This window comes from Delphinapterus leucas, chromosome 8 (assembly GCF_059928025.1).
Source record: "Delphinapterus leucas isolate spDelLeu-1000000601 "Yukka" chromosome 8, BTC_Dleu_Yukka2, whole genome shotgun sequence".
NCBI lineage: Eukaryota > Metazoa > Chordata > Mammalia > Artiodactyla > Monodontidae > Delphinapterus > Delphinapterus leucas.
This window is the reverse complement of record NC_143136.1, coordinates 59,001,884-59,290,241: the sequence shown is the minus strand read 5'-3', so window position 1 is coordinate 59,290,241 and position 288,358 is coordinate 59,001,884. Positions and strand designations below refer to the sequence as shown.

The following is a 288,358-nucleotide window of genomic DNA, read 5'->3' as shown; positions in this document are numbered from 1 at the left end:
ATTTGTTATTATGCATGGTCCTCCAGATTGTTTTCTAAGGATGATGTATACATTTTTAATATTGCATTATTTTAGCATTAAGTTTTATCAGGCTATGAAGAAGAAATTTTCCTCTATAGAGCCGTACGAGTTTTATAGGGACAATTTTGTATTTTCCACTCAGCTCGGAGAGCTAACACCTAACCATTTCTGATATATAGTTGGTCTTGACATCTTTCAGGGCACACATAACGCAACAGAGAAGCCCAAGGTTCTTGGTATCCAGCCTGTCCTTTCCCAGAAGTGCACCACGAGTGAACCACCTACTTGTGGTTGGGTGAAGGCACAGCACAAGGGACACATAAATCAATAGGCATGGATTTTTTTTTTTTTTACATTTATGTTTGATTACGTTGGGTCTTTGTTGATTACATTGGGCCTTTGTTGATGCACGCGGGCTTTCTCTAGTTGTGGCGAGCGGAGGCTACTCTTTGTTGTGGTGAGCAGGCTTCTCATTGTGGTGGCTTCTCTTGTTGCCAAGCACAGGGTCTAGGAGCACGTGCTTCAGTAGTTGTGGCACGTGGGCTCCGTAGTTGTGGTGCACGGGCTTAGTTGCTCTGCAGCATGTGGGATCTTCCAGGACCAGGGCTCGAACCTGTGTCCCCTGCATTGGCAGGCGGATTCTTAACCACTGTGCCGCCAGGGAAGCCTGGCATGGGGGTTTTAAGACATCTTGTGTGGAAAATAGATTAGCAACTATGTTTATTGTAATTTTTGCTTGTGTGTTTGCCAGGGGGATTTATGGAACATGCTAAAAAGAAAACCCTTCCTAACACATGGCTGAGGGTATGGACACTCATCTGGTCATGAACATTCCCTGACTCTGATGGAGGACAGAAACAGTTCCTGGTAGAAGAGAGGTCAGACATCAATGAGAGCCCCGTGGGAAGCCTTGCTCCAGCTCCTCTAGGGCTGGAGTATCACTGAGAGAGACGGAGCAGGTGGAGAGGGGCCCTGAAATTTGCCCACATGTGGCATCAGGCTTTTTGTTTTCAAAGTGTATTAAAAACAGAAATTAACTAACTTTGAGGCCCTGAGGAAACGAAGTCAAGCATCGTAGGATTTTTTTCAAGGTATAATGATGAATCGGTAACAAAGTCAGACCTCTGACTTACATCATGGAAAGCACCTGAACCCATTTCAGTTCTGAAACCCGGTCAGTTCAGCAAATCTTTGAGATGCCTTAGTCTGCCCTCTCTTTTGGTAGATTGGGGAACTGAGACTTAGGGGTCAAACGACGTGCCTCAAGTCTCCCAGCTAATGAGTGATTGGGTGAGATAAGAATCTGGGTTTTCCCTGACATCTGTGAACCTCTCTCTACACCCAAGGTAGAGTTGAACATTGCCTCTTTCTGTGGTCCCGGCTCCTTGCACACATGCCAGGTATGGTCACTATCACACTGAATTTGCAACTGCTTCTCTGCCGCCCTAGACCACAAGCCTCTAGAGGACAGGGATGTGTTTCCTCCACCTGTTGCTCCCAGCTCCTGGCATAACACCCTAACCCATGGTGTAGTATAAAGTAATGCTACTAATAACAGCAGCTAGCTTTTCCTGAGCCCCTAGTTTATGTCAGGACTGTGCTGCTCCCTTAATGCATTACCTCATTTGGTCCCTACAATATCCTTGGAGGCAAGTACTAACAAATTGTTGGTCCCACCTAACAAATTCAGAAATTGAGGCTCAGAGGGGCAGCACGCCAGCCGAGCCTGGACTCCTTCTCGGATCGGTCTGGCCGCTCATCAACATTTGTTCAGTGAGTGAACGAGTGAATGGGCCTGGTGTCAGGCCCCTGCACTTATCTCCATGTTAGCTTTGCCATTTCATGTGTCTGGACTGAAAATAAAAAGCCATTGGCTCCTTTCATTCCTCCAGCATAAAGTGGAAGGTTATGCATGTGGAAAGAGTAAGACTGCGGAAGCTTGTCAGGGCCTCCCAGTGATTGCGGGATCACTGGATCACTTCCACTGTCTGAGGTTCTCAATGTAATTAGATATGATTAAATGCCACAACAGGGTTACAAAAATAAGAGCATAGTTTCAACATTCGGTCTTGGCAATGTAGCCCTATGACTATGTGTAGCCACATTTGAGGATAATGTCAAAATGTAAATTTCCAGACCCTTTGTAAATGTGAGCCCAGGACCAAAAGGTCTTCTGACCCATCCTGTGATAAGTCCCCATTAATCCTAAAACCACTCACCTCAGTTCTTTTGTGGAGTTGTATTGAAACTCTTTGCTATTGTTCCAGTAAAGGATTTACTGTACAAAGTACCTTACAATCACTAACTATACTGAGTGGTTATTTCTGCCACTGAATGTCATTGAGGCAACAAAAGAAAATACCTTTCTATCAGATAAAGTGACCCTCTACCCCACACCCTTTTGACAAAGTAGACATACAGGTGATTGTCTCAGCAGAGCAATAAAGGCATAATGAATATGCTCAGCTGCCTTCTCACGGGTACAGAGGATGGCACAGGGGACCACTCTGGGGGGGTTGCAGTGCCATAGCCCACACACCACACGCCATCCTGAGCATCTGGAGAGGCGTCATTCAAGTCAGTATGTGCAGAATTTAAGCACTTGCTACTCTACGAAGAAAAGCCTTCAAGAGGCAATTGCTATATTGACTCCTAGTTGAGCTTAGAATTATTCAGCAATGCCAAGACTTTCTCTGCAGGTCAGTAAAGAATGTCTGAATTATCTTTTTATAAATTATTACTTGGAAAAATTATTTGTTGTCCACATTTTCACTTTGGGTTTAACAGCTGGTGCTGAACTGAGTATCAGAAATGCTAAGTCTCAAATACCGTATGCTAACACATATATATGGAATTTAAGGGAAAAAAATGTCATGAAGAACCTAGGGGTAAGACAGGAATAAAGACGCAGACCTACTGGAGAACGGACTTGAGGATATGGGGAGGGGGAAGGGTGAGCTGTGACAGGGCGAGAGAGAGTCATGGACATATACACACTACCAAACGTAAAATAGATAGCTAGTGGGAAGCAGCCGCATAGCACAGGGAGATCAGCTCGGTGCTTTGTGACCACCTAGAGGTGTGGGATAGGGAGGGTGGGAGGGAGGGAGACGCAAGAGGGAAGAGATATGGGAACATATGTATATGTATAACTGATTCACTTTGTTATAAAGCAGAAACTAACACACCATTGTAAAGCAATTATACCCCAATAAAGATGTTAAAAAAAAAAAAAGAAATGCTAAGTGTCATCTCAATTGTAACTAAATTGAATAAATGTGATTAAGGCACTTACCTCTTCTCTGAAAACTGCAATATTTTCCACCTATAATTCTTCAGAAGTATAACAACTATAAAGACAAACTGTGACTTGTCAGTCTCTCGTCCATGTCTAGCAAAGAACTGAAACATGCCATCCAGGTCTGATAGTACCAGTTCTAACCCACATATTACAGTTAACCTTCACTTCCTAGAGCAGGACAACTGAGCACTGACCCATCCACAGAGGTGCCTTTTCTTAGGCAAACTTGAGCAACATTTTGCTCAATCTACCCCAGTGTATGAAAGAGCACTCCATCCTCAAACCATATATTTATTCATTCAGCAAATATAAATGAGCACCTACAATGTGCCAGGTATATCAGAAATGTGTTACTAGTGCTCTGAATTGAGGCTAATAATGCACTTTCCCATAGAAATATTGTCACTGACATTAATCACTCTTTAACTCGGGCAAGCAGGGGGCCTTGCCCAGAACCTGGGACTCAGGGGTTTATGTTCTTTAGGGTCCCTCCTGGTGCCTGGGACGGTCCAAAACTGGCAGTGCCAACTGGGCAGGTACTCTGAGCCTGGACCAGGACCTGTGTGTGCCCCAGTCTACATTTCCCACCTTCTGGGGGCTCCTCAAAACTCTACTGCTTTTGCACATTGTGGGGTCTACCAGATGCCCCGAGGAGCTCCAGAACTCACACCTACAAGGGTCATCCCAGGGTGCCCTAGCTTTCCCTGGTTCTCAGAGGAAAGCCTGGCAAATGTATAGTCTCTGCTGGCCAGTATGGCTTTTTTCCCCACATGATCAGATGAGCCTGCCCCTCAGGATAGCACTGACACTCTGAATTTTGTATAACACAAATTGTTTATACAGACAGGTGCCCCACAAAACCTGGGACTCCTTCATACCCCAGGGGCAGGTCTGGTCACTGAGTCCCTTGAATGTTATAAAAGCAGGTTAGGTACTCCTGAAAAGGAGTTAAAATTTCAGTTTATATCTTAATTTGGGCTTAAATTTATGAGCTAAAGAAATTCTTGTGGACAAACTTAGGAACCTGCCCTATATAAAATTTTTGGTATAGGGAAATGCTTTCTGGCCACCAAACAACTAATTTTCAAATGGAGTTTTAGAACCCAACCCATCCTAAATTGGAGACTTTCTGTATCATTCTATGCATATACTGTAGAATTCACTTATAAAGACAGTCAATTTCTCCATGAGATTCCCACTGTAAATCCTTTTGGAAACAACGCAAAGGAAACACCACGTGCATGTTTCTGTGTCTTATTCATGTGATTCATCCTGAAGCCTCAGAACACCTAACGCAAAACATTGCCCATGGTGGACACTCAACAAATATTTGCTGGTGAGCATTTTTAAGTAGACAGTCTTCATTTTGTATTTTCCTTCAAATAACAAATGTTTATGGGAGCTTCAAAACCAATTGACTTGAGTCCTTTTATGAAGAAAATGAAATGAGAAAGTTCTTACATAACACATGAGAATATTTTCCTCAAGAAATTCTTCTGGCTTCATGATCTTGTCAGAACTGCCAATGTTTTCCTTGTAGCTCAACAACAATAACAAAAATGACACAGCCATCCATAGCACTAAAAATGGTTTTAAAAAATAAAACCAAACAATGGGAAAATGACATACAAATCTCCTGAAAATGATTCAAAAACTCTCTCACTCAGGGAAAGATTCTTTCCATCTCAGTCTCTGTCTTCTTTGTCTTTGTTTTTGTCTGTCTGTCTCTCACATACACTCACAACACGAACACACACACACACACACACACACACACACACACCACTTCCATCAGCCGGGAAGCAAGACAGTGTGGGTGTATGGTTTAGGTCACCGTGAGCGCAGTGAAAATAGCCAGCCACTTCCAAAACAGGCATGTGCTAATGTGAAAAGAGGGAGCCATTTCCTGAGCCAAAGAGAAATTGAATTGCTGGCTCACTTAACTGGATATTTCAGTCACAACGTTAACAAGGGAGTAATTTTCGTACTCAGTGTAAAAACCAACATTTAAAGAATGCTGTGGCACATATTTGCCATTTATGCAAATATCTATTAAGACCGTCTAGCAAATGTGTAGTATCTCCTATGTGTTAAGTGTCCATGATTATAAAACATCATTAGAGTTAACAATATTACATGGTTTCCATGAAGTAAATGAACTCTACCTTTCTTGACAGTTCCACGACATCATTTAAGTAGAGTCTTTCCAACCCAACGTTTACGATCTATTTTTTTTTAATGTATTACACATGCTGGTAACAAATCAACCCCCACACACACACCCAAAACAGCTGAAATGCACCTCTGAGTTCAACACCTCTCCTTGGGGGTTTCTGCAGGTCAGTGTTCTCACGGTTCAGCTGAAAAATACCTATTAGTTCCTCTTCTCCATGTCAGCAGATGGACAGGTTGACACTGTCTGGTGTCCTCACAACATCTCTTGCTGTTCACAGAGATGTGACCTAAAAGGTTGTATGTTAACTTCATCTGTGGAGTACATCATATTTATATGCACCAAGAGGACTTTTTAGAAAAATTTTTATTGGAGTATAGTTGATTTACGATGTTGTGTTAGTTTCGGGTGTACAACAAAGTGAATCAGTTATACATATACATATTATCTACTCTCTTTTAGATTCTTTTCCCATATAGGTCATTACAGAATATTGAGTAGAGCTCCCTGTGCTTCACAGTAGGTCCTTATTGGTTATCTATTTTATATATAGTAGTGTGTATGTGTCAATCCCAATCTCCCTAAATGCACCAAGAGAACTTGATGCTCTATTTAAACATATCCTCTGCTGAATAACCATTGTTTGCTTCATATGTGTTTTTATATAAATATAGAATTAAGGTATCAAATTGTCCTAAAGAAAAGGAAATTGAATTTGAATTCTAAAGCATATAATCTGAGAGTTCTTTCAGTGGACATTCTGGCTCTCTCTTATTTTCATACGAAGGGGTAAACTGTGGGTCAGTGTCCTAGTTTGCTGGATTTAACGATCATCAAGATCAGGCTTGTGTCTCACCTCCATTGGTGTCATCCCCAGTCTTCAATAGTAGAGCATTGTTCTCACAGACAAAAGGCATTGAGACAAAAGCCACTAAGGTGTCACTCCAGAAACGATTTCCAAATAACGGCCAGGACTAACTTGCTGCCCCAGCTGGCAGAGAGCACCCACTCTGAGCATCACCTACCTTTCACCTTTGGTGGAGAAGGAACCAGCCTGTGAGGGAATGAGGAGACTCATGCCCAGGTATTCACGCTTCCACTGCAAACGGACCTTGTAAAGACGGTCTCATTCCTGGACGGTTCCTCCTCTTCAGCCACTCTCAGGTTATTCCCACCTGAAATCGTACTCCAGCATTCCACCCAGTCCCTCAGGAGGACAACCCTCCCTTCAGAGTCCCCATCTGCTTCGTTCTCTCTGTGCCATAGCTTCAAAGATTCCTCTGGTCCCACCTCCAAGATTTTCACTGCATCTTCATTTTTCATTTCTGCTCTGGCATAATTTCCAAGAATCTTCTTCCAGATCCATCAGTTCTAAGCAACGAGGAACCTTCAAGAGCTGACAATAATGCTGCAAAGCAGGGAGCTGCAAATGTATTTTTGATCTTCATTAGATCTACAACTCCAGAAATGTAGTGAATTCTCTAAAACAGATACTTTCATTTCAGGGTAACATGAAGAAAAATATAACGAGTGGTGCTTTGGACTGAACTGTGTCCCCCCAAATTTATATGTGCAAGCACTAATCCTCCAACTCCCACCATATAAGGACACAACAAGACAGTGTCATGTCCAAGCCGGGAAGAGAACTCACCAGAACTCAGTCATTCTGGCACCCTGATCTCAGACTTCCAGCCTCCAGAACTGTGAGAAAATAAATTTCTGTTATTTGAGCCACCCAGCCTCTGGTATTTTGTTATGGCAGCCTGAAGCTGACTAATACTAGTGGCTTTGATTAAATTGTCCCTAAAATCCTTTCCACCTCCAAATTCTTTGAACCTATATGTCTTTCATAAAAATGCTTATGCTGGTGTGGGTAGTGATGAGTGAGAGGGTACGGCGGGTGGGGAATGGAACTGTTAGGGTCAGAGATTCGAAAAATAGTGAAGTAAGTGACAAACTATCAAAACTCTCAAAAGGTAGTAAAACCCTGTCCTGACACTTATCTGATGCAAATTCTATCTTGATCTCCTCAAATATGAGTTAACACTATTCCCACTTGCGGATTGACCGGCCAGACTTTGATGCTTGAGTTCTAGAATGTGAGTGGAACACATACAATATTGATAAACCAAACAAAATTGTGGAATCTGCTTCAGGTATGGTGTAAAATATAAAATTCACTTTCACAACATACTCTGATTAGGTAAGCTATTAAGACTGACCAAGACTTTGTGATAGGATACTATTTCAGCTTGAGATAAGAGTAGAAGTAGATTGCTTTGATTTCAAGACATGGAAATTAAGCTGAATGCCTTTACATGCCAGGGCTAGTTTCTCATCTGTTCTGGAAATTTTCCCTATCCTCTCCTCTTGGCCTCACCCTATGCACAGACCCACACAGACACACTCTCCATCACACCCCCAAACTACTCACACATAAGAATATCTGGCTCTATAGAGACAGAAGGTAGATTCGTGATTGCTTCAAGCAGAGGAGGGGTGATGAGCATAGGAAATAATAGCTAAAAAAGGTGGAGGTAATGAACTTTTTGAGGTGATGAACTATTCTCCACTGGAGTCTGGTAATGGTTGCACATATCTGTGAATATGCTAAAAACCACTGAATTGTATTCTTTAAAATGGGAAAATTGTATGATATAAAAATACAATTCAATTACAACTGAATTAAACTCAATAAAGCTGTTGTTGAAATATATATCTGGGTTAAAGCTGAATGTCCACTTTGGAGGACAGTGGACAGGACGGAAGGTAGGGTAGAGAAGGAATAACAGAGCTGAAGTCAAGCCTTGTGGCCTAGACTTGACAGCAAGGAAACACACGGTCATGGCTGTGGTCCACAGGTTGGTTTCCTCATTGAACCACCCTCTTTGGAGGTCCAGGTCACAGCAGCAGGGTCATGGAAGTTTCTTCCACCTCATGCCGAGTGAAAATTCCTTCCCCGTCCCCCCCCAAACAACTGAATCTTTGTCGGGGGCCTGACTTAGGAAGGACTTTGATTAGCGTAAAGGATCATACAGGTGGAGGAAGAGGAGTGAATCATGTCTTAGAAAGCTGGGGTTATTAAGCAGGCTGCAGGGCCCTGGGCTGGCCTCTCCAGCAGGAACACATTAACATGCAGATCTGGCAGAACGGTTTCCCCTCAGCCTTGCAACACACCTCCTGCCTGACTCCTATCCAAAATTCTAATTAATAGGAATTCATATTTTCACACAGCTCTGGCAGTTTGAATATGCAAGTGCCTATTCAATGCTCCAAAGACCCCAAGCACCCTTTCAATGCACATGGCTCCCTATACAAGGGCTCCTGAAATGCGGACGCTGTCTCCTTCACTGTCACCATCCTAAGAGCGTGGCAGCTGCACTCCCCAAAGCCAGCAAAGTGGGTTCTGTGCACAGAAGACATGCCTCAGCTCCCATCCACCATCTGCCTGGTTGGTGGGTGTGCAGCCTCAGCTCAGACAGACAGCTGCCCCTGACAATGAGGGAAACAGCAGCACTTCCTCCGCGCCTTTGGCAACAAGAAAAAAAAATTCTGCAGAAAGAATATGTAAAATTGCTGCAAATTTTGGATGCAACTGCTATTATGCCTCCTCACAGCTAAATGATCACACTCAGTAGGACGGGTTCTGTTTAGCAACTGTAACAATTAGGCACATTTATACAGAATAAGACACTAACAAGGCTAAAAGACTATTGTCCTGGACAAAGGGCTCCTCTCATAGTCTCTTCCATATAATAAATGATACCTTTAAAAAAAATGCTCTTTCAAAACCCTTCTTTTAAGGAAAATGACTGTCACTAATTATTTTGTTGTGAGCACAAATAAAAATTACTTTCTTCAAAAATTCTAACTCTAAATAAATTACTCTAGTCAAAAAGAGGTACTCAATTAATTCTTTATTAAGGGTGTTGTAAAATCTAAGTGATTGTTCTTGGGTGCTGCATAATAAAGTTAGGCAGTTCCAGGAAAACATTTATCACTTAGCTAAGTAATTAGAGTATCTACTTAGAAAAACTTCTATAAGTTAAAAAAAAAAAAGACTCAAGAATTATTTATACAAGTCAAGTCTCTGAAGAAAAGGGAAAATACACACAAATAGAACTATAAAGAACATATCTCTTTTAAGGAAAGAAGCACCCAAATTTTCAAATGTGTCTTATTTGAGTCCCTGCAGTTATCCCTCAGCTGCCCAAGCTCAGGTGTCCCCTTCCTGATCACCGCGCAATTTCATCAATGCGCAACTGCTTCAGTGATGTGCAGAGTTGTGAACGTTAGCTCTTTAGTTAAAATAACTCAGATTTTTTTGGACAAAGCACCTCCTAGAAGAAATGTCACATAATCCAAAATGGGAAGCTTTTGGGGGATTGCTCAGTGACAGATTATCCAAATCAGTTAGAATTATGTTCAATTGTGGGTAAAAAGAAACTCTTTAGGATTCACAACTAACAATGGCTTAAACAGCATAGAAGCTTATTTCTCTTGCATGTAAAAGAATATGGAAGTGGGAATCCAGAACTGCTTTGATGGCTTCATGTCACTGGCAGGGAAATGGCCTCCTCTTACTAAGCTGCTGCCATAATATCGTCAACATGTCCCACCTCATAGTGCAGGATGGCTGCTCAGACTCCAGCCATCTTATCTCCATTACAGCCAGCCAAAGGAGGAAGGGAAGAAGAACATGACCATTCCCTTTAAGGCCACCCCCTGGAAGCTGCACACCTGGAAGCTGCACACAACATTCCACTGACCAGACTTCAGTGGTCCTAGTAACTGCAACAAGGGCTAGAAAATGCAGTCTTTATTCTAGGCATCCATGTGCCTAGAATAAAGAAAGGATATTGGGAAACAAATAGCTGTCCCTCTCACAGCATCTGAGAAGCAAACTGCTGCTAACCATGAGGCCCCACCCTACAATAACTTAGGGCTTCATTATTATTGCTGGACACGTGGTTCAGCAGAAATTGAAGGGTAAGGGTCACCTGCAGTCAACACACTAACAGCTGTATCCCCCCAGACCAGGGAGGAGCAAGCTGTCTGTGAAGGCCTGGATAGGAAGTGTCTTACGCGCTGCGGGTCATACAATCTCTGCTTCAACTATTCAGTTCTGCCGTCGTAGCACAAAAGAAGCCATAGAAGGGCTTCCCTGGTGGCGCAGTGGTTGAGAGTCCGCCTGCCGAGGCAGGGGACACGGCTTCATGTCCCGGTCCAGGAAGATCCCACATGCCGCGGAGCGGCTGGGCCCGTGAGCCATGGCCGCTGGGCCTGCGCGTCCGGAGCCTGTGCTCTGCAACGGGAGAGGCCATAACAGTGAGACGCCCGCGTACTACAAAAAAAAAAGAAGCCTTAGAAGATGTATAAACACATGGATGCTGCTGTGTTCCAGTCAAACTTTACCAAAAATGCCAACAACTGCTCCAGACCACTGGTCTCCTTACAACTACTGATTCTGTACCTCCACAAAAAATGTTTGAGCAACTCATTTATTTATGTTTATTTATGAAACACATATGTAATACTGTACTAACATATGTACGTAGAATCAAAGGGGGAGGTTTAAAATATGTAAGTAGAACTTCCTCACATTTTCTTCCCACGCCCCAAAGGACTGTCTTGTACACCCCACTTAGGGTGACCACACTGGTCAGTCTGACATTTGCAGGTGCTGTTTACTGAGCGCCACTGTGTGCCAACATTCTGCCTGGACCTCAGGACACAACGACTGACTAACCATATCCCTGACCTAAGGGAGCTGGAGTCCTAGGAAAAGGGGAGAGATATTTAGGCAAACACTGTGATGCTCTGTCCAGATTTCCCTTAAAGGAAGAGCTGTTGCAGCAAAGGTTAGGAGTGTTGTGGACAGATAGGGATCCGCGCCCAGGGCCTGATCAGCAGTAGGGAGCCTCACCCACGCCCAATGACTGATTGCTGTGTGGGTATAAAGGTCATCTCCAGAGCTCCCTTGGGGTCAGCCAAGCTGTCCCTGGCCTGCCTGGGCCTGCCCTCTCCCTCTGCCCACTCAAGCTTCCTCTTCCCTTCTTGCCAAAAGCACTGATGCCGAGGGGACTCAGACGTGTTAACGTGTCCGTGACAGACATATAACAACAGCGTAACGAAGTCTTTCAAGTGCATTCTGTTAGAATTTATGGAGGGCACAGATAATGGCTGCTCCCTTTGGCCTGGGGCACCTCAGTCTACTTGTATGTATGGGCGGGGGAGGCAAGGAGAATGGTTGTGGCAGAGGGAAAGTCATTTTTTAAAACATCTTCGGGATGGTTTAGCCTCCAACCAAGTCTTAAACAATCCCTGGTGTTTGCCAGGATGGGGAGAGAAAGAGAAGAGCATTCTTGGCAAAGGAAGAAGCATGAGCACCAACTGACAAAACCACATGGCACGTTTGGAGGACCTGCAAATTTATGTTATGTCTAGATCACAAATAACTAAAGTAACAGAGACCAGCTGATGGTGTTTCTAACGACATTCTAATGAGTTTGGACTGTATGCCCCAGGTTCTTGCTACTAGTAGTGTGTTCCCTGGACCAGTAACAGCAGCATCACCTGAGAGCTCATTCCAACTGCAGAAACTCAAGCCCCATCCCCAGACCTACTGAATCAGAATCTGCATTTTAACAAGCTCCCCAGGTGATTTGTGAGCACATAATATAATTTGAGTAGCATGGCTCTAGGCGACTGACACCTAAAGTGTAGTGCACAAAACCGTCTACTAGGGGTGTGGGAAGAAAATAGTGAAATATCTATTATTATTAATCTTATCTCATCCTTTAAAAAATATATTTTGGCATATTTATATCCTATATAACGTATCAGTACAACACTACCTGCATATAATTTATAAATAAATACATACATAAATCGGAAGTGCATGCTCAGAAACATCTGGAGACACCCCACACACTCTGGGCAACAGGAAGGCACTGAAGGATTTTATGCTGAGAGGGTCATGATCAGATTTACTGCTCAACAAATTACCTGGAAGCCAGTGGCATGGTAAGCTGACTGGAGGAGGGCAAGACAGGAGGTGGGGAGATCTGTTAGGTTGGTGTTTTTTTAGAATTTTGGTTAGGAAAGATTTTTTTTGGACTATTTTTAAAAGCAGGTTTTAGGTTCACAGCAAAATTGAGAGGGAGATACAGAGATTTTCCATATATTCCCTGCCCCAAATGCATAACCTTCCCCGTTATCCACATCACTCCTCAGAGTGGTACATTTGTTACGACCGACAAACACATCATTATCACTTAGAGTCCATAGTGTACGTTAGGGTTCACTATTGGTGTTGTACATTCCATGGGTTTGGACAAATGTGTAATGACATGTATCCATTATTATAATGTCATACAGAGTATTTTTCACTACCCTAAAATCCTCTGTGCTCTGCCTATTCATCCCTCACCCCACCTCCCAACACCCTGAAACCACTGATCATTTTTCTGTCTCCATAATTTCTCCTTTTCCAGAATGTAGTTGGAATCATACAGTATGTAGCCTCTTCAGATTGGTAAAATGCACTTAAGTTTCTTTCATGGCTTGATAACTCATTTCTTTTTAGCACTAAAATTCCATTGTCTGGATGTATCACAGTTTATTGATCCATTCATCTACTGAAGGACATCTTGGTTGCTTCCAAGTTTTGGTAATTATGAATAAAGCTGCTATAAACATTCGTGTGTGGGCTTTTGTGTGGATATAAGTTTTCAGCTCCTTTGGGTAAATACCAAGGAGCAGGATTGCTGGATCATATGGTAAAAGTATGTTTAGTTTTGTAAGAAATTGCCAGGCTGTCTTTCAAAGTGGCTGTACTATTTTGCATTTCCACCAGCAATGTAGGAGAATTCCTGTTGTTCCACATCTTTGCCAGCACTTGGTGTTATCGGTGTGCCAGATTTTGGCGATTCTAATAGGTGTGTAGCGCTATCTCATTTTTATGTTAATTTGCATTTCCCTGATAACATATGATGTGGAGATCTTTTCGTATGCTTATTTGCCATCTGTACATCTTCTTTGGTGAGTTGTCTGCTAAGGTCTTTGGCCCTTTTTTTTTTTTTCTTTTGCTGTACGCGGGCCTCTCACTGTTGTGGCCTCTCCCATTGCGGAGCATAGGCTCCGGACGTGCAGGCTCAGCGGCCATGGCTCACGGGCCCAGCCACTCCGCGGCATGTGGGATCTTCCCGGACCGGGGCATGAACCTGTGACCCCTGCCTCGGCAGGCGGACTCTCAACCACTGCACCACCAGGGAAGCCCTGGCCCATTTTTTAATCAGGTTGTTTTTCTTATTGTCGAGTTTTAAGATTTCTTTGAATATTTTGAATAATAGTCCTTCATCAGATGTGTCTTTTGCAAATATTTTCTCCCAGTCTATGGTTTGTTTTCTCATTCTCTTGACATTGTCTTTCACAGAGCAGAAGTTTTTAATTTTAATGAAGCCATCTTATCGATTATTTCTTTCATAGATCAGGTCTCTGGTGTTGTATCTAAAAAGTCATCACCATACCAAATGCCATGTAAGTTTTCTCCTATGTTATTTTCTGAGAGTTTTATAATTTTGCATTTTACATTTAGATCAGTGATCCATTTCGTGTTAATTTTTGTGAAGGGTATAAGTTTTGTGTCCAGATTCATTTTTTTGCATGTGGATGTCTGGTTGTCCCAACACCATATTTGAAAGACTACCTTTGCTCCACTGAATTGCCTTTGATCCTTGTCAAGATCATTGACTATATTTATGGGGGTCTATTTCTGGGTTTTCAGTTCTGTTCCCTTGACCTGTTTGTCTATTCTTTCACCAATACTACATTTCTTGATTATTATAGCTTTAAAGTGTCTCGAAGTTCAGTAGTGTTAGCTTTTCAACTTTGTTCTTCTCCTTCAATATTGTGTTGGCTACTCTGGGTCTTCTGAATCTCCATATAAACTTCAGAATCAGTTTGTTACTATCCATAAAATAACTTGCTGAGATTTTGAAAGGGATTGATTTAATCTATAAATCAATTTGGGAAGAGGTAACATCCTGACCATATTGAGTCTTTCTATGCATGAACATGGAATATCTCTCCATTTATTTAGTTCTTTGATTTCATTCTTCAGAGTTTTGTAGTTTTACTCATATAGATCTTGTACATGTTTTGTTAGATTTATATCTAGGTATTTTATTTTGGAGGATGCTAATGTAAATGGTACTGCGTTTTTAATTTCAAATTCCATTGTTCATTGGAACAATTCCATTGTTCATTGCTTCTGTATATAAACCTGGTATCATGCAACCTTGTTATAATTGTTTATTAGTTCCAGGAGATTTTTTTTGTCAATCCTTTAGGCATAACGATTAACATAGGTAGTCATGTCACTTGCAAACAAAGACTATTTTATTACTTCCTTCCCAATAAGTACACATTTTATTTCCTTTCTTCACCTTACTGTATTAGCAAGGACTTCCGGTATGATACTGAAAAGCTGTGGTAAGAGGAAACATCTTTGCCTTGTACTTGATCTTTTTTTTTTTATTTATGTTTGGCTGTGATGGGTCTTCATTGTGGTGCACAGGTTTCTCATTGCAGTGGCTTCCCTTGTTGCGGAGCACGGGCTCTAGGCACATGGGCTTCAGTAGTTGTGGCTCGTGGGCTCTAGAGCACAGGCTCAGTAGTTGTGGCACACGGGCTTTGTTGCTCCGTGGCATGTGGGATCTTCCCGGACTAGGGCTCGAACCCATGTCCCCTGCATTGGCAGGTGGATTCTTAACCCCTGGGCCACCAAGGAACTCCCTGTATCTGATCTTAATGGGGAAACTAAGTCTCTCACCATCAAGTATGATGTCAGCTGTAGGTTTTTTTGTAGATAGCTCCTCAACTTGATTAAGTTGAGAAATTTCCCCTCTATTCCTAGTTTACTGAGACCTGTTAGGTTTTTACGTACAACAACTAGAATTGAAAACCTGTCCCACATGAAGGGAAAGGAGGCTTCAGACTCTCAGTGTTCATTTGGAGAAAGAAGTCTATGTCAGGAGAGCCTCGGTGCTCTTTAATGGACAGGGAGCCTCCCACGGGAGCTGTGGGACTTCTTTCAAGCGAGCTAGATCACAGCAAGTTACCGGGTTTCCCTCAGAAATCTGCTTCAAAACTTCGATTTGCCTGTCTAAGAGTCAAGGACAGAGTACTGACCTGATTGCTTCACCCCATCGTTGCTGTGTGTTTTTGCACCATAACTTCACCATCTCCCTTCTCACTTCTCCTGGAGGTTATTCCTGACCTGAGAGAGCTCTCTAACGCTCCTGGCCATAGATCAACAGCTGCCACAGGCAGTGAGAAACACCCCATGAAGCAGTCCCAGAGCCCAAATCTCTGCCCCTAGCTCCTCCCTCTTGGTGGAAGCTCAAACACATTCAAGGATGTATCTACTCCCATTACTTAGATTAAGGGGACCAAGGAACTGTGTTTCTTACCAGTTTCTTGCCCCATCCCCTATGCCAGCCTCTACATGTTGCTTTTGAATATTCTAAATGTTCCTAGGCTAAAGCCAAAGATTAATCTAAACAGGGTGATAACCAGTATGGCCCAGACACCCACCGACTGGAATGGATACTAGCCTGGCTGGGACAGAGCCTGGCAGCCCCCGGCTAAGGCAGGCATTAGTCCTTTGGCTGCTGGATGGAGACCTAAGGGAGGGACCTGAGGGGGCTGGACTTTTACCAACTTTTTACCAACAAGTGAGCAAATATTTCAATGTTGTAACAACCAGTACAGCCATTCTGGTGTATACCAGTTGAATGAGGGGCCTAAGTAGATGGATAACATTTGGCTGTTTTACTAAAGTTTTTCCCCATCTTCTCTCTTATGCATGAGACAGAAGGTGCCCCGGACCACGACCCACTGGGAGCTTTGCTCCCTGGAGAGATTACTAAAGAAACTAAACACACACATAACTGCAGAACCTTTCTTAGAAGTGTTATCTGAGCAAAATAGCGTTATCTTAAAAATCATAATGCCACCCTCACCATACTCTAAAGATCTTGACTCCAGCTAGTACTGAATAAGTGTACATTTTTTTATCCTAATTGTTTTCAGACCACCGACTAGAATTACAGCATGAAAAGGCCGCTGTCATGTTCAGTATACATTTTTAATAGACATCTTTAAACATTTAGACAAAATATTATTTTTAAATGGCAATTCTTTAGCTGGTAAATGTAATTATCTAACTTTAAAGAAAAAAAAAAGCTGACAATCAAAATACTCTGTCACTGCTTTACTGAAGCACCTAAAATATCTTTTCAGCAAATGAAATGATTCTTTATTTTATGCTTTTAAAAATGCATTAGGGTAATTGCTCTGCAACAAATCACCTTCTCTGCTCCAAGCTCGACTGCCACATCCCTCACGTGTCCATCAGCTGTGCACATTGTCATGATCTGATGATCGCCTGGGGTGAATCCCCCAACAGCATGTTTATAAGAGTATTCAGTTGAGCAATCTGCAAAATAATTATATTTCAATGGAGATATTATGCTGCAAAAAAAATCTATTTTATGTCAAGTGCTAAATGAAGCAGTTATAGAACCAAGGCACGTTTATTGGTGCTTCTAATCAAAGCAAATAACTTTTGCAAGCAGATCATTCCATTGTTTTCTTGCAATTTTAATTTGCTTCCTTAATAACAAAAATATACTTTTCAACCAGCAGTCGTCACTTTACTTCTGAATGAACAAAACGCTAGATCTTTTTTTTTTAAACAGTTCCTGGTTTACCATCTCCATATGGTTGGAATCTATTTTCCCAAAGTCCTATGGTTAAAAAAAAAAATTGTACAGAAGTTAGTCTCCTTACAAAGGTTGTCTCAAAGTCCACATTTTCCTTAAGTCCAAAGGGGGACTAAGGGACCTTTAACCCTATCTGTTGGTGGCAGAAGAGTTGAGGAACTTTTGCTCCGATGCACTTCATTTGTTCCTTTGTAAAGTTTAAGGTTCAAACCCGAGAAGGTTCTTTGTAGGCTTCAAGTTGAATGCATCCTGCTTTCTTTCAACATGCAGTCATCACCACCGCAACAGCGAGAGCCCCGAGCTTACCTCTTAGGACCAGATTTCAAACCATGCATTTGTATTTCCAGAAAATGTTGAGTACATAAAGAAATCACTCTTTTAAGCTTCAAAATGTAATAAAAAGCCGTAGACTTTCACATACCTCAGCAAGCCTGACCACAAACACTGTGACATAGAGTATTGATGAATTTCTCATGAGAATAATAGTTCACATTTCCTGAAGGCTCACTATGTGCCAGGTCCTCCTTTAAGTGCTCTTAAGGCTCCCCTCTTCTAATGCTCACAACAATCATATGAAATATAGTCTCTGAGTAGCCCATTTCACAGATGGGGAAGCTAAGGCTAGAGAGATAAAGTAACTTGCCCAACGATCTAGCCAGTTTTCCTAGATGTCCTCTATCAGTGCTCAACAGATGTTGACCCACAGCCCCACACCTGCTTAAGAAAGTCTTCTCCCACAAAAAAACATTTAATGTCCTCACCCACATCCCAATGGTCCACCAAGTCTGAGTGCCGGTCAAAGTCACTTGAACAGCCAAGTCCACCACATAATGAAGATGCAGGGAATGGAGGTCCCAGGATCTCGGGGTATCCTTTTCTCTAAGGCTCAACAAGCACTAGCCCGGGAGAAAGTTCTTCCCTCCTCCTCCCTCTTTCAACCTTATTTGCAGAAAAGACCCATTTGAAATCCTATCCAAACCTCACAGTAGGATTTCCCTTTCTAATGTCTGCCTGTTTTCAAGCAGGAAGTGTGACTAATCGCACCACTGTGATCGGAAGAGCTTACAGAGGGCTCTTGGCCTGGCTCTGATTACACAGCACTCCTTCAGCGCCAGCCAGCCGCTGCCCCAGGAGGATGCTCCGTCTCCACTTCGCCCCCAAACCTGGCACGAAGGCCCCAGAAGGGGGATGAGGGCGCCTTCCAGCTTCTGGCCGCCCCAGGACAAAGCCGTTGACGGTGCCGCTTGCTCTACCCTCTCCACCTCCCGTTCCTGCCCTCCAGCCACCCTGCTCTACGCGCTTGTTATCAGGAAGCCTGTGCCATCTATAAGGGACTGATTATTACTGCCGAGAAATAGTAGTGATATGTACTCAGAACTGAGCAAGTTAAAAAAAAAAAAAAAAAAAAAAGAGGGCAATTATTTACTCCAGGGGAAAAAAGGTAGTTTGAGGAAAAATGATCGTTACACTTATTGACTAGATAGTGAACAATATTCACCCAGTCCTAACGATGTAAACACGAATATTAATTGAACAAAAATTGCGATATGTAAGGGTTGAAGGTGAGCAGGGAGGGAGGTAAAGTAGAGAGCTAAATCGTCATCTACCGCAAGAGAAAGTCAAGCGGAAAGGACTAAAGCGTGAAGTAACAGTGTGAGCACAGGATCTGGAAATAAGGGGGTAAATACCGGAAGAAACAGTTTAAAAAACTGAAAGTGGTCGCCTCTGGAAGAAAAGATTTGAGGTGGGAGGAAGAAGGCAGAGGCCTTCTGCTCTTTGTTATAAGCCTTTCTCCTTGGTTAACTATGTGCATGTATTGCCTTAATAAACTTCCCTGGTGGCGCAGTGGTTGAGAGTCCGCCTGCCGATGCAGGGGACACGGGTTCGTGCCCCGGTGCGGGAAGATCCCACATGCCGCGGGGCGGCTGGGCCCGTGAGCCATGGCCGCTGAGCCTGCGTGTCCGGAGCCTGTGCTCCGCGACGGGAGAGGCCACAACAGTGAGAGGCCCGCGTATTGCAAACAAACAAACAAACAAACAAAAACTTAAGTTAAAGATATAATCAAATGAGATACTGTTTGTAAATGACTCCGGCGCCTGGAACACAGCGAGCACGCACTAAGGCGGATAGCGCAGCTGCTCCTGCGCTGTCCCTGCTCCGCTGCCCAGCCCGTGGGCAGAATCTCCCGCTGCCCGTGCCACATCTTGTGTTCGTACTACTGATGATGACTGCATTTGGGGTTCTGTCTCAGGCTTCCCCTCCACTTCCATCACGCTGCCTTCCTGCTGCTGCTTGCTTCTGGCTTCCCTGTCTGCTGCTCCCTCTGCCTAGAAGGCTTGCCTCGCAGATATTCTCACCTACTCACCCTTCAGTCCCTCTCAAAGTCACCCTCCAACAGAGGCCCTCCCCCGCCATCCTAGCTAAAGTAGCACTTCTGATCCTCTTTCGTCTCTCCCCTCGCCCTACTGTATCTCATTCACAGCACTTGTCACTACCTGAAGTATCCGTTCACCTATCCATTCCATCTCTCTCAAATGAATATCACCTTCCAAAGGGCAAGGACTGTCTTCACTGATGTGTCCCCAGCACTGGAACCAGGCCTAGTAGGTATTTAAGTGGATAGAAGGCTGAATGGGTGGGAAGATGGATGAATAAATAAATGAAATCTGGTTTGGAGGTTCTAGCAGGAGCTCCCCTGACTGAAGAATGGTCCACCTCTATCAGAGGAGGTCATCCTTGTAGACTGGGCACGTGGGAGGGACACACACAGAGCAATGAGGAAGGGGACACCGCCTAGCCAACCAGATCAGCCTCACGTCCACTGAGTGAGCGAACGAATGCTCTCAGGCTATGAAAGGGTCTCAGCCTATGGCTTGTGCAGTCCTTGCGTTAAGATGATTTCCAGGTGGACCCACGTTGTTTCCAGAGATTGCTGCCTCTGTCCTTATCTCCGCTTTACCCATCAAAGCCTGCCATGCCCGTCCCTTCCCCTCCTGCCTCGTCACATTTCTTCCAACTGCAGGTCTCCATCTCTCAGGAAGAAACCTACTTGGAGCTTCTTCAATTGATGAGGTCAAAACATATTTTGCATAGTCAGATAGCTTTCGTAAGTTCTGGACATCAGGTTTCCAAGAGCACAGAACAAGGACAGCTACTAGAGTGACATAATAATGAATGCAAATGCACTTGACAGAGAAAAAGGCCCAGGAAATTGTACTGTAGTCTGTCTCATTTGTACTCATGGGATTTTAATTTTTGGAGGTAACAGAGTAGCAACACAGAGAGGCCAGTGCCACTGAAAGATTTTTATCACATTTCCCGAGAGGCACACGGCGTCTTGCAGCACCACGCACAGTGAGGAAACAGAAGCAGGCTCAAGGGGGAAGCCCAGGCCAGGGCCTTTGTTGTGTTTTCCACAGGAAAGGCAGAGCAGGGTAAACAGCTTGAAGGATTTGCTAGTTTGAACTCTGTGGGTGGTCTCTGGTCTATCGGGGTGGTCTCTAGCTGTCTGGGACCTGGTCTGGGGGACTTAGGGCAGGGAGAATATTGGCTTGATATGTGAGAATTAGGTGATAAGGAGGGTCAGAGCATGGGCTCTGGATTGATGGAGAGATAAACTGTGGCCCTTAGTTTGGCCCTGCAATTAATGGGTGCCAAATAGACAGCCGTGGAATCTAAGAAACGGTCAGAACACCTGCACCCATAATATTAACAGGTCTTTCCTTTACTTGGCCAAAGGTAGATACTGCAGCTAAGGAGAGAGTGGGCGACTAACAGGTTCTAGACTCACCTGTCTCCTGAAGAAGTCTTTAAAAATGTGCTTTGTGCCATCTACTGATTTCTGTCAGCACCAAAAATTATCTTTAAAAAACATGTAGTGTCATTAACCAATCAAAATCTTTAACAATTCATATCTCTACAATTCTTTTAACAAAAACCAGATATACTACTGTAACTTATAAGATTCAGAAACTTCCAGTAGATAGCAAGGAAAGATAAAAGAAATCCAAACTCAGATGCTCTTTAGAAATTGGTGGGCTTTTATTTTACCAGTAACATTAGAAACATCCATTCTAGAATCAGAAAAAATACTTTTTTCAAGTTAATAAAAATCAATAACCTCAAATCATAAAGAGGCGATTGGACCCCTCTCTAATTCACACACCACATCAATATGGATTGTGAAATTGAAAAAAAGTTGACTTATCATGATTTGGTTTAAAGATGAATGTAAATCCCCCCACCCCTGATGATGTTAAAATATTGTTAGGAAAGTTTAATATCTCCACGATCAAGTATCTCTGTTCTTGGTGGTATCAGCAATGTTCAGAAACTTCCACCGAGCCTTTCTTCTATCCCAGTGTAACTTCCCATCTTTGAAAAACGATGCCAAATAAACCAACATGCATTTAAGTACTGTGAGTGCCTTGAAGGTTATGCATCTTTTGGTCCTTATCTAGGAGACACAGCAGAGCCACAAGATCATAAGATTTGGACCAAGTAACATGTACGAAATGATGAGAGAAAAATTAAGAATTTAACTGGGTTGAAACAACTAAATCAGGGACCAGGTGGGCTACAATACCACAACAAAATTTCACAGAGAAAGAAGTCTCAGGGACTCCCCTGGCAATCCAGCGGTTAAGACTCTGTACTTCCACTGCAGGGGGCACGGGTTTGACCCCTGGTCGGGGAATTGAGATCCCACATGCCGCACGGTGTGGCCAAAAAGAAAAGGAAAAAAACGTCTCAGACCGGGACTCAGTGACTGGATAGGCCCGAGGGAAATGGAAGACAAACCTGTCATTTTCCCAGGTGCAAAAATGGATGACTGAAGGGAGAGGGACAGAAGCCAGAATGCAGTGAGTCAGACGAAGTGTTGGCTTGTATGGTCATAGGGAGCTACAGAGGGATTTAGATGGAAGGAATGGCTTATTACAAGCAGTATTTGGGGGCAGATGGTGTGAGGTATGTGCCATTGCACAGGAGGCTCTTAGAAGAATCCAGGCATAAGACCGTAGGCCACAGGGAAAAGGACAACCCCTGGAGATATTTTAAAGAGAGAAATGGCCCAGTATTCTAAGTGAGGGGAGCAAAACCATGTGGAGGTTAAGAGCATGGGCCAGGACCAGGAAAAAAAAGGGGGGGGGGAATTCCCTGGCTGTCCAGTGGTTTGGACTTGGCACTTCCACTGCCGGGGCCCGGGTTCAATCCCTGGTGGGGAAGATACTGCAAGCCTCATGCGCTGGCCAGGGGTTTCTGGAGACCTGTCCCTCCACTTATGACTGAATGACCTTGGGCACACTGATTAGTTCTTTCACCTGAGACGTGGAACAATGATGCCTGCCTGCCAAGGACTGTTGTGAGGATTAAAGGCCCGGAAACATGTTAGCACAGTGTCTGGGGCATAGTAAGTGTCCAATAAATGGACAATAGTATTTTTGATTATTTAAATTTTGAAATTATTATTAAGAGAGCAGACTCACTGATCATTTCCACATTTCTAACCGAGGGTACCACAGACAGAACTGGGAGAGAAAGGCTCCATCGGGAGGTGAGCAGCGAGTCCCAATGACCTGAGACTTAAGCTGACTTCACGTAGATAGTGAGAATTCTGATGGAGGTCCCTACAAAATTAAAACCCAGCAGTTCCTATCTAAGCACACAAATAAAGTTCAGAAATGAAAGGTGCTCTTCAGGAAACAAAATATTAGGGAACTTGCTAAATTTTACTTCCAAAGCCTGTTTCTTATAAGACTTTGCTGAAAAGAAAACTAACAATTCTTTGGAAAGCATATATTTTGTTCAGTGATTAAAAGAAAAAAACAAAACAAACAGATAAAACATGAAGGGCACTCGAGTTAAAAAACGGAGAAAGAAAAGCTTCTGAAATTTGATCATTTGGTCCTGAAATTGACCATACTTAGAACAAACAATTGAATGATTTCTATTTTTTCTGCATGTGTTTCTCCATCTCCGGCCTTCTATAATAAAAGTTTGCAATAGTCAATTCTCAATTAACTTTGTTAATGGAGAGGAGCGGTGACATAGATAAAAACAAACTACAGATAACACAAAAATGATTTACTGCCACTCATAGGTTCCACTCAACCCCCAGCCTCCCATCGTCTCAAAGCCCTCCAGTCAGCGCCTTCAGACCTCCAGTGTGTGGTGTCAGAAGGAGACTGTGGGTCACACAGATAATCTACTCAAGGGTAATGGATTTGACTACAATTTAGCATTGATTAATTATAGTGTCCAATTTTAATTCAGTGCTATTCGCTAACTAGATAAGGTTTTTCTATGTCCTATTTTTGGCACAGAAAATTCTAAGCATACGTACTTTAAAATTAGCAGCGCTGTTGAAATTTAATAACTATTTATCTCCAACCTCACAATGAACACTGTGCAAAGGTCAGGAGACCTAGGTTCTTCCCAGTCCTACCTGTGACAGGGGCTTTGCAACACCAGCTAATACATTCACTTCTCTGAACTGTTTCCTCATTTATAAAGCGGGGTTGGACAAGGTGGATGTCTGAGGTTGCCTCCAGGGCTACCATTCTTGTCGAGGTCATCCTTATGATGCATACCTTGTTTTCAACATGTTTGCCCTAGGACCTGTACTCTTAAATTTATGGCAGTGGTTCTTATCCAGGGGCAATTTTCCTCCCAGGAAACACGTGGCGATGTCTGGAAACATTTTTAGTGTCAGGACTGGGAGGGAGAAGGTGATACTGGCATCTAGTGTGTAAGAAGCCAGCGACGCTGCTAAACACTGTATCAATACACGGCTCAGGACAGTCCTCTACAACAAAGAATCATCTGGTCCAGGATGTTAATAGTGCCGAGGTTGAAAAACCCTAATACATAGGAAGGTATTCTGACATAGGTCAGTGGTCTAGGAATTGCCCTATTTTGGAAGAGGAACAGAAGTTTAAATTATAGGATAATAGAATATTAAATTGGAACTGACTACTGAAGCACCAATGATTCTATAAATATGAAATTCCAAAGTGAGGTACCACATCACCTCATGGAAATTTCAAACAGCATTATTAAAAGCTGGATACGCAGCCCTAAAACCTACAAGGAGGCCATAAAAGGGTTGCAAGTGTAGATATTGGGGGTGCATTTGTAAAAGGAACCCTTTTGCAGACAGCCACTGCCCTGTGTGACTCTTAATCCCATCCTACAGGGAAAGAGCTAAATTGGAGCCATTTTTAATTCTGCCCCCAGAGAGCCTCCTGGGAGCAATGAGGTTCCAAAATCTCTGTGGAGCGGAAAGTTCAGAAAACGAGGAATAAGAAGAGAGCACGGCTAGAGGATAGTATGTATGGCCCATCTCCCAGAACTATTGTTGGAGGGACCCTGCAGGGGAAGCTCTGGAGAGCACAAACACCCTTATGAGAAAAAGGTTCACTTTTAAGCACCTGCCAGACCCAGATGGTGCCAAACTAGCTCACAAACATACCATTCAAGTAAGCACTTTCCTGTACCCTTTTCCTTCCAGCCTCCCCTGTGCTCTGACCCCAGCGGAGTCTGAAGCTTAGAAAGTAGAGAAAGAGAAAAAAAAGCCATTGGCACTTCCTTCCCCAAAGGCAGGTAAAGAACAGCCTATGGGTGGGATAAGAGAAGTCTTACCTTTTAATGTATGTTGAAACACTGATTACTACATCCAACTGGAATTCTATTTCTAATCAAGATTGTGTGTTTTGGCTTAGGTTGATAGTAGGTACGACTTTCTATGCCTTAGTAACTAGAATATTCCTGGAGGATGTCAGAACTTTCACCCACCAAAAGAGAAAAACCCCTCTATTAAATAAATTTTAGAAAGCAGTGGACGTAAAAAATATGTTGCATTCCATTACATCTTACTGGTCACACTTGTTCATATACCAGTTACATACACAAACTTCCATTTTCCTTCCTTTAGAAATGTAGTCAAGATTCCTTATAAACTCTGTCTACAGGGAAAAAAAACACCCTTGCTAGATATTCTCTTTTGAGCTATACTAGAAATATCAAATTTCCTGAGTTCAAAAAATATAATTTTGGGGTTCCTATGAGTTTTGAATCCTGTTTATTAAACTTTGTACTCTGAGGGAAAAAATTCTTACCTGTCATTAGACACAAAGCTCTCCAAAGATTATACACTCCAGAGATTATGCACTCAGCTATGAGCTCTCCCAGTACCTGCAGACTAACTTGGATGATCTCAGATTTTCAAGATTTGAGTTTAATAACATTGTCAGATATTTTGAAAGGATGCCTTTTCAACTATTGACATACATTAAATATGTTAACTATTTTGTTAACTACAGGTTCCTGATTCACTTAAAAGCCATAGGATCCGGGATGTCATCTTAAATTTGCATGGACCTGAAATAATTTCTCCTGGGTGTCTTCAAAGGCACAATAGAGAGGTTTAAAATTGGTAGAAATGTCATGCAAAGATGGAAAAACAGTTTTGTATTTATTTAATTGTATACCACAAGTAAGTCTTCACCTAGAGATTTTTTCAAATTAAATATTATTGTTTCTTTTCCTTATACTTCCCTTTATATGATTATGACTAAAGAGAAAGAAGAATAATCAAAGCCTTTAGAATATTTCCCAGGGTCCCTGATCCTCTAAAAGTGAGGTCAATAGACCAGTAGGTTCAGCAGGACCTGGGAGCTCATTAGATACAGAATTTCAGGCTCTGCCCCAGATCTACTGAATCTGAGCCTACATTTTACAATATTCCTAGGTGATTCTCACAGACATTAAAATTTGAGGACTGAGCTAAGTCACCGTTGAAGAGGCCTGTGATGATACTGGATAACAATTCAACCCGAGACAATTAAGTGGAAATAACCCAGTTAGGATGAATTTCTTTAGATTCAAAAAATAAATCCACAGTCGAAGCAAAGTAAATCCTGGGAATGAAAATCCATCTGTATCCAAAGAGAGTGCTGCCAGAGACATGTCACAAAGCGTCATCTGTAACCATAAGCGACTGATTCAGTGGAAATACAGCTTGGACTCAGTGTGTAACTCCCCAAACTGTGTTGGCCAGCTCTTGTGTAGAACTCACAGTATTCCTAATAATCCTGGCTGACTAATAATGGTGAACATGTTTTGTGTCCTCTCTTTTTGGCCTACCTCATGACTTCCTAAACCCATGGACAAGATTGGGAAGATAGGAAGAAAAATATTGTCCCAATACATATTTTTCTTTTTATGCTGTTTGGGTGATACCTGCACCAGTGGTTCTCACTCTTTGCTACACATTCTAGAATCAGCTGGAGAACTTTCAAAGATCCCCCATACCCAGGCTGTACCCCACACCAATTAAGTCAGAATCTCTGGAGTTGAGACCCAGGCATCAGTAGTTTCTAAAAGTCTCCAGGTGACTACAAGGTGCAGCCAATGGGAGCCAAAGACCTATCCAAGTCAAACTGAAGATGACAATTACGTGGTGGATTCATCAAAAGAAATAGCTAATATTCATAATTTATGCCCCGACTAGATTGGGTGGAGGTTAGGGGTAGTCATCTAAACTGACACATTACCCTCTCCCCCAACCACTACCCTTACTCACACTCTCAGGATCTCTAATCTAGACCATGGTAGTGGCCTACTCTCTGGTCTTCTGCGCCTAGTCTTGGCCCATCATACATTGGTCTACGTTGCCCGTCTTCTTCTCTATCTACACCGCTCCCACAACCCAGTGATTTGCCTAGAAAAAATCAGACCATGTCCCCCCAACCTTAAAACCCATCAAAGGTTCAACTTTGCCCACCTAATAAGTTCCAAGCTCCTTAACCTGGCAATTTAGGCCTTCCGTGGTTTATCCCATGCTAACTCCTCCAGCTTCACCTCCTGATCTCCTATCTCTAAGCTCCAGCAACTCTGAACCAGTAACACATTTCCACATTCCCTAAGCCACTCCATGGCCTTCAACCTTCGCCCACGCCTTCTTTTCATTTCTTGGACTAGCTAACTCCTGCTCACCATTCAAGACCTCAGCGCAGGTGTCCCTCCTCCCAGAAGCCTTCATTTTGCCCCACCCAACTCCCTTAAAGGTTGCTTTCAGTGGGGCTCCTTTGTGCTCCAAAGGGAAGGGAATAGCATGTAAACAAGCACAGAGGTAAAAGAGCATGATATGTTCTGAAAAAAGCAAATAAGCATTTTAAATAGATGCAGGAGAGAGATGTAGTGCAAAAGAGATGGGAGTCCCAAATAACCACCTGGTTTCCATCACAAGGCAGGTACACACAGCCAGGTGATGACAGGCTCTCTAAATCATGAGAACTTGGGTAAAAAAGGAACCCAAGGGGATTCCCTGGTGGCGCACTGGTTGAGAGTCCGCCTGCCGATGCAGGGGACACGGGTTCGTGCCCCGGTCCGGGAGGATCCCACATGCCGAGAAGCGGCTGGGCCTGTGAGTCATGGCCGCTGGTCCTGCGCGTCCGGAGGCCCGCGTACTGCAAAAAAAGAAAAAAAAGGAACCCAAGCCAGTAAAAGGGAGAATTTTCCCTGTCGAAACTATAAAAACTGCATTCATTACAAATTTAATTTTAAAACTTACTGAAGAAAGCTGAATACCTAAACTCTGAATGATAAATAGACTTCATATGATTCTATCTGTAACTACTATCTAATCACTTTTACAACCCTCAGACTTTGATGAAGTTTCAGAACAATTTTGGGTTATTTTTGGTGTGAATAGTCCAGGAACCTCCTAGCCTGTGTTATTCTCATCAGAACCTATGAATTTTTTTTTATTTTAAAAAGAGAGTTTTCATAACCATCTGGCCCCTAAAATAATAACAGTAAAGCCATCCATCTAGATTACAAATGGTACCAGGGTCACATGGACTGTTTCCAGTGCTGTTTCTTTTGCCTTGTTAGTCACAATATTTTTTTAGTTTCTCTTCCAGGTGGGTTCAATGGAAGGAAAGAAAATAACTAACATTTATTCTGTACCTATTTATATGCCAAACACTGTGTTTAAAGTATTTCTGTATATATCTCCATATATAATAGTTACAACAACCTTGTGAAATAAGCATTATTATTTACCTCTTGCAAATGAAGAAACTGAAGCTCGGGAAGCTTAAGTAAGCGGCACAAGATCATGCAATTGGTAAGATACTAATAAGTTCCATAAAGCTGCATCTTTATTCACAAAATAACAATGACAATAATACAATTAAAGGGAAAAGGAAACAAAGACTCAAAGCTTATGCCAAGCCCAAAGCAAACATAACAAAGTGTTTACAAGTAGCTAACAGTGTCATTTCTCTGCACAAGGTACTAGAATTCAACAAAGAGCTCTTAAGGATACCAGCTAATCTTTGACTGCCAATACTAAACTAACAGAAGGCTCTCATGTTTGTATTTCTTCATCAAGGAACAAAATTTCCAACATAGAGCACAAAGCCGAGAATATTCTAAGAAAATGTTAAAAACATAGCTGTTTTTCAATGTTGTGTGTGTGTGTATGATCTCAGATATCAGACTTTTTCTCCTCATCTAAAATCATATTATTATCAGACTACTTCTTTCCTAGAAACTGCTTTTCAGTGATAAAATCTGAACTTACAAATCAGCTTCAGAAGGATTTGTTAAAGATTCAGACCACAGCATTCCAAAATCCCTCCTCCATCACCCAAACACAAGTTCTAATGTACAGGGGTTTCAAAAGTGGATGTCTCTTACCTCTTAGCTACACTTTAAGAAATGGAAGGGGGCTTCCCTGGTGGCGCAGTGGTTGAGAGTCCGCCTGCCGATGCAGGGGACGCGGGTTAGTGCCCCGGTCCGGGAAGATCCCACATGTCGCGGAGCGGCTGGGCCTGTGAGCCATGGCCGCTGAGCCTGCGCGTCCAGAGCCTGTGCTCCGCAACGGGAGAGGCCACAACAGTGAGAGGCCCGCGTACCAAAAAAAAAAGAAATGGAAGGAAACCTCATTTGGAGCCTCAGAAGAAGGAATCAGTTGTAAAAAAAAACAAAACAAAACATATATCTCAACTTGTAATTTCAGTGCAGCTTGACCTTTCAATGCTGATGTGGCCTATTTGTGGTGGTGGCTGTATTATGTGCATGAGTCCATTAATATCTTCTGGATATAATATCATACTCCATTCACCACATTAAGAGTTTAGCAGCTGAAAACTCCAGATACACTGAGGTTGTCTGGCTAAAAAACACTGACTGTTTTTGGATGGAATGTCCTATAAATATCAATTAAATCTATCTGGTCTATTGTGTCATTTAAAGCTTCTGTTTCCTTATTTATTTTCATTTTGGATGATCTGTCCGTTGGTGTAAGTGAGGTGTTAAAGTCCCTCACTGTTATTGTGTTACTGTCGATTTCCTCTTTTAGAGCTGTTAGCAGTTGCCTTATGTATTGAGGTGCTCCTATGTTGGGTGCATATATAGTTATAATTGTTATATCTTCTTCTTGGATCGATCCCTTGATCATTATATAGTGTCCGTCCTTGTCTCTTGTAACATTCTTTATTTTAAAGTCTATTTTATCTGACATGAGTATTGCTACTCCAGCTTTCTTTTGATTTCCATTTTCATGGAATATCTTTTTCCATCCCCTCACTTTCAGTCTGTATGTGTGCCTAGGTCTGAAGTGGGTGTCTTGTAGACAGCATATATATGGGTCTTGTCTTGTTTTTGTATCCATTTAGCAATCCATTCACGTTTAAGGTAATTATAGATATGTATGTTCCTATGACCATTTTCTTAACTGTTTTGGGTTTGTTTTTGTAGGTCCTTTTCTTCTCTTGTGTTTCCCACTTAGAGAAGTTCCTTTAGCATTTGTTGTAGAGCTGGTTTGGTGGTGCTGAATTCTCTTAGCTTTTGCTTGTCTGTAAAGCTTTTGATTTCTCCATCGAATCTGAATGAGATCCTTGCCGGGTAGAGTAATCTTCGTTGTAGGTTCTTCCCTTTCTTCACTTTAAGTATATCATGCCACTCCCTTCTGGCTTCTAGCGTTTCTGCTGAGAAACCAGCTGTTAACCTTATGGGAGTTCCCTTGTATGTTATTTGTCATTTTTCCCTTGCTGCTTTCAATAATTTTTCTTTGTCTTTAATTTTTGCCAATTTGATTACTGTGTGTCTCGGCGTGTTTCTCCTTGGGTTTACCCTGTATGGGACTCGCTGTGCTTCCTGGACTTGGGTGGCTATTTCCTTTCCCATATTATGGAAGTTTTTGAATATAATCTCTTCAAATATTTTCTCTGGTCCTTTCTCTCTCTCTTCTCCTTCTGGGACCCCTATAATGTGAATGTTGTTGCATTTAATGTTGTCCCAGAGGTCTCTTAGGCTGTCTTCATTTCTTTTCATTCTTTTTTCTTTATTCTGTTCCTCAGCAGTGAATTCCACCATTCTGTCTTCCAGGTCACTTATCCGTTCTTCTGCCTCAGTTATTCTGCTATTGATTCCTTCTAGTGGTTCTTACAGGATTAAAATGAGAATCATACTCTGGAGCTACCAACAATAAACACATGTTAAAAATAACAACCTCACAGCAACAGAAATCATGCCCAAGATTTAATAGAAGATCAATTAAGGAGCTACTAACCCCTAATCTGAGGTCCCTATTTGTTCATCAAGGTTCACCATCATTTGTTCCCATCTTAGCCTTAAGGAAAATAAACTAACATAAAATAAAATAGGGACTTCCCCGGTGGTCCAGCGATAAACAATCCCCCTTCCAATCAACCTGGGTACAATCCCTGGTCCGGGAACTAAGATCCCACATGCTGCGGGGCAACTAAGCCTGCGTGCCACAACTACTGAGCCCATATGCTCTGGAGCCCACACACTGTAACTAGAGAGAGAAAACCCTCATGCCACAACTAGAGAGAAGCCCGGGCACCACAACGAAAGATCCCACATGCCGCAAATAAGACCCGACACAGCCAAAAATTTAAAAATAAAATAAAACAAACCACAGTGTGTAAATAAAATAAAATAAAATAAAATAAAATGTTCCTGAATACCTCATGATACCCAAGGAGACCACAACACTTCCATATTGCATTAAAGAGGCTTTTCCCAAGGTCAATGTGAGCTTTACTACATAGATTGTGTTTATATATAAGATACAAGCACTTTTTAAACTGTCTGAAAATACTGGTAATCTGAAAACTATGACTTGCTTAAAATCATACACTCTGTGATGTCTTTTCAATAGTCCCTGTGATCTTCTAATATGGGGAAATGGTTTTTACCAAGCTAACCACCAGCCCTGAAACACCTAATGATGCCCTGAGACTGGAGGGAATCATTCCAAATTGCTCTAAATTGAACTTCCCATGGTAAGAACAAAGGGTGACACTTAACTCAAGGCCAACAGCCATGGACCTTGCGGGGCTCCAATTTTCGACTCAGGATTCCAGTCTTAGGAACTTCAGGATTTTAAAGTACAGTATCTTAACCTGGTATGCAGAGTGAACTTGCCCATTTACCCAGAGAAAGAGCCTGTGTGGCGGTTTTGTGATTTTCCTAAGATTTCCCTTCTTTGCTAGAAGCTGGAGATCTCCAGACTAGAGATGGAGCTAACTGGGAAAATGGCCAAGGCACCGCCCCCCTATGTCATCATTTATCCAGACTCCTCCTAGATTTCTAAATGTTCTCCTTAAAGATAAGCTACCTCATTGTCAAAATGCATGCCAGCACTCTCTACCAGACCTATTATAGCAAATCACGAATGACAGAGGAAATCAATTTCCCTCTGGGAAGAACCACACTTCATTAGGATATTTTCTGGTTGCAAGGAATAGAAATCCATTTGAACCAGCTTAAGCAAAGGAAATGTGCATTATAAGAATTCTGGGGTATCTTGAGGAATTCAAGAGTTGTTAAACAGCCAAGCTTCAGAAAGGGCAAGAAGCAGGAATTAGAACATTTTAGGGAACCCTGAAAGTCTTCTTTCCATCTCTCAGCGTCAGCTTCCTTCTTCTGTTTCCCAGTCTTCATGGTAGAAGATGGTCATCACCAGAACTTCCCTCGTTGATGTGCTCTCCTCCATTCGAGGCAGCATCCAGACCTATGTACTCTTGCCGCTAATCCCACTTTTCCAAGAAAGGAATCGATTGACTTAGGTTGGATAAGGTGCCCAACTCAAACAATCACCTGTGGCCAAGAGGAGGTGTCACTTGTTCAAACATGGCTGCTCCCACTGAAACAATGGATTGGAGGCACATGAAGACAGAATAGAGTTGACAAATTTGGAAAATAATAATACAGGATGCCCAGTCAAATTTGAGATCACATAAATCACATAAAAAATTTTTTTAGTATCAGTATGTCCTATGCAGGACACTAGTATACCGTGTGATGGTAATAGATATTCCATAGAAATAGTTTCCGTGATTAAAAAGGTTTGGAAAACATTGGGTAACATCTATCAGCTCAGCGGGCAGTGTAACTCTCTAAGCGGGGACATGAGGTGGACAGTGTTTCCCAAACTTATCTGACTTTGGAAGAGTCACCAAATACCTAGTGTTGCTCAGAAGCCAGTCTGAGAAATGCTGACTTAAGGCAAATATATCAAGAAGGATGAATTATGAAAATTAGCAACCACTTATGGATGTCTTGATGTTAAGTCACACAAGAGCTCCCAACAATTCTGAAGGTAGCCCAATGGAAATCTACACTATCAATAAAACGCGCGGTACAGTCTTGAGCCGCATCCATGAGTCCTAGCACTGATCATTTCTCCTTTTATTCTCCATTATCACGATGACTTAAACCTACACCCAATTTTACAGTTGTTTGATTATTTTATTGAGGCCATTTCAGCCCCTTTTCATAATGCTTCTAGACCATTCCTAATACCTGCATCCCCTACCGAAATCACTACTCTATTTACATATTACATTATGATCCAGAAAGTTCATGTTACATTATGATCCCAAAAGTTCTGATTGTGCCTATAAGAAATGACAACAAATCATGCCAGCAACAGATGAGTAGCCAAAGGCTATTTTTCCCAATCATACAACTTACCTTCTTGAAACTGCCGTCTCCTCAGCACCTTTTGACCTTACCCTTGAATCATTTACTGTCTCTTCTTTTGGCATCTTGACTTCTCTGCTGCCCACTCTCATTCAGAATTTTTGTCAGTCCCCTCAATCCGTCAACATACCCTTCCATGATAAGTCCTTCTGGGGGTTCTGACATGCCTCCAAAGACAGAAAACACAAACATAATCCTGTTTGAAACACCTCTACCATGTGCACCCTCTTGAACTTAGATGTACCAGTTTTCAAAATGTATATGTGTCATGAAGCAAGTATGAAAAAAAAAAATCACAGCTTAAAATTTGTCCCAGGTTATAAGATCTACAAGGACCCAGTATGAGTGACTTAACCAGGGTAAACTGGAAATTTAAATACTGACTGGATATGTGATGATATTAAAACTTTTTAATATTTAATATTAATGATATTTTTAAAAGTAGTGTTTTTAAATGCGTTAGTGGGCTTTGCGGTTTTGTTAAGAATAAATAGGGGAAAGGAAGATGAAAAAAAGGGAGAGTGCCTTAACTGCTATGAAAAAATATGTCATCTGGAATTCGCTTCAAAATAGTACAGGTGAGAGGGAATGGATGAGAGTGTAGACGGGGCAAGGCTGGCTGGGGGTTCATGGTTGTTCTAGTTGGGTAATGGGTACTTGGGAGAGGGCGTCCATTATACTATTCTGTTTATTTTTGTGTATGTTCAAAATGATCCATAATAAAATATTTTAAATAAATAAATAGGGCTATTTGATGAGGAAAACCTGGGGCTAGAAAGTGGGAATTATGGGACCAGGTCTGCCACTGATCCTGGACCGGAAACTGAAAGAAAGCTTGAGAGATTACCTTCTTGTCCGTTGTTCCAGGCTTCATCCTGTAGAGCATTTACAGTACTGAGGAACTGGTGGTGGCCCTCACCCAAAACTACAGAGATGTTTCTGTTCTGGGGAGATCCCTTTGCTCTGGCTCCTTACCAGCTGGGCATGGGTGTTCACTCCCCATGTTGGGGAATTTTCACTAGGTCTTGGTTTTTGCTGGTGCAGTCACTCAAGGAGTAGACATCAAGTACTGAGCGTTTCTCTGAGGCCGAGTTTTCTGCCCTTCTCACGTGAGCCCTCTGGGTTGCTATTCTCTTTGCTGATCTTCTTTCTCTCGTGTTGAGATGACAAGAGGTGCTCTTCAAACCCTAGCAGGAAGAGTGCCTTTCTGAGAAGAGCACGAGCTCCAAGCAGAACCACCCCTCAGAAATCAAAGACATGACAGTTCCTGTGGGACAGTTTTCAACAGCCCACTGCAGCAGCAAGTGGGACAACCAAGGGCCAACATCACGTGCCCTACAAAAACACAAGCTCTGAGGGGAATTCTGGCTCACGGTCAGATGGAATTCGTGACCTGCTTACAGGATAGGTGTTTGGGAGACATATCAATGCTTTCATGGGAAGAGATGACTTCCTGGATCGGTCTAGGCTCTTAGCTTCAAACCACAGGAACCAATTCTGGCAGATGTAAGCAAGGTAAGAATTTACTGAAAAGATGTGTTGGTAGCTCAGATTCTCCAGGAAAACTAAAAAGCCACATTGACAATCCAGGTTGGAACAGGGGAAGTGAAGTTTCCAGTGTCATGGCTAAAACCCACTGCCCTGTTCCTAAACACTGAGAACAACCACCGCTGTCAACAGACCAGCCCTCGATGCTGCTTCTTCAGCTCAGTAGCTCCAGAGCCAGGTCCATCCCAGGGGCATCCAATTGGCTGGGCCAGGGATCTGCCCACACCCCACCTCTAGGAAAGGATGGGGAAGGAGCATCTGGCCTTTCCTATCTCCCCACTGACTTCCACGGGGGGTGTCATCACAATGAAGTGTCCATTTCACATGTGTTCCCTTATGATCCAGAACAGCTGAACCCATATGCCCTTCAGATGTGGAAGATTTGAACCCCAAACCAATGCGGAAGAAGTCACCGTGGGGGCTCTGACAAAGAAGAGCTGCTGAAGCAGGGGAAGGTCTCCTTGTGAGGAAGAAATTAGGGGCGCGAGAATGAGAACGCTGCTAAAGCATTACGCTTTGAAGGCTCACAGAAGCTGCCTGTCTGCAGCCGTGCCTTGCCTCCGCCTCACCTCTGGACTTCTAACCTTTGCACTCAGCGTTTATTACACACTCATTTTTAATTTTAAGAAAAAAGACTCATTGAAAAGAAAATGATGAATGAAGAGAGCAAAGGGACTATGGTGGCCACCTGCCATTTTTATCCCTTTACCAAAACACAGAGGGAATAAAAGATATTTGCTAACCCTGAAAAACTGCCCAAGAGCCTAGACCCTTTGGAATTTGCCTTTCTGGATTTGGGAAGAGGATCCCCAACATAGCCAGAGAGCAGAGTGGTAGCACAGATTCTGGGCAACACACATCCGCACGTTCTTCTGCCATCCACTGCCGGTCCAGCGGATACCACCCTCGCACACAGCCTGAACGCGGTTATTGTAATGAGTCTGTGCTCACTGCAAGAGTGTCAAGACTTAAAACCAAGCCTGAACTCCTCCTCTGAAATATCATAGTTCTGTAATATGAACAGTTCACAGGTGGAATAATCCATGATCGTATCTTGGACTACTTCAGAATTAAACGTACAGATTTGGGATAGTGAAGCAAACCTGAACTGCCTGCTTCCAAATACCATCTTCATTCATATCAATGATCACTGCCTTCCATGCCTGCATTTATAAATCTACTTGGCCCCCCTGCCCGACACGTGTAATTGGCCATGCAGTATATTGCCTTAGTGATGCTCAAGGCTGTGATGGGGTGATCTCACTTCCCTTAATTGAGGGCACTTGTTTTCCCTTTTGCCAGTGAGGAGAGCAATTGGAAATCCTGCTGAATCCACAGTTCCTCTTACAGCCTGAGCTGGAAGTTACAGCCATTTGCTTTTTCAAACTATGCTTTCCAGGAATAAGCCAGCTGCCTGCTAATGTGAAACATCATCTAGATGGGCCCAGGCCTGCACTAGTGGTAAATAAAACATCTGATCATACCTAGGAAGCTATCAAAGACTAGTAGGGTCAGGTCAAAAGGACTCAGGTGCTAACTTGAATAGGCTCCCCTGACCAAAGAGGACACAACTTAGGTATAAAAGAGAATAATAAGAGCAAGAAATTGAAATTATTTACAATCCATAAATTATAGTGATAGTAAAAAAAATCACCATGACTTAGTCACATTTGGAGGAGGCTGGGGAACAAACTCGTTATTTTGAACTGATAAACAAAGGTAAGGAATCGAGCACTGGGCTTCCCTGGTGGCGCAGTGGTTGAGAGTCCGCCTGCTGGGGCAGGGGACGCGGGTTTGTGCCCCGTTCTGGGGGGATTCCACATGCCGCGGAGCGGCTGGGCCTGTGAGCCATGGCCGCTGAGCCTGCGCATCCAGAGCCTGTGCTCCGCAACGGGAGAGGCCGCAACAGTGAGAGGCCCTCGTACCGCAAAAAAAAAAAAAAAGAATTGAGCACTTATGCCATTTTTCCCATATAAATGATAGTCAAACAGTAGACAAGGGAAATTTTCTCTTTATAGAAGTATTCCAGCTGAAAAATAAAGGATAATTAGTGCAATAATAAAATTATCGCTTTGCAACTTCTAATAGATAAATGAATCAAGGCAATAATCATTGGTGCGTGCTCACATCGCAGAAAGACAGACAGTCATACACCATGAGCCTCCTCGTGGAACCCACCACTATCTACAAAGTAGTCTTGCCAAGAAAAAAAAAAAAAGGATCAACCCTGGCAGCGTCCAAGTGGGACAACCTTCTGGGAATGGGAACACAATGCGAAGCAGACAGCTCTTTCAAAATGTGTTCTTGCCAAAAAATGTTGAACTCCAGTCCAATCAAGCCTTTAGATTTCCAGTTTACAGGAAAGCCTGTCTGCCCACATTGCAAGTCCTTCACTGAGAAGGGATCTGCACAGCACGCCTGTAAGTCATGTATTGGACATAATATAATCAATAATATAATATTATATATAATATAATGAGTGCATATAGATGTTTATTATGATTGCCATGTGCTGGGCACACTGAGTGCTTAGCTAATGTGTGAGAACAGATTTATTCATTGGATGTTTTTATTAGCCCTTCCGGAATCTTTTCTCATTTAAGAACCCCAATACCCTACCATTTAAAAATCATCCTGGAAGAGCCTCTTCAGAGGATGCAGCACCGTCATCCTCACTTGACAACTTCAGAGTGCTGACATCATCCTTTAAATATAAAGCAATCACTGGATTCAACAGATGTGCAAAGCTTGCTCTCTGATAGAGACTTTCAAGATACTTGCAGTGAATGGCAAATCGGCCACACGATCTGCCAGAAACCTAACCCCATGGGCTGACAGCAAAGTGTTTCCCTTGGGAATGTACCCTCCACTTACCTGGAAAAATGCAGCTTCCTCTTAGTGGAGGAGGAAGAAGACAGCTGGCAGGAGGTAGCCATTCTAGACACACCAGCAGCTTAGGCACATCCCACAGAGGGGAGGAGGTTAAAGTTGGGCCAGTGTCCACTTCTGATCGAATTGTCTCTAACCCTGGAGAACGCAGGTACGCTGTGGAGCATTAGCGTGGCTGAATTCGATCTTGGTGGGGTTCTAGGTGAGCAGTGCTGTTTTCAGAGATGGGTGTGTCTACTTACTTTAGGTAGTCATTGTGAGCAACTGGTTAAATGTAAGTCACTGTCTTGATGCTTCTTGGCTTCAGGACCCTCTCTTCCCCACCATGACCCATTGGTCTGCTTAGGTGAGTGTCTTGTGCTGATCATATTGCTTGTCTGTGTAATTCTTCACCCTCATACTGACACATGTAAGTATGTCAACCATCGTGTATCCAGACTTCCTTCTCTCAACATTCTAACCTCATCTTCCCAGAGCACTTCACCCTTTCTTTCACCTCTTGCATAAGGGAAAATGCTGTCCCCAGTGTTCCATCTTTTCTACACTTTTGCCACCTGTTCTTCTTCTTGAGGACCTCATAAATGATTGTCAATTTCCTTTTGTCTTAAATGAAGGAGTTGTATTAAAATTATCTCTAACGTTCCTTTTAGCTCTAAAGTTCTGTAATGCTATAATTTTTAATCATTCTTTTGCCCTGACCCTCTCATTATCTGAAGCTGTTACTTTCTTAGTTCACGGAATCCTTCATAGTTGGGGTTATAGCATACTTCTGTAATTCAAGCACAATATTTATAACAGGAATCATTTTGCAGATACAATGTAAAATGTATAAATATGTGATTAGAAGATTGTAGGGTAATGGGGTATAATCTGATGATTTTAATGTATCATATAGCATTTTACAATATTGCTACACAATATAATGTATATTTTATGAGTTCTTGACAGCATTTTAAAAATCTTCTGACACTGCTTTTCAGGTGGTTTAAGATGTTCATTAACTCTTTACTACTTCAGAATAATCTTTACTAAGTGAAACACCTCCCCTCAAATCAGACTATTTTTATCCAAATGATGTGTCTCTGCAGCACGTTAATAGGTGCTCCATATAAAAGGATTTTATAATCAAATAAATGTTGGGAGAGGCTGGGTTAAATACAGTTAAATAGGTTTTCAACTGCAGGACATCTCAGAACCTTTTATGAACTTCGAAAGGAACCCCTTTCCAAACCTTTTTTCACCCAAACACTGTTTAAAATCTCGTGAAGTACTATTCAGTGAAATACAGGTTGGGAAAAGCTGCCCTACCCTTACTTGAGACATACTTTGTGTTCTAATCTAGAAACTAGATTTAGATTATTTAAACTAATAAAGGAGAAAAAGGATAGCTTTTGAAATTTTTTCTCTTTGCATTTCTTTGCCTGAGCTGAAGTAGAAGGAGTCTCATCCTGACCATGTCTCTGGATGCTTCTTCCAAGTGCTGCTCTTTTATTTAATCTGTTGGAACTAAATCTATGACCAGAGGTAGAGATGGGGGGGGGGAAAGAAGAAGGAAGTAAATATGAGAAAATGCTTCCACCGAGTTCCTTTGATATGAAAAGTGATGTTGAAAACTAGGCTAGTATCGTAAGCAAATACTTTTTATTTAAGGAAGCGTTTATGAGTCTTTTCCCCCCTCTTAGAGCATACCTTATTAGCGGAGATGATAATACAACTACTCTAAACATTACTAAGTTGATTTTGAACAATTCATGAACATTCTTTAAACAAAAAAAGCTGGATGTCTGCTAAGGTTTTTTTTTTTCTGTACCTTACTTTTTTTTAACATCTTTATTGGAGTATAATTGCTTTACAATGTTGTGTTAGTTTCTGCTGTATAACAAAGTGAATCAGCTATACATATATATATATCCCCATATCCCCTCCCTCTTGCATCTCCCTCCCACCCTCCCTATCCCAACCCTCCAGGTGGTCACAAAGCACGAGCTGATCTCCCTGTGCTATGCGGCAGCTTCTCACTAGCTGTCTATTTTACATTTGGTAGCATATATATGTCCATGCCACTCTCTCACTTCGTCCCAGTTTACTCTTCCCCCTCCCCGTGTCCTCAAGTCCATTCTCTACGTCTGCGTCTTTATTCCTGTCCTGCCCCTAGGTTCATCAGAATCAATTTTTTTTTTTTGCGGTACGCGGGCCTCTCACTGCTGTGGCCTCTCCCGTTGCGGAGCACAGGCTCTGGACGCACAGGCTCAGCGGCTACGGCTCACGGGCCCAGCCGCTCCGCGGCATGTGGGATCTTCCCAGACCGGGGAACGAACCCGTGTTCCCTGCATCGGCAGGCGGACTCTCAACCACTGCACCAGCAGGGAAGCCCAATTTTTTTTTTTTTTTTTAGATTCCATATATATGTGTTAACGTACGGTATTTGTTTTTCTCCTTTTTTTTTTTTTACATCTTTATTGTAATATAATTGCTTTACAATGGTGTGTTAGTTTCTGCTTTATAACAAAGTGAATCAGCTATACATATACATATATCCCCATATCTCTTCCTTCTTGTGTCTCCCTCCCTTCCACCCTCCCTATCCCACCCCTCTAGGTGGTCACAAAGCACAGAACTGATCTCCCTGTGCTATGTGGCTGCTTCCCACTAGCTATCTATTTTACGTTTGGTAGTATATATATGTCCATGCCACTCTCCCACTTTGTCCCAGCTTACCCTTCCACCTCCCTGTGTCCTCAAGTCCATTCTCTAGTAGGTCTGTGTCTTTACTCCCGTCCTGACCCTAGGTTCTTCATGACTTTTTTTTTTTTTAAGATTCCATATATATGTGTTAGCATACGGTATTTGTTTTACTCTTTCTGACTTACTTCACTCTGTATGACAGACTCTAGGTCCATCCACCTCACTACAAATAATTTCTTTTCTCTTTATGACTGAGTAATATTCCATTGTATATATGTGCCATGTCTTCTTTATCTATTCATCTGTCAATGGACATTTAGGTTGCTTCCATGTCCTGGCTTTTGTAAACAGTGCTGCCATGAACATTGTGGTACATGACTCTTTTTGAATTATGGTTTTCTCAGGGTATATGCCCAGGAGTGGGATTGCTGGGTCATATGGTAGTTCTATTTTTAATTTTCTAAGGAACCTCCATACTGTTCTCCAGAGTGGCTGTATCAATCCACATTCCCACCAACAGTGCAAGAGTGTTCCCTTTTCTCCACACCCTCTCCAGCATTTATTGTGTGTAGATTTTTTGATGATGGCCATTCTGACTGGTGTGAGGTGATATCTCACTGTAGTTTTGATTGCATTTCTCCAATGATTAGTGATGTTAAGCATCCTTTCATGTGTTTGTTGGCAATCTGTATAACTTCTTCGGAGAAATTTCTCCTATAAGTTTTTACAGGTTGTAATTTACTTAAGCTTTACTTTCATGTGCTTCTTCTTTCAGCATTTCCACATGCCCTCCTCCAGACAAGAGAGAGTTAACACCCCACACCTCTTCTGAAATTCCAGAGGCAACTTAACTTACTTTGGAAAGAGAGGATAGTTCTTAAGATTCCCAACATCCAACTGGCTCTGAAGCCATATTTTTCTTCACGATTAGTACTCATTTTTTCCTTTTATCCAACAAACAAGACAAAGAGACAATTTGGAAATGGTCTCTGCCCTCCAGGGGCTTAGAGTCTAAGCAGACAAGCCCAACTTGAGATTAGAGGGTACATAAAAGGGGGTTACCAAGTGGGCTGCTTGAGGGTGGTGAAACTTGGGCTGAATCTTTCAGTGTTTGCTTAGTAGACCAAGTAAAGCAAATGCATGCACGAGAGAGGGCACAGCCTGAGAAATCTCACAGAAACTGTAACATCCTGACACTATTGGGAACAGCAACTTGTTCCCAGGACTGGGGCATAGAGCAAGGCAGAGCTGGTGAGAGAGGCAGGTGGGGTCGCATGATGCAGGGATTCAACTTTATCCTATAAACTACAGGGAGTCATGCAAGAGTGTAAAGGAGGGGAGACAAAATAAGTTTTCCATGCAGTACAATTCATGTAGTACTATGTGGAGAACAGACTTGAGGGTACCACATTGTAGAGAGAGGGAGAGCAAAGGGAGGGCATGAGGATCCAGGAGAGGGATGGCAAGGGCATGAATCACGGAGGCAGCAGTGGGGCTAGAGAGGGGATGGATACAAGAAATATCAAGGAGGTAAGACAGATGGAATGAGTTTTCTGTTTTGATATGTATGTGGAGGGAGGTCTGAGGTTTCCAGCTTCGCTGACTGGGAAGATGGTGGCATCTCTCACCAAGTTAAGGAACCCAGGAGGAACAGCCAGTGTTACAGGGACAGGAGGGAGGGGAAGGATATAAGAAATTAATTTATGTATTTCTGAGTGTAAAGGGCCTGTGAGACATCCAGGTGGAAGTGAAAAGAGAGGAACTGGATATGTGGAACTGAAGCTCAAGAGAGGTCTGGGCTGGAAAAAGTGATTTTAGAATTTTTGTGTAGCTGGGTGGCTGGGTGAGGATTCTATCCTACTGGCAGAATATTCTGACTATAATGTTATAAAGTTAGAAGTAAATAACAAAGAATAATTTCCATATATTTAGACATTTAAATTTTTTTTCAAATATTTCAAAATAATTCATGGGTCAAAGATGGATAACATAGCAGAAATTAGAACTGAAAGGTAATGAAAACACTATGTATCAATAATTATATATCAAAATACAACTATGTATCAAAAATAATGCTAAAGTAATATTTGGAGAGAATTTTATAGTATTAAATGAATATATTAGACAAGAAGAAGCATTTAAAATTACTGAGCTAAGAATCCAAATCAATAAATTAGGAGACAAAAACAAAAACAAGATAAAACAAAAGATTTAACTCAGGGAAAATAGAAGAAAATAAAGGTAAGAGCAAAATTAATGAAGTAAATAACAAAACAAAGAAATAACAAAAGTAATCAAAGAAGTAAAAAGCCAGATTATTAAAAAGACTAATAAAATAAACAAATTTCTTGTATGATGGATAAGAAAAGAATCCTGGCACAAATAAGGTATTAGGAATGGACAAATACCAGGAATGTCCAAAAAGAACACCTATATACAGTGATTTGCAAATAAGAATTTCATATAAATAACATTGAAAGTTAAACAAAATAGATAATTTCCCCCCCAAAAAAATTTATGAAATGGACTAAAAAAAAAAAATCTATAGACCTAGAACAATTACATAATTTGACTAGTTTAAGCACACACATATACACATACACAAATATCATTCCTATATATCACCAACAGTCAATTAGACAAAGTAATTTTTTTCTAGACAAAGTAATTTTTTAAAATACATATTGCAAAAGCAACAAAGCATTTAAGATATCTAGGAATAAATCTAATAAAAGATATACAAGGGAGCGTTATAAAACTCTAATAAATGATATAAAGAAAAACTATACAACATATACCGTGTTCACAAAAAAAAAAAAAAAGACTCCATAGGTAAAGATGATTGTTCTCCCCAATTTATTCTAGAAATTCAATGTATTTCTAATCAAAATCTAAAAGAGTATTTCACATAATTTGGTGATCTTGAAATTCAGGCAGAAGAGTGAAGAACAAAGAATAGCCAAGAAAATTTAAACAATAAAGGTAGAGTCACCCTATAGGAAAGATTATTATAAAACTATAATATTTAATCAGTGCAAGTAAAGACAAATGAAAAGAAAGAAGGCCTAGAAACAGACCCACATAAAAAAGAAAATCCAAAGTGGGACTACAAGTCAATGGGAACAGGATGGATTACTCAATAAATGGGTCTAAGACCATGGGGTATAAAATTAGATTCCTACCTCACCCCGTAGATGGGCTAAAGGCCCATAGATAAAAAATGAGACTAGAACTTTTAGATGCAAACACAGGATACGTTTATGGCATCAGGATAAGGAAAAATTTCTTAAATGAAAAGCCAAACAATGTATAAAGGGAGACACTGTTAGATCTGACTACATTAAAATTAAAAATTTTTATGACTGAAAAATGCCACAAACAATTTGAAAAGATAAGCCACAGAACAGAAAGAGATGTTTGCTTCCCAAAGTATTAATGTTCTGGATATGTACAGAATGTCTACAAATTGTTAAGAAAAATATGAACCACCCAATTTAAAAAAAGACACAGGAGATGAACAGGAAATGCACAAAAGAGAATATTCAAATGTCCAATACACGTAAGAAAATATGCTCAACCTCACCTGAACTAAGGGACATGAACATTTAAAACATCATAATAATAAAATACCATTTCAATCTATCAGATTGGCAAAAGTTAATAAATCTTTTCTTTCTTTTTTGGGGGGGCGGGATTTATTCCATCTTTATTGTGTACATGATAAACATAGGTCATCCTCACGAGGCACTCATCTGCTGTCCTTCTCTGGGTGAACAACCTCTGTAGGAAATTCTAAATTTAGCCCAAGAGATCAGGATCAAGAAGGGAGGAAAAAAAAAAAAAGGCCGAAGCCACGTCACCATCCTGCTATATCTCTATCTTAAAAGCAACACCTGAAGTCACCGAACACTCACCTGCACGTGACAGTCCCATGCAGGAGACATGGGACCCTGCTAGGGAAATCACTTGTTCTGCTAATGAATTTTTTTTCCCCATAAAAGGACACCCGGCTCCCTAATACAGATGTGGAATTACAGAATGTCTCGAGGACTAAGCACAAGTCTGTTGCTTTCCAACAAGGTTATAATCCCATTCCTTGCTTCAGTGCACTGTTTTTCATACACTCAAAAGTTGTTCTAAAACTCCAGAAACGTGAGTACCTTTGTCACATCCTGAGCACTCAAACACCACCCAGTGAGCTTCCTGCCGGCAGACACAGGCCTTGACAAACCAGTCCCTCCCTGGAAGTCCTGAGACTGGGCACTGTCAGAAGGTTGCACGTTCATGCTGAGTTTCTACATGTGATCGAGCGCTTGTGTGAGGAAAGCCCCGCTGGTGTTGATCTCCGTCAAGGTCAGGTTATCCAGCTTGGCGTGTGCCTCCTGCTGTCTCATGAAGCTGTTGGCAGACACCCGGAGCTTGGCTATACGAGTGTCCCGCACGTCCTTGATCAGGCTCCAGATCTCATCTGCTTTCAGGATGTAATGTAGTCCGAAGCGTGATTTAACAGGAGTTTGATGAGCTCCATGTAGTAAGGGCTGGGCATACGGGTAAAAGTTTCTTCATTTCATTCATGATCCCTAATCTTCTCCAACTTTTCCACGTCCATCCACTGGGGCTGGTGGGGCAGGCGCTGAGCAGCCGACACTTCTGTCTCTGTTTCAGGTTGGTCGCCAGCCACAGAGGCACCTGCACTGGTAAGCCGGGGTTGAAAGGCTCCAGGCCACCCTCGATGAGGTGGATCTTGTCCAGACTGAAGTTCAGGATTATGGTGACCAGATCCTATTCGGCCAGAAACTCCACCTCAGCCACGATCATGGCTGCGCCCACGGCCAGCCCGAGACTTGCCAAAAATTAACAAATCTTATCATATCAGGTATGTTGGCATAGATGTGCGGACAAAGAAATTCTTCATGCCGCTTTCTGTAGTATAAATTGGCATAAATATCTTGTAGAACAGTTTGGCAATACCCAGTAAACATGAAGCTGTGACTACCCTGTGAGCAGCAATCTGCTTTTCAGGAATCTCATAGAGAAAACACGAGCTCACGTGGATGTGAAGATGTCTATTATATAAGAACGAATGGAAACAAACTATCAATTGGGTAAATGGAAAGTAGTTTATTCAAACACTTGAACACAAAGAGCTGCTAAAATAAATGATTTACATCTACATATTTCAACATGGATAAATCTCAAGTATATAATTTTGAGTTAAAAAAAAAAGCAAGTTGTAGGAAATGTGTTCAATATGACGCCATTTATTTAAAACTTAAAAAACCCATAGGACAACACTCTATGTTGTCTTTCTGATATATACAGATGTAGAAAGTACACCACGTCGGGGAATAATACTGGCTACAGCAGGTGCTGGCAGGAACCCACCCATATTCCCTCCAAGCTCATTATTCCTGAGCCCTCCAGCTTCTTAGTGCAAACACCCTCCACTCTACCTGAAGGCTGGAGGAGAATGCTCAGCCCCTCGTGGGGCAGGCCTGAATGCCAAGGAGTCTACAACCAACGACAAAGGGAGTTGATGGTTAAACACCCCAGCTGCCTTAGCCCTCAGATGGAAAAACTCTAGGGCTTGTCTACACAGGCCCCCAAAGTCCCTTATGGGATTGAGCCCCAGTTGCCCACAAGGATAACCTGCTTATCAGCACACTGCATTAACTTCTTTTCCTTCCCGGTATCACTTTCCCACCCCACTATTCTCAAATAAACTACTTGCACTCAAATCCTTGCCTCTGGATCTGCTTCTAGAGGATCTCATACTAAGATGTTACCACCGTCAGGAGATGGGCTACCTCTGCAAAAGGAAGAAGGCGGAGGAGATTGGGGGTACATTTTCATTGTATTCATCATGCTTTACTTATTTTAAAAACCTGAAGCAAATATTAGCAAAATGGTAGCAAAAATTAGCAAAAGGGTAGTGGATTCATATGTCTTATTTTATTTTGTATATTTTCTGGGTTTTAAAATGTTTCATATTTAAGAATTAAAAAATTATAATAAAGTAAATGCTTACTAAATCTGTGATAAGCAGTTAGAACACTAGTTCTGTATTTAATTAGACCCTGCCAGGGCCATCTCTAAGGTGTTTGAGGTCTCAGGCAACTATTTTTCATTTTGATTTTAAAATGTATATAAAATTCATGGGCCTTCCAAAATACACAAGCAGCTCATGGAGCTCAATATCAAAAAAACAAACGACCCAATCCAAAAATGGACAGAAGACCTAAACAGACATTTCTCCAAAGAAGATATACAGATAGCCAACAAACACATGTGAGGATGCTCAGCATCACTAATCATTAGAGAAATGCAAATCAAAACTACAATGAGGTAGCACCTCACACTGGTCAGAATGGCCATCATCAAAAATCTACAAACAATAAATGCTGGAGAGGGTGTGGAGAAAAGGGAACCCTCTTGTACTCTTGGTGGGAATGTAAATTAATACAGCCACTATGGAGAACAGTCTGGAGGTTCCTTAAAAAACTAAAAATAAAACTACCATATGACACAGCAATCTCACTCCTGGGCATATACCCTGAAAAAACCATCATTCAAAAAGAGACATGGGCTTCCCTGGTGGCGCAGTGGTTAAGAATACGCCTGCCAATGCAGGGGACACAGGCTCGAGCCCTGGTCCAGGAAGATCCCACATGCCACAGAGCAACTAAGCCCATGCGCCACAACTACTGAGCCTGCACTGTAGAGCCCACGAGCCACAACTACTGAGCCGTGTGCCACAATTACTGAAGCCTGCTTGCCTAGAGCCCGTTCTCTGCAACAAGAGAAGCCACTGCAATAAGAAGCCCACACACTGCAACGAAGAGTAGCCCCTGCTCGCCACAACTAGAGAAAGCCTGCGTGCAGCAACGAAGACCCAATGCAGCCAAAAATAAATAAATAAATTGATTAAAAAACAAACAAAAAAAAGAGACATGTACCACAATGTTCATTGTAGCACTATTTACAATAGCCAGGACAGGGAAGCAACCTAAGTGTCCATCGACAGATGAATGGATGAAGAAGATGTAGCACATATATACAATGGAAAATTACTCAGCCATAAAAAGAAACAAAACTGAGTTATTTGTAGTGAGGTGGATGGACCTAGAGTCTGTCATACAGAGTGAAGTAAGTCAGTAAGTCAGAAAGAGAAAAACAAATACCATATACTAACACATATATATGGAATCTAAAAAAAAAATGATTCTGAAGAACCTAGGGGCAGGACAGGAATAAAGACGCAGACATCGAGGATGGACTTGAGGATGAGGGGAGAGGGAAGGGTAGGCCGGGATGAAGTGAGAGAGTGGCATGGACATATATACACTACCAAATGTAAAACAGATAGCTAGTGGGAAGCAGCTGCATAGCTCAGGGAGATCAGCTCAGCCCTTTGTGTCCACCTAGAGGGGTGGGATAGGGAGGGTGGGAGGGAGATGCAAGAGGGAGGGGATATGGGGATATATGTATACGTATAGCTGATTCACTGTTATACAGCAGAAACTAACACAACATTGTAAAGCAATTATACTCCAATAAAGATGTTAGAAAAGAAAAAAATTCGGGCTTCCCTGGTGGCACAGTGGTTGAGAGTCCACCTGCCGATGCAGGGGACATGGGTTCGTGCCCCGGTCCGGGAAGCTCCCACATGCTACAGAGCAGCTGGGCCCATGAGCCATGGCCGCTGAGCCTGTGCGTCCAGAGCCTGTGCTCCACAACGGGAGAGGTCACAACAATGAGAGGCTCACGTACCGCAAAACAAAAAAACAGAAAAAAAATTCATGGGCCCATGTGAAGCAAAGTGATTTATCAATGACAATTTAGAATAATAGGTAGAGAGGAGCTATTTTTGTATTTGTTATTGTCCATCAGGGCATGGGAAGATTTGATTCATCATAGTGTCAGGCACCATCTATTCCTATCAGATACAGACACCATCTCTTTGTGTTCTTTATTATTAATTGCACTGGACCTAGATAATTTTGTGTCTCCCATGCATGAAGAAAGGTAGCAATGATGGTATTATAATGCATGGCTCTTCAGACCTGCTTGTGGTTCGCAGTTCCCTAATGCCATTTATTTAAGTCTGGTTACAGCATCACTCAGGAACCCATTAGTTCAAGGAATGTCCATCCCCTGTCCAGCATGGCTCAAGATGGATCAGGGAAAGCATGGCATTGCCACACCCACCCAAGGCAAGAGACACAGGTTGGAAGGGCCCCTGGTATAGGCTCAAAAACTCTTGGAGAAAAAGTGAGTCTCCTTGAGGATGGCCTGACACGTGGTACAGAGCCCGTGGAAGATACGGGGTATCCCCCCTGGGGTCCATCAGTGGGGTCACATGGACTAAAGGATGCCTGCCACCACCCCTGCCGCCTTCAGGTGCATGGGCCAGAGGTAGTACCATGGTTGGAGCCAAGTCACACAGCTCAAGTCCAGAGGGTCAGCAGTGGACTACTTACAGTAATCCAGCACCCAGAACTCATCCTCCTTCAGTGACCCAAACAAGCCCCAATTCAGCACCATTCTGGCAGCCAGTCTCACAGGATCCAATGAAAGAAATGCTGCACTACCAGCAGGAGGAAACTGCTACCAGGACGCCCTCGTGGAGCCAGAGCTGAGCCACAGGACCCACAGACACAAGGCCCGGAGCTCCTCGAGGCAACAGCAAGGGTAGAGGGTCAGAGAGAAACAGAAGCCCCCCAGGGTCCTGGTCCTGGCTCACGGCAGCACTGCCAGCCCACTGGCCTCAGACACCACAGGGGGACTGTGAAATTGTTGAGGAAGTCACCTAAAACCCAAGGCCCCCTAAGTGTGGGGTGCGGGGCAGAGGGCCACTTGGCCCTGTCTAAGGGTAGAACAGTAACTCACCTCACAGATCTCTACCTGTTTCATATGTATCCATTTGGTATTCACCCTTGATCGGGAATTCTTTAAAGAGAAGGATTACATCACAAACGTCTTCTGTGTCGGTCACAGACCCCAGCCCCATGGTAGATTCATACCTGATGCCCAGTGGGTAACTGCAGACCCAGGGACTGGCTGAATTGTTTCCCTGGAAGCAGAGTCAGAGAAATGCTGGCTTAGGGGGGGTGACATTTGCGGAAACACCACACAAGAAGCTGATGTTGAATCATTAAATTTCCCCTTTGCGTGAACCTTCTGGTCTGGTGTGCAATCATCAAACAGCCTCTTGTATGACAACTAGGACTCCTGCTGTTCCATCCATATGCTTCTACACTAACATTCTGAAATATCCTTTTAGCAATGCCAAAGAATATGGATGTTATCTTGTAGCCTAGAATCTTTTTAATACTCTGAAAAATCGTTTTCTGTGTCTCTGTCCTAATAATATATCTCATCATCTTTTTGCGACGAGTGTATGTTTCTGTGTGTGTGTGTGTGTGTGTGTGTATATGTGTGTATTTCTTACACTGGCTTTCACGGGAAAACACTGAAACAATTAATTACTCTACCCAGGCTTCTACTTCTCTTTCTCTCTCCTGCTCTCAATCTTCTGGCCAATTTAGCCTTTCCCTCCTGTTTTGCCATTTCACAGTGAAACGGCAGTGTTTCCACTTTTGAGTGTCATTTCATTACATTTCTAAAGCAACAATCCTGCATCCCCAAATTAACTCTTGTCTGGCGGGAAGTGTAAATGGCTTACGAACGCATAATGGACTTTGTCAAAAAAAAAAAATCCTCACTGTAATGTATATTTCCTCCTTGCTGTGCTTCGGGCCATCAATTAATGTCAAAAGCCTGACAATCCCCTGAACACATCCCTTTGACTACTGATACGGGTGTGACATTTCCTGCCATGTGAGCAATGTTTTCTACACGTGGCTCACTCCTCTTGCCCTCGATTTCCATGACACGCTTGTACTTGTTCCCTATTCCCTTCTCCTTCTGGGGGCAAAGAGTGTAACAGAAGTAGGTTCTTCATGGACTATAAACCCCATGGTATTTCTTTCTCTTTTTCTTTCTTTCTTTCTCTCTCTCTCCTTTTCCATAAGAAACTTACTCAAACTTGAAAAATTGTAAAACATTACTATATCAACCCTTTCTCCTACATTCTCCTAGTTATTCAGTGGTTAGGTTCTAAAGAAAGTCTTCACCCACTAAGCTTCCAAAAATGACAAGTTCAGAATAAGAGGCCAAGATTTTCTTAGTTTTTGAGAAAAAATAGACTATATGTAACAAAAAGGACTTCCATTTTCAAAGGATATACATGGAATACTCTCCAAGAACAGAAACTGAGACTAAGCGGACCCACCCTGAATCAGTTAGACAAGGGAGGGTTGACCCCTAGGAAAATAAGCCTGATTCACTTTCCTGTATGCATAGACAGAAATTGTGCCCGGGTGGAAACAGAGAGAGGAGTTCAGAGATGAGTTATAGGGAAATCTTATAATCTGGGTTCACAGGGGACCACAGGCAGCGTTTCTTGTTCTAAAGGCCCTACTGGCTGCTGGCATTCTGGAAAACCCTTAGAGAGAGCCCCCTGTGTGCGGGCACTCGAGTACTCTGCCCTCATGCCCGCATCCTCTCTTATTCTTCCTAGTTGGAATGTCAGTGGTAACTTCAGTCACAAAAGCATAACTGATGCCCAGTGGGAAAATCTAACATACACTTTTAGAACATAGAATTGTTTGCTCACTGCGCAGCCCTACACATCTTCAGATGGATAGAAAACACAAACCAGTCAGAAAGAAACCAAAGGGACACGCCACTACAAATAAATGGGGAGATTTTTCTTGCATCCCCACAGAGTTTGTGTGAGAAAAAAAAAATTGCTTGTTTATAGAAATTTGACCTTAAAACTTCAAAACAAAGAAAGATGCAATTTGAAAGAAATGCCTTTTTCTTAGATTTTTAAAAAAATAATTATTAGCTTTTCTTTTTAAAAAAATTTATTTATTTTATTTATTATTTTTGTTTATTTATTTATTAGTTTTGGCTGTGTTGGGTCTTGGTTGCTGTGCGCAGGCTTTCTCTAGTTGCCGCGAGCAGGGGCTACTCTTTGTTGTGGTGCACGGGCCTCTCTCTGCGGTGGCCTCCTCCGTTGCAGAGCACGGGCTCTAGAGTGTGCAGGCTTCAGTAGATGTGGCACGTGGTCTCAGTAGTTGGGGCTCGCGGGCTCTAGAGCACAGGCTCAGCAGTTGTGGCACACGGGCCTAGCTCCACAGCATGTGGGATCTTCCCGGACTGGGGCTCAAACTCGTGTCCCCTGCATTGGCAGGCGGATTCTTAACCACTGTGCCACCAGGGAAGCCCTTTTTCTTAGATTTTTTTTAATGTCAGTTTTGTAAATGGGTCAAGCCAAAGTGAGCTAAGAGATCAGTAAAATGACTTTTTTTTTCCTCCTAAGAATCAGCTTAGTCCCACTATTCTTTATCATGCTAGGGTCTTACCCTAGATAAAAATATAGTTGCTCTTAAGATAAACTTGGGGGAGAGGGAGGATGGGTACCTAGAAGGATTATGGTGTTAAAACTTCAAAGCCTTTTGCTATCAAGCACAAATTCTAATTATCATTTAAAGGATACTCTGGAAAAACCTTCCAAAACCAAATCAGGAGAGACATCCAAGGCAGCAAAAGACATCCCCGTTGGCAGTCCAAAAAGGATTAGAAGCAAACCCAAGAAAAATCTACATGATGACAAATTGCTCCAGTGTCTTCACCTTTAAGCCCCAGTTAAACGCTCCTAACTATGAATTAGCAATTTTGTAAGACAGAAACATTTTCTGAGCTCTAATAAAACATTTCTTCCCTGCTTTCTCTAAATTAACAAATCTAAGAAGAGGCCTCAGAAGTTTTATCAGGGTAGCATTTCTACAAATATAACCCCGGCAACAGCCCCTGGGGTCCCAGGTCAGACGATGCCAAATATTATCCTCGAACACTTTTCTTCTTTGATATTCCACAGCACTCAGCTACCTGGAGTGCATCTACATAAATCAGCGGAGAGAAAAAGAATTCTAATAACAGTAAGAACTGCATCCTATTCGGTGATTGAAAACTGCAACTGTGTTTTCCAATCTGTTTGCAATGACAGAGTGTCATGATGTGGAATGAAAACCCGTGGATTATAGTCCCGGTGCCCATATGCTTATGAGGCCCTGTTTGCATCAAACATAAAGATGACCTGATTTCTAACCTGCCTTGTGAGCTGAAAGACACGATGCATTTATTCAAGGAGAGTTCTGTAGAGGTGAAACAGGTGATCCACGGAGACTCTACCATAACTTTTCCCCAACTGCCATTCATTAAACATGTTCCATCTCATGAACCGTGAATCATTTCATTTTTAAGTACTCTTTTATTTCCTTTAAATTTATTTAAAACTTTATTAGATTCAACTGGCACCGTCCTGACAGACAGCCTGCATTCATTTTAAAACTTCCCAGCGGAGAAGCATAAAACATTTAAAATCTATATTTGATCTGACAACAGCAGCACAGTGTTTGAATTAGAAACAGATTAGACATAATTGAAGATAAAGAGGATGCAAGCACCACTCCCATTTTGGTGAAGTGGGCTTTAAATTATCAGATTCATCCAGAATATATTACCGAGAAACATTGAATTGTTATCTGTAGACAGCCTTTTCTAAGAGTTTACAATTTCTCAGTTCAGTGAAGCTTACCACCAGCTTGTTATCAGAAAAAAAAACAAAAAATCATTCGGTTCAGAGCACATAACTGATCTCACCTCAAAAAGTACACATTTCCTTCTGATAACAGACACTTCATTGGACGGCCAAGGGGGTACTTCACGCACAATCTTTTCAGGTCCTTCCACTTCCTAGGTAATTCCTGAGAAGGCTACAAATAGGCATTGTTTACCAACAGGGCTCCCTGCCAAGCCTGCCTCCATCTTTAATTAAACATCCCACAGGACACACACCCTCACTCACACCCGCATGGCCACGCACGTGCATGTGCACGTGCGTGTGCGTGCCACGTGTGTGTGTGTGTGCATGCACGTGCAAGAGTGTGTACACACACGCACGATCTTGGCTTTGCCAGAGTCCTTCCACCATTCTCATTAGTAATGGAGCTGCACTTCTTCCCGGTGTCTCGTCGTCGTCGCAGAAAGACTTCAGAAAGGAGTCAGGGAGGTCAGGAAAGTAAGTAAAGGGAGGCTTTATGTAAGTGATAGTACCCTCCCAAGGTGAGAGCAGGCAGTTTCAGGTGAGTAGCTGCCCTGAGTTTCTTTGGCAAACCGGTTATGTGGGGCGTACAAATGAAGGGGAGGAATATTCACTGGGGAGGGAGGGGTTTGGGGTTCGTATCCCCTGATTTTCATCCCAGCACCACCTTCCCCAGGGGAGAAGGATTCTTGTCCTCATTTAGCTTTGATCGGAAGTGTCATGGCATAGGTGCCTGATGGGTACTTCTTATCTGCAAGGCTAATTTTATCGTAATGAGAGAATACCGAGCAAAAGGTTACATTCGGACACTGGAGATTCCCGCCTTTTCCCACCTTTCTTTGTGTGTCTCCAGGACACTTATCACCGCAAAATGTGTGGTTTTCTATCAGTCTGGAGGTTCCTGCTTTTCTTTGTCTGCCCATGGACCCATGCTGTTTACAAGATGTGTGGTTTCCTGCCACCTGGTCCGTACCTCCCTTTCTCTGTTCATATCTAGCTACCTGCCTGCTGTAACACACTCATTATACAAAGAAAATTTGCTACATTTAACTAATGAAAGTTAAATAAGTTAAGTCTGGATACAATAGCTTGCTATGTTTGCAGGGGGTGGTTTGTTTTCACAAACAAAATCAGACTTTGGAACGTAAGTCAGACTAACAAAACCAGAAGAATAATTCCAGTAAGATGAGAATAACAGTGTGAATCTGTCTAGGCTACTTTCTTCTCATTCAATATATTTTTACTAATTTTCAATGTAAGACATATAAATACTCCTATAAAGCATCAAATCTCAAGTTTTTTAAAGACAAAAATAAGGAAAGAGGAAAGGAGAAGAAATGCTGAATTATTTTGGAAAAATTGAGGGTCCAGCTAGATTGTGAAAAGCTCAGAACCCTTTCAGTTAAGCCAAACCTTGAACTTTAATTTTCAATTAGAAAACAATGGTTTTTGAAAAAAATCTTGAAACTTGAAAAACTTTGAAGTACATTGTGACTTCCAAGTAATTTAAATTAGATTATCAAGATTTAAATCAGGGAGAATCTTCAAGATGTAAGGGTTAGTCTGTGTATGTGCAGGAGGTATAGGTATGTGTGCGTGAGAGTGTGTGTGTGTTTGTGTGTGTCCACGTGTGCATGCTACTAAGAAAGCTGGTTAGGCTGAAAGTCAGAAAGTACTTTTTAACTGCATAATTCCTAGAAGGCAGCCTTCTAAGATAGGAAAGAACAGAGATTTGGGAGTCGGACAGACCCGTATTTAAATAATAATGCTTGGTGACTGACCACAGGCAAATTACTGGACCTGATTCTTCCTCAAGTGAGGAAAATACCTCCTTCCAGGCTGCCAAGGTTTAAATGAGGCCACATCTGTTAAAAAGCTTCATACTGTGCAAGCTCTAATTTAGAACCTAAAACCTTATGTCCTATTCACAGAATGTTAAAAACTGGGGTTGTGTTCCTCAAATGTATTTTGAATGATAAAAATACCCAAGTGATGATGAAACAAAAAACGCATTTTACCATACACGTTTACCCAACACAAATGATTTTAAAAACATGTATTTAAAATGTAAATACAGAGCTATCAGAGCTCTTCCTTTTCAGAGAGTTTGCCCGATGAGCTGAACCAGGGGAACTTTCTACAATACAGTGAGTTTGGAAAGTAGACACCTTCCATCCCAGGTAAATCTTGTTGCTGTTAAAGGATACTTTGATGGCTCTGATGATTCTGGAATTGTATTTAAATTAGGGTCATTTGTCTGAAATTTTTTCTTAACCTAGCCTATATGCCTGACTGATTATAAAAGTCTTTGGTAAATGATGGTAAATACTGGGAGAACAATGTCCTTGACAAATTCATATTCTTCGAAGATTTCTCACTCTTTTATTTCAAAAAGTTCTCACTGCTATACCACTGAGTCTAATCATTTCCCTTCTCCAGAATGCTGAGGTTCTACCAAGTTGTTTTCCTTGAAGAACCAAAGTATCCTTTGTTCTCCCTGACAGCATATTCCTTTGATGTCTCTGGGAGTCTGTTCCTCAGCATGGAAAATAATAATAATAATAATAATAATAATAATAATAATAATAATAATGCTCTTGCCAAATCTGATACTTAGTTTTAGACACAGAAATTTGCTGCATCCAATCATGCATCCATGCAAGCAAGTCTTTCCACCTCAGAAGCCATTCCATCACATTTTCTTATCACTGCAGATTGCATCCACCTAAGCGCTCTTAGCTTCCTTCAACCGTTTTCCCTGCCCTTTAAAATTGAGCTCTCAGGCAAATGCAGCAATTTGAAACTGCAGGCTAGCCCACCCACTTTCATAGCTAACTCATGTTGCCTCAAATATCATGCTTTATTTCCATAGGGATGTGTTTTCTTAATGTTTTTATTTTCTCTTTTTTGTACCGTATTTCCTCTTCTTAAGTCTGTCAAAGAGTAAAAATCATTTCAAAATTTGAAGCAACTTTGCAAGAAAGAGAGAAATCCTGTGATACAGATTCACTCCGAGGGCAGTCGCAGAATCATTTCCAACTAGGATGCACCCTCTGAGTTTTTATTAGAGTCAAAGTAGCCCTGATTATGACATGAGACTGGATCACAGTCACAAATCAGGTGGCCATAATCTGAGCGCAGCTGGGAGCTTTAATTTCTCTTAAGGTAGTATTTTGCTGTTTTGTGGGTGACAAGCAAATTTTGCATTCAAGAGAAGAAAATGGGATTTGTTTTTTAGAGAAGACCCTCCATTTAGTTGGGAGTGACCACTCTGATGAGCCCTTTTAGTCATGTAAATATAATGTGAACACTTACCCAGTGTTCTCGGGAAGACCCTGAGGTAGAGAAGTGACCCAGAGGCCAGGGCTTCAGCATGAGAGGTTGAGTATCCTGTTTATAACGTCAGTTGGGCTTCTTAGCAGCAGTGTTCTCTGTGGAGTCTCAGTAGACTATCCCCCATACCCAGATTTAGACCACCTACAGCCTGGGAGATCTTGTGTCTTGTTGGATTCCAGGCATTATCTTGTGGGAGGCTGGGACCTGAGGCTGAACTCTCAGGGATTTGCAGATCATATCTCCTCCTCTCCTGACTCTGGTGACACAGTGAAGACCCTGGATTATAGCCTTGGTAACCAGCCCAGCCTGGATGGGAAGTGTCCCCAACAGGGTATTACCCACAGCTGAATGAGTCCATCATCATAGGGAGATGCATGATGAACTCTCACTGGGGCCATGGAAAGTCCTTCTGGAGGAAAGGGATCTGCCCACTGTCAATCACCCAGAAGCAGGAAATGAGTGGGCATGCACTGGAGGATGGCAGGACAGGTTCTCTCTGAAACTGGGAGTTGATTGGACTCCAGGTCGGAACGCCTGGGAATTCCCATTGTGGAGGCTGAGCTGCCCCCACCACTGGGATGCCTCTGGGGATTAGGAAGGAAGCTATTTGGCTTGTGGGCTTTAAGAGCGGCCCCTGCTGATGCGGTGAACCACTCTGTGTTCACAAGCCTGACCAAGTTACTCAGAGGAGAAGTAAGGAGGGCAATGGTCCCTCCCCAAGGCTAGAATAGGCATGCGCTGGAGGTGGGCTGGGAAAAGGCAGGTGAGCTCATCAAAGTGGCCATCTCTTGGGAATCATCAGTAGTATGGGCAGATTCTGGCATCAAGACAAGAAGGCTGAACAGAAAGAAAAACTAGAGGGACTTGTTCTCAGGAACACTTGCATCTGGTTGTCAGGAGCCCAGATTCCTGAGCAGCTCACAGTGATAACTGAGAAGATACTTTGAGGGGCCTTCATTTCTGGAAAGAAGGCCAATGGGAGCCCATGCTGTAATAATCTGGGTAGAAAAGGATGGGTTATTTCATTTTGTCACAAAATGGTCAAGCAGTAGACAGATGGGCTGAGTTTTAACAATTACTATGGGGTCTATTTGTGACATGAAAGGTACTAAAATCAGATCACCTGTAAAAGACAGATAAGAAATACATATTCCTTTTTCCTTTTCTCCAAATTCAGATAGATCTCCTTTTCTGAGATTTAAGAGTAGAACCAAAAGGTCTCTACCCAAAGGAATATGATAGTATGTCAAGACAAAGAATTAATAATGGCCTAGTGCATGTAGTAGAAAATTTATGACATATCATTATTGGCACTTTTTTTTTTTTTTTTTTTTGCGGTAAGCTGGCCTCCCACCGCTGTGGCCCCTCCCGCTGCGGAGCACAGGCTCTGGACGCACAGGTCCAGCGGCCATGGCTCACGGGCCCAGCCGCTCCGCGGCACGTATGGGATCCTCCCGGACCGGGGCAGGAACCTGCCTCCCCTGCGTCAGCAGGCGGACTCTCCACCACTGCGCCACCAGGGAAGCCCTCTTTATTGGCACTTCTAATCCCTGGAAGTACAGTGCTCTTACCCTGAGTGTAGCCACTCACAAATAAAGGCGTGCTGTGGGTCACAGTACGCTGTCCTTTCACAGATCCTGTTTTTCACAGTCGAAAGCCAGATTCACCAAATATTTTTTGTACCAATACCTTTCATCAGTGAAGAAGAGCTAAGTGTAATACTTAGCTTTGAGAATGGAAGTATAAATAGAATGTTCAGCCACAAAAGATATACACCTTCCCAAAGACAGGGATATAAGGGAGATACACTTCTAATATCCTCCCTTCTCCATGACTCAGTGAGTCTATTGCTGATTCTACAGCATCTCTGCTTAATTCTGATTTTTCACAGCTAATACAAAGTCAGGTGTGAGTCAGTGGCAGCCAGAAACAGGATTTGCTAGAAATGAGGCCTCAGATCTAGAAGCACAGCTCTATCTAGCTCCCCTTACATTCTCTGTTTCAATAAAATTTTGTATGATTCTCAAGCTCTATAGTATTTACCCCTACATCACAGTTAGATTCATTTAAAGTGAGATATGGTTTTCAACTTGAGTCATCTTTAGGCCATTTGTGGACGAGCTTTGCATAATTCAGGGGGAAAAATGTTCAACATATTGAACAAGTTTGATAAAAAGACACATAGCTTGATTCAATTTTTATTTATTGTTTTTACAGCTTTATTGAGGTATAATTGTCATACGATAAACCGCACCTATTTAAAATGTGCAATTTAATAAATTTTAATTGATGTATATACCCATGAAACCATCACCACAATCAAGATAATAAACATGTCTATCACCCTCCCAGATTACCTCATGCCCCTTTGCTTGACTCAATTTTTAACCAAGGAGAATATACCCACAAGGTCTTTCCTATACTCCCTGCCTCAGAAAGTCAAATTGCCAAGAAATCGATTTCTGAGCCTTATTTGGCTTTTATTTGGACACGTTGAATAAATACATGCAATCTGTTGACAATGCATTCGTGAGAGTACAAGAAATCTGTCTTTAAATTGCATCTTCAAAGAAGACATTTCCATAGTAAACTCTATTTGTCCCAGGAAGTATTAGACTACTTGAAAGATGGAAATTGAAAAGTAAGCAATCATACTTTGAAAGGTCCCTGGTTTTCATCTCTTACAGGTCTGCAAATTTCTCAGAAGCTAAACTTGAGAAAACAACAGATTTCTGACATGGGCATTACAGCTTCTGCCCTGCCTCAGACTCAGTGATGGAGGTGAAACCCCAACCTTGAGTTTTATGTTGGGGAAACCACATTTCCAACTGGCTTCTAGTTAAATGTTATTTAAGAATTGTTTGATAAAAAATGTTACTGTTCCAGATAAAATAATGTCAATAGCAATGTTGATAATATGATAAAATGATATCTTCCTTCTATGGCCTCTGCCTCAGTTGGAATCCAATTTTCCTGGCTCTGCTGCTACTAACTATGAGTGCCCCTAGGTAAGACATTTAACATCTCCAAGACTCAGCTTCCTCGTCTATAAAATGGGATTCATGATAAGATAGGGTTTCCTTGAGGATGAGCTAATATAATAGATAATTAATGTCAACTATTATTGTATATGTATTGCTTTTGCTAACTGTGCTATAGGTTAGAAATGAAAGATAAAAGCCTCAAATTTCAGGGTTGCTGACATTCTGGAGCAAGTATTTACTACCCATCAATCTTTAGTGGAGCCGGCTATCTTCTGGTGGTACCTGGACACCTGCCTATGGCCAAGAGGTAACTTGCTCTCTGGATCATTTTGGTTTAGGGAGAGAAGGAGGGGACACTCACTGCCAGGGATGAAAGTTCCTCCCCAAACTCAGCTTCCTGAGGATGGAAGTAGCCCCACCTTTCCCTGGAAGACCTCGATATTACAGTACAGTACTCATGTTCTCTTGCAAGGCCCCAAGGAAGCAGTTCTCTAAGTTTGACGTGGTCCCATGGGGGTCCAGCCTGTCCTTTGTCAACAGCCCTGAAAAAAACAGAGAGTTCCAGTTGGAACAGCTCTCTTGAAATGTTGTTTCACATTGTAAATTATAATCATTAAAAAGTGTCCATCTTAGTTCTGGAGCTTATCCTAAGGAAATCCTCCAAAATGAGAAACAATTAAAAAAAAAAAACCACATACATAGGCTATACCTCCAAAAACAAACGGAAAGTATACCCAACACAGAGGCTAAAAGTGAAAAATTCAAAAACATAATGCAATATCTAAAATTCTGGCACATCCATGGGCTAGGATGTAATGCAGGAATTAAAAATTATGTAGAAATGGAAAATGTTTCTGCTGTAATATTAAGTTTAAAAACATTTGATTTATTGCGCAAAAAATCTAACTTCATAAAAGTATATATAATATGAGCAAATGAAAGCAGTTTTATGCTAATAGAGTAGGTGATATTTTTCTCTTATTTTCCAGACTTCCTATAAGGTTTTCTTATTGCATTTTTTTACCTGTATAAAAGGGTAGCTTCCCAGATAGCTTCAAAAGAAATTGTGACGTCCAGGATCTTTTCTACAGTAAAGAAAGTTGTATGCAAGTACTTACATGATGTGTGAGTGTTATCGTTTTGTGGACTTTTTTGCTTCATCATGGGTGGATAGGGGGGCTGTCATGCCAGAGTTTGCCTGGTAACCAAAAAGAATCCCTCAGGGGAAGCATCTCAGTTGTAAGAGATTTGTAACTGTAAATATGGCAGTTAAAAGGTAACCAGAGGGCTTCCCTGGTGGCGCAGTGGTTGAGAGTCCGCCTGCCGATGCAGGGGACACGGGTTCGTGCCCCGGTCTGGGAGGATCCTACATGCCGTGGAGCGGCTGGGCCCGTGGGCCATGGCCGCTGAGCCTGCGCGTCCGGAGCCTGTGCTCCGCAGCAGGAGAGGCCACATCAGTGAGAGGCCCGCGTATCACAAAAAAAAAAAAGAAAAGAAAAGAAAAAGGTAACCAGGAAAAGGGGAGCCTGGCAGATCTGGCTCCAGGCAAAAACAGAGGTAGTTTTGTATGGTGTAGAGAAAAAATGGCTGTGGGGTATTACAGATCTGTGTTCAACTCTGTGACCTTGGGACAACCAATTCTACTGCAATTCAAGTTACTTAACTTATCTGAACCTCAACTTCTTCATCTGTGAGATGTTAGTAATTATGATTATCCTCCCCCAGAAAGCTCTAGTGAGAACTTTAGTTTGGTTTACTGTACTAGTTTCTGGGGATAAAATAATGAATAAGATACCAGCCTTGCTCTCAAGGAACAGACATGGGAAGAGGATTCTAAGTAGAGGGTGAGGCATAAGTAGAGACGAGAAGAGTGATATCCCCGTGCTGTGGACAATTACTAGCACGTCAGTATCATACGGTACTGCAGAGCTGGAAAACTATAGAGGTAGGGAGGAAACAGACTGATATGTCCCATACCATTAAACTTTACCCTGAATGTAACAGAGAACCACTAAAGGATTTTGTGCAGGAGAGTTGGAACCTTTTTTTTTCATTGATGTAAACAGTCCTATGAAGGATAAGGTTCAAGGCACAGAAATCAAGTGAGAGGCCATTGGGTGGTCCAGTGAGAGATGACGACCGAATGCGTCCCATCTCCTCCCTACTCATTCCCACCACAGACCCAAGAGCCGCCCCAGATTGGTTAGTGGTTAGTAGCAGCCTTTACTCACTCTCACATCCCACATCCTTTCAATCAGCAAATGCTCTAGTTGGTCCCACCTCTAGCTTATAGCCAGAATCCAGTGATTTCTTGCCGTTTAGCACTCTGGTTGATATACGCCAATATCATCTCTTGCCTGGAATACTGCAGTAGCACCCTAACCATTCTCCCTGCTTCTGCTTCTCCCTCTCCAGGCTTCCTTCAATACAGCAGCCAGAGGGATCCTTTTAAAACATGGCAATCATGTCATTCCTCTACCCAAAACTCCCCAGTGCTTCTTTATCTCTCCCTTGCTTCCTTTTCTTCTTTTCAGCTTCTACTTCTAGGTGATTAGTAGACAAATATATGTTAAAGGAATGATTAAATGGTGAAAGTCGTGATCTAAGTGGTAGAAGAGGGAAACAGTGGAAAAAAGACATTTTTGAACATGACGTTGGAGGTGAAATTGACCAGATTCAATAACTGGCGAAATGTTTAGAATGAGGAGTTAGGACAACTCGCAGGTGTCTCACCTGGGCACCTGGATGGGTTGGTGGTGCCATAACTTGAGCAAGGGAGAGAGGCGGTGAAGCAGGCATGAGGCATGGAACGTCTTGAATGAGAGGGCCCTGGTGGGGGCACAAATGCATGCATCCGGTGGACAGCTGGGGACAGAGGTCCCAAATGTCCCTTCTGCCCAACCAGATTTACCCTTGCCTGGGTTCCACATGATAATGGAGAGGGGCAAAATCCAGTTCAGAAAGTCTCAAACTTCAGGGTACATAAGAATACCTCTAGGGATGCTTACTTAAAGTCCAAATTTCCTGCCCTATTGATTCTAATTCAGTAAGAGCTGCATGGAGCCCAGGAATCTGCATTTTATCTAGGGCTTGGGGGATTCTGATGCAGGTGACCTGCAGGCCATACTTTAAGAAACGACGACCTTGATCTTCTCTCTCACTTTGGTCCCCTTCATTGCTCCCAGCTGACTGAAAAATATATTTACATTCCTATCATTAAAAACCTGGATGTTGTCAGATGGAAACACCAACACCTGAGTAACACATAAACTGCATTATTTGCATGTATTTGATAAGGAATTTTATGATAACATTATATGTCATAATTATATTATAGAATGCAATAGCAGATTCCAGTGAGTTACACATAATTATATTAAAAGCAGTATTTAGGGCTATTGTATTGTTTGTTGAATTGTTGTAATTTCGTTAAGTATAGGAACCTATAATGGATTAAATTCAGAAACAGTGAAGTTTTACAGTGGTTCCCCTTGAAAAGTATTAAAGAATATGGGGTTTGTATTGTTCTGTTGAGTTCCAGTTAGAGACTAAACACAATAGGGAATTAGTTGCAGTTTGGCTTGCACAACCCTCTTTGGTTTTGCTCCACCCTCTCCTCCAAACCTACCACCTTCATTAATCACTTACTCCAGTCTCCCTGGGCCTAATCCCCCACCTCCCAGACATCCTCAGCTTCTCTCTGCTACGCTCTCCATTCATTGAAAAATTACAACATCTCATTTTCTCAGAGACTCAGGGGTCCAACTTCAGTTTGCTTTTTCAGAGTATCCTAGCAGGTTCAACGTTAGATGATGACCCTGGTTAGGGAAAGCAAGGTCCGTGTATCAGCAAGATCACCTGCAGCATCACAGCACCTGGCAACTCTTTGGGCCTCTGCAGACTCTCCGACCACACCCAATGCAAACCTACTGAATCAGGATCTGCCTTTAAACAAGATCCCCAGGTGATTTCTCTGCACCTGCAAGTTTGAAACACTCACTCAAAAGTCTAGAGTAGACCAACTTTCCAGATGAGGAAACCAAGACCCAAAGAGGTGAGCTCACTGGCCTAGGGCCCTACAACTGGTGGTTAGCAGGGTCATGCTAGAGCAAGAAAGAAGCTTTTACTAGTTTACTAATAGCTACAATTAAGCACCAACTATGTGCTTTACATACATTTTCTCTTTTAAGCTGCCCAACAACCCCACAATGAGGTTATTAGTGCTCCCACTTTCCCAAGCAGAAACCAAGACTTAGAGATGGAAACTTAGTCAAGGTTAGAGTTAACCAAGTTTCAATACCAGATCTTTCCAACTCCAACTCTATTTTCCCAAAACAGTGCTTTTCATTTCTAACCCTTCAAAAACAAATTGTTGGGATACCAGTCAATGAGGCTCATGAAAGAATTATTTCTCTGCATTCGGGGTCTGTCCTTGGCCCTCCCAGCCCAGGACCAAAGGGCTCATGAGCTCTTTTTTCTGAAAGAGACTGATTATGTCTTCTTACATCCACCAGCTCTCTTACTTTTCAAAGTATTTTACATTATTTCCTCCAACTTCCGAGCCTTCACACTGGTGTGGTGGTTAATTTTATGTGTCAACTTGATTGGGCTAAGGGATCCCCAGATAGCTGGTAAGACATTATTTCTGGGTGTGCCTATGAGGGTGTTTCTGGAATAGATTAGCATTGAAACAGTAGACTGAATAAAGAAGATTCCTCCTCACCAGTGTGGATGGGTGTCATCCAATAGTTGAGGTCCCAACAGAACAAAAAGGAAGAGTGCAATTTCTTCTCTCGTTTCTTGAGCTGGGACATCCACCTTTAGACTCTAGGACTGCTACCAGTGGCCTTGCTGGGTCTCCAGCTTGCAGACAGCAGATCGTGGGACTTCTCAGCCTCCATAACTGTGTGACCAAATTCCTATAGTAAATAAAAAAATTTTTTTAAGATTTATTATTTATTTTTGGCTGCACCAGGTCTTAGTTGCAGCACGCGGGATCTTCATTGAGGCGTGTGGGATTGTTCATTGCAGGGCGTGGGCTTCTCTCTAGTTGTGGCGTTCGGGTTTTCCCTTCTCTAGTTGTGGCAGCAGGCTCCAGGGTGCTTGGTCTCTGCAGTTTGAGGCACGCGGGCTGTCTAGTTGAGGCGCGCAAGCTCAGTAGTTGTGGCACGTAGGCTTAATTGCCCTGTGGCATGTGGGATCTAATCCCCCACCTCCTAGACATCCTCAGCTTCTCTTCTCTACAGATTTTCAACAATTTCAGATATACAGAAGGATGTGGTTATCCACTGTTTGGGACAAACTAGTTTTCACAGAGTAAACTGTCTTTGTGATGTCGATGGTGTTCCTTGAACAGGCCCAGTCCCGAGGCATCATTTCCTCCCTGACCTGAGAATCTCTGTAACCTACTGCTCCTCTGATATACCCGTTTAAGCAGCAACCCTGATAGATCTTTCCTTCTGTATGGGTGAGAGCTGAGAGATCTCTGGCTTTATTACTTAGGTTGACCCCTTCCAAAAGAATATAAGCATATAATGGGACAGCAATAGAAGATGGGACAACAATAGAAGATAAAAAGTAATACAGCTGTTATCAGAAATGGGTGCCTGCCAAATTCTTTTCATTTTATGTCATTAAAGCAAAAAGTGGAGTTTTTAAAATGAAAAGTTCCCTGATTGCTATGAATTTATCTCATTGGTTTTGCTTAAGTAATCAATCTAATGTTTTCATATGGCGAAACGAGTATAATCCTCAAGAAGCAAAAATAAAAGTGGGGATTCTTTCATTCTTTTAGTCAGATATCCTCGTATTACTCTGTAAAGGACAAAAGTTATCCCTATTTAAAACTCTTTTGTCTGTTTTATTGACCACCACCTTTATGCATTTTACTTCCTACCTTTATATGTCCTCTCCCAAAAAAGCCATGTATTTGAAAGAGTATACTGATTGCATAATTATTACATTGAAACCCCTACAATAGCCCTCTGTGAGGAAATACACTCAGATTAACTCACTCATGTAAGATCACAGAGCTCAAAAGTGTCCAAGCAAGGATTAGAACCGCTGTTTCCTCCTTCCAAACTCATAGATCTTAGCACTACATCACCACTATCCATCTTCAAAAATATTCTGGAAATACATAGAACATACTTAGGAAATTGAGTTTCCTTTGATTTGCGGTTTGGGGCCCAGTTGGTGAAGAGTGTTATCTACTATCTCTTGGAGGTAGTCCTTCTTTCTTGAGTCCATATCACCTGAGCGGATGTAAATCTCTTCTGGAAGCTTTAATTCAGCAGTTAAAATAGTAGAGATTTCAAGGGCTGCCCATAGCCCCCAATCAGTACTGAATGGGCTGAACCTACCCCTCCCTTCCTCTGCTCAACTTTTTTCCTAGTTCATGAATAAACTGGCCTAACTCAGTTATACTAACATGCAATGTGAGAAAATGCCAACAGTTAATTAGGGATGAGCCTGTGAAAACTTGGGGGAAGCTACATGTTTCAATTACATTAATGAACACGCAAATGCAATCAAATCAAATGGATAAGCATTGTGTCAAGTTTTTACAAGAAGAGAATTGCATTTCACATGCATGAAAGCAACTCTCTTATAACTTACAGAATACGAGACTAAAAATAAGCACACAGGAGAACCATTAAAATACTTATTATTTGAGTTAAATTAGAATTCTGTGAGGATGGTTTCATCAAGTGATTTGTGTTATTTTAATTTCCTTTCACAATCAACCAGATTCAAATGACTATATCTGTAGGTTACATGGTTAAGCAGATGCTCCTTAAACATCAAACCCGCTTTTTATAACATTCGTCATTGATTTTTAAAAGGTTTAATATCAACCTAAAGCTAGCCACTAAATATCCTCTGATTTTTAAAGTTGTCAACTCTTTCACATAATATTTCATAGATGTTGATCTTAAAGAAAAAAAGAGAATATCTCTCAGAGGCAAGAGCTTTATATCTCAAAATATTTTATGATTTAACAGGTGTCCTTGGAATTGAAAAAGATGATGCTATACTCAGGTAAAATTCAATGCCTGTTCTTTAAAGTGTGCTAACAGCAGCGTGGAGTTCTGACACTCATAGTGTGCATGAAATTCTAGCTCTTCAGCACCAAGAAATCACCCATGGAGAAGGAACTGCTTCACGAATTCAATTTTATCACCCATCCATAAGCAGCTGTATTTCTTCAAGTAGCTTTGATATTTGTGAGCATTAATAGTGACTGATGGCTCCCTGCTTGGGATTTCTCGGTGCATTTCCTTTAGCACATCTGAGAGCCATGTGCTTCCCTAATGGGAAAATAAAATTTTTAAAAAAGTAAGTGGGGTCAGTGATTTCATTTAAAACTAGGAAGAGGGCTTCCCTGGTGGCGCAGTGGTTGAGAGTCCGCCTGCCGATGCAGGGGACAGAGGTTCGTGCCCCGGTCCGGGAAGATCCCACATGCCGCAGAGCGGCTGGGCCCGTGAGCCATGGCCGCTGAGCCTGCGCGTCTGGAGCCTGTGCTCCGCAACGGGAGAGGCCACAACAGTGAGAGGCCCGCGTACCAAAAAAACAAAACAAAACAAAACAAAAACTAGGAAGAATTAGAAATGGACCAGAAGACAGACTTGCTACCGTCCAAAGCCCAACTAGTACGCCACCAAGTAAGTGCAAGAGTTTATGTTACACAAGAGTTCTCAAAATGTTGTACGTTGGACTTCCCTGGTGGTGCAGTAGTTAAGAATCTGCCTGCCAGTGCAGGGTACACAAGTTAGATCGCTGGTTCTGGAGGAGCCCACATACCGCGGAGCAGCTAAGCCTGTGCACCGCAACTACTGAGCCTGCACTCTAGAGCCCACGAGCCACAACTACTGAGCCTGCGTGCCACAACTACTGAAGCCTGCATGCCCTAGAGCCCATGCTCTGCAACAAGAGAAGCCACCGCAATGAGAAGCCCACGCACCACAACAAAGAGTAGCTCCCACTGGCCGCAACTAGAGAAAGCCAGTGTGCACCAACGAAGACCCAATGCAGCCAAAAATAAATAAATAAATTTATAAAAAAAAAATATGCTGTACGTTAGCTGAATTTTTGTAAAGAGAATCACACTCTCAATATAATAGAGAATCTTGTTATTTAAGGAAATATATTGTAAATCATTCGGTAGAGAATTCTTTTGGAAAGGGAAAAATTACCCCTGTAATGTATCTTTCATGTGGAAATAGAATAATATGGATATACCAGAGCCTATGTTAGATTTCCTAAGTACAGAAAAATATGCAACTAAGTCTCTGTATAAGTGATTTTTCTTCACCATAAACATTCATAAACCACCGGAATTAGACACCAACGGAATGGTAGATAAAAAAAGAAAGCCTTCCCTCTGACGGAATCGTCTCCTTATTACCTCAGGAGATCAAGGTAAGCAAGAGGGTCCCAGCTGCCACTATTTCCAAAGCCCCTCTGATGTCTTACTGTAAGCAACCCACACCCTCCTTCCCAGCCCTCAAGCCAGGAGACTGGTATGAGGAAAATGACACCAAATGAGAGGTGATTGTCTACAGTTGACCATGGGCATCTTTGCCTTACAGTCCCTACTCTCTCTTGGCTAAATACATACTAAACCAACCAACGTTTATGGTCAATTTTGTATAGTCTTGGTTTCCATTTTCATGCTTGATTCAACATTATGTCATCCTTACAAAGCAAGTTGGGAGAAAAAAGTGATGAGAGACTCAAGTATGTTTGGGGGAATAAGCCAGTTACCCTAGAGATCGAATCTTTTGGATTGCCCTTTTTATTTCAAAATATCAATCATTTATCACAACTTGCACACTATATATGCAAGACACTGTGCCAACCACGGTCACATGTCCTTATGATAAAAAGATGTATAAAGAGGTAAAAGATGTATAAAGCAAATCAGAACTATTCAAATAATACAATAAAATGTTAGAAGATAAAGATAACCTTCAACTAGTGAGGTGTGCGAAGAGAGAAAGAGAGTGGAATTCAAGATGGCTCCACAGAGAAGGTGACACTGGAAAAATAGGTAGGATTTGGACATGCAAACATGAAGGAAAGAGACCTGAATGCAAATTATACTCCAGGAGTTTTGTAGAGTACTTTCACACATATGACTTCATAAAACCCTTACCTTACCTCCATGAAGAAGTTGGAGACTTGTGGCTGATACTTGCTAGAGGTCCCTAATTGCATTTCTTTCCCTTGCAGTGGGGTTGGAATCGTGTTACTCAGTCTGGTCAATGGAATGTGGATGGAAGTGAAGGATGCCACTTTCAGGCTTGATCATAAAAAGCCATATAATCCTCCACACTTTCTTACTTCTTATCAGCCAGCTGAATGCAAAGAACCCAGCAGAGAACTCCAAGGAGGTCTCAGAATGCGACAGCACCACAAATAAAATGCCCTCAAGGAAACCTGAGTCGCTGCTTATACTAGAATTCCACTCCTCACCACACACAGTCTTGTGACTGCTGCTTTAGGCTTCATAAGAGCAGGAAATAAACCTCTATGGTGCCGAGCAATCAGGATTTGGGGACTGATTGTTGTAGCAGCTGGCATTAAATGCCCTGATTGATACAGGGAGTTACTACAACCTTCATTTTATACGGGAGAAAAAAACGAATCTCACAGAGGGGAGAGCATGCCTAAAGAATACAAGAAAGTAGAAAAGCATGGTACAAAAGCAAAGAAAGTACAAGTTCAGAGCCCTTCATAATCATACCCCCTCTCAGTTCTCCAGCAGCCCCTGTAGGACTTGCCATGTTCCCAACATGCCATACCTGTGCTGTACCACTTCTGCTTTTCTGTCCTTTCCTTCTGGAATTCCCTTCCAAACTGTGTCTTCCAAATATGGACTAATTTTTGTAAAAGTCATCTCACTGATTGACCCTCAATAATACCATCCTTATTGCAATGTGATGTGGCAGAAATAGTGACAAACTGGAGCCAGAAGAGAAGGGTGTAGACTTGGGGTTCACCTCTTACGAACATGACCCTGAGCAAATGACCCAAACTTTGCGTCTTTTTCCTCTTCTATAAAATGGATTTAACAACAGTTATTTTACAGGACCATTGTGAAGACAAGGTGAGGGAATAAGTGAAAAGTTGTCCCTGGTACACAGAAAATGTAAAGTAAAATTTTCTCCATCTATTCTATAGCCCTCTACTATTCTATTCATTTATATCTCCCCATGAAGATGGAAGTCCAGAAGAGCAGAAGCCTCATTTTATTCACCTTTATAGTCTGCATCCAATAAGTAGTAGGTGTTTTAGTTAAAATTAGGTAGAGCTACATTTGACACCACCACAACCGCCACCACCCCTGAAAAAAAGCTTAAATCCACAAGGTTTTTATCTCTTAAGTAAAACTCCAGAAATAAGAATCCAGGGCTGCTAAGGCAGTTCCACAAATGAGTCAGGATCCCACACTCCTTCCAGCTCTATTCCCTGCCACCCTAAGGATGAGACCCTTGTGAACCTTGTCTAAGATGGCAGGTGGGCTCCAGGTAGCATACTTATACTCCAAGTAGTACAGAGGAGGAGAAAGACACGGCTCTCCCTTAACAGACACTTCCCGGAAGTTGCACGACCACTTCTGCTTACCTACCATTGGCCAAAATTTAGTTGTGTGGCCCCACCCAGCTGCCCGGGAGGCGGGGAAATGTAGTCTTTAGTTTGTGCCTCCATATACCCAAGTAGTATTCAAAGGTTCTGTTATGGAGGAAAAAGACGGGATTTCTTAATGGAGAGACAACCAGCTGTATCTGTTATATTAAACATATGACTATGTTTTGGGAAGCTGATTCTGGCAGTGATGTGGAACATGGAACCAAGGGGCAAAAGCTAAGAGCAAGGAGAATAGTTGGGATGTTATTACAGTAATACTTACAAAAGTGAACTCTTGCTGAGCGTTTACTAGGTGCCAGCCACTGTGGTAAGCTCTTTACTCACATTAGCTCATTTGCCACTTCAGTTTTTCAAAGCAGCATTACAGTTCAGATTTTAGCAAAACATTTATCCTAACTTGGGGTTGTTGGATGGCTTAAAACAGCAATCATGATATCTCATGATTTTGTAGGTTGGAAATATGGGCTGAGCCAGGTGGTCTCGTTTACAGGGCTCTAAATCCTTTATTCACAGTCTGAGCTTAGCTGGGACTGTACCAGAGCACCTACCAGTGGTTTCTCCTGAACAGTGTCAGAGCAATAGGACTTCTTACATGGCAGCTCAGAGCTCCCAGAGAGAGTCCTCCAAGAGACAGAAAGTGGAAGTTGCCACCTTCTTGAGACCTGGGCCCTGATAGTATTCTACTGGCCAAAGTAGTCCCAAAGCCTGACCAGAGTCAGGGGAGAAGGAAAAGACCCCACTTTTCAATGAAAGCATATAAAATTGTTTGTAGCCATCTTTAATCTTCCACGGTGCCTTGTACTTAATCAGCATCCAATAATGTTTATTGAGTGGTTCACAGGTTTGGTTCAGTTCTAGACCCTGAAAAAATAATATAACAGGAAGAGATACTGAGTGGAGGATAAGGATTTCAAAAATGAACATGGATTTGGGGCACAGGATCTGATTCTATATTAGGCAAATAAAAATGCAGTTTATTCCAAAACATGAGGGAAGAAAGTTAACCACCATTCTTCGTCATTTCCTATACTTCACCAACAGTTTGAATTGGTTGATTGCTTTTTGGTATTAGCTGGGAATTTCTCCAAGATTCAAGCCTGATTACTCCTTTCAGTCCTAGAGACAAGGAAACAAAGCCAGACAAGAGTGAGTTATTGCCTAAATGTAAGCTTCCTTGGCAAGTCTTGGATAATGGAGGTAAAAGGCAGTGGCTGGAAAATACCCCAGGGAGAGCGCTCACGTGTGGAAAGAAAAGCAGTAGCTGACAGGTGTCTCTTCCAAGGTGTTTAGCAACTCCCTCTGCAAATGAGGCAACACTCAAGTCTTGATGAGGCGTTCTTTCCTGCTAGTGACATTTTTACTGACAGCGTGGTACCAACAAGTTTGGAAAATCACCTCATTGTCATTCAGGACAAGTGGGGCCCCAAATAAAGGAATGGATTTAGAGTTGGTCTTGAAGTTAAAACCATCAGATGCTGGTTCTAATGATACTGATACAAACCCTCAAGCATCCCGGACAACCCACAGAAAACCAAGTAATTGCAATGACGACTCCCATTCATCAAAATCAGACTGGAGTAAGTTCTGCTTGTCCTGATAATGACTTGAAAATGATAAGTTAGTGAAATAAGCACTTAGAAAGACTTTTCCTTTTCACCCAGTTAATTGGCCATGTCATTTGCAAGGGAGCTTTGGCTTTCTTTTTAACTAGCTTTTCACTCCAGCTATTACAAGACTTCCTAGACCGTAAATCTTTCTAGGGTATGGCTTGACCACACTACCTTTGAGACAAGCTCTTTAGAAATGAGTTTCACATCCATTCCTGCCATGCCATGCAAGTCCTTTAAAGGCCATGAAAGCAAAAGCTAAATAGATCCAATTCTGTAAGAAGAATAAAAATGGGCTTAAAGGAATTCAGCCTGTGTATCTTATAAAAATCAGTAGTAACCTTTCCAGAAATATGATATATTGAATAATATTTCTACTGTTTTCACTGAATCCTTAAGGGAAATCTCTATAGTACATTCACTAAAAGAAAATCAATACTTAATGTTTTTGCTTAGTGAGAATGAAAGGATGAAAAGTTGCTGCGTTTGTTTACAGGGATGATGAGGTATTGTAAGCACATGTAGGAAGGACCGATGCAAATTTAGCAAGTCAGATAATAACTGGACAAATATGACTTTTACCATAATGGTAGTGTTGTTTAAGCATGTGGAGAGCCTTGATTGGCTGACCTGAGAATAACCTTCTTTGACTATGTAAACAGGATCAAACAAGTGACTTCATTGGCCCTGAATAAGTTATAGAAGTAGTTATCCAGCCTACACCTATGTATAAGCAGCTCCTTTGGAAACTTCGTCCTTTCTTGCTCATAGAGATGTTCCTTGACCCAAGCTTTGCCCAATGGTAAGTGCAAAACTTTAGAGGGCTGTCACCTAAACTAGCTAGAAGCTGCTCAACATCTTGTGGGATGGAGAACTTAGACCAAGCATTCCTCACTAGCAAGGCAAGCAGACCGCCTAATACATCCATCTCAAGAAAAAGAGGGCATTGCTCAATCAACCTCACTCTCACCAAAGCAGCTCTCCATTGTCCTTGGATTTCTTGACCTAGATGTCTTTGCTCTCAACTGTGTCCAGATTTACAAGAGAGTTTTCCACAGTGCATCAAAACCTGCCAAACCAGACCATGCTGGACACAATGGCATAATGGTCAAGTGCATGGATTTGACATGAAATTACATGGGATGGAGCCCAGCTTTGCTAGTCTCTAGCTACTACTATAACTCAGAGCAAGTTACTATGCTTTACAGATGTTTCCTCATCTGTACAATGAGAAGCATAAGGGTTGTGAGGATTATGAGAAACCACACATCTGCACATGGTAAGGGCTGAAGAAATATTACCTATCATTATTATTATCAGTTGCCAGCTAATGTTCTGTACTTCGGTTGCCCAAAGGGACAGGGCAGGGGGGTCCTGATTGCACAGCCTAATTCCACTTAGTGACTGAATTCAGGCCCTCATATAAAAACAGCAATGTGTTTTGTGGGCAATAAACATGAAATATTCTTTTTGCAATCACATTTTTTTACCCCCTGAGGTAGAAAATAATACCTCACACAAATATATATATATATTTTTAAAGCACATTAAAATCTAATCGTAGTAATACCTGCTGGGCATTCCTGTTCCCATACTTAGTGCAGTACGGAAAAGAACAAAACCAAAGCAAAAATTGGGGTGGGAAGGGGCCTCTTCTGAGGTCGTGTCCACTACAAACCATGACTGACAAACTAGTTCAACCAAATTGATGTCTATGACAGGGAATGAGGTACAGTTTAACGATCCTGCTGGCAGACAGGCTAAACAGGTCTTAATTCATCAACATTCTTTGATTGGAGCTTGAATTGAATAGAGATCAAAAGTGATTGCTCAGGATGGTTCAGCTCTCCTGAAGCTTTTTGTTCTCACCTACATCTGTCAGAGAAAATGGTCCGTATTTACCTCGTGGAGAATTTCTTTTAGGATGTAAGTGTGTCAAAACTTAGGTTATGTCAGGATCTTTCAAAATCTCTAGGTATTGCACTTCCTGGGGAACAGCTGAAAGCTACAGACATTCACAGCCTGACTGATTTTAACCCTTCACACTGAGAAGGTGATGTCTCATTATAAATCGGGAGAGATTTCCACCCACCATCTCACACTCTGTGAGAAATATTTACCATCCCCATCAGCCACTGCTAGCCTTTGAGCTGCTCTGCGAAAAGTGTAAAGGAGGGGGGCCAGGGGGACCAAAATTCAGCTGCCAACCTCTGTAGCAGGAAAGATGTATCCCTTGGAAAATGTAGGCTATCGCTGAAGAGATCCACCCCTTAATGGCTTTCAACTCTGCAGAAATTGTTGTCAGGGAGACTGAAGCGGGTGCTTGTCATGCAGAGACCATCTTGTCAGCATACTCGCCCAGACGGGAGGACTCGCTATAAGTTACTGGTTTCTACATCCCATTTACCCCAGCTCCGTCAGAACCGATATGCAATCGAACATACAAAAGACCTGATGTTGCCATTAATGATAGATTCACAGAGTGGGCCAGATGAGCCTCACAATCAACTCCCAAAGCAAGTGCCCAGACATCTCTTCCTGGAAGCGAGATTGTCGGCACGAAATGCTGTGAGTTGTTCCATAGTCTCCCGCTCCCGTTCTCTGAATCCCTATAGCACTCATTACCCGTACCACACAATTTAGTGCTTGATTATATACTGTCTCGTATTGTTCTCTAATTGTTTCTCCACCCAGATAAGAGGTGGAGTTTCTTAAGATGTATTTTTTTCCTAACATGATTTCCATAATTGTCTGTAGCTGCTTCCCTTAAACCTCTGTCTAGTAATTTTCTCCCACCATGGTATAAACTTCAAATGTACCTAGATGAGGAGAAATAAAAACATCGACCATCTCCCCTCAAAAAAAAAAGCAACTAATAGAAAAATACGAATTACCTGCACGCATAATACATACCAAGCAATGGGATCTGTGGAAGAAAATATCACTAAAGGTAAGAAATTCAATCAACATTTGTCTCATTGGCCACCAAAATACCTCACCTAGCGCGAGAACACACAAAATCTCTTCACTCTGCTGTGTCCTCCTATCCTTTTCAACAGGGAGAGGAAAGTTTCTAAAATAATATGAATGGCAATAACCCGAATCCACCTCTGCATTAAAGTTAGCATCGTATAACCCACACCCATTACTCCCAGAATTGGTTGTTTGAAATGCAATCTGCAGAAACAACTAGGACTTTTGTTTCTAGAAGGAATATATTATCTCTCCCCTCATCATGGCAAACAAACAACCATTTCAAATATTTTTGGAAAACCAGATGGTTTTCTTTTACTGGGACCCGTCTCGAAGGGCAGAATCGACCTCATTGTGAATTCCTTTTTAAATATGCGGTGGGGCCTGTCATCAGAAATGCTCTCAGCCTTTCCCGGACAACGGTTTACAGCAGCCCTGGCAAGCCTTCCACGTGCCCTGAACGAACAGGAAAGTTGTGCTGGGCGGGGACACTCCCTTGCATCTCCCGGATCATTTCAGGCTGTCACAGACAAGTTTTTTGTGAAGTTCAATGCAGGCTATAAAAAGGGAAAAATGGTTTCTTCACAAAACTTTTATGTAACAACTAGAAAAGAAAAAATCCAATGCCACATGGATTCCCTGACCTTCCTTGAAGTTCTCTGTTCTCACAAAGGATTTGTAGACAGGCAGGCAGTCCCTCCAGAATAATGCCCATGTGCCCACCATTAAGCAGAGCCGTACGTTTACACATCGCAGAAGAGTGAGGCTTTATGCCATTTTTAAAACTCTTCAAAGAAAGGGGAATCTACAACCTCCTCCAGTTCATGGTTTATCAACGGCTGTATTAGAAAATGATTCTGCGCACTGACAATTCGTGCTTCACCAACATCTGCCCAGATTGTTCTGCCCCGTCACCCCCTCTGCCCTCGGGCGGGACCCGGGACAGGACAGAATGAAAATACAAGGCCCCTTGTTAAAAACACTAAGAATTTTAAGATGACAACCGCAGAACATTAAACCACGAGCAGTGCCCTGTGTGGTCAACCTCAGGGAAGGCTATGCAGAGGTATGGCAATCGCAAGCCCAGTTCAGTCCATCGCTGTCACATTACCTTCTCTTTTTTTTTTTTTTTGCGGTACGCGAGCCTCTCACTGCTGTGGCCTCTCCCGTTGCGGAGCACAGGCTCCGGACGCGCAGGCTCAGCGGCCATGGCTCACGGGCCCAGCCGCTCCGCGGCATGCGGGATCTTCCCGGACCGGGGCACGAACCCGTGTCCCCTGCATCGGCAGGCGGACTCTCAACCACTGCGCCACCAAAGAAGCCCCCACCTTCTCTTTTTTAAATTTCCTTATGTGTATTTCTTTGTTTACTTATTTACCATTTGTCTTTCCCATTAGAAAGTAAAGACCATAGATCTTGTCTGTCTTATCCAGCACTGTATCTTCAGCATCTATGCTGGGCACATAGTAGGTATTCAGTTTGCAAGAAGAAGGGGACAGACGGAAGAGGGGAGAGAGAGCAGGAGGGAGGGAGGAGATAAAGAGAAGGGAGGAAGAAAGGGACCACTGATTGTAGTTCATCCTCGGTCCTCCCCCAGCAACTCATGTATGTTTAAGTGCCTTATCTCCCCTTGCAGTCCTTGGGGCCCCAGCTCTATCCTGACAGAGAGGGATCAAAGGAAAACCTGGAAGGGGTAACAGAATGTAACTAACATGACTGAGCACTTGCTACAAGACCCCGCTCTGCGCCTGTCCTTTAATACACAGAATCTCCTTTGTTTCAGCTGGAATCTTCTGGCTGAGAGAAGCAGGCACCCACTACATCTGCTGTGAGACCTGGGCTGGACCAGGACAGCACCCGCAGCAGCAGTTACCCCACCCTCCCACCCCCATACTTTTGCTTTGGCTGAAGCTCCGCTCTATTGACACCCAGCTTCTCAGATTACCCACAAGGGCTTCGCCCCCTAACTCCAGCTTTCACATGGCCCCTCGGCCCCTGACTCCACTTCATGACTTTTCAGCTAAAGAGCCCACATTTAGCGACTCATCTCAATATCTGTTAGTCCAAATTCCTAAGAGAGGCATTTGAGTGACCCAGCTAGCTGTCTTTCCACAACTAGTCAGCCAGGCCTGTGGACTGTCTGCCCTTGGGTCTTGCTCCAGTCAGCTCGCAGCGGGAGGGGGAAGGTGGAGGCGATCATGTCACGTGATACATAACTCCGCTGCCCAGGGCGTGTGAGCAGAGTAACTCCCATGAAATGGCTTTTGGGGTGGGAAGGTAGCTTCTATGTTCATTTGACAGCACTAGGTCCTTGCAATAACCCTGATGGGGTAGGTGTTATTAGCCCCATCCTACAGGTGCAGAGCCCAGGGACCAGAGATGCTGAGCAGTTGGCTCAAGCCCTCACAGAGGATACGCATGGGTCAGAGATCAGGCTTAGCTGAGACCGCACAAGGCCTACATGAAGCCGTCTCCAAACAGAGGAACGAAGCAGAGGGTGGCCCGGCATGCTTTTCACCTCCTCTGAAAACCAGGGCTGCTTCTTCATACACAAATCCCAAAAAGCCGGCCTATCCGTGAGTATATTCGTTTGCTAGGGCTGCCACAACAGAGTATCACAGGCTGCACATGGCTTAAACAACAGAAGTCTACTGTCTCACAGTTCTGGAGGCTGGAAGTCCAAAGTCAAGGTACATTCGTCTGTGTATAAATGTCCCCTTTCTCTGAGGATGCCAGTCATAATGAATTAAGCCCCACCCTAAAAAGCTCATTTTAACATCTGTAGAGGTTAAAAAATTTCTCTCCAAATAAGGTCACAGGCTAGCTACTGGGGGCCAGGGCTTCAGCTTATAAATTTTGTCAGGATGCAGTAAGTGAATTGCAACCCTCTCACTAAGTTCCTGCTCGTTACACCGTTCCTCACAATCCACTTGCCTCCACTGCTGCCGGAGCCACTGGAGACGGCTTTCTTTGGTGCCAGGAGGGGACGAGGCTCGCTCTTGCTTTTCCTCCTGCCAGCCATCTCCGCCCTCACCTAACCTCAGGGGAGGCCTCCTTCCCATCTCACTGCCCCAGCCCTCAGCCCTCACAGACGGCCTGATGGGCGCCAATGTCAGGTCACTGGTTCAGCCTCTTGACACAGCAGGGGATGCTCCCATGTGCCTCCGTGCACCCCAGGCCAGGCAGGACCCTCCCTTTTAACAACTGTCACCTGCACTGTTCTATAAGATAAGCAGACTTAAAGTCAAACACAGGTTCAGGAAACAGCCACCCACAAGGTATGAGTTGAGAGTATAGCAATGAGGCTACAATACATGAGTCGGGGGATCATTCCCCAAAATCAATGGTACAGAACACAGGGATCCTGAGTGGGAAGAAGAGATTTAACACTTTTCACATAAATTGGCTAGTGTCACCCTAAATCGTTGACACAGGGTTTGATGTCAACCTAAAGTTTTTGGTTTAGTGTCACCTGAAGCCTGGTTTAAATCCCTGCTCCACCACTGATTGTATGACACTGGGCAACGTTTTTAACCTCTCTGAACTTCAGTTTCTTTATGTATAAAATAGGCATAATGACATCTACTTTGCAGAACTATGTTGAGGATTAAATGAGGTGATATATATAAAATATTAGCATAATACCAGGCAGTTAGTAAACATTCAAAAAGTGGTCATTGCTATCATTATTATCATCATCTCAAATTTTTGCTTAGAACTCATCTTAATAACAAGGTTATTTCCTACCACTTCCTAATGTAACTTGCACAACTGTGTAGAGAATATCAATTGAACTTGAACAAGAAATCTAATGGATGGGTTTGTAAGTCAATACCTGCTTGTCAAAATCAATCTATTAAGCAGGGTTTCCCTGGTGGCGCAGTGGTTGAGAGTCCGCCTGCCGATGCAGGGGACACGGGTTCGTGCCCCGGTCCGGGAAGATCCCACATGCCACGGAGCGGCTAGGCCCGTAAGCCATGGACGCTGAGCCAGCACGTCCGGAGCCTGTGCTCCGCAACGAGAGAGGCCCGCATAACGCAAAAAAAAAAAAAAAATCTATTAAGCAAAGATAATTCAGATTCAGCAAACAACCCCTGGGCATCTGCCATCTACCAGGCATATTTTACGTTCTTGGTAAAACCCTTTTCTTTCTTATGGCTCAGTCATATTCCATTATATGTACATACCACATTTTCTTTTTCCATTCATCCACTGATGTACATTTAGGTTGTCTGCACAGACACTTTTTAGTTTACAAAATGCTTTCAAATATGTTATCACGTTTGATCCTCACTAAGGCTGGCAACAGCTCCATTTCCATTTTACAAAAGAGAATATAGAGTCAGAAGGTTAAGTGTCTTGTGGAAAGCTAAAGCCAAGATTAGAGATTTTATATATATATATATATATATATATATATATATATGAAATCTTCATGCTGACACTCCACTTTCTCTTATAGTGGTAACCAGGAAGATAGTCTTGAGAAGCCTGCTGGGAGAGGCAAAAAGAAGGCAAGGAAAAAGAAAGGAAAAAAAAAACTGTTCTGCATGAAAAACAAATGGGAGTTTCAGGAAAAGGGGAGGGAGGAGAGTGCACAGCTGAGCAATATGAACAAGTAAATAGATAAACGGTCCTTTAGAAATGGGAATCTCTGGAATTAAAATTGTTAAAGATGTTTGCATTTCTTTGATGTAAATCTCCAAATTCCTAAACCTTTACAAACATCTGCTATGTACCCCAAAATTCTTGTGAGAGTGGGTTTTAGTAAACAGGCTGAAACGTCACTTCAGACCCAAAAGAAAACTCGCAAAGGAGAGTGAGGTGACCCAGACACTGAAGAGTTCAGCAGATGTCAGAGCCAGGCCAGAGGTGACAAGGAAAACAAGCCACGCCCCAGGGTGCCCAGAGAGCTCATCGGAGGCAGAGGTGACTCCTGCTCTCAAGATGGTATTCAATCCAATTTCATTTGAATTTCAGGGGACAAGGAATTACAAAACGATTTGGCACTTTGAGGAAAGATAGGGTCTAAAACCCGTGACTGATTGCCAATTTGGGGGAAGTTTTCAGTTTGGAGTTTTATTGGCTGGAGATGGGGATGAGAAGATAATTTGAACAGAATACCTCCTGGCTACAGTTCCAAGGAACCTTGAAAGCCCTTGGACTTCTTTGCAAGGGAAAGATTAGGCAGGTGGCTCTCATGACCAAGTAATTTTGGACACTATTAAGTGTACAACTTCCCAAGGACTCCTGTGGCCAAATGTGTTTACAAATGCACATAAGCTTGGAGCTGAAAGGATTAGAGCATTGGCTTTCAAGTTTTCTTTAGCAACAAATCCTTTTCCTCATACCAACTCTTACACAGACAGCACAGGAGAATGAGGCAGGGAACACGAAGCCCACCCCCCCAGCCAAAACCGGGAAAGCACTTTTTTAAAACCCTAGACATTTAGGGGGAAAATCAATCTTTCCTGGAAAAGTTTATGTGATGTTAATTTTCTGTTACAACAGAAAAGAAAAATCCTCAAAAATATTGTTTTGACCAATCTAAGGTGGAAAAACATCAGATTGGGTTGGGGAGTGTTGGTGGGGATTGACTAGGAAAGGGGCATGAGGGAACGCTCTGGGGCATTAGTAATTTTTTTATATCCTGTTGGGGGGTTGAGTTACATTTGTCAAAATACAACAAATGTATATTTCAGATTTGTATATTTCATTGATGTAAATGTTATATCCAACAGGTAAAAAACTATAAAAAATATTGACCTCTAATGATATGCATGTTGAAGTATTCAAGGGGAAGTGTACAGATGTCTGCAAATTACTTTACAATACATCCAAAACAAAACAAGATGGCTTGATGGATGGATAGAGGGGTAGGTATGTGACAAAGCAAGGATGGTATAATGTGAACAGTAGAATCTAGGTGGTTGAGCACACAATTTCAACTGTGCTGTACGCTTAAAATTTTTCCTAACAAAATGTTGGAGAAAAAGAGTCCTTATCTTTTAGAGATACATATTAAATACTTATGGATAAAGTTATACAATATCTGATTTGCTTCAAACTAATGTGGAGGATCAAGTGTGAGGGAGCATAGAGGAAATAAGATTGGCCAACAGATCCTAATTGTCGAAACTGGTAGTGGGTACATTGGGTGGTCTTAGTCAATTCAAGCTGCTGTGACAAAATACCACAGACAAGGTGGCTTAAACAACAAACCTTCATTCCCCACAGTTCTGGAGGCTGGGGAGTCCAAGATCAAGGGGCTGGCAGATTCAGTGTTTGGGGAGAGTCCTCCCTCTGCTTTCAAATATGTTTCAAATATGCTTTCAAATATGATATACCATCTTCTCAAAGAGGAAGCAAACTCTCTCCTGTCTCTTTCTAATCTCCTCATGAGGCTCCACCCTTGTGACCTAATCACCTCCCAAAGACCCCAACTCCAAATGCCATGACTGGGGATTAGACTTTCAACTTATGAATTTAGAAGGGGACACAAACATTCAGTCCACAACAGGAGTTCGTTTTACCATTCTGTCTACTTTTGTGTATATGTGTACAATTTCCATAAGAAAACCTTTTTAGAAATGAAGAAAATAATACTGCATTACATATCCTTTTTTAAATGTTTCTCCTAATTTCTATTTTGTAAATATGATAAACTATTGTGTTAAAAAGCTTTTTAAAAAGCAGCAAACGTTTTACTCCTTATGTCCACTAGAGTAATGGGTCCCCATTTAAAAGATCAAGGTAGCAGACTTCCCTTGTGGCACAGTGGTTAAGAACCCACCTGCCAATGCAGGGGATATGGGTTCGAGCCCTGGTCTGCAAAGGTCCCACATGCTGCAGAGCAACTAAGCCCGTGCGCCACAACTACTGAGCCTGCGCTTTAGAGCCCGTGAGCCACAACTATTGAGCCCACGTGCCACAACTACTGAAGCCCATGCACCTAGAGCCCGTGCTCTGCAACAAGAGAAGCCACCGCAGTGAAAAGCCCGCACACCGCAACGAAGAGTAGCCCCCGCTCACCACAACTAGAGAAAGCCCGCGCGCAGCAATGAAGACCCAACGCAGTCAAAAATAAATATAATAAATTAATTAATTAAAAAAAAAAAGATCAAGGTAGAGATTGTGCTCTCTCATCAAATTCGTTTAACTATATTCATGCCTGAAGTGAAGAGCCAGTATCCATTCTGAAAGGATGTCTCATGAAGCATCAGTAGGGAATTCCAAGTTATGAAATTATACCTGACTCTGGTTCCTGACATAGGTGTCCCCGAAACAAGATAATAAGAAGCTGCTCTTTCGGGTGTGGCTGCCGTGCCAGCTTCTGGAGCACAAGCCCCGGCCACCCCGGCCAGGAAAGAACCCCAGGCCCAGGGAGTTCCAGGACTTGGCCGCACAGGAACCCAGGTTTCCTGTGGCCAGAGTCACTGCTCCTACTTGTTTCCACACTGCCTTTCTAGCAAAATGCTAGAACTCTCAAACCAAAAAGAAAAAGGGATCACAGTCTTGCAATTTATCAAAATTAAATTTCTCCTGTATGTTCCCTATGCAACAAAGCTTGTTTCAAAGCAACGCCCCCACATGCTGACGTTTGGCCAAACCAGCTCAGGCTTCACAGTGGGGTCAGAAACATGACAAAGCCCAGCTAGGTTCCCAGATCTTCCATCCTTCCCGCTCTTAAGAAAAGCTCTCTCTCCCCCACTCCCTCCTCTGGGCACTCTCTCCCCCGACTTGAACTTTCCTGTGGTATTTCAAAACTTTCCTTATGAACCTGGACAAAACCTGAACAATCGAGGCCTTGGAACGTTGTTTCCTGAACAATTTCAAACCTAAAAATAAATGAGTCACCGTGTGTTCTGAGTTCTGGACAAAAGCCCCAAATGTCATTCTTTTGCCCCTGAACTGGTTCACCTGTACCTGTGCAAGGGAGCCCCCCACCTCCCTGGGTGGAAATAGTGCCGGTTATTGTGCTGTGTGTTTTAAGCTTTGGGTATTATTAGAGAGCATTCCCCTAAGGGCAACAGATGTACCTGGATGATGGAGCACAGAGAACAAAGCGAGCGTGTGGAGGGAGTGATGGGCCAGCAGGGACTGGCGGGTTCAGTGTGCACTGGTTGGCCAGTAGGCTCTGCCCCTCGGTCTCCCTGAGGCCCGGTCAGCGCACTGGTAACAGAGCAGGGAACATGCCCAAAAGCTAGAAGGCCGTGTGGGAGCTGTCACGGGGAGCGGATGTAGGTCAGCCCTTGGAGATGAGCCGGTACCACACACTGGCTAAGGGAGAGAACTCCGGCGCCAGTCCACCTTGGGCTTGGACCTCGGCTCCCACTTCTGGCTGGGTGACCTTGAGGAAGTAACCCGGTTTCTCCAGGTCTCAGTTTCCCCATCTCTAAAGCAGGGGTCATCACAGCCACGTTGATCAAGCACCTTCCACAAGCCAGGTCCTATTCCGAGAGCTTGATGTGCAACCTTCTGGACAACTACCTATGTCGATATATTCAATATGCATGTCCCCATTTTAACTGTCTAAGTCAATGTCTAAAGGTCACACAGCTGCTCCGTGGTGGAGCCCAGCCACAAGCCAGGTCATCCGACTCCAGAGCCTGCTCCTTTAACCATTAGACTGTCTTACCCCCATTTTGGGGTCATTTTGCAACAGTGATTATTCATAAGATCCTCTGGGGGGCCCCCCGCAAAAATGTTATAAAGCAATAGCTGAAGGAGCAGGTCCTATTCACCTAAGACTGGAACAAGCAGGAACAAGTTCCCCATGGCTCAGTTAGACTCAAACCAAACTGGGAAGAGAGGAGAGGGCCAGGGCCCAGGGGAGGATGTCCAGAGGCTGATGCCACGAGGACCACCGAGAGACACCAGAGGGGGCTGCCAGACCCAGGTAAAAAGGCCAGAAGGGAGTCAAGGTCCAGGTAAAGAATAGCCTTCCACAGGGAGCCCAGTTACTGTCTGGAAATGTGACTGTCAATCCTGGAAATGACACCAACCCCAAATCTAAGAAGTTCAGCTCAGCATCCAACCTGGAGAAGGCTGGACAGAACAATCACCACAGGCAAACCCTGGAGGATTAGCACAATGCCACCTAGAAGGCGGGTGTAGAAAAGGGGATGAGAAGAAGCCCAGGCCATTTGTAACTCAGGGTAAAACCTGGAACAATGCACAACTGTTATTTCTTAGTCTACGTTCCTATCCAAATATGTGTTACTTGTGTCAGCTCCCCTGAGAGACTAACAGTAAGAAGCCCTTACAAATGAAAAATATTGTGCATGTATTTCAGTGACAGCAAGGAAGTAGGGTTGATGGAAAAGACACAGCTTGCTTTGAAGACAGCTCCAGGAGAGGGAGAATTTGGAAATGAGAGACAAGTGGGCCAAGTCCCAAGGGCTTATTGGATAAAAGAACGAACTACGTGGCAGCCCGTTGAGGCTGCTGAGATGGGTGCAGGGTAGCTAGGAGGAGGGCTTGTGTTCTCCAACTCATTACCTAACCCTTTGGTGACACCCACAAGGCCTGGAAGGGTCTGCAGATAAAACTTAGACCCAGAGAGGAGACAGTCACGGGGCGCTGCCGGCTGAGCACAAGCGCGTGGGAGCCCAGGGCAGGGTCTACACCCTGCTTTGCTTTCCCATCAGATCACCTTGTCATCAACACTGTCAGCCTCTGATGAGCCTCCATCCTCTCTGCACCTCTGTCCTTGTGAGGAGACGTGAAGGGAAAAAGGAGCTCTGGGTCTCTTCAAGACTAAGAGACAGTCAGAACTGGGGCCTGTAAAAAGTGAGGGGATGGGTTTCCCTGGTGGCGCAGTGGTTGAGAGTCCGCCTGCCGATGCAGGGGACACGGGTTCGTGCCCCGGTCCGGGAAGATCCCACATGCCGTGGAGCGGCTGGGCCCGTGAGCCATGGCCGCTGAGCCTGCGCGTCCGGAGCCCGTGCTCCGCAACGGGGAGAGGCCACAGCAGTGAGAGGCCCTTCTTCTGCACAGGACATTTGTGTCTTTCCCTCTGTTTTTCTATTTACCCAATCCTTTATTTATATCAGTATGGACTCTTGGACGTTTATTTATACTTTGGGTTATAATCCAACACTATTTTATCACTCAAAACCTTCCAGCTTTGGCCGTTGAAGCTCTTTCAGTGGGTTCCAGTCTCCCTTTGACATGCCCCCAGTCAATGCGGGTTTGGTTTGGTTTGGCTTTAAGGACTTTCCTACTCTCTGGCACTTCAAGAATCAACCTGTTTCTTAAATCACATCCTCAGCATACCCTGATTTAAGGCAGCCCCAGAAGTAGGTAATTAAAAGGATGTCCCTGCCTTTTATCCAAGGGAAGGGATGTTTCTAGACTGTAAGGCTCCGAGGAGCTCACTTTTATGAGGCTTTTGCTTTGCATCTCCACCAGAGGTCATTTGTCAAGTGCCAAAGGGCACAGGAAGCCACGGGATATGAGAGGTGCCAATAAAGGAGCCTGAAAGACTGGGATTGGCTGTGGCCTCCATGCTAGCTGAGTTACCTTAGAGACATCTCTGAACCCTGGAGTCCTCATCTGTTTGTTGCAGGACTTTGTGAAGATGAGAATACGCATGAACACCCAGCACAGTGCCGGGCCCAAAGTTGTTGCTTAAAAAATGGTTAGCCTCGTAGGAGAAAGTACGAGATAGCAGGTCCACTCAGCAGAGATCCCAGCGCTGGAAGGAAGAACAACCAGCTCTCCCATCAGCCACAGCTCCATCAGTTCAAAACCAAACAAATGACTCATGAATTCTAATCCATTCTTCTACTCTCAGCTTCCCTCCTTCATGCTGGGAGGCCAAATTACAGTATTTTATTATTTTGCCTCTTTACTGTGCATTTTATTTATCTCTTGTTGGGCTGCCTAGTTTTAGGCATTTTTTCAAAAGCCCTACTTGTTCCTACCTGCTATTTGTATTCCCGGTAAAACCACCAATCGCTACAATGTACCTCTCCCAACCCTCCGGAGGATTTCTATGTTGTATTCTTGCCAAACTGCTAGCTTCATTAATCTGGAACTGAATGCTGAAATTCCACTTACTGTTTTGATCTATATGTTCTCTCAGTATGCTTGTCATTTTCCAGAATCAGAGCTTCTGCTCCGGGATAAGTGGCTGCTCACCATGGCCCCCACCAACCAACCACCAACTGAATAATGGAACAGCTCTTGATAGAATAAAGGTGGGTTGTATCAGACTTCTAAACTGACCTGAAATCAGGAAGAGCAACAGTGCTGCAGTCAGCCATCCTCTGCATATAGAGCATAAGTTGGTGTCTGGCTTTCCTTCACTAAGCTCCAAGAGGGCAAGCCACCTCTGTCTTGTTTACTGCTGTATCCCCACAGTGTGGCACAGCGCCTGACACACATTAGGTGCTAAATGAATACTGAATGAATGAATGGGGTTTTTTAAAAAGTAGGCACTCCAGTTTTTCTTTCATTTCCTAGTAGATGCAGAAAAAGTGCTCTTTTCCTTACTCCAAAGGTTGGCTCCACTTTATGTGGCCTACCATGTTCACCGTCTTCTAAACTGTAATTTGAGTTACAGACTGGGAGGCAGTGCTTCCAGCCAGGGCCCTGGAAGACAGAACCAAGATGAATTTGAATAAGAATGCTCCAGTCTAAATGTCTGTGTCCCATTAAAATTCATATGCTGAAACCTAATCCCCAAGGGCATGATATTTGGGGAAGGGGCCTTTGGGCGGTGATTAGGTCAGAAGGGTGGAGCCCTCATGAATGGGGATACAGAGGGCCAATTGTGCTGTGCTATTTTTATGTAAGGTACTTGAGCATCTGCAGATTTTCACACCAGAGGGGACTCCTGGAACCAATCCCCCGTGGTTACCGAGGGATACCTATCACTACGGGGTCTTGTGAAAAAGACCCCAGAGAGCTCCCTCACCCCTTCCACCACATGAGGACACAGTGAGGAGACTGTGGTCTATGATCCTGGAAGCTGGCTCTCACCAGACACTGAATGTGCCAGCACCTTTATCTTGGACTTTCCAGACTCTAGAACTGTGAGAAAGAAATTTGTGTAGTTTATAAACCACGTAGCCTGTGGTATTTTGTTATAGCTCTCACCTCCTTCTCCACTGAACTTTCCCAACCATCCTAACCATATATAACTTTCCAGGCCTGGCCCCTGCCCAACACCAAGATGGACCTCTTCCATGAAGCCTTCCCAGCCCCACTGACTCACCTTCCTTTAAACCTATAGCATGAATGACCCACGAGGTTCCTCCACATGACAGGCATACTTTTTGAAGACACTTCTTGGACTGTCATTTTCTCTCTTATAATCTCACACTTTATGACTATTCCACTTTTCATGTCTTCATATCTTCCAACTACATTAAAAAATTCCTTGGGACTTCCCTGGTGGTGCAGTGGTTAAGAATCCACCTGCCAATGCAGGGGACATGGGTTTGAGCCGGGAAGATCCCACATGCCGCAGAGCAACTAAGCCTGTGCACCACAACTACTGAGCCTGCGCTCTAGAGCCCGCGAGCCACAACTACTGAGCTCACGTGCCACAACTACTGCAGCCTGTGTGCCACAACTACTGCAGCCCGCGTGCCTAGAGTCCATGCTCCGCAACCAGAGAAGCCACCGCAGTGAGAAGCCCACGCACCGCAGCGAAGAGTAGCCCCCACTCGCCGCAACTAGAGAAAGCCCACGCACAGCAACGAAGACCCAACGCAGCCAAAAATAAATAAATAAAATAAATAACTTTATAAAAAAAAATTCCTTGAGAGCAGAGACTGTCTCATTTCTTTACAGTTCTCTCTGACGCGCACCACCTCTGGCACGTGGAAAGTTCTTTCTAAAGTCCACCTTCCAGGCACTAGCTTTAATCACTACATCCCTTCATTTAAAAAGTCAGAGAAAGGAGGATGAGGAGAGAAGTTCAGAGAAAGGAAAGCGAGAGGATGGGGCAAGGCAAAGAACAGGAGAAAATCAAAATACAAAGGATTGAGCCAAGACACGCCCTGAGGTTAAATTTGGCTGAAATAGAGAGCGGATTAGAAAATCCGGTGCTGCTAAGGAAGAAAGGACGAAGCATTGTAAACCAACTTAATAACCCCCCCGCAGTGCATTTCGCACATCTGCATTTCGCGCTGAATAGTAGGACTCTTTACACAAGCTCCAACTACCTGCCTTGTGCCGCAGCTCTGCTAAGTTAAATGCTATTCCAAATAACAGACCCTTAGCCACCTGGAAATCCTAGAACATAGGTTTTCCAAGCTGGAAGAGCTATAAGAGACCAGTCAAGGTTACAATACTAAACTTAAAGTCCAGTGTCTCCTTTCAAAATATACATGACCCTCTGGAAATGGTATGAAATATCTAGTATAAGCCCATGTAAACCTGCCTCGGAAGAAGACATAAATTTCATCGGATTCTTAAAGGGGTCAGGTTGCCAAAAGGTTACAGATCACTCCTCGGGGCTAAGTCCTTGATGTTACAGACCAGAAAGGTTAGCAAGTGGACCCACAGAAACGGGGGGCGGGCAGGGAAAGCACCAGAATCCTGGGCCAATCCTCCTGACTTCTAGCTGCCACTTTCCCTCCCGCGCTCACACTCCTCCCTCTTTTGTTGTAAAGGGATTTTCTCTGTGACACCATTTGCTCTAACAGGATTTGACCTGTGGCGTCTGGATGCTTTGCTCTGTTACATTTTAAGTGTCTTCCATTGGCCTGCTTTCCTTCATTCACCCTAATGATGCCCACAGAGATGTAATTTTCTCACTTCTCTTTTTCTATTATCACCTTATCTGGCCTTTGCCCACTCTCTTTTCTGCTACACATGGAATGTCTCTGGGTACCCTTTTGTCCTCCCATCCTGATTTTATGAGAAGTATTTATTTCCATGTTTTCTGTATTTGCCTGGATGTATTCTCACAGAGCTGATGGTAAAACTCTTCTGTCTCAGCGGGAAACGATTGCTCACGGCAATTACACCTGCTGTCTTCCTTTTCATTTTCCTTCAGCTCTTGATGAAATTGTGTTTCCAGAAACCCTATGAATTCTTTCTCCGACTCTTACATAACTCAGTGTATTCAGACGTTTCTTTTCCATGTTGTTTTGTTTGTTTGGTTGGGTATCTGGCTCATTTTCTCTTCAAATAATTTGGTGGCTGTTGTATCTTCGGTTTCTCTCACGCTGTAGAGGATTTTCTGCATCCAAATGAATGGCTCAAGATTCAGTCAGATTTGGTTGGTATTTGTATCGTTAGCTGCAAAAATGAGCCTATGAACCTGCCAGTTGTTTGCGAGCCTGTTTTGTTGATTTGATGTTTTGGGGGGACTTTTTGTTGTTTACTCTTTTAGGGGGAAGGGATGTTCATTTTGGGTCCAGTCTTAGGGCTAAAGTTTAGAATGTGTTTTTTTGCCCCAAGTTGTATCCTTTATACCTTTAAAGAGTTTGCCCCTTGGGCAAAACTCAACGTGTGTGTGTCTATGTGTGTGTGTTTTCTGGGAATGATTCTAGAAAATATTTCATTGGGGCTGGAATATGGGTTTCAACATCTTCACTATAAATAAATCAACACGTGAGGATAAGTTCTCAATTCCACTCCCCCTACCCCACCCAGCCCCATGCTCTTGTCCCATTCTACTCTCAAGGTAAGATTCCAACCCTAAAGAGAAGCAGCAGCAAAATTAAGTCCGAAATCAGGCCCTTAAATACCACATGAGGGTTCAGAAGAGGCCAACAGAGTCACAGAAAGGGGCTGGGGATAAGGAGGCGGGCTGGGGGGTTGCAGGAGAAGATAATCCAAGAGCAACTTGGACACCAGACTATTCTTTCTTTGGGCCAAGGGGTTGACTGATAGTAAATGTACCTTAGGAACAAATGAGACTAACTGATTGTATCTGTTGGGACAAGGAGAGAGAAAATCCATCCTAAGCCCCACTGAATAAGCAAAGGAGTGAAGGAGGGGTAATACTGAACCTTCGCTATACTTCCTGGCAGGGTAGGACCAATTGTATAAGGAGTTCATGATGATCCCTAGGAAAGGAGTTGGGGGAGGCAGAGGCAGTGAGGCAGGGCCTGACATCCTTAGGGCTTTCACTATGGCAACCGCTTGCATCCCACTTGTTCTCTGTGTGTGTGGTACCCCGGTGAACCTTGAACCCTGCCAGGGGTGCCATCAAAGTTCGACCACAGTGTAAACTGTATTTCTGCTGTAAATGAGGACACATACAGGCACTGCCTGCCAGATAAAATCTTGAGCTGAATGGGTCACAGTATGCAGCCTGGGGTCTGGTACAAGTTCCTGCCAGTAGAAGGAAACAGGTATAGGATAACGTCAAGCCAGCCTGGAAGAGAGATCCCACGTTCAACGCAACTCACTAGGCCTTTACCCCTATGAATTTACAAGACAGTGTAGCCCAGCCAGTTAACAACGCTATGCAAACAGCATTTGGTGCTAAAAGAGTCGGCAAATAAATAATGTGATAACTGTTTAAAACATTTTTCAATTTTCTTTTTTTTTTTCTTTGACCTTCAAGGGTGCTGGCAAAAAATTCAAGTATTCAAAAGGTTGCCATGAATTCAGAAAGAACCAGTGGAACAGATGATAGGATTTTAGAAACCTGGAAATCAAAAAATAAAAATAAGACACATACATTCTCTTCCTCCCTCCTAAGATACTCAAAATGCCAGCAATGGAACTTTGAGAGGCAATATAATGAAGCAAACAGTGGTGTCAGAAAATGAAGGCATTGACTTAAGTCTGCCTTTCACATGATATAGGTCCCTGGGCAAGTTACCAAACTTCTTAGATTCTCAGCTACCTTATCCATACAATGAAAAGGTCAACCTGATTAGTGAAAGTAGACTTTCTCAGAAAAGGCTAATTAAAGAAAACTAAAGACATCAATGAGCCAAGTGTGTTCCTTTGTTCACTCAGAAAGTGAATTACTGGGTTTCCTTGGTGGCACAGTGGTTAAGAATCTGCCTGCCAATGCAGGGGACACAGGTTCATGCCCTGGTCCGGGAAGATCCCACATGCCGCGGAGCAACTAAGCCCATGTGCCACAACTACTGAGCCTGCACTCTAGAGCCTGCGAGCCACAACTACTGAAGCCCGCACGCCTAGGGCCCATGCTCTGCAACAAGAGAAGCCACCGCAGGGAGAAGCCCGCTCTCTGCAACTAGAGAAAGCCCACTTGCAGCAAACAAGACACAACACAGCCAAAAATAAAATAAATAAATTTATTAAATAAATATAAATAAATAAATAAGAAAGTGAATTACTTTGATTCCCCATGGCAAAAAGTGAATATTATATCAATTACTTTATGAATAGAAGAATATTAATGAGAATATAATCATTGCATTTACTCTATTAAAATGTTAACAACGAGACGTTTTTGAGAAAAGGCAATAAGGACGCAATTTTCTAATCTTTCCATCCTTCCAGCTGTTTCCATTGCCTCTCAGCCCTCACTGCCATGACTTCATTTCTTCCTCCAAGACACCCTGAGAGAAAAGCATATTCATCACCCTCATTTTACGCATGAGAAAACTAAGGACAGTGAATTGAAAGCAGAGTGGAAGCTAGAATTAGTTCATTATGTTCAATGCACGGCACAAATGTGGGGAGTTTTTTATACTGTATAACAGAATGTGTCAACATTTAGAAGACGTGCATAGCTCAGTGGACCAATATTTCCCAAACAACCAATGAAAAACAACACATCATCATGCATGGGCAAGAGATCCATTCAAAGTACAAGACAGATCAATGAGTTTTAACAGAATATGAAAAGTTCATTGATCTATTTTCAGATTTCATATTATAACTAACCTGTAAGGAACCACCCCTTGTTGAGTTTTAGAGTAGTATCAGAGATGAATGTACATGACTGTCTGAAAAGGCTGTGACAATGCTGCTTCCTTTTCCAACGACATATCTATGTAAAGCGGGATTTTTTTCATATACTTCAACTTCAACCAAAACAACATATCCCAACAGATTAGATGCAGAAACAGAAATGAGAATTCAGTTATCTTTGAATAAACCAGAATTTAAAAAGATTTACAAAGATGTAAAGCAATGCCACTCATCTTGCTAATTTTTTTTGTTTCAGAAAACAGAACATTTTAATTTTTAAAATGTTATGTTCACATGTAATGAGTTTATTACTATTATTTTTAATGAATTAATAAATAATTAATCTTTTTTTAGTTTCTAACATGGTAAATATGGATAGATATAACCCATATAAACATAAATCTCTGGGGTTCTCAATAATTCTTAAAAATGTAAAGAATCCTGACCAAAAAGTATAGAGAAGGCCACTATATCATGATAAAAGATTCACTTCACCAGGAAGATAGAACAAATCTAAATGTGTATACACTTTAAAAAATAGTCCCCCCCCCAATATATAAATCATAGAACTTAGCAAGTCCACTGTCATAATGGAAGGTCTCATCCCACCTCTCTCAGTTCTTGTTAAGTCACACAGCAAAAATGAGTCCAGAGATTGTATCAGTCAGATCTTAGCAGATCTGAGCAGTGATGCTACACTCAGATGAGGTGAAGAGAGAGAGTTTAATTAAATATTCACAAGGTATGGGTGAGGTTAAGGGACCCAACCAGGGATGGGTGCAGAAGCACATCCAGGGCTAGCAACAGGGGCAGCTTACCCCACCTAGGCCTAAAGGACTCGATCACCAGCACCAGTGAGAGCTGTAGCTGAAGGAGATGGTGCCTGACAAGCTCGGTGGCCTTCTTCAGAGGACTGCAGTCTTTGCTGAAATGCCCAAGAAGGAGGGAGCTGGATGAGTTAATATTCTGACCTTTCTCTCTACCTCTTTCCAATCTCCTACCCACATCCCCATTGGCTGAGCCAAGGAAGCCAGGGGTAGGGAGTCCTTGATCTAGTGCATGCTGTCAGCCTCCTGCAGCACAAAGCAGGGTGAGGAAACTTAGACAGAACGTCTGGAGGGGCAAAGGAAGAAGAGCCAGCACAGACATAGCTGATCTGAACAACATCATTTTTAGGTTTAGTTCACTGGATGCAAACAGAAGCCTGGATCCAACAAGTAAAGAACATACATTCTTCCCAAGTATCTGCATGGGACATTGATAAAAACTGACCACAATTCTAGGCCAACAAGCAAGTCTCCGCAAATTTCAAAAAATCCATGTCAAATAGAACCTGCCCTCTGACCACAAAACAATTCAATACTGAGGGATCAGAAGTCAATCACAAAACGATAGTGGGGGCCGGGGGGGACCTACATATTTGAAACTTTTAAGAACAAATTTCTAATAACTCAAGAAAAAAGTCATGGAAATTTAGACATACTCAGAAATTAATGATAACGAAAACACTACCTATCAAACCTTGTGGATGTAGCAAAAATAGTACACAGAGATGTATATCCTTAAATGCTTATGTTAGATCACTTAAAAACCAAAAATTAATGAGCTAAGCATCCAATTTAGTACATTCGGAAAAAAAGAAGTTGATAAAAATATAAGTGCAGAAATGAATGAAATGGAAAACACACAAAAATAGAGATGATCAACAAAGCCAAGTGTTGGTTCTATAAGATTAAAATGAAGAAACTCTTTGTGAAATCAATTTTTAAGAAAGATGAGCAAACAGGAACACACAAAGTTTCATCTCTGCGTCCCTCTTCATGGCCTCAGTCCCTACATGTCCAACCTCCAGCCATCATTTCTCTTGCTTTATGTGAGCTGAAAGGGCGTATGTGAAAGGAGAGCCTAAATGAGCAAAGTACACAGCTGATTAGGTGACCTTACTGCACCTGTTGACATTCTTACAGATTCTGCTGCGTCTCTGGGCTTAGCAACAATGGCTCTGGGTTCTGTGCTCCTGGGTCCTGGAGGGCAGGCTTTGCTACCTACGTGAGGATTAAAAGAGCAAAAGGGATGCTCAGTGCCTGAAGTGGAAAAAGAGTAGAAGTGAAGCTCCTGGGGGGGCGGGGTGGGGGGGAGGACAGTGCTGACCTGGGAGGCTAAACAAGCCGAAGACAAACCAGAGACCTGCATCACTATTTTATCTAGAGCCGGCTCTGCACTCAGCTGTTCGTGAGGCATGTGAATGAACACCGCTGTTCAGGTGGGATTTGGGTACTGAAGGGCTCTCCGTGGCTACAGAAAATCTTTTTGTTGTGCTGTTGGGGGAATTTTCTTTGGGTTTTTGTATTTTCCATTTTTCTTCTGCCGCTTTATAATAATACCTTTTCTGCAGGGACCACAAACACCCTCACAGTGTTCAGGCACCTTTATACAATGCAGGCCCGTTGACACATCCTATCTCAAGATGTGTGGACCAGAAATAAACATTCCCCCAAATCAACCATACCCCAGGGTTTTATATTCATGGAAGACTGTGAACAGCAGAAAGAACCGTGAACCAGGTGCAAAGAGTCATTTCCAGCTTCATAATTACTGAAGGGAAATGGCATTTCTAAACCTTAGGTGTGGAAATGAAGTTGGCATAGGACAGAGGTGCTATTACACAGGTTAAATAATGCCAACTACACTATAAATTAATAATATCAACACTCTAACTTTGAAATCTATTTATTGTTAATGCATCTCAAACTACAGCTGAATAAACGCTTAAAACGGAAATACAATGGTTCCTTTCTCTCACATCAAAAGTTGGTTCAAGTCCTTTTCACTCTTGAAATGATTGGTCATTAACAACTAAAATATTCCATGTAGTTGGAGAGAAATCCCTGCATTCCAATTTATTGGAAACTCAATTCAGAATTCAATTGAAAATATCAATATTCTTCATTCAGAGAAACAGCTCCCAAATAACTCTTTCATCTCCAACTTTAATTAAAAGAACTGTCTACGAATTGCATGTTCTGTTGCTTTACACACCCATTAAAAACCAGAAATGGACTGAAAGGGATTGATATTATCCTTGCAGTAATTACTTTAAAATTTTCTCGCCCTGGTCATTTATAATCACCATAAATAAGTGAAATACTTGTCTCTATTTGTTTAACGCCTAAGGAAAGAGACCTCATCTGTTCTCCAGTCATTTCTTCAACATGATAGAACTCTGACTTGAAAAAGAATTTTCTTCCGTTTCAATATCGGGGTATGATGAGATCTCCATGGACGATTATTATTCTTTTGTTTTTTCATTTTAAATTTGGATTATTCTTGTATATGCATGAAGTCATACTCCATGCTTTTTAACTCTATGACCCAGAAATCAGAAACAATATTTATAATCTCTGAAATTGCCCAGTAAATACAATACATAATGATTTTACTGTTCCAAGGTTTGCATTATATTGGCATTTGTATTACTACTATCAAGCTAAGACATAGATAAGGTAATAAACCTCTAGGCTAAATCTTATTACACAAGACTGTAATTCTTCTGAATTCTTCTTAAGAATTACCATATGCAAAATATGAATGTTTCCTTGTTTCAACCTATTTTTCTTCCTTTGAAACCTGGAAATTATTTTTGTTAAAAATTGTAATGTAATTCCATGATAAGTCTTACTCCACATGGGGTACAAGGAGCTCATCTTATTTAAATAAAAACATGGCTCCCATGCAAAAGCAATACTGAATTTTCACCCAAAACTGCATGTAAATGACGTGTAAATGAAGTGCTCCCTGAAGAGGCATTAATGAGCATTAAGAGGGAAGACCATAAAATTCCATCATTTCAGTGGTCCCAGCCCAAAGGTGCTCGAGTCGCTTTGACACATTCGAGTGTGACAGCTTCATAGACATTGTTTCAGGCTGCTGGGTCCAAACTCAGTGGAAAAGAGGGAATGGAAATAAGTCCAGGGAGTCACTGAAGGTTGTAGCCCATGCCCTTGGCCCCAGCTCACAAAGCTGATCACTTTCCCAGACTGGACTGGCCTCCTCCTTGAGGAAGGAGGGCTCTATGTAATTTTACTTTAAGTAGGTGATGAGCAACAGATAAGCCAACCAGTTAACTTTTTGTTTGAATCCAAATCTTGAGCAATGTTCGCGAGATGCTTCCCAAAGGACAGGAAGTGGTTCCTATCCCTCCTGGAACATCTCAGAGAGAGCAGCCTCTCCAGAGTTCCTACTCCAAGCTTTGCGTCACATGCTGAAGGTGTGCAGGGTGAATACCTAAAATGCTCTCTGCCTTTTGCCAGCCAAAGACTACTATTTGTAGATTTTTCTCCCATAAAGGAGACCCCATACAACAGTCCAATCTCAGTAAGAATGCATCTGATCACATAGGAGAACAGATCCAATGCTGTTATGGGATCTCCACATATCCCAGTACCTATCAAGCCTTGAGCATGGTAGATGCTCAAAATTATGTCATACAAGTCAACCTTAGGCATTTCATAAATATCAAGGGTGGATATATGCCATCCATCCATGTACTTGTATCCAATCCCCTAGGCCTGCATTTGCACCATGTCTAGCTGGAGGTGGGAGTGAAATCTATGTACAGAACACAATGTCATCACTCAGTTTGTAAGAAAATTACCCATAAATTGGCCTCATTAATATCATTCCCCACTGATATCATCAACCCACTGAATGTTCTACTTCTCAGTTATTTTGTTGAAGGAATATATTTTATATCTAATAAGGAAATTAATATCTAAATATTGGGATCAAAGAATATATTTCCAGGAAATAAATAAATATGTATGTATAGGCATACACACACACATGTATATTACACACACACACATACACACACGCTATAGTCATCTGACCTCATGTATTAGTTTATTTTACAAATAATCGTTTCTTTTCGAAAATAAGTCTTGATTTTTATCATTTTTATGACATTTCTTTTTTAATATGTGAATGCAATAATGTAATTTAAACTTTTCTCAATATTTAGGGTTGACCTTAGAACAGAAGTTAATGTTCTGTGGTGTGATGAATTGGGAGATTGGGATTGACATATATAAACTAATATGTGTAAAATGGATAACTAATAAGAACCTGCTATATAAAAATAAATAAAATAAAATTCAAAAAAAAAAGTTAATGTTCTGTCCTGTAATACAGCGGTACTCTTGGCGCCTGTCAATGTACATAAAACTCTCTTTTGGGGGGGTTACACTGAAAGGCTTCAATCTCGGGGTCGGGGGAGAAGGTGTCTATTTTTGGTTACATCTTTGCTTGTTTGGGGAGTTCTGTCTCCTCAAGCGAGAGAACGAGAGACCGTCATCACTTCTCCCTGCTGTCATGCGTCATCTGCCTCTGACTCTCTTCTTTCCTCCTCAACACACACCCCACGACACCACTGCATCTTCTGATGCTAAATGCTTGTTGGAATGTTCATTCACTCATTTCTTCATACTACTAGTACTGAATGAGCGTCTCCTATGTGCCAGGCACCATCCTGGGGATAGTGTAGAACCTGTTCTCGTGGAACCCACAGCCAGTGGGTGCAGACAGACATTAGTCAGAGAATCGCACAAATGAATGCAACATCCCCTCTGAGGAATGAGAGACTCCGATGCAGTGGAGAACCCGGAACTGGTCAGGGAGGCCAGAGGAGGCTTCTTTGAGCAAGTGGTGTTTGAGCTGAAATCCGGAAGTGTTGACTCGGTGAGGAAGAGCCTAGAGAGCTTTCCTAGCAGTGGGAAACGTGTGCAAAACCCCTATGGTCTAAGAGAACAAAAAGAATCCACGACACAGGACCCCCATGGCCAAGACCCAGGCCTTCCAGTCTCCAGTCTAAGAGCAATGGTGGCAGCTGAGGTACAAGTGAGTGGGGGACAGGTGACAACAAATTTTGCATTTTGGAAACACCACCTTGGCCACAGAATGGGGGATGGTTTGGACGTGGGCAAGTGTGTACATCCAATAGGAGACTGTGGCAGTACATCCAGTGGCTTGGACTAAGGCTTGGTCTCCACAGAAATCTGTGAACTTGGGTGGGAAAACAAGCACTTCTTTACTTTCACCAACTTCTGTTTCAAATTTAATATTTCCTTCCATGATGATTGTAGATAATAAACCACAGTAGTATCAGCAGCCTCTGTGACCCTGCAACCAAGAGGAGTCACAGGTGTGTTCAGATCACATTACAGCTGCTGCAGATACATCAAGATACCATTTACGCTCATCACTACTTGAAAATTACTGTAGTTGTCAGGCCTGCCACTATATCATATTATACGATGCATTAATAAAGAAGAACGTATTTTATTATAATTCAATTTTTTAAATGTTTTCATAACTGCATTTTAACATAATTAATTTCCTTTGTAATCCTATGTACTTCATTTAATGAATTTCAGTCTTATTCTGAAAAGGGGCCCGTGGCCTTCACCAGGCTGCCAAAAGTCTCCATTGCACAAAATAAATGAAGAACTCCTACGGGTGAAAGGGAGCAGACAGTTTGAGAACTATTTAGAAGGTCAATGCGGCATGGCCTGGATGGGTGTGCTAGGATGAAGGAAGGAGCCTGGGATAATTATTAGAGGTCTGGTTCATGCAAGCAGATGGACAGTGGCACACTAGTTTACTCAAGCGAGAAAACACCAGAAGAAAATCACAAGAACATCTATGGATAAAAGTGCAAGGGCTTTAGTTAATGGACGTGGGGACGTCTCGTTCAGCCAATTTTTTCTCACTTTTTGAATCATGGCAAAGTTGCAGATAACTGAGGAACATTGATAAGTTAGGTGTCACCACAAACAGACACACGTATATAATAGAAATTGTTATCAAGAAAAGTACAAGCTTCTATTAACAATGTCCAGTTACAAAGTGTTTTTAATATTCACAAATGAAACAGTTATCAAAAAGTCTGCCACTTCCTCTACAAGATTGTTTTCCAGGGGATTGAATTCCTTTTCCTGGAGGAACCCAGGAAACCCTTTAGTTAAGGAATGGATGTCATCCCCCAACATCTTCTTTCCTGGACTCTTAATCTCCTTTCTGTTTATTTAAGACCAAAACGTTCAACTGCAGCTCCTTCAAAAAAATCGGAAACAGCATCAACCCAAATATCCTCATTATTTCTACTTCCACCCATGAACGACATACTGACTTTGCCAAAACAATTAAACAAACTTAAATCATGAGTCACTAGCCAAACAGTTCCCTCGGTGACTTCATCCAAGCCTCTTGCCAGCTATCCCATCAGGCATCTGTTGAATTCCAGGCAAAGGAAGGGTTGCAAACAGGGAGTTTAAATTCAGTGTATGTCTCTATTCCCGTTTACCTTCAAAGTTGTACAAACCTTCTAAATACTTATGCATTCAGAATAAAGTTTTAAATATGAGAGTCAGGGGATGCAAATACTGGTTTGCCCTTAGCTCTGCATAACTTGATAGAAATTTTCTGCTCTTTTTCCTTTTGCTTGTGGAAAGAACACTTCTGGCAAGAATAAATTCAAAAGATGGTAGACGGTATTTGAGAAAAAGTGGTTTCCCTTGCCCCTATCATGCCCAGGTGTTCATTCACATTGTGCCAGCATTATAACTCTCACGATCATTTTTTTCTTTTCATTTTCTTTTGCCCGCTCACCAGGCCCCAACTCTCTCCTGTGGAAAAATCTCAAAGGAACCAAAGCCATGGAGATTTTCTTTTTTTAAGTCCCCTCTCCCATCAAGAACTCTATGATTTACACTACACTGTGTAAAATCCATTTCAGTTGTCCTGCCTTCAAATTTCCAGAATTTAATACAAAAGGTTATATTTGATTTGATTAATGTACCTATTCAGTGTTCTATTACTACTTTTGGTCAGGTGCTCAAGACAAAAACGTTTTTTCCCCCAAAGGTGTTAATTACTATGAATAGGTTGCTTTTTGAGAGAGCCAGTTCTTCTCTGATCTATAAAGCATTTCAACAAAAATGTTTGCATCAAACTGGTTCGTTTTAAAAGAAAATTTCCAGATTAAAGTCTGTCTGGCAGACTGGACTGCGTGGCAGTTGCATGAGCTTAGCCAGGTGGCTCGGCACATTTCTCAAACTTTATTTTTCTAATTTCCTATTACATAAATGATATAGAAGAATTATTGAAGTAGGAGAGAACTTAGAGGAAAAAAATATAGCGTGCCTGTACATATCTGCCTCATGCAGACAGTGCAATCTACATTCTAGGGTAGAGAAGGCATATTTGCTTAACTTGTTTATCTAACAAAGCAAAACAAAATCTGCATGTTAGAACTGTTTGGTTCTAACAAAGCGTTAGTTGGTTGCAAAACTTCAAAACACAAACTAGCAAAAAAGAAAAAGAATAGATCCCATTAGCCAATACCAGACCACAGGAAGAGGGGGTGCCTCCTGAGCAAGAGAACCAGATCCTCTCACACTGTCAAAGATCTCTCTGTACCCACTCCTCCTCCTCTCTGCTCCTCTCTGCTGCCGGCCTTCATTCCCTCAGATCACCTTTACCTCCAGGCTACAACCAGAGCCACTTACAGTTCACACAGTTCCACCTTCCCAGCATCCAGGCAGGAGGGTAAAGTACCACTTCCTCTTTCCTACGGGCTTCTGTTTTTCTAAAAGCCAAGGAAAGACGCTGATTGGTCTAGCTTACGACGCATGCGCATTCTCGGAGCACTCCTTGTTGCCCGGGAATCAGGTGCTGTGACTGGCCCAATTCGCGCCAACTTCTCGCTTGGTGACGAGCACAGTGCCAGACAGTTGAGGTCAAATTAAAAAAATGCAACTCTCTTTTAAATCATATATTAAACCTGCAGCTTCCCGAAATACAGTCTCAGAAGGGGGAGTGCTAAGCAAACAAAATAACAAATGCTCACCCCATTCATGCGGCAGTCACGACCCTACAGTCTTTGCCAAGTAAGATTTTGCCCTCATTTGACATTCAAGATGCCAGAGATTAAATTATTATAAATTATTTTATATCAGAGGCCTTGTTTCCCCAAAATACAATTATAATTGTATGAATCATTAATTACGATGTAACATGAAAAGGAATAATTCTAGGGGGCAGAGAAATGGGGAGATGTCTGGTCAAAGGGCACAAAGTTTCAATTATGCAGTTTCAAATATGCATAAGTGCTGGAGATCTAATGTACAGCATGATGACTAGCTAATAATACTGTATACAGTACTTGAAATGTGCTGAGACATTAGATCTTAAATGTTCTCATTACACATACACACACGAATGGTAACTATGTGAGGTGATGGATATATTTATTAGCTTGATTGTGGTGATCATTTCATGAGGTATACGTATATCAAAACGTCACGTTGTACATCTTAAGTATATACCGTTTTTGTTTGTAAGTTATACCTCAATAAATCTGAAAAAAATAAACTGATATAGTTCATTTTTAGCATTTCTCTGATTAAAGGAATAATTCTGTAGTGACATTAGTTGAACTTTCTTTTTTTCATTTCTAGCATTCTCTTTTATTCAAGTAGGTCTTTGTGGAAATAAAATAAAACACTAAAGAGTTTTCTCATCATTTATAATAGGCTACGTTAATAATTTTAGAGTGCCATTAATAATCTTTCCACATAAAAATAAATTCTCTAGAATTGTTCTAATTCAGCAATGTCAGCAGCGCCCAGGACACTAAATGAAAACACCACAAACACCTGTTATTAGTGGAAATGGCTGTGTCCTTCATCATACATAGCCAAGCAATACTAGGAGCCAGTATAAAGGTGTCTTTTCTGCTCAGTGTTGGACACCATAACCAACTGACACATAGGACTCTGAACCAGAGAGTTGGAGGTTATTATGGCAGGCAAGTGACCTCACTACTCCCAGCCATCATTTCCTTGGCTTTTGTGTGTGTGTGTGTGTGTGTGTGTGTGTGTGTGTGTGTGTGTGCGGTACGCGGGCCTCTCACTGTTGCGGAGCACAGGCTCCGGACGCGCAGGCTCAGCGGCCATGGCTCACGGGCATGTGGCCACATGCTCACTCCGCGGCATGTGGGATCTTCCCAGAGCGGGGCACGAACCCGTGTCCCCTGCATCGGCAGGCGGACTCTCCACCACTGCGCCACCAGAGAAGCCCCTTTCCTTGGCTTTTAGAATGACAGATTTGGGGTAGATAAACTTTAAGGTGCTTTCCAGTTCTAAAATATTATAATTCTAACAGAAAATAGCTTAGTGTAATTGGGACATCAAAGAGCCATTTGTTTTATCATTTAGAGGAAAGCCAGTTTTCAGCCTCTCGCTTATTAAATGTTTACACAGCCCCTTGCCGCCCTCTGGGCTGGGCGTCAGGGGCACAGAACGAGTATATTGCAGTCCTTGTCCTCAAGGAGCACACAGGCTGGGGGTGCAGAGGGGAGACAGGTGTGTAAACAGATCATTAACATGCAATGGCACAAGGGACCTGGCAGAGGAGCAGACAAGGAACAGACGGGAGGAAGTGACTAACTCACCCTGGGAGATGCCCAACAGAGGAGGCGCTGTTCACGATGAGCCTGGAAAGGCGAGTTCAATAGATCGTCTGTGCAGAAGGCCAAGTTAGAGGGAAGAAAATCTGGGTAGAGGAGAAATCATGTGCCAAAGGAGCCCAGGATGTTCCAAGAAAGGAAGTCTGGTAAGAATGGGAGAGGCATGGGGACTTTCTCCTGTTGACAGGAAGAACCACTGAAGGGCTTCACATAGGAGTGAGGCAGGCTCAGACCTGCCTTACAGCAAGCTTCCTGGTACTGGTGTGGAGGGTGGACCAAGGGAGAAGGGCCTGACGGCGGGGACACTGAGCCTTTGGGAAGCTCCTACATTAAGAGTTGAATGAGCTGGTGAGGGTCTGGGTTAAGGCAGGGGCAAGGGAGAGAGAAGACAGGTGCTACTGAAGGAAAAGAAGTTTTTCCCAGGGCCCATGAACTGAATTACATTTATCATGTTGAGGAGGAAAAACTTTTTTTATGCCCTCTTAGGTTCAGTACCTAGGGGCCTGTGAATTAAACTAACACAAAACAGATTAACAGGAGAAAAAGCACAGAACTTTTGTTAATATTTAAACACATAGGAGTTCACAGAAAAGAAGTGAAACTCAAAAAAGCAATCAGACTCAGAGGCGTATATACCATTTTAACAAATGAAAGAGGGTTTGGGCTTCAAGGGAGGATAAATCATGGAAAAGTGACTAGGAAATATATAGGGGAACCAATGGAAGATAAGTTATCTTAGTCAGTTTTAAGTCTGCAAGTTTATCTGGGTATCGACTCCCCATCTTGGTCTTCCCCTCCTGGTGGTGGGGGCAGGTTAGGGTTCTTAAAGGAAAATTTATGCCCTCCTGTTAGGCAGATAAAAGAAGGGTAGGGGGCTTCCCTGGTGGCGCAGTGGTTGAGAGACCGCCTGCCGATGCAGGGGACACGGGTTCATGTCCCGGTCCGGGAAGATCCCACATGCCGCGGAGCGGCTAGGCCCGTGAGCCATGGCCGCTGAGCCTGCGTGTCCGTAATTTGGAGTTTCTGGGAGAGGAAGGAAGTTGAGGTTGTTGAGACTTGATAGCTTATATTTTCACTGAAAAGCCAAGCTTGGTTTATGTGAAAGAGTTGGCAGGGTGATGGTGGGGAAACATGAGGCTTAGGATTTCCTGGAAGGGGCTCAGGACCCTGAAATGCAGGGAGAGGGCTGGCGATGGACACTGCCCTAAGCAAGACCTGGCTTTCCTGGACCAGGTGCTGCTTCTAAAGTCAGGAAGCCCCAGGGGGCCTTTAACAAGACCCAGCCCAGAGCACTGGCCTTTTTAAATGCTGATTTGGGGAGTCCAATACAGACAATACATGTGGGGGCCCCTCTAACGTGTGCCCATGGAGAAATGGACTAGAACCTGGCTCTTTCTGATGCAGCCCCAATTCAGCAGCAGCACAGGGAATTCGTTGCAGACTCTGGCCCGCAGTCACATTTACTGAATCAGAATCTGCATTTTAACAAGTTGCCCAGGTGATTCGTGTGTGCATTCGAGGGTGAGAAACACTGCTCTAGAAGGCAAAATGCCCAACTCCAAAGCGGCTGTTCAAGCCTCAAAGTCACTGGGGGTTGAGAGTCTCATTACCATGTTTCTCATCAAGATGAAAATCTCTGGAGAATCAGCAGTGCTCGAGCCTGTGCCAATGATGCTAGAAAAAGTCTCGATTTCAACGTTCAGATGAAAGATGACATGGGATGACTCCGTATGTTCTCTGCAAGGAGAAGGAAGCTGGTCTGAATGTGTGGCCTCGGGCAGGAGAGCATTCCTGTCTCGTATCCGGTGGCCTTGGGCAGTGTTCCCAGCACCATCCAGTCCTAACTGAGCACCTACTAAGTGCCAGGCGCTCTCCTAGCAGCTGGGGAAACCACAGCGAACAAATCAGGCAAAAATCCCTGCCTCCAAGAAGCTTACATTCTCCTGGGGAAAGAAAATAAATCAAATAAGTAAAAATACCTAGTTTGCTAGATAGTGTCAGTACGATGGAGGAATGTAAAGCGGGAAGGAGTGCAGACAACATCAGTGGTCTTTGCAGTTTTAGATAGTGGAGACCAGGTAGGCCTCCCTGAGAAGGTGACATTAAGTCAAGGCCCAGAGGAGATGAGGGAGCAAGCTCGACAGTGGTCTGGGGAAACAGCATTGCGGACAGAATAAACAGTCAATGCAAGGGCCCTGGGGCAGGAGTATGGCTCGCTTGCTTAAGGAACAAGGAGCCTGGTATGGCTGGAGAGGATGAATAAGAGGAGTAGGAGGGGCCCCCCTGGTGGCACAGTGGTTGAGGGTCCGCCTGCCGATGCAGGGGACACGGATTCGTGCCCCGGTCTGGGAGGATCCCACGTGCCGCAGAGCGGCTGGGCCCGTGAGCCATGGCCACTGAGCCTGTGCGTCCGGAGCCTGTGCTCCGCAACGGGAGAGGCTACAACAGTGAGAGGCCCGTGTACCGCAAAAAAAAAAAAAAAAAAAAGAGGAGTAGGAGGGTTGGTCAGAGAGTCAGCACAGGGCCAGATCCTGATAGGCCCTGTAGAGTGCAGCTGGAATTTTCACTTTTACCAGGAGTGAGATGGCAGGCAAAAAGGGTCTTGAGCAGAGGTGTGATGTAGGCTGACCTGGGTTGTAACAGGATCACTGTGTCAAGGATAAGCAGAAGCAGGGGAAACAGTTGCGAGGCTCCTGAAAGTGTCCAGCCAAGACATGCTAGGGACTTGGAGCTGGGTGGTAGCAGTGGCAGTGGTGAGAAGAGGCTGGATTCTAGATATTGAGCGAAGGTAGAGCCAAGAGGATTTCCTGGCCAGTTTAATGTGGGATGACTCCAGAACTCTTGGCCTGAGTAACTGGAAGATGAAGTTGCCATCATCTGAAATGGGGAAGACTGCAGGCAGAGCAAGCCAAACAAAAGAATCTGGAGCCACAGAGCCTGGTGCGAGCGCTCAAGGAGAAACATGTCATGTTTTCATTTCATATGTCTGGGAGCAAGTGGTTTGTAGTTTTTGTTGGAAAATTAGTTAGGTGTCTCCCGCTCCCCCACTTAAAAGGATAAACTAAACTATCGGATTACCAAGTCCTCGCAAATGTCAACAGTTGGCAGGCACCAAATGCATCTGAGCTAGTACATCACCCTGAGCACAAACAGTGAAGGTCCAGCTCATTGCGATGGAAATGGAGGGCCGGACGGGACCGGGAAATCAGGTTAGCGCCAGAAGTCGCACTGCCTGGGACCGCCCTGGCCCCATCCTCGTTCTCTCAGAACAAACCTTTAGTGAAAGCCACTTGGTGCTTGGCTTCTTCAGGCACAGATGAGAAGAGCCTTCCTCTGCCTACAGGGCCACCAGTGAGGCCAGGAGAAGACCTGTCCAGGGCACAACGTGGCCAGGCTTGATCAGCAGCTGGAGACCTCTTTATTCCCCCCAGCTTTACTGAGATATAATTGATGTGTCACGTTGTGTAAGCTTAAGGTGTACATTGTGATGATTTGATACACGTATATATTGTGAAATTATTGTCATAATAAGGATAATTAACACATCCTTCGCCTCACATAATTACCATTTTGTTGCTGTTGCTATGGTGAAAACCTTAAACCTCTACTCTCACAGCAACTTTCAAGTATACAGTACAGTACTGTTAACTAGAGTCACCAGGCTGTACGTTAGATCCCCAGAACTTATTCATCTTATAACGGAAAGTTTGTACCTTTTGACCAACATCTCCCCATTTCCCCACCCCTCAGCCCCTGGAAGCCCCCATTTTACTCTCTGCTTCTATGAGTTTGCTGTTTTTAGATTCCACATATAAGTGCAGTCATATGGTATTTGTCTTTTTCTGTCTGACTTATTTCACTTAGCATAGGCTAAGTGAGGCTCCTGAAAGGGACCCTCAAGGTCCATCCATGTTGTTTCAAATGGCAGGATTTCCTTCTTTTCTTTGGCTGAGTAGTGTCCCATGGTATATATACACACCACATTTTGCTCATCCATTCACCTGTCATGGAAACTTAGGTTGTCTCCATGTCTTGGCTATTGTAAATAATGCTGCAATGAACATGGAAGTGCAGATATCTCTTCAAAATAGTGATTTCATCTCCTTCGGATATATACCCAGAAGTGAAATTGCTGGATCATGGGGTAGTTCTATTTTTAATTTTTTGAGGAACCTCGATACTGTTCTCCATACTGGCTGCACAAATTTACATTCCCACCAACAGTGCACGAGGGTTCCCTTTTCTCCATATCCTTGCCAGCATTTGTTATTTGTAGACTGTTTGATGATAGCCATTCTGACCGCTCTGAGATGATCTCTTACTGTGTTTTTGATTTGCATTTCCCCGATGAGTACCGATATTGAGCACATTTTCATGTACTTGTTAGTCACTTGGGAAAATGTCTGTTCAGGTCCTCTGCCCATGGGATTGTTTGGATATTTTGCTGTTGAGTTGTGTGAGTTTCTTACAGATTTTGGATATTAACCCCTTATCAGACATATGGTTTACAAACATTTTCTCCCATTCCAAAAGTTGCCTTTTCATCTTTTTGATTGTTTCTTTCACTGTGGAGAAGCCTTTTAGTTTGATGTAGTCCCATTTGTTGATTTTTGCTTTTGTTGCTTATGTTTTTGCTGTCATATCCAAAAAGTCATTGCCAAGATTGATGTCAAGGAGCTTCTCCCCTATGTTTTCTTTTAGGAGTTTTACAGTTTTCGTTCTTACACTTAAGTCCTTAATCCATTTCGAGTTAACTTTTGTGAGTGGTGTAATTTGGGGTCCAATTTCATTCTTTTGCACGTGACTATCCAGTTTTCCCAACACCATTAGGAAAATGGAAGAGACTATCCCTTTGCTGTTGAGTGTTCTTGGCAGTTGGGGACCTCCTGATGGAACCTTTATGAAAATCAACAAGGAACATGCCAAGGTCACCTGACATATGTTGTCCTTTTAAAAAATTCACTGAATTTGTACACAGCCCTGTGAAGAACATTTGGCTTATATCGTGCAGTTTCAGCACTAGGAGCCTTAAAAATCATCAATTTGATGATTTTCCAGATGATGAAAAAGAGTCTATAGGTTAGCGGGAGTCACACAGCTAGTCAGGGGCCGAGCTGAAACAGAGATCCCACCATCCTGACACCCCCGGGGCCATGAGTGTGCTTGGGGAAGCCAAGAGATGGCAATGGTCCACCAGTTCTTGTAGAGAGAAAACTTTGAACCTGTTTCTTATGTATACAGTTGAAATTATATTCGACCAGGATTTGTAGAGCCCTCCCTGGAAGCATCCTAAATTCCCAGTTATTATTTTGACCTGTGAGACTTCAGGGTAGCATCTGCCTCCACACTGCTACATCTAATGTGGCCACATTTCACAGCACCACCCCCTGTTGTGTTGCTCTGACACTGCGGGTTTTGTCAGTGCCATGATGTGAGAAGGGTCGAGAACTTTTCCTTTTTATATATATTTTTTACCTTTTGATAATTTTAAAATATATCACTGTTGGTGGAATCTACTTTCCAGGTCATCAACCCCTTGACAATCATATTTCTTAAGAAGCTTGGCTGAGTACTTCCCTGGTGGCACAGTGGTTAAGAATCCGCCTGCCAATGCAGGGGACACGGGTTCGAGCCCTGGTCCGGGAAGATCCCTCGTGCCGCGGAGCAACGAAGCCCGTGCGCCACAACTACTGAGGCTGCACTCTAGAGCCCACGAGCCACAACTACTGAAGCCCGCGCGCCTAGAGCTTATGCTCCGCAACAAGGGAAGCCATCGCAATGAGAAGCCTGCACACTGCAACGAAGAGTAGCCCCTGCTCACCACTACTAGAGAAAGCCTGCACACAGCAACGAAGACCCAACACAGACACACACACACACACAAAAAAAAGCTTGGCTGAGAGTCATCTTAGACCAGCCTTTCCAAGGGCAACGGAAAGATGCTCAGCGTGGCCCACGATGGGAGGAAGGAGGCTGTACCTCTCAGGCTTCAGCCACAGTGACAGGAACCCGTCAGGAACACTCAGCCTCCATAAGGAAGGCGGCACCTGGACCTCCTTTAGACTGTGATTGATTTCCTTGTGATATATGTTCTGAAGCTCTGAAATTCTTGCATTGTTTCTCGAAGTCTTTCTTCATTCTAAGTGCATTTTTTAAAGTCTTCTAGATCCCATTTTTTTTTAATCTTAGGAATAAGGTGTGTGTAAGGCTGGCATAAAGAATCTGTTCAATAAAATGAGTAGTTTTTGACTTGTGTGAACGGGAAAGGAGATATTTTTTTGGATTTCTCCTAAGGGCTTGATGCTAACACTAAGTAGAGTCTGATTTTAACTCTTAAATGCAGCATATTGCTGTGCACATTTACAGAGTCTTTGCTGAGTATCTGTGTCCTGATTTTTTTTCATGCTGGTCATGACCTGAAGGAAATTTATTAGCACGTATACTGTATGTCAGGTGTTTTCGACTTGATCATGATCAGCTCTGAGGTGCAACTTTGTCTCACATACTGTACATACCTGTGCCTCCCCTGGGGAGGGCCGCAGTTCCACTCTTGTGCACAAGTTCTCTTGTTCAAATAAAATTTATTACAAAAATCTATACAGAGAGACAGATACACTTTTGACTGTTTTCTAGATATCTGCAAATAAATGCAATTTGTGACCTGTCTTAATGATTTTAGTATAAAACGGGAAAACTAGATTAAAATATGTCTTTTAACTAAAAAAAATAAAAATAAAAAAAATAAATGTGTGTTGAAAGCATATTGTAGTTAAAGTATACAAAGTCGTATGATAAAATAAGTGATCGCGCTCATTATCGGCTTTAACTGAATGCTTCACAGGACTTTTCCAAGTTGTAAAAAAAAAATAGTAAATGGGTTCATTCAGTAAAACAAAACAGCAAATATTTGCTAAAAGGTTAACTTTAAAAAAAAAGAGATCGAGTGAGACTAGATTCAGCAGGTATCATCAGTGCATTATCACCAGAATGGTGTGATGTGATATGCAGATTATTTTCTTAATAATCCACAAAAACAACCCAAAATAACCAAATGGTAGACTGTCTCAATCACCACTTTATTTTTTATCCAAGGATAATGTAAACTACACCGAAATTACTGTAATATGTGGAATACTGGCAAAGCCTTCTAGCTAGAAGTATGCAACTGTAAATGAGACGAGCTTGTACACTTTGTTCCACTGTGCTCACCCATGGGATCTCAATTGTACAGAGTACTTGCCTTCTTTGGAGAGTTATTGAGTTGAAGGTTTCATCTCTGTTCTTATATTTGAGGTCCTCCTTTGCTTCTTTTTTGGGGGGAGGGGAGAACTAGAGGTCCACAGCATGTCATGTCATATGGATATGCAATCAATATTAACCCCAAATCATTAAAGAATATGTTCTTCATAAAATTAGGCCTTTGTTACTCTTTATACTCTGAGTAAGCATTCACACACACACACACACACACACACACACACACTCTATATTGTAAATCGATGTACCTCAATAAAAAAAACATATATATATGTCAAAATAAGAAAAAGCGACACTCTAACCACCTACAAATTAACTATGTGAGTTTCCAGGAGCATTCACAAAAGCAATACCATAGAATTATTCTAGCCTGAATTCCTGCCCCTTTACCACACAAACACACAGCCAATTCATCCCACCTGCCAAATGACCAGTTTGATGCCTGCCAGTGAACTTCTGGGAATACTGTACTGTATTCGTGAAAACATATTCTAATCCTTACCCACCACCCCATCTCTTTGTATTACCAGGGATCATGCTAAACTGCCCTTTAATCTGTCACCCCCCCAGCATGCCCAGTGATCAATGGTGCCTCCACGTGAAGCCTCACTGTTCCTTTTTTTTTTATCATAATCCTTTTTTTTTAACATCTTTATTGGAGTATAATTGCTTTACAATGGTGTGTTAGTTTCTGCTGTGTAACAAAGTAAATCAGCTATACGTATACATATATCCCCATATCTCCTCTTTCTTGCATCTCCCTCCCTCCCTCCCTATCCCACCCCTCTAGGTGGTCACAAAGCACCGAGCTGATCTCCCTGTGCTATGCTATCCTCACTGTTCCTTGACTGGAGTATACAGACGACTCCTCAAGGCTTAGCCCCCTTGCAGTTGGGCGTGGCCGTGTGACTAGTCCTGACCATTGGGCTGGGAGGAGGAGGGAGTGCCCTTTCTGCGAGAAAGCACAGAAAAACCCCATGGGACCCTCCAGGGCGATGAGGGGCAGCTTACTCCAATGGGATTCTAAGTGGCTGTGTGGGCAGAGCCTCCTGCCGACTGAGGGGAACACGTAACAGGCGCAGGAGATGAAGGTTGCTCTGTTAAACCCCGGAGCTTGGGAGGTGCTTGTTTCTACAGCATCCTGATGAATCCAGAGACTTTAGCTGGCATTGCTTCTAAGCCACCTGGACCAGGTATTGTCCCTATAAATGTTCCGCACCTTCTCCAAGAAGCTCTATTTTCCGACCCTGTGGAAGGACACATAAATTTAGTTGCACAGATAGAGAACTTCTCCAGGAGGTGCCTTCTACCTCAAGAAACACAACCTTCTTCTGGCCCGCCTCACGCACCCCTCTGCTGCTCTTCCCAAACACGTTCGTGAGCATCCTGGAAAGACAATTGCTGGGAATCCCTGTGCAGCTCTCTTCCAGGACGCTCCTCCTGGGCAGCTCATACCCAGAAACCAGCTCCCTCGGGAAACTAACCTGCCCTTAGCTGGCCTCCTGGCTCTCCTCCAGCCTACGCACTGAATTCAATTCACAGCCCACTTCTCTGCAAAGCAGACTGAGACTCGCCTCGGTACCTAGGTGAGACGCTACGTTCTCCCTCAGTTCATAAGCAAACACCTGTATTTCTGTATTTCTCTCTCCTCTACCAAGGAAGGAATCAGCTGCTTTCCACTGGGAGCGAGAAGCAGAAACCTGAAATGCAGTCCCGAGGTCACAGGGATGATCTCACACATCTTATCATCCATTCCAACGCAGGCAATTCCTGGGTACATGCTTCCAGCTAAAGCTCTTCCGTGCTCCACTTCTGAGTTGCCAGGGTTTCCTTGCCTGCCGGTTTCAGCCTGCTCCCTCCTGTTATTTTTAGATTTGGTTTTACTCCTTATAAAGGGCCAGGGGTGGAGATGGGGAGAACATTTTTCCTTTTTCATTGGAAGTAGATGACAAAAGACAAGTCACTCATGGGGATAACAGGAGTCGCACTGTCTCTGTCCATTCCCTCCACCAGCTGCCACTGAGCAGAAAAGCAGCCACGCTAATCCAGTCTCCCCTGACTTTTCTAGAAGATGCGCATTATCTAAGCAGGTGCGTACTGAGATTCCATCAGAAAACGGCATATGGTGTTCCCTTTCCATTCCTGCTCGCAGAATGATTGCATCTTAGAGCTGGTAGGGAGCGTCTGTGATTGTCTTCACGTTACCAGGGAGGAGCCCGGGGCAAAGGGAGGCCAAGGGAGGTGACCGAGAAGGTCTAGCCGCTTGAGGTCTCTCCAGTTCCACCTTGCAAACACTGAGCCTGTCTGCTGAATCCACGTTTCTCCGCTATCAAAATAAAGCAAGAGCTCCTTCCAGGGAGGAACCCCTGCCTTGTATTTTCTGTTGCTCAGGCCTCAGGAACTAGCCCAGGCAGGTAATGGTTCAGGGCGAAGCACTCGGCCTTCGCTCATTCTCCCACGCACACTTCTTGTTGTTTACCTCCTTTCCAATGACTTTTTTCTGTCTCTCAACCAAATGTAGCCTTGTGCATACTCTGTAAGCCTGGATATTTGTTTGCTTCCCTGTTTCTTGACTCAAAGATAGTTTAATTCCAGATTTTCTTACAAGACTTCATTTAGATTCAAAGTTCCATTATTAAATGTGTTTACAGTTGAGATGTCCCAATATTGGATGTAATAATTCAAAAGTCCTGGTCTGTGTGCTCAGGTAAGTCACGCGGAACAAGCACAGTACTTGTGGTCATAGCATGGAATGCAGTTTGCTACTGTCCGACTCTTGCCTTCCTTCCTTGTTGCCCCAGACGTAAGAAGAAGGCCGTGGGGCGGGTATGACCAGATGACATCACTTACAGGTTATCCGCGGGATTGAGCCAGGGAAGGCCTGGTGAGGACAACCTCCGTTTCCTGTCCTATAGCTGATGGAAAAGGCGTGCGTTCTGGAATATCTGTGCTGCACACCAGGAAAATTAGGGCACTCGATTGCAAAAGACAGAAACCCAAACTAGCTTGAGCGAAAGCGCAAACTTATTGGAAGGCTCACATCCCCGTCTGGGGTCCGGGAAGCGCAGGGAGGCCGCTGGACGTCAGAGGGGGCGGGGCCCAGGGCCTCACAGCCCCCATGTGCTCTCTTTCTCTCCCTCTCTCTCTGAGTCAGCATTATTTCTCCCAGGAGAGCTTTGTCCATGGAGTGCAACCACGACCTCTTCCTCATCCCCAGTTTAAGCACTGGGGAGAGGTTAGCTCCCTCTCCCCAGTTCCAGCTACAAAACCCCCAGGGAATGATTCGGTTGGTCTGCCGAGGGTCAGGTGCCTCCCCTCGACACCTGGGTACTGCGGGCCTTTCTCAGATGAGGAGAAATCATAGCCGGCCCCGCAGCTACCTTGATTCACTTCCACTGCCACATGTGGCGATGGGCAAATTCCTTAGCTTCCCTGAGCCTTGCTTTCTTCACTGTAAAATGAAAAATTAGGGTTTTTTTGGGGGGGGCGAGGCAAAGATAATCGCTTCTTCAAAGAGCTGTTGATCATTTTACATAGACAACCAATGTCAGTGGCTGGTGCAGAGTCTGGTGTATATGAAGCATTAATAAATATTCATTTTCTTTCAAGGTGAGTCTTAAAGTCAAGGAAGAAGTCAGTGCGTTAAAATGGAGAAGAGAGGGCTTCCCTGGTGGCGCAGTGGTTGAGAGTCTGCCTGCCGATGCAGGGGACACGGGTTCGTGCCCCGGTCCGGGAAGATCCCACATGCCGTGGAGCGGCTGGGCCCGTGAGCCATGGCCGCTGAGCCTGCGCATCCGGAGCCTGTGCTCTGCAACGGGAGAGGCCACAGCAGTGAGAGGCCCGCGTACCACAAAAAAAAAAAAGAAATGGAGAGGAGAATTATTTGGAGCACAGGGAACCAAATGGGAAATGCTATACAATTCAGAGTACGAGGCACTATAAGCGTTGTTAAAAGGAGAGCAATTGAGTCTTAAATCATTCCTACCCTTAAATCACACACAAGATCTGTATTCTAGAAAAAGGGGGGCCAGCATTAGCTATCGGGAACCTGGAATGTCAAGGAGATCAATCAATCTGTAGTTTGTGAGACATTCTCCGCTATCCAGGAGAAGATTATTTCAGTCAAGTAACATTTTAGGGCCAACGTAAAAAGAACTGTAAAAGGTTCGGATTTTGATGAACTCCAAGGAGTAGAAGGTGCCTTTGCTCACATTCCCTCTATAACTTTTTGGAGTCAGGCCAATGAACGGACCCAGCTGTGCAGTAGGATAATTTGAATTTACTACTAGTCTACAAAAATATACCCTGTGTTGTCTTCCCTCATACATTTCATCCTTAAGTTTTATGAGAGGAAAAATAGACTCATATTAAACATTTCTTAGGTACGATTGCTACCCCAGTGCACCAGTGGAGCACTGAAATCAATAGATTGTAAAATTTCCAGTTTTCCCAAAGCTTAGAGAGTTTAGTACACCTAAGATTTGGTGGGTTTTGCATTTGGATCAATTTAACTCACACCAACATCTGCTCTTGATAAAATACTATGAAATTTAACATCTTCCTGGTGGCACAAGATCAAACTCTCTCCCCTCTCCCTACTCTTCATCCCTTTCTTCCATAGTCTCCCCGTCATCTGCTCTGCCAGTTTGTAAATGACCATGACGTCTGACAACTCACTAGAATTCACCCACCCCAGGACACACTTGTGGCGTGTGGCGTCCTGCACAGTTCAATCTCCACACCTGTCAGGTTCATCCCACCCCCTTGAGCTTTAACTCAGCCCAGAGCCTGGCCCTAAGACCCAGCCCCTCAATGAAAGCATCCCTTACTGTCCCAGCACAAGGCACATTCTCCTCCAAGCTCTTACTTAACAGCATCAGTACTTTGATCTTAATCAAAGGCTGCCTGGTATTGCAATTTCATCTTTACGTGCCTATGTCTGGGACCTTGCTGTGTACTTGTTCCCTGGTACCCAGCACAATGCCAATACACGGTTGAGCCTCCATAAATACGTGCATGCGTGAATGAGTGAGTGAATGGGATGCTTTTCTACACAGCTTGGCATTTAAGTCTTTGGGAATTGAGGTCTATGTCATATTTAGGTCTAAGGACAGCAGATTTTGGCTCAACCCTGTCAATTTCTCTTATAACAAATTGCCTCATGGATCTGGAGAAGCTAAGATCAGCATATGGAGATAGAATGAAACAGGGGGCTGTGAAGGATGAGCTGTGGGCAGGCACAGGTGTGGGGATGGTGACACAGGATGGGGCAAACATCTCAAATCCTTGTCCAAGAACCACATGACCTGTATTCTGCCCCTGGTCAATCACTAAAAAGCAGGTTCTGTGATCTAGGGCAAGTCACTGAATCTTCCTGAGCCCAAGAAAATTCATAGACATCTACCAATGTGTATATAAATTCCTCCTCTTCATTGGCAGAACAAATTCCAGCATCCATTTGAAAATCTAAGTCATGGACCCACTGTCAACCTGGCAGGAGACTTGCTACCCCAGGAGAAAATCATATGCAGACCTGAGGGCTGCTGGGATAATCATGACAATGTGGGCAGGCCATCAAGATCACTGACAGGTGACCCTCATATTTAAGGATCAGCTATCCCCTCTCCCTTGACACACTGGACACCTGAGCATCCCCCTACACCAGAAACCAGATTGGCTAGAAGAGGAGGAAGGGGGAGAAACTCCCAACGTTTGAGCATTTACCAGTAAGACCCTGAATTAACTGTTTTAAAGCAGAAAATAGAGATATCAGTCTTCAGTTTTCAATCAAAAATTTTTCCCCATCCCCTAAATCATCTGTGAGATGGGGTTCAAAAATAAGTTGAGGTAAGTTATATTCTATACAGAAAAGCCCTACAATGCTGACCAATGTTCCACAATAGACCCGCTGCTTTAGCTGAGTCATTCTATACCATCCATTAGGAGATCCAGTACTAATGCCCAAGGCTGAGTTTGGGATGAAAAGAGGGGGAAGTCCTAAAACACTTTTAGCGTTTTTTTATAAATATATTTATTTCAACATTTTTTAAAAAAATTGTCAGCAAAACCACCAGCAACTCTAAAACTCCAAACTCAAATATTTATTTTTCTAACATAGGCTTGTGGGTCTCCTTCTGCACTTCATGTTGCTTTAAGGCTGCGTTTCCAAACCTCCCCAAAGATAAGAGCCATTAGATGCCTATTAACAAAACTAAGCCCAAACCCCTCCCTGGACAGTCAGGTACAGCAAGTTGGGGCAGGACCCAAGATCCTTTGTTCCTTAACAGGTGCCCAGGAAAGGAGGGGAAACACTGCTTTAAGGCAGTGGTTCTCAAAGTGTGGTCACTGGACCAGCAGCAACAGTGTCACTTTGGAACTTGTTACAAGTGCAAATTCTCCTCCACCCCCAACACACACACATTTACTGAGTCAGAAGGTCTGGGCGTAGGGCCCAGTGATTTGGATTTTACCAAGCTCCCCAGATGATTCTGATGGGGGAAGGGGGGAGGGGGGGAGGGGGGGAGGGGAGGGGAGGGGAGGAAGAAGAGGAGGGGGAGGGGAGGGGAGGAAGAAGAGGAGGGGGAGGGGAGGAAGAAGAGGAAGGGGAGGGGAGGAAGAGGGCGGCAGGAGGAAGAGAACTAATGTTCTTGAGAGGTTCCCATGTGCCAAGCTCCAGGCCCCAGTCATTTTCTTATCTCCCTTTTGTAGAGGGCGATCTGAAGCCAGGGCAGGGTACGAACTTGCCCCTGGTCACACCTGTGAGTAGCAGAAGCTCTCACCAGTCAAGATGTGAAGGCTGCTGAGGGATCAAGGATGCCAAGGGACAGGAAAGAGACTCGGAGAGGGCAGACGGAGGATGCTTGAGGCTCACTGGGGGCCAGATCTGTGACACAGTGACACTTTACAAATTAACCTTACCAGCCGGTTTAGTCTAGGCATGACATTCTGGATCATGGCGGAGCGAAGGGAGGCTTCCCGTGGGGTCCAGAGCAGCTGGAGTGAGGGAGAGGGCTTGACACAGGCGCTTGCGGCAGGGGCGTCTACCAATGGGCACAGATAGATCTCCACATTCAAGCAGCCAATACACACATGAGTGTGTGCCAGCAAAAGGTGAATCTCGGTTTAACCCAGTGCGGACGCAGAGCATAAGGTTTTTTGTGGTTTAGGAGATTTAACTTTTTCAAAAGCCCTTTGGCATCCTCCTTAACCCATCTTTAATGAGGTCCCAGATGTCTCAGTTGAGCCTCGAGCACAAGCACATCCAACTGCATCCAAGAGAACACGGCTCCCCTCCTTCCACCGTAAGGCCATCCTGGGGGCTCTGATTGGAACCTGAGGTGAATAGTCATTGCACGTGAAGAACTAGTAGGTAGAGTGGTAGGGAGAGAGGGGGAGAGATTCATGAAACATTACCCAGATTTATCTCAACTTTCACATTTGAGCTTGGAAAACACACCCAAAACAACAAATAGGAGCAGCTCATTGCTTCAATGTTGCAAGTTTCCAGTCTGCTAGGCACGGGCATCACAGTTTTGTCATCTTCAGAGGAAATGTCATCCAGCTGGGAGGGAGGGTGAGTGGGAGGAGGGAGGGGCGAGGCCCACAGGAAGGTCAGAGGATTATGACAAAGCTGGGAGTCTCGGGAGATTTCAGTGAAAACAAATCACAAGTTTGCCACTTCAGAGATGTTAACCAAATTATGGCACAAAAATTCCTCAAGAAAAATGTGGACTGAAATGTATTGTTTCTGCAATGCTCTGGCAATCGTTTTGCACAGATTTAAGAAAATCAGAGCATATGGGCTTCCCTGGTGGCGCAGTGGTTGAGAGTCCGCCTGCCGATGCAGGGGACACGGGTTCGTGCCCCGGTCCGGGAAGATCCCACATGCCGCGGAGCGGCTGGGCCCGTGAGCCATGACCGCTGAGGCTGCGCGTCCGGAGCCTGTGCTCCGCAACGGGAGAGGCCACAACAGTGAGAGGCCCGCGTGCCAAAAAAAAAAAAGAATAGTAGCAAACAGCACGTGTGGAAAGTTTACCTCGTGCAAGCACGTCCTGACTATGTTCTAGATGCTGGCTCGAGTAACCAACGTGGCAACCTGTCCCCAAGTTACAAGGAAGGCCACACGAGTGGCACAAGGAAGAGCCAAGGAGTGACCTCAGGCAGCCTGATTCCAGAGCCCATCATTTCTTTATAGTTACGTGCTCTTTGCTTATGCTGTAAATCAGTGACATGTCCAGGCACTGTCCTAAGCGGGTTACAGGTATTAGTTCATTTAATTCTCATTGTTATGAGATACTATTCACACAGTTTTCTTTCATTCTTTCTTTTTTCTTTTCTTTTCTTTTTTTTTGACAAATGAGAAAACTGAGGCACAGAAAAGAGATGTAAATTTTCCCAGGTTTCATAGATAGTACACAGTGGAGCCAGGGTTCAGAATTAGGTAGCCTGATTCTGGGCCTCGTGTTCCTCACCAGCCAGTAACTGCCTAAGAAACACACACATCAGTGTTGAGGAAAAGCTTTCATTGAAAGCGTGAAAGCAGGAAAAAATTCTGCTGCCTGAAATCTAATCATGGTCATGGATGGGGAAAACCTCCACCTGACTGCCCGCATTAAGGCCAAGGGAATCATGGGAGCTCACCCCTTGGTGTTGCTGCCGTGTGAGCCCGGGTCCCAGTTTAACATGCATAGCTTAGCGTGGATACCACCCTCTCAGCACAGATGGGATGGGTCTCCACCCAGGTCAGGGCATCCCTGAACTCCTTTGTTTTTCTCATAAAAATGGTCCCTCTCTTTAGTTTCCCAAGCATGTGAATCTGCCCCAACTAGCACGTTGAGTAACCAACACTCCAGCCGTGTCAGGGAACCTAAGCTCAGACTGCTGCAGCCTGCTCCAACCCAAACCCGCGGGAGGAAGTGACGTTTATGGAAAGGTATACTTACTCTAGGTCCCAGCCTTGCATTTAGATGCACCAGCAGAAAGTTGAATCCCTGCACTATGTCACCCTCGTCCCTTGTAGAATGTCTTTCCTAGAGCTGCATTTGGATATTTTGCTGTCAACATTTACCAAAAGTCCTTTGTGAAGCGGTCAAATGAAACGCTTTACAGCGTCTGCCATGGGAAAATTTTTGAGGATATTGTCCACTGTATCACCCAGGCCCCAAAGGAAAAGCCCACATAAAAAACTTCCTTTTTTTTTTTTAAGCTGAGAAAAGCTTTATTTACCTTGAGAAAATAATATGTTTTGTCATTTCTGAGCATGAAAATTATGTCCTAACTGTCCATCACTCTTTCTGTCTCTCTCATTTTTTTAAGCTTCTAGGAAGCTCAGAATCAAACTTGAAGTTGTGGGCCTTTATAGCCTATACCAGGGGCCCCAGAACCTTTTTTTTTTTAATCTCACCATCTCCATAAGGGAAAAATTTAAAGATAAATCCCTATTCGGTATAGGGATTTATCTTTAAATAAAAGATAATATAGGGCTTCCCTGGTGGCACAGTGGTTGAGAGTCCGCCTGCCGATGCAGGGGACACGGGTTTGTGCCCCGGTCCGGGAAGCTCCCACATGCTACAGAGCGGCTGGGCCCGTGAGCCATGGCTGCTGAGCCTGCGCGTCCAGAGCCTGTGATCCACAACGGCAGAGGCCACAACAGTGAGAGGCCCGCGAACCGCAAAAAAAAAAAAAAAAGATAATATAAATCATAATATACACAGAGCTTGAAGTTCATTGTTAATGAATGGGGATATAAATGCATATTTCAAAGGGTCTTCTAATAATTTCAAAATTATTTTAGCCTCTTCTTTCAGCCCCAACTAGATTATATTTACTTTTAATTTTATTTATTTATTTATTTATGGCTGTGTTGGGTCTTTGTTTCTGTGCGAGGGCTTTCTGTAGTTGTGGCGAGCGGGGGCCACTCTTCATCGCGGTGCGCGGACCTCTCACTATCGCGGCCTCTCTTGTTGTGGAGCAGAGGCTCCAGACACGCAGGCTCAGTAATTGTGGCTCACGGGCCCAGTTGCTCCACGGCATGTGGGATCTTCCCAGACCAGGGCTCGAACCTGTGTCCCCTACATTGGCAGGCAGATTCTCAACCACTGTGCCACCAGGGAAGCCCTATAATTACTTTTAATGAGTCTAACAAAGAGCTTGCTCAGGCAACACCAGTACCTTCTTTGCTTCAAGGTAATACCAGTATGAAGCAAAACTGGCAGTTTCTTTGCAGAAATATTTTTAAGCTACTATCCTCCTTTTATGAGGATATACTTAAACATGGGCAATACAAACTAGAAATCCACTTAACTGGACGCACGTGTGCTGCAAGATGCCCCAGCCTGCACAAGGAAGCTCTGGGGTTCTCTGGTTGTAGGGCGTCTGCCCAGTGTTCCTCAAACGCCTTCCAGAAGTGTCAGGGGCCAGCTGAGGGAAGCACATGCCAAACACATGTTAGATGGCACTAAATCTTAACACCTCTCATTCTAGATGAAAAGTGTCTCTCAACATTCTAATGTATTTTCTTCCCATACCACCAATGTTCTCATATATGCACACCTCTCTGGAACCTACCTGTACGTCTGTCCGTTTTTATCTTTTCCTGATCCTGACTCCGTACTTATGCTTTTCCTCACCCTCGCTCTATTCTTATTTACACTACCCATTATTTTGGCCTGTGTTCTCGTTAAATCCTCTACGGAATGAGAGTGTGTGTACATTCCTACATGTTGTGAACAGAACAGATACGAGAAAGTGAATGAAAACACTTTTCCTCAAAGTCCTTATTGTTATTTTAGCTGATCATATATCTGAGAATCTGTAAGTTTGGGGTTATTCCATACACCTATGTCTCCGAACATTTCAAGGCCATGTTCAAAGGAATAACTGTGAGCTGGCATTGATTATCAGCTGAAATGCAAATATTTCGGCTTTAACGAGATGTTAAGTATCTACCTAATCAGGATTAGGTTTGATTAGGAAACCCTGAGAAAACAGTGAGAAACGCTGAGAAAACAGTGACTTTAACCCACTAGGTTTTAGCCTTTCATGTAAAAGAAGTTCAGAGAAGGTTTCTCTAGGGTTAGTCTGGCAGCTCCATGAAATTATCTGGGACGCAGCCACCTTCAGTCACTCCCAGGATGTGGTCTTCATCCCTGTGCTCTAAGACGGCAGCTGGGGCTCCAGCCACCTCGTCCGCTTTCCAGGCTAACAGCAAGAGGAAGAGGGGAAGGGCGTGTGTCCCTAAGGACACACCGCAGGGGGCTCCACACCACTTCCCTCACATCTTCTCAGCCAGGACACAGTGAGACAGCAGGTGGGAGGGAAACAGAGGCACTAAAACCAGGGAGAATGGATATTGGGAGAACAGCAAGCAGTCTTGGCCACAAGCGCTTTAAAATTTGAGCTTTTCATTAGCCAAGTACAGGATCCAATACTAGAATTGCATTCAACAGAATTCTAATTCTAGGTCATCAACTTATAACTGATTCCAACCTTTTCTTATTTTTTTTCTATTCGAAGAACTATTATCCATTGCTACCCAAGGGTATTTAAAACAAGGATCATCCCAGGAATACATTGTACATTGTAGAAGCCCTGAAACATGTCTCTGTGAATGCACAACTAATACAGACATATCGAAAGACAAACTTTTTCTGCCTAATAGAAACCACAGTAAGTATCTTCCTAAGACATTGTTTTGCATCAGGTTTTGCAAACCTGATCCTCCTTCAAATGCATTAGGAAAGTCAGCTACTTCATGGAACCCACAGTGAGTGTGAGGCAGGGATTTGGGGGTGGGGGAGACTCCCATCTTATAATGTGAATAATCACGCTCTAAAACATCTGTATCAGAATCTGAAATGTTCACTTATAAGATTTTCCTAAATTAATACAATCTCACAGATGATTTTAGCAAACTAAAAGAAAGCCTCTGAAATAAACCCCAAATGTGAATCTCATCATGGGTCATCATTTCCCTTTTTAAGTCTCATCTCAGCCATTGCCGTGTGTTCTCCAGTAAAGGCCCCACTGGGAAGACGGTCAGCGGATTTTGCTACTTTCCCATCGACTTGACTTTCACAGTGGGAGATGCAGGCAGACGCTGAGTGGCGGTCTTGCTGAGAGGATTCATTGTGCGACCATGCGCACCTCTCATCTTTCAGATGCCAAATGTTCCAAGTAGAAAAATACCTCAACTGGTCACTGAGTGAATAAGACAGGCGGTGTTGCATTCATGAGTTCACACCTCATGGGTGACATCACACTCTAACCAGGAGGGCCTGTGCAGTTTATAACTAATCAACCATCAAGCCTAAAATAGACAAAAGTTCTCCTTTGCTGGGCCTCATGCCCCCTCACCAAAGCTGGAGTGCTTGCTCGCTCGAGTTTACAGGAGAAGTCCAGGAATCTGGAGAGCTCCATTAAGCTGGAGAGTAAAACACGCTGGGAGACAGGGGTTGAATTTAACTGTGTCCCTTACCAGTAATGAAACGGCCATCTCAAGAGGTGTGGTTTCCAGAAAGCTGCCACCATGTGAGCGCATTCAGCGACCCATCAACATTACTTCCAACCCACAGGAGGGGAGGAAATCTCTTCCTCCGTTTTGTATTTTTCCTCCTCTGAATTTTATGGGAAAGAGGAAAATTATAAAATCAGGAGACTGCCTATCCCCTGAGACATTTAAATTTAAGCTGGAGCAAGCACTACCCCTGTAACATAGGCAACAATTTCACCCTGGCAGGGAAGTGGACTAAGTGACTTAATGGGTATTTTCCATCTCTAATTTCCATGATTAAAAGAAAGAGGTTGAGAGGGGTACATGTGGAGCCTATTGTGAGTTTGCCAATGAATCCTAATTTAGATCAAAGAGAGCCTATGTGACACTGAACCATAAACACCCTAGTGTGCGTTACTTCAAGGAAGTTGTTAGTGTGTCCCCGATGGCTATTATGAGATATAGTTGCGCTCTATAGGCTTCACCCTTCAATTACTAATATAGAAGAAAATCCCATATAAGAGGGAGGAATGTAAATGAGACCTCTGCTCTTTTGAACATTTTATGCACTTGCCAAATTAAAATTTGCTGTGGACTTTGGTTTTCCCTGAACGCTGTTGGTAGTGATCATTTGGCTCGTGGGATTAAATCTGACTTTCCAAAAACTATTTCCGATCAGTGGGCAGATTTCCAATCTTTGTGCGCGCTTTGCTTAAGACATGGATCATCAGAACCAGACTGGGAACAATTTTTTTGAAGTTTTCAAAGGTAGGGAAGAAATCCTCTTTCATCCTCATTTTTCTTTGTGCCAGGCACTGTTCAGTGCAGGTTGAGAGGGCTGCCACTGAGAGAGGAGCCCAGGGGTCCAGAGGCACAATGTCACACCACACTCGTGCACTGCCCCCAACACGTGCATGTGCTCCTGCGCTTTAGGGACGTGGGTCTGGCTCAGTAAGCACGACCATGCTCAAAGATGTGGGGCTTGCTCACGCTGAGTTTTAATGCACAATTTCAGGATGAGGACAACCACAAAGGTCAACTTGAACAGCATGATTTTTATGCTACTTCCTTCCCTAGGATTCTCCTGTCCTCAGCCTTTTGTAGGGGAAAAGGATTGAGAACAACTTTGCATTTAAATGAGGAGCTGAGTGTAGGTTCACATGGATGAATGGCCCCAGGGTGAGGGGCAGCCGCCCCCGCCTCTCCAGGGGACTCTTCAAGACCAGCAGCCCTGTGGCTGACAGGGTCTTGGTGCTCCGGCCTGGTGTCAGGCCTGAGCCTCTGAGGTAGGAGAGCCAAGTTCAGGACATTGGACCACCAGAGACCTCCCAGCCCCACATAATATCAATTGGCAAGAGCTCTCCCAGAGATCTCCATCTCAACGCTAAGACCCAGCTCCACCCAACGGCCAGCAAGCTCCAGTGCTGGACGCCCCATGCCAAACAACTAGTAAGACAGGAGCACAACCCCACCCATTAGTAGAGAGACTGCCTAAAATCAGACTAAGTTCACAGACACGCCAAAACACACCACCGGACATGGTCCTGCCCACCAGCAAGACAAGATCCAGCCTCATCCACCAGAACACAGGCACCAGTCCCCTCCACTAGGAAGCCTACACAACCCACTGAACCAAACTTACCCACTGGGGGCAGACACCAAAAACAACGGGAACTATGAACCTGCAGCCTGCAAAAAGGAGATCCCAAACTTGTTTGTAAGTGAAACAAAATGAGAAGACAGAGAAATATGCAGCAGATGAAAGAGCAAGGTAAAAACCCACCAGACCAAACAAATGAAGAGGAAATAGTCAGTCTACCTGAAAAAGAATTCAGAGTAATGATAGTAAAGATGATCCAAAATCGTGGAAATAGAATGGAGAAAATACAAGAAACATTTAACAAGGACCTAGAAGAACTAAAGAGCAAACAAACAATGATGAACAACACAATAAATTAAATTAAAAATTCTCTAGAAGGAATCAATAGCAGAATAACTGAGGCAGAAGAACAGATAAGTGACCTGGAAGATAAAATAGTGGAAATAACTACCACAGAGCAGAATAAAGAAAAAATAATGAAAAGAATTAAGGACAGTCTAAGAGACCTCTGGACAACATTAAACACACCAACATTTGAATTATCAGGGTCCCAGAAGAAGAAGAGAAAAAGAAGGGTTCTGAGAAAATATTTGAAGAGATTATAGTTCAAAACTTCCCTAACATGGGAAAGGAAATAGTCAAGTCCAGGAAGTGCAGAGAGTCCCATACAGGATAAATCCAAGGAGAAACACGCCAAGACACATATTAATCAAACTATCAAAAATCAAATACAAAGAAAAAATATTAAAAGCAGCAAGGGAAAAGCAACAAATAACACAAAAGGGAATCCCCATAAGGTTAACAGCTGATCTTTCAGCAGAAACTCTGCAAGCCAGAAGGGAGTGGCAGGACATATTTAAAGTGATGAAAGGGAAAAAGCAACAACCAAGATTACTCTACCCAGCAAGGATCTCATTCAGATTCGACGGAGAAATTAAAACGTTTACAGGCAAGCAAAAGTTAACAGAATTCAGCACCACCAAACCAGCTTTACAACAAATGCTAAAGGAACTTCTCTAGGCAGGAAACACAAGAGAAGGAAAAGACCTACAAAAACAAACCCAAAACAATTAAGAAAATGGTAATAGGGACATACATATCAATAATTACCTTAAATGTAAATGAATTAAATGCTCCAACCAAAAGACATAGACTGGCTGAATGGATACAAAAACAAGACCCGTATATATGCTGTCTACAAGAGACCCACTTCAGAGCTAGGGACACATACAGACTGAAAGTGAAGGGACGGAAAAAGATACTCCATGCAAATGGAAAGCAAAGGAAAGCTGGAGTAGCAATTCTCATATCAGACAAAATAGATTTTAAAATAAAGCCTATTACAAGAGACAAAGGACAGCCTCTTCAATAAGTGGTGATGGGAAAACTGGACAGCTACATGTAAAAGAATGAAATTAGAACACTTCCTAACGTCATACACAAAAATAAACTCAAAATGGATTAAAGACCTAAATGTAAGGCCAGACACTATAAAGCTCTTAGAGGAAAACATAGGCAGAACACTCTATGACATAAATCACAGCAAGATCCTTTTTGACCCACCTCCCAGAGAAATGGAAATAAAAACAAAAATAAACAAATGGGACCTAATGAAACTTAAAAGCTTTTGCACACCAAAGGACACCATAAACAAGATGAAAAGACAACCCTCAGAATGGGGAAAATATTTGCAAATGAAGCCACTGACAAAGGATTAATCTCCAAAATATACAAGCAGCTCATGCAGCTCAATGTCAAAAAAAACAAACAACCAAATCCAAAAATGGGCAGAAGACCTAAATAGACATTTCTCCAAAGACGATATACAGATGGCCAACAAACACCTGAAAGGATGCTCAACATCACTAATTATTAGAGAAATGCAGGTCAAAGCTGCAGCGAGGTATCACCTCACACTGGTCAGAATGGCCATCATCAAAAAATCTACAAACAATAAATGCTGGAGAGGGTGTGGAGAAAAGGCAACCCTCTTGCACTGTTGGTAGGAATGTGGATTAATACAGCCACTATGGAGAACAGTATGGAGGTTCCTTAAAAAGCTAAAAATAGAACTACCAAATGACCCAGAAATCCCACTACTGGGCATATACCCTGAGAAAACCATAATCCAAAAAGAGTCATGTACCACAATGTTCACTGCAGCTCTATTTACAGTAGCCAGGACATGGAAGCAACCTAAGTGTCCATCAACAGATGAATGGGTAAAGAAGATGTGGTACATATATACAATGGAATATTACTCAGCCATAAAAAGAAGCGAAATTGAGTTATTTGTCGTGAGGTGGATGGACCTAGAGTCTGTCATACAGAGTGAAGTAAGCCAGAAAGAAGAAAACAAATACTGTATGCTAACACATATATATGGAACCTAAAAAAAAAAAAAGTTTTGGAGAACCTAAGGGCAGGACAGGAATAAAGACGCAGATGTAGAGAATGGACTTGAGGACACGGGGAGGGGAAAGGGGAAGCTGGGACAAAGTGAGAGAGCAGCATATATGTATATATACACTACCAAATGTGAAATAGATAGTTATTGGGAAGCAGCCACATAGCAGAGGGAGATCAGTTCAGTGCTTTGTGACCACCTATAGAGGTGGGATAGGGAGGGTGGGAGGGAGACGCAAGAGAGAGGAGATATGGGGATATATGTATATGTATAGCTGATTCACTTTCTTATACAGCAGAAACTAACACACCATTGTAAAGCAATTATACTCCAATAAAAATGTTTAAAAAAAGAGACACTTAAACTGTAATTTTAAAGAAAACTTAAATTAAAAAAAAAAAAAGATGAGTGTAGAACCAGGCCCTGTGCAAAAGCCAAGATGCTTATTAGAAAGAATGAATACTGCAGATGTTAACCATTCAGGGAGATTTGCCATGTCCAACAATGCATCTTGTGCAGTAAAGCAAACTCCTTCTTTGCCATCTGTCTCATACTACAAAGGGATAATAATACTAAAATCATTGCTTAATGAGTAAACTAAGTAGAGGATAATTCCCTGGTAGATCATACTGGTGTTCTTCTCCAAAGGATGCCATATTCTCAATGAGGTAGAGAACACAGGGGAGAGTGTGTGCTCGTGCACAAACGAGGATGCCTAAAATCAAAAACCAGTGCAGCATATGTCAGTATTTAAAGCCCCATCAAAGAAACATCCAACTTTTCAGCTGTAACCCAAATATAAATTTTCCTTACCCCATCAATTAGCAGATTACAGAACTTCTGTAGCAGGAAGACCATTCTGCCAACAAAGCCGTAGCGTTTGGAATGGGTCCAGGTCTGACAGATGGTGTGGAAAAGAGGTGCAATGAGACGTTCCCTATCAGCAGAGGCAACTGTTCTTCCGTGCAGCAAACGTAACCTTCGAAGGGAGGAGCCCCAAGTTGAAGTGCATCTCCACACAGCTGGAGAAGCCTACACACGTCCAGAATCACCATAGTAGTGAGTGACAAGCACGACAATGGGCTTGCTTAAGGGGAAGCATTTACAGAAGGAAAATATGCAAAATATTAAATAACCAGAAACCTTGGTTTTTGGCACCTAAAACGTGCGCCCCCAACCCTAAGCCGATGGGCATAAAAAAGCAGAATCACATCTTCTCCAAGTAAGACATGATTGCTAAGTTAGGATAATAGTTCTTGCTCTCTTTGGAATACTGACTATACTATAAACACTTGAATGATGTAACCACAAGGGGAAGACAAAGAACATGTGTTATACTATTATTAAATGCCGCCTGTACATGTCACAGTCTGTTTGCAAAACTGGCTCACTTAGAAACAGCACCTACCCAGCTGCACAGAAAAGCTGGATTCGGAGTTGGTGATCAGTGAAGTTATTATGAATAGTAATAACAGTAATAGCTCATTGGATTTTAAAAGTGAGTTAAAAAATGTAAACACTAATTGACGACTTTTAAATTTCTTTTTAAGAATTTAAATTCGCTTTCATTAAAATCAAAGAAGCAAACCTACTTCATTAACTGAAATATTTTTAGGTCAGTAAAAGTGACTTTGTCGCTATTTCTTTAAATTAATAGTGACCAAGCCACTAGTAAGCACCAACAGTACACAACCTTTGACGCTTTACACGTGTCAACCTACTTAACCCTCTAAACAGCCCTACAAAATGGAAAAATTCTCACCATTTTAGAGGTAATAAAGATCCTAGAAAGGAGCCTGGCCACAGCAGCAATAACTCAAAGCACTGATATTCCAAACCCCGGGGTCTAGCTGGAAGGCTGTTTTCTCTCCATGCCACTGCAACGCCCTCAAGGAGGGAGTGGCTGCTTCCTGCAAGTTCTAAGTCAGACTTTTGCCTTCAGATGGAGAAGTGCCACCTGTTGATGTGCAGATGAATTGACCCAATGCAAAACAACCAGTTTCTTTATGTCTTAATTCCTATTTTAGCTAGCTCCAGGTCTTGGCTAGTAGAACATGATTTTGCACCATGAAGTTATTTGCACCCAAACAGAGGCTGGAGTCTTACTTGAAGCAGCTCTTCCTGAAGGTGTTCCTGCAGGACCAGGAACCTGGTTCCACCTGGTGGAACCACCTTGTCTTCTGCCAAGTGAGAGATATACACAACACATAAGGAGGGCCTGGCACTTTAGATCTTCTTGGTGCCCTTCCTCCTCGTACTGGTGCCCACTCACTCACAGAGGCTGTGGTGGCCAGGTGCTCTTGTTGACACAGCATAGAGAGGAAGACACCAGGGTCATCATCCTGACCATACTGGCTAAATTCTTTCCAGCTGCTTTAGCAAAAGTGGACTCTGCCTTCACACAGAGGATGCGTTTTCTTTGCCATCATCTTGATCGAACAAAATAGCACATGTCATGCTCTGTCTGCAATAGCTCCCGATTAAAGAGACTATAGACCTGGCAAAGCATTTGATGCTGTAGAGATTTCAGAACCAAAGCAAGGTTCACCCACCAAGCCTGGAGTGAAATTTTATGACTAGCACCACTGTTTTCACCTTACAACGACCTATAAGAAAGGTCGTGATTAAAACACAGTGATTAGGACTTCCCAGGTGGTGCAGTGGTTAAGAATCCTCTTGCCAATGCAGGGGACACGGGTCCGAGCCCTGGTCCAGGAAGATCCCACATGCCGCGGAGCAACTAAGCCCGTACGCCACAACTACTGAGCCTGCACTCTAGAGCCCGCGAGCCACAACTACTGAGCCGCGTGCCACAATTACTGAAGCCCGCTTGCCTAGAGCCCGTGCTCCGCAACAAAAGAAGCCACCACAATGAGAAGCCCACGCACCGCAGCCAAGAGTAGCCCCCGCGCTCGCTGCAACTAGAGAAAGCCCGCGCACAGCGACGAAGACCCAACGCAGCCAAAAGAAAATAAATAAAATTAATTAATTAATTTAAAAAACACACACAGTGATTAAAACAACAATTAACTTGGTCATCAGTTTAAACTTTTCAACCCAGGCCCCTGCCCTATATCCACACCCTGAGAAGAGAAGAAAAAGAAAGCACAAAAGCCTCACAGAAGTAACAATTGCCTACTTTAATGCTGGCAACGTATAAGTGACAATTATGTTGTTAATTGGTAGTTATTTCAGCGAGTTGTCATCCATGTAGATTGTTCAGATTAGCCACGTTGTTTCTGCATTGTGATTGAGACACCGAGTAGCTGCACAGAAACTGTTGTATTCTACGGTAGATACACTCTAACAACTCAGAAGAGAAAAGGGGCCAAGCTTTGTTTGTTTGTTTTTGAATTTTTATTGGAGTGTGGTTGATTTGCAGTGTTGTGTTGGTTTTGGGTGTGCAGCAGAGCGGATCAGTTATACATATACATTGGTCCACTCTTTTTTGGGTTCTTTTCCCACATGTGTCATTACAGAGTATTGAGTAGAGTTCCCTGTGCTATGCAGTAGGCCTTATTAATCTGTTTTGTGTATGGTAGTGTGTATGTGTCAATCCCAATCTCCCAATTTATCCCTCCCCCCCCTTTTGTGTTTTGGTTGGAGTCCTGGTTTTCAAACTCTCTTCTCAGTGTGTGCACAATAAATTTTTACTAATTACAAAAAAAAAAAAGATACAGATGACTTTTAAAAGAGTCTGGGAAATACAAAGTTTTGTTAAAATGTGATTTTTAGCAGAAGGCTGGATTAGTGAAATGCAATGTCTAATTAAAGAAGTTTTTTCCTATGTAAATGAAGTATTAATTAGACAGAAGGCAGTGAAAGAGGGAGTGATAGCAGCATGGTTACCGAACATGCCGAGGAAAATATTACTCCTGCCTGCATGAGGCTAACGGAGCCTGTCCCTGCAACTCTCTCTCAAACTCATGACAGGGGCTGGTTTCTTTTTAGGGCTGAAGACCAGAGCAAGTAAAACCCCAAAGAAGTCTGGCCTGAAGGAAAGATTTAGAATAAATTCACAGCTCAAGACTAAATAGCAATGGATAACTCTACATCTTTTAAAAGAAACTCCCAAAACTCTACATCTTACTTAAGTTTTCTGTGGCTTTCCAATCTTACAAAAACAGACTGAATCTCAAAGTTTTCCTACTGTGTAGAAGCTTAAAGCTATAGCCATTTGATTAGTAACATAAAACAATGATCTTGAAATCTGAGGGCAGCAACTCCAGAAGGCCTACTGGCCCCTCCAATCTCATGGGGCAGTCCTGGCCACAAGATGGCAGCTGCCCAAATCTTGGGTAAGTGACCTTTTGGAAGTAAACAGAGTCTAGAAGCCATTTCATAGAGTTTCTCCTTTTGGGTTGAGGTCTGGCTGGTCTCTACTAAAATGTAAATGCTGTGGCCCAATCTATAAATATTCATCCAAGTTTGCATCTGGAAGAGTAATATATTATTAACCATTAGCAACTTAGCATCGATTTATTAACCAGATTAGAAGTCTAAGAGGAGAGACCTGGATTGTGTGCTGACTTTAGGGGGCCAGGTAGCAGGACCCAGGTGGAGAGAAGAGAGAGGTGCAGAGAGAAGAGGAATAGAGAAAGAAGAGTGGCACAGTGCCGAGAACAATCCGCCTAAGTTTCCTGTCTAAAGCTGCCATTTGCAGGAATCATATCAGCCTTGGTTAAGGGGCGTATTGGATCAGAGCCACCACGCACCGTTATGAAGGACAGAACCTGGACAAGAGTGCAAGTAGGGACTGAAACCTAGCCAAGTCCCCTTGCCAAGCCCTGAGTCCTAGAGGGGCTGCATCTGCCCCGAGTGCCTTTCTCTGGTTGGTGCAAATACTTGGCAGTGGGAGCCCTGCATCAAGATCATTTTCAAGCCTTTTTTCACCCATGGAGGGACAAGAGCATGTTGACATTTCCTGGTGGCACAATCTTCTCCCACTTTGGGGAAAGTGACGAGGGACCTCATTGCCTTCCACGTCAATGGTACACCCAGGGCAATGTCCCCCAGTCACTCTCCTGACATTCAGGCTTGTTTGGGAGGTGACAGAAGGCAGAGGACTGTAGCCCAGGAAAGAACATCGCGGCAGTTATCAAATTACTTTCAGTGACAGAGCTGCTGGAGCCAAGGCTGTACTGGAAACATTGTGGGCACTGATCTATCATCAGGGTGGTCAGAGAAGGACAGCGGAGGAAGCTTCCATTTTATAAGAATCCTATTCAATGGAAATCAAAAATGAAACATTTTTATCTTCTCTCGTTTCTGCTACGTTATTTACTGGAAAAAACAACAACAACTAGAATCAACGTTAGAGAGATCCCTGTGCCCTGTAAGTTATCTCTCCCGACACTTTCAGGATGTTAGTTTGCAGGGTTGCTTCTATCATATTTTGACAAGGAAGAAGTGGCCAATTAGCTCATTATTTCTTTTGAGCAGCGCCAAGAGGCTCAGAGAAAATCTTGTCTGGCCTTAGAGTATCTTACCTGATGAAGATAACCAGCAAATGTTCATTCTAGTTTTGCCCAAACTTTTTTCTACAGCTTTTTCTCTGGCCAATAGCAGAAGCTGAGGCTCACTTTGGACCCGTGGTCATCTGGGGTCCCCAGCCCTTTTATACTCTTTCTCCTCTTTGCATTTTTCTTTTTAATCCATAATAATCTTGGCCTATGTTCTTAGGTTTCCCAGACCCACTAGCCATTCTGTGTTACCATGGTGTTTATCATCTTGAGCTCTTGACAAAAGCAGAGGCAATTCTCCGTCATGGTGAAACATTTGCTCAGTACTGACAAATACTATTTAAACATCTCCAAGAGCAGCTACTTTTGATGTGATAAAATAAAAGATTACAGAGTAATCTTTAGTCATAATAATCTTATTATTCATGATGACCCGTTTGGTTTCACAAAAATAATTCAAAGGGAGGAAGGGAAATGCACCAGTTACTAACTGTCAAAATATATTAAGAGGTATCATGGCAAGAGTAAAGTTATTAGGTTAATCTACAGAAACTTTGATTTCTCTGGAGTCTCCCTGCCCACAGTCTTCTGTTCAATATTTACTCTGTTGACAATACCTCTTAATGCCTAAGAACTGCTTTAAGATTTTTGAAACAGGAAAAAGAGTCATTAACATATATTTGTACCAAAGGTGTACAGACACTGATGCTGTAATTATGTATCATAATAAAGGATATATATAATTCAATGTCCTAAAAGCCAGCTTGCCTGAAAACATGTAGGAGATGATTTGGGCATGTGTTCAGGGATGGAGCAATTTGGTAGTTAGAAAATAATTTAGGCAGCAAGCAATGTGGTCTGCTTTCCCAAACCACAGAGCAAATGTAATTAAAAGGGGGAATGGAAAATATTGTGGGTTTGACTTAAAAAAAAACTGGATAGGGACTTTTCCTGACTAAAATTGTCTCTTGTTACAAATGTCAGCACAAGGAAGTATGGATGCAAAGAACATGAAACGATGGTAGATCTGTCCAGGCTCTTCCTCTTAACCACCTGGTATGCAGACAAATAGTGAGAAAGACAGAGATAACTCTAAACGGTAAAGCTGGTAAATTCAGATACTTCATCCCCTCCGATAAAAACCCGGTACCAGCCCCCTTTCCGTCTTTTGCTGAACTAACATGTAAGAAAAAGAAGTCCAGAGAAGGAAAACAAAGAACCTGGAGGTTAACATAAAAAGAGAAAGACGTATTTTGACAAAACATGGCTATCCCTGCCCACCCCCTTCTGCTGCCAGCAGGTTGCTGCAAAAATGCCAGAGGAGATATGATATAATGCTAGGGAAATCACCACACTCTCTGTTGTACATTATTCTATTGATACTTGGAATTTCTTTCTTCATAAAGTTCCAATTTTACCTGAGACTTTCCGAAAAGCACAAGGTCTTGAAAAAAATATTTAGGGCAGTATAACATGGTTATATTTTACTATCTAACACCATCAGTGCCATCCTCCGGACTAGAGAGATTGGTCATTTTTTCTTTTGTTAAGGTCAGGTTCCCCAAGGGGAAGTAGTGAAATAGGGTGAAAGCATGAGAACCAAGAGGACCCTGGTGCCAGGAGCTGGGGACCTGGATAGTCTCCAGCTGAGGGAGCCAGAAGGTGAGCTGATGATACAGATATGCAGAGCAGTTCTCTGCTTTGAGCTCAGACTGACCATTGCCACCAATTCACATTTCTCACTGGAATGGAAGCTGAGAATAAATCCACTCTCTACCCTACTCAGTGAGCCCCATCTGCTCTACAAGGCACAGGAGGTCTTCCCAGTGGACATTTCACAAACTGGAGCTGCCCCTCTCCTGGTGCAGCAAAGATGCAATAGAAGCATCTCAGACAGAAGGAAAAGAATTCAGGGTGCAATTAATGCCAGGCACGGTAGGCACAGTAGTGCCTAGGCTCACAATATGTTTAGGGGTCCATGAAAATGTTTTCAATTTCTTTTAAAATCAGGAGAATAATGAACCCAGCAATTATGCTCCTAGGTATATACCGCCCCCCAAAAGTTGAAACAGGCATTCAAATAAATACTTGCACACAAATGTTCACAGCAGCACTATTCACAATAGCAAAAAGGTTAACAACCCAAACGCCCATCAGTGGACAAAAGGATAAACAAAATGTGGTAAATCCATACAATGGAATATTATTCAGCTGTGAAAAAGAATCAAGTACTGATACATGCTACAACATAGATGAACCTCCAAGACATTATGCCAAGTGAAAGAAGCCAGATACAAGTGGCCGTGTATTGTATGATTCCACTTATATGAAATATCCAGAATAAGTAAATCCATGGAGACAGAAAGCAGAAGAGTGGTTCTCAGAGACTGGGAGGAGAGTAACTGCTTAATGGGTACAGAGTTTCTCTTTGCAGTAATGGTTTGGAACTAGACAGAGGGGGTGGTTGTACAACATTGTGACTATATTAAATGCCACTGAATTGGACATTTTTAAATGGTTATGTTATGTGATTTTAATCTCAATAGAAAAAAGAAAATATAATTATGGATTATATTCATCTTGGTACCAATGTAGTCATAAAATATATGGTTTTTTATTATTACTTATGAAGGAGCCCTTAAAGGCAAAAGTGCCTAGAGCCCACAGAAGTCATAATGCATCCCTGACAGAATACACGATCCCAGAGGCAAGCCGGCAGGAACATGAGGTATCCGAGGAAGTGAGAGATGGATTGTGGCTGGAGCACAGCAAGTGAGGTACAGGCTCATCTGAGGAGGACCAACCAGGCCACGGCAAAGACTCAGGATGCTATTTGAAGTGCCAATAAAGAGTTTTAATGAGGCCGATATATTTTTTTAAAAAATCATTCTGGGCTGCTACTTGGAGAGTAGCTTAGTAGGGGTTCAAGAAGAGTGGTTATGGGGAGCCCAAATTAAGGGATATTGTCATAATCCAGGCAAAAATGATGGCTGTTGGCCAGGATACTGGTGGAGGAGATGTAGAGCGATCCATGCCTTTGAGACACCTGGAATATCAACGGGACCGATATGGGGGATGAGAAGGGGGCTGTCCAGGTTAACTTTCACTTTTCTGGCATGAGCATCTAGGTGCATATGATGGTGCTAGTCATTCAGATAAATCCTGAAAGTCCAAGTTTAGGGGAAGACACGCAGAAACTGAGTTTTGAATACATAAAGTTTGAGGTACCTTCAAAACTGCCAACAGAGGAGCCTAAACAGATAGTTCAATATCTTAGCTGCAACTCAAGTGAGGAGTAGAGACAGAACTCTGGGAGTTGTCCATGTCTGAAGTAAAAGGAAATCCCCAGAATGAATGAGGTCATCCAGTAAGAGTGTAATGTGAGAAGAGAAATCAGCTCAGGATCAAGCCTGGAGAACACCTAACATTTAAGTGTCAGGTAGAAAAAGAAGAAAAGCCAGCAAAGAAGAGGAGACGTGGAAAGAAGCAGAAGGAAACCCAGGAGGACTGTGGATGCCAAAGAAAGCGACTGTATCAAGAAGGGGAGAATAGCCAACTGACCCGAACACTCTTGTCAAGCAGGATGTGCATGTTTGTGTCACAGGATTTAGTGACATGGAGGTCATTAAAGACTTGTCAAGAGCGTTGTCAGTGGAGTGATGGGGCAGAAGAAACTGAGAGGAAACTGAGAAGAGTGAAAGGAAGGTAGGTAGAGAGTGTGGACCACTCTTTCAAGAAGCTGACTTCACTCACCTTCGCTGCCTGTCCATCTGGCAAGAGAGAAATGAAGGCAGAAGAAACTCGGCCAAAGATAAAGGAGCTAGCAACCTGGCACTGCTGATTCTTAGAGATCCGTGATAAGCATGAACAAGGCCCTTCTGCAGCCGGAGGCCTGTCTGGCAACTTGATAGTAGCCACCCTGGGATCCTGCTAGTTTTATGACTGCAAAGGGACAGTCTTCTCTGCCCTTGCAAAGCAAAACCGGAGGAATAAAAGTTTGCAGCTTGCTCCCCAGCAGCTTTCAAGTTGTGAGGGAGAGCCTCAGGAACAAAGACTCTGGGGCAGAATCCCAAGAGCCATCTTCAGATAATGTTAAAACTCTGTACCAGCAGCAAGAAGTTGGCTCCTGTGAATAAATTCAGAGGTTCTTTCCGTATAGATGGTTAAGAGCATGCCCAGCACCAGGGCTGAAGGCTAAGCCCTGCCCCATGATTCTCCTGCACATGCCTCCACGTCAGCGGCTCTTAACTGCTCACTTCCTTTCTCCAAGCCTCTCCTCCCTGTGTCCCAATCTTAAATTTTGGGGCACAAAAAATATCTCAAAAGCTGTCCCTTTATCTTTTCACCAGTTGAAGAAGGAAGCAGGCCAGCAGAGAGGAGCCGGATACGACAAGGCCCTGGGCTTTCTGGGTGGTGTTTACACCTACTGCCCCTTCCATGTTGTCATGAGAGCAATGATTTTACAGGGCGGGATTATTATTTTTTTCCTTCTTCACCCACTGTGATGAGAAAGTTTGTTGTGCGCATATGTTGCTGCCTTGTAGTCTCCAGTTTCCACTTCAGGGCTGACTGTCTCCAGTAGTAGAATAGATTTGAAAAGACTTTGGCCAGAAAGACAGACCCCATTAGCAACTTTTCTTACTTTGTTTTTTTCCTACCCTGAAACTCGGCCTATCAAGTAAGCCTTGAGCTCAACAGTAGAGCCTGAGCAAGTCAGCCGCTATGTTCTTTCTTTGAATGTCACAGAAGCTTTATTAGGCGCCCTCATGTATATAACCCCGTGCCAAGCAGACACAGGGCCCACATCAGGCTCTTGCATGCTTGGTGTACGATGTTCCAGATGTCACATCTGTGGACAGTTAGCAGGTTTATGCTGTAGCTCTTAGAGGATCATGTGTATTAAAAAAAAAAAAAAAAAAAAGTTAATCTTCCCCTAACTTTGAAATAGAAGGAATATGTTGCTATAATGGAAAGAGTACATGAAACTAGAGAAACCAGGTAGAATTTTTTAATTTAAGTCAGAAAGGTAATTATAGTCAGAATGTCATCAGCCTCTCTAACTATATCCTTCAGGACAGGAACTATGGATTGATAATTTTTTTATCCCAAGTGCCGAGTGTGTATCAGAAGACTCAAACAGGGTTACGTGTGGGAAAGAAAGGTAAATGGTAGTCAGAAACAGGACAGAGATGTCTGTTACCACCACTTCTAGTTAATATTAAGCTGCCAATGCAGTAAGATACTTTTTGTTTAAATAAAGGTATCAGAATTGGAAATGGAGACAAACCTTTTCTTATTTGAGGCCCACTTGACTGTCTACATAGAAAATCTTATAGAATCTAGAGGCAAACTATTAGAACTAGCAAAAAAAGTATGTAGAATAGACAAAATCGATTTATAAAAATCAATAGCATTTATAAAGACCAACACTGATCAATTTACAAATTAACTTAAAAAAAGCCTATTCCCCAGAAAAAAAAATTACATAGGAATAAATGTAAAAATGTGTTAAGACCTTTCAAAGAGAAAACAATAAAGGACATTAAAGTGGACTTGAATAAGTGGAGATAAAGAAGGTCTGTGGGTAGGAACAGTCAGAACTATTTTGAAGGACAGGTAAGGGGTGGGCAGAGGAGACCTGCCCTACTAGACATCAAGATGTGAAAGCCATGCTGTGGACACAGGGGGAAGGGGAGGGTGGGACGAGTTGAGAGTAGCGCTGACATATATACACTACTATGTGTAAAATAGATAGCTAGTGGGAAGCTGCTGTATAGCACAGGGAGCTCAGCTCTCTGCTCTGTGATGACCTAGAGGGCTGGCATTGGGTGGGGTGTGGGGTGGGAGGGAAGCTCAAGGTGGGGGGATATATGTATACATATAGCTGATTCACTTTGTTCTACAGCAGAAACACAACGTTGTAAAGCGATTATGCTCCAATTGAAAAAAAAAGTGAAACCCATGGTATTGATTGTATGGTCTCAGCACAGGAAAGGCAGAAAGAAATCAAGGAATAGACCCACATGCAAATGGAAACTTGATAAATGAGAGGTAGCATTACAATTAGTGGGGAAAAGTTGGGCCATTCAATAAGCTGTGCTGAGACAACTGGTAATCCACATGGAAAGTGTTAGGAACTTCACACCATGAACAAAAATCATTTCAAAGTGGATTAATAAGCCAAACTGAAAGACAAAATAAGAAAATTTTTAGAGAAAAATACTTTTATGACACCAGAGAATTTGAGAAAGACAGAAAAGCTACAAGACATAGATTCAATAAAACTTTTGTAGAACACTACCACACATACAAAACACCATAAACAAAGTTAAAAGATAAGCCAAACTGGGAAAAGATATTATCTGCCCATATATATCTAAAATAATATGTATCTGGAATATTAAGAATGCTTAAAAATCAATGTAAAATAAAAATAACCATAAAAGCAAATGGGCAAAGATTCAAATAGATAATTCCTTTCAGAGGAAACATGGGTTACAAACATAACAAAAATACGCTCAACCTCACCAGAATACAGAGAAATCAGAATCAAAATCATGAATTATTTCATATCATTCATGTAGGGATGGAGATATATATATATAATATATATATAAAATATTTAAGATATATATATAAATATATATTTAAGTGGCAACACTGGGGTCTCTGCAAGAAAGGATTTCCCCAGTTTGAAGTGGGTTTCCGCAGCTGATGGGCTGATCTATGACTACTTGAGCTGGAATATGGGTGGAGATGGGGGGGGAAGAATTGGGAGAAAACAGGGCAAGAGGCCACAGCACAGACTATACTCCCAGCCCCTGGGAAAAGTGAACATCATGGAAAACAGCTAGCTAGGCCTGAGCCTTCTTTCCAATATTCAATCCAAGAGGACTGTATACTGTGTGAAGAAACCCCTACAGTGAGAGGCTGTGGGGAGTACCACACCAAGGCATGGGTTGAATGAGAGTTAAATGGTGGAACCAGTAAGAAAAACATGCATTGTTTCTGCTATAGTTAACATTGTTTGGTTATGCCTACTGGTATCAATATCTTTATATATACATGGCTTTGTTTTTCTGATTCCTTTTTAACTTTTTACACCTGCTTGTTTTTCTCCCAGATGAATTTTAAAGCACTTTGTCAGACTCCAAAATAAAATTGCATTGGTTTTTTCATTGGAAAGAAATATCTGCCAAGTCCAAGGATTTGGGGAGAGTGTGGGAAAATGTGAACTCCTATGTACTGTTACTAGCAGTGGAATTCGGCACATACACCGTGGAGATCAATTTGGCAATATCTGGTAAATTTGAAGATAAGAATATCTTATTGACCAGTGACTGAAGTTCTAGATACATACCTCAGAGAAACACTCACACACATGCACAAGGAAACATGTCAAGTATTTCATTGCAGCATTGTTTATAATAGACAAAAATTGGAAATAACTGAAATGTGCATCAAGAAAATGGATAAACTGTGATATACTCAAAGAACTACAGCATTTAAAATGAATAGTTTAGAGGAACATGTGTTAACATGGATACATCTCAAAAACATGAGTGCAAAAACAAGTGCCCAAAGATTATGTACAGTATGATACCATTTATATAAAGATTCAAAAACATGAAAACAACCCTATATATGCACACATATAGTAAGCATTTAAAACCATTCATGGTATCATTCTGATAAACATCAAATTCAGACCAGCAGTTACCCCTGCGTGTGAAAGGAAAGAAATGGAATGAGACAGGACTATGTAGATTTCAACTATAGCTATAATCGTTTCTCTTTAAAAGAAACAAGCAAATATGTGTAAAATGATTAAGACTGTAAAATCTGGATGGTGGATACACAGGTATTTGTTATATTGTTTTCTATATTTTTTCTATATATTTGAAATGCTTCATCAAAAAGGCACAATATGAATACTAGCAACTTTGTTAATGTCTGCTGACAGAAAACTAGGGGGATCTAAGTGAATGAACACATTAATACAAGATGGGGATAATTATTTCCAAGTGTAGGAAGATTATTGATTTCTCTAAGGCTAACATTTACTAATACTTAACTATGTGCCAGGCACTGTGGGAAGTGGTTTACATGCACTAACCTATTTAATCTCCTCCATCACCCTTATGAAGATGATGCTACTATTACCCCCATTTTACATTTTAAAAAACTGAGGCCCAGGGTGGAAAGGTAGAGTCCATGGTCACACAGCTAGTAAACAGCAGAGCCAGGACATAAACCCACGTGTGCCCAAGTCCAAAATCTATGCACTATGTTATACTGTGAAAAGTTTTCACCTTTACTAAATGATTCAAGATGAAAAAGCCACACAAAGTTACCAACAGTAAAAATGGGAAAGATGCAATTAACTAAGAATTCTTAAAGGATTTGGATGAGAGGAAGCTAAGTAATTGGGTACACACAATTAAAAGTGAACCAAACTGCACCTGAGTCAGAAGACATCATGAAAATATAAAGACCATGTGGTGGAAGATACTAACCATAAAGCTAATGCTGGCAAAAAGTCAGTGCTCCGTTAAGACCAAACACAGACACAAACATAGACACAGCCCTCTGATAAGTATCCTCAGACTGTAGATGGACTTCTAGGCCTTTTAAATCAGTTCTCCTGGGCACACCTTATTGGTCCTCCAAAGCTCACCCTTTCTGACTCATTCAGGCTCTATGCTGAGTTTTCCCTCATCTAAACCTAACTGATCTGGCACTAACCATGACTTTTCGTTGGTAATTTCTACAGCACCAAGTCTGGCACTAACCATGACTTTTCGTTGGTAATTTCTACAGCACCAAGTCATCAACCATTTCAACCAGTGTATTTTATTCAAGAAGGAACTGTATCTCAAAGATGTTTTAGTTGGCACTATTTGGTAGCAAGTAACAGCCTCTCAAACTTAAGAAAAACCTGAAGATAGAAGTGGGGGAGTCTCTGGAAGGTTTTGAGGGTATCTCATGGAACCCAGGAACAGGAAATGCACAGGCACAAAACACTGGAACAAAAACCAAAGTTATCAGGAATCAAGGCAGCCGTTCTCTTCATCTTTTTCTTCTGGGATTGTATGGTCTCTCATCTTTGATTTATTCTCTTTCTGCTTCACACGCAGGTTCCAAATGCAACTTCCCAAGACATCAGTTTTCCGACTCCGAACTCCTGGGAGAAATCATCTAATTGGCTCAAATTTGACCAGATGTCCACTCCTTGTCCAATGACCTAAACAGCTCGCCCCTGAAGGTGGCAGGAAGTAATATTCAGAAAATGGGACATAAGTTGGGCAGATATCCTAAAACGTATCTACCCTAACATTTCCTGTTATTTCACTGTTGCCTATTAATTGGAGGCTTAGACATTTTTTGGAGAAATAAGCTGCATTTCTTTGATGACCTCTTCCAATTTTAAGGTTGGGACCACTAAACTGCAAATGTTACCTTTCAATCAAAATGAACCTAAAGATTCTTTGGCTTGTTCCTAAAAATGTTAAACTAGAATTCTCTATCAGGGTGTAATTTCTGTTTCCTTCTTTTCTTCTTATTCCATCCTTTCTGATGAGGCAGTCACTTCAGACACATTGTCCACTATCAATTTAGATTCTATTCCTCTCTTTTCAGATTTCTGCTTTGAAAACTCCCCCTCATTCTGAAGGTGAAAATCAATGCATGAACCGTATTTAAACAATGGACACCCCAAAACACTGGTCCCTTCACTACGGAAAAGTGAAATCTCCAGTTAATAAACGTGTAGGGGACAGGGGATGATACCGTTTATTGAGTCCCTACTGTAAGCCAGGAACTATGCTAAATGCTTACATTTTAATCCTCGCAACAATCCTATGAGGGATACTATTGTTAGTTATCCCCTTTTTATGGATGATGAAAATGAGGTTTTAAGAAGATAAGAAACCTACCCAATATCACACCATATAGTATGTAGCTTAATATGGATTTAGGAGAGAAGCAAGGCTGTTAAAAAGCTGGGGGGTGGGGAGAGGAAGGCTAAAGGCAATAGACTCCTTTTTCAGCACATCACATATCTTAAAATATATAATTTAAAAAACCGATATAAATCATGTTACATGACAGCAAATCATGCAGCTTTTTCTAAATTTCAACTCCAACTTTGATATGCATTTTCAAAGGAAATAATAGTTATCTCTGAGTAGCTCAGAGGTTATTTAAATTCCTTCATACTCTTATTTTCTTAATATTTATCAATGTATCACTTATATAATCAGAAATTTTTCCAACAATTTTCTTAATCCTGACTGAGCCACACATCTGCCCATCTTTCTTCTCTTCACGACTTAATTTAGAATATCTTATGCTTCCTGTCTCCATAGCCTCTTTTCCTGTGTCCTCAGTTTTTGACCCATCGACTGCTAACAAAGATCAGTTGGCAACTCCTTATTGCCAAAATCTTTTCTGTTTTCATCTAACTTGACCTCTCTACTGCATTTGATGTTCATCACCATCTTGACACTCAGTTTCTATGTCAGTCTCCTTGAGGACTCCTCTTTCTCCACCAGTTCCTTTAACGTGGCTATTTTCCAAGGTTCAGGCCTTTGCTCAAATGAATCCCCATGTAGTGTTTGAACAGTTTTAACATTAGACAACAATGAAGACCTATGATCCCAAAAAGATTAGGAACCACTGGTAAAGATTAAAATCTGATCCCCTTCTCAATTTGACAGCCCCTCCTCCAAAGCGTCCCCACTCCATCTCTCACAATTTCCCCTATCATCCATAGCAAAATCGCACTGTTCCTTTGCTAGAGCCATCTCCTCTGCCTGAATTTCCCAACTTCTCCATGCAGAATTCTCCCTCTTTTAAGTTTCTAGAGCGCTTTTTATCTGCCACTAGCATGTATTTACCACAATATATTTGATTATACACAAATCTGCCTGAACAAGACAAGGGGCCAAGTCAGTATTATCTTTGTGTCTCCAACACTAAATAAAAAACATGATTTCACTAAAGTATCAAATCTTGTTCCCAAGATATTGACCAATTTTGTTCTGTGCTGATTATCAGACTACAAAAGACTTACTGCTCAGTCATGGCAAGAAGTTTTAAAAATACTGTTTAGTAAAACAAATTGTTCTCTTACACTGAAAACAATTCTTTTCTACTTAACATAATTAAAACTGAAAACCAAATCGTCTACTAGGGGAGCATGACCAACAATATTTTAAAACCAAATATTATTAATAACCCCACATTTCAAACAATATTGAATACAATAAAAATTTTAGTAGAACAAAAACTCTGGAATCATGAGTAAGTCAGTAATAGGATCCTTACTACAATTAAGATACTAAAGGGATGCTTGCTCTATTTAGAGTGATTCTAACCCAGGAGTGTTTATCAGAGCCACTTGAGGAGCTGTTAGAAATACATACAGTTGACCCCTGAAAAACAAGGGGGTTAATCCACATATATGGCCCTCACTATGCCTGATTCATCCACATCTGTTAACTCAACCAACCAGACTGTACAGCACTGCAGTATTTACTCCTGAAAAACAGCCGCGTTTAAGCAGACACCCCACAGTTCAAACCCACCGGCACTCACGGGTCACGTGTGTATATTCTCCATCTCCAGAAATGTAGATTTAGGTCAAGAACGAAGCTAGGCCTGTGGACATTTTTAAATGGTCCCAGCGTTTTCTGATGAACAATACTGGCTAAGAACTATTTTCTATGAAATATGTTTGACATGCTTTCAAATTACATGTACATGTATTTTTACTATTTAAGCGTTTTCACTATTCGAAAATAACTTAAGCATCTTCATTATTTTGCCCAAAGTTACTTACAGGGCACCCGACCTTTTGCAATAGGTGTATGTCTTTAAGACTTTATTAAAGTAATTTAATAATTACTTTTAATTTAATAAAGTAATTTAATTACTTTTCAAAGGCATTAAGTCTCAACAGAAAATAAAATTTTCTTAAGTGTTTATTTTCTTTAAATTGAGGTATAGAGTATAGACACCTAGTCCACTAGATGAGTATGTTCTGATAAACAAGAATTATCTGTATGTAAATATACTGAATATGCACTAACTCTAGCCTTTACAAAAATAAAGCAATTGCCAAAAACACCTTATTGAAGAATATACTTACACTAAGAAATATTATACCCATACACAATACTAATAGATTTTATAACTAGAAAAAAATGACTTCAGGGTAATTCTTCAAATATTAAGTTTCCAGAGTATATTCAACATTTTTTCAATAAAAATCAAGAAGTATTTAAAATCACCTTGGTTGAGGTTGAACAATAACTTTCATTTCTTTGTTAGGTAAAGATCCAAAATTCACAGGTATATTCCAGGTGGGCACTCAAAAAACTCTAAAAACTTATTTAAATAATATTTAAGACTACTTACTATCTTCATTGCATTCATGTTCTAAGAACTGATAAAATTTGCTTGGAAACTCATGGATCAAAAACTCTCTATAAGCTTACTATAAATTTTCAATATTAAAAACAGCTCTACTATCGCACTCTAAAAAGTTTTTTAATTTCCTTACTTAATAGGTGTTTCTGCTCAAGTGAGCCACCTCCTCACATAATCCTCTTCACACAACCTAATTTTTTAAATTCTAGAAATTATTTACAGGAGTTTGAAGATTCAAATTCTAACCATGTAACTTCAAAATAAATGTACATTAATTTCTATGATTCCAAGTAATACTTCCTATTTCACGTCACAAGCTTAAGTCTCACATGAGAAAAACTTTGTGTTTTTATGTGTATCTAGTATTGTCCTATGCGTTCAAAGATATTACTGACAGTATCAGATTGGGCCTGGAAAACAGACAATGGAAATCTTTAACCCCACTGTATACACGTAGAAAGTAATTGGATTTTTTATTTTAAAATATCTAAAATAGTCGTATTAATATCCTGTTAATTTTTCCTTCCCTCTTACCCTGCCTTTATGATTAGACATATATAAATTCAAAAACATAACCCTTTCAAATAACTCTTGCCATGGTTACCAAAGCTTGTCTTATGTTATCATTTTCAAGAATCTTCAAGTAAACTCAAGTTTTTGATAAATCAATATCCTGCATTGCTTTAACAGGGGAAACAAACAAAGGAAAAATAAGGTTTGCAAAATGGACTGATAACATTCTAATGAATCAATGTGGGCTAAAAGATTTTTTTCAAAAGTTCTATTTAATAAGTTCATTTTTAGGCAAAAAAAATAGTAATCTGCTAGAGCCTCTACTCTTCCCTTTTTAAGTAAATATACCTGTTTACAATAATCTCAGCATTTGAAATCAAGAATCTGCATATAAAATGCTAAGAAAAATAAACCACACTGATTTTCTTACCCCATACCACTGCAATTATTTTAAATGCATAGGAATACAACAAACTCAAAAGAAAAAAAAAATAGTGTTTTATTAACTACCACACTGTTATAATACACTTTAAACGTACAATAAGGTAGCCTTTAAATTTGAGGTGGTCTTAAGAATAACAAATGAACAGAATCCCAAATTTTTGAAATAAGTGAACTGCTGCAGTTATAGGTATACATTTTGGAAAATTGTATAGCTCTTACAAGACCAGCAATGAAACTTTATTTTGTACATTTTTTAATAATTGAAAATATAAACAATAATTAAAAAATAAAAAGAAAATACAGCATAATAAAAAACATACATTTCTCAATTAAATGTACTGGATACATATAAATTTTAAGGGAAAAAGCAAAAAAGGAAAATGGTTGATATTTAAGTGCAGACTGACTACCTAGACCAAAAACAAAACAAACAAAAAAAAAAGACTTAAAAAAATATCATAAAACCTCTAGTTCTCTATGACTAATATCCATATGGTTGGAGTATCGTCACTATGGAAGTGATTTTGTTATGTTTGCATATGTTTTACTTTACTGGTAATTTACATGATGGCTTTTAAGGCCCTGGCAGACATGTGGTTTTTGGAAACAAGATTGGATTCAAAAAAAAAAAAATAAAAAATCACTGCTAAGACGCAATAACACCTTATTTTTTTGGTCCTCCAATACTCAAGAAAAGGGATAATTCACTATAACATTTTCTTACCACCCAAATGCCTCAACCTATACATTTTAAACTTTTTTAAACATTGGTTATATTGCCCAACTTCGTTATTGAAAGAATATTAACAAGACATTATTTTGGCAAATTAAATCTTAAACATGGCTTTTCAACAGGATTTAAAAGGTGACTATCCCTAGAGTTCCATGTTAAAATGTAGTTTTCAAAATCTTACAAGAGTAATGCTTAAAATATTGTACATAGTTAACCTAATTAAAATAATTAGCTTCAAAATGACAAATTGATAAGCTAAGTAAAGCCTACACTATGTAACATTTGCTTGGAAACTTGATTTGTCAGTTATGCATAATAAAAATTCCAGTCATCAAGAAAATTACAAAAATTTTTTTTATCATAACATGATTTCTTTCACCCACCAACTTTTTTTTTTTTATCTTACAATAGATAAATACCAACATGTTCTCATTTTTACACTAAACCACACAGGATTGATGCATTTGGTTAAGACTACCATTCGCATTGTTAAATTCAATTTTCTCTTTATATAACTTGGTAAAATTTCATTTCTTCTAGATTCCAAAAGTACCTACAAAACCCATGCAATTTTACCATTTTTAATATACTATGGAATATCATACAAAGTAAGGCATTTCAGTGTCATGTATAACCAAGTTACTGTCAATCCAAAAATTTTTGCACATCAATAAAAAGATATCTAAGAACTTAGGAACAATGTTCTTCTCACTACTGTATAAAAATAACCACGATGAATAAGTATTTGTGTAATATTTACTCCATTGTCTCATTTCCAGAAACTGTGACAAGCTGTAAAGGTATTTCAGTGTTGGTCAGGATATCTTGATTGCTGGTGGTGGAAGTATTAACAGTTCCTATCCCTGAAACAGAACCTTGTTGAATATTTGCAAGGATAAGTGTTGTTCCTCCTGCAGTAATCAAAGTATCATCTCGTGCAGCTTCCACAGATGCCAGCACTGTACTGCTAGGGTGAATACCTTTTTTATTTTGATGTGTTTTAATATGTTTGGCAAGGTGATCACTTCTCATAAAGCGTTTTGAACATTCTGGACAAACAAATTTCTTCTCACCTGTTGAAGAAATTAAGTTACTTAGTCTTTTAAATTTAACATTATATTTCTCATTCCCTGAGAAAGAAAATAAGCCAACACTGACAGTTAGGGACAGGGAGCAGAGTTCAATTAGAACTATATTAGTTTCATGAGCTGTCCCTGCAAAATTTCTCTCATAGAATACTTTTCCTCAAAATAAATCTGTCACCTTTATTTCTGGATGAAAAGCAATCTTCAAACTTATTATACACTGATATTCAGGTAAGAATTTAATACCTCAACTATGCTAACAGTTTTGAAACATCTGTTACAAAATACCAGCTTAAAAACGACTATCTGTAGCATACTTCTCTAAAGAAAAATACACTGTTTTAAGCTATATTTAAGGTATTATTAACATGTGAGATCCCTGATACTCAACCTTCAACTCTTAAATGCGAATTTAAGTAACTACAGAGTACTTCTAGATTAAAGCCAAGACACAAGCTTGAAGTCTAATAAAGACTGAGTAGTCCCAAGAATAATGGAGATGGCCAGATGACCTGATTTCAGCTGGAATAATCAAGAGCAAGCCTAATAAATCATGATGTTAAAAGTTAATAAGACTCTATGATGCCTAAATTTATTTCCCAGCATAAATACTTTTTTTAAATACAAAAGACAGACAGAACTTCTATTATGTTGAAGACCTACTATGTAAGACAATTAGTAGAAGGCAAAAGGCCGACCTACAAGGAATCTAAGGAGAACTCAATCAATAAACAAATCCAGTATTTTCTTAATTTATTTTCTTCAAAATGTCTTTCTTACATATCTCTTGTTCCAGCACCTCTCCTCTCAGTAGGTCCTCATCAGACCTCATGCCTGAACTATATTACAATGGCACACTAGTCTCTCCCTTTCCAATCCAACAAATCAATGCCAGACAAATCTTCCTTAAATATCAAATTTTATTAGAGTACAAAACTTCACCACTGTACTAAGTGGTATGGGAATGCAAGAGTAACCTGCAGATAACTGAACAGTTCAGACTCTCCATTACCTAACTCCAGTAACGTGGTTCAATCCTACGTAACAGAAATGTGTTAAATAAAATCTCATCTTCACTTGTGACAAATGATCTCTCACTTCTTCTATTCATATACTATTCTATTCTTCTGGGAAGGTATTTCCCAAAGCTTCTCTTGGAACATTAGTCCTGAGACATACTCCATGGCAAAATGGCACAATGAGAGGTTGCCACTACCTCCCGCGACTTGGGAGATGTACAGTGCTCATTAACATTCTATTAAAGGTCCTAAGAGGCATTCTTTGAAAGTACTTGTATAGTAACCCTCTTTAACACAGTGTTTCCTACACTTATTTGATCATAGACCTTTTTTCCCTTTTACATTATTTCTTTTTATATCCTGCTGATCAAATTCCACTGAGGAAAATTCTATTATAGGGCCATGCTCAAAAATGCCTTACTATCCCAACAATAATGATCTCTGCCTCCAAGCACACTTTATCTACTTTCTTATATTGTCCGTTGCAGTTTCAAACAGGTTAAGCTCATCTGTCTACCTACCTGATGAGACAGAAATTAAAACGAGTAGAGTATGTAACATAATACTACATACTTCATGGGTTATTTTATATATTTAGATCTAAGAGACTTCAAAATCCATATCGTCCACCGTTTCACCATAGTTCTTTCTTCTATGCTCTCTAAACTTTGTAAATGCATTATATATTTTTCAATTCTTCAGTATCGAGCATAGACTGATGAACACCTTGATCATTACATGGCAGTAGATAGAAGAAAAATATGTTATATTAAGTTAGAATTCAATTTGGGTCATTCCTAGGTCCATTTCATGTAACAACCACACAACACTATGTGTTAAAACAATTAAATGAAAGAGTCTTCACATCAACAATGCCTTGGTTATTCCTCAGTGAAATATCTTTTGCTTACCTCACACATATTAAAACGAGAAAGGGTGAAATGCCTGAATTTATCAAAGGAAAAGGAATTATTATTTATTACAGTGTTAAGGAGGAAGAAGAAGATAAGGATCAAGAGTAAAAGCACACAACTAATTTAAAACTTTAACATAATTAACAATGATGAGATAAATGTGGCTTAAGACACTGAATAATATGAAAACAAAAGCTAACCAAAGTCTGCATAAAATAAAACATTATTTTATAAAATAAGCCATACTGACTTGCTTGGAATTAGTGTTTTTAAATTGGTGTTACTGAAGACAGAAATATGATGTAACTGGTCGTATTTTAAAAGATTCAGTTCAGTAAGGTATGCTTAAAAAAAAATTTCAAGGTAGTATGTAGCCTTACAGTTAACTTTTATCTGTTAAAAGTAAATATTAGTAACCTGTATGTGTTCTTCTGTGCCTCTGTAATTCATCACTTCGAGTAAATCTTTTACCACAGAACATCCAGTTACAAATAAAAGGGCGCTCCCCAGAATGCCAACGCAGATGAGCTCTCAGATGTGAGGTCTTCCCATAGACTTTACCACATCCTGGTATATGACAAATGTGTTGCTTCTTTTTCCCAAGATTGGTACCTCTAAAAAACACACACAGAATAATATATACTTATATGAAAATATTCAAATGGACATTATCACTCATATCATACTCCCCATGTTGAATTTCAAATAGAAGACATTATCACTGTGAGGTCAATCAGAAACCAAGACCATTTAAAATCAATTTAAAGAAAAATTAATAAGTTTTACATATTCATTTTACTCCACAACTAATGTGAGTGTTGTCCAAATGTAAATATGCTCAAGAAATATATAATTTAAAAGAACATTTCATACATAAAGAGTATAGTAAAGTTATTTATTATTCGGTCAGAACCATTCCCAAATTCTATGCATAAGCCCAATCCGATTAAATTAGTTGTACCAGAAACTAAATGGCCTATTCAAAGTCATGATGTTAGCTAATTTAAAAAGTAAATAAACCAACAATAAATGCATAACTAATCATAGGTACAATTAAGGCACCTTAAGAAGACTTTAAATTAAGATGATATAAGCATTATTTATTCACATATTTGTATGGCCACACCCTGAATATACACTGACTTGGAGAAAATCAGAGAAAAAAATCTAGACAAAGCTATTGTCTTAGATCCCTAGAACTACATGAAATAAATTAAAATTATCTTTACAGTTAAAATTCCCTATTAACCATGCAAAGATACCCAAAATTATAAATCAGAGAAATAATAAAATGCAGTTTCTCCACAGTGCAAAATTTGACATGTTACATTTCAGTATTTGATACCAAGAACAGGGTTTAGAAGATATGTGCTTATTAGATGGGTGAACACAGGTATCTTAGCCTAAGCAAGAAGAAAACGTTTTTCATTCCAGAACTGATATTCAAATCATATTAAACACTATAGAAAATGTTATTACTCAACCTCAAATAAAAAAGAAAAAGGCTAGTTACTGAATAAAAACAAATGAGTTTATAAAAAAATGACATTTTAGACTCATCAACTGTCAAAATCATATTATATAAACTTTGCAGTTTCTCTGAGATTACAAAAAGGTACATTTAAGACCCCCCCAACTTCCCCTCCTCCCACAATCTCACAGTCTAGGTATAGCCTGTAAGCCTTCCATAAGCCTGCAAATCCTCCTGTATATAATATACCTATCGTTTTTCAAATTTTACTGGAAAAACGCATATTTCCCCACATTTATATTTTAATGTACTCACACTCAGTAGCATGTGAAATTGCCATAGGACAAACAGTGCTAAACGGTGCAGTGCTGGCTGTTAGATGCCATAGGTGTTCTGAACAGGGAGACATCAATGTGGGCTCCAGTAGTGAGAGAAGGCTTCGTGGAGGAGGTGGGTAGGATTTAGATAGAAAGGAGGGAAGGCATTCCAGGCAGAGGAATAGCATAAGTAAAGACAAGGAGGAGTCATGCTGTTGTCTCAAGGGCAAGGATGTCATAATCTAACACAATTCTAGTTTCTGCTCCAGTCCACCCCCAATTTCTACAACTCTCTTCAAAGAGCTGAGTTGAGTGAAACAGGTTTTGCTGGCTCACCTGCAATGCCAAAGTCTTAACCAAAGCCAATAATATTTCCATTTAATTTAGCTTTTAAAATTTGTTTTATTCTTAAATGGCCCTAAGAAAAAGAGCAATGTCTGTGGCTATTGGTGTACAAACCGATTTTACATATTGTGTTCACCATAGCAATTTCACGGAGAACCCAATTCAGTTCACTCTACACTCATAACTTCTTGCCTCTCTTCTAATCCTACCACTCAGGTGAATCAATGTGCTTTTATAAATTCAAAAGTGCTATTTTACTAACTTAGCAAAATTTAGCTTTGAGAGCACGAACAAAGCACAAGACTATAACAAATTACAGCAACAAATATGAGTTCCCAAAGAACCAAAAATCCAGGGAAAGATGTTTTCATCAACTGAATTATAAGGTAACAAGACATACTCGTTGTCTGAAAATGGGACAGGCAACTAAGAAAAAAAAATGGAGACGGGGCACACGAAAATATACAATATAAGGGAAAAAGTCCAATACCGAGGTCCAAGTTTTTATCTAAAAAAAATTTTTTTACTCAAGATAACATCTAGATATGCCAGATATGGATTTATGGCATGTGATGTGAAGGAAGGGAACTGAAGTGAATTTATCAACAAACTTCAAGTAGTAAAAGATTACCGTAAGTTTTCCCCTTGATTTATATAGTTACACCACTAATACCTACTACATGATCTTACAAAACTAACAATTTTAAGTTCATTTTCTTGACTGCTTAAACTTGCTCCCAAAATTTTAATAATGCAAAGACAGAGTGACACAATAAATAAAGCTAAATTCTGAGTAGATGGATTAAGAAAAGTTAAGTAAATCGAGTCTTTTGCTTGGGACAGGAGAAACGGAACACAAACTGAAAGGCTAACAGGGAAGAAAACAGATTTTACAAATTAACTTAAATTTTTAAAAACTGGATTGAGGTTGTCTAAACCACACAAAACCTATATAACAATAACGCCTTTAGAATTTATTTTACTTTATAAAATTGTCTCTTCCACTAGAGTATAAAGTTTCTGAAGTCTGGTACTGCTTAATAAATATTGGCTAAATGCCCAAATGAATACAGTTTTAAAATATTTAATTATATTTTACACCTTGCTCAAAAAGGTAAAAAAATAAAATTTAGTTCTCTAAAGATGCCACTTTATACGTACTATTATTTTTTTAAAAGAATACTGTTGCGGAAAGGCTAATATTCTAAAATGTATAAAGTGCCACCTACCTCACCTTTGCAGAACAGGATTTACTATATGTTATGCTTCTACTAATGAGATGCAGCAACTGTCAATGATACAATTGTGCCTATCATGAGTATATTAGTTGAATTTTGTTCAAATGAGCTCTAAGAAACAACAGTTGTTTTTCTTAAGAACTTCAATTTTAATTGTTAGAATAAGTTATTAAAAAATGAACTCACAAAAGTTCTGGAAAAATATGAGTATTTTTATAATCCTCAGTTTAAGGAAGACTTTTAATAGCATGATAGTAATGCATCTCAACTAAAAATTTTGTACTTAAAAAAAGGTTTGCAAGCTTTAAGTGAGAACTTTCTTTACTCGTGTAAATAAATGCATTTTGCAAACTACTGACAAAGTTGAAAGACACTGTAAAATTGGAAAAATATGTGCACATATGACAGACAAATTAACAGATTCACAAAAGACAAAGAAATAATTCACGAAAGAAATTTTGACATGGTAAAATAACACAACAAAAAATGTTCAAATAAAGTAACAAAAATATACTGAATAAAACAATAGTGAGGAATTACTTTTCATCTCTCAGACTTTAAAAGGTTTTTAAAAATTATAAAATCCATTGTTGGCAAGGGTGTGGGAAAACATACTCTCATACACCACTGATGGGAGTATAAATTGATACAACCTTTCTAGCAGACAATTCCCTTTGATAAAACAATTCCACCACTGCCAACTTATAATGATGAAATAATCAGATGTGCAAAGATATATGTGTAAGAATTAGAATTTCAACAATAAACTCCCAAAAGTTGTTAAATTCTTACACATCCATACCATAGAATACTATACAGTCATAAAAAACTGATACAAACTCTATGTACACTTGGAAATATGATCACAAAAATTTTCAAAAGAAAAACAGACACATAAAACAGTGAGAGTAAAGTCTGGAAGGATATATACAAAAATGTTACAATAGTCATCTTGAAGTAGGGTAGAAGTTTCGTATTCTTTTAAAACTCCTCTATATTTCTGAATTTTTATGAGCATGTATTAATTTAATAAAAATAATTTTAAAAGATTTTCAATTTAAAGAAAAGAACAAGCAAAACACAGGCAAGGCCTTGACCCTCAGTTAGATTTGACTTTCATGAAAATTTATCTTGAAAGTTCCCGTAAAAATGAGAGTAAATTTCAGAAAAGTTGTCTAACCAGAATTCCACACTAACTTATTTAAATTGACCAAAACATTTCAAAGAATAAGTAAAACTTCAAAAAAGTGAATAAATTACCAGTAGGAAATACAAATGCCTAAGGATCAGATGGAGAAGAAGCAAATTCACCTGGGAGGCAGTACAGTGCAGTGGTTAAGGCCTTGATAAGAAACTGGGTCCAAATCCCAGCTGTGTATGCTGTAAAGAATCATTCAACTTCTCCATGCCTCACTTACAAGACCATCTAGAACACAGTAAGCTCTCAGTATTAACAGTTACTAGTCATTACTATCATTGTGAATGGGCTGGCCAATGTACAAATCAACTCAAAAGGCAGAGAGGCTCTACTAGGTCAAGTTCATTAACTGCATTAACAGGGTTTTTTTTTTTTTTTTTTTTCTGGTCTATTTAAATAGTTCATTTCTGAGAGAGTTATATTAAGGTCTTTCACTATGACTAGAGGATACGGTTATAATGTCTTTAGAGTTCTATCAGTTTTTGCTCTATGTATTTCAAAGTTGTGGGGGAAAGGTTCCATGGCTATTAAATGTTCTTGGTGAAAACTTCATATTATTAAGAAATATATCCCTGGGCTTCCCTGGTGGCGCAGTGGTTGAGAGTCCACCTGCCGATGCAGGGGACACGGGTTCGTGCCCCAGTCTGGGAAGATCCCACATGCCGCGGAGCGGCTGGGCCCGTGAGCCATGGCTGCTGAGCCTGCGCGTCCGGAGCCTGTGCTCCGCAATGGGAGAGGCCACCATAACGCGCAAAAAAAAAAAAAAAAAAAAAAAAAAAAAGAAATATACCCCTATCTATCCATTTGATATTTTCACCTTAATCTTACCATGTCCAAGTTTCCTTTTTGTTAACATTTGCCTAATAAGTCTTTTCCATTCCTTTATTTTCAACATTCCTGCACCAATTTGAGATGTTCCTTATAATCAATATAAGGCTGGGCTTTATGTCTTTTAAATATGACCTGAGAGTCAATCTCTCAATTATTAAGCTTAATCCATCCACATTTAATATAATTACTGATCTGTTTTGAGTTTATTCCTGTCATGTTATTATTTCTTAATGTTTATTTCTGAAAACACTGAATGGAAATATTACAGTTCCACTTTTTTAAAAATTCCATCATTAAGGCTTATTATTCATTTCTACTAAAAATGGAAAATACTTATGCTTTATTAACAATTTCTGAACTTATTTTATATTATATAACTGCTATTCTCAAGCTAAGAATCAACTTTTTTTAAAGATTTATTTTTATTGGAGTATAGTTGCTTTACAATGTTGTGTTAGTTTCTACTGTACAGAAGAATCAGTTTTTTAAGCAGTATTTAGGCAAATCCATTGCTGGTTTGCAAACAGACTAATATCCAATATGGGCCTGTTAAATGGCATCTTACTATACTTTTTTTTTTTAAGTAAACTAAGTAATTTTAGTTTTTTTAAAACAGGCATTTAGAACTGAAAATTTGATTTCATATATTTTGTTCTCTAACTTTTTCTGCCACACTCATACAGACAAACACACAAGATGATCATGTAATGAATAATTTCCCTTAGTTAAGTGACATGGCATGCAGCATTTCAAAAATTAGGGTGATGATATTAACAGTCTAAAAAGAAAAGTATGTTTCGTGTGTGCATACCTCCCACCACCTTCTTTACAGTTGGGACAGGTGCAAGCTACCCTTCGAAGTCTTTTTCCTTCTTGATGTTGTTGGTCCCCTTCTTCATCTACCACCTGTACTCTTAAATGTGTTAGATCATTGGTATTCAATGTAGAATCACCACTGAGCTGCCACTCTTCAGGATCAGGTTCTTCTTCCTTGATCCTAATATCTAAAGAAGAAAACAAATACAGATGAGAAGCAGCCCACTGGCCCAAAAAGATAGCATGAGATCTGAGCCTCTCTAAGGTAGAATGAATAAATACTATGTAAAAGTAAAAAATCATCTGTTTGTGGAGCATAATCATTGCTCCTTGTTGTGGATTATTCTTTTAAAACAATCTATTTTATTCTAAATATCAGAGATTAAGCCAAAAAGAGAATAAAGCCACCATGAGAGCTTGCTTTTAAAAATTCATTAAGACAGCCAATTTCTTTTGAGCAAGCTGAGTCATAAAACAATCTGAAACTTCAGTTATCATTGTTCAAATAGTCACTAAAATCAATGGTCAACTCAGAATAGAACAAATTCTAATGCCTGTTAAACCTCTTTTTTACAGCCTGTATCAATTATGCATATTTGTAGATACTATGGGAATGCAAAATGTAGGTCCTATGGGAATGAAATTATGCCTATTTGTAGGTACAATGAAATTATTACTCATAAACTTAAGTTTTAAAGTCAATCCTTACTAAAAATCTATAATGGCCACAACCACAATATCATTGTGGAAGGACATGCATAAGTATGAGAGAGTTTCTATTTTCAATGAGCTTTATTATAAAGCAGACTGGGAAACAAAATGAGCATGCAATGGTGAGGAAGAGTGGATATGGCAGGAAGTTACATTGTTCTGTCAGCATAGCCAAACATCTTTCTTTGTATCGATAATGATATAACATCATTTCCTATGTGAAACTAAGAGGTTTTTTCAACTCAGAAAACTAATTAAAAGAAAAAAAAAGAAAACAATACATGACTGCTAGCTTTGGCAGCACATATACTAAAATTGGAAGGATAGAGAAAAAATTAGCATGGCCCCTGTGCAAGGATGACACACAAATTCATGAAGCATTCCATATTTTTACAATTTGTATGGCAACACAAAAGACCCCGAGGAGCCAAAACAATCTTGTGAAAGAAAAACGGAGCTGGAGGAATCAGGCTCCCTGACTTCAGACTATACTACAAAGGTACAGTAATCAAGACAGTATGGTACTGGCACAAAAACAGAAATATAGATCAATGGAACAAGATAGAAAGCCCAGAGATAAACCCACACACCTATGGTCAACTCATCTATGACAAAGAAGGCAAGAATATACAATGGAGAAAAGACAGTCTCTTCAATAAGTGGCACTGGGAAAACTGGACAGCTACTTGTAAAAGAATGAAATTAGAACACTCCCTAACACCATACACAAAAATAAACTCAAAATGGATTAAAGACCTAAATATAAGACCAGACACTATAAAACTCTTAGAGGAAAACATAGGAAAAACAATCTTTAACATAAATCACAGCAAGATCTTCTTTGGCTCACCTCCTAGAGTACTGAAAATAAAAACAGAAATAAACAAATGGGACCTAATGAAACTTAAAAGCTTTTGCACAGCAAAGAAAACCATAAACGAGACAAAAAGACACCCCTCAGAATGGGAGAAAATGTTTTGCAAATGAAGCAACCGACAAGGGATTAGTCTCCATAATATACAAACAGCTCATGCACTCAATATCAAAAAAACAAACAACCCAATCAAAAAATGGGCAGAGGGCTTCCCTGGTGGCGCAGTGGTTGAGAGTCCGCCTGCCGATGCAGGGGACGCGGGTTTGTGCCCCGCTCCGGGGGGGATCCCGCATGCCGTGGGGCGGCTGGGCCCGTGAGCCATGGCCGCTGGGCCTGCGCGTCTGGAGCCTGTGCTCCGCAGAGGGAGAGGCCACAGCAGTGAGAGGTCCGCGTAACGCAAAAAAAAAAGGGCAGAAAACCTAAATAGACATTTCTCCAAAGAAGACATACAGGTGGCCAAGAGGCACAAGAAAAGATGCTCAACATCACTAATTATTAGAGAAATGCAGATCAAAACTGGTCAGAATGGCCATCATCAAAAACTCTACAAACAATAAATACTGGACAGGGTGTGGAGAAAAGGGAACTCTCTTGCACTGTTTGGTGGGAATGTAAACTGATACAGCACTATGGAGAACAGTATGGAGGTTCCTTAGAAAACTAAAAATAGAACTACCATATGACCTAGCAATCCCACTACTGGGCATATACCCAGAGAAAACCATAATTCAAAAAGACACATGCACCCCAATGTTCACTGCAGCACTATTTACAACAGTCAGACATGGAAGCAACCTAAATGCCCATCGACAGACGAATGGATAAAGAAGATGCAGCACATATATACAATGGAATATTACTCAGCCATAAAAAGGAACAAAACTGGATCATTTGTAGAGGTGTGGATGGACCTAGAGTCTGTCATACAGAATGAAGTAAGTCAGAAAGAGAAAAACAAATACTGTATATTAACACATATATGTGGAATCTAGAAAAATGGTACAGATGAACCTATTTGCAGGTCAGGAATAGAGATGCAGACATAGAGAACAAACGTGTGGACACGGTGGGTGAGTGGTAAGGGAGGGTGGGATGAACTGGGAGATCGGGACTGACATATACATACACATTACCATGTGTAAAACAGACAGCTAATGGGAACCGCTGTATAGCGCAGAGAGCTCAGCTCGGTGCTCTGTGGTGACCTAGATGGGCGTGATTGGGGGCGGGGGGAGGGAGGTCCAAGAGGGAGGGGATATATATATACATATAGCTGACTCACTTCATTGTACAGCAGAAACTAACACAACATTGTAAAGCAACTATTCCCCAATAAAAAAAATAAAAATGAAAACAAAAACCCCCACAATACATGATTTAGAACAAACACTGAATATAATCATCTTTGATAAAACATAAATTCCTACACATTTTAATTTTGATTTATGTAAACTAAAAATCTTAATGGACATTTATTTTAGATTTATACCAGTCACTAATAATTGGAGCCAAAAATAGCCTAAAGAAATCAAATGTGCCCTAATAGCTCCTGAATTTATACTAATGAAAACTAGAATGTGCAACCAAGAAAAATGCCTCTAACAGTTTAAAATTAATTTATTTTATCAGAAAAACTACAACTAAGAATCAAGGGGGGAAATGGAAAGAGAAGGCACTCTGGCCTGGGCAACCGGGTAGATGGTGGTGCCATTCACTGCAATAGGAAACACTGGAGAAGGTTCAGGTGGAGGTAAAGAAGGACAGTTAATTCAAGGTTGCTGGTCAGAGTCTGAACAGCTTGTGAGACAAAACAGTAAAAAAGCTGGATCTACACAGATGGAGTGCATCCAAAGTAGTAGGTTAGATCATTCAAGGACTATGAGTAGAATGAGAAGAGAAAGTAGCCTATGAGGAATGCAGACATTTAAGGAACAGGCAGAAGAGGATGAACCTGTGAAGGAAAGGCGTACCCAGAAAAATGTCCTACATTGAAGAAAGGAAAAGTGGTCAACATCAAATACTGCAGAAAATTCAAGAAGGAAACTAAGAAAATGGGCAAGAAGTGAAAAAGTGTTTAATAACAAGTACAGATATGTCTGGCTTGAGAGGGAGACAGAAACATGACACTACAGGCTAAAGGGGACCAAAAAAGAGAGTCTGGGGGAAGAAGTGTTTTGTTCTATGTTTGAAGACAGGGAAGACTTGAACATGTGTAAATGTTCATGAGAAAGATCCACTATAGAGGGAGAGACTGAAAACACAAGAATAAAGTCCCTAAGAAGTCAGGAGGAGATGATGAGCCATAGCACTTACAGGCTTAACTGCTGGAGCACAGCCACCTCCTCTATTACATGAGGGAAGAAAAGATACAGACACATTCATTCATTCAATAAGTGATTAGCTACTATGTGCCATGAACTGTGATAGACCCCAGAGGCAGAGAGAATTTGATGCCTAGAAATTAAGGGGAAATGGTTTCTATTTCCTCAGTGAAAGGATGAAGAATTAGATATGTATAAAATTCATCCAAACACACAACATAAATGAGTACTGACCTCTGTTCCTTTATAATCAGGTGTCCACCTGCATCATTATGACAAGACATTTAAACATGTGCACAAATACCGCATAGTATTAGCTTTTTTACAAGTTAAATAAAAGACAGCATATGGATAGCACATATCCAGAGTTAGATAAATTTTAAGTCCATAAAACGAGGAATTTTGTCAGATGTTTTTAAATCTACTCATCTTACATTATTTGTGACAAGACAACAAGGAAAAAGGACGACAGAATAATATTAAGAGCAGATAAAGGAGTCTAGAGAGAGAGAAGATTTAAAGAAATCGTAGAGAACAAATAAAGTAACTGATGAGAGAGGGCAAGAATGAAATACTACCTGACTGAGGGGATAACAATATTACAGGTCATTCCTACTCCTATTGCTAATTCTCTTACTGGAACCTACAAAATATCTTTAAAGAGTGTGTCATGGCCATGTATACTTATAACTTAGTTCTCTTTCCTACTGAATTCCAATAAAACAAAGGCACATAGAACATAACATGTCCAAACTGAACACATCTTGTCCACTCACCAAACCTTCTCCTGCTTCCCCCTTTATTGATAATTGCAAGCCACCTAATGGCTCAAACCATCAATTTCAGGTGAGTCCTGTCAGTCCATTCCCAGCCTCTCATGTCTCGCTTCTGCCAATCCAACTTCTACAGAGCTTCCAGAATCTTCTTCCTAAATACAAAATCTAATGGCATCACTTTCCTGATTCATTACCTGCACTAATTCTCTATTTTCTACAGTATTAAGTACTAACTTGTTAACTTGGTACTCAAGAACCTTCTCAATCTGGCCGCAACTGCTCTTCCAACTTCAGTATTAAAATACTGAAATTCTCATTACTGTCAGAACCCATGTCCTTTCTTAATGTCACACCCATAAGTATATGCCTGTCTTGCCTGGACTGTTTTCTAGCTCTTTTCCTTTTTCATGTAAAACTAACATCTACTTATCCTTCAATATTAGTTCAAATGTCATCTCCCTTATACATGCTTATGGTAGAATTAGTTCTACTTACTGGCTCATACATCCCTTTAGATAATAAATGCTTCACTCAAAAGTGCTCAGAAAATACAATCTGACTAAATGAACAAACCCTTCCTTAAGGAGGAACTTCCAGTCTAGGTAATAATCTACCTGGAAAACTCTGCCCTCTACTTCTCTGTGCTCCTTCTATCTGCAAATAATACATATAGAGAAGATTTTAAAAATTTAATTTTATCTCAAATGGATACTTAATTTTCTAGCATGACTTACTGAAAACAAAAAAAGAGTCAGTTCATATGGACAGGACCACAAAGTGTTCATTAAAGACAATAAATTATTTGCCCAAGAAGTGTTGTACCCAATTTTTAATCATTTTTCTTGCTCATACACATCTGGGGTATTTTAGAATCTTAATCATAAATTTCACCCATCTAGTAAATCTTAAATAATTCCTCTTTGCCAACCTGCATTATCAACTTAATACAGACACCTTTAAAAACAGGTCTTCAGGGCTTCCCTGGTGGCGCAGTGGTTGAGAGTCCGCTGCCGATGCAGGGGACACGGGTTCGTGCCCGTTCCGGGAAGATCCCACATGCCGCAGAGCGGCTGGGCCCATGAGCCATGGCTGCTGAGCCTGCACGTCCAGAGCCTGTGCTCCGCAACGGGAGAGGCCACAGTAGGGAGAGGCCCGCGTACCGCAAAAAAAACCCAAAAAAACAGGTCTTCAGTACTAGGCAGTCAAGTTCGTATCTCCCTCTATATCTTAGTGTAGATAATAGCAAAATATTTTTTACCATGCTGCATTAGTGTCCTGCATGGTATCTAGTTATTCTCAGAAATCTACTGTTTATAAAGCTCAGGAGAAGGGGAAGTGATACCCACCAAAATGGCCCACAGAAGTATGAAAAGGTACTCAATATTATTAGATATCAGGAAAATTAAAATTAAAATCATAGTGAAATATCCTACACATCCACCAAGATGGCTAAAACTTTTTAACAGGCCACCTGTTAGCAAAGTAATAGAGCAACTGAAACTCTCCCACACTGGTGGTGGGTGTGTAAATCAGTATAACAACTTTAGAAATCTTTTGACCGTATCTTTTAAAGATGAACCTTTGTATACCCTATAACGGAAGCAATTTCACTCCAACGGAAAGGCATATACACATGACACCAAAAGTACAGAAATGCATCCTAAACTGGAAGTAACTCATATATCCACTAGTGTTGGAATAGAAAAATCATAATATATTCATTCATACAGTGGAATATGCTAAAACAATGAAAATTAACAACTTACATGCAACAGGAACACCACAGACGTAATTTTAAACAAAAGAAGGCACATACACACTCTCTCTTACATATAATACCTATATCTATAGAGAGACAGATATACCATTTAAATAAAGCTCAAAGCAACAGGAAACACTACTATACAGTGACTGCCTACCTTTACGAGGCATAATGACTGGGTACAGGGAGATTGAGGAACTGCTGGCAATATCTTATTTCTTGATCCAGGTGGTAATTTTTCCTATGTGTTTGTTTTATAAAAAATCATCGTTACACACCTATGATTTGTACATTTTTCTGAGTGTATATTATACTTTGAAAGATCATTCTAAATAAAAAAATTTTAAGTAATCTATAGGAGATTACTTAGGGAATTTGTTAAAGACAGTCAATCAATGTTTGTTGTGGTTTCATCTCTAGTTCCTGTATAACCAACTAGCCCCTTCTCCCACCACTGGAATTAAAAACAAAAACATAAATAAACAAACAAAACCTTAAGATGACTGGGCTCCCAGCAAAGTATTGCACTGGATCTGAACCCAGACATTTGAATTTCGGAGCCTGCACTCTTAAGCACTAGTCCATACAAAATTAATAAACCCCTCGTTAAGATAACGCAGTAGCAAGACCAAGAAATTAATCACATTTTATTTCTCATTTGAATTTCCAGTGTCTTAAACGCATAACAATACACTTCCATATTCAGTAAGTAATTATTAAGAATCTACTGGATATCAGACACTGTGCTATGGGACAAAGAATTAAAGGGAAAAAACAGAAAAAGAAAAAAAGATGTCTAAGGGATTTTATTGTAAAAGAATAAAGTCATAATCAAAAGAAAAAAAAAGATGACTGTGCTCCAAAAATTAAGTCAATTTGAAGTTTAGGACATAATGTTATTCTCTACAAATATGTGAGTGATTACAATATGCCAGTCACTGTTCTAGGTTCTAAGGATAAAAGTTAACAACAGTTAAGCTCATGTCTTTATCAAGTTTCCTTTTTAGTGGGAAAAGACAGAACAAATAATCAAGTAAATATGGCTGACCCTTGAACAATGCAGAGTTAGGAGTGCCATTGTGTAACTTATAGTTCTCCTTCCGTATACATCTGCCTATTCAACCAACTGCAGATCGTGTAATACTGTTGTATTTACTATTGAAAAAACTCTGCGTGTAAATGGATTTGAGCAGTTCAAACCCATGTTCAAGGGTCAACTGTACACAGCATTTTGTGTGGTGGTGAACTGTTATGGGAATAAAGTGAGGTAAGGATAGACAGAAAGTGAAAGGAGAAGTACTTGCTGTTTTAAATAAGTGGCCAGAAAAGGCTTTGCCCATACGGTGACATTTGACCCTGAAGGAGGCAAAGGAGCAAGAAGGTGGGGGAAAGTATTCCAGGTAGAAGGAAGAGCAAGGTGGATGTATGCTTGGTGTGTTCAGAGAAATGCAAGGAGGCCTGTGTGGCTAGAAAGAAATGAATGTGAAAGAAGAGTAGTAAGTGACAAGAGAGCAGAGATAAAAATGTAAAGGTGGGAAAAGATTATATATGATGTTATACATTGTGTACTACCTTGTAGGCCACTAAAAGTTTACATTTTAGGGCTTCCCTGGTGGCGCAGTGGTTGAGAGTCCACCTGCCGATGCAGGGGACGTGGGTTTGTGCCCCCGTCTGGGAGGATCCCACATGCTGCGGAGCGGCTGGGCCCGTGAGCCGTGACTGCTGGGCCTGCGCGTCCGGAGCCTGTGCTCTGCAGCGGGAGAGGCCACAGCAGTGAGAGGCCTGCGTACCGCAAAAAAAAAAAATAAAAGTTTACATTTTATTCAGTGAGTGAAGCCACTGAGAGTAGAGGGGTGATATAGTGGCGTAAAACTAGTTGTTAATGAGGAAGTGGTAAGGAATGGTCAGAATCAGGAAATACTTTGTAGGTAGAGTCAAAGACATTTGCTAACAGGGTTTTATGTGAGGTGTGAGAACAAGGAGTTAAATATAACTCCAAGGTTTTAGTCCTGAGCAACTAAAAAGATGGAGTTGCCATTAACTGAAACAGAGTAGAGTGGGGGTAGAAAAAATTATGGGAGAGGGGTGCCATTCAGGGGTCCATTTTTGGATATGAAAGTTTTGAAGTACCTATGAAATACCCAAATGATCATGTTGATTAGGCAGCTGACAGATCTGGAGTTCAAACAGAAGTATGGCCCACAGATATAAATTTGGGCATCATCAACATTTACAGTTGGTTACTGAGAGTCACCTGGAATGGAGTATATATATATATTTATAGGAAGAAACCCTAGGCACTTCAAAGCTGACAAGCAGAGATTAAAAAAAAAAAAAGAAAGAAAAAAGGCCAGTGAGACAGGAGGAAGCTGGTATCCAAAAGCCAAGTGAAGAAATCATTTCAAGAAGAAAATAATCAGGGGCTTCCCTGGTAGCGCAGTGGTTGAGAGTCCGCCTACCGATGCAGGGGACACAGGTTCGTGCCCTGGTCTGGGAGGATCCCACATGCCGCGGAGCGGCTAGGCCCGTGAGCCATGGCCGCTGAGCCTGCGCGTCCGGAGCCCGTGCTCCGCAACGGGAGAGGCCACAACAGTGAGAGGCCCATGTACCACAAAAAAAAAAAAAGAAAAGAAGAAAATAATCAAAGATGTCAAATGCTTGTCAGTCAAGTAAAATGAGGATTGAGAAATGACTTTTGGATGTAACAATGTGGTAATATCTTGACAAGAGCTGTTCTAATAGAGAAGTGAGAATACAACCCTGCCCAGAGTACATTCAAGAAAATGGAAGGAAATGAACTAGAAACAAGTATATACAAGTCTTTCCAAGAGTTCTGCAGGGAAAGTAAGCATTATAAAAAGGGCACTGAAGGTCCTAAACTAGCCCACAAGGGTAGATTTAACACATAACACTACCTGAAATAGTGTAAACTCACCTTTATTTTCAGTAGCACTACCTATATGATATACACTAGTAATATAAAAATGAACATGCTTATTTAAACTTGACTTTTGGTACTTAAGGAATAACAAGTTTTAAACGCAAGAAAAAAATGTAAGCAATGGAAACAAATTCTCAAGGACATTTGAGTATACATTTAAGAACTTTATAAACTAACAGCACTGGTTTTTGATTATATCTATTCTCTACCTCAAAATGTTTAAATGTCCACTTCATCTGGCCTGGTATATGACTGACAGTATCTTTGTGCCATAGTTATAGTTGTTTTCAAGGCCTACCCCAATAAAACAAGTTTGTGAAAGGGATATATAAATGAAAAAAAATTTTTTTTCCAATTTCCTGCACACCTCGGTAAGAGCTAAAGGAAAAGAGAGAGAAACAGAGACTTTAAATGATGAAAAAGTACACACACACACACACACACAACACAGTATGGTTACAAAGATAAGACTAATTTTCTTGTATAGCCAATGGACAAACACAAAATAACAGAAAGGTATTATTTTAACATGTCATTAATACACTTTAAGTAGAGGAATACCAAAAAAGTAAGAGACTGGCGTACGGAAGTGTGGTGGTGAGGGTGTAGATGGATCCAACTTCCCACAGACACCACTATATAGCACTGATGACTTCAAAGAGTTTGGCTGTTTTTGTGGATTAGGAAGAGGATGAAGCCAGTGGTCTCCAAATCTTCTTGATTGCTCGACACTATTAGTAAAGTTGTGAACATGCACCCCGTAAATGTGTTTATTAAGTATATACAAGTAATACTATTCTAACTGATTATTAAACATTATAAAACACAAATAGTTATATAAGATAAACAAATGTATTGTTAACTGCGATATCTCAATATTAGATAATGTCACAACAATATTTAGGTAAGATTCAGTGTTATCAATAGCAGATGGAAACTCTACCATTTTCAATGATACTTGCATTTCTTTTCTATTCAATCCATGGTTTCTTTACATGAATATTAAAGCCACTTGTCCACTCTGAAGGACATTCAGTTAAAACCAAAAAATACAATTCCATTTAATCCAAGCATATCCAAGTACATATAAACAGCAATATGCAGCAGCATGCTAAAAGCAACAAAGTGGGTAAGTGAGCAGGCTTATCATATGTAACACAAACACAAATGACATGGAATTAGTGAAGGCACCAATGGCAATCTGTATAATCAATATTAGTTAAGCATTAATAACTCAAGAGTATGTTTACATTTCTATTAAAAATATTACAAGAAAATGTTAAATGCTTCCTCCTGAGACTATTTGCTACTTATTTGTCAATAGAGCTAACTGAATATTTAAGATAAATTATTTACTGGTTTATCAAGTCTGAAACATGCATATTTAATTTAAATAATACTAGATAAATATGAATTACAGTACTATTGATAAAATGAGACATTATCCTTTATCAATAGCGTATCATTAGGATTTTGTTGTTCTTATCAAAGGCTTTCATGTTCTCTGCCTTCAATTTTTAAAGTACTGATGAAATTACTTCATTTGATTCTGAAAGTTTATTTTCCTTACATTTTTTCTTTAATCAGTTTCACCTGCTATAAAAATCACCTAAACAGAATTACAGGATAATCCTACAAGATCTTTAATTACATTTTCACATTCATAACTATTTAGATTCCTATGGACATTTCAGAGCTACCAAGTCTTTTTTTCTAGTTTTTCTTTCAATGGGATAGTTCTAAACTATAGACATGGATTCCTAAAAATATAAGTTCACTAATCTGATCAAAAGAGGTTAACACTTTAGGGGAAGGTTTTAAAACCAAATTTTCTTTAACAAATATAAACTTTATATATATAAAATCTCTGCTTTAACATGAAGCAATCTCTTTCCCATAAACCCTATCTCCTTAGATTTGGATCATTACTCTTCTATGACTGCTCCCTTCCCCCCCCCACTTAAATTTAATCTTTTATTTCATCTCTACTAATCTTTTTCAAATCCAACCCCCTTCTATTTTTTTTTTAAAGCAGTTTCCCAAATTATTTTCAAACCTTTTCTACCCAACTGGAGATTATACATTAATAGGAGTATTCTTCCTAGTAAATCTAAACAATACAAGCTTTTGTAAGATACACACACGTAGATATAAACATAACTGGAAATGACTGATTTTCTAATATGCCTTACAGAAGACCTCATTTTACAGACATACCACAAATATATGAGAGACTATGACCTGCAATTAATACACTGTGAACAGTGAAATACTAACTTCACTTTAATCTGAAGTACTAAATAAGTTACTGTTAAAGGAAGTGTTCAATACCATATGCTAATGCATATATATGGAATTTTTAAAAGCTGTACTCGTGAACCTAGTGGCAAGGCAGGAATAAAGACGTAGACGTAGAGAACAGACTTGAGGGAACGGACTTGAGGGCACGGTGGCGGGGGGAGGAAGCTGGGATGAAGTGAGAGAGTAGCACTGACATATATACACTACCAAATGTAAAATGGATGGCTAGTGGGAAGATGCTTCACAGCACAAGGAGATCAACTTGATGCTTTGTGACAACCTAGAGGGATGGGATAGGGAGGCTTAAGAGGGAGGGGATATAGGGATATATGTATACATATAGCTGATTCACTTTGTTGTACAGCAGCAACTAACACAGCATTGTAAAGCATTTATACTCCAATAAAGGTGTGAAAAAAAAAAAGGAACAGTGTTCTACTCTATGATGACGATAACATATAAGATTTACTACTTGTTGGACACTATTACAAGCACTTAACATACACTGACTTACTTCGTACTCCCAACTACCCTACCGTTTTAGTCATACTTTTCTCCCAACTTTCTAGATGAGAAAACAAAGAGGTTAAGTTATTTGCCTGAAGTGACACAGCTAAAAAGTGGTGGAGCCAGGACATAAGACAAAGAATTATGCAAAACCGTATTATAAACATTGCAAAAATCAGTTCCCTCGCTTTTGAAAATGTCCGTACCTAGCACTGCCCCTCCATCCAAATACTGGCAACCCTACGGTGGTCACTATAATAATTTGGGGAAAACTGGGATGGGAAACATTACCTGTGTGTAACTTTGCAAAGTCTGAGACCTCTGAGGTAGAGCACAATGTAGAGTAGACCACAATGGAGGGCAGATGTCAAGGGCCCGACAACATCTTATTCAAAGAATCCATGTCCTTAGACAACAGACTTGTGATTGCTGAGAGGGAGGGGGTACGGGGGAGGGATGGATTGGGAGTCTGGGGTTAGCAGATGCATTATATACAGAATGGATAAACAACAAGGTCCTGCTGTTATAGCACAGGAAACGGTATTCAATATCCTGTAATACACCATAATGGAAAATAATTTTTAAAAGAATGTATATATACGTATAACAATCACTTTGCTGTACAGCAGAAATTAACACAACACTGTGAATCAACTATAGTTCAATAAAAAAACCAGGGGACTTCCCTGGTGGCGCAGTGGTTGAGAGTCCGCCTGCTGATGCAGGAGACACGGGTTTGTGCCCCCGTCCGGGAAGATCCCACATGCCGCGGAGCGGCTGGGCCCGTGAGCCATGGCCACTGGGCCTGCGTGTCCAGAGCCTGTGCTCCGCGGTGGGAGAGGCCGCAGCGGTGAGAGGCCCGCGTACCGCAAAAAAAAAAAAAAATCAGTTCCCTCCCAGGGCTAGTTCCCAGGAATAGTAGTCTAGCCTCCTTACATATGAATATGTAGTTTTAATTGTAGTTTGTTCAAACCAGTGTGACTTAAAAAATCTGGGGACGATAAAGAAAATGTATATACATACAATGAAATATTGTGCAGCCTTAAAAAGGAAATCTTGTCATGTGCTACAACATGGATGAACCTTGAGAACATTACACTAAGTGAAATAAGCCAATCACAAAAGGACAAATGCTGTATGAGTCTACTAATATGAAGTATCAAAAGTAGACAAAATCATAGAAACAGAATGTAGAATGGTGGTTGCCAAGGGCTAGGAAGAGGAAAGAAGGGGAATGGATACAGATTTTCAGTTTTTCATTATGTAAAGTTCTACAGCCTGTTGCACAGCAGTGTGAATATATTTAACACTACTGAACTATACACTTAAAATGGTAAATTTAATGTTATGTGTTTTTTACTATAATTTTTAAAAATCTGGGAAAATCTCCCCTGTTACTTCCCACTCCCAGAGATGACTTATGTTAGGAAGCTTACAGATAAAATCTTCAGTGTCACAGGTAAGAAGTTCAAATTATCTATGAAGGATACACATCAATATAAGATATTACTGCAAACAGTACTCTTTGCTAAGATTCATCCCTTCCTCCATTAGCTGCAGAGACTAGTTTTCCTCTCTAATTTCAGATTTATAAAGACTACTTTAAAACTATTGCAAAGTTTTTTTAAAAGTAAAAGCTGTTTTCCTCCAACACTCCCCCAGGTTAAAATAATACCAAAAAGATAGTTCTCAAAAAGCCCTGATTGCCCCCTAAGAAACAATAAGAAAGCGATTTGTTACCAGCAGCTCTCACAACTCTCACTATTCAAATCCTAACAGTACCAAACATTCATACTAAGAGTAGATTCAATTTTTAGAGACAAGATGATAACCAGAAGTCACATGTTATGAATAATACTAGTATTTAAACTGGAAGATATAATTTTGCTCTTCATTCAAAACAAACCGTGACCACAATATAAATTGGATCCCTACAGCAGCTTACCTCCCTAGCACCTAATCATCACTGGAATTAGCAGAACACCTCCTCAGCCTAAGCAATTCAGGACCAATTTTTTTTTTTAAGTCTTCTTAGGAAGGCCAAGAGGGGAAATATACAAAAATGTAGTAAGTTATACATGATTTTGTTTTTTAACCTCACCTCTCACAATCCTATTCTCAGTTTTTATATCATCCATCCGGTAGATAAACATATCTTCTCCCATGTTCACAAAGCTATGTTTATGTTACTCACCAAGGGTGCAAAATATAGCTCTACATTAATTCTACTACTAATCCATTCTAATTTCATGTTGCAAGAAAATTCTCTTCCAAACTGGTTTGCAGTCAGGAATTCCCTGGAGGGTCAGTGGTTAGGACTCGGCGCTTTCACTGCCAGGGGCCCAAGTTCAATCCCTGGTTGGGGAACTAAGATCCTGCAAGCCTCGCAGCACAGTCAAAAAAAAAAAAATAGGTTTGCAGTCATCTGTTAAAACACTATTTTAAAAAATAGCTATGGAAGAACAGATAGTTGTTTGAATACTATGTATTATCATAATTTGTTGAAATACAATGGCAATAGCATATAGTATACTATATGCTCATCTCAAATTTATATAACCTGGGTTTCTTTTGTAAGTTTTAATTATTAAAAACTCTTTAAAAGGACTTCCCTGGTGGCACAGTGGTTGAGAATCAACCTGCTAATGCAGGGACACGGGTTCGAGCCCTGGTCCGGGAAGATCCCACATGCCGCGGAGCAACTAAACCCGTGCGCCACAACTACTGAGCCTGCGCTCTAGAGCCTGCGAGCCACAACTACTGAAGCCCATGCGCCTAGAGCCCGTGCTCCACAACAAGAGAAGACCCCGCTCACCGCAACTAGGGAAAGCCCATGCACAGCAAGGAAGACCCAACGCAGCCAAAAACAAACAAACAAAACTCTTTAAAAAATTAAACGTTGGAAAAGAGTATGGAGAACTGCGTCTTGTCTCTCAACTCAGGCGCCAGTTGCTGAAGGGGACCAGGCAAGCAGTGCTGCCGCCACCGCTTCCTGATTGGCTGCGGGTGGCTCCCTCTTCGTTCTGATTGACAGCTGGTGAGCTGGATGATGCTGAGCAAGGGCCTGAAGCGAAAGCAAGAGGAGGAGGAGGAGGGGAAAGAAGCCCTGGCATTCGACACCTAGTGGCTGGGTCCTGGCCACCCAGCAGTGGCACACGCACCCCCAGCCGTGGCCTCCCGTTCCCTCTTTGACCTTTCGGTGCTCAAGCTCCACCACAGCCTGCAGCAGAGTGAACCGGACCTGCAGCACCTGGTGCTGGTAGTGAACACACTGCGGCGAATTCAGGCGTGCATGGCACCCACAGCTGCCCTGCCACCTATGCCCAGCCTGCCTACAGCCCCAGGCATAGCTGACAACCTGCTGGCCAGCTCTGATGCCTCCCTCTCGGCCTCCATGGCCAGCCTTCTGGAGGACCTCAGCCATATTGAGGGCCTGAGCCAGGCTCCCCAGCCCCTGGTAGATGAGGGGCCACCAGGCCACCCCACTGGGGGAGCCCCACCCAGCTTGGGTGCCTTGGACCTGCTCGGCCCAGCCACTGGATGTCTGCTGGTCGATGGGCTTGAGGGCCTGTTTGAGGACACTGACACATCCATGTATGACAGTGAACTTTGGGCACCAGCCTCTGAGGGCCACAAATCCAGCCCTGAGGATGGGCCAGGCAAGGAAGAAGCTCCAGAGCTGGATGAGGCCGAACTGGACTACCTCATGGACGTGTTGGTGGGCACACAGGCACTGGAGCGGCCACCAGGGCCAGGGTGCTGACTCTTCCAGAGCTGGGATGTTGATCTGGTGTCCAAACTGAGCCTGGTGGCTGGACCAACTCTCCTTTGAAAGACACAGCTGGCTTCCCCTAGAGAGGGGCTTTGGAGAGAAAGAATCCAGTCCTGGGCAACTTCACCTCCGTCTTCTGGTCTCTGGCTGATGGGGGTAGTCTGGAATTGGCCCTTGTGATGAAATGACAGGGCCTGGTGGCTGGAATGTGATTGGACCAGGCCCAGTGCTGAATCCCTGGAGGCAGAGCTTGGTATACTCTTTCCCTGATGTGGGAAAAGACCCCAACCAGTTTTTTTGAAATTAAAGCCAGTCGTGGGAAGTCTCAAAAAAAAAAAAAAAAAAAGAGTATGATCTACTACTTCAATGTTTAATTATTTGTATATCACTTTAAAAATACATAGAAAGCGTCTAAAATTTTAAACCTTCAGGGCATGAGTTGTTTAGGATGGTAGTTTACCAGATAACTACAGGTTACCATATTTTGAATGGAAATCTCTCCAGAATTAATTATACATTTACCTACCTTATTTAGTGGGAAGCTCAGTCTAATGACTCAAATTATTAAAAATAATTTATGGTAGTAAACAAGCCCTAGAACATTGTACTAAAAACATATACAGAATTCTGGCTTTTTATTTCTTGTATCTACTTGTGGGTTTTTTGGGTTTTTTTTTTTTTTTTGCCTTCTTCCCAACTCTTCCTTCCTCCATCTCTCAGGCTACACATCCATTGTCCATTCTAATGTTTATCTTCCAAACCAGTTTTAAACTTGGAAATCAGCCAGGATTGTTAAAACTGTGTATAAATATTGGATAAATTAGGTCTACAGAAAGAACCTAAAGCTTTTCCTAAGAAAACCAAACTGAAAACAATGAAGATGGGGACTTCCCTGGTGGCACAGTGGTTAAGAATCTGCCTGCCAATGCAGGGGACATGGGTTTGACCCCTGGTCCGGAAAGATCCCACATGCCACAGAGCAACTAAGCCTGTGCGCCACAACTACTGAGCCGGCGCTCTAGAGCCCGCGAGCCACAACTACTGAAGCCCATGCACCTAGAGCCTGTGCTCTGCAACAAGAGAACCACCACAATGAGAAGCCCGCACACCGCAATGAAGAGTAGCCCCCACTCACCGCAACTAGAGAAAGCCCGTGCAGCAACAAAGACCCAACGCAACCCAAACAAATAAATAAATTTTTTTTTTAATGTTAAAAAAAAAATGAAGATGGCCACAGTGGCTATACCTGCTCCAGCAAAGGGATTTTCAAACTATAGTTTCTTAAAAGACACTACAGGTGTCAGCAGAAAAGATGACTATGTATAAAGTCTCAGATCCTCATATAAATCAGAGCAACCCCATAAGATTAGTGTTATACACTGGAGTTCTACCTAAGGCTTCATTTGAGGTTAGGTTCTGCTCTAGCACTGAACTAAAACTGATGTTGCTGCCACTGACACTAGGGTTAAAAAAAGATAATGGTTTAGGGTTTTTCCCCTGCTCACCTCATTTAAAAAAATATTCCCTTTAAACAAAACAGTCCCTTGATTTCCTCAATCCTGTGTTTAAAATGCATATTACTTTTTCTAAGGATTATTCACTACACTTTCTATAGATTCAACAATCTTAATTTGAGCTTTTACCACCAGAAAGAGGAAACAATGCTTTAAATGATTCAGTAAACCATAATGATGCTACGTATAGCTTTGAACAATTATTTCTAGTTAAAATGTTACAAGTTTCATTGTTCTCTAATTTTTCCTGTGTCTTCTACAATCTCTCTGCCACATTACTTATATATAAAAGAGGGCACTTAGTCCATGTGTGTGCTTGGCTATTATAAGGAATATAAGCCCAAAAGCTGTATTTTGGCAGTTTCAGAATTTGTACATTTTCTTCTGCCCTCAAATTTCAATGTATTCAATTCAAACATTTATTGAGCACCTCCTGTGACTAAAATTATAACCTAACACATCAATCGGAACTAGTGAGGTGGTGGTACAGTAACAAACAATCCCCAAATCTCAGTGGCTTGACATAACAAAAGTTTATTTCTCATTAATTTTACATGTCCAACTCTGGTTGGCAGGAGAGATCTGCTTATCACAGTCCCTCCACTTGACACATGCTTCCAAGATTGTCTTGCCAAGGAAGGTAAAAGATAATGTGGTAAATCACATCCTGCTCTTAAACTTTCATTCACATTTTATTGGCCACAGTAAGTCAGACAGCCATGCCTGATTTCAATAATGACATGAAAGGGCAATCCTATCATGTGCTTAGAAGAGAAGTGGTCTATTTATGAAGAAGCATGATTCCCAAGTCCCTGTGCTGATCAAATATTCAATTTACTTTTCCTCCCACATTTGGATACACCTGTCCCCTTTCATGCAGAAGATAACCCAAAAATCCCACCTAGTTACAGCACCAAGCTCAAAGCTCTCAGGTCCAGACGTGGCCCTTGTTCACAAAGGCCTGTTTACTAAATCAAGTTACCTACCTCCCTTCACAGACACAATACACAATGACAGAAAAAGCTAAGTATAACCATAAAAAACACTCCTGTTCAAAAGAGGAGAAACAGGAGATAAAATAGTCAATAGTTCATAGCAATTCACATACCCCGCTGAACAGATAGTGTAAGTGCTCTCTGTTCTGGGGGAGAGAATTCTCTGACTGATCACTGGGAGGAGTTTCTCAGTCTAGTATTCTCTGAGCCTTTTGGCTCTACCTTCCAGGAGATTTTTTTTCTTGCCTGCTATCCTCCTCCACCACAAGTGAAGTGAACACAGGGAGTGTGCATCCTTAGCTAAGAGGAATTTTCAGCCTGCTGGTAGAAGGTTAGGGGGTGGTGACCAACTCATGCAATCATACTTTCTTCACACTTTCCATGCTGGTTTCTTGGGCTGTACAACTCCCTGAAAAACTTAGAGGCTTCTTATCTGTTCTAGCCATTTCCAAGTGCCAATGTCTAGAACCATAGCTTTTTTTCTAGATATGTCTTTTAGACTTTCTACATTTCTTTGCTTTCTTGCCCCAAGAGACTGTGTGCTATCTATTTCTCTCTACTTAATTGTGGGTGCCCTGGAACTACCTGGCTTTAGTAGGGAATCCATACCTTTTTTAAAAAGTCTCTTTTCCCTAACCCAACAGAAAGGCACCACCCCCTTAAGTAGACCTTTACTCTGAATCACCTTAATCCATTCGGACTTTTTAACAATGAGAGTGATGGTCATAACCCTGATTGCCAGAAAAGTTTTAATTATCTGCTCAAAAGGCTTCTTAGTTTCATCTCTTACTGACTGACAGTGAGAAACAATTGCTTCTTCCAATCCTACAATTCCCCAAATTTCTGGACTCTCTTTATTGCTCTTCATTCCCACTTGCAAACTAGCCAATCATGTTCTAGCTCATTTTTTTTCTTCCATCTTGTCAAATGGAGCCAACAGCAGCTAAAATACAATTTGTTTTCCAGCCTCGTCCCTAAAGCTATAAATGCATTAGGTACATTACTGGCCTTCCAAGTTATTGCAGGCAAGTTTTACCAAATGCTTCTCTGCATTGCATCTTCCCAGCCTCTAATATCAGTTTCCTTGCTACCTGACCCTTGACCAATGCAACATTTGAGGGGTTCTGTTAGAGTACCCTACTGCTTGTACCAACTTTGATTTTAGTCAGGATAGGTTACATAAATGCCCAATAGAAATATAATTCAAGTCACATATGCAATTGTAAAGTTTCTAGTAGCCACATTTAAAAGGTAAAAAGAAACAGTGAAATTAATATATTTCATTTAACCCAATACACCCAAAATAATTACATTTCAACCTGCAAGCAATGTAGAAATTATTGAGTTATTTTACATTTTGTTCATACCAAATCTTTAAAATCCAGTTTATATTTTTATACTTAATCACATCTCAATTCAGTCTAGCCACATTTCAAGTGCTTATTAACAGCATCATGGAGCAAATGGCTACCGTATTAGACCATGCAGGGCAAAATAAAATTGCAGTAGCTAACAGCCCCTGAAATCTCAGTGGCTTAAAACGAAGACTTATTTTTTACTCATGTCCACCGTAGCCAAGAATGTTCTGTATGCTTTCCTCACTTACAGATCAGGCTGGCAGAACAGTCAGTAGAGCATACATAGTTCACTGGCCAAAGCAAGCTACATAGCTGCATCCAACTTGGTTGTGCCCGGAAAGAAATCCGGAAATACAGGTAGATAGCTCTAATGACTATCACACCCAATTTTTAAACTGCAATTAAAAACTTCCAAATTATGTCTTCAAAGAACTATATCTTTAAAATTTTCCTTTTTTCCCAATAGACACCTACTTCAAAAAGCAAATAAAGCAATGAAGTAGTAAGCTACTACTAGCTAGTTAGAACTCTAGGACAAATGCACTTTCTTTGCTATGAAATGTAACTTTTTCAATACAGTTTCTGAAGAGTCAGTAAAAGTAATTGAAAAGGTGTGACTAGAGCTCAAATACTATTCCTTTTACTTCATTTTGGCAAACAAGTACTTCAAATCCTCTTTAACTTCTCTTATCAAGCCTTTCCAAGGGACTACTGCCACTGAAACAAGGCTGAAGAAAAATTAAATGGCAGAGGAAAAGCCACATTTATTCCTCAAAAGTGGACAAAAGAGAGGAAAATAACATTAATCAACACTAAAGATACTTCTACTACTTTTTTCTAAAAGATTTCCTTATCTCCTTTAGAAGTTAACATTCTGCCATTTAACACTGTAACATAAAAACCAATTGCCTGGGCTTCGCTGGTGGCGCAGTGGTTGAGAGTTCACCTGCCGATGCAGGGGGACACGGGTTCATGCCCCGGTCTGGGAAGATCCCACATGCTGCGGAGTGGCTAGGCCCGTGAGCCACGGCCGCTGAGCCTGCGCATCCGGAGCCTGTGCTCCGCAACGGAAGAGGCCACAACAGTGAGAGGCCCGCGTACCGCAAAAAAACCCAAAAAAAACCAATTGCCTATTTATTCATCCAAAATAAAGGTATTACTTCAAAGCCTAAAGTTCTACTTTCACAGGTCTAAGGCTGAAACCCCTTTCTTCTAAAAAATAAACTCTTACACTCTATTCCACCTTCACTTAAGCATCCAAAGAAAGAATTTTACCCTATTAGAGGACCCAAGATACTGGCTGGATTACATGAAGTTTAAGGTATTAAAGGGTATCTCAGTGAGGTATAAGTGGTAGGCAATAAAAGAGCATCATGGACTTTCCTGACGGCACAGTGGTTAAGAATCCACCTGCCAATGCAGGGGACACGGGTTCGAGCCCTGGTCCGGGAAGATCCCACATGCCACGGAGCAACTAAGCCCATGTGCCACAACTACTGAGCCTGCGCTCTAGAGCCCACGGGCCACAACTACTGAAGCCCGCGTGCCTAGAGCCCATGCTCCGCAACAAGAGTAGCCCCTGCTCGCCACAACTAGAGAAAGCCTGCTCTCAGCAACGAAGACCCAACGCAGCCAAAATTAATTAAAAAAAAGCATCACAAGGAGGGACTAATGTAAATAAAACAGCAAATTTTGCTTAGGGAATACATGTGTGCTGGTATATATGGGGATTGGTTTCATATAACCATTAATACCGCCCTATAAAATCCTTGTTTTGAAGCCGGGTATTCTAACTTAATTATGAATCAGGGTAAAATAAACTCTTAAATAAAGAATAACTGATAATATCTCGAACTAATAAGCAATCAATGTAGATGACTTTCTGAGAGAAAATAATAAGACAAAGACAAACCCCAAACAAACAAACAAACAAACCAAAAACTATACTGAATCCAAACTAAACTTTCTGATGCCAGACATCAAAGAGAAATACCTGTTTTTCTGCTACCCAAAGAAATCTACTACCCACTAAAACTTTATAATCCTAAAAGAATATCTTAGAAATGGTACCAAATATACACATTTTCATTAATGCTAACAGAGTACCTAATTAATTTATAGTCCCCATCCCCAAAACTCTCCCCCAAATCTTTTTTATAACTTTCTCGTTCAGTTTACCTACTTATAACTTTCTCATTCAGTTTACCTACTTATGACTTCATGTTATCACCTCTCTTCTACAGAATTCCAGTCCTCTGTCTTGAGCTCAGTCCTCTATCTCTACCACCAATAGTCATTGCAACCTAGCACCACAAATTCAATCCATTAAAACTGGTATCCCTTTACTTCCCCCAGATCAGTTTCCCTTCCGAACTCTGCCCATGGTATGATCTTTTTAAAATAATGGACTCATCTTTTTTGTTTGTTTGTGGTACGCGGGCCTCTCACTGTTGTGGCCTCTCCCGTTGCGGAGCACAGGCTCTGGACGCGCAGGCTCAGTGGCCATGGCTCACGGGCCCAGCCGCTCCGCGGCATGTGGGATCCTCCCGGACCGGGGCACGAACCCGGGTCCCCTGCATCGGCAGGCGGACTCTCAACCACTGCGCCACCAGGGAAGCCCTAAAGGACTCATCTTTTATTCCAGATAGCTTATCACTAAATCCTGTAGATTTATCTTTTGAAATGTCGAGCATTTTTACTTCCTTACTTTATCCCTGTATAATTGAAATAGCTTCCTATCATCTACAGTGCCAGTTTCTTCCCATTCCAATATATTCTTAAAGTACAAAGAGTTGATTTATTCATGTTATTCATTTGTTCAAAAACCTTCAAGGGCCTACGTTAAAAATATTAAAATCCTCACCAATAGTACTTAGCGCTGTCTACTCTTACCCAAACATGTCCTATCAGTCTCTGGTCCCCAGACAACATCAAAGCCTTCTATTTATGCTGTTACTGCATTTCCCAAAGCGTTTCTCACAATTAACCCAATGAAATACTTATCTCCAGAGATGTATAGTCTAAAAAAGAAAAAGGATGCTGCTTCCTTTCCTTAAACAGTCAGGTTTATTTTCCACAGGATTTCTCAGGCTTTAATAAGCTAATGAGAATTTTTCATAACCTATTTAATAATATCCATTAATATCTTACAAGCCATTTTTTGGGAAATGCTGGGCTATTAAACTGTCTTCTGGATAGACTGTCTCTATTCTCACTTATATGGCTTTTTGCCTTGTTAGAACATACCTTCCCCTCATCTTTCTACCTATACAAATCTATATTCCTCTACTGAAGTTCTCTCTTTTCCATAAAATCTTCCCTGACAGCTGGAACCCTCTTTGATCTAAGACTTCTCTGAACTTTAATTCTTCTAAATTTCCTCATATGCAGACAAGACTAAATCTAAATTCTTTTTGCTTCTCTTGTTTTTTCCCCCCAGATTTATAGATTGCTTTCTGAAACATAATTCTCAATGCCAAGAGTCTTTAAAAAGCTACACATTTAACACAATTACACAATTGGAAGCAGTATAAAATAAACAAGTACCAGGAATCTCACACAACTGAACAAAGTTAATCATTTCAGAAGCAAGCAGGTAAAATTTACATTATATGTTACCACACAAACCTATGTTTATCCTGTACCTATTACTGACATTTCATTCATTCACTCTCAAAAAAAGCAGAGATCAAAAGATGAATAAGAAATAATTGCTGATTTCCAAAAGAAGACAAACATGTTAACTGTAATACACAAACATGCTATTAAAAATAAAGGAGGCAGGAGTCAGGAAAGGCTATGGGATGAGGTAGTATCTGAGCTAAGCCTTGGAAGATGTCCACTCAAAGGTTACTCCTCTACTCCTCCCTGTTCCCAACTGTGGTTCAATGTTAGTGTACCATTTACCACATTACATCAGAATCTTCTACCTGACTGCCTAACCCAATGGTTCTCAAAGAAAAGGGGGGAAATTTTGCCCTCCAGTGGACATTGGGCCATGTCTAAAGCCCTTTTTTTATTGTCATGAATGAAGGATTAGGGGGTGCGACTGGCATCTAGTGAGGGATGCTGCTAAACATCCTACAATGGAAAGGACAGTCTCCACAACAAAGAATTATCAGGTCGAAAATATCAGTAACGTGGAGACTGAGAATACCCAGTCTAATCTTTAGATTATCAACAATTCTGGTGCAAGAAGTATCTTATTCACCTTTGTATGCCCAGCACTGGACACAGCAGGAACTCTATACATAGTGGTAAATAAACCTCAATTTAAAGGCAATGGAATACAATTTTACATGTCAATTATACCTCAATACAAATGAAATAAAAAATAAATAAAGGCAATGGAAGAGCCAGTGAAGATTTTAAAGAAGGCAACAACATGACCTGTGTTCACTGATGTAAAGGATATACTGGAACAACTTCCAGGATCTTCCAAAATTAAAGATGTATATAATCTCTAGATATATATCTATTCTTCAGATACACATATTTTCCATAAGTGAAAAAAAAATATGTGTATAAGGATATTCACTGCAGTATAATTTGAAGTAAGATAGAAAATAAATACCCACCAATAAGGATCTTACTAAATGACAAGATTCTTGTTCAATAGAACACTGTTACTGTCACTGCTAAGAATGAGATAGCTCTCTACTTGTAATATTAAGAGATCCAACATAAAAATTTTTTATGCAGAAGAATGGTACAATTTCAGGGAATGGTAGAGAATACATAGGTATGGTAGTGCTTGTAAATGTATCCTTCCACCAGAGATATTCCATACAGTTAAAAAAAAAACCAAAAAACTGGTAACAACGGCTATCTCTTGGGAGAGAAACTGGGGGGTTAAGATAGGAGGGAAAGAGACTAACTCTTTAATGATTACCCTTTAATATATTTTCTGAATGTATGCCTTGTGCAGGTATTACTTATTGTTCAAGAAAAAGTTTTTCGAAAAAGGATTTTAAATGCACTATAAAGAGGAACGATTAGAGGCATGGAAAACAAATTATTATAACAGCCGCCTAGGAGGACAGTAAAAGCCAGACTAATAAAATGAGAATGGAAAGGAAGAACAGATCACAAAAACATGGCAGAGATAAAACCAAAAGGACTTGGAACTTTCTACCAGGAAACAGAAAAGAGTTAACCCTGCACCTGCATGCAAGCAACTAAAGGTAACTGGAGAAAAAACACAATTGTGCTAATTATTCAACTGAGCACCCAGTAACACCTGCAATTGTCTCACCAATAATTTCACTTTGCAATTGTCTCAGATGACCATTTCATGCCTTTTTCCTTCTTAAATTTCTAAAACCTGCCCTCCTCACCCATCTCAGCTTCTTATAACAAAAGGAAATTAGAAGCAACCTGACAAGAATGACCTTATCTTCCTACCAACACATCTGTACCCGCAAAGCCCTATCCCATGCCCTTCCCATTAAAACATGATTATTCCCACTCTTCTCTGTGGCCAACCTCTATACCTGTGTCCTGTATTTCATCTTGCTTGCCTTCTTAATAACTTTCCTCCATTATACCTTCTTCCTGCATCATCAATTTCTTCCTTTTTTTTGAGACATTCCCAGAAAAACCCACCCTGACCTCAAGCTTACCTCCAACTACCATGTCTTATTTCAACATTCCTCTTCTTAACAGAAAAAAACCCTTAAATTATTTGTCTGTAATTACTGTTGCTACTCCCTCTTCCCTTCATCTCCTTTTAAATCACTCTATTCAGACTTTTCTCCCCAACACTCCACTGAAACCACAACAACCGATTCCCATTCTTTACCATCTTATGTACCCTCCACAATATCTGAGAAGTTGAGAACTCTTCCTTTAAGCGGTTCATTCACTTGGCTTCCAGGATATTCCTCTCTGCTGGAAGCGCCTTCCATTTCCTTTACTGGTTGCTCCTCTACTTCTTGCCCTCTAAATGTTGAAAATGCCCTCAGAATAAGCCAAGGATTTCCCTCAATTTTGGTCATTTTAAGTTTCAGTTCCTGAATTTGTATTTGGTCCTTTTACAAATCTGCCATGCCATTTTCATAACAATCCCCAACTCTGTTAAAAATTTTCAACCTTGGCTTTTTCCTTCCAGACTATAGTAAAACAATTGTTTAAATCCATATGTGGTATATAAAGTCCCAGTAAGTCTTACTTCTATTGTCTGATGTTTCTGCTGGTTCTCACTCATGGCATGTCATCTCCTCATACGCCCAACTACCTCTGATTCTGTGCTAGACACTGCATTTGAAAAATCAAGGAAAATAATCTGAGGCTCAAGATACTATTTTCCAATCTCTTCTTTATCTATATTCGTTCTGTATTAAGTTACTAATTTTCAAACCAGTTGTACTTCAAAATCTCTTGGGGGCTTTTAAAATACATCTTTCCTAGGCCTAATGCAGCAATTAAATTAGAATTGGGAGGATGCTCAACACAAATTGTTGGCATTTTTAAAAAGTTCCCTGTGAGAGAGAGCAGACAGCAGAAGCAAGAACTACAATTCTGCAGCCTGTGGAAGGAAAACCACATTCACAGAAACACAGACAAAATGAAAAGCCAGAGGACTATGTACCAGATGAAGGAACAACACATAAAACCCCAGAAAAGCTAAATGGAGATAAGCAACCTTCCAGAAAAAGAATTTAGAATGATAGTGAAGATGATCCAGGACCTCGGAAGAAGAATGGAGGCAAAGACTAAGAAGACGTAAGAAATGTTTAACAAAGACCTAGAAGAATTAAAGAAAAAACACCTAGAAGAATTAAAGAACAAACAAACAGCAATGAACAATACGACAACTGAAATGAAAAATACACTAGAAGGAATCAATAGCAGAATAACTGAGGCAGAAGAACGGATAAGTGACCTGGAAGACAGAATGGTGGAATTCACTGCTGCAGAACAGAATAAAGGAAAAAGGATGAAAAGAAATAAAGACAGCCTAAGAGACCTCTGGGACAACATTAAATGCAACAACATTTGCATTACAGGGGTCCCAGAAGGAGAAGAGAGAGATAAAGGACCAGAGAAAACATATGAAGAGATTATAGTCGAAAACTTCCCTAACAGGGGAAAGGAAAAACCCACCCAAGTCCAGGAAGCACAGAGAGTCTAAGGCAGGATAAACCCAAGGAGAAACAAGCCAAGACACATAGTAATCAAATCAATAAAAATTAAAGACAAAGAATAATATTGAAAGCAGCAAGGGAAAAATGACAAATAACATACAAGGGAACTCCCATAAGGTTAAGAGCTGATTTCTCAACAAAAACTCTACAAGCCAGAAGGGAATGGCATGACATATTTGAAGTGATGAAAGGGAAGAACCTACAACCAAAATTACTCTACCCAGCAAGAATCTCGTTCAGATTCCATGGAGAAATCAAAACTTTTACAGATAAGCAAAAGCTAAGAGAATTCAGCACCACCAAACCAGCTCTACAACAAATGCTAAAGGAACTTCTCTAAGTGGGAAACACAAGAGAAGAAAAGGACCTACAAAAACAAACCCAAAACAATTAAGAAAATGATCATAGGAACATACATATTGATAATTACCTTAAACGTGAATGGATTAAATGCTCCAACCAAAAGACACAGGCTCACTGAATGAATACAAGACCCATATATATGCTGTCTACAAGACACCCACTTCAGACCTAGGGACACATACAGACTGAAAGTGAGGGGATGGAAAAAGATATTCCATGCAAATGGAAATCAAAAGAAAGCTGGAGTAGCAATACTCATATATTAGATAAAATAGACTTTAAAATAAAGAATGTTACAAGAGACAAGGATGGACACTACATAATGATCAAGGGATCAATCCAAGAAAAAGATATAACAATTATAAATATATATGCACCCAACATAGGAGCACCTCAATACATAAGGCAACTGCTAACAGCTATAAAAGAGGAAATCGACAGTAACACAATAATAGTGGGGGACTTTAACACCTCACTTACACCAATGGACAGATCATCCAAAATGAAAATAAATAAGGAAACACAAGCTTTAAATGACACAATAGACCAGATAGATCTAATTGATATTTATAGGACATTCCATCCAAAAACAGCAGATTACACTTTCTTCTCAAGTGCACACAGAACGTTCTCCAGGATAGATCACATCTTAGGTCACAAATCAAGCCTCAGTAAATGTAAGAAAACTGAAGTCATATCAAGCATCTTTTCCGACCACAACTCTGTGAGATTAGAAAAGAATTACAGGGGAAAAAAAAAAAACGTAAAAGCCACAAACACATGGAGGCTAAACAATATGTTACTAAATAACCAAGAGATCACTGAAGAAATCAAAGAGGAGATCAAAAAGTACCCAGAGACAAATGACAATGAAAACACGACCATCCAAAACCTATAGGATGCAGCAAAAGCAGTTCTAAGAGGGAAGTTTATAGCTACACAAGCCTACCTCAAGAACAAAAAAAATCTCAAATATACAATCTAACCTTACACCTAAAGGAACTAGAGAAAGAAGAACAAAAAAACGCCAAAGTTAGCAAAGGGAAAGAAATCATAAAGATCAGAGCACAAATAAATGAATTCGAAACAAAGAAAATAACAAAGAAAACTAAAATCTGGTTCTTTGAGAAGGTAAACAAAACTGATAAATCATTAGCCAGATTCATCAAGAAAATGAGGGAGAGGACTCAAATCAATAAAATTAGAAGTGAAAAAGGAGGAGTTACAACAGACACAGCAGAAATACAAAGCATCCTAAGAGACTACTACAAGCAACTCTATGCCAATAAAATGGACAACCTGGCAGAAATGGACAGATTTGTAGAAAGGTATAACTTTCCAACACTGAACCAGGAAGAAATAGAAAATATAAACAGACCAATCACAAGTAATGAAATTGAAACAGTGATTAAAAATCTTCCAACAAACAAAAGTCCAGGACCAGATGGCTTCACAGGTGAATCCTATCAAACATTTAGAGAAGAGCTAACACCCATCCTTCTCAAACTCCTCCAAAAAATTGCAGAGGAAGGAACACTCCCAAACTCATTCTATGAGGCCACCATCAAATCACCCTGATACCAAAACCAGAGGAAGATACTACAAAGAAAGAAAATTACAGACCAATATCACTGATGAATATAGATGCAAAAATCCTCAACAAAAGACTAGCAAACAGAATCCAACAGCACAGTAAAAGGATCATACACCATAATCAAGTGGGATTTATCCCAGGGATGCAAGGATTCTTCAATATACGCAAATCAATGTGATACACCATATTAACAAATTGAAGAATAAAAACCATATGATCATCTCAATAGATGCAGAAAAAGCTTCTGACAAAATTCAACACCCATTTATGATAAAAACTCTACAGAAAGTGGGCACAGAGGGAACCTACCTCGGGCTTCCCTGCTGGCGCAGTGGTTGAGAGTCTGCCTGCTGATGCAGGGGACAGGGGTTTGTGCCCCGGACCAGGAAGATCCCACATGCCGCAGAGTGGCTGGGCCCGTGAGCCATGGCCACTGAGCCTGTGCTCCGCAACGGGAGAGGCCAGAACAGTGAGAGGCCCACGTAGCGCAAAAAAAAAAAAAAAAAAAAAAAAAAAAAGAAAGAAAAAGAAAGAGGGAACCTACCTCAACATAATAAAGGCCATATATGACAAACCCACAGCAAACATCATTCTCAATGGTGAAAAATTGAAAGCATTTCCTCTAAGATCAGGAACAAGACAAGGATGTCCACTCTCACCACTATTATTCAACACAGTTTTGGAAGTCCTAGCCACGGCAATCGAAGAAGAAAAAGAAAAGGAATACAAATTGGAAAAGAAGTAAAACTGTCACTGTTTGCAGACGACATGACACCATACATAGAGAATCCTAAAGATAACACCAGAAAACTACTACAGCTAGTCAATGAATTTGGTAAAGTTGCAGGATACAAAATTAATTCACAGAAATCTCTTGCATTTATACACGAATGATGAAAAATCTGAAAGAGAAATTAAGGAAACACTCCCATCTACCATTGCAACAAAAAGAATAAAATACCTAGGAATAAACCTACCTAGGGAGACAAAAGACCTGTATGCAGAAAACTATAAGACACTGATGAAAGAAATTAAAGATTATACCAACAGAAGGAGAGATATACCATGTTCTCGGATTGGAAGAATCAATATTGTGAAAATGACTATACTACCCAAAGCAATCTACAGATTCAATGCAATCCCTATCAAATTACCAATGGCATTTTTTACAGAACTAGAACAGAAAATCTTAAAATCTGTATGGAGACACAAAAGACCCCGAATAGCCAAAGCAGTCTTGAGGGAAAAAAGCAGAGCTGGAGGAATCAGGCTCCCTGACTTCAGACTGTACTACAAAGCTATAGTAATCAAGACAATATGGTACTGGCACAAAAACAGAAACACAGATCAATGGAACAAGACAGAAAGCCCAGAGATAAACCCATGCACCTATGGTCAACTAATCTATGACAAAGGAGGCAAGGATATACAATGGAGAAAACACAATCTCTTCAATAAGCGGTGCTGGGAAAACTGGACAGCTACATGTAAAAGAATGAAATTAGAACACTCCCTAACACCATACACAAAAATAAACTCAAAATGGATTTGAGACCTACATGTAAGACTGGACACTATAAAACTCTTAGAGGAAAACATAGGAAGAACACTCTTTGACATAAATCACAGGAAGATCTTTTTTGACCAACCTCCTAGAGTAATGGAAATAAAAACAAAAATAAACAAAGGGGACCTAATGAAACTTCAAAGCCTTTGCACAGCAAAGGAAACCAAGACGAAAAGACAGCCCTCAAAATGGGAGAAAATATTTGCAAACGAATCAATGGACAAAGGATTAATCTCCAAAATATATAAACAGCTCATGCAGCTCAATATTAAAAAAAAAAAACAACCCAATCCAAAAATGGGCAGAACACCTAAATAGACATTTCTCCAAAGAAGACATACAGATAGCCAAGAAGCACATGAAAAGCTACTCAACATCACTAATTATTAAGAGAAATGCAAATCAAAACTACAATGGGCTATCACCTCACACCAGTTAGAATGGGCATCATCAGAAAATCTACAAACAACAAAGGCTGGAGACAGTGTGGAGAAAAAAGGGAACCCTCTTGTACTGTTGGTGGGAATGTAAATTGATACAGCCACTATGGAGAACAGTATGGAGGTTCCTTAAAAAATTAAAAATAGAATTACCATATGATCCAGCAATCCCACTACTGGGCATATACCCAGAGAAAACCATAATTCAAAAAGACACATGCACCCCCAATGTTCATTGCAGCACTATTTACAACAGTCAGGTAATGGAAGCAACCTAAATGCCCATCGACAGACGAATGGATAAAGAAGATGTGGGGGCTTCCCTGGTGGCACAGTGGTTGAGAGTCCACCTGCCGATGCAGGGGACACGGGTTCGTGCCCCGGTCCGGGAAGATCCCACATACCGCAGAGCAGCTGGGCCCGTGAGCCATGGCCGCTGAGCCTGCGCGTCCTAAGCCTGTGCTCCGCAAGGGGAGAGGCCACAACAGTTACAGGCCCGTGTACCACAGAAAAAGAAAAGAAAAAAAAAAGATCTGGTACATATATACAATGGAATATTACTCAGCCATAAAAAGGAATGAAATTGGGTCATTTGTAGAGACGTGGATGGATCTAGAGACTGTCATACAGAGTGAAATAAATCAGAAAAACGAATATCATATTAATACATATATGTGGAACCTAGAAAAATGGTACAGATGGACCGTTTTGCAAGGCAAAATAGAGATACTGATGTAGAGAACAAACGTATGGACACCAAGGGGGGAAAGTGGTGGGGGGCGGTTGTGGTGGTGGTAGTGGTATGAATTGGGAGACTCGGATTGACATATATATACTAATATGTATAAAACAGATAACTACTAAGAACCTGCTATATAAAAAATTGAATAAAATTCAAAAATTAAATTGAAACAAACAAACAAAAAAGGTCCCTGGGAGATTCTACCATACAGCCAAAAAAGCTATGACCCAAATTTTTTCATCTGGTCACTTCTATCTACATTAAAGCCTCCCAAAATTTTATCTCTTGCTCGACCTGAGCTCCAGATTCTGATATACAACTGTTTACTTGAACCATCCACTTGGCTATCTAATAGACATTTCAAATTTAACAAAGCCACAACAAGTCTTACTTCTCCCTTCACCCCTCCCTTCTCCAGGCTTTCCTTACTACTAGGCCTAGCCAGACTCACTATCTCCTTTTGCCTGTATTACTGCACTAGCCTTATCCTTACTCTTGTTATTCCAACCCCCAACCCCCATCACCGCCTGCCACAGGGATCTGCCAGACTGATCTTCTTAAAACATAAAAACCTCCAATGTTTTCATATTAAAAAAAACCAAAAAACCCAAGTTCCTTACCATGGCTTTTATTATCCCTGCCTAGTTCCAATCTCATATTCTGACTCCACCCATTCACTAAATCCCAGCCACCTTTGCTCATTACTTTTCCTCCAGATGTCAATAAGACAGGCTCCTCAATGTTCAGATCTGAACTTCTTTTTCACCTCCTTATAAGGTTATTTCCTAACCACCCTACCTAAAATAACAACCAAGCTCCATGGTTTTCCCTATTCCCTACTATTCCATAACCCTAACTTTATTTTCTTCAAACACTAGTCATGTAAAATTACCGTGTCTGCTTATTTGTCTTCATCCACTAAAACACAAAATTTATGAGAGTGGGGACTTTTTCTCTTTTACTGTTGCAAAGAACCTAAAAAACATTACCTGGAAAACTGTAGTATAGACTCAAGTATTTGTGGACTGAATGAATGATGACTGACTTCCCTAATCTTAGTTGCTAGTAAGATGGTACCGTTCATCAGAGGAGAATTTATGAGATTTATGAAGTGTCACATGTCAAGTACCCTCACATAAAATAAAGTTGGATACAAAATCTGTCCCCAAGAACCACTAAAATGGACAAAGTAGTTTAAAGACTAGCTTTAATAAAGTTATTCTCCTAATTAAAAATAATATGGAACTACAGAACAATGTATCAAAGAAGGCATACTAATGAAAACCACACATTAATTATGTGCTTTCCATTCTGTTGTGTCCATCAAGAATTCTAATCTGCATTATTACTATTACATTATGAGGTAAATTTGTTTAATCATAAATTATACTATTTCAGAAAAGAAAGAGAAATGTATTTAAAAACAGACACCAAGCAGCCATTTGTTGAAGATGCATCTGATGAGTTAAACTAGTTGACCTCTCTAAGATTCCATGGTTTAAATAACAGAGATACACAATACTGTTATTATATATTCCAATGTTACTATATATACCATATAATAATACTACTATGGAATATTACACCTAAGATATTTGAGACCTCTAGAAGTATCATTGTCAAGGGATTACTCATGGATCTGTGAACACTAATTTTCCACAGGATACTAAGAAAATAACAAGTGTGACCAAAAACATACACTAAAATGATTTATTTTAAAAGACACACAGTGTACTCTAGATATTTTTCTAGGCATAGGTATTATAATTTGAAATTCCCAACTTCTTGCACAAATTCTTGAATTGCATCAGATGACTTGTAAATCAATACAAACTGAGTTCAAAAACTATGGTTCAAAGTTTCTAAATTATTTTACTCAAAAAAAAAAGTCTAGTAAGAACTTACATGTACTAAAACTCACCACTAAACAAACTTAATGGCAAACAAATGGAGAAAATATCTGTGGTGTGTGACAAAAGACTGATGTCCTTAACATAAAGATGTCTTTTAAAAATGTCTTACAAATCAGTAGTGAGGGAAAAACAAGCAAAAAACATGAAAGGATAATGACCAAACACAAAATAGACAATAAACATGCAAAAATGTTCAAGTTCCCCAATAATAAATGAATGTATTAGAGTCTATTTTTACCACCCCAAAACTCTGCCATTTGATAAAATGACATCCCAGTACAAAAAACCCCATCCTCACATACAATGGGGGTGGAAGAGCGTTTCTGCAGTATATATAAAAGCCTTAAATTCTTCTGCATAAGGAAATAATCAGAAGTGTGAGCAAAGATTTCTATGTAATGGGAAAAAAATGAAAAATAACCTAAACACCTAACAAGAGAGGATTAGTTAAATCATGAAATATCTGCACCAAAATACTTAGTAATGAAACTAAATAATCATGTTGTGGAAAACTAATGATCTGGGAAATGCACACAATATATTATTTGGAAAAAAAAAGATAAAGTTGTGTATATGACCTCAATTTTAAAGTGACCCCAAAGTGTAAAGACACAGTATGCAATATGCACAAAAAAAAGACCAGAAGATTATACAGGCAATTTACCAACTTTATTGGTTGTAGGATTACTAATTTTTTTTTCTTCTCAGGACTGTCCTGAATTTCTACATCTGATATTAGTCTTTTTCTTTGCTATACTTCTTCTCCTTTCCTATTTTCTGTTGTATTGATAATTTTCTACCTCCTGCCCCAGTTTAGAAGTTAAAAATTGCACTTTTGGAATAGACAGAACACAGAGGGTCTCCAGGGTAGTAAAAATACTCTTACTATACCATAATAATGGATATGTTATTATACACTTGTCCAAACTCAAATAATGTACAACACCAAGAGTGAACCATTATGTAAACTATGGACTTTGTGTAATTATGATGTATTAACGTAGGCTCATCAGTTTTAACAAATGTATCACTATGGTGAGAGACGTCATGATGGGGGACGCTATGCATGTGTAGGGGCAGAAGGTAGATGGAAAATCTCTGTACCTCCTCTTCAATGTTGCTGTGAACCTAAAACTGCTCTAAAAAAAGTCTTAACTTAAAAATATATATATATAAAATCACACTTTTGTTCTCTTAATTACTTATATCCAAATTATAAATTGATGTAAAATGGCTAAAACTACTTTCTATAAAGCTGATCCTCCTAAAAATGACAAGAACCTCTACCCAGGAACCAATCCCCACAAGTCCCACACCGCTATTTCTTTTTTAGGCTTAGTATTCCATTTCTTAACAATATAAATATTAATTTCCAAGAATAATGAATACCATGTATTAAAATACAGCTGATAAAAAATGAGTTCACCATGATACACCAAAGGAAAAAAAAAGAGAGAACCTCTGATGGCAGCTAAGACACCAACTCATTCTGAAAACAGATAAATAAAAGGAATGGATTTAATAGCTTATCCTGCCTTTCTTGTACAAACTGTGCTTCGGGGGTAACCAAATAGCTAGCAAGGGAAGGATCTTTTCAGAAAAAAATCACAGCTTAACACAAAAGGACTGAGAAAATTAGAAAAATCACCTTTTGCAAATCTTAATGAAATAATGAATCCAAGTTACAACAATGAAAAGCTGCTAAAACCATTATTTGAAAAGCTGAGACTTGGAGGCACATGAACCAATAAGACACAGTGCTTGTATGAATCCTAACTTCATCAATTCTAAAAAGGTATTTTTTAATCATTTGGGGAAAACTAAACATTACAAGGCTATTAAATAATATTAAAGGATAACTATAAATTTAGGGTATTGTAAATAACGGTACTTTGGTTATGTTTCTTAAAATCCTTATTCATTAGCGCAGCAGTTTTCAAACTTCTTGATATCAGAATCACTTTAAGTTTTAAAAATTACTGAGGACTTCAAAGAGTTTTTGTTTATGTGAGTAACACCTATTTGCCAGAGAAGAAGAGTAAAGGAGAATGGCTGACTATGAAGTTGCATATGGGAATGGAGAGAGGTGGTAAAATGATACTATATCTTAATTATGGTGGTGATTATACAACTGTGTTCAGTTACTGAAAGTGCAGAATGGGGCACTAAAATTTTAGAAGGAATTTTACTGTATGTAAATTATGTTGTTAAAAAAAATGGAAAAAAATCCATTTTTAAAAAATCTGAATGAAGATTTCAATTGTCCTCTGCTTATATATCAATATTTTCCATATTAGGAATCAAAACTGGGAACATTTTAAAGGTTGATTTATTAATTTCAAAGTAACAAACTCATAAATTTAACATAAGTAACATGAAAAATATATATTTTTAAAAATTAGAATAGTTTGACATTTTTGCAAATATCTTTAATATCTGGCTTCTTAGAAAATAGCTAGATCATACTAAGTTAAATAAGTCAAAAAAAAAAAAATAAGTCAGACACAGACAAATATATGCTATCACTGATACAAATTAACATTTACAAAACAGAAATGTAATCACAGACATAGAAAACAAACTTATGGTTACAAAATGGGAAAGGAGAGGGAAGGAATAAATTAGGAGTTTGGAATTAACAGATACACACTACTCTATATAAAACAAATAACAAGGACCTACTGTATAGCACAGGGAACTATATTCAGTATCTTATAATAACCTATAATGGAAAAAAATCTGAAAAAGAATATATACATATATATAACTTTACTGCTTTGCTGTACACCTGAAACTAACACAACATTGTAAATCAACAATACTTCAATTTTAAAAAGAAAAACAAAAAACAGCTAGATCTTTATATCTGCTTCTGTGTTCAATCTGCTGTGTTATCACATATCATATAGCCTCTGAAAAACTCCATTGTACACCACTTGTGAGGCAAAAATGAGATAAGCAAATAGCATCTTGGTATTATTATGAAAATAACTTGGACCTCACAGGCACCTATGAAAAGGGTCTGGGACTCCTAGACCACACCGTGCAAATCACTCCATTAGTATTACTGGGTAAAGTTATACACTCTCTGGAATTTACTTTAAAATACTCCAGCAAGAGTAAAATTTCAAACAGTGGGGAAAGAGGAAAGAAGAAAGGCAGAATGTTGATAACTGTTGAAGCTGCGAGATGGTTACCTTAAGGTTCATCATACATTTATCTGCTTTGGTGTATCTCTGAAATTTTCTGTAACTTAAAGTTACTAGTGTTTTACGGTCAGTTAAATTATTAATTTTTTACCCACTGTAATCATTACTATGTCCTCATTTCCTCTGGATCCATTTTTCTACTTAACACTTCAGTAGTTAGTTTCATAAGGGTCTTTGAATAATAAACTTGCAGTCCTTGATTATTTTAAATATCTTCATTATATTCTAACTCTTAAGTAGGATTTTTAATTGCATACAGAATTCTTGCCTGCTGGTTACTTTCTCTCAGTGCTATAAAGATACTACTACATGATCTTCTGGTATGTGTGTGGCTGATGAGAAGTTTGTAGGTCTGTAATTTGTTAGCAATCTGACTTTTCCGTTAAAATTTAAGATTATCTTTCTCCAAAATTTTAGTTTAAGACAGGGGTGGACTTATTTTTGTTTATCTTTCTTAATACTTGAAGCAAAATTTTCATCTGTAAACTATGTATCTCCAACACCAGAAAATTCTCAGCCATTATCTCATCCAACACTGCTTCTCTTGCCATTCACTCTATTCTCTTTTTCTGAAAATCTTATGTTGGTGACTCTCAATCTTTCAAGTCTCTACCCGTTCATTATCTCTAAACTATATTCTGGGTAAATTTCTAAGTATATTACTATTCACTCATTTTTTTCTCTGTCCAGCCTAAAGGTTCTCCTGTTTGTCCTGCCAAATTTTTCTATTTCATCTAAACAATGCTATCAAGACATACCACTACTAGTAAAAAAAGAAAAAGCACTGTAAATTAAACACTGACATGCCATGGTCGGTAAGATATACTCAGATCTCAGAAGAAATGTTAAAACGTTAAACAATTCGTGTCTTTGAATCAATGAAATACGCTTCTCCTTTCTAGGATTTCTGGTTGTTTCTTTTACACATCTACCTTTTTTGTTTCACAACTTTTCTAAAGATGCTACAGCTTCCTTTTATCTCATTGACAGGTATAAACATACTGATTTTAAAGTCTTCCACAGATTTTTAAATTATCTTTCTTTAATTGGACATGAATTCATCTCTTGATTGTTGATTTTACTGGCTATCTTTCATAGATTTTCCCTTCATCATGTATTTTGCAATTTTGGTTTTCAGGCTTATACTGAGTATAATTTTTCTCTCTGCATTATACCTCCATGCCTGGCATTTTTCCAAGTGTTTCCACCAAGTCTGTTTGGCCCTAATGTAGACCTAGGTCTTTTATTGGCTTCAGAGCTAATACTGGAGATGTCATAAATCTAGACACCAAGTTAATCGCCCAATGGTTCAGACTGGTTCAGAATCTGATCACAAGATTTTTGATGTCCTCCTATTTCCCCATGTCCTCTTCTCATTTCTGTAAGTGTACAGCCTCATTTAAGCTGTACCTTAGAGTAACAGACAGCAACAAACTTTTTTTTTTTTTTTTAAGCTCGCCTCTACAAAAAGGAATCCTAGGCCAGGCCCTGGTTTTAGGCAGTGAATTTGACAGCTCTTTCTCATGTGGGGTCTTTTTAACTATATTAATAGAAAATTAAATAGAATATAATTCCTGACCTAAATACTTAACAGGTATGGTCACCCTACCAAAAAAAGTAACTAAAAATTGAGCAGGATAAAAAAAAACTGTACAAGCAGTATAGTTATGACAATATTTTAAAATGTGCATGACACCAAGCTTTAAATATACCCAATCTTAGAGGATAAGCCAAAATCGGGTAGAGAACTAAAATTTGAGAAACTGGCTAAGTCTTGGCTTGAATTTGGGAGAAATTTTCTCACTCGAAAAGATGTCAGAAAGATCGCCTAGCTTCAAATACACAGCAAATGGTAGAGTAAAAATTAAATTTCAGAAACAGCATGCATTTCTCAGTGGGCAAGGAAAAGAAATAAAGGGAGTGAGTGGGGTTGCAGCTTGGGGCCCAATGAGCTCTATGTTCCAAGGAAGATGGGGGTTTGGTTTCTAAGGGATAAGAGGCACTAAACATACCCCTCATGAGGAGAGACCCTGAATCAGATTCACTTCTTAAAACAGGTTGGAATAGAGGTCATTTTTGTGAAAGGGGAGCTTAGAAAAAAGGTCAAAGAAATTGCAGAGTCCTGGTAAAAAAAACGGTGTGGTCTCATTTATTTGGGAAATGTGTTACATTGTTTCCATACTCACCAAAAAGCAAAATGCAAACCAATGGTGTCAAAATTTTAAGCAGTTCATCTGTGCATACTATGCTCTAACACCGATAAAGTTTTTTTTACTGATTTTTCATGTAAGAAAACACATCCTAAAATAATTTCTTCCTTCTTGCCAATTAAAAAGACAGTACACCAAGGGATAGTTTTCCTATTACCAAATTAACCCCAAATTACAACTTCCTGGTTTTTATTTCTAAATATGCTGTTATGTACTATGCAGCATTTTTATTCTGATTCTCTTTAACTTTTATTTTCTCAAGTTCTTTCCCCATTCCTTTAAAATTCGGAAAAAAATTCAAATTTAATGGCCTTCTGGAGTGCTTATTTTACCCTTCCTTGACAACATAAAATAAACTAAATTATCATCCTAAAAATTCGATTTTGCATTTAATTCAAACACTGTTGCTATTTTGATAGTATTTTGGAAATAAATTATTGTACTGAGCACTTAGTGCTTTATATCAATCTAATTTCATGACCAACATAAATCCACAAAATTAGAAATAAATTCTCTAGAGGTGTTTTTCTAACATGTATAGATCTCCATAACTTTCACTTTGTGGAAGCTTTAAAAACTGGTTTCTAAAAACTATCTCCTATGTCTTCAGAAGTCTGTCATCTACCAATATTCTCAAACTTTTTGGTCTCAGGACTCCTTCTAAACTCTTAAATATTACTGAGGTCCCCAAAAAGCTTTTGTTAAGGTAGGGTATTTATTTTGATATTTACTGTATTAGAATTAGAAGAGAAATTTTTACTGTTTTGATTCATTTGAAAACAATAAATCCATTAAATGTTAACACAAATTAAGATTTTATGAAAAACAACTATTTTCCAAAAACATAAATAAAAGTTTAATGAGGAGAGAGGTCATGTTTCACATTTTTGCAAATCTCTTTAATATCTAGGTTAAAAAAAGACAACTAGAGTTTCATATTTGCTTTTGCAGTGTGTTGCAATACGTGGTTTGGGCTGAAGCATATGAAGAATATCTAGTTTCACAAAGATATGTGGCTGGAAAAAGAAGTAATCTGATAGTCTTTCAGCCAATTGTGGTTATTCTTCTTGGATACTATACCAAATCTGACAAGTGCTAAATTTCTTAAAGGTCAGTTGTAATGTAGAATCTGAAACTATATTGGTAAACTTTCCACATGCTTGTTGTTGGCCTATCTTGAACTCTGAACAGATGGATCTTTTACCCATGCAGGATTTTGTAACATGAGTTGATCATCTGAAAACTACTGGTTCACTCAGTTATCATAAAGATCTTCCAAATGATGGCATATTTCATTATAATACAGTATCCCCCAAAATGCTATTTATTAATATTAATATCACTGTCCATTTCATCATAAAAGTATGTAATTATTAACAAGTTACCAAGTTCATAGTAGTAGATTCAAGTTTTCCAAAATTCTAATTTTCACTGGAAAGCCCAAATTTTATCATTGGTAGCAAACAGTCAAGTTTTTTTCCTTTTAGGGACAGGCTCACTTATTCATTATACTTTTTAGAAAATATCTGTCACTTAAGTACATGAGTCTCTCAATAACCATAGTTTGTCAGTCTTTCAAGTAAAATGTGTTTCCAAAAAATAGCACCTAGTTCAGCTTGCAACTCATACAATTGCTCAATTGAAAACAATATATATTTTTTCAAAGATAATCATCTTATTTTGGTATGCAGCAGAAGTGCTTTATTAAAGTATGCTTCCCATTTTGTCATAAAGAATATTACGAAGACATGCAGCAGGAACTACAAATCAGAAACACAATGAGATACCACTTCACACCCATTCTTAGTATATCTAAAATCAAGAAGGAGGACAATGATAAATGTTGGTGGGGATATAGAAAAACCGGAACCCTTCTGCTGGTGAGAATGTAAAATGGTAGTCACTTTGGAAAAACAGTTTGGCAGTTCCTCAAAATGTTAAACATACAACCCAGCAATTCCACTGCTAAGTATATACCCAAAAGAAACAAAAACATGTCCACACCAAAAAACTGTACACGAATGTTCATAGCAGCATTATTCTTAATAGCTAAAAAATGGAAATGTTGTCCATCAATGGATAAAGGAATAAAGTGTGGTATATCCATACAATGGAATATTATTCAACCACAAAAAAGAACAAAGTACGTTTAAAGGCTACAAGACAGATGAACCCTAAAAATATTATGGTAAATTAAAAGTCAGACACAGAGAGCCACATACTGTATGATTCTACTGATAAGATATAATAGGCAAATCTAAAGAGACAGAAAGTAGATTAGTGGTTGCTGGGGGCTCAGGGGACGGGGCAGGGAATGTGGAGTGACTGCTAATGGGTACGGGGTTTGGGGGAGGTGCTGAAAATGTTCTAAAATTAGAGAGTGGTGATGGGTGCACCAGTCTGTGCCTATATTAAAAACCACTAAACTATATACTTTAAAGGGCGAGTTTTATAGTATGTGAATTATATTTCAATAAAGCTATTATTTTAAAAAGGACATGCAGCATTCAAGGGTCAAGGTTTAGTAAAAATAACTCTTTTGACTTGTTCATCAAGGTCATTGCTCAGTGAAGCTAGCTAGCATTTTTCTTTAACTGCAAGTGGATGGTCATAAAGAATACAACTAGTAGTAGTTTAGCATCACAGCTTTGATTTGCGCTAAAACACAGCAGTTTTAGCCACCATCAGTGAAAATGTCTATACAAGAAAAAAGGCAAATAAATTGTACTATTATTATTAAAAGTAGTTTGATATCAAGGACCTCTGACAGGGTCTCAGGGATCCTCAGAGATCCACAGACCACACTTTGAGAATGCTGCTCTAAACCATAGCTTCAGAAGGCTCAAATGCAATTAAAGGCTTTCTAAGCACAGACAATTCCTATTTTCTAAGTATATATCACAAATTCCTCAAAAGAAAAAATACCATTACTTCAAAAAATTAAATCCAAGTGTCCCAATTTAAGAGTTTAGAATCACTGACTCAGTGGAAGGTTGTAACAGCACAATCTCCACAAAAACCCAAATAATGACGTAAAAGAGTAAAAGTAAGAATTTAGTGTACAACAAAGGATTCAATAAAACACTATCTAAATAAATAACAGCACAAAGGTAATGAGGATACTATCTTTTAAAAGAGTTATATTTTTATTATTAAATAATTATGTACTACTTAATTCTTACACAACAAAGAGTAGACTTCCGAAATTTCTACCCATACTATCAATAATAACGTATCTAACACACCTAGGTTTAAGTGCTTCACACTTGTAAGAATAAACTATCACAGAACTGAAGAATTTTAGGTCTAGAAGGTACCCGAGATATAGTTACCTAGGCCAACAGCTGCATTTTACATGCTGAGAGAACTGAGTTTGCAAGAGAAAAAGTAACTTAGCCAAAACCACACAGGCTAGCTAATGGGTGAGACAGCATAAACAGTACCTACTCCCAGTACCATGTTTTCACTATACCAACCTGATTGCCCAACCAAATAAAATGCACAGAACATTTAATTTACATCACACCAAGAACAGCCAAGACACCTTACATGCCAAATAAAAATTTTGTGATGCTTGAGAGTACCAAACAGATGTGAAAAAATGTACAAAACTAAGTGATGAAAAACAACAAATGTAATTGGCATAACAGAGAAATGAATCTTTGACTTCAAAACTACAATCTTTCAATGAAGAACAATTTGAAACACATTTTGGTGTTGACTTTTCACAAAGACACAAGGAAATGTATCATCACCTTTAAAGACAGCCAGATACTGATGAACACCTCACTGAACTTATCTATAGCATGACATGACTTGGAAAACTCACCTGCAGGACTGTCAGCATTCTCTCCGGGGTGTAGTTGTATACCAGTAGAATCTATAGAGTTTACTGTAACTGTCTGTAGATTTGGCAACTGACCAGTGCTTAGACTAACTGGAGTTGAAGTCAAGGCTCCACCTGCTGCAACTTGACCAAGCGTGAGTGTCTGAACAGGCGTCAAAGTTATTTGTTGGGCAGCAGTATTCTGTATTTGCAAATTCTGCAAGTTCTGAACCCCTTGTACTTGAAATGTTTGCCAAGTTATCTGTCCAGAAGGGGTCACTGTCTGTGCCTGAATTAAAAAGGTTCCAGGATTCAGCTGCAACTGAAGATTTTGCAAAGCCTGTTGTGATATATTCTGACCACTGGCTTGCACACCATGGATTGTCTGTGGTGTAATACCTTGCACAATTTGGGCTTGACTGGTTGGCTGCTGAGACTCTTGAAGTTGTAGATGTTGTACAACAGGCTGTGCTGTAGAAACCTGAATATTCTGAGCCTGTGTCTCTTCAGAAACAGGCGACTGGATATAATTTCCCTGAAGATCTGAAGAATGGACTTGCCCACTAGTAGTAGTCAAGCTATTTGTATTTTGTTGTAATATACCTGTACTATCTATAGTAACAGGCAACTGTGATGAAGAGGATGTTGGCACAAATAAATCTGTCTCAGTATTAGTTTCATTAATATCAGGAGAAACCCGCTCACCAGTCCTTTCTGAATTGTCTGAACTATCCATAGCTTGTCCTGTGTTTATCAAATGTCCATCAGCATTAATGCCTGCGGTCATTGTCTGAGAACTGCCCGAGAGTCCCAAAGAATCTAGATCGACACTATTGATTGGTACAAAGGTAATATTTCCTGGAAGACCAAGAGGCACATTAGCAACTACTTGGGTTTGGCCAGGAAAGGATGAACCACCAATTGCAACTCCCTGAACCTGGACTTGACCAGTCTGTGGTATGAGATTCTGGATATTAGCAGGAGGTGTTCCAGAGGCAAGCAAGGTTTGATTAGAGCCAGGAATGATCTGAATTTGACCACTTTCTTGATTTATACCCCCATTATCTGAAGAGCCTGTGAAACCAATCTGAACCTGCTGACCATCTGATGACTGAATCTGTGGTATTACTTGATACTGAACATTGGACACTGTACCATTTGATGAATCTGATCCTGGTGCAACTGAAAATATTTGCTGATTCTGCAAATTCTGAAGGGGAAGGACATACTGCCCACTGGAAGTAGCAGCACTTGGAATCTGTACTAGATTACCAGCTTCATCTTTTATAGTTGTAGGTGTGGCTGACAAAACCTCCCATCGGTTTGGTGCTCCTCCTAACTGTGCAGAAGCCAAATCACCTGTCTGGGTAAAGAAAACAAAAAATGTTATGTGATATGTATTTGTGGTACATTTAATCCAATCCTCAAAAAACTGATATAAACCCTACCACCTGAAAATAAAAGTTCTCTTAGTAACACAACACAGCTCAAATACAGAAGTACTATATAAACTACAATAATCATCACTTCCAATTTTGTTAGTTATTGCAAAGATAAGCCATGCTATTTGAGCAGGAAAAAAGTTCAATTAGAATATTATTTGTTTTATGACTACCAACTGATTTTCTAATCCCTCACCTATGATCTACAGTTAAAAATAAATAAATAAAAGTAGAAGTAGCTAGAGAAAAGATTACGGACAGCTCAAACCAAACATACCTCACTGAAAAGAGTTCAAAAGGTATAAAACTCACTAAAAACATACCACTAAATCAGGTACATTACATACGCATACGAAAAAGAAATATCAGAGCAGTGTCAGCAGTTCCCTGAGTTAGAAAAAGTGAAGATTTGTATATTACTGCTATCAACCTTAAATCAAACAATTAAAGCTACTCTTTCATGGCATGTATTAAGGTACTCCAGAGTAAACTCAGGGTGAGGGCGATTCCTTTAGTGAGCCATCAAATTCTTTTTCCCATGAACTACTAAAAAAATATGAGACCTTAAAAAATTTTAATGAGGAAAGGTTATTGCCCTGTGACCACCACTGCAAAGTCAGCCCATCTGAAAGGTTTTTCTAGAATCTAAAAGCTGGAGGATATAGACTGTTGCTTTACCTACTATTTCTACCTAAGTTTGCAGAAGAATGCTAGACATATACATTTTGTATTCTGTGACCTGCTAGAATCTCAGATATCATCTCCATATTTTATGGATTAGACAAGACTAGAAAAATACCAATGGAGGAAAGTAGAAAGCAATAAAACCCAACAAATCAATGTCAAATTTTTTTTTACATTGACATTCAAAGGGTAAATTTTTTAAGGAATAATAACAGTAACATCTAACATTTGAACCGCTCTTTTATATGCCAAAAACCACTTTTATATGCCAAGAACCATGATAGGGATTTATAAGATTATATCACCTGTTGCTTACAACTATCCTATGAGGTATTATGACTATCCCCATATCACAGATGACAAAATTGACAGACAAAATCACACAGCTATCAAATGGCCAAAACAGGATTTAAAACTAAGCCAGTCTAACTCCAGAAGCCAGGCTCTTAAATACTATACCATACTTGTCTCCCACTAAGACCAGGGGTAAAGATGTGGGGAATGAGACCCTATATGAATTAATCACCATCAAAATAATGCCATCCCTAACCCATTTCCTTCTAGATCTGTATATGATTTCCCATAACTCCACACACCACTAGACAATGAGAACATGAGCATATCTAGCCCAGAATTCTCAACCTAGGATCCATGCCTGGGATTCAAGGGATCTTTAAATCCTCTAAAATAGCATACCAACTTTTTGATAGAGGGCCTGGGGTGGGGGTGGGGGCAATGGTATCTAGAGTTTCTTCATATTCTCAAAGGGGGGTCTTGTGACCATAAAAAAAAAAAGGTTAAGACAAATACTGTTCTCTCAACATAAACCATTCCACAAAATTTAATACAAATATTGTACAATCAGATGAACCTAAAAATTTAAGGAGACTCACTACCTAATTTTCATGTACACATACAGTTGAAGAGTATATATTTCAATAGATGAACCACAGTGTAATGACTCCATTCAAGACATTTGAGCCTATCTGCCAAGATGAAATAAGGATGAGTAAGCCCATGAGACATACAAGCTCATCTTCAAGTGGTTCACAATCTATCCAAGCAGACATACACATACAAGCTACTACTATGTGAATAGTGGTGTACACTAGGCATATAATCAGAACACTTTGGGGGAACATAGAAAAATGAAAAAAAAAAAAAAACGATTTCACATAAGAGATTTTAAAGTAATTGTGGATAAAATTTAAGATTTCACTGTGTGTGGTTAGGAAGCAGAAATACAGGCATTAACAAGGTATAGAAATAAAGTCACAGACTTTTAAGAGACTTTAAAAAAATAATGTGTAGTTTGGAGTTCGAGAGGATCCAGAAAACATTCATATTCATAGAAAAGAGTAATGGGGAACAGGACTAGGCATTTTTATCAGGGCCTGTAGTAAATGGTTTCACAGGTCCTACTAAGGAGTTTGGACTTTATCCTACAGATAGTGAATGAAAGCTATAAAAGGTTTTGAGGCAAGTGAGTGGCGCAATCAGATCTGTGCTTTATAAAGATAAACTAAGACCTAGTGAAGAAGACTGAAAGGCTGAAGACAATAAAGGCAGAGAAACCGTAGGACCCAGTACAAATGTCCAGGCCTGAACTAAAATAGTGATCTATCTTTTAAACACAAACATTTAAACTTATCAAACTTAAATTGTTAAAATGAAGCACCAGACTTTAAAAGTAGCTTACATTCTTCAAATTCTACCTGGTATAAAAATTACAAGCTTAAGTAATCTTTCCCTATATTAGAGTAACAATTCATGTTTCACTTCAGTCTCTTGGCTTTTTTTTTTTTTTTTTTTGCGGTATGTGGGCCTCTCACTGTTGTGGCCTCTCCCGTTGCAGAGCACAGGCTCCTGATGCGCAGGCCCAGCGGCCATGGCTCACGGGCCCAGCCGCTCCACAGCATGTGGGATCTTCCCAGACCAGGGCACGAACCCGTGTCCCCTGCATCGGCAGGCGGACTCTTAACCACTGCGCCACCAGGGAAGCCCAGTCACTTGGCATTTTAAATAAACTAAAGATATTTAAATCTATCCTTTATACTGACATCTACACTAAAGTATAGTGCTTCAAATCCAATTCTTATCTTCTTAAGGTTATTGTTCACCTTTGGAGAACCAACCTTGAATTTTTTCTGACCGGCATTAAATATACAATTTTTCAACTTATACCAAAGAATATAGTATCTTACATACAAATTAATTTTACAATGCAGTCATTCGTAGGTATCCCCAGGGTATTGGTTCCAGGACCCTGCAGATACCAAAATCCCCCATGCTCAATTCCCTTACATAAAATGTATACTACAGGCAGACCTCCAAGGATGCAGAACCCACAGATATAGAGAGACAACTGTACTGGCATTTTGTCTCTTCTTCATCCTTAAAATAAAAAGTCAAATTTATGGCATCTGAGTATTTTTTTAACAAAATCTTAATAAGAGCAGATATTCAACCATAAGTGAACAGCTTTCTAGTTCAAGAAATTCCTTGAAAATGCATACAACTACTCAAATGACAAGTCTGAATAAATACTAGAACCCCCTTCTCCAGAAGCTAAATAAAAATAAACTACAGTGCCACTTTTCCCAACAATGCAGGCCATTAATTGAAGGGAAATCCCCAAACCTAGGACAAAATGATGTACTTGAACTTTTTTGAGTAAACCTAAGGTTAAAAGCATATATAAAAACTATTTATGAACACTGAAACAAGAATACTAGACTTTCATAATATAAGCTAAGACTATAAATGCTTAGAAGAAGGGAGTACATTGCACTAGAAAGGAAAAAATTCATAACTGGGTTCTAGCCTAGCTAGAACTGTGGAATCATGTGTGATTTAGAGCAGGACCTTATGGGAAAAATATTACCTTGCAGGGTCATAAGATCCTAAAGAAAGTGTTAAGTTTCATAAACTGTAAAGCACTATATAATCCTATATTATCCTTATGATAACTAAGATTATGAAGACAGATTTGAAAAACATCCAATTGTGCTTAGCATAATGATCAATAAATACTTATTGAATGAATAAAAGTATTTTATTTTAAAATTATTGCAAAGGAAATGATAGGAAAAATGAATAAAACCGACCTTGAGATATTACAGTCTTCAATGAAAAACTCTACACCAATTTTAAACCAATTCCACAATGAATAACCCCCCAATATTTCAAAACTACAAAGCCTACTAAAACCATTCATTTGTAAGAGAAATTTCGTCAGCAGCATACCAAAAAAATAGGTAAATTAGAATCTGAGACCAAAAAACAGTTGTAAGAATGTGTGATGGGGCTTCCCCCGTGGCGCAGTGGTTAAGAATCTGCCTGCCAATGCAGGGGACACAGGTTCAAGCCCTGGTCCAGGAAGATCCCACATGACATGGAGCAACTAAGCTCGTGCGCCACAACTACTGAGCCTGCGCTCTAGAGCCCATGAGCCACAACTACTGAAACCCGCGTGCCTAGAGCCCTTGCTCCAAAACAAGAGAAGCCACCGCAATGAGAAGCCCACGCACCACAACGAACAGTAGCCCCTGCTCACCGCAACTGGAGAAAGCCCACACACAGCAACGAACACCCAACACAGCCATAAATTAATTAATTAATTTTTTTAAAATGTGTGATGTTAGGCTACTGGAAACACTACAAAGGGAGGGAGACATAAAAACACATATCCCAAGCAAGAATTAGTATTTGGTTTGGATTCAAGATAACCCTCTTCATTAAGCCTAGACATTAAAAGAAAAATCCACCAGTGTTTCTCTCAGTAATTCTAATATTCTTATTGACAAACAAAACACCTATTAACATGGACACTGGCATTACTGTAAAAGGTTGTAACTGAAGGTAATCCGAGTTTCCCTCTGTATACAAACACATAATCACATGGTAAATAAGACCACATCCAAGAGTAGCCCTGGGACACTGCTATAGCAAATTCATTACAAGGGCATTCTCCACTACAACCAGGCATAAAACGGGGACACACACACACACACACACACACACACACACACACACACACACACACACCACCCAAGGACACCTTCTCCATAACACCTGTGTAAAGGAAAAAAATTAACTTCATACCAACTTGTTACATCACATTTAGAAAGGATTATTAACCTCTCAGTTAATGGCTTTATGAAAGCCAGAAATGGGCAAGGAAAGAATATAACTGGAAACAAGTGTGAAGCTAAGGTGAAAACAAACTTAAGAACCACTCTTAGGCAAGTACTAAAGTTTCTTAAAATCTTCAAAGGAACCGTAAAGAACACAGACTGCAGATACAAAAACAATTACCTAATGAATTCCTTACAATGACAGTGTAAGTCTTATTTGAAATAACAGCCAAAATAACCTTTTTTTGAAATAAGCTATTATTCACTTTGTAGTTCACCAACATTTACGTAGTAAATGAACACTAAATTTACAAGTTAAACTGAAATTCAGGCAATGCCTTTCATAATATTTACTTGTTCAATTTATTACACTGAATTACAAACGAAATAAACAAATTAGTAATTCACAGGTTCACACAAATGTAGACTGGACAAGTTAATATCTCATAAAGGTCTACTTTTTCTTTTCTTTTTTTTATAAATTTATTTATTTTATTTTTGGCTGCATTGGGTCTTCGTTGCTGTGCGCAGGCTTTCTCTAGTTGCATTGAGTGGGGGCTACTCTTTGTTGCGGTGCGCAGGCCTCTTGTCGCAGTGGCCTCTCTGGTTGTGGCTCATGGGCTCTAGGCATGCGGGCTTCAGTAGCTGTGGCACGCGGGCTCAGCAGCTGTGGCTCACGGGCTTAGTTGCTCCGCGGCATGTGGGATCTTCCCGGACCAGGGCTCGAACCCGTGTCCCCTGCATTGGCAGGTGGATTCTTAACCACTGCGCCACCAGGGAGGCCCAAGGTCTACTTTTTCTATACCTTGATCTATTACTAAAACTACACAACTCTTAATAAGTATAAAAGAGTCTTGCCATCAAACCAATTTTGAGAGTCCACGCTGTGGGACATTACAGGTGAGACTGCTTTGTGATTAGAACTATTCAGCTCTGTACTGAGGGTAACCAAACACTCTTGGCCAGGATCCAGGATGAACACATAACATACTCTAACAAATTCTAAATTGAAAATATGTAAAGCAAATCTGCAGTACAGCTATTGGCTTTTCAATGCCCTTTTAATCTTAAAATACCAAACTAGGGCTTCCCTGGTGGTCCAGTGGTTGGGAATCTGCCTGCCAATGCAGGGAACACGGGTTCGAGCCCTGGTCCAGGAAGATCCCACATACCGCGGAGCTCCTAAGCCTGTGCGCCACAACTACTGAGCCTGCACTCTGGAGCCCGTGAGCCACAACTACTGAGCCCATGCGCCACAACTACTGAAGCCCACGCGCCTAGAGCCCATGCTCCACAAGAGAAGCCACCGCAATGGGAAGGCCTCGCACCACAACGAAGAGTGGCCCCTGCTCGCCGCATCTAGAGAAAGCCTGCGCGCAGCAACAAAGACCCAACGCAGCCAAAAATAATAAATAAAAATTTTTTTAAAATGCCAAACTAAACTGGTATAAAGTTGCATTTTATGTGTATATTTCCCCTTGGTTTTAAACACAATAATACTATATGCAATGTGGTATCCTGAACTGGATTCTGAAACAGAAAATGGGCATTAGTGAAAAAATGGTGATATCAGAATAAAGTCTATAGTTTAGCTAATAACACTGTATCATTGTTAATCTCCTAGTTTTGACAAATGTACCATGGTTATATTAACATTAGAGGAAGCTGGGTGAAAGGTAAAAGGTGCTTCTCAGTTCTATCTTTGCAACTTTTGTGTAAATATGAAGTAAACCCAAAATAAAATTTTTAAAAAGCACAGCTCCAAAAAATCTCTCCCTAAACCTCTCATAATTCCCAGCAATTTGAATAAAGTAACATTATCCAAGCACATTTTTAAGCGGGGAAAACTACTATGAAATCACTTAAATTCTTTCATTTTCTGAGATGTCCATGTCTAAAATTCATCTTTGAACTGGAAAAATAATTTTCCCATTCGCTAAGGCAAACATACTCAAGCAGTCTTACTAATTTTTACTCAGTGAAAAATGTTATGCACAGGTACCAAACATACAAAGAAAAAATGCTCAGACTGATTCTGGTTCATGTTCATCTGGCGGGAAATGTAATGTCAGTAGAGATTTGGCAGTTCAGAGGAGCTGAAGAGGCATAGAAACAACTTCCCTACAAGTATATGGCCACAGCAGGGTAAGGTTGGAGACAGTATTCTATTCTTTGGGTGAGACTCATGTACATATACATATTTTTTACCTGTAACTTCCTCCTTCATTTCTCTCCTCCCCCAATCACTGAACTGATATCTAAAAACTTGGTAAGTTGCAGTTACAAAAAGTTTTTTGTTCTATTTGAAAGATTAAAAAAGATAAGTAGAAGCAATCTGCTTTGCAATTTTACTCATGCAATGGTTTTTAAGATAAACTTTTTGTGTGTGTGTGGCACTGTGGGCCTAACGAGATATAGTTCATAAAAGAGGTTTACCAGTCCATAAATTTGTTTAAAAAGTAACAATGCCTCTCACATACATGATTTTAAGCCTTTACATTTTAATCTGCTTACAAAAGGACAAAACCTAAAGTCATACTTTTAAGTCACTAAATCTACTCACATCCCTCTACAGTATAATTTCAAACACTAAAATTAAAAATACAATATTTAATATAGCTTAACATTAGCTTCACTTTTTATGCCTTGGAATACTAAGAATTTCCTGCAGACTATACCAAATATCAAACTTTTTTGTCCACAGTTACAATTCAAAATATCACGACACAAACCGATTCCCATAATCCACATTAAAAAAAAAACACGCAAAAATGATGGGAGAAGTTTCAATTATTTTAATAAGTGAACACATCTACATGTTAAACTAACCCAACAACAAAGATTCAAACGAATATAAAATTCACAAAAATCTTAGAAACAGTTTATAGCTACTTGGTATGAAGCCCTCCTGTAACACTGGCCAGCTCCTCCCCCTGCCCCCGACAAACTAAAAATCCTATAAAGAGAATCCCACCACATCTTATCAGACTGGCAATCACAATAAAATGAAAATATAGCTTTGCCAACCAAATTCAACTAAGTATGGTATGCATTAGCATTAATGTAAATATTGATATAATTCCATACACGTACTTTTGTTTCTAACACTGGTATACCTATTCAATTTCAAGAGCCAAAGTACTACGTAACTTCGCCGATTTCAACGGTCACTTAAATTTCATTTATGAAAAATTACTGTGAATTTAAGTAGTCTGCAAAAACTAAAATTCGACAATTTAGAATGGCCATCAAAAAAGCACTTAAAAAGTATTCAAGTGTTCATTCTTGTATACAAGAGTAATTCAAAGAGTAAACCTTCGTTCCTTTTCGTAAAAAAACGATTTAACACTTAAATCAGTAAGATCTAGTAACTTCCAGCAGGAAAAGCCCCGAGTTCAAAAAATACTAGAAACTGAAGACACTGCCTCCGTAGCTGATACTATCTATGGCCGATAGGCTGTGCCTGAAATTTCCGTAGCGCTCGGCGAAGGAGTTTTCAGCACTGATATGAATTGCTCTAACATCCATTTTGGAGTCCTCTACCCCCACCCTCTCAGACTTCATTTTGTAGTGAATTTGGATGGAGGTGCCGCAGTGACAATGTAGAGAAAGCCTGGTCTGGCTTCTAATCCGAACAAGCATGCGAAAGAGCAGGAAAGGGCGCCCCGGCCGCGCGACCGTCCCTCTCCGGGAAGGCGCGGGCGCCGGGGAGGCCTTTCGGGCGGGATGGCGGGCGCGCCGCGGGCCCGGGATGGCGGGCGCAGGGCCTCGGCGGGGGCGGGCCGCGCGCGAGACTTACCGCTCCGGCGGCGGCGGGGGCCCCGGCTGCGGCGGCCGCCTCCTCCTCGTCGTCGCCCGGCGATGGTGGCCCTATCTTGCTGCAGGTAGCGGCCAGCAGAGCGAGCGGTGACGGCTGAGTGTCCTACCCCCGATGGGCGGGTTCAGAGAGGGAGACAGGGGGAGGGGGTGGCGGTTAGGGCCGGGCCGCGCTCGCACAGGAAGTGCGACTCGGGCCTCGCAGGCTGCACCCGGGCGAGCGCCAGCCCGCGCTCTCCTCCTCCTCCTCCTCGCCTCCGGCTCGCGCCCTCCGGCTCGCACGCACACGGGCTCCACCGTCCGCGGGAAGGCGGGCGGCGGGCCGCGCGCCGGGCCTCCACCTTCCGCCCGGAACCCAGCCCCGGGAGGGCGCAAGCTCACACACACTCACACTCTCTCTCTCTCTCTCACACACACACACACACTCACACAAAAAGACGGCGGGCGGGGGAGCGCGGGCGGGGTCGGAGCGTTGGCGCCTCGGGCGGGCAGCTCCCGGGGCGGGGGGAGGGGAGGAGAGAAGCGCGGAGGGAGGGGAGAGGCGAGGGGAGGAGAAAGCGGCGCGAGGGGGGAGCCGGGCCGGGGCTAAGCCGCTCCTCACCTGGGCCGCCGCCGCCGCCACCGCGCCGTTTCCGTGCTGCTGCTGCTGCAGATACTCGCCGTGGCCGCCGCCGCCGCCGCCGCCGCTGTCCACGTCCAAGGCAGCCATTTCCTCTTGTTTCACGGGCTTTTCGGGAGCTGCAGGCACAGCGCGGGGGGGGTGGGGGTGGGGAGGAAGGCGGGTGGAGGAGAGGGAGGGGGCCCGCGGGCCGAGGCGAAATTACTCCGAAAGCCCGGACCGAGTCCCCTTCCCCTCCCCCACCCGCCCCCCGGCGGCGGCGGCGGCTGCTCCCTCCTCCCCTCCTGCTGCTGCCCCCGCCCGCCGCTGCCTGTAACCCTCCTCCTCCTCTTTCCCTCCTCCTCCTCCTCCCCGCGCTGCCCCTGCCCCCTCTCCTCTCCTCCCCTTTCCCTTCGCGCCGCTCGCTCTCACTCGCGCTCGCTCCTCTCGCACCGTCAGTCACTCACACGCTCGCCCGCCGCCCGCGCCCGCACACAGGGGGATACGCTCCCGGCGGCCCGGACCGCCAGCCCCGGGCCCGGCGGGGACACTGCGTTGCTGGGGCTTGAGGGGTGGACGGTAGCTGGCGGGGAGGGGAGGGAGGCGGAGGGGATTGCGGCTTTCTGCCTCTCACAGATACTCGGTCGCACACAGGGGGCCGGGAGCCGGCGGCGGTGGCCCCCGGCAGGCTGTGGTCGGCGGTAGCGGCGGCGGCGGCAGCAGGAAGGGTTGCTCTCTCTCGGCTTTACGTACCGGTCATAGTGTGTTTAGGGCACCTCAGGCGGGGCTCCCCGCCGCCTTACACATGGTGAGGAGCGAAGGCGGCGGCGGCGGGAGAGGATGCGGGAAGCGGCGGCGGACACGGCCGGAGCGGTCCGGGGATTTTTTTTCCTATTTTGATTGACTGTGCGGGAAACACAAAAGGTGGAGCCTCCAGCCCAAAAGGGGGGAAGAGGGTGACAGCCCGCCCGGAAGTTCCGCCCCTCTTCTCCGCGCTCATTCGCCACCACGCTCTTCGTAGGCAGTGCTCATTGGCCCGGATGCCCGTCCGTCACTCGGCCAGGCGGCGCGCTTCCTGTTTGCCCCCCGGGTGGAAGGGGAGAGACAATGAGCGGTCGTGGCGGCGAAGGTTCCCGAGAGTGGCTACGGCTAGCCTGTTACCCCGCTGTGGCCGCCTAGTTCGCCGGCTGCCGCTGCCAGGCCGAGGCGAAGGCCTCTTCCACCTTGCAGGCGCTCGGAGCAGGCCCCAGCAAGCTGTAGGGGGGCTGAGCTGGGGAGGAAATCCGTCCCCGGAGGATCCGGCTCCACTCGACGCTTCCTCCATCCCGGCGGCAGCCGGATCTCCCCAGGGCGCTCTCGGAGCCTCTGCTTCCCTGCGCTGCCAGGAGGCCGCCGTCGCTCAGCCCCGGGGCTGCTGCTGCGACCGCTGCTGCTACTGAGCAAACCGGGCCCGCCCCGCGAGCCCGGGAGGAGGGAGCTGGTATTGGGGGAGACACCCCCTCCGAGGCTGGAGGAGGATTTTCTCTCGCACACGTTCAGCTCTTAGATTCAGTCTGAGCATCTCGTTCCCATCCCCCTTAGCCCTTGGTTTCCCAACCAGTCTCCCACTTTTACGTACCCTGGAAGCAGGCATTTTAAGCAGAAAAGAAATCTCAATTCACCTCACAGATAGGAGAGCTTTCATTCTGGCCAGTGGCACCAAAGCAGACAAATATATTTCATTTAATACGTAGTGCGTATATTCAAAGGGACACAATCCTTTAAAAAAATGGTTTTTTTGGCCACATAACCATTTTGTTGCACAAACATAAATTATTCCCTGCTTCTTAATCGTCTTGGTAACGAGTGAAATATCTGAAAAAGCCCATCAATAATTGCCAGCATTTTTAAAATAGTGAATCTCAGCGAAGTTTTTTTTTCTTGGAACATTTTAGTTACACTTTAATTAAAAATCCCGTTTCGCTTACTGGATTAGGTTAACACTCCTTTGCTCTTTGGCATCCTTGACATCTTGATGTCATCCTGGGTGGGAGAAATACTCAAGTTTTGTGTGTGTGTGTTGCCAACCAAGAGACATCTCTGCCTATTACCTTTAGATCTAATTGCCAAGAGAGAGGTTAAGCTCAAGAGGTAGAAATGCTGTCCACCATACGCTTTTTGTTAGAAATCTGACTCCAAGAATTAGTGTTGCAACTGTGATTATTATATTTGTTTCGTAAATAAAGTTGTGCTGGGGGCTGGAGTTGTAAAGCCCAAGCACTTGAACTAGATTTTGTGTGCGCTAACTGAAAAGAATTTAAGAATTCTTTTATGAGAGACAGAGCTTGCATCTCAGTTTTTATATTTTCATCTTCTCATAGGATCAGAAACATTGCATGGTTAATGGGCACTTAATTGTACAAAAGATGGAATTTCCAGGGAAATGACCTAAAAACCACAAACATGCAAAAACAAGACTTGAAATTCTAAATCTAAGAATGAAGTTGATGTCTTCTAACAGTGAGAACTTTTGTCTCATAAGTAGAAGAATCACTTTTTAAAGTAAATTGTATAAACCCTCCCTGTACCATTTCACACTTAAATTCTAAAGGAAAATTAAAGTGTTATAGAATAAGCTGATTTTTGAAGAAGAAAAAGAGGGATGGGAGGCTTCAGGGGAGGACAAGTGAAAACAAGTGGAGGGAAGTCACAGTATTGTCACTCTTTCTACTTACATGGATGTAGTGGATAGAGAATAGCTCTTTCCCTAGAAGAGATACTTCAGACATTTTCAGGTGTTTTTCTAGGAGTGGGGATGTGTTTTATGAGTCTAAGCATACTACCTCCATGCCCCTTTCACAAAGTCTTAGTCTAGCCACCCATAGAAAGCAAAGTACTTGGCCACAGAAATTCAGTTCATTTCCTCACTGATACCAATTGACAAATGGAAATGAAAAAATCATTTTCAAACATTTTTGGTCCATATACCATTCTGACAAGATGCAAAAACAGTTCATCTAATCTAACTGAAGAAATAATAACCTACCAGAGCTAACTATTCTGCTTTTAAGGCAATGCTTTTAAGAGACACATATACCAAAAGTATCACTACTACATAATCAGATTCAGAGGACCTGCTCAGACCACACTGAAAAGAGTTATTGTCATGGAATATCTTAAGAAGACTGGAAATGAAGGTAGTCTCTGGAAAGAACATCTTTTCTTAGTTATTCCAGTACTGTAGTCAAATCTTGAAATACAACTTGTGTTAATTAAAAGATACTTGTTTTTCGGTAGAAGACGGCCTCTCAATGGCACTTACTGCTACACTACATAGGAACTCAGAAACTGCAGTTGCTTATCAAGAAGGGAAGAGCTGTGCTGGATATTATTTATACTTTCTCCTTTCCAAAGATGATTTGAGGAAGCTCTATGCTGGTCACTGTTTACATCACAGCAGGAGATCTGAATGTCACTTTATTTTCCCTTTTTCTCAATTTCCTCACTTATTTTTTTAAAACTTATTTGTGTTTTTGTAAGTTAAATCCTTTGGAAACCATGATGAATGTCAAAGGGCCTCAAAGACCTACAGACCCACTGGCATGACATCTTCATGCATCTTCAATCCCCTTTTTCTCTACAAAGAGAAGAGGGCACTAAATAATACTTGATTCACATCTGCAGGAGCCTAGCCATTCTGTATTAAAAACAGTGACAGCCCTGGTTAACTGCACCACAGCTAAAGGGCTCTGCCCTTTCCTTCACAGCTCCTACTGCCTTTCTTCCCTTCTGAACATCTATTAAGTGAACAATATTAAATTGCCAGTATTCACCCATTTTTTGTCTAAAAAGGTGGCAGTTTTGTATAGTTCCACCTAAGTCAATGTCTATTTAACATAAAATTTGTTGCTATTATTGTGACCCTCCTTTTACCCACCTCTGAATCTCTTCAGCTTGTGTACACTGGATTTCAAGAATCTTCAAGTTTGTTCTACTTATGTAATCACTATCATATTTCAGAAGCATTCTAGTTGACATTGACTAGGTGTACTTAACCCCCTTCATATTTCTTATCTTCCCTACTTTCTCAAAAATATACCTCAAAAGGGCTTCCCTGGTGGCGCAGTGGTTGAGAGGCCGCCTGCCGACGCAGGGGACACGGGTTCGTGCCCCGGACCGGGAAGATCCCACATGCCGCGGAGCGGCTGGGCCCGTGAGCCATGGCCGCTGAGCCTGCGCGTCCGGAGCCTGTGCTCCGCAACGGGTGAGGCCGCAACAGTGAGAGGCCCGCGTACCGCAAAAAAAAAAAAAAAAAAAAAAAAAAAAAAAAAAAAAAAAAAAATATATATATATATATATATACCTCAAAAGCCGTGTTTCCTGTCTTATTTTTACTTAGTCTACCAAAAAGGAGAGCTTTTTGAGCTTTTGCTATGTGCCAACTCCTTTGCATCTTTAATCCTCACAGCGCTAATAGGTAAGTATCATACGTTCATCATTGTATAGATAAGGAAACTGAGGCTAGCAAGGTTTTCAGACTTGCTCAGTGTCATTTTCAAATAAATGGCAGAGTCAGGCTTCAAACCCACGCGTCAGTCTCACCAATCAACATATCAAGTCTTCTTAAATGATCAACTGAAAAGACTCACTTACCTGTTATGTAAAAAATAAAGAAAAGAGAAAAGATAAACACAATAAAGTAGATCAAACATACATATTTATAAAGAAGATCATTTTTTTTTTTTTTCAGTACTAGGGCCTCTCACTGCTGCAGCCTTCTCCCGTTGCCAAGCACAGGCTCTGGACGCGCAGGCCCAGCGGCCACGGCCCACAGGCCCAGCCGCTCCGCGGCACGTGGGATCCTCCCGGACCGGGGCACGAACCCACGCCTCCTGCATCGGCAGGCAGACCCCCAACCACTGCGCCACCAGGGAAGCCCAGGAAGACCATTTTTAAAGCAAGTCTTCTTAGAATGTGAACTCCTTGTGTTAGGGGTCATATATTTTGAATGCTCTAACCAATACTGAACACGTTGTGGATGTTTAATTAATGCTAAGCAGAAAGACTGTCAAGATAATTATCTTGTGGGAAAATGAATGATGAATTAAAAAATTACAATTAACCAATACATACTGTATGATAAAATTTCTTTGACCTTATAATAGTTCACCTCTTTCAAGATCAACTTTCCCAAGTGAGTTAGACCCTTATTTTCATTCAAGCTCCACACCAATGATATCACCATGGTACAAAAGGACTGATATTTTTACAATTCAAGAAATCCCATTCTTTTCATTCAGGCTATTGATGTCCCTGGGTATTCTAAATTTTCTAAGTATCCGTAACACTTCTGAAGTCATATTCATGTCAGTCCAGGAACCTTAGTCTACTGCCATATTTCTGAGTTGTTGCAATTTTCTAAGAAAAGGTGGATTATGCATTTCTACCTTGTTAATAATCTGTCTTAGAAGAATATAAAGTGCTAGAAAGTATCTTGTGAATTATCTTTCTTAGAATAATATAAAAATGCTAGAAATTCTCTTGGTTATAAGTTAGCAAACTTATGAGGTAGCTTTACTTAAAAATATCAACACTTAAAAATATACTTAAGGGACTTCCCTGGTGGTGCAGTGGTTAAGAATCCGCCTGCCAATGCAAGAGACACGGATTTGATCCCTGGTCTGGGAAGATTCCACATGCCGCGGAGCAACTAAGCCCGCGCGCCACAACTACTGAGCCTGTGCTCTAGAACCCGCGAATCACAACTACTGAGCCCACGTGCGGCAACTACTGAAGCCCGCGTGCCTAAGAGCCCGTGGTCTACAACAAGAGAAGCCACCACAATGAGATGCCCGCGCACCGCAACGAAGAGTAGCCCCTGCTCGCCGCAACTAGAGAAAGCCCGTGCGCAGCAACGAAGACCCAATGCAGCCAAAAATAAATAAATTAATTTTTTTAAAAAGAATATTATAAAAAAGTATATATATATACTTTAATAATACTTAAAAATAAATAAACCTGATGCCATTAAGTTGTGGTGTCTCTCAATGATGAACAATAACCTTCAACATGAAGTGTATTCAAATTTATTTCATGATTAAATCTCTATCTTATAATGGAATTTTTTGTTTGTTTGTTTGTTTTTGGCCACACGGTGTGGCTTGTGGGATCTTAGTTCCCTGACCAGGGATCAAACCCCGGGTCACGGCCGAGGTGCCGAGTCCTAACCACTGGACTGCCAGGGAATTCCATTTTTCTATCCTTTAATTCTATAAGCCAGACAGATCTACCAACTATTCTCAAAAAGAGCCAACAATGCCCAAGGCCTAGTTAGATGAGGTAAGAGAAAGAGGAAAAAATAAAGAATGAGGTGGCAGAGAGCAAGCTGGATAGAACTGTAGAAAATATTGAAAAGAGTTTTTACCTGCCTTGAGGAATAGAATTTTTCCAATTACCCAAAAAATGGCTGAAATGCTGCACCATGTCATCACTCCATTTCAACTCTAGAGTCGAGTAAAAAAATAAAAGCAATTATACACACACATATATTTATTATATATAGAAATACGGGTGTATATATATACACATTATATACAGTAAAATGCACAATGGTTAATAAATTATGGTATATTCATTAAATAACATTTAAAATAAATGAAACATGATTCATCATGGATAAATCTCAAAAATAATAGTGAGTGAAAAAAAGTTATAGTAGAATAAACAGTATACCACCATTTATATAAAGTTTAAAAACATACCGACTTATATTCTATACTATATATGGATACATGTGGAGTAAAACTATAAATCTTGCATGGGAATGATAAATACTAAATTTTAAATGTTGATTACCCTTGGTATGGAGAGAAGGATGGGATCTGAACGGATTTCATATTTCAAGTTTTTCTTAAGCTAGGCTGAGTATACTATCATTATGATATTTTTCTCTATTACTGCCCTGTTTGCCTGAAATATTTCATAATCATTATTTTAAACAAACAAACAAAAAGAATAAATTAATACATGAGTCTATGGCAGAGGTATTAAAAATAAGCATGCCCGGGCAGCTGACTGACTGAAGGAGTGGAGGGGAGGGAGAGAATGATTCACATATGACTAAGTTTTCCAGCTTTAGTAACTGGAAAGATGAGCTGGGAATAAAGAATATAAAAAATGGAATGCGTATGGGACAGACAATCATGAGTTTGATTTTAGATGTGTTGAGTTGGAGGTGCTAGCAGGATATTCATGAGCTATCCAAGTTTACAGACTATTGTAAACTTGAACTCATAACTAAAAAGAGAAGCAAATGCAGGGCAGGGATTTGGGTGCCTGTGAAATAACAGAAAATACATGTATTGCTCTCTGCCCCCTCCCCACACCCCCAGCCCTGTTCCTGGCACACAGCTCCTGTCACTCTTGTGATTTCCTAAGTGATAGTAGCACTAGGAGGATCTTTTGTTCAAATATTTGGCTTTGACCCTGGATCTTGACACAGAGCTCCTAAATCCCTTGGAATTTCCTGGATGATAGGAGTATCTTTTGTTCTAATGAGCTGACTTCAAGTGGGCTCCTGGATGGGGGCCAATCACTATAAAGACCAAGCCACGATTAGAAACTTGGAACTTTCAGCCCCACCCCCTATCCTCTGGAGAGGGGCTGGAAAATGAGTCAATAATCGGTCGTGCCTATGTGATGACGCCTCCATAAAAATCCCTAAAGTATGGAGTTCAGAGAGCTTCCAGATTGCTAGATGCTAGGAAGGTGGCATGTCAGGAGAGGGCATGGAAGCTCCTAACCCCTTCCCCAAACCTCACCATACATATTTTTCATCTGTCTGCTCATCTATATCCCTTACGGTAAATGTGTCTTCCTGAGTTCTGTGAGACATTCAAGCAAATCATCAAACCCAAATATGATGTTGTAGGGACCCCAACTTATCGCTGGTCGGTCAGAAGTACTGGAAACAATCTAAGACTTGCAACTGGTGTCTGAAGTGGGGACAGGCTTGTGGGGCTGAGCCTTTAACCTGTGAGATCTGACCCTAATTCCAGACAGTGTCAGAACTGAATTGTAGGACATCCAGCTGATGTTGGAGAACTGGTTAGTGTGGGATTAAAAACACACATTTGGGGACTTCCCTGGTGGTCCAGTGGTAAAGAATCCGCCTTCCAATGCAGGGGATGCAGGTTCGATCCCTGGTCAGGGAATCAAGATCCCACATGCCAAGAGGCAACTAAGCCCGTGCACCACAACTACTGAGCTCGGGCACCTCAGCTAGAGAGGCTGTGTGCCGCAAACTACAGAGCCCACGTGCTCTGGAACCCACGCGCCACAACTACAGAGCCCACGCACCCTGGAGCCCGTGCACCACAACTAGAGAAGAGAAAAACCCGCAGGCCACAACTAGAGAGAAGCCCAAGTTCTGCAACAAGGAGCCCACGCACTGCGACGAAAGATCCCGCATGCCTCAACGAAGATCCTGCGTGCTGCAACTAAGACCCGACACAGCCAATAAATAAATAAATATATAAGTTTTTTTAAGAAAACACACATTTGGTGACTAGAAGTGAAGTGTTCTGAGGATTATGACTGTGACAGTAAAAAGAGAAACCAGGAGTTTTTCCCAGACAAAGCCCTTAACATCTTCATAGGCCTCTGTCCATTCTCCAAACATGAACAAGTCTCCCATCTTTAAAACCCCTCCATGTGACTCTGCGGTTTTCTTTAATTATTGTCTTCTTTCTTTCCTTTGCTTGCCCAAGGTCTCAATAACTTGCTCTCTACCTACTGCCTTCCTAATGCAATGCTACATCAGTTTCTGTCCCTACCATGCTACCTGAAATTGCTCTTAAAGGTCTCCAATGACTTCCTTATTGCCAAATCCATGGATTGTCCCTACGCAGATTTTCATTCTTTTTCGGCATTTGACACTGTAAACGTTTCGTCCTTAAACTTTCTCCTCCCTTGAAAGGTCATAGGCTTTCTGGTTTTCTCTCAAATGAGTATTTCTCTATATCTTTGCAATGCTGTCCAATAAAACTATGATGAGGGGAACATTTTGTTTGCACTTTCCATTACAGTAGCCACTAATCACACGTGGCTAGTGAGCATTTGAAATGTGGCTATTGTGACCCAGGAACTGAGTTTTTAATTGTATTTAATTTTAATTAATTTAAATTTAGATGGCCACATGTGGCTAGTGACCACCATACTGGACAGTGCAGGTTTAGTGTTTCTTGCCCTCCTTCCAGCTCCTAAATGATGAACATTACTCCAGACTCAGGTTTTGATTCCCTGAGCTTTTCTTTACAAGCTCATCCCCTGGAAGCTCGACCATTCCTGCAACTTTAGCCATCTCTAAATTCAATCCCAAATCTCTGTAATTGTCTCCTGTCACCTGAGTTCCAGTTCCATAACCTCAAGCACTGTAAATTCCTCTGGAATGTCTCACTTTCACCTCAAACTCAGAATGTTCAAAGCTAAACTGATAACTTTCTACAGAACCAGCTCCCCTCTCCCTTGTGACTTTCCTACCTCTGACAGCAAGGTTCTCATTTTCTCAGATGCCCATACATGAAATTGCCTTTGACACATTTCTCTCTTTCTTCTCTCACTGGCAGCCAGTTACGAGGTGCTAACAAGTTTTCCTGCAGAATCTCTCTCAGCTACCCTCTGAAACCACAAAATTTATTGAACCCTATTCCATAAGGTACTGCTTGGTCTCTACTGCCAAGAAGCAGATAATCCATTTAAGAGACAAAAGATAAACATACACAAATCCAGATAAAACAGAAGAGAAATAACAAAGTCTAAAGTCCACTACATACATTGCTAAAGGAGTATCTTCCAAATTCAGAAATCACTGAGGGTTAGACAGCTCCTTCTGAAAGAGATCAAAGGGTGCTTTGCCCTGTCTGGACTTCTGTAGCTCTAGATGGTACTCCAGACTTTCCTGCGCCCTTCTTTTCTGCATCTGCCACCAAATTAACCTTCCATTGCCTCAAAAATGTTAGTGAGGGCTTCCCTGGTGGCGCAGTGGTTGAGAGTCCGCCTGCCGATGCAGGGGACACGGGTTCCTGCCCCGGTCCGGGAAGATCCCACATGCCGCGGAGCGGCTGGGCCCGTGAGCCATGGCCACTGAGCCTGCGCGTCCGGAGCCTGTGCTCCGCAACGGGAGAGGCCGCAACAGTGAGGGGCCCGCGTACTGCAAAAAAAAAAAAAAAATGTTAGTGATTCTCATGATCTAATGCATACAAACCCCTCACTGCCCTATGTGTGTAATCACTCCTACCCCTGAACCTTTACTCACTCTACCACCAGGCTTGTCCTGCCCTCTCCCCTGTGCTCTTGCAAATTCAAACAAGCTTTTAAGCCTCAGTTCAAGTCTTAACCTCTTCCATAAAGCCATTACTTCCAGCAATTAGTAATTCCCTTGCTTTTAATTTTCCAAGACACATAGAGTATGTACCCTTAATATTATGCTTAATTCATGACCACGTTGTCACCACTGTTTCAATCCTACATGTTTTGTGCCCCAGCATGATGTCTCACCCTTTTTCTGTGACTTGTAAGTGGTGATTCTCAAGGAAGGAGAGGAGTATGATTTGAAAACAAAACAACTCTTCATTTGTGCCACTGGGACTTTTTTTTTTAAAGCTATGACATTAACTTATTTGAATTTCAAATATTAAAAGAAAATGTTAGATTTTTATGCTTTATCAAAAGAGACATGTTTGATATAAGTTCAGGAAACATTTGTTGAGCAAAGAGAAAATAATGAACAAATATCTATTAAATGGTTCATTGATTTCAATACACCACGAATTTGTATTCTGTTAAGATGAAAGTCTCAGACATCTTATTTTCATGGAGAAACTGCTAGTGATATGACCTGCTGATTGTAAAGGGGCCACAAAACTAGCATTCACCAGCTGAACAAATCATCACAAACTTGTAAGGAAATCTTTAAATGTCTTTATTATATACCGTTTGATATATATAAAATATGTGCAATATATATGTAAATTATAAAGCATAATAAATAATAAATTAGGTGACTCTACCACCTAATAAGATATTTCTGGTATTGATAGACTACCCAGAATACAAGTGTTCTCTCATCCCTGACAGCAAATGTCACTATTTTCTTTTTTTGGGCCGCACCACGTGTCTTGTGGGATCTTAGTTCCCGGATCAGGGATTGAACCTGGGTCCTTGGCAGTGAAAGCTCGGAGTCCTAACCACTGGACCGCCAGGGAATTCCCAAAGCATAATTATTTGCTCTAATTATATATATTCCAGTGAGTTATTATTTTAGTCTACTACATTAAAAATACACTTAATTTTTTTACTTAGAATATTAATATTTAAACTCTATAGTTAATATTCCTTTCTTACTCATAGCATTTGAATTATTCTATTTCTAGCATGCTTATTTACTCACCTAATGAGTTTTCATTCTTTTACTCTATTTTGAACATTGTGATTTCATATTACTATGAGATGATCTTTCTTCTTATTTCCTCCACCTTGAATTGAATAAGCCACTTATCTGCTTCTGTTCCTAGTCTACTCAAGTCTTTTCATTCCTTCTTTGTATTGACTGTCCCTCCCTCTCGTTTTGTATAACATACAAAACTGCATGTTCCTTCTTCTAAGTCATTGACATATAAAATGAATAAAATTGGTCCTAATATTGATCACTAGAGCTTTGTAATCCATCCATTCCAAACTATTCCACACTTTGATATCAAAGTCAATGTTTAATCTACTTAAGTAGTTCATCCTTACACCTTACTTCTCTAACTTCCAGATTAGTTGTTTGTATAGTATTCTTTTCATGGTGCTTTATCCCAAGTAATTGGTTCATGGCTTCCCTCAGCTGATATTTCTTGTTAGACCCAGAGGTTATTTCACATAACTGAGGCAGATAAGATGTGAATTCATGCTGACTTTTTAAATTAAATCATAACTTTCTGATACTTTCAATCATTGATTTCCTACAGAATTTACCAATGTCTTGTCCTCCATGAAATTTAAACTTAATAATTCTGAATCTTCAGGAGAAAAGGAATATTTAGGAAATAAACAATAATTTAATGAAGTTTTTATTTATTATAACTGGTATAGACATAGTCCGTAAGTATTTCAAGTCATCTTTATCTTGATTGATGAATTCAAACATCTATTAAGAATGAAGAAGGGAATATTTGAATTACAATTGTAAAAAATCTAGTATAGTCCAAAATCCATAGAATTGTGCCTGAAAAGGATGTTTTATTGTATGTAAATTTTACCTTGATTTTTTAAATGGGAAGAAAAAAAGTAAATAGAATCTTCACTTTTAAAAATCTAGTAGAATACTGGAGTGAAAGACTCTATAAGAACAGTATAGGGACCTGTGCATAAAGGGGTTCAACCAATCATGGAAACTTTTTTGAGAGGAGATGAGAGCATATGAACAAAGGCTTAGAAATGAATATTTCAAAAGTAAGTAAAATCCATGGATAAAGCATGGAATGAAGAAAGTACAAACTTTTAGAAGTCTATTTAATGTATACTAAAAGTGAATACATCTAAAAGGCCACCTGCAAACAAGTATCTCTGAAAACACAAACGGCAAGATAATAAAAAGATGAGTAGTGTATATTTCATATGTAGAAAGTCCCTCTCCCAGGCAAACCAGGATGGTTAGTCACCGTACAATGTTAACATCTTATATTACCCTGGTACATTCGTCAAAACTAAGAAAACAGCATTGGTGAGTTACTACCAACTAAACTCCAGACTTTATTTGGATTTCACCTGTTTTTCCACTAATGTTCTTCTGTTCCTGGATCTAACTCAGGATACCACGTTGTGTTTAGTTGTCCTGTCTTCGTGTCCTCTGACCTGTGACAGTTTCTCAGTCTTTCCTTGCTTCTCACACCCGGGACTCTTTTGAGGAGCAATTGTATTTTGTAGAATGCCACTCTCAATTTGGGTTTGTCTGATGTTTTTCTCATGTTTAGACTGGTGTAATGGGCTTTGGGGCCCTAATTTATTTTTAAACTCTGCAAATGTCAGTGCTTATTTTCATGGTTACGTTAGTCCTTGTGGACTAATTTCCTCAGAACATCATTTTAATTTTAAAAGGGGATTAAATCACTTGTCTAAGAGTCAGAGTGAATTTTTAATTCTAGAGAGAGTCCTCACATTACTATTCCACAAAGAGCAAAGTCAAATTGCTTCAAATTCAAAAAATTCTTATTTAAAATTTGAAAATGATAGAGCTCATTGCCCAAGTTACCTTTGAAGCCATAAGGCTTCTTCCACTGGCACCATCCTCAGGGAATAAAAATATACCACCATTTGGCTAAATATATAATGCTATGAAGGTTTATTTTTCTATTTATGAAAAGAAAATATATTCTCTGTAGAAAATTTATAAAACAGAGATGATGAAAATGAAGAAAAATTAAATGCAATTCCACTACCCTAGAAAAACCACTGGTTATAACTGTTAACTTTCTTTTCCATCCTTTTAGTCTTTTTCTCTATCCATCAGATTTTCTTTTGTAAAAACTGGATTATACTGTTATATGCTAATTTTTTTAATTATTTATTTTTCGCTGTGTTGGGTCTTCGTTGCTTCGTGCAGGCTTTCTCTAGTTGCAGTGAGCGGGGGCTACTCTTCATTGCGGTGCACGGACTTGTCATTGCAGTGACTTCTCTTGTTGTGTAGCACAGGCTCTAGGCGCGTGTGCTTCAGTAGTTGTGACATGTGGGCTCAGTAGTTGTGGCCCACAGACTCTAGAGCGCAGGCTCAGTAGTTGTGGCACAAGGGCTTAGTTGCTCTGGGGCATGTGGATCTTCCCGGACCGGGGCTCGAACCCGTGTCCCCTGCATTGGCAGGCGGATTCTTAACCACTGCACCATCAGGGAAGTCCCGTTATATGCTAATTTTAACTAACTTTTAAAATTTGACATATTATGAATATCCTTTTATATAATTAAATACCTATGACATCATTTTAATACCTGCGTATTTCATAGTATAGGTATATTATTTAACATCCTTGTAGCTAAATAGTTACACAGATCCATGATAATTCCTTAAAGTTAAATTCCTTTTCTTTTTTGGCTGCGCCATGCAGCTTGTGGGATCTTAGTTCCCTGACCAGGGATCTAACTCGTGGAAGCGCAGAATCCTAATCACTGGACTGACAGGGAGTTCCCTAAAGTTAAATTCCTTTAATTGGATTTGCTGTATCAAAGGGTACACACAATTTTAAGGTTTCTGATATGCACTGCCAAATTGCCCTCCAATTTATACACTCACTAGCTACTTATAAAAGTAAGTACCCATTTCTCACATACTCACCACCTCAGTTTCTATTTTTATTTTTAATCTTTGCCAATTTGATAATCAAAAACATGGCTTTTTGTTTAAGTTGAAATTCTTTGATTACTAGTGAGGGTGAGCATTTTTATATAGTTAGTACCATTTGTATTCCTTATACTGTGCATTATTATATTATTATACCCTTTGTCGAGGTATTCGCCATTTTCTTCTTGATTTGAAAGTGCACTTTTTGGGCGGTGGGGGCCACACCACGCAGCATGCAGGATCTTAGCTCCCCGATCAGGGATCGAACCCGTGCCCCCTTCAGTGGAAGCGCAGAGTCCTAACCACTGGACCATCAGGGAAGTCCTAAAGGTGCACTTTCAAATGACATTAAACTTCTCTTATATATGTTTCAAACACACTTTTCCCAGTCTTTAACTTGTCTTTTAATTTTGAAATTCAGAGGCGTGAAATGTTCTCATTTATTTTCTGCCTTTGATAGCTGTTTTTGGTTTTGGGTTTGGTTTTGGTTTGGTTTTAATATTGAGCTCAGTCCTAAATCCTGCCTGTCCCTATTCAGGGCACATCATGCGAGTCTAGGCATCCTGTAGCACAGCAGTTTCAGCACAGGTTGACATGTTCCCTTTCCTAATGAAGCAATGCCCTAAGTCCTCACAACCCCAAGCTTTAGGAGAGGAAAAAAAGAAAAAAGAAATGAAAGCAAATTCAAAAGCACACTGCCCTGAACACTGCCAAATTCAGGCTGCCACCAACCTCCAAGGAAATAAATTCCAAAGATAGTAGTAACTCTCAGTTAAATAAAAGAAAAAAAAAGCCCACCTCTTAAGACAAATCAGCTCCCAAACCTCAAAATCATCTGTTTTAGAAGCTTTAGTGTTGTGCAGAGTAAGGCTCCCCAGCCCACTGTTTGTGAGCACCCCCGCCTTCAAGTCCTTCCCTGGGGCTCCTGGCTCCTTCTGCATAGGGAGGAGAGCCTGGGCTCCGAAGTCAGGCTCAGGGAGGCCAGGAGTTCTCTTCCTGCTTCCCCTTCCTCTTGCCTAAAGTCATGGCAATTTCAAGGCAAATGTCAGAACTGAAAGTTATTAGAAAGAACCAGAAAGATTTAAAAGCCTTCTTCTCCCCCTCCCTTTATTTTTTTAATGAAAACATTTAAGACAGCAAAAGTTTTACATTAAATTTCAGCCAAGAAAAAACAAATAGAAAAGAAAAACATAAGGCAAGAAGAAGGCCTGGTTCACAAGACAGTAGACATAGTCGCTTTTCTGTTGTGAATCAAGGGGTCTCAGGAAGGCCTCCTCCTCACACATTCCCCAGAATATCTCCCTACCACAAACTCACCATAAATGGTTCCTTTCTTTTTTTTTTTTTTTTTTGGTGGTACGCGGGCCTCTCACTGTTGTGGCCTCTCCCATTACGGAGCACAGGCTCAGGACGCACAGGCTCAGCGGCCATGGCTCATGGGCCCAGCCGCTCCGCGGCATGTGGGATCTTCCCAGACCGGGGCACGAACCCGTGTCCCCTGCATCGGCAGGCGGACTCTCAACCACTGCACCACCAGGGAAGCCAATGGTTCCTTTCTGAAGTGCCTGACCCAACACCCAGATAGAGTGGGTGTTTGTGAGTAACTGTTAGAAACGGAGAAATTCCTGGGAAGTACTGGAGTATATGAACTAGGTGTTTGTCCTCAAGTCTTCAGAGATACAGATTGCCCTCCAGAATAAAGAGGTACCGTTATACCCCCAGGGTAAAGTTCTGCTTGATTTGCCCTTTCCAGTTGAGAAGGGGGTCCTGATGGGGACAAGAGCCATGTAGCTTTGATTAAAGTGGGAGTAGGAACTGCGACAGGGCACTGCTGGTGCCTGAAGCACATGCTTACTCTGCCCATCAGGTAATCCAGCCTTGGTCGTGAGGGAGATACCACACTGATGTTCAGTGGTATTAAAAGTAGGAAAGGGGATGTGGTTTTCACCCCAACCTACTCACTACTCCCAGAAGGCAGTCTAATTCTGAAGCTGCAGAACATTCAGCCAACAACCCCAGGTCACATCCCTGATTCTAAAAGGTTCCAGCCCAGCTCCTGTTCAAGGAAGTTGTGATAAATATTTTAACACTTGTAAACTGCCTGCTTTCTAGAGTTTCCTTGTTGGTGACCTTATTTTGCCATCCAGCTGCAATATTAATTCAGCATGGAAGGGGAGTGGAGGGATGTCCCAGCTTGAGCCTAAGCTGGGCTCAGAGCCAGGATTCAGATCTGTCTAGGCATGTCTGATGCACCTGCCAGGCAGGAGTTTCTCAGCACAAGGGATGCAGGAGGCTCACAGATAATAGCATCCTAAGGCAGTGAGCGTGGAGGGACACATCACAGGTATCAGAATCACCAGGGAAACTTTTAAAAATGTGTACACCCTGCACAAATGCATTCCCCATTCTGATAGTGTGTGTGTGTGCGTGCGTGTGTGTACACATGGGTTCACACTAGCAAGGAGCACTGCTTTGGAACCAAAATTGGCCCTCGGAGTTACACAGGTCAGCCTGCACCAGGAGCACTGAGGACCCCAGAGAATACAGCGTGGCTTCCGTATGTGACAGCTCCCGATGCATCGACAGCAGGACCCTGCTGCGTAGCTCTGAACACTGATGGCTTCCACACTTCAGGGACTGTCTGCATCAGGAATTCTTTTTTTTTTTTGCGGTACGCGGGCCTCTCACTGATGTGGCCTCTCCCGTTGCGGAGCACAGGCTCCAGACGCACAGGATCAGCGGCCATGGCTCATGGGCCCAGCCGCTCCGCGGCATGTGGGATCTTCCCAGACCGGGGCACGAACCCGTGTCCCCTGCATCGGCAGGCGGACTCTCAACCACTGCGCCACCAGGGAAGCCCTGCATCAGGAATTCTTAAACTGGAGACCATGGACTCCTGGGAGTCCAAGAATAGGCTGCAAGGGTCCATGAACTCTTGAAAACTGCATGCAACTAACTGGGTATGTATGTTTATTTCTCTGGAAATAGGTTCTATAAGTTGCACAGATGCTGAAAAGAGGATATGATTCTCAAATGGTTAAGAACTGGCAAGTGCCAAAGAATACTGGGGCAGGCAGACTGGGTAAGGTTTAGAATGCCACTATAGTAGATTTGGACCAAAGCCAGAGAAATACTGTTTTTTCAGTTACCGTGACTTATTTTTACCTCGAGGCATCAGTGACCTGGTGAAACATTGAAAATATGAAATCCCACCTATGCTTCAAGCCCACCTCAAATACCCGCACCTCCTCCCCAGCCAAAAAGTGTTGCTCCCTTGCCTGAGCCTTGTTGGTGTACCTCTCGAAACACTGAACACTTTCCCCCTCGTATTTTAGATAGGCATGTGCACACATCATGTCTCTTCTACAAACTATAACCTTTGAGAGTAGGTATCATGTCTTACCCATCTTCTTTCTATTACCGTGTCCAACATAGCATATTTACTTAGTTATTACTGGATGAGGGAGTGAACAGATCACAAATCCATCCTATCTGCCAGACTTTTTTACTCTCTCTACTAAAAGCAACTAACCTATTTTCTTGTAAATTATGCATTTTGAATGTATTCCCTGTAATTTATATTGTCGTAGTTAATTGATTTACTTCTTTACACCTTATCCAATATTTACCTGCTTTATCTGTTTACTTGGTTGCAAATTGCTTAGAGGGCAAGGATCATGTATAACTCAAACTAGGTAAACCCACATGCCTCTTGGGAGGAACACATGGGGCTAACCAATGAGGTCAGTGCCTTGGCCAACACACCCAAGAGGAAATCTTTCATAAGAAGACACAGACTCAGATGGAACAGAGGTTGGTAAAAAAGAAAAAAGCAACTCTTAACAGGAACTAAGCAGAAGAGCAAACTCATCAGGTTGTGGAACTGAATTATAAAGAGGAGATAAACCAAAGAGAACAGCCTGAACCTGCCTGAGGAAGAAGAGTGTGAACCAGAAACAGCCCTGCCTCAGAGGAGGTGTGGCTGGACAGCAGTTCAGAGCTTTGGCCCTGGCTCCATGCAGGTTTTGCAAGAGCTGCCAGGTTTTTCCTAGCCCTGTTACCCTATTTGGATTGTTCTCTATTTGTGTCGGGCTTTTCTTGTGTTCAAAAAACCCTGACTGCCATTATTATATGTGCAATGATGTTAATGAAATTGTTTTACGAAGTTAAATCTGTTTTCAGAGTGGAACACAAGCCAAGCGGAGAATTTTTCAACTGCTCTGAGCACATCCCTGAGTATCAGAGAGAGGCACGCGCAAAGACAGGGCAGCTCTCTCCTCTTTTTCTCCTCTTGGTCTCAGTTTAATATTTACTTACTTACATATCCACCCACATGTTACCATACCCTTAGTTCTCCACAATCAAAGTCTGGAGGATTGTGTGATCTTGCTAACCATTTCAGCTTAATGACTGAATTGATACAGTATGATTATTCTGGGGAAGTTTATTAACTGATGATGGGCAGAGCCATAAATGTCAGACCAACCATTCCACAGGCAAGGGTCACACCAGGGAAAGTGCAAGTAGAAGGAGGAAAGGCCAAGCCAATTAGTGGCTACATGAATAGTAGCTTAGCTAGTGATTCAGAATTATCCAGAGATCGGCCCTAGGGCACAGGGGGTATTTTGGGGTGAATGCATTTCGATAAATTAGACACTCTCACATTGCTTATTTAGCTTATCACAAGTTTAAAGTATTCATTTGTCATTCAATAGCATATATTGAGTGCCTAGGTATGAGATCCATCATTAAACAGAACGAAAATCCCTGCCCTTGTGAAGTTTACATCCCAGCAGCAAAGAGTCCTATCTGGGCATCATCCGTCAATCCTTGCAGTAGTTTTGCATCTTCTCTAGGTCTAGGGGTCATTATCTTGCTTGTCTCTGTCATTTGCATCTCTGGACCCCAAATGAGTTTGTATTCAGCTCCTTAAGTCTTTAGAGAAGCAGGGTCTCTACATTTCTGGGTCCCAGGTGCAACTTGACCCTCTCCCATATGCACATTTAAACATGCCGTTTTCCTCACCACCTCAGCCTGACCAGTGGAAATCTGTGATTACTGAGAGAGACTTCCAGGACAAAGGTTGGGGAAAATACGACAGATATCCAGTCTAACCCACATACTTCTCAGATGTGGAAACTGAGACCCAGAAAGGCAAAGTGACTTGCCAGTGTCACACATGGGGACCTGGTCTTATCCCTTGGCCCCTTCCTCCCAGTCTAGCGCTTTTCTATCATATGATAAATAACATAATTCTTGGGATCAAACAGGCCAAAAGAGCCAAAAGTGACTATAGAACAGAGGTGGAGCAGGACAGACTCAGAGACAGCTCACACTTGAAGAATAATACTAGGGAGGACTATTTTGTTAGACCTGAAATCCACCCTAGCTTATGTGTTTGAGTACCTTGGCATCACATCCTCCCCAGCACCCCAGACAGGATGAAAGCAAGACCCAGGACCTGGAGTTGGGTGTCTGTCCTGAAAGCTAATGCAGCTATTGGCCAGACTGTCGGTAAGTTAGAATTTAAAAATCTGTGTTCCATAAACTAACCCATGTATGTGTTTTTACAATGGTTTTCTCAGTTTACTAGGGTGAGCCAATTTTGAAAGGGTCCAATGTTGTCACAGCTGGGCTGGACTCCGCTAAGAGGAAAGAGAATATTTCTAGATCTCATTCAATATTGGGATGAGGAAAAACAGTTGCTTGAGCCAACAAACCTGACCATGGGACAGAGGGAGCTGAAGCCACAGGAAGCTTCAGCTTGCCCACCCGCCGAGATTTTCTTTTAAAGAACCCTCACAAAATTTAAAACTTTAATAAGAAACCATATGATTCAAGGCACATATACATAATTCATTAGTTTTTAACAGTCCTTACCAGACTAATCAGTTAGCAGTTAAAGGAGAGCATGGGGTTGGGATCAGAAGACTTACATTCCTCATGTGACAGCTTTATGACTTGGGACAAGATCCTTAACTTTCCGGAGACTTGACCTCTCCAGCCATAAAGTAGAGAGAGTAAAACCTGCCTCATCTTACTCTCTATGTTGCAAAAATTAAATGAGCAAGCATATGAATGCTTTTTATAAACTGTAAAGAACTATAAGATTTTAATTATCATTGTCAATTAACGTTCAACTTGAAAATTTTCCTAATTAAATTCAATCTTAAATTTAGCAACAATATGAACTTGACACTCTGTTTGGGGGTGGGGGCAGGGGCGATGGTTGCATGTTACCAACATCAAAATTTTTAAATTCAAAGAAACAAAACAAATTCCTACAGGTATAATCATACGAATAAAAATTACTTTTCTTTCTTTTTTAAATGAAAAATACAATTTCTTTCCCTTGTCAGGAAAAGTTTTTTAAAAAAGGAGCCACTGGGGTGAATTTTCTAATACACACTTCAGGGAGCAGATAAGATATTATTTACTCAATTGCTGAGTGCTGGAGCAGAGTAAGAATCAGTATTAGCTGCCCATCCTTCAAAAGGGCTCACACGGGGCTTCCCTGGTGGCGCAGCGGATAAGACTCTGCGTTCCCAACACAGGGGGCCCAGGTTCGATCCCTGGTCAGGGAACTAGATCCCACATGCATGCCGCAACTAAGAGTTTGCATGCCGCAACTAAGGAGCCCGCCTGCCACAACTAAGGGGCCCATGTGCTTGCAACTAAGGAGCCAGCGAGCCACAACTAAGGAGCCCTGGAGCTGCAACTAAGTAGCCCGCCTGCTGCAACTAAGGAGCCCACATGCCACAACTAAGGAGCCAGCAAGGTGCAACTAAGGAGCCCGCCTGCTGCAACTAACACCCCATGCAACCAAATAAATAAATATTTTAAAAAACAAAAACAAAAGGGCTCACACTTTTGACTGCAGGAAAATCTTGTCTCATCAGATCCTCTACTTTCATTTTACACCATAGAAACATTTGTTACCTGCTCCCAAATTACATGAAGACCTTCTTTGCTGAGATAAACAAAGCTTTGCCATTTTTAGTACTTTTGATCGCAAACTGATTCTACAGATCTGGCTGCCCAGACAAGCCGACTGATGGGCAGATATTTATGAGCCTGCACATAACTGAGGGATGCCCTTACAATGCAATAATTCTTAAGCCCAAATCTGCCAACCTCCAGGGCATAATTATTTTATTTTTAAAATTGCACCCTGTGCAACACAGCCCTTGGGTACTTGTAGAGAAAATGAGCACATTATAAGAAATAAAATACTACAGAACAACTAATAGCTTAAACCCATTAAAAATAAGAACCCACAAAATAGCCTTACTGCTGGGCCACTGGGAAGGAACAAAATCCTTTAACCACTAACACCGGGATGCACTGGAAAGAAGTGACTTTGCTTAGGCAATGCAGGAGAAGCAGGAGTAGGTAGAGGGAAGAAGGCTGGAGGAGGAAAACATCAAGCTTTATTTGGAGCACGTTACTTCCCAGCAGGCCCACCAAAGGTCCCCACATATGGCCCAGGCAGCACTGGCCCACATCTGCCCTGAGGACCATAGGTAGGTAGGTCATATTTGGTTTCTTGAGATGTGTAGTCCAACTTTACATCACTAACTGAAGCCTCCCCTATTTCATTTTCCTGCCAGACTTAGAACCTGATGTCACCTCCCTCACTTTTCCAAATAGGAAAAGTTCTTTTATATGTTATTTTAAAACTTAAATAGAACTTATCTATTTCATATACACAAATCATAAGAGTAAAAATGTATAAATAAGTGTACACAGGCATATGGCATACACACGTTTACACACACACTCCCACATGTGTATCTGTGAACTTGCCCTTCCCCAGATGACAACATAGGATAACATAATTAATCTACTAGCCAAAATACAAAGCCAGTAGGCATTCTTGAAATGAGCGTACTCTAACTTTTCTTTAAGCCTCCACAAAGTTTTGCCTTGCTATCAAAATATTTTTGGAAATTCTGTAATGTTTCTCCTTTTCCCTTGGCTTCTTATTTCTGGCAAGGACTAAACCCCAAAATATCTTTCCTCTGGGACACTGAAATAACTGTCCCAAGGCAGCTGCCAGAGCTAAAGCTATTCAGAATTTTAGGACAGATTTCAAGGAAGGCCATTTGCAATTTTAATTATTAGAGTCAAAAGCCCCACCTTCTCAGATTCTCTAAGAACAGGTATGGGGGCGGGTGAGGGGTAGGGGTGGTAATCTTCCTGGATTCTCTCATTTTCGTTCATGACTCTATCTTCTGTTTCACTTCTGCTTCTTCCCTCCTTCTGTCTTTGCCCACCCCTCCTCTGGGTTTTATTTTAGATGTAAAGAAAAAATCAGCAAACCACTCCCTCTCCCCTCAGTGCTCTGAAGTTGTATTCCTCCTCTGCTAACTTTCCGAAAGCTCCCTTTCTATAATGGTGCCACAGAACTGGGTTCTTTTTACCCAGGACCACCTCCCTCAAGCTTAGAACAAGTTAGAGGAGGTATCTGGTAGATAAAGAGAGAAAGAAAGAAGTCTTCACCAGCAAGTACAGCTGCCTGACTGGCCCAGACTGAGGGACTTCCTGCAGACAAATAAGGTTTGTACCCATTATGTAGCACACAGGAACCTTGACTGTGTTCATGCCCAGGCTATTCACCTTTACATCAGTGGTTCTCAACCCTGGTTGCATCTCAGAATCACCTGGGAATGGTTACAAAAAGTACCTTTGTCAAACAAAAAACAAAACAGAAAACAGACAAACAAAAACTTTGTGCAAGTCTGATGCACTGAATCTGGGCCTGGGCCTGAGAGTCTCAATTTTTTAACAGCTCCCAGATGATTCCATTGTGCAGCAGTGTTAAGATTTAGCTCGTGGAAGCTATCCAACCCTGAGCTTACTCCCTTCCTTCCAAATACACCCCAGGAGATTCCTCTGCCTGTTCTCACACCAAAGATTTCTGGGAGCCAGGAAATAGAGTACCACAGCCTAGGGAATGCAGTTTAGTTTTCAAAGGGAAAGGGGTTGAAAAGAGAGGAGGTGCCAGGGCAGGGGGGAGGCTGGCCTTGGTGGTCCTCCGGGCCCCCTGGATGTGACGGCACACAGCTGGTGTACATGAGGCCACCTCCTCTCCCCAGGGTCTGATTCTCTTAGGACTTGGAGGATGAGATACTTTAGGAGTCATAATTCTCAGTTTCTTTCTTGCCTGGGTAGGAGAGGGGGAAAACTAAGTTATGGAGGACACCGGAGACTCAGGAACTGTGATGCAGAGACTTGGGAAAAGAATACAATCCCCAGCCAGCAAAAGGGCAATTTAAAAATTAAGTCACATCTATGCTGAAAAGGTTAGGATACAATAACGAGTATGATTTTACATGCAGATCGTAGCTGGAGAGACACACAGCTGCTGCCGTGACTCAGCCCACTCCTGGTCACAGGACTCAGCTGGCCTGGGGAAAGTGGCTCCAGAAGCCCCGAAACATGACGGCCACTTCAGACCCTCCAGCTGCTCACCACACAGTTTCGAAAGAATAAGGAGGCCCCTCCTTGGAGCCCAGAGTTCTAACAAACCCCCGGGGCTTCCAACCACCCCCCCGGTTGCTGAGGCAACTGGTGGGCACTGTCTGATTCTCCTGGTTGGAACGGTGCTGGGAGAGGGGCCTGCCCTGATGCTCAGCTCTCGCTCAGAGATTCTTGGCTCTCTGCCAGCCTCCCTCTGGCACGTTGACGGCTGCTGTTGTGCTCTTGGCTTCTTCTATACAGACAAGGTCTCGCTGCCTCTCCCTGTCTTTCTTCCAATCTCTCTCTCCCCAGCTGTCTCAGGGTTTATGTGGGAAAGCATGAGCTTACCCGCTATGAAAGAGACTTTCAAAGCCATGCCTTCCCCTGCAGCCTCTGGAGTCAACCGTGTCCAGGCTGTGTGAAGGGGACTGAACCGGAGCGGGTGACTATTTGCATTCTCTGGGTAGAGTTGCTAAATGTTTCTGGGTTTCCCCTGGTACGGTTCTGATTAGTGAGCATCCAAAACTCAGGTCCTTGCCCTCAGAAACAATCGTGAAAAGCACGGGCAGCAGGACTAATGCAGATGTGCAACACGGATGGGTTCCAGCTAGGAAGGAGCAGGGGTTTACATTTTCTTGTTCAATTAAAACCCTCCCCATTTACACGACCTTGGTGCTTCCAACTTAATGAAGTTCCATTACTTCAAATTCTGGGTGTGTTTCTTTCTTTTTTTTTTCCTCCAAAGAAGTTCAAGCAATGACCAAATGAGAGTGAATGATCGCTCTTTCAGATAATGAACCTCCAGAGGCCAGGCTGAGCTGTGCCTCACCAAACCAGCATGTGTCAGCCTGTGCTGGTCACCACCACTCCTTCCAGACTCAAGCCGTCCAGCTGACTCCTCTGGGGCTGGGGGATGGTCCCTTCTTAGAGCTTCAGCATAATATTAGTAAACACGTGTACCTCCCAACTTCAAGAATAGTGTTTTTTTAATGAAATGAAACCATGTAACCTACTGTATTTGCATTCTAATCTAACAGTCAGACCTGGACACTGAATGTGATGTATCTTTAAAACTTATCAGAGTGATCACATACCAAGGAAAGGGAATAGGAATGCCCAAAGGCAGGTCCTCCTGCAGGAGGAGACTGGCAGGAACACCCTGCCTGGAACAAGCACTCCTGCTGGAGGGGTTTCTTACCCTGTTTTGTTTTTAGAAACCAGAAAAACATGAAATGTAAAAAGGGCTCCAGTTCTAACCATCCCACTCAGGCCTGGCCCCAGGCAAAATCAGAAACCCAGCCAGCCGGGCCAGGCCAGGCTTCCAGCCCCATCTGCCCCTGTAAAAGCCAAGAACCCAGTCAGGGACACCCTACTCCCCAGCCCAGAGGAGACAGAGCAGCTCAGGGGCACGTGCATTCCAGAAATCTCTGTGTATAGGAAAGAGAGCAGAAAAGACAGAGAAGTATATCAAGGAGTCAATATAATAACCAGCATGATGATAATAACAAAAATAATAATGGTTATGAGGAGTCTTATCCTAGTTCTGCTACTTAGAGGCTTTGTAACCTTGGACAATCATTTAACCTCTCTCTTTCTTCACCTGTAAAATGGTTATAATTATCTGTGCTGCCCTTGTCCCAAAGTTGTCATCAGAACCAGTTGAGATCATAAGAAAGTTATTTTGAAAACTGCAAAGTTGATTTGTAACCGTTTAGAATATTTATTCTTTTTAAGACTACTTAACCACACCTAAATATTATACCTACTAGATAGTATCTTAGTTATCAGTTGATGGCTAAATATGCAGAATTTGGTGGGCACACCTGCTATATTGTATTTTTCTTATACTAGTCCAAACTGTTACTGAGGATATGTAAATAGCCTCGTTGCGTAAAACCAGTTATCATAGCATTTGCTAAAGTGGGCTTCTACCAGTGATGTGGTCTGGTTTCAAGGGTCCTTAAGGGGTGCTCTGCACAACTCTGAATGGGTGGTGCACATCTTTAACTAGACCACATAAAAATTCTCTCTATTCTTGTTGAGTGCAGCTATCTCTGTGATTTGTGAGTAGGCTGCTCGATGAGTTCAAAAAAACATTTCCCTCTAGCTCCAGCTGGCAAGATGTCAAGATTGAAAAACACATTTCCTGGTTCTCTTTCTTGCCCCAATTGGGATGAATGACCCCAATTCTCACCACCCCATTTCCTTAAGGCATTAGCAGTGACTGAATCTCTGCCCATCCCAATGAGCCTCACACAGACAATTTTAATGCACAGCGGCACCCATAATAGAGAGAACTATGTTGTGAAACTTCAAATTTACCTTTAATTCCATCTTTGACAGAGCAACTTGCAGCCATGGGTTATACTTTGCTATGGTCACTTAACACTAGTTGGAAATTCAGGCACCCTTCAGTTTGTAAAAGTTTCCCTCTCCCATTAGCCCCAGATCAAATAGAGGCATCTCCATTTCTATCTTGATGGCTTTCAGTCCACGGAAAGGGTTCATCTTGACAAGGAGGTGGTATAGGAAGGACAGCCAGAAGCCAGTGTCCCTGAGGAATTGGGGACGTAATAGGAGAGAGACAATGAGACAGCCAAGTGTCCTCTTACTGTACATACATTCACTGTGCACTTGTTAAGTGCTGCTGAATGAGGAAGGAGTTTCATGAAACACAAAAACACTATAAGTAATATTCACTCATTCTTAAGTGACCAAGCATCATTTATCTGCTATAAAGTTTCAGAGAAGAGAAAGATAACAGCAACATCACCATTGACTACTATCTCTCTTTACTCTCACAACAAACCCATGAGGGACTATGATTCCCATTTTATAGATGAGGTAATAGGAGGCTTAGAAAGGTTGAGTAACTTGCCTAATAGTCAATAGATATTGGGTGGCAGACAAAAAATTCCAATCCAGATTTATCTGATTCCCAAGCCCTTTCTCTTTACCATTATACTCAGCTGCCTACCATTGTCCGGAGGGGTGAATCAGGAAACCTTTAGGAAGGTGAAGCTTGAATTGGCGCTTGAGGGCAGTGTATGGTTTGAATTGCCTTGGATTAAGGAAGAAGGGAAGACAGCATAATCCAAATCGCTGAGTTTGTATCCCCAGGACACAAAACACTGCTTCATATATGGTATATGCTAAATATCTATTTAAAGAATGAATGAATGAGAAACAGTACAAATAAAGACAAAGAGACGGGTCCAAGGATGGAGAGCAAGGGCTGGGAAAGCGAAACTGAGAAAGTGGAAGGGGAAAGAAGAACAAAGAGGCCAGATTGGAGCACAGTATTCACTGTGGCAGGGAGCTGAGGTCATCTAAGCCAGGTGGAACTATCTGATGGGAGAAAACTGTAGTGTGAGGAGTTTGGATTTAGTCCTATGCATGTTGTAAAATTAATTCCTAAAGGGGGACCCGATAAGGTGAAAGCCATGATTTAGAAGGATTCATCTGGCTCTAATGAGCAGGAGGGACTGGAGGTAGAGGGACCAGAGACAGTGAGACCAGAATGACAATGAACACTGGGGGACTCACTCAGGAGGACCTGGGGGCTCTGATTGGTGAGCTAGGGTAAGAGGCAAGCTCAAACTTGTGTCTTAGTTAGACAAGAGACGGAGGTGTTTACAGCAAGCAGAGGACTGCAGGGAAACATACAATCTCCCTTCATCTCCAGGGCACTCTGATATGGAGGTACTTTGAAAATATTCAGCTAAGCCTCACTGTGCAAACAATTACCTTTAAAAATCTTTGGATACCAGGTCAAAGGAATTGGCTACTGGTCTAAGCAAATGGTTACATGTACTTTTTTTTTTTTTTTTTTCCTCGGTACGCGGGCCTCTCACTGTTGTGGCCTCTCCCGTTGCGGAGCACAGGCTCCGGATGCGCAGGCTCAGCGGCCATGGCTCACGGGCCCAGCCGCTCCGCGGCATGTGGGATCTTCCCGTACCGGGGCACGAACCCACATCCCCCTGCATCGGCAGGAGGACTCTCAATCACTGCGCCACCAGGGAAGCCCTACATGTACTTTTAATGATCTTCATGACTTGAGTTTTTAAGTCCTCAAATTCAAGCAGTTCTTTGGTTTAAATTAGGTGGATCCTCTTGCTGATAAGAGTTAGGAACCATAGGTGGCCATTTCTACAGAAAATTCCCCAGCCAGATGGCCAGCTTGTTGAGAACAAGGATGGGGCCTTCTCCTTTCAGGAGAACCTCACAGTGGATTCAGCACTGGGTACATAGAAATGAACACTTCACAAATACATACTGTCTTGACTTTCTAGTCATTGAGAGAGATTTGTCCTTATGGCCTATGCAGACTTGGCACTCAGTTGCTTCTGGTAAACGCTCAAAGAGCAACTGGAGCATCAAACACTTGTGTCCAACATCAGTTCTCTGACTATACATCAGTTCTCTGACTACACTTTGATCACATGCACCCACAGGGGCTGTGCCTTTAAGAAATGCACCTTAGGGTTCTTAGATATTAGTAGTATTCTCTGAACAGAAGACGTTTTTAAAGTACAGATATATAGATGTCCATCAATCATTCAACAAACATTTGCTGTGTGCCTGCTATATATATTTATATATATATATATACACACACACACACACATACACACACACATACACACACACACACACACACACACATATGCCAGGTACTGTTTATGGCGCTAAAAATATATCAGTAAACAACATGGGTAATCCTGCCTTCATGAAGGTTACCTTCTAGTAGAAGGAGAAAAATGATAAGCAATAAATATAATAAAAGAGTAAATTAGTAGATTGGAAAGTGATAAGTACCATGGAGAAAAGAAAGAGTATGATGGTTGTGGGTGGTATTACAATTTTAAATAAGGTGGTCAAAGTTGGCTTCATTGAGAAGGTGATATTGATAAGCGACCTGAAAGTGATAACTGTCCGTGTTGTCCGTTAGTTATAATACTTAAATTTAAAGTCTTTCTTCAAATTTAAGGTAAAAATAAAACATTAGCTTATATCTGGTATAAGGAGAATTGGGGGCTGGGCTTCTTATTATGAAACTAATCAGACACATATATTATACACTTGCATTTTAACAACAAAAGCAATTAGAAAACTTAATCTTCCAAGGGAAACTGTGTTAAAATACCATCTCCAAAATCTTTCTGGGTAACAAAACTCCCCTCGTTAAAACACTGGCCCCACCTGTCAGTGGGGCTCTCTCTCAGGTACCAGTCTTCCTCTGAAGACTACAATAACAACTGCTCTCTTACCAAGATTAAAAACAGAAACCAAATTTCTGTAGGGAATCATCAGTAGCCGACAGCAAGCTCTAGCATGAATGCAGCAGCATATGAACAAATTACAAACATTTCCTTTGCTAGAGAGACAATCAGCTGTCTTACCGATCACCCAGCAGCCTTTATTTCCCACTTCGTACTATATTTATGGCTTTTATGGGGAAAAAAAGAGGTTGAGAATTATGGGTTGAATAAATTTGATATCTGTCTAACCAATGATAACAATTCACGTTTAAGTGCATATTGTTAAATTTGTAATCTCTCTTCCGGATTCTAATCTATTGTAATATGCTTCTTTTCAAGACTTTCATATTTCAAATGGCTCCCAAATCTAGAAAATTATCTTACTGGTCAGCTAGCCAAGGCGTTGACCTTGAATGAAACCAGTTTAGAGAGAGCTCCCCTGGGGTACTTTCAAGAATTCTGAAACATAATGTGTCTGAGAAATTAGCAAATTCACAACATGTGTTTCTGTTACATGATTATAACTGGGTTTGTGAGTGGTGTTCACGGCTACTAAGTGGTTCTGCTCAAAGATTCACCCCCAATACCTCCACGTGCCTGCCTCCTGCCCGCATTCCTCTGCTGGCGTATAAATCTTCACTCTGACCTTGCTCAACACAGCTCAGGTCTTCCCCGATTCTGGGCTGCCAAGACCAGAGTGCGTGGCTGAAACATTTTTGAATGCTCATGTGAAAGGAACTCAACTTCTGCTTTTGGGTCATTTAGTAACAGTTGCTCTATTTCCTTTTCTTCTGTTAAGCAATTCTATTTGCACAGGAAAATATAACCAACAAGTGACTTTTCTTTTTACCAAGTAATAAAAACAATGACAATAAACTAAACTATACCAGACATTTACATAACCTACTCCATGCTCACTGGTCACATCTGGCAATGTGTTGTGAGCCCTTTCAGAGGAGAAATAACAAAGAACTTAAAAGAACTTTACAGAGAAAAGAAAGCATGGTTTAATTGTGATTTGACCTGATGAGAAACACTTCCTGCTTCAAGCAAAAAAACTTCAGACTATTAGGCAAATTATCAGACTGATGTTTGAATACCCCTGTTTATTTTCTCCATCTTTTGCCAGATGTTCAATTCCAAGACTTGGTCTAGAACCAATAAATACTTCCTGTTAAAGCACAGGCAGGAAATAGATTCTTCCACAGGAAGGCTCAACAGGAAAGCTCAAGCACTATCCCCTTGACCTATCCATTCTTGAGGCTCCATTCATGACTTTCTACATGCATCGAACAACCCTGTATCTCACTATAACCTCAACCATCCCCCTATTGTGTAGATGAATTGACTGTGACAAGGTCAAGTGATCTGCCCAAGGTCCAAGCGCAGGTGTCAGCACCAGAACTCAGGTCTCCAGACTGCAGAGGTGCTCTATTGCCCAAGGTTACACAAGTAATTAATGAAAAGTACAATTATTCCCTGCTTTCCAGCTTCTAGCAACACCCAACTCCCCTACCCTCTAGTGCCTCCCTCAACACACCGAGCCTGTGCCTCACACACAACGGAAATGTCTTACTGCTATAACATGCACTTGAATACACTCTCTCTTCTACGTCATTTGGTTGAGTGCTGCCTGTCTTAGATGCAGCGGTGATATTCAAAATTTTTTACAACTGGTATGGCCTAGGCACTGACCAGTCAGAAGGGATGCTGGCTTACTGCTGGATCAAGGACCTGGAGGCTACCCTCCCCCTGCAATAGGCCCCTGTAGCTGCACGTGTGGGGGGAGATTAGAGGAGACTCCAGGAAAGCCCTGCTTAGGGCCAGCTTCTGAAGGGAAACTTGTAAAGGATCCCGTCTTCTGTAATTTGTGCACCATGTGCACAATGCTTCCGATTTATTATTCATTCAACAAATATTAAGTAACTACAATGTGAGGAACCTTATGAGAAAAGCAAAGGCAGTCACACATGCCCCCATGTCCTACCTTATTTCCTGGTAGAATAGATAAGAAATGTATCTCAGTAGCTACAATACAAACCAGAACTTTGTCTATGTTTTAGGATAGGTCCAGGAAAATGGGTATGGCTGTTGACAAAAAAAGAAGAGATCCTTTCTGGTTGTAGATCATAGAAGGCCTTCTAGAGGGCTCATTACAGCTGTGGCTTTTAAAGGAGGGGAGGAGTGATGATCATTTTCGTAATATATAGAAATATTAAATCACTATGTTGTGCACCAGGAACTAACACTGTAGGTCAATATACTTCAAAAACAAACAAACAAACTCATAGAAAAAGAGATCAGATCCGTGGTTACCACAGAGGCAGGGGGTAGAGTGAGGGAGAACTGGATGAAGGTGGTCAAAAGGTACAAACTTCCAGTTATAAGTAGTAGAGATATAACGTACAACATGATAAGTATAATTAACATATATGAAAGCTGGCAAGAGAGTAAATCCTGAGTTCTCATCACAAGGAAAAACATTTTTGCTTTATTTTGTATCTATATGAGATGATGGATGTTCACTAAACTTATTGTGGTGATCATTTCATGATGTATATAAGTCAAATCATTATGCTGTACACCTTAACCTTACACTGTATGGCAAGTACATCTCAATAAAACTGGAAGGGAAAAGAAATGAATGAATGAATGAATGAATGAATGGTGCGGAGGATTTAGCGAGGAGGAGCTAAAAGGGATGAACATTCCAGACTGCGGGAAGAAGATGAACGGCACACATTCCTGAGAAATGGTAGGGTAGAGAAAGTCAGCAGTGGCTGGACTGAAAGGCGCTGGAGGGCACTGGTGGTGCCTGTGTAGGCATCTGCTCCGAGTGGTGTGGCAGACCAGGTAAGGGGGCTCAGCAAGGACCACATGCTTAGATCAAGGCTCCCTGGGGTTCAGCGCGTGCTCCCTAAGGGGCCTCTCATTTCCAAACTGGCCAGGCGCTCCCTCCACACCCCCTCCCCGTTCTGACAATACTAGAGAACAAATAGGCATTTGCCAAGTGGCCTAAGGGATTACATGCCCTTGCCCGGCTCCGAGGATTCAATGTTGCCCCTGGAATCGCTGCCCAGGAACAGGATGCATTCTCTCAGCCTGCTTGGAGGCAGCCCAGCGCTGAACCTGGCTCCAGTCCAATCCAGTGCGGGAGCCAGGAGAAAGTACGTGGCAATGGGCGGTGGGTGCTCCCTACTTCCTAGCACTGACTCAGCTGAGGCTGGAGGTGGGAAAGGGGAGGGTTGGTCAAAGGCAGATTTAAAATAGGAATAGGCAGACAACACGGGGAGAAGTCATTTGAGAAGAATGATGGATTTCTCAGAGTCTGCTGGAGACAAAATTGGAAGAGAGTTAAAAGTTGTTTTTACCGTCTCCTATAGAATATAAGCGACCCTCATAATTTTAGTTGAATGACAAAAACTAGCTACGTGCTAACTGGAAAGAGCGTGGTCTCTGGAGTTCCCTAATCTGGTCCAAGTCCCTTCCTTGTCAGGAGAAGAGCACAATTCCTATTTACCTAGAAATGATGCATTGGCAGGGAGGGTTCATGGATTCATGTTGAAGTCTAGGAAAAGGAAAGTTAGTGAACAATAATTTGTTCTTGCCTTCTCTATCATAAGGCAAGAAAGATGGAGCTCTGTTCTCCATGACTGGTAGAGTCTTAAAACAAAAATATTTGTAGAGCAAATGCAGGTTAGGATAACCAGCTACCCTTGTCTGAGGACTGTGTTCCCTGAGAACAGCCAACTCCCTCTGTTCTTATTCTACACCCACCAATCTGCCTTCTGATCTGCAATCTGGTTTCCTGAGTGGACTTGCTTTAGAGCATCCTGTATACATAACTAGCTCCCGTTTTCAAACAAAGCCTTTCTTCTATTGCATTATTTTTCATATTGGAGTCTTCAATCATATTCTTAGAGGTCCAGGAATTCTTTAGAATAATTTTAAAATTTTGTGTTTTCATTTTAAAGATAATATAAAAATTTTAACACAAGCATCACCTGGATTGCCACCTTTTCATAGAATAATGCCAATGTTCAGACTAGATTTGCATTTCTGACTGTTTTGATCAAGTGATCACATAAAGTCTCATGATGTAAGTACGAATACAATGTTTCTCAAAGTGGGATATATTCAAGAGTCTACAAGTTCTCAAGTTTGAGAAATATTTCCTATTTTAAATAATCTGACAAGCTGGTCTATACGTCCGTTTCTTATAAGTTGGGCTATATGAATTAATCCTTTCCAGCCTAATCACCCTGAGTGAAGGGGCCCGGTAGTTATTTGATGTGTAAGGCTGAGGATCACATCTGTGGTATCTGTACCAGTATACTACCAGTCAGTGAAGCAACCAGCCAGATGATCTCCTCCTGAAAAGCTCTACTCTCTTCTATGTGATAGATGGATTGTAATTGGTTAATCAGACAAACCCATCTTAGATTTGAAATAGAAGACTTTCTGATCCACGGTAAATCCCTTAATCTCTGCTCTCAATTTTGTAAACTACAGGTGATACTAGCACCACCACTACTACCAACAACAGGGATCTTGTGCTAATAATTTCACACTTTCTGCCGTGCCGGGTCTGTCTGGCCCTGCTCCTGACACAGTACACTAAGGGGCTTACAATTTGCCAAGAGACCAGTGAGATAGGGAGGCATGAGAAGGAATATTTTGGGAGTCATCCCTGAGGTCTGAAGACTAGCTCTGGTGGAACTGTGATAAGTGTCTTTAGGCAAATAGCACATCTCAGAGACACCTTAGAGTCTGGGTGGGAGTAGCAATAAGTCTATTTTGGAGGCAAGTGACAAAGGACTCATTGGCTCTTGTAACTGGAAGTGCAGAGGTGGACCAGGCTTCAGGATCAGCACTGCCCTCAGGACCATTTCTTTCTGCCGCTCTGCCCTGCCACCCACAGTTTGACTCTCCTCATGGGCATAGGACGTCTGCCATGTGCTTCCTCATTTGGACATGCTTCTGTTCAGCATTCCAAGCAAGAATTGTAAGGTTCACCCTGATTAGAGTCCTCCTTGACATCTGTCTTCTCCAACGTTCACATCCAATCTGTCAGAAAATGGTTCTACCTTCAAATTTTATCCAACATCTAACACCTCTCACCATCTCTGCTGCTACTACCCTATTGCCAATCATCAACATTTCACCTGCATTACTGGAGTCATCTCCTAACTGGTCCTCCCTGCTTCTGCTCCTGTCCCTCCTACCGCAGCCTGAACGATACTTTAAAAATATAAGTCAGATCATGTCACGGCTCAGAATCTTCCAATTGATTCCCATCTCACTGGAGTAAAAGCCAATGGCCTTGCAATGCCCTGTAAGGACATGATCTGACTCCCCTGTAACCTCTGACCTCAGCCTCTGCCACCTCCCTCCCTTTCGTACACCACTCCAGGCACACTGGCCTCCTGTTTCTGTTAACAGGCCAGGTGTGCTCAGCTTCTGACCGGGGACTTTGTACTGGCTGTCCCCTCTGCTTGGGACAGTCTTCTTCTGGAGAACCACATGGCCCACCTAAGTCATGTTGTCAGTGAGGCCTGCCCAGGACACGCCTTTGAAAACTGTAATGCCCACAGACCCTCTGCATTCACAATCCTTCTACACTGCTTGTATTTGTCTATAGCACTGCTCACCTAGTGTATTTATTGATTTGTTGACTGTTTACTCCCAGCTAGAATGTAAGGGGTTTGTATCTATTTGTATTATTGATGTATCTCCAGACCCTAGAACAGTATTTAGTTCATAGCAGATGCTCAAAAATTTGTTGAATGAATGAATGAACAAATTGGACTGGCTTGGATACCCACTCTTCTTCTGAACTCTTAGCTGGGGAATGCCTAAGTCCTTAAAGCTAAGAGTACAACCTACCAAGGTTGGACCAAGCTGGGTGTCTCCAGAACCTGGAATTTAGATTATGCTCTAAGAAAGAATCTAGCACAAATCAACAGATAATCAGTGAGGTTAACAGCACCTATGATGCTTATTTAACATGATTATCCTTGGGTCCCACCATAAACTTACAGATCAAAATTCTGAGCGGCAGGGGTCACAAATCTGCTTTTCTTTTTGGTGTATTCATTTGTCTCTTTTAATCAGCAGCCTGCAGCTGATTCTTTCATTAACTAAAACAGAATAGCCTGGGTGGTACGCGTAAGTGCTTGGCAGGAGCAACCCAGGTGTACTGTAAGACATACCTGGAGTATGGCAAAGAAAATTGAGATATGATACATGGCATTGACCTATCAGAAAAAAGAACGTATAAACAGAAGAAGGAAGATGTAATATCATGTCATCTGCAAATAGTGACATTTTTATTTCTTCCTTTCCAATTTGGGTTTTGTTTTGTTTTGTTTGCCTAATTGCTCTGGCTAGGACTTCCAGTACTATGTTGACTAAAAAGTGGCAAGAGTGGACACACTTGTCTTGTTCCTGATCTTAGAGGAGAAGCTTTCAGCTTTTCACCATGAAGTATGATGTTAGCTGTGGGCCTGTCATATATGGCCTTTACTATGTTGAGGTACATTCCCTCTATACCCACTATGTTGAGAGTTTTTATCATAAACGATGTTGAAATTTGTCAAATGCTTTCCTTCAATGGGATGATCATATGATTTCTATCCTTCATTGTGTTAATGTGGTGTATCACATTGACTGATTTGTGGATCCCTGGAATAAATCCTCCTTTATCATGGCGTATGATCCTTTTAATGTATTATTGAATTCAGTTTGCTAATATTTTGTTGAGGATTTTTGCATCTATGTTCATCAAGTATATTGGCCGGTAATTTTCCTTTCTTGTGGCATCCTTAATCCTGGTTTTGGTATCAGGGTAATGCTGGCCTCGGAAGATGAGCTTGGAAGAGTTCCTCCTCTTCTATTTTTGAAAGAATTTGAGAAGGATTGGTATTAATTCTTTGAATGCTTGGTAGAATTCAGCAATGAAGCTGTCCAGTCTTGGACTTTTGTTGGTTGGGAGAATTTTGATTACTCCTTACCAGTAATTGGTCTGTTCAGACTTTTTATTTCATCAAGGTTCAGTCTTAGCAGGTTGTATGTTTCTGGGAATTTACCCATTTCTTCTAGGCTGTCCAATTTGTTAGTGTATAATTGTTCATAGTAGTCTCTTATGATCCTTTGCATTTCTGTGGCACCAGTTTAACGTCTCCTCTTTCATTTATGATTTTATTTATTTGAGTCCTCTCTCTTTTTTTCTTGGTGAGTCTAGCTAAAGGTTTGTCAACATTGTTTATCTTTTCAAAGAACCAGGTCTTAGTTTCATTGATCTTTTCTACTTTATTTTTTCCTTTTTTTTTTTTAGTCTCTTATTTATTTTCACTCTAATCTTACTTTCTTCCTACTACTAGCTTTGGGCTTCATTTGTTCTCCTTATTCTAGTTCTTTGAGGTGTAAAATTAGGTTGTTTATTTGAGACTTTTATTGTTTCTTGAGGTAGGTATTTATTGCTATGAACTTCCCTCTTAGAACTATTTTTGCTGCATCCTATAGATTTTGATATGTTACATTCCTAATTTTCATTGGTCTCAGGGATTTTAAAATTATTCTTTAGATTTCTTCTTTGATCCATTTGTTGTTCAGTAGCATGGTGCTTAATCTCCACATATCTGTGAATTATCCAGTTTTCTTCATAAAATCAATTTCTAGTTTTATACCATTGTGGTCAGAAAAGATGCTTGATATGATTTCAATCCTCTTAAATTTATTGACTTATTCTGTGACCTAACATATTTTCTATCTTGAAAAATAGATAGAGAAGAATGTATATGCACATGAGAAGAATATATTCTGTTGCTTTTGGATGGAATGTTCTGTAAATATCTGTTAAGTCCATTTGGTCTAACATGTCATTTAAGACCAATGTTGCCTTATTGATTTTTTGTCTGGATGATCTATCCATTGATTTAAGTGGGTTATTAAAGTTCCCTACTATTATTGTATTGCTATCTATTTCTCCTTTTAGATTTGTTAACATTTGCTATATATATTTAGGTTCTCCTATGCTGGTGCATAAATATTTACAAGTGTTATAAATTCTTGTTGGATTTACTCTTTTATCATTAGGTAATGCCCTTCTTTTTCTTTTAGTCTTTGTTTTAAAGTCTATTTTGTCTGATATAAGTATAGCGACTCCAGCTTTCTTTTGGTTTCCATTTGCACAGACTATTCCATCCCTTCATTTTCAGTCTGTGTGTCCTTACATCTAAAGTGAGTCTTTTGTAGACAGCATATAGGTCTTTTTTTTTTTTTTTTTTTTTTTTTTTGCCGTACGTGGGCCTCTCACTGTTGTGGCCTCTCCCGTTGCGGAGCACAGGCTCCAGAAGCGCAGGCTCAGCGACCATGGCTCACGGACCCAGCCACTCCGCGGCACGTGGGATCCTTCCGGACTGGGGCACAAACCCGTGTTCCCTGCATTGGCAGGCAGACTCTCAACCACTGCGCCACCAGGGAAGCCCTCAGTCTTTTTTTTTTAATCCATTCAGCCACTCTATGTCTTTTGATTGGAGAATATAGTCCAGTTATATAGATATTTAAAGTAATTACTGATAGGTATGTGCTTATTGCCATTTTGTTAATTGTTTTCTGGCTGTTTTTGTAGTCCCTATCTGTTCCTCTCTTCTCTTGCTCTCTTCCTTTGTCGTTTGATGACTTGCTTTAGTGGTATGCCTATATTCCGTTCTCTTTCTCTTTTGCGTATTTACTATAGGTTTTTGCTTTGTGGTTACCATGTGGCTTACATATAACAACTTACATCTATAACAGTATATTTTACGTTGATAACAACTTAAGTTTTCTGCCATCCCCATTTATAAGAATGCCAGTTATAGTGGATTATGGGCCACCCTACTCTTAATCTTAATCAATTACATCTGCAATGAATGACTCTATTTCCAAATAAGATCACATTCCAAGGTACAAGGAGCTAGAACTTCAACATAAGGATTTGGAGGGGACACAATTCAACCCATAAGACCATCCACTTCTCTCATGTGATTCTGAGATCACCAAACAACTTTCTGGTTCCCCAGGTACACAGGATTTAGCAGTGAGGGTCCTGGAGAACAAATAGGAGTCTCCTGATCACTGGAGATGAATTTCCCCATTGCGAACTGGCATTCTGTTCAAAAGACTTCAGTGAGTCTGGCTAGCATGAATCAGTCCCTGAGAACCTCATCATTCTAGTTGCATTGACAATGTGAGTTTTGGGGACTACACAACTGTGATTACCTCTCATTAGGCCTGTTTGCAGAACTGGTTGGCTTCTCTCTCTGATATTATTGTGTTCTCTCTATATCTACAAGAGGGAGCTCCATCTCAGGATTTAGAAAAACAGCTCGTGAAGCCAGGAGATATGCCTAGTGCATATCCCTTACAAGCCCTATTTCCAAGCAATCTCCACACCAAACCTAAGGTTCCAGGCCTAACATCCTCAAAAATGAAGAACATCACACTGTGTGCCCTCATTTAAAAGGGGTTAGAGGTACCTGAGTTGCAGGCAGGTATTCCCAGATATTTTGCCAAAGATGGTCCATCCTTCCCTGGCCACATCTTCCGTGAACAACAGGCATTTTGAAAAGGGGTAAACTTCTGAGAGCTAGTCCTGCAGATCAGGGTAAATACATTTATCAACCCAGGAAAATACCCATCTGTCTTTACTATGCTCTCTGGCAGGATAGCCTCCAATACCTTTTTTATCTGGGAAGCTCCACCAAGAAGGAAGGTCTTGACTTCAACTTAAATATTCTTGCTTGCCATATCCTTTTCTGGTACCATCAAATATCTTTCAAGTGCTGTGTCCCTGGAAAGAATACAGGACTTAAATGGAGGTTCTCAGAAGCCCAGATATTGTCACAAACTAGGAAAACTGTTTTCTTATATTAGCTTAGACATTTTATCAATTAACTTCCTTGTTCTAGCCGTAGAAAAGGATATAATAAAAATGGCCTTAAAATGGCTCAGTCATGGTTGGTTAACTATATAACATGAACTCTGTGGGTCATTGGCACTAACCCTGAGCTTGAGAGTTTTAGATCCAGGCCAGGTTTCTTTAAAACTCAAGCCACACATCCAAAACTTGAGTGCAAGGAGATTTCCAAACCCTGGTGGTTGACCCAGAAATTTAATCCAACAAAATTTTAATATAGTAGGAGCCCTCTTAATGAAACAATGCTTAACTAACTAACTGGATTAACCTTCACTCTCTATCCCTCTCTAACCCCCACTGATGCCAGGCGCACTGAATGCTAGGTGACTACTCTTTAAAACAGTATTTTTCAAATTGTAGGTCTTCATATCAATTTACTGGGTTGAAATAAATTCACTGGGTCATGACTAACATTTCTTAAATGAAACGTTACAGAACAGTTGAATTGCATGCTTAGAATCAGTTATTTATTCTAAAATGTGTTTATGTCTATTACATAAAATAATGAAATGAGTGCAAAAGAAAAAAACTCAAAACAGATAAAGTGGACATGAAAAATGATATAAAAATGAAGTTGAATGATTTCTGAAAAGACTCTATAAAGGCAGGTCACTAAAAAATAAATAATAAAAATTGATGTCAAATTAGTTGTGAGCTAGAAAACGGTAAAAGATGAAGAAAAAAATTGTAAAGCCTAAAAAACTCCCCACTTATAATTGTTTTACAAGTGTCTTTATTTTCTCTCTCCACTATAGAAAAACAGAGGCTGGAAATCCTGAACACAATGACTCAACAGTGGGACTAGGGCTTCCCTGGTGTCACAGTGGTTAAGAATCTGCCTGCCAATTCAGGGGACATGGGTTCGAGCCCTGGCCGGGGAAGATCCCACATGCTGCAGAGCAACTAAGCCCATGGGCCACAACTACTGAGCCTGCGCTCTAGAGTCCATGAGCCACAACTACTCAGCCTGTGCTCCAGAGCCTGTGAGCCACAACTACTGAAGCCCGTGCGCCTAGAGCCCACGTTCCGCAACAAGAGAAGCCACTGCAACGAAAAGCCTGCGCACCACAATGAAGATTAGCCCCCGCTCACTGCAACTAGAGAAAGCCCACACACAGCAGCAAGGACCCAAGGCACCCAAAAATAAATAAATAAATTTATTTATTTATTAAAAAAAAAAAAGTGGGGGCTTCCCTGGTGGCGCAGTGGTTGAGAGTCTGCCTGCCGATGCAGGGGACACGGGTTCGTGCCCCGGTCCGGGAAGATCCCACATGCCGCGGAGCGGCTGGGCCCGTGAGCCATGGCCACTGAGCCTGTGCGTCTGGAGCCTGTGCTCCGCAACGGGAGAGGCCACAACAGTGAGAGGCCCGCATACCGCAAAAAAAAAACACAAAAAAACAAAAACAAAAAAAGTGGAACTAACGCAAGACAAAACTATGAGTAAGTTTAATCAGAGGACCCACAGTGAGCCCAACACCTAAAGACTGGGGAATGAATGTATACACTTTAAGTAAAAATAAAAAGTTTAAGGTTTAAGGTGTTTTCTAAGCCTCAATCATATCTAATAAAAGGACTTATATATTTTTAAATTTTGGCCAGTCCTTGGAATATGGTGGAATAGGACTTGACCATTATAAACTCACTGCCCCTATCAAGTAAGGAATCACAAAGCATGCCCTTAATGTATCAGAGAATATAAGAAAACATAATTAGGGCAAAGTATGCAAAAAATAATAGTTTCACATCAGGAAGGACTACCCACTTATAAGCTAAAGATTTGTAATCGGCCCAGATAACTAGTTTTCTATGAAGCTTTTCCTGTCTCCTCCTTCTCACTGTGCTCTTGCCCCACTACAACGGGCTACTCCTTCGTGTCCCACTGGCTGCTGTAAGTTTGCCTACTCATGGACGTATCAAAGCTCCTGTGATAATTCTCTATAACATCATTATTTATATATGCATGTCCATCAATGAGACCCTAACCTCCTGGAAGATAAGGACAAGGTCTTGACCGGTATTCCCAGCATCAGCACAGGGTGTGGCATTTGGTACATGCTTAGTAAATTTTTGTTGAATGAAAGAATAACTGTGCAAATAAATCAAGCTGTTGTCCTCATTTTCAATAAAAACAGAAGGTAACTCTGTTTGAAGTAAATCGCAAATTTGAAATTAAAAAAAAAAAGTGTTTTCCAACAGCATTTGCTCACTCACTTCATGTCTCTGTGTCCCATTTTGGTAGTTCTCGCAATATTTCAAAATTTTCCATTTTTATTATATTTGTCATGGTGATCTGTGATCAGTGATTTTTGATGTTACTACCACAAAAGACTATGATCACTGAAGGCTCAGATGATGGTTAGCATTTTTTTAGCAATAAAGCATTTTTAACTAAAAAAAAAAAAAAAGTTATAGTAATACAAGCAGAACGGCACTGGTGCATCTCTGAGCCAAAAAAGAAAATCACTGGAAAGGTCAAAATTCACTAGACTGCTACAGCTTGGGTGAAATAACCATTAAGACCACTTTGCCTTGACTCTGGATTTAATATGAACCCTTCTATGATTTTCATTCCCTGCCTTGGATCTTGATCCTTCAAAGGAAGTGCCTAAATAGGCAAGACAAGTATTCTGGTCACTGAAAAGGAGATGTCTTTATACTTCAAACTAATCAGTTGATTTTCTAGCACGAATCAGAAAAGATTCACTAGTCTGAAAAAGAAGAAAAGAAAACTATTGATTTATTCTCAGGATTTTTTTCCCCTCCATCTCTAAGTATCCAAAATATGATCATTTTTATAACCTAAATTATATAAAGTACTTTTCCTAAGTAACACAGTAATACATACTCTGAAAAGCATGGAAAGGACTAAAAAGTATAAAGCAGGAGAAAAAGAACCACTCATAATTCTACTCCAGCAGGGCATCAACTCTATACTTTGTCATGTTCACTTCCAATTGTCTTTTTTACAGTTTTCTTTATATAACTGAAATTACTATAATGATACCTTTTATGAACAAGATAATGAACAAGATAACTTCATCTATTAAGTTTTTTCTATTTACCCTGCCCCATGAAGAGCTTTCCTTTTTCATAACTTCAAATTTTCTAGAAAAATCTCTCTCTAGGTATCAGATAAATTCTATGAATTATTCAATCCACATGTATTGAACACAAGCTATGTGAAATGTATCAAATTGGTGTCAGAGTATACATAGAAATGACATTATGTTTAAAGAACTTAAAAAGCAGGTTGAGGAAACAATCCACCTATATGTACACAAAGAAAACATGTCAAGCAACCCCCTGCTTAATGGATTAGGTGGCAAAATAATGGGGTGCATAAAAGGGGATACCCAGGGTAGCTTAGGAGAAAGGGGGCTCATGGCTCTGACAGATAAGACTAGATAAACTCTACATGAATCATTTCATTGAATCCTCCAGTCAACCTGGTAAGGTGAGTATTATTATTATCTCCATTTCACAGTGGTGGAAACTGCAGTGTAGGGAGATTAAGTAATTTGCCTCAAAGCATAGGGCTAGTTAGTGGTGGAGATGAGATTCAATCAAAGTCTTTCTCCAGAGCTGGACTCAGCACTGCCTTCTATGAAGTGTCCAAAAGCCCAGGGGAGTCAAAGAATAAGGGGAGACATCCAATTAAGTGTTAGCAGAAACGAAAGTATGAGCTTGTTACCTGGGGTCGGGAAGAGACAGTAATAGGCAAGAAAGGAAAACAAATGCAATAAACATGACTATTCAACGATAGGCTTCCTAGGAGATCACCACGGGCAGGACAGGAAGGAAGACAAGGTGTCTGGACCATTCTTCAAAGATGCTCAGCACTTCGGTCCTACTGGAAGACGGCTTCCCAGGGGACCTCCTGGCTTTTTGATTTCGGACACACTGCCTCGCTTTCACCCCCACCACTCGGTGTAAGTTTGGGGAGAGGGGTTCCTGGAACAAAGACATTCTTCTTCATGGATGCACACTCCGGCTCACATACCTCGGTACATGTTCGCATTCACACACCTTAACCTGGAAGTTTCCCCCGCACTTCTTCTGACAGTTTCCCACATGAGGACCACAGAAATGCAGACCTCACTCTCAGATATGGGAGCCCCTTGGAGAGGGGCTGGTTGGGGAATCGGAGGAGTCACACTGAACCCCGGGCCATCGGGCTCCCGCCATTCAGACGAGCACCTGAAGCTAGGTGCGCTCTTGGCCAATGCCTTCTACAGAAAGCACCGCGCGGCCACACTCCAGCCTCACACCCGCGTTCGGTCACTAGTGCAGCTGAACCGGCCTCAAGGGCTGCGGGCCCTCCGCCAGCCGCCCCTCCTTCCGCGGCTTCGACGCTGACTTCCGCTCCCTTCCCCGGGCCGCGACGCCCCAGCTGTGCCCCAGGCCGCCCGGGGACGTCCGGAAAACAGGAGTTGGCGCTCCCCTCGACGTACGCAAGCGATCACCAGCCACCTCGTACGACTTCCGCGGGCCCGACCAGAATTCCGGGGGCCCAGGCGGGAGGGCGTGGCCAGGAACCCCCGCCCCGAGCCCCGCCCCCCCGTGGCTCGCGTTCCCTCCCCCCAACTCCGCTCCGCCTCCACCTCTCCCCTCCCCTTCCGGCTCTCCCTCTTTCCCAGCACCCACACTCTTCCCACTCTTACTCCCTTCCTCTCCCTTCCTACCCTCCCTTCCCTCTCTCTTTGCCATGTCCCCTCCCCCTCCTTCTCTTCCCTCCTTCCTTCTTCCCTCCCCCGCGCCCTGCAGGGAACGGGGCACCGGGCGGAGGTGAAGACCCCTTTCCTCCCCAGGGAGCTAGAAGCCGTGACACTTGAGGCCCTGGCCGCGCTGGCCGCCTGTGTCTCGGCGCTTCTGGACCCGGAATCGTTAAACACTGAGCCAGTGACACCCGCCAAACGGGTTAAAGGCGAGCAAAGGTGTTTCGAGGAGGCTCTTTCGGTAAATCAAGTTTTCACGCGAATGGCTCCTCCCTTAGGGTCAGGGAAGTAAGAGGCAACATTGCAGCTCCTTACAGAAAATGTTTGGACGCTCTCGGCCCTGAGGCATGGTGGAGAGTGGGAAAGATTTTAGGTGAAGGAGCAAAAGGCCCAGGTCATGCCCAGCTCACCTGTGTCCTGGGCCTCTTCGAGGGGGTTTGAGCCCCTTGACGTCCCTGCAGGTGCCCTCCAGGCCCTCAAGGTGCTAGAACCATCGTCAGTGCCTTCCCCTGGTGATCCTCAAGGCTTCACTAGAAAACAGTATTTCAGATTGGGGGAGGGGATTACAACCCCAAATCCTAGGAATTTAGAGCCAACAGTCTGATGTGACCAAAAAACAAAGTGATGTGCTCAAGGGAAAAAAAAAATTAGAAATACAGGAAGTTCACCAGATCTGAAGTAAAAAGATTGACTTAAGCCCTGGCATTGCCTCAGGCTAGTTTTAGGCCTCGAATGAGTTACTGAAGCTCTTTGAGACCATTTCTTCATCTATAAAATGGAATAATAATCCCTACCCTCAAGGTTGTTGTGAGGAGAAACTGAGGTAATGTATGTGATGATGTAAACTATAAAATTCCATACAAATGTAAGCTATTATATCTTCTGAGATTTATGGCCCAATCTAAGGAGAAAAGAAAACAGGATAGCTTAACCCCAACTTCCAGCAAGACCACAGTGAAAGCCATATTTCCCAACACTGTTTTAGCAATACCCTGGAGGAGACTCCAGGGACCTGTGGGACTGTCACAAAATTCTTGCAAAATTGTCTTTAACTGGGATACTTGTATTTCACCATCATTTTTTAAAAGCTTACCATGTGAGAAGAGGGAATGTTATGAATCAAAGATTGGGTGTCAAGATAGTGAGGATTAGGAAACATTCAGTTAAGCCAAATAAACCCCGTTGTTTCTTTGTTGTTTTACTACAGAATTCCTCAGAGTCTTTGGTATGTTATGCTCCAGAAAACAAAACAAAACAAAACATTATTACTAATAGTTGTGCTAATGTTGATGGGATCCAAGTGTTTGCAGCTTGGCATCTTTGTCAGCCTTAAGCCTTTACCCAGAAATACCCCCATCTTCCTGACAGTGGGCAGTAACCAAAGCAGAGAGTCGTGCAGTGCAGAATCACGGGAACAGACTCTAGGGGCCACCACCTCATATAGTGAGCTCCTACCATAGTGCCCCGAGATGGTTTTATAGGCCCGACGTGCCTGCCTCCACCCTGCAGACCCCTGACGCATTCAACAACCTTCACCCTCACTCTTCTCAGTCACCTCGCCTTTCACCCTCTTGGACCTCAGGAACCCTAATGTTTGTCAATGGTGAACAGACATGTGCCCGTTTGTGTTAGAAGGGCTTGCTGCCAGTGTCTTCTTATTTAGAGAAAACTGCCTCCATGAAGAGAGCCCGGTTTCTCCTCTAGGCCCTTGTGCATTCCGCTCCTGTTCCCAGCCAGGCCATGGTGGATTTTTCCTCATTGAGAGGGGAGACCCCACCTAGCCATTGGCTGAGGTCACTGACCTCATTGTCATGAGAGACTTGTGGCTCCATAGATATTGTTGGTCAGGATGAGGCTAACGTGGGCATTATGTTTTACTAAAAGAAAAATAGTAAATAAATCATAATCCATATGGTTTGTGGATAAAGCAAAATCATGAGGGTTGTTCACAAATGGCTGTAGTTGAGGGAGCATGCATCCAGTGAATAACTCACCTGGCATCAAGGAGTGCCCCGAGGGTATGAGGGAGGCTGGGCATGGGAGTGGGGGACTGAGACGGGTGAGAGAAAGGGGAGGGAATCCTGTGTGTCCAGCCTGAGCCAGTGGGCCTTCCCTCACAGCATCACACCTCCACACTCTTCCCTGAGCGGAGCTTCAGCTGCACTGTAACACTAATAGTGAGAAAAGCCTGACAGTTCTTGACGAGAAAACTCACTGGGGTTTTCAGCAGGAGGGCAGGAGTTTTCATGACACTGTATCCCACAGACAGAGCAGAAGGTACCTTTGGGTATTTGACTTCACGTGCTCAGAGGAGAGGGCCACGACTGTCACTCTGCAGTAATAAATTGCCAAATTAATTATCTACTAATGTCTCCTAAAAACTATCACTCTATTTCACTGTAACCTATTTATCAATAAAGACCTTCCCCCTCCCCAAAACAAGTCATTCAGTAATTCGATATTTTCTCCAAGAAAATATCTCCAAATTGTCAGCAGTCTCCCGTGTGTCCTAATTATTGTGTCTAACTGTGTTGGTTCCATTTCTTTTTTCCACAAAATGGATCCCTCAGCATTGGCTGATCGTAGTTATCATTTTTTAATGTTCAACTCTGATGGATTCACAAAGAGTTTCCCCAAAGCCGCACGCCATTTGAGCCAAATGCATCATCGTGAGATGAGTGTGAATTAATTCCGTCTCAGCCATTTGTGAACACCTCAGAGGAGAAAATGTCAGCAGCACATGACTGTGATTGAAATAGTTATGAATTCAAATTCAGCTATACTCCTTCTAAGGATTATAACTGCATGCTGTTAACCACCTATTACCTTTACATTTCATAGTTTGTACATAGTTTAATTTTTCTACCATAATTCTTGGCCTACCAATTATGGGTAAGATAACACCAAAGGAACCAGAGATTTACTCAATAATAATAATAATTACAAAAACAATAATAGCTAACAGTTAGGGCTTCCCTGGTGGCGCAGTGGTTGAGAGTCCGCCTGCCGATGCGGGGGACACGGGTTCGTGCCCCGGTCCGGGAAGATCCCACATGCCGCGGAGCGGCTGGGCCCGTGAGCCACGGCCGCTGAGTCTGCGCGTCCGGAGCACAACGGGAGAGGCCACAACAGTGAGAGGGCCGCATACAGCAAAAAAAGAAAAAAAAAAAAAAAAAAGCTAGCAGTTAACAAGTACTTACTATAAGCTAGGCCCAGTTCTGAGTGCTTTGTGTATATTATTTAATCCAACAAAGACTCTATGAGATGGTTATTGTTATCCCCATTTTACAGATGAGAAACTGAGGTGCAGAGAGTTTTATTAAGGTTACATAGCTGGGCATCTGCCATGAGTCCATGCCCTTAAAACCGATTGCCCCTACCAGAAGCAGCAGCATCTTCATTATCATAAAAAAATATTTATTGAATACTTATGACAGGCAAGTGAACAGCTTCACATGCATTCTCTCGTTTAATTCTCACACAAACCCCATAAGGAAGTGCGATTATTCCCCATTTTATGGAAGAGAACACTGAGGATTACATAGTTGTGTGCCCAACTACTACGTGCCAGGGTAGGGACAATGACTCTGTCAGACTCTTTACGACTGTGAGAGTTGCCTGTAAGGAAAGGATTCTGATCCTGGCAAAGCAGCAGGCCCTAAATAAAGCCACTAGCATATCAGCAGGGAAATTTAAAATGCCTTGGAACACCCTCTGGAAAAATGGCAGATTCCATAGCTGGAGTAGCTGGAGCTGAAAATACAAAGAGACTGTGGGACACAGAAAGTAAAGTACCGCTTAAAACAAAGCAAAACACAAAAAAGGATGAGGGCATGCCAAAAGGACACAAGAGCAAATCTGAAAGAGCTCCTAATGTCCAAAAGTGGAACAATTTGAGCAACAAAATTAATAATAATATTATTAGATTATAACTCAAAGAAAAAATAAAGATCCATGAGTCCATAGTGGTATAAATAAATGATTGAATTCATTAATAAATGAGTAGAAGAGACGAACTGTCCTTACAGAAGGATTCCAAATTATAAATGTGGAAGGAATGAGGGAAATCAGAAATTACCTTTAAAGCCCCATAGTAGTAATTGCTGTAGGCAGGATCCACTGAGGAATGTGAAAAGTAGTGGGTGAAACTTTAAGGAGAAACAGGATCTTTGTATAGCCTCAACGCATGCACCCAAAGATATTAATTAATTACTGTGGTGTGTTTAACATATACCCACAAAGGTTTGCTACTCCTTACTCCAGAGAAGGAGCTTAATTTCTTTCCCCTTGAGTGTGGGCTGGATTTAGTGACATACTGGTAAGAAGGTTATGGAAAAGAAAATTAGTAACTTTATAGTGGCAAAATCTGGCAGATACCGCCTTAACTAAGTGACCAAGGTTCATATCATCTGTAATATATCATGCTTATATCATGAGCCCCCTGATATGATGTCATGAGAAAGGCACTTCCCCTTTGGGGTCTTCTTCCCAAATATTGATAACCCCAGTCTAGTCATGAGAAAACATCAAACCCAAGCCCAAATTGAAAGACATTCTACAAAACTCCTGACCAATGCTCTTCAAAAGTGTCAAGGTTGTGAAAGACAAGGGAAGTCTGAGAAGCTGTCACAGATTGGAGAAAATTGAGACAGGACAAGTAAATCCTACGTGGTATCCTGGATTTGATTCTAGAACAGAAAAAGTCAGATATTAGCGGGAAAACTGGTGAAATCTGAACAAAGTCTAGTTAATAGTCCCCTGTCAATGCTAGTTTCTCAGTTTTGATAACTGTATCATGATATGTAAGGTATTAACAGTAGGGGAAGTTGGATGAAGGGCTGAAGGGACCCCTATGTGATGGCTTCAGGGAGGGGAGTGCCCAGAGGTTGAGGACTGGGTCGAGGCTGTCGATAATCCCTTGCACCTGTAGGTTGCTTTGTGACTGTTAGTGCTTCTAGATGTTCTCTCCTCAGACTGGAACAACTCACCCAGTTTCAGGATTTTCTCTATTAGCTTTTGAAAGCTTGGAGGAAGATGTATGGAAACAGGTAGCCAGATTATGGAGTACAGAGTGGGCATGGAGACAGCTTGGGTTGATGGCAAAAACTAAGAAAATCAGAATACAGTATGGACTTTAATTAATAATATATCATTATTGGTTCATTAATTGTAACAAATGTGCCATGCTAACAGAAGAGAGTAATAATAAGGGTAGTTGTTGGGGAGGGCGGTGAGGATAATATGGGAACTCTCTGTGCTATTTTCTCAATTTTTCTGGAAAATTAAAACTATTCTCAAAAAATAGAGCCTATTTAAAATGAAAACTTAAAAATTGCCCTGCCTGTGCTCCTAAGGTAAACAGAGCATGAAGATTCACCGAAGGTTCAGCAGAGCTGCCCTGGTTTGGCTCCAAGGACTTGTGACGGTGCCACAGAGAGGATGGGACAAGTGGCAGAAGAACCACAGAGACGATAGATGGACGTGGAGGAGGGGACACAATTAGTCATAAGCAAACAGGGAAAGGAGGGCTGGTGGGAGAGAAAATGAAGGACACCCTGTGCTTCAGGCGATCTGTTTTTACGTGGCTGCCCTGACCCATGATTCATCCCTCTTACCTGCTCCTCTTCCTCTTGCACCTGTTGCCTTTACTAGATACTCCGTTTGCCCCTTCAGATTCCCTCTCCACCCTTTTCCCGCCCTGCTCTGTGCCCCAGGGGACTCCCCGCCTGTGGCCTCTCTGGGCCAGGTCACAGCCCCTCCCCACAGCTCTCACTGGGTTCTGGTGATCGCCTCTCCTCTCGGCCCGTCCAGCCTAGGTGTGGGTGTGCTTCCCCACAGTGGGTAAATCTGGGGTTCGGCACCATTCCTTGCTGGTTTCCTTGAAGTCAGCCCACATCTTGGTAAATCCTCCCTTTATTAAACTCGTCTCAGTGACTCCAATTGAATGCGTCATCTGTTTCCTGCTGAGACCACAGCTGATATGTTTATTGTCTATTGTTTATCCTGCCCTTTAGAACAGAAACTCCACGAGGGCAGAGATTTGGTATGCTTCCTTCACTGCTGTGAAGAAAATATTTGTTGAGTAAATGAGCGAGTGTTCATTTTATCCTTACTGTAATTACTAAGCTGCATGTGGCTACTGAGCCCTTGAAATGCGGCTGGTGCGACTGAAAAACAATTTTAAATTTTATTTAATTCTAACAGCCGCACATGGCTAGTGGCTACAGTGCTGGTCTAAGGAGACTTCCTGAGCTCAAGGCAATTGTCTAACTACTGAGGTCCACTCTGCCCCAATAGGGGTTGAACAAGAGTAACTCAAGGGCCTTGGCCGATTCCTTTGCCCTGGGTAACTGCAGCGCTGGGCTTTCCGGCGTTCTCTCTAGGCTGGCAAACTTGGGAATGTAGGTCTTGCTTTTATATATTTACATTTTTATTTCCTTGCAAACTTTCTGTTCCTTGGATAATAGAGTTATAGTGGCTCAACAAGCCCTTGCAAACTTGCAGCTTACAAAAGAGCTCTGGCCCCTAGCCAAGGGAGTCTCCAGCTGCTGACTGACCCTGCCTGGAAAGTCAACTTGGAAGAGATGCAAATGTCCTAATCCTCTTCCAAACCACTCTAAGTAGGTTTTATCCAGTGACCTGTAAAACCAAATTAGTAAAGGGACACTTTAATTCCAGCTCATTAGAGAGCTTCTAAAATCTTTGAGAAAGCCAACACAGCAAATTTCTGTGCTGGGGGGCTGAGAAACCCATCCCGTATTCAAAAGCAAAATGTCCTTGCTTTCCCATAGTTTCTCTTACATTATTCAGCATACAGAAAATATTTTCCGAGGCTTTCACAAGATCCCCGGTGAAGGTGGGAAGCAGTTCTCCAAAAGGAGGCAAATATGGTGGCCCAGCGAGGTCAAGTGATTTTCCCCAAGTTCTGCCACGTTTGATCCCAATTCTGGTCTCCTTACTCTCGTACAGGGAACATTTGCACTGTTCTGATTATTACCCAGGAGCTGGCTTATTGCACAATATCAGGAAATAGTCCATATGAAATCCTGGCCCACAGAGCGTACATGTTCTGCTTTTTATTCTGCAGCTTTTTTATAAAGTGTGTTTTCCTTTCCCATAATGTCATCTGGAAGCAATTCCTCCCAACAGCTGGATTTGCTTTCACAATTGGTAAACATGTAAAATGGAAGGCAGGGGAAGATGCTGAGTGTCACTAGAGAGCCTTTTCCCCACCCGCTTGGCTCACGTTCTGAGGCTTATCTTGGGTCTCTGCACAAGCCTCATCAAAACCGAGAATGTCTTCAAACAAGCGACCCACCCTGCACTCCCTCCTTCAGAGAGTCAGCATGTTCTTTGGGGGAGAAATTTTCTGAATACTTCGCAGATAAAATGGATCAGATGCAGACCAGATTCCAGCTGCCAGGATCTCTGTGCTACATGTGGGGGCCGGCAGAGCAGCATCCCCCCAAGTTCCCACCATCCTGGTTACAGTCAGAATGTCTGGGGTCCCCCGGGGAGCCTGTCTGAGAGCAGAGTGCTCCCAGCGCCGTGGTCACCAAAGCCAATAAAGGGAAGACAAGAGCCCAAAGAGCGCTAAGTGGGTCATCAAAGAAGATATGAATGTCCCCCAAATGCGCTCAGCAGGAACATTTCCACGCAGACACGAGCAGAGAGGCAGCCCAGTGCTCTGGAATGGCCTAGGCCTGGGGCACAGCTGTCATCTGGGTGTTGGCTCACACCTCTCCACTCTGTTCACCAGCATGTCTAGCTCTGGTCCAAGAGGTCCAGAAGCACACTTAACGCTGCAATACCGCACTAGAGGACAAAGCTCAGGCTCCAGGCACTTCCTGCTCTCATGTGAGAAATGCTATTCTTTGGATCAAAGTTTCACATCTAGGGGAAATCAGCCTAGCATAAGGCTGAACTCTCAGAGGGAGCACGAGAGTATGCCAGTGACCAGGCAGCTGTACGAAGATGTAGGAGAGGGCCTGTGTGACCCGGCCCAGCTGCATGGATGACCTCAACTCGGTACTGGCCAGTTTTGGGGTGGGTGAGGGGCTTCCTTCCAAGCACCACTAACCCTCTAGGTAGCCAGGGCCCCGAACCCCATGAAGGAGCTTCCCTGTGTTGTGGGCCTTTGACTGCAAAGTTCTCCCGGCAGTGGTGGGCGTCCCTTCCACTGAACACACAAGAGGAGAGTCAGGGGCAGTGCTCACCAGAGGACCCCGAGGAGGGTGGCTGCCTAGCCACTCAGCACAAGCCGCAGAGGGAGCCCCTCTGCCTGGACCCTCAGTGTGTGGAGCACTGCCCCCTCAGTTCTGCTTCTATCCTGGGGTCCCTCTTCTCTCTCTCTCCTCCAGCTTCCTCCTCTAGGTGGAAGCTGTATCTTGTCTGGAGCCAGGGACAGAAACTGCATCATACATTTCCCCAAATCTCACGGTCTCATACCTGGAATTTTGAAAATCTGCGATTCTGGTTCCACGACAGGGCTGATACATTCAAATCGTGGTCACTCTGGTCTGGTCAACTGAACTGCCCCAGAGGTGCCTCAGAGTACACTTGGAAAGAGTCACAGAAGCCTAGGACAGAGGGAGGGGTGATAAGAACAACCCACTGGTTAGTGCCGCAGAATGATCCTCTAGATTAAAGCGACAGAAGAGACGTAGCAACCAAATGCAGCTGTGCACCTGGCTTGGATCCCGATTCAAACAAACCAATTATAAGAAGACATTTGGGGATAATCAGGAAGATTTGCATTTGGATTGGGTATGTCTACAGCCATACCACCTTGAATGTGCCTGATCTTGAATTTGGACTGGGTATTAGAAAATATTTAAGAATTTATTGTTAATTTTGATATGTGTGATAATGGTGCTATGGTTATTCTATAAGAAAATGTCCTCATCTCTTCAAAAGCATATACTGCATATTCAGGGGGTGAAATACAATGTCTGGGATTTATTTTAAAATACTTAAGGAAAGAAAAAACTGATGAAGCAAATTGGCATTTTAGTCCATTTTGACTGCTGTAGCAAATACCATAGACTGGGTGGATTATAAACATTTATATCTCATATAAATGTTTTTATCTCATAGTTCTGGAGGCTGAAATTGGATTATAAGCATTTATAAGATATAAATGGATTATAAGCATTTATATCTCATAGTTCTGGAGGCTGAAAGTCTAAGATCAAGGTGCTGGCAGATTTGGTGTCTGATGAGAGCCCTCTTCCTGGTTTATAAATGACTGTCCTCTCACTTAACCTCACATTGTGGAAGATGTGAGGGAGTTCTCTGGGTTCTCTTTTATAAGGGCACTAATCCCATTCATGAGGGCTCCACCCTCATGACCTAATCACCTCCCAAAGGCCCCAGCTCCTAATATCATCACAGTGGGGATTAGGTTTCAGCACATGACTTGGGATGGGACACAAACATTCAGTCTATAGCATATAGCAAGGTGTTAATGTTTAAACTTAGATGATGGGTATATGGGAGTCTTTTTTTTTTTTTTTTTTTTTTAGTAAAATGATTTTTAAGTTTTTAATGGCTGCATAGTAGTCTATCATATGGTGGAAGAGGAGTTTTTTTAAATTGTATTTTTTAAATTAATTTTTAGAATTGAGGTGTAATTGAAGTATTACATTGTGTAAGTTTAAGGTGTATACTTGAGATTCTTTGTACTTTTATGTATGTTGAAAATTTTCTTATAATAAAAAGTTTAAAATAGAGACTATTTTATCGCAACAACTCACAGAACCAAACACCTGTTTACCAACCTTGATGGTGGCTGAATTCTGCACTAAGTTTCTTAATCCGATGGTCAAACCAGGAGTCAGGTCTCAGGTATAATGGGGAGATGACAGAGAGGGGCCAGTGGAAGATGACCCTTATAAGCTTTGACCAGGGATTGTAGCATACCTCCCAGCTCGTCTGCCTGGTCAGAAGTGGAGGGAGCTTGTCTCCCAGGACAAATGCAGCCTCCTTCGCTCCAGCTCCTGCTGGTTTTTAGGGCTGTGGTTTCCCTCCGTGTGTGCTGCATTGCTACGTGAGCAGTTTGGGGCCTGCAGGAGGGAAAGTAGGACACAGATCATAAGCCACTGGAACCACAAAGTAAAGTTCTGGTTGTTCCACCTTCAGATGGCTCTCGCTGCCCTCACTCCCAACATTCCACACCATCCCATCAGTGTGCTGACTGCCATCCAGCGGTGACTCCCTCACAGACTTGTTTTCAGGAATAACCTTCTGCCCGTCTCCTCTCCTCCAGGGGCAAAGGGGGTGAGGCCTCTACTTAGAAGAGTCAAAGCAGGCGTGACACTTATTCTCTTCCTAGCTCTGGCCCTTGCCACCTTCCCAGCTTCTACCTTCCCATTCCAGGTTAGTCTACAATCTTTAGCCTTAACCTGGTCTTGGGAAGGAGATGATTCTTTGCTAGTTTCTGATCTCCTCTTTCTGGCTGAAATGCAGTCCATCTTTTTCCTCCTGCTCTGGAATATTCTGCCTATTCTATTTTCCTTTAAGTCCTGAGTAAAAGGTAAGTGCATTTTCCTGGTGCCGGGCCACGCCTGGTTCTTTCTCGGTCCCCGCCCCAGACCCAGCCCTCCCGAGTGGAAAAAGGCCTGCCCGTGTAGAGGTGGTGCCTAGAGAGTGCTGTTGCCGAGAACCTGCCCAAGCTGTTGCTAACACATGTTATAAGGAAGACTACTCTCACAGAAACAAAAACTACATTTGAAAAATCCTAATTCTACTTTGTGAGACTCGATATGTGATATTCCTACAACATTTTAAATAGGTTCTCTCATTTTCCTTTTTTCCTTTCTAGTGGTTTCCATCTTTGTCTCAATTATAATAAGTTCACGAGAACTTACACACTTTCGTTTTTCAAATTTCTGCTCATTTTTAGTGAATAATAAGGGTACTGACACTACACAAACGGGGCTGGTGTGACATCACGCAATAGCTCAGACGTTTCACTTGTCGGTGGGTACATGAAAGTCCAAATTCAGTCTACAAAAGGTGATTGGGGAAGGTCAATGGATAAAGTTGTTAGCCATTCAAAGCCAAATATACAAAAGTTGAAAATGTTGCCCCATTTTCGGCCCAGCCCCAACTAGAATATAAGCACCTTGCAGGCAGGAATGTTGTCCATTTTGTATAGAGCAGTATCCCAGTGTCTAGAACAGGGTCTGCCACATGGTAGATGCTTAATACTTACTGGATGCATGAACGATCTGTGCTTTGGAATTCTTGTAGCCACCTGTCACATGCTACCATTACTATTACTATTATGTCATCATAATTCAAGATGGAAAGTTTCTCGGAAGCAGAAGTAAATCTTTCTGTTTCATGACACCTACATCATCCATAATTAGGATTCAATAACTGTCTATTGAACAGATGGAAATATGTTCTATTGGGAACTAGCTAGTGATTAAATAATTTAAAAACAAAATCCCACATAGGTCATGAGAAAAGCCATGGGCCATGCTATAGAAATGAACGGTTGCTGGAACCCCAGAAGTTTCTAACGTACTGAGTGGCAGGGAAGTAAATTTCCTGCCCCAGAAATCTGGCAAAAGAATTCACTCTAGGATTTAAGTCTCAGAAAAAAAGACCGAGGGAAGGAAGCAGAGAAGAGGAGGTCTTTTCCAGGGCCGATAGATTAAGGGTATTTAGATACCCTTAAGAAAGGAACCAGATGCCAGCCAGGTTTGCGCTTCAGTTTAACCACATTCCCTGCAAAACTTGCTTATGGGAAGATCAGAAGCTCTGGCGATCATTACTGAAGAGGATTCAGAGAAATTATCGCCTACTCCCAGTTGAAGAGAGAACAAGTCCTGGTCTTTTTTTGGTGTCAACCTCTACTGAAATGTGCTGTTGTCAAATCAAAAAGGGGACAGATCTGGAATTTTACAACTCTGATGAAAGTGAAATAAAAGGAAATCTGTATCATCTTGATCAAAGCGTGTGCCACCTGAGTCGGCTCCCTGTCTCGTCCCTTGGCCTTGGTGACTCTCCTGTGCTGGAGGTTAAGGATTTGTTAAAGAAGATGGGTTTTGATTAAGTGTCACATTTAGTGTGATGTGACATGCTCTTTATCATTGCAAGGGAAGGCTGGGGGCCAGGAGGAGCTTTACAGCTAGTTCCCAATATAAATTAGGAGTCTTGGGGAATGGGTGCTTTGCGGTTGGCCTTGATCTTTCTATGGCCCAGTAGATGTGTGTATGTGAGAGCGTGCACACATGTGTGTGCGTGCATGCATGTGTGTGTGTGCTTGGAGAGATGGCAGAAAAGTCAGTTTCCAGGTGCCTGCGCTAATAAGCTGGTTACCCCTCTTGGAGTTTGACTTGCAATTGTAACACAAGGCTCCAGCTCTAAATTTGTCCACGTTCTTGATGTACCGGGCAAAGGTCTTCTGTGCCTTTCCTCCTTTGGAATTTCATTGTTGCTTAGGGAAATCTCAAAGCCTTCACTCATCCCTCTTGGGGACCATGGCATGATTTTGAAGATGGAGAAGCAGGAGGAAGGATTCCAAGTGCTGCATGCCATTTCTAACCAGAGGCCATGGGTAATGGCTCCCCCAGTTTCACCTAGAAAAAGGAGAGTAGGCAGAGCTAAAGCTGCCTCCCTCCAAATCTAAGATTGTGCAACACACCTTCAGATTCTGATCCTGCTTAGTATGGAGCAGTAAGAACACAAAGAAAATGGGGGCACAGAAAATCCTCAGACTGATGGAGAGGGCTAATGAGGTGGGGGACACAGGGGGTGGGGATCTAGGAAAACCTCCCGGAAGAGGCCACTCCCACCCAAAGGCACTCCACCTCCAGATTCATCTTCCTAAAATATTACTGGCATCAAGTACCTTCCTGCTCAGAACCCATTCCATAGTCCTTCGCTTCCCTCCCATTGTCTATGAAAGAAAATCCACACCTCTTATCCTGGTATTTGATGTCACACACCCTGGGTACCACCAAATCGGTCTACTCACTGCTTCCCAAATGATTTCCTTCCTCCTATCTTCCAGCATTTTTGCTCATGTTGCTCCCCTACCTGGTTGCCTCCCCTGTTTCTCCTATGGAAAGCCTGCCCATCTTCCAAGGCTTGGCAAAAGCCCTTCCTGTTTTATGAAGGAGTCACAGCCACCTGGGAGAACTCCCTTGTTTTTACTCCAAAAATATGAATGGAGGGCCTGCTAGATGCCCACAAGTGCTCTAGGCACCTGGAATAAGTCAGAGGACAAAATAAAGATGCCTGCCTTCAAGGAGCTTGCCATATAGTAGTCAGGGGGGAAATGTGCAGCAAACACTAAAGGTAATGCATAAGTAGTATTACTTGCTTAGTGGCTATGACAGTTGCTATGGACAGTTGCTAGTGACAGTTGCTATGGAAAAAAAGAACAAAATAGAGCAGGGAAAGGGAGATAGGAGCCCCTGCAGTTTGGGGGCAGGGGGCCAGCTGCAGTATTACAGGATGGTCACAGTAGGTCTTACTGTGATGGTGGAAGACTCGAAGGAGGAGAGAAGTTAGCTAGGGAGACACCACAAGGGAGGGTTCTAGGCAATGGGCACGTCTAGCGCGAAGGCCCCCAGGCAGGGCCACCCAGTCTCCAGGAGGGATGGAGGGCCCCTGCTTCCTCTTCACTTTCTAGGTGGTTCTGAAGGCCATATGGCTCTGGAAGAGTGTCTGTAGACAAAGGAAATGTAGGAAAATCCATAATGTCAAATATTGAACAGAAAGGTCCGCAGTGTTTGTTGTGGCCAATTCTGCATTAAGGAAGGAGACAGCAAAGCGATGGAGAGGTGCTTCAGTTTTCATTGATATATTCAGAGGTAATTTTTTTTTAAATTCGAAAAAAATTATTTATTTCTGCTCCTTTCTTACTGTTGAGGAAACAGTCTTAGATACACGTCTGAAGTCATGTACTACCACCCACTGTTTAAAGGCAAAGCACCATAGGTAAAGTTGATCAGCCATCCAGGGTTCTCAGCATATGGGATCCTGCTTCCTGATTTTACCTTAATTTCTGAAAATCAGAAATGGTATCTCCAAAAAACGTTAAGGGCGTTGTAAGAAAGATCATTGTATTTAGTAGCACAGTTGTAGAAATGGAGCATATTTTCTTTAAGAAACAAAAAACCAAGAACATGCCAGTTAACATCGTCAGTATGTCACCATAGGTCAGCAGGACAAAAATACTGTGATAAGCTTATCTCTTCCAAACGCAGAAAGCATTCTAGTCCAAGCTTTAATGTTTCCTATCTTTTCACAGATGCTTCTTTTTCTGCTGCTTTTCATTCTTTCCCACATTTCATGTTAGAGGATTGATACAGCCTTTAAAACTTCATTAACAGGAGCAAATCCATTATCCACTGATTTCTTCTCAAAAGGCAGGCTAACATTCAGATAGCCCGGCAGTTTCATTCTCATGAATACTCTAGCCATGAAAAACTCAATAGGACACAAATCCAACGAATAGAACAAGAAATCTATTGAGTTTTGGAACGTTTGCTGCATTGGATCGGCCCAGGATTGTGAAACCTAAACCTCCCATTGTAAACAGGAAGCTGTCTGCGGTCCTTCATAGTATATCGTCCATTTGCTCTGTAGGCCAAGAAACCTGCAGGTCTCCGAGGCCCATGTTCATCAGTCACGGAGCCAACACTGGGAGGTTCCACAGTGATGTCATCAATTAATCCTCTGGTGATGAGACGTAAAATACCAGCGCGCAGGCTGCCGTGGCCAGGAACCCAGGGCGGCTTCTTTAGCTCAAGCTGGGACATCGGAGTACTAAGCATGGGACTCAGGACAAAGTCTCCATGTTTTTGGCAGCAGAAGCAGCTCTCAAACCCTACACACCACCCAAAACCAGCTAAGATAATTTTTAAAAGACATTAAAATTATAAACGTATTAACTGGCAATCGCTTCTTGATAACAAATACATTCGTGAAATTGCAAGCCACCCTTCATTATACAGTCACTTGCTGTCTCCTTGATCCATCGCTGACTCACCAGTTCCCCTGCAGTTTGGCCGGGGCCCTCATCACAGACACTGCTCTGAGCCTTTCTAATACCTTCTCCTAGGGACACTCTTCCAGCCCCACTTGCACTTGGAGGTAATCTGGCGTTGTGATGGAGTCAGGAGCGGAGTCCCTGAGTCTTCACTTCCTTCCTCTACGTCTTTCGGCAACTCAGCCTATCTGTGCCTCAGTTCACACATCTATAAAAAGGGGTTTATCCTAACATTGTCCTGCAGCTCACTTGAGATAATCCACACAAAACACAGGGCTGGGGCCTGGCATACAGTCGACCCACACGAGTGCTCAGCGCTGTAACCGGCCTCCCGCCTGGGCTTCATGCCTCCTGTTACAGCTTTCTTCCTCTTTCTGCTGGAACCACTCAGACTTCACAGCCCCTGCTCTCTTTATCACGTTCCTGCCCACCCCATGAGTGCTGAGGTTTCCCAGGCTCTCTCTGCCCAAACTTCCTACGTGGCCTCTTCGCAACCATAGCAGTGGCTTCAATCCCCTCCCTCCCCATATATGTTAGTGGCCACCACCGGATTTCTCTATCCCAGCCCCTCGCCTGCCCTCCAGACTGGAGTATTCCTGTGGACCAAGCACCTGTCTCGCAGTCCACTCAATCCAAACCTGTTTCAGACTGCCCTCGCCTCCAACTCCACACCACCAACCCCCCACCTTCTCCAATCCCTGTCTGTCTTTTCCACTCCCTCTCTCCCATCCTGTCATTCATTCATTTAATCCTCAACTCTCTGGAGTATTCACAAGGCTAAGAAAGATCTTTACAAAGTGGTCCCCACTCTCAGGGATCTCCCAGGTCAGGGGCAGATAATTACAATTCAAAGAAGGAAGAGGTTTGACAGAAGGAAGCACAGGACTTAGGAGAGAGGGCAGGAGGGGGCCTATCTAGTCTCCGGGGTCCAGGCTGATGTCTCTTAAGAGGGCGTGCTCAGCAGGAACAGACTTGAATAAATTTTCATCTAGGAGCAGGGCAAGGGTGTGGTGGAAGGCCTCTTAATCGATTGCTTATTACCTGAGGGAAGAAATAAGGAGGCCTCCAGGCCCTAGTCACTCTCGCCTGAGGAGGCTCTGTCCTACTTCGGAACAGGGATTTATTATTCTTATTATTTTTGGTCGTGCCCCATGGCATGCGGGATCTTAGTTCCCCAACCAGGGATCAAACCCACGCCCCCTGCAGTGGAAGTGCAGAGTCCTAACCACTGGACCGCCAGCGAAGTCCTAGAACAGGCATTTAAATACATGTCTATCCCACAGGAAACAAGTATATTGCTGTTGCTGAGAGATCCCTTACCATTTTGCTTTTAAAAATTATATAGCTACCAAAAAAAGAACTTAACATTTATTACCTGTGAATTTCTCTCAAAGGTCATGAATAGTCCGAAACTCTTGGATATGAGAGAAATTTAGCCTACAAATTGATCTCAAATTTAATGACATTTTTATGAAATCAAAGGTAACGATGAAAGGAGCTGACATAATTTACATTTAATCCTCAACGCTCTGGAGCATTGACAAGGTTAAGAAAGATCTTTACAAAGTGGTCCCTACTCTCAGGGAGAGTAGCCACTGCAATAAAAATCTGTAAATTTTAATTTTGCACTTTTCTTCTTATCTTTTTGAGTCCATGCTTTCCCCACCCCCGCTCCTCCAGATTTCAAGGGTTTTAGTAAGACCTTGGCACATTTGTAGCCCTGGTGATAAACTTAGGGAATACATGGGTCATCAGAGACAAGCCCTCAACAGCCAGGACAGAAAGGACAGCTGGCTTTATGCTCTCCCCAGAGGTGACAGTTTTCAGTGCTGGTTCCATTCCACCCAGAATGGTGACATTAGGCACCTAAACACAGACTGGCAGGGGTGTAGGGGACCCAGGGGAAACAGAGGGCAGCACCTTCTGAAACTGAGTGGAAGGCACAAGGCTGACTTTTAAAACATTCCCTCCTTTACCAAAGTAATACAGTCTCATTAAATAAAATTTGGATAACATGGGAAAGTACATTAAAGAAATTTTATCCCACCTGGACCTGTTAGCCAAACACAAGCATTGCTCACTTTTTTATCTTCTGGTGATTTTCTCTGCAAAGAGTCGTTCCTTTTTTTTTTTTTTTTTAATGTAGTTGTAATTGTGCCTACTATTTCATATCCTGCTTTTCCTACTTACTGTATTGTGTTTCCTTCTCTCATTATTCACTTCAGTTTACAGTAAGGGTACATAAAATGTCATCACGGGATTTATCAAAGTTTTCTTAACCATTGCCCTATAGTCAAACATTTAAATTGCTTTCAATGTTTTGCTATTATACATGGTTTTTTGTTATTTTCAGTGGTATTGCGATTTAAACCTTTTTTGACACTTAGGATTGTTTCTTAAGATAGATCTCAGAAGTGGAATTATTGAGTTAACAAATATGAATATTTCTAAGAGTTCAAATCCATATTGCTGAATTGTTCCCCAGAGAGGACTCTATTAATGTACACTGCCTCTAGCAATACATAAAAATTCCAGCTACCTGATGGCTTCAACTGCATGGCTATTATCACTAATTTTTTTTCTTCTGCTAACTTAATAGGTAGAAAGTGAGCTTATTTCTTATGTAAACTTTACAATGTGGTTTATCATACATTCAGAGAAGTATACAAATCATGAGTGAATGTTCACAAAGTGAACACCCCCTAAGTAACCAGCACCCCGATCATGAAACTGAACATTACCAGAAGCCCAGAAGCCCCTGCTGTGCCCCGTTCACCCTCCTCTACCCCAGCCAAGGGTAACTGCTATCCTGACTTCTCACACCGTAGGTTAGTGTTGGAAAGTGGCATTATTAAGTATTTTCATTTCCTTGATGACTAGAGGAGTTAACCATTTTTCCGTGTGTTAGTTGATGAACTGTAGTTCCTCTTTTGTAAATTGTCTTTTCAAGTTCTTTGTCCAGTAAATGGTTGACTCTTAAGCAATCTCCTAATGTGAGTTTGGCTAAGGTTGGACTGCAGTCATCATCACATTGTTCAAAAATGGAGAAGTGTGTGTATGTGTGTGTGTTTACGCTCCCACGATCTCACTCTGACAATACTCCTCTTATTTATTTATGCTTCTTTACTGCAAAGCAAGATGGTGCCTCTGTAGGCAACACCTGGCAGGGGTAACTTTTCGGTGACAGAGCTGAGCCTAAATAGACTCTGCTGTTCTTTCGGTGTCTGTGAGAATAACAGAAATAGGTCACTGAACCTTTTTAAAAATAGAACTGACACATTTGGGGAAAGCATTTTTTCTGCTGAGATAGCACACAGTACAAGATGAAATGATCTCTAGAGGGTAGATGAATTTAGACACTTGATATTAAAAATAAATAGTCTTCATGGCAGTAACTCACAGGAAATAGAGTGTCTTTCATAAGAAAGGTCTCTAAACAGTGCTACCTTATGTAAAGTTTTCCCACCTCAGTTCCGGTGTGGGCTCTTCTGAGGGGCAAGCAATAGCTGTAGATGGAGAGAAGGGCCACCTCATCAACTGTGGTCAGTGTTTGTTCCCTCACCAAAGCCAAGATCTCCTGTCTCACTGGGTTTGCTTTCTCCCCTCTTAAGTGTTACACAACCGCCTGCCCACCCTTGGATGGCTCTCCATAGCTGCAAAACAGGCAGGGACAAGGCCATCTCGTCACCTGGGTGCATGCAGCTCCATTCCAGGCCTTCCAAGGGCTTCACTGATTTGTGGAAGGCCAGCTCCAGCATCTCTGCCCACAGGCTCCCCAAGAGCTGTCTAGGGGCCCCAGGCCTGCCCTGTGGGGGGCCCTTCTCTGTCTGCTTCTGAGACATCCTCAGAAATCTCTCTCTGGCTATTGCCCCAGCTCCCGCCCCTTCTCACCCACCCACCCATCCTGCTACCTTCAGAAGCCCTGTGCACCTCAGAGGCAGACACTTATGTCTTCTCCAGGGATTACCAAGCTGCCTACACCACCATGCTTGGGCTCCACTAATGAGAAAGGCAAGATCTGTTGGCTAGAAAAGCAGGGCCTGGAGTTACTGTGGGAAAGACACTTCAGTACAGCCCCCCAAATGTCAAGGAGGATACATGAGGAGGTTGGCTATCGCAGGAGTTGGGGGGTGAATAGTAGCAAGGAAGGAGGATGCAGAGCTGGGACAGGGACACCTGTGTTTCAGGAAAGTCTGGCCGCAGGGAGAGAGAGACAGGGTAAGCAAGCAGTGGCTATGGGGGATTGGGGAGTAGGAGAGGACCGACAGACAGCTGTGAGGCATTTCTCAGAAGTAGAGCACACAGGCAGGACCTGATGACTTTGACATTGGCACCAAGGAAAGAGGAAGAGGAAGAAAGAGGAAGATGCTGATGCAGCCCTTTCTAATGAGAACACGGTTCTTTAATACAGCACGCATCCACTTATCCACTCACCTATCAAGTGTGTGTTGAGCGCTTCCCTATGTCAGATACTGTTGCAGACTCTGGGAATAATATGTTTCTGCCCAGATCACATTTTCCCTCTGCTGGGTGGGGGGCCGGCAGTGCAGACAACAAACGAGTAAGCAAATAAAAAAGATGACCCCACATGGTGATGGTTGCTCTTGGAAGATAATTTGGGCTGGGGGAATTGTGTGACTGGGTAGGACTTTTCTGAGGAATTGATATTCCAGCTGAGACCTGGATGATATGAAGCAGCCAGTCAGGAGAAGACCCAGGGCAAAAAGAACATTCTAGGTAATCAAAAATGCCTCTGCAGAAGGCCCCAAGATGGGCATGACCTTGGCTCATTTCAGGAACAGAGGGAAGACCGTTGTGGCACGACAAGTTTTGCAAGACAAAATTGTTTTCTGACCTATTTGCTGAGCTGTCCCTGGACCCACACTTCCTTAGGGTTTCATCCTTGCTTTCTAGACACTTCAGACCTCTTGTAGACCCTTCCTACATCTCTTTTCTCCTTCTCTCCAGACCAGCTCCACTTGCAAGTGAGACCAGTAGCTATAAGATCCAATCTGGGGCTGAGGAAGGAGCTAGAACCAGTTCAGTCCTTTCAGAGCCAAATGGGGAGAGGGCCCTGGGGCCAGCGTGGCTCCTTTTTTTCAGGTGGTTCTTAACCATTTTTCGACTAAGAACTCCTTTATCAATCTGATACAAGCTGTGAAAAATACACAGGTATGCAATTCTGTACACAATTTCAGGGGGTTTAGGGACCCTTAGGAAAGCTCATCGTGGGCCTCTTCTAGGGTTTCTACTTCGGCAGTTCTTTTTAAGCTAACCTTGTCCATTTTCTCATTAAGGCTGTGTCACTTCCATGAGAGGATACGTGGAAAAATCACCTTATATAGCAAAGTAGCCTATCACTACAAATTCTTTTGACCATAATATCTTCCAGAGGGATAAATCCATATATGATAAGATATAACCATGATGATAGTAAAAATGCATTTGTACAGTGTTTTTTACTTTGCACACCCATTTCCACTTATATCATTTTATCCCACTGACATCCTTGGCACACAGGTAGGGAAGGTGTTGTTGTCCCATTTTACAGATGAGGACACTGAGGAATAGGAGGCTAAGCGGCATGCTTGTGATAATAATGCCAGTTGGCAGTGGCTTTGGGCAGGAACCAAGGTCTTGTCACTCCCAGGCCCAGGCTACCAGAGAAGTACAGGTCAGGGCAGGGGCCATCGTGACCTCTCTGCCCACTGCCTCACCCCAGGGCCTGAAGATACCGAGGAGGTGATCTTTATGCACACACACTCTTGGCCCACGTAGCCTTCCTGCTGGGACACAGAGACTTGGAGGAAATGATACTTTCTAACATGAGGAAAGAAGCACGGAGCTGCCTATAGAAGTCAAGGTTGTGTGGATGGAGGGGAACTTCCCACTAGAGGCTTCCTCTTGGCCAATGAAGCCTAACCAGTCATTTCTTGTTTCATCTGAAGACTTACATCCTTTCCTCCTACAGTCCCGCAGAAAAGAGTCTAGCGGAGCGCCACCTAGTGGCCAAGACCATAAGGAGGCCAAGACCATAAGGATGGCCGCTTATTCCCCACACCGCCACCGCCACCCTCTCCCGCAGCTCTCCAGGGGCACCTTGTCGATCAGAAAATTGGACCCATACCTCTTACGAACCACCAGGATAAACGCCAAATGAACCAGAAGTCTAAATATAAAAGATGAAACCACACAAGTATTAGAAGAAAATACGGTGGACTTATTTATACCCTGGGTGTGGGAAAAGTCTTTCTCTGACTCAGACCCCATGCAATCCAAGGGCAGCTATGGGTACCTGCTCCTCCAGTTGAGAGAGAAAATGTGAGGCAGCTTTCTCTCCCACGTAGCATCCACCCCTCCCAATGAGAGCTAAGCGACTATCCCCAACCCAGGCGCCTTGGGTAAAGGAGGGATGTGGAACTCCTGAGAGAGAAACAGATGAAAAACTAATCAGACTGTCTAGGCTCACAGACCCCATCTTCTCGGCAAAAGGGGAAAGAGGTCTCACCATGGTGACTCACAAAAGGTAGACACAATACCGACATGCAGGGAAACCCAGTCCAAGCCCAGCCGAACTCCCAAATAAACGCTTTCTAATGAAAAGTAAAATATCCAGATACAAAAAAAGAAAATATTAATAAATTCAACATTTTTTAAAACCCTGCTGCATGGCAAAAACAAAAAAAAGCAAACTGAGAGAAAAGCTCTGTAACATTTATCATAGATACAGGCTAGTCTGTAATATTAGGAATATAAGGAACATTTAAATATTGGGAAAAAAGGCTAAGACTTGATAGAAAATTGGGCAAAAATGTGGATAGACAGTTTACACACATAAAAAATATGTAAATGGACCTTAAAATATGAAAAGATGTTCAGTTTCACTCGTAATGATACAGATGCATACCTGAACTACAATAAGATACTAGCCTTTATCAAATTGTCAAAAATTCAAAAGTTTGGTAATACACTCTGTTGTCGAGGCTGTAAGAAAAAGGGGATTCTCATAACGGTTGGTGGGACTGCAAAATGGTACAGCCCCTATGGAGGTAATCTGGAATATCTAGAAGACTACATATGCGTTCACCCTTTGACCCAGCGATCCTAATTCCAGAAATTCACCCTGAAAGTACACTTCCCCAAATATAAAACAATATATTTATAAATTCACTGAGACATTATTTATAATAACAAAATATTAGAAACAACTTAAATGCTTATCTGTTAGGTAAATACTAACTGAATAAACTCTGATGAATTCACACAATGGAGTAATATAAAGCTGAAAAAGAGAAATATTTCGATGAATTAACATGTGGTGACTTCTAAGATATATTAAGTAAAAATATCAAGGTGCTAGAGGGTGGATTTAGTAGGTTACTTTTTGTATAAGAAAAAGAAACACAGGAAGAATAAATCAGAAACTAATAAAAATGGTTGCTTACAGTGGATGGATAGGAATGGAGTGGAAGGAATAAAAATGGAAGGAAGACTTCTGAGTATACCTACAGAGAGTTTTGACTTTTGAACCATGTAAAAGTTTTATAAATTCTGATAAAAAATATAAAATTTTAAAAGATTTGAAGGGCTTCCCTGGTGGCGCAGCAGTTAAGAATCCGCCTGCCGGTGCAGGGGACACAAGCCCGAGCCCTGCTCCAGGAAGATCCCACATGCTGTGGAGCAACTAAGTCTGTGCACCACAACTACTGAGCCTGCGTTCCAGAGCCCGCGAGCCACAACTCCTGAAGCCTGGGCGCCTAGAGCCCATGCTCTGCAACAAGAGAAGCTACTGCAACGGAAGCCCGCGCACCGCAATGAAGAGTAGCCCCTGCTCACCGCAACTAGAGAAAGCCCGTGTGCAGCAACAAAGACCCAACGCAGCCAAAAATAAATAAATAAAACAAATAAATTAAAAAAAAAAAAAGATTTGAAGAAGCAAATCCTGAAACTAAATGCAAATAGAAACAAAGAAACCTAACTGCCTATCAGATCAGTATGGAGCCCCACCCATACACAGAGTCAATTTCAATGATTTGTGAATACTGTCCTCTGTATACCTTTAGTGGGATACATTCTAAGAACAAATAGAACAGCAAAGTCTTGAATTTTTCTTAAAAGTCTTTTTGTTGGAAATGGTATTGGGATAGTAATTCTGTTTTGAGTATGTTGTAGGACAGAGCAAATGATTAAATATAATGCTGTTGAATCAGGTTTCTCACTGTGGAGGAAGAGAGACACAAATTTGGAATGGGAAGGTGAGGAAGAAACCTACAGAGTTGCATTTGAATTGGAGGACATTTATTTTAGAAAAAATGCATTTCCTACCTCTGTCCACTAAAAGGTCTATAAGCAACGATATCCTAGTAACAATGAGCAAACCTAGGGACCAGAGCCCGGTTTCTGAATGCCGTTCTCCACTAAAAGAAACCTTGGCGAGATGGCTGATTCCAGGTCTGGGGCAGGGAAAATAAAAAGTGAGCCAGAAAGTAAGAAAGTGCTCAGAGACTGATGGAAACCTGTCAAAAGGATACAGACCTCAGCTTGAAGGAACTTCTACTAATTTGGGACAGTTTGGCTATCAGAAAGAAATTATGATAGTCGATTATATCACTCAGGTGGCAGCCCTCTGAAGATTCACTTCCAAGATCACTCCTGTGGGTCTCTCCACATGGCCACCTCAAAACACACACACACACACACACACACACACACACACACACACACACAGCAGCTAACTTCCCCCAGGGCAAGTGATGCAAACAGAAAGCTCCCCAAATGAAAACCACAGTCTTTCTATAACGTAATTTCAGAAGGGACATTCTATATCTCCTGCCATAGTCTCGTCTTTAGAAGTGAGCCACTAAATCCAGATCACAGTCAAGGTGAGGGGTACACAGAGGATGTGAATACCAAGAGGTAGGAACCATTGGGAACCATCTTAGAGGCTGCCCATCACTCCAAGTAATCAAACATAATAATATCACCAATAATGGGACAAACTGACATTCTATGCCTCCTGATACAATACAGCAGGAGATACACAATGACACTATGTACTACTCTTGGTGAAAAAATACAAGGGAAAAACAGAGAGACCCAGAATGTGGGACACTCTACAAGAAAATTTTCTGTACTTCAAAATGTCAGTATCACGAAAAAGAAAAAAAAAAGTCAAACTGTTTTAGGTTACAGAAGAGCAAAGAGAAAAGATAACTCAGTTAGATCCTGGATCAAAAAACAAAAATAGCTATAAAAGGACATTCCTGAACCAGTTAGAGAATTTGAGTATAGACTATATATTAACTGTTAAGTATATGTTAATTGATCGGGTGTGATAATGGTGTTGTGACTATGGAAGAGAATCTTTCTCCTTAACAGAAGCATGCCAAAATATCTAGGAGTCTGCAAATTATTTTCAAATAGTTTAGCAAAACAAGCAAAACACACAAAAACCCTAAACCGCTAATGTGTAAATACATATATGAGTGTATATATATATATATATATTTGCTAGTATGAAGGGTATACTCATGTTCATTGTCCTACTCTTTCAACTTTTCTCCAGGTTTAAAGTTTTCCAAATAAAAGGTTATGGGGGTGGGAGACAGGGTGGGGGAGAGGAGTGGTTACAAGGAACTCAGTGCAAATCTCTATGAAGAAGACCCTTGGTATTTGCTAGGCTGTTATGAAGATTCCAAGGAACCGATAAGCACTACAAAGGTCTCTTGGTGGTGCCCAGTGTATGTTCTTTGAATGAATCCTCATTCCATCATGTGGGTGAAAAGGTGGATTAAGGAGTCAGACAGACTTGCTCTAATCCTTGCTCTGTCCCTTCCTGGCTGTGTTAACTTGGGGCAAGTTACTAAACATTTCTGACCCTCAGTTTTCTTATTTGTAAAAAGAGAGATCATGCCTACCCTGCAGGAGTACTCAATAAATAATAGTTCCTAGTCACACCTACCAACCTGTCAAATCATTCATTCATTCATTCATGTATTCAATAACCATTTATCGCCATGCCCTGTAATGAGCAAGGGATACAAATATGACTCCAGTTACTTTAGGGAACTCATGGTCAAATGCGGATGGGGGCACATAAATACTAAAAGGTCAGTGCTGGCTGTGACAGGAGCACGTGGGTACATAGTGGGGGGTGAGGGGCTTCCCCAGAAGACTTCACAGAGGCAGTGCACTCTGGAACGGTGAGCTTGGTGGCCTGCATAGATGATGGGGAAGGAGAGTGACCTGCACGGAGGGCTCTCAGGGACAAAGGGTCAAGAGAGTTGGGCAGAGTGGGAAGGGCCAGGTCAGGAAACGGGTGGTGGGGGCTTGTGAGCCGTGTGGGCCCTGGTCTAGGATGATGGGATGCCCCTAAGGGATGCGTTTCCAGAGATCTTTTATTGTCACTGACCACGGGGGCCTAGATGTTTGGTTCAGAAAATAGAACCAGCAGAGCTCAGCTGTGTTATATTAGTTTAAAAAACACTTGCAGGAGGACAGTTCCCCAATACAGAAAAGAAATAAGATAAAATAAAAATTAAAAATACTTGAATTGGAAGTCCCTGGTGGTTCAGTGGTTAGGACTTGGCACTTTAATGCCAGAGCCCAGGTTCAATCCCTGGCTGGGGACCTAAGATCCTGCAACCCATGGTGGCGGGGAACACAACACTTGAATTGGCAAACAGAAGGAAGTTATGGACTCTAACCTTTTCCCTGTTGCCCTTCTCCCAGCCCTCTTCTCCGAAGGGGAAGAGAGAAAGTGATTGCCGAAGAGTAAAGCTCATCTGTCACCTCGTCTGCCGCCAACCCTTATCCAGCCTCTGTCCCCAAGCACCTAAGACTGTTAGGTCCACGCACTACCCACCACCCAAGACAGCAGGGATTTCTACATTCTAAATCCCACGTTTCTGTAATGCATTAATATTCCCCCTTGCTGGGGGAAGCACAGAGAACCCCACCTGTGCCAGCGCTCCAGAGGGCTAAGAACTCCTGGTCTCCTGTCCCAGCGGGTGGGCGCCTGGGCCCTGCTGTGGGCCCAGGCAGGGGTGGGGGCCAGGGAGCAGACCGAGGGCACACACGGGGAAGGAAGCTTCTTGCCTAATTCCAAATCATTTTTCTGAGAACAAAAACTATGTACAAATGAATATTTCCATCTTTACTTCAAATTCTAGGTTTCAACTGCAATATTAATGCTATTCCACAGTGTAATTTACTTGTAATACTATATCATTATTTCCATTTTACAGTTCTCTTCTTAAAGTAGTAAAGCAAATGTTTAAAACAGCACCAATCCACAGCCCCACAATTCTCCATTCAGGCTCAGAATTTGTGCTCTCCTTTCAGAATTGCACATAATTGAAAACAATGAAAACCCCCGATGTGCTAAATGCTCTAGTCATTAAAGCATTTTTTAACTCTGGAATAAAAGACCGTTCTTGTGGTTGTGGTTATTATTTATTTATTTATTTTTAGAAGCCCCAAACAAGCTGCTTCCTGTTCCCAGACTGACATCTGCTGGGGATGTCAGGCTGACCGGCTTCCCAGGCAGGCCCGCAGCCGGCTGCCAGTCAGCCCACCCTGGGAGGGCAGGGGGCTGACCCCAGGGGGCCAGGGCTGTAGGGGCAGGCCAGGGGCAGGGGGCCTCTGCTCAGCACTGCTCTTCCCTTAGCTGAGATCCAAGCTCAGCAACTGGCCCCGGGGCCCCCAGTTTCTCTCCTGCTTCCAGCAGCGGGGTTAAGCCCCAGAATGGCACTGGCTTGGCACAGGGTCCCTGGAGTCGGTAGCTCAGACAAGGGGCTGATGGGCAGGAGAGAGTTTGGGGGCAAAAATAGGCAGGTGGGCAGGATGGGTGTCCTCTGCGTGCAAACAGGCCCCCAGACTCTGTAGAGGCAAGCCCTGTTTCCTTGCTTTCTCCAGGATGTCTTCATGTGCATCTTTCATTTTTTTTGGTATTGGTTCTTTGGCCTTTGGTAAAACAGCTCCCTGCTTTGGCAGCCCTGGGCATCGTGTCCTCTAGGGGAGGGTCTCCATCTTTCTCCAATTAGATCCCGATTCCACTGGCATCACGATTAACAACCAAGGACCAAGCTTCCTTTTCCACCTACAATGAGGGCCCCTCTGCCTATTTCCTAATTTGTAAGAAGTCTGGGTCTCCTCCTCAATTTAAATCGCAGTTGGGGGGTGGAGGTGGGGGATGTAAGGGGTTGGGGGAGTGGAGTGTTTTTTTCTCTTTCCTGGAGATGTCCTCCAGCTCCAGGGCCCCATTATGCAGAAGGATGGCATCCATACTAGCATCTCTGGCTCTACGCTCTGACTTCCAGTCCCATGAGGGACATTTTCTGTAAGGTGCCCTTCGTCCCCTCAAAGTCAGCATCCTGCCTCAACCAGCCCTCTGACACACTCTTCTACATACCCTGGCCCTGTCCCAATACCTCTAGTGGGCGTGGATCCCTACCCCTTTGAACCCTCCTGTCCTCCCATAGCTGTCCCACATCTGTCCCCTCATGACCACCAACCTTTCCCTCCCCCTGCCCAGCTTCTCCCGCTTCAGCCAAACTGTCTACCCCATTCCCAGGTGAAACTCTCAAAGGCACCCCCAAACCTACTTAAACACCATTAATGAAACCTCATCATCCACAGAAAGAGCCCAAGCCCTTGGCCTGATCTTTGGAGAGCATGGCCCAGCCCAGAGTCAGCCAGGGTTTCCCAAGGCTGGGAGCCTGCCCTGGGGATTGGCAAATCCATGGGTTGATTTTAGGTGGAATGAGGAGGGAGCATTAAAAAATGAAATGACGGGGACTTCCCTGGCGGTCCAGGGGTTAAGACTTCACCAGTGCAGGGGGTGCCTGCTCAATCCCTGGTCAGGGAGATAAGATCCCACATGCCTCCCGGCCAAAAAACCAAAACATAAAACAGAAGCAATATTGTAACAAATTCAATAAAGACCTTAAAAATGGTCCACATCAAAAGAAAAATAAATAAAAAAAAAAACCAGAAATGACTGAATGAGAAGGTGATTCTGCTTTTTATTCTCTTTCAGTTATCAATGTCAAGAGAAAGTTGACTTTTAAAAAAATTAATTTTAGAATAGTTTCAACTTTCTAGAAAAGTTGAAAGAATATCACTTAGAGTTTCTGTCTACCCTACACCCAGTTCCCGGCACTGTTAACGTTGCTGGGGGAGGCTGTGAACACCTACAGCAGGGAGGGTGAGCTGGACTTGAATCACACGGTTTCCTTTGCAATGAATATATTTTCTGTTACCTTCCATTTCCAGCAAGTGATACTACTCATCCACATTCTAAAATGCAAAAAACTCTGAAAAACGAAGGGTTGTAAGTCTGGAGCCAAAGTTGATTCAAGGCAAGCTATACAGTCTTCATCTTAGTGTAAATATTCATACATTTCTCTGCAGAAATATTCATTGATTCTTTTGCCCCCTGGGGTGTGTTAACTAACGTTAAGTATATGCATTATATCACCTTTCTGAATCAGAAAAAAATCTGAATTTCAAAACACATCTGGCATTTTGAGCTTTCCACTTATGGCTGTGATATAAAGTTTCTTTGAAAAATAAATTGAAGTTAAAAGAGCAAGTCCTTTAAAGAAAAACAGTAAGTAAATTGTAAGTACAGATGACCTATATTTTAAAGTTTCTCTTTCACTCTTTCCCACTCTTCATATAAGCACATAACTAACACCAAAAATGAGACAAAGAATCTGCAAGGCCTCAAGATCCAGACCAAACTCCTCAGCTGGTATTCATGTGTGCTTTGCCCACTCCCTGCCCCCCATACCTCAGGTACCTCAGTTCCCCCAACATACCAGTCATGCTTTCACACAATCAGGGGGACTTCACACAATCAGCTCCATCTCCCAGAAATGCCTTCCACCACTGGCAAACTCTTGGCCCTTCTTTCAAACTCAGGTTGGATTCCACTTCTACAGAAAGCCTTCCTTGGTTGTACCCAGGCTTGACCTATGCAGTCCCATGGTACACTACTTTGTGTCGTGGGTAAGGAAGTGGTTTGACCCCTAGCTCTACCCCCTTTTAGCTGGCTGATTTTTGTCACTTAATTATAGTCACTAAACTTAATCAGCGAGATTAGTAATGATAGCTATTATTTATTGAACTTATGCACTGTTCTCAGTGCTTTACATGTATAAATTCATTTCAGCCTCACAAGCCTGAGAGGTAGAAACTGTTTTGATCCCCATTTAACACACAAAGAAACGGAGGCCAGTGAGGTTAAGTTCCTTTTTCCAAGGTCACAGTAAGCAGGGGCAGCTGGAATTTCTTCCTCGATCCCTCTTGCTCCCCACTATGGAGCAGCTGGGGCAGTACCCGAATCACAGGGTTACTGGGAGAATAAAATGGGAGAACCTTGGTAAACTCTGTGTTTCATCCTTGCAGGGTCCTCCTGGCCGAGCCTGCACTCATACCCCAGACACAGTGGGCTCTTACATGCTACCGAGGGGAGCTCAGCGAGGGGCCTACAAGTCCCTGCTCCTGCTCTCTCCTGATCCTCTTTGCTTTATCATCTCCTCATTGGAATCTTCTGGCCTAAGCCCAAGCTGGGTGGGGCCTGCCCACAGCTTTATACTGTAGTCAGAATTTACAATTTCGGCCTCTCCCTCTGAGCTCAGCAGAAAGACATGTGCCGGACTCACATTTGTCTTTCATCTAGCGCCCCGCACAGGGTCTGAAACAAAAGAGTTTGGTAAACATGCAAAGAATAAATGATGAAGTAAATGTATGGACAAATGGATGGATGAAATAACAAGAAGTGGACACATTTTTGTCTTTAGAATATCCAACACATTTGACATACCATGACTAAAGCAGAGTGAAAAATAACATTATCCAGGTAACACTGTTCCAACCAGATGTTCAGAGGCTGAAGAAGAAAGGAAAAAAACAAAAACAACCTTTCAGGGCTTCCCTTGTGGTGCAGTGGTTAAGAATCCGCCTGCCAATGCAGGGGACACGAGTTTGATCCCTGGTCCGGGAAGATTCCACATGCCACGGAGCAACTAAGCCGATGCACCACAACTACTGAAGCCCATGCACCTAGAGCCCGTGCTCTGCAACAAGAGAAGCCACCGCAATGAGAAGCCTGCGCACCGCAAGGAAGAGTAGCCCCCGCTCGCAGCAACTAGAGAAAGCCCGCGTGCAGCAGCCAAAAATAAATAAATAATTTTTTTAAAAAACCAAAAACTGTCACACTGTGTCTGCACTCTGTGTCTGCATTTCTAGTAAAATAATGTGGTAGTGATATTCAACCCATACGATTCTCACTTGAGATGGGAAGCTGTGAAGGGAACAACTGCATTCGTGATAAAGTTAAGACACATTAACTGGCACTGAATAAGTGTGATGGTATAATAACACTTGTAAGTGAATGTGAGGCAGAACCATAAATGGCAGCAAACAGCTGCAGTGGGCCAGCGGGCACTGAAATGTGCCCGGCCACGGAGGACCAGAAGTGATGACTGCCACACTTCAGCACTGGAAAAGTAGCTCCTTATGCAAAAACTACATAGGTGACCAGATATGATCCAAGACAGTCTGTATTTCAATGATGACAAAAGGATGAAATGTCATTGACATTTAACTTATTAGACTACTTTCCCCCCTTATCTTTTTTCTTCTCTTCTAAATTTGGCAGAGGAAGGATAACATACTCACTAATGAGTGCAGTTTTTAAAGGTAAAAGTGTCTAATTATGGGGTAAGAGGGAATTATTTTGCCAGGGTGCAGAAGAGCCTGGAGTCCGGGAATGGTACCCTCAGGCACTGCTGTTTAATCCATAAGCTATTTATCTCCTCACTTACACCTGGCAGAAACAATTAGCACTTGGTAATCTGTTGATCTTATCGAGGCCCTAGGACCTGCTATCATAGGTGCCACAAATATAAATGCTATGTGAAATAAACAGTGTAGAAGTGGCCTGCTATTAAATCACGCCCGTTTAACCAGGTTTGAGTTTATTTTAGTCTGGTGGAGTCTTTGAATTTTGGCGTCACTTCTAAGTCAATATGTTAATTTTCCAAGGGATATTAAGATGCTTTCAGAGCTCTGTGGGGATCAGCATCCTTTTCAAAAGTGCCATCGGCGCCTCAGAAAGCAGTACCGGTGTAAACACAAGTGCAACGGCGACAAAGATGCAATCTTGTAAGAAAGTTTTCAAAAAGCCACCAAGAACAGCAACCTCCCCTAACTTGCCTTCTGCGGTCCTGGGACTCAGTACCTCCAGATCAACTGGGACTCCCTGGCCTCCACCCTCCCTCCTCTTTTGCACCTACGCTCCACAACGGCCGACAGAGTCCGGATGTGAAAGCCTTCCCTACTGTCTGTGTCCGGCTGCAGACTGTGAGCCCTGAGGCCATCCCATGGCACTTGCTGGGCACCCGGCAGGGTACTCAATAGGCCACGTGGGAAGCTGCTGGCAGACTTTGCCTCAAATGTTCCGAAGTTCAAAGAGGTGTGATGGAGAGAAAGGTATTTTCAGACATGAACTTCTTCACCCCACCTCCCCCAATTTCATACTTTCTTACCCATATAAACAGATAGGGGATACAGTGCCTTAAAAGAGGCTTCTGTTAGGATAGAAAACAAAACAGCCAGCCTTTATGACTTTTGTTATTTAAAACCTAAATCCTTAGGAGAATTCAGCCGATTTTTAAGCAGAGACTGGTTGACTAGAGAGGGATTTCCCCAGCCGGGAAAGTATTTGAGTTGGTGAGGAGAGAAGGACGGGAGGAGGGAAGGAACGAGGAGAGGGGAGAGCGGTGGGGGGCCGGGTGGGGGGTGGAGGCGCGGGGCACTGGAAGGGGGAGTCGGGAAGAGAAGGAGGTAGGGAGGGATCCTGTGTCTGCGGTGTTGTGCAACAGAGCCCAGGGAGGTGGCGAAGGAAAAGGTCAGCACAGCCCGGAGACCAGGGTTTGCAGCTCAGAGGCTTTCAGGAGCCTGGAGAATGGGGGAGACCAGCCCGAGGCGACGGAAGTGGTGCTGACAGGTGAGCTGGAGAAAGTGCCTCCCACCTACAGGACAGGATATTCCTTTACTTTGTCACAGAAGGACTAGCTCAAACCTCAGACCTGGCCAGGCTGTGGGCAGGGATGTGGGGCATCTGAGCAGTACCTGGGTAGGCCAGTGAGTGAGAACCAGAACCACTCAAGGGCACCTCTCCTGCCACTTGGAACCAGTGTACAACCCCAGGGGGTAGAGGTGGTGAGGGAATTTCAGGAAGGAGGGAGGTTATGTTTTGTTTTCTCATCAATCTGAAAGAAAGGGATTCAGAATCAGAAATTAAATCGCTTCTTGTATACTTGAGCCTGTGCCTAAGATTTGTATCCATGTCATATGTTTGGGAAATGCTCATTTCACAAAGTTAAATACTTTTCCTTTTTGTAGGACTTCTCAGAATTTTAATTTTCTAAAATAATACATTCTGGACCTCAGAGAAAGGGATTCAGTAGATCACTTGTGTGCTGGTAAATGGTCAATAACCGACTCAAGGATCAGATCGGGGATTAAAAACTCTGACTTGTAGCTTTTGCCCATTTCCATGGTGTAAATACTCTGAAGGGCCATCCTAGCTCCAGAGCTCCCCTGGGCATTTGCTGAGGCCTTTGTTGTAGTTCAACAACTCCCTGATCCCAATCCTTCAGCTGGCACTCCCCACAGTGGACGTGTGGGGATCCAGAGGGCTCTCCACAATAAAATTCTTGCATGCCAATCTCTGCCTTGCAGACCTGACCTGGGACTTGTCCTTTTATACATGTGTCATCAGTTTTGATTAAAGGAAACAGTTTCCTGATTCATTACAGTATTTGTGCATAATTGGGTTAAATGATTATACCAATGCCAAGATCTATGACCTATGAGGCACAACATAAAGAATGAATAAAGGACAGGATCCCCATGGTAGCCAGGCTTCAGGATGGCCACAAATGATTCTTGCCTCCTCGTATTCACATCCCTAAAAAGGGCTGATCTGTGTAACCAGTAGGATATTTTGCAAATGAATGTGTGACTTATGAGTCTAGGTCAAAAAAGCCTCTGTGGCTTTTGCCTTGTCCTTTCTTAGATCACTCATACTGGGGGAAGCCAGATGCCATGTCATGAAGACTCTTGAGTAGCTCTATGGAGGAGTCCACGTGGTGAGAAACTCTGTAGCATCAATTTGCCAGTCTGAGAGTGCACCATCTTGGAAGCAGATGCTCCAGCTCCAGTCAAGCCTTTGCTAATGGGACTGCAGCCCAGCTCCTCAACTTCTGACCTGCAGAAACTATGCTAGAAAATAAATGTTTATTGTTGTTTTAAGCTGCTAAATTTGGAGGTAATTTGTTATTCTAACTTATAACTAACAGAGTACTTAATCTATAGGTGCTTTATAATTAGCAGGGGAGAAAAGACAGATATGGGTATATACAAATATGTGAAGCCAGTATGGGTATAATCATATACTGACTGTTATAAGTTCTGAAAAATGGAGGGCAGGAAGGGGAATGAGATTGTACAGTTGAAAAATAAGGAGCCCCACTTGGGAAGCTTTCAAGAGGTCAGTTTTGGAAGAAAAGGAGGTTTGACAAAAGGCAGGACCATATTTGGGGGTTTCTCCTTTTTGGAGAAACCAAATTCCTGAGGAGTTGATGCAAGTGTTCTTTGCAAAATGTGAAATTCACTTGAAAATCAAGAATATATCTTTTGGGACTTCCCTGGCAGTCCAGTGGTTAAGACTCCATATTTCACTGCAGGGGGCCCTGGTTCCATCCCTGGTTGGGGAACTAAGATCCCACATGCTACGTGTGGCCAAAAAATATATATATATAAGTATAAATATAAATATATATTAAAAAATATATTTTAGAACATACAAGTCAACCTGTTTTTATTTTTATTTTTTTAACTTTTTATTTTATATTGGAGTATAGGCAATTAACAATGTTAGTTTCAGGTACACAGCAAAGGGACTCAGCCATACATATACATGTATCTATTCTCCCCCAAACTCCCCTCCCATCCAGGCTACCACATGACATTGAGCAGAGCTCCCTGTGCTATACAGTAGGTCCTTGTTGGTTATCCATTTTAAATACAGCAGTGTGTACATGTCAATCCCAAACTCCCTAACTCTCCCTTCCCCCCATCCTTCCCCCGTGGTAACCACAGTTCGTTCTCTAAGTCTGGAGTCTGTTTCTGTTTTGTAAATAAGTTCATTTGTATCATTTCTTTTTAGATTCTGCATATAAGGGATATCAAAGGATATTTCTCTTTCTCTGTCTGACTTACTTCACTCAGTATGACAATCTCTAGGTCCATCCATGCTGCTGCAAATGGCATTATTTCATTCTTTTTTATGGCTGAGTAATATTCCATTGTATATACGTACCACATCTTCTTTATTCATTCCTCTGTCAATGGATATTTAGGGTGCTTCCACGTTTTGGCTACTGTAGACAGTGCTGCAATGAACACTGGGGTGCATGTATCCTTTCAGACCATGTTTTTATGCCCAGGAGTGGGATTGCAGGGTCATATGGTAGCTCTATTTTTAGCTCTTAAAAGAACCTCCATACTGTTCTCCATAGTGGCTGTACCAATTTACATTTCCACCAACAGTGTAGGAAGGTTCCCTCCTCTCCACACCCTCTCCAGCATTTACTGTTTGTGGACTTTTTGATAATAGCCATTTTGACTAGGGTGAGGTGATATCTCATTGTAGTTTTGATTTGCATTTCTCTAATAATTAGCAAAGTTGAACATCTTTTCATGTGCCTCTTGGCCATCTGTATGTCTTCTTTGGAGAAATGTCTATTTAGGTCTTCTGCCCATTTTTTGATTGGGTTGTTTGTTTTGATGGTATTAAGCCTCATGAGCTGTTTGCAAATTCTGGAGACTAACCCTTTGTCAGTCACATAATTTGCAAATATTTTCTCCCAATCTGTGGGTTGTCTTTTCGTTTTGTTTATGGTTTCCTTTGCTGTGCAAAAGCTTTTGAGTTTAATTAGTCCCATTTGTTTATTTTTGTTTCTATTTCCATTATTCTGGGAGACAGATCAAAAAAAAGATACTGCTGCGATTTATGTCAGGAAGTGTTCTGCTTATGTTTTCCTCTAGGCGTTTAATAGTGTCTGGTCTCACATTCAGGTCTTTAATCCATTTTGAGCTTATTTTTGTGTATGGTGTTAAAGAATAATCTAATTCCATTTTTTTTACATGTAGCTGTCCAGTTTTCCCAGCACCATTTGTTGAAGAGGCCAACTTTCTACCATTGAGTGGTCTTGCCTCCTTTGTTGTAGATTAATTGACAATAGGTGCGTGGGTTTATTTCTGGGATATCTATCCTGTTCCACTGATCTATATTTCTATTTTTGTGCCAGTAGCATACTGTTTTGATGACTATAGCTTTGTAGTATAAAGTCAGGGAGCGCAATTCGTCCAGCTCTGGCTTTTTTCTCAAGATTGCTTTGGCTATTCGGGGTCTTTTGTGTCTCCATACAAATTGTAAGTTTGTTTTGTTCCAGTTCTGTGAAAAATGCCATTGGTAATTTGATAGGGATTGCATTGAATCTGTAGATTACCTTGGGTAGTATAGTCATTTTCACAATGTTGATTCTTCTAGTCCGCGAACATGGTATATCTTTCCATCCGTTTGTGTCTTCTTCAATTTTTCTCATCAGCGTCTTATAGTTTTAGGAGTACATGTCTTTTGTCTCCTTAGATAGATTTGTTCCTAGGTATTTTATTCTTTTTGATGTGATGGTAAATGGGATTGGTTCTTGAATTTCTCTTTCTGATCTTTGTTACTGTACAGAAATGCAACAGGTTTTTATGTATTAATTTTGTAACCTGCAACTTTACCAAATTCATTGATGAGCTCTAGTAGTTTTCTGGTAGTGTCTTCAGGATCTTCTATGTATAGTATCATGTCATCTTCAAACAGTGACAGTTTAACTTCTTCTTTTCCAATTTGTATTACTTTTATTTCTTTTATTCTCTGATTGCCGTAGCTAGGACTTCCAAAACTATGTTTAATAAAAGTGGCAAGAATGGACATCATTGTCTTGTTCCTGATATTAGAGGAAATGCTTTCAGCTTTTCACCATTGAGTATGACATTAGCTGTAGGTTTATTGCATACGGCCTTTATTATGTTGAGGTATGTTCCCTCTGTGCCCACTTTCTGGAGAGTTTTTATCATAAATGGGTGCTGAATCTTGTCAACAGTATTTTCTGCATCTACTAAGATGATAATATGGTTTTTATTCTTCAATTTATTGATGTGGTGTATCACACTGATTGATTTGTGGATATTGAAAAATCCTTGCATCCCTGGGATAAATCCCACTTGATCATGGTGTATGATCCTTTTAATGTATTGTTGGATTTCGAATGCTGGTATTTTGTTGAGGATTTTTGTGTTTATGTTCATCAGTGATATTGGCCTGTAATTTTCTTTTT

At 41.7% G+C, this 288,358-nt stretch overlaps 2 protein-coding genes, 1 non-coding gene and 3 pseudogenes across 4 annotated transcripts; 3 read left to right on the top strand and 3 right to left on the bottom strand.

Annotated features, from left to right (window-relative positions):
- Positions 1–39,310: 39,310 nt before the first annotated feature.
- LOC111172874 (DNA replication complex GINS protein PSF2 pseudogene) lies at positions 39,311–45,247 on the bottom strand (annotated as a pseudogene).
- A 99,432-nt stretch (positions 45,248–144,679) lies between these two features.
- On the bottom strand, positions 144,680–212,147 carry SP3 (Sp3 transcription factor). The gene is made up of 7 exons (XM_022570063.3): positions 208,886–212,147; positions 208,136–208,272; positions 207,518–207,640; positions 197,460–198,819; positions 154,611–154,803; positions 148,817–149,013; positions 144,680–146,454 (listed from the first exon to the last, which is right to left on the bottom strand). The coding sequence occupies exons 1-7, from the start codon at positions 208,890–208,892 to the stop codon at positions 146,138–146,140; spliced, it is 2,334 nt and encodes a 777-aa protein (XP_022425771.1). The 5' UTR covers positions 208,893–212,147; the 3' UTR covers positions 144,680–146,137.
- LOC115802182 (U6 spliceosomal RNA) lies at positions 155,612–155,718 on the top strand. Its single transcript, XR_004022582.1, has one exon. It is a non-coding gene; the product is annotated as a U6 spliceosomal RNA (small nuclear RNA).
- LOC111172876 (SERTA domain-containing protein 1-like) lies at positions 169,728–170,693 on the top strand (annotated as a pseudogene).
- LOC149748567 (uncharacterized) lies at positions 208,442–216,654 on the top strand. Its single transcript, XM_089916659.1, has 2 exons — positions 208,442–209,056; positions 209,154–216,654. Exon 2 carries the CDS (start codon positions 209,173–209,175, stop codon positions 209,569–209,571), a length of 399 nt encoding a protein of 132 aa, XP_089772785.1. The 5' UTR covers positions 208,442–209,056; positions 209,154–209,172; the 3' UTR covers positions 209,572–216,654.
- On the bottom strand, positions 214,182–283,711 carry LOC111172877 (oligosaccharyltransferase complex subunit OSTC pseudogene; annotated as a pseudogene). The gene is made up of 6 exons (XR_016394134.1): positions 260,330–283,711; positions 252,292–252,411; positions 246,929–247,040; positions 243,248–246,842; positions 217,945–218,321; positions 214,182–214,614 (listed from the first exon to the last, which is right to left on the bottom strand). The product of XR_016394134.1 is annotated as an oligosaccharyltransferase complex subunit OSTC pseudogene (transcript).
- Between the last annotated feature and the right edge of the window lie 4,647 nt (positions 283,712–288,358).

Coding starts and splice junctions, on each gene's coding strand:
- LOC149748567 (XM_089916659.1), top strand. CDS start 209,173: ATGCCCGTCCGTCACTCGGCCAGGCGGCGCGCTTCCTGTTTGCCCCCC.
- SP3 (XM_022570063.3), bottom strand. Junction 198,820..207,517: donor CCCCCGCCGCCGCCGGAGCG/GTAAGTCTCGCG, acceptor TTCTTTACCCAG/ACAGGTGATTTGGCTTCTGC. Junction 149,014..154,610: donor TGTAAAGAAGGTGGTGGGAG/GTATGCACACAC, acceptor TGTGTTTTTTAG/AGGTACCAATCTTGGGAAAA.